Genomic DNA, 260,853 nt, shown 5'->3' with positions numbered 1-260,853 from the left:
ACTTGTCCTCACTTCACTGGGGCTAAAAAACTCAGTTTGGAAGCCTAGGGTAAATGAAATTTCTGCTGGGCTGAGCACTCACAGACCCTGCTGGCTCCAGTACACCTCAGAGCTCCCCTTTGGTCTCCTCCTGCATCCCCATCCTTACAGAACTTTCTGGATGGCTCTTAGCTTTGTGGAGAAGCTCATTGCTTGATTCAGACAGTCCAGCTGGGCTGCACTGGAGGGAGCAGCCACATTCTGCTGCATGTGCTGGGGAAGCAGCTAAGGGAACATCCTGCCAGGGGCTGATGGAAGCCAGGGAGCACAGAGGTACCAGCACCAGAGGAACCTCCAGCTTGCATTGTGCAGCTGATCCAGATGTTGCATCCTGGCTGTCCCAGGGGCTGGGGTGCTGGCTTTGGGCAGGTCATGTCTTATTTTAATCTGCACAAAGGATCACAGTGAAGCCACCCAGGAGCAGCAGCTGATCCAGTCCTTGCAGCAATGTTTTGGAGGGCTCCTTGCTATCCATGCACTCCCCAGTAAACTGATTATCCCATGGGACACAGGCAGGGCTCTTTTCCAAGGGCATCACCCCAGGAATTATGAGAACACTGTTCTGGTGCCTCTGATGGCTCCAAGGGGGAGCCAAGGACCAGCTCTGCAGGACACGTGTCTGACCCTCTGAAGTTCAAAGACTCAGACACATAATCCATTGCTGGTCTAGTCTCTTCCCATTTTCTCTTCTCCTGCCTTTCTCCCCCTTGTTTCAACTGACATTAAGTGGAAATTACCCCATCACTCACCTTTTTCTTCCTCACAGCCTCTCCAAGAAGCTAAACAAACAAATCTACCCCCCTGGATCACCTTCATTTCATCTGCCCTCCCAAAGCCCTGTGTTTTTCTGAGGACTTTCAGCAAGACAGCCCTGCAGGCATTTTCCAAGACAGGAGAAACTTCAGACAGCAACAAAAATGTGTAGAATTTGGCCTATTTCTCTTCCCTTACCTTTTGGTGACCTTCAGGGAGCTTTAGGCAGCGGGTTCCTTGCTCCCTGTCATGCCCCAGGACAGCTCCTGCCAGCCCAGCCCAGGCTGCCTGCTGGGGAACGAGCCACAGAAATGGAAAAAGAGAAAGAATGAGACAGGTGGGGGGAAGATGACCTGACTGCTAATGTAGGAGTTATTTCCATGCACATTCCTCGTGCAACCAAATGGCTGGAGGAAGATCTTCCAATACCAGATGTGCTCCTTATCCCCACTGAGAGAGTCTGGCTGCTCAGGGGGACTCCTGAGTTTTAGATTTGCATTCATCACATTCTCCTAGATGGTTTTGGCCACTGTGCAGCTGGAGAAATCCAAGATAAGGTCAGAAACAGAAATCTTGACCTCTTTATCCCACCCCTTTCCTCCAAGGAGCTGCCCAAGGGCACAGACATCCTTCTCCCCTGCTGGGAGCCAGGCCTGGATATCACAGGACAAAATTACTTGTGTCCTGTCCCCAGGCTGGAGATCAGTGCTGCAGAGGGACTGCTCCTTCTGATGACAGACAAGCCCAGTGCTGCAGCTCATCAGGAAAACCCCAGGCTTGGGGCAGAGGATAGAAAAGGTCCAAGGATATTTGTGTGTGGCATTGCAGAGGGAGGCTGGGGCAACAGAAACTGCCCAGACATGCAGGATGCTCTCCCTCTGTGCCCCTGGCCAGGGAAGCAGCTGGTTCTGCATGTACACCAGGGGTGTTATTGAGAGTCCAAGAGGAGCAACAAGCATCCCTCAGGACAGGCCACTGAGCCATGCTGGGGATTGTAAGAGCCAAAATGAGGGGTGTGGGACTCCAGGGGCTCTCCAAAATGCAGTTTATTCCATCCAAGATGTCACAGCAGTCCAGGGTGGTGGGTGACAGAGCTGTGCCTACAGCTGTCAGCTCCAGCTGCAGGCAGCCCTGGAGAGCCTTTGGTTTTGGTTACAGTGCATTATAGACTTTTCTTTGCTGAGCATCTTCATACAGTAGAACCAATCTATACCTTAACTTTTATCTATAGCCTATCATAACTACTATAATTACCATATTCATGTTACTGTTCTCCAATCACTAAAAGTCAGTACATTACAGTTTAAGCTAGAAGTTGTTTTTCAGTTTTCTTGCAGTGGAAAATTCTGAGATTTTTTTTCTACTTGCAACATTTGCTGATTTGTTTGCCTGTTCTCTCTTTCTGCTTGGTAAAAACATCTTCTTGTTTGGGGTGGGTTTATCCTTTGCTCTAAGCCATAAAAACCCCTTCTAACTAACACACCCTTTGTCTCCTTGGTTAGCCAGTAAGACTGGCTCAACAATTCTTTTCTTCTAGATCAAAACTTGCTTCCATCTCTATTCCTTCATCAGACTCTTCATTTAAAAATCTTTCTGCTAAACACACATGTCTGTGAGACTTTCTTGTCAAACTTTCATCCTTCCCAACAGGGGATGAGATCTCTGAGGGCTGCAAAGCCCAGGGGTGAATTCATCTGAGGCAGGAATTCTTCCAGAGCAAATTTCATTGCATTCCTACCCTGGCCATGACTTTACCCTTGACCCAGAGAGCCAATTCATTCCCTGTGCCTGAGGGACAGGGTACATACAAAAGGGACACCTGTATCACATGTCACAGCAGCTCACACTGCCAAGCATCCCACTAGGCTCCCCAGAGGAGCAGGAAGCACAGCAGGACACACACACTGCCATCTCCTCCGTGAGAGGGTTTTACAAGCATGGCAGATGAAATAAAAGAGCAGGAGAGCTGTAAAGAAGCTCTTTTGAATGTCTCCCCGGGGCCTTGTCAAGGCAGCTTCAGCTCCAGTCAACACCTCCCACATCGGGCAGAGCCCAGCCCAGCCAGAATGCCTGCAGGGACCTGTGTGCTAATGGATTTCAGGTGCTCCAGCAAGGCAAGGAGGAAGAGCACAGGGAATGCTCCCCCTCCTTCCCATCCTTGTCCCTCATGACGTCCCCTCAGCTGGCTCCTGGCTCTCAGACATACATTTCACTGCATGATGCCAATTTCTACCCTACCCAGCATGAAACTCTGAGGAATGGCTCTCAGCACAGTGGAAAAATATTCTTTCACCCCAAAATTAAAGTTAGGTTCAGGGCCAAAGACAAATAGAAGAGCATGAAGAGCGCTTGTCAAAATCAAGTGAGCTTTTTAATAGACTTCCAGAGATAATTTCCTGCCCAGGTCTCATCTCTTCCCTACTCCCCTTCTTTTCCTCCTCTTCTCTGCTCTAGCTGAAGCCTCCCTACAAGCCAACATCCCACCTGTTTCCAACCCAAACATTCCTGTGCCACATTTCCCAGCATACATGATGAGGAATTCAATGGAAAAGGTAAAAAGGTCAGCTTGGAGCCGTGCCAGGGCTGCAGAACACAGCTACAGCTGGGAATGGACTTCCAGAAAATGTCCATCCTTCCCAGTGACAATCCTCAGATGTCCTAGAGATGATACACTGCGTGCAGCTGGGCAGGGAGGAGGAGTCCTCTCTTGGGAGCCCAAGGATGATGGAAGAGGCAATGGAAACCCCAAATGGCAATGGGGAAAAGCAAGAACCTGGTTTGCAAGCTCAAAGGAGCAGGAAATTAGGAGGGCAATTAGGTAGGCAAGCATCTGAGCCGTGCCATACTGGGCCACCAACACATCAGACAGGCAACAAAACAAAGAGCCAGTGATGAACCCAGCAAGCCACCATACAGCCAGCAGCAGATGTGTTCAATTAGCCCAAGAGCCAACATCCAACCAAACACCAACCTAGCCAGCAAAAAACAGACAATAGACTACTTGTTCCATCAAACAGCTGAGTTAATAGCAAAAACGTGCAGGGAGTGAGCGAGCAGCCAAAAACCCACGCCAGCCACTCAATAAGTCAATTAACCAAAGACCCACATAATCAACCACTTAAGTAGAGCCGAGCAAATAACTCACAATGAGTTATTTATCCATTGAATTTTGCCTTTAGTTTTGCTTGGGCCATCTCTGTGAGCACATGTCAAGTCCTTTCAACTGGTTTTCAATTAATCTCATTTTGGCTTGTTTGCTCTGTGCATGGCTGGCCAAAAGTTAACATGTGAACTCCACTCATTAGCTGTGATTGCCCAGGAAGATTCCATGTTGCTCTCTAGTCTCAGATTAGGTAAACACAGTTTTGCCAGGGAGTCTTAGTCCCTAAAATGCTCTAACAGGACTGCTCTTAAGCCACCAGACACAGCAGTCACATATATTCAAAGGAAAAACCACAGCAAATGTAAGTGTAGACTCCATCCAAGAGGTCCAAGTAAATAGTCCTGCAGGAGGAAGGCTCGTGGTGCTGCTCAAATAGGGCTGGGGAATTGGAGGGTTTGGCTTTAGTGCCCTAGGGCTGGGTCCCATTTCTGGGGACGTTTTCCATCTCTGAGGCCACAGCTCCTCGAGCAGGTGAGGATGGCCCAGCTCTTCAACTGCAACTCCTTGTCTGGGGTTCCTCAGACCCTGCCTGGGGTATCTCAGTGCCTTCTGCAGGACCTCCCAGCAGAGGTCCTGCAGCTCCTGATTTATCATAGAATTGTTTAGTTTGGAAAACACCTGTAAGATCATTGATTCCAACTGTCAGTTCACCACTAAACTGCATCCCCAGCTCCACATCCAGATATTTTTCAAACACTTCCAGGGACAGAGATTTCACCATTTTTAATCCCTTACCACCCTTCAATGAAGATTTTTTTCCTAATTTCCAGTCAATTGGAAAATTGCTTCTGTGGTGGCAAGCCCAGTGACATGGCCAAGACAGCACTGCCTAGAAAGGACTGGGACATGCAGGGCTCTCACTGCATCTGGGTGCCCCAGACATCACCAGAGCACTAAAACAACAACACAACCACTCTGAGAAACACAGGCACCCCACTGGCACATCTCAGAGGAGATGTTCCTCATCCCACCAGCCTTCAAGGAGAGGCCACATGGTGCTATGAGTCCAGGGCTGCTGCTGTCCTCCTTCTGGGGCAGAAATGCTTCCTCCCTCCAGCCCACACTGGGCTCCTTCCCTTGCTGCCAAGAGACTACAGGTCTTCTCATGAGGCGGTCAAACACAAGCCCAGCTGTGCCACAGCAGGATTTGGCCCATGCTGTGGGTCACACTGCCCTTCTCAGGCCCTGGTACCACCAAGGCATGGCCATTTCCACGTTAGCTCTAGGAACAAGGTCCATTGCTGGCCTCCTTCACCCCAAAATGGCCATGAGGAGAGGCAAGCTGAGCTGCCTGTGCTCTGAGCGTGGCCCCACACAGCTCAGGGAGGTTTCTCTCCCTCTCCTCCGGGGCTGCTGTGAGCGCTGTGCTTTGGCTCTGGCAGGGGAGGAGGCCAGTGCTGCCAAACCACACTGTCAACTGCTTCCCTGCTGCCTGCAGATCCTAATCCCACAGGCAATATATAACCAGCAGGAGCTGCACCAGCCCTGAAGTGTGAAGTGGAGTATCAGAGGAGCACTGCTATCTCCTGCCTCTCCAAGGGGCTGTCGCAGGGACTGTTGGAGATTAGGACTAATAGTACTTAGCTCACTTCAGCAGCCAGCTGAATCAAATGATCCTTACATGCCCTTATGTCCTAATGAATTGCATTTGATTCCTTGCCCAGCTCGGAGCATGGAGCAGCAGCCCAGCTCTTTCATACTCCAAGGGCTGGGCAGGAGTCACCCCTCTCATTACCCTTGCAAATCCAGCCTGTGTTTTTAATCCTGACAGCATCTCCTACAGCTCCCACTGCAGATTCAGGCTTGAGTTCATCTTTCAAAGAGAATTGACCTCTCAAAAGCCAAGCTCAGCTGCAAGCATCGAGCTTCAGCTTAGAGACCAAACAAAACCCACTGATTTCACATTATTTCCATGCAAAGCCATAAATCAGCTTGGGCTTGGTTTGACTCTGGGCCAAGGCTTGACTGAAAGGTTCACGAACCTTAAGGAATTTCTTGACAAGCTCAGTCTGAGATTCAAATTTGTAATGAAACCCCAATAGTGAAGCTCTGCTAGTTCCATGCAATTTCAGGTTTTGCTGTGAACATTTCATGCAGCTCTGGGGACAAAGTTACACCAGCACAAACCCAGTTACTCCTTAAGAATCAATAGAGCTGACCTGGATTTCTGCCGGTGTGAGAGCAATCAACACAGCCCAGAAAAAGTTATTTTTATTCCTTGCCTTCTCTTTTGCTAGAATCCACTCAATAAATGTTCCCAGCCTGAGTCCAGACTGTAGAAATGCGAATGCCAGTAGAGCATAAACCCCAGCATGTGTCTGGAGAAGTTTGTGTAAATCGACAGGGTCATTCCAGCTGTGAGGACAGTGAAAACCCAACAAGAACTCCAGGACCCCCTTCCCCATCCAAATCTGCTAATACCCTGAGGGGCTTCTGTGAGAAGAGCCATTTTGTGGGCTGTTGCCTGAGATGACTGTTTCTGTAGGGCAGAAAATTCACTGTGCCACATCAGAGCGAACTCAGGACAGGGATTTCTGCAGCTTTAAAAGGGCTGGCTCCTGCTCCCCAGCACAGTGCTAGGTTCCAGTGGGTCAGTCAGGCTTATTCCCACTCATTTTTCACAGATCCCCAACTCTAATAAGGCAAACCAAATTTGTGCTCTGGAAGGAAAATGCTGTGGGGCTCAGGAGATGCTGTCCTCCACCCTTGCTCTAATTTTATAGCATATCTGCAGTGGTGTGTCAACGTCAAACTGCTCCAAATGGGGGAACTGGTGTGAGGTGCTGTGCCAAAGCCCATTTAGCTCCTTCTATCCCTGCACAGGAACCCATCTCCAGGTTCAGCTGGATGGCTGCTGGGGTAAGGGACTTCTGCCCCTCTGCTCCCTGGCCTCCTGCTTGCAGGACAGAGAAATCCTGGGTGCAGAAGCAGAGCAGAGCATGGCAGCCAGGCACTGAGCGCCATTGCCCTGCAGCAGCATTCACCCTCTCTGCAGAGCTGCTTCTCTGGTCTGTGCTGCAGCAGAGCTTGGCCTGCCACCAGCTCCTGCTCCTTCCTATGCCAAGCACTTCCCACAGTAAGACAGCAAACAGCAGGATCTCCCTCTCTTTCCTTGCTTTAAAAACGTTTCTTACTGCAAAGGTTTAAGACCTGGCAGGAAGCTGGAGCTTTATGCACCAGGGGCTCTCAGCAGCCCCAGAGGTGTAAAGCAAGGAAGTGCTCTTGCCTGCTCCCCATCTGCACCCCAGCCCCCTCCAAAGACTGGCAGGCTCCCCTTTCACAGCTCATTTTAGTGCCCAGAAAGCCATTATTCCCAGATATTGTCAGATCCCCCTGCCCTTGTTTCAGTCCCACAGCCACTCCCAAGGTCTGAGGTACTCCAATGCCTTGGGAAGGAAGTCCTGAAGGGCAGCTGTACTGCTGAGATGCTGGCTTGGCCTGCTGCATTCCCTGTAGGCTCTTCAGAGGTGTTGAGAGGGAATTCCTCACTCCCTGGCAGCACCTTGCTGACCTTTCAGTGCAGACACACTGAGATGTAGTGTTTGTCCACGTTATAAAATCATAATTGATTTGCTGCCCCCTGATCTGAATAATAAGTGCAGCCATCTCAGAGGGGTTTCAGGTGAGATCAGTGGGACTTTGGGGCTGGTTGTGCCAGCCTGGCTCCTTCCATATGCCCAGGGCAGGAAGGTTTTGGAAGAGGTCTCCTCAGTGACCTTCTGTGCTGGGTGTGGGGCTCATTCTCACATACTCTGTGTCCCATGGCCATATTTCCTCACTCATGACCTTTATGTTCCTGGGGTGAAGGAGCCAATATTGCCAAGGGTCTGGTGCTCCCATCCATAGTAGGCCCCACACAGGGGGTCAGACACCTCCTGAGAGCACAAGACTAAATCTCCTGTGGCCTTGCAGCATCTGCCCAGCACATCCAGCACCTGCCTAACACATGGGCAAAGCTCCCTCATGTCAGTGGAATCACTCCAACATGCCCCCAGCCAGCATGGTACCTGTCTGCTGTCTGTTTTGGAGCTTCCCTTTGGAAAGCACCAGAAAATCTACTGCTTTAACAGGTCAGATTCCAAGCCTTGGATGCCAGCTTCAGCCTTAAAGGAGCTTGATCCCTCTCCCTATGGATAGCACAGATGAAAATTAGAATTTCCAGCACTCACCCACCTTCTTCCCAGGGCTGTAACTGGTGTTGGGAAGGTGGAGTTGGCAGGCAGTGAGGGCAGCCTCTCTTCCCAAAAGCAATTCTGAGCATCTGCTTCAACAGGGCTCTTCCAGCAGTGATTCTGGCAGGAACCTGGACCAATAATCCCCACATTCCAGGGAGGGATGGTGGTGGGTTGAACCCCTTGCAGCAGACACCAGGTTTGGCTCCTGAGTGCTGCTCACGAGAGGAGAGAGCCCTCTGGGGAATGTGGAGTTATCCAAATTGGATTCAAGCTACACTTTATCTTATTGGAGTGGGTTTGGGGCTGATGTAATCACTCAGTGTGCTTGTACATTTGGGATCTGGAGGAGATGCTGTTTATCATGAGCTGACAAGTCAAGGAAGGATGCAGGAACATGATCTGGGACTTCCCATGCAGGACTGGCTGGAGCTGTGAGCTGGGGCAGACCTGACTGGAAGCTGTAAGGATTAATGGCCCCTCTGCTGCTGTATGAGGTGCAAATGAATGAAATTCTGTTCCCCTTACAAAGGAATGCCATTAATTCAATGGGAGATTGTCCAGATTTTCATCCAGTGTGATGAAAGCAGAATTTGGCCCTTGATCTTGCACAGAAAACGTCCGTCTAGCAAGTTTTAAGTCGCTTCTTTCCATTTCTCTTCTGATTTGATTGCTTTTTCTCGTGTAGAAACCTTTATCCAGTAAATGCAGAAAGAAAGGGATGGAGAAAAATAGAGGCAGGGAGTGAGGAGAGGCACTGGCAGACAGCAGCAAAGGGAAAATGCCTGAGCAGAGGGAAAGAGCACCTGGGGCACCGGGAGCTGCTCCTTTGGGCAGTGGCAGGAGATGCTGGGGTGCGAGGGGTGAAGAGCCTGGCTGCTGAGAGGTCTCCAGCAGCTCTGTCGCCCCTCTGGCTGGAATTCATAAGTAAATAGGGAGCTGACTGAAACTGCTCCTGCTCACCAGCGGCCTCTCTTCGGCGCTCGTTGGAATTTGGGACGGGCCGTGTTTGCTCACATTCCTCCTCATCCGCCGGTTTCGGGATGCAGAACAGGGCATGGCAGCAGGGTGGTGTGTGTGCCCGGGGGGGTGACGGGCTCCTGGGCTCCTGGTGGGTTCATGCTCCCCCAGCTGCCCTGGGAGGGGCAGGCGATGGGGCTTTGCAGGGCAGAGGGTCGGGCAGCAGAGCTGGGAGGAGTGGGGCTGGCACTGGAAACTGGAAGGGGATGGGAGCCCCAGCAGATGAGGCTGTGCCATCTCCCAGCAAGGCACCAGGTCCCTGGGGAGCCCTTGTTGGAATCCTGGGTGTAAAATAACGCAGCAGTGCCTCCTTGCATGCCTGGTTCCAAGCAGAGCAGCCTGCAGGACGATGCCACACGACCACCTGCCCGCCCAGCCCCTCTGCTCTGGGCTGTGGTTCCACCCGGTTTCCAGCCATGGGGTCCTCTGGGACCCTACCAAAATGCACGTCAAGAGCTATTTCTCCTCAAGCTCTCCATCCTGTGGCTTTGCAATCCCTCAGAGCAGGAAGCTTCACCTCATTCTGTGCTTGAATCCAGCAGTACCTTTTCTTAAGGAGCAGGTTTGTTGTGTGTCACCCAGAACAGTGGCAGGCTGAGCTCAGAGCTCTGCTGAACTCCTCTGCCTGCCTTGGAGCATCACGTTTGCCACCCACGTCCTACTTGGAGCTTCTCCTCGCTGGCAGGATGCAGTGGTACAATGAGCTACAAGCAGAAGCAGCAGATGTTTGCTAAAAAAAAAAAAAAACAAAAAGAGGCAATAATCCAGAATTTTGCTGATATAAACACAATACCAGCACTGAATACAACTGAAGGAAGACAAAAACATCCCAAAGACATAAAACATCAGGCTACTTGGAGAACCTCCAGGCTACACGAACTGAACTCTGTCAGCCTCGGAGAAACGAGTGCTTAACCCCTTTTCAATCTCTTCGGCAGCCCAGCCCTTGAAGATTTACAGTGGACTCTGTTTGAATGAGGGATCTTCCCTGACACATCGTGCTCCTTTCATTCTGGGTGAGAAAACAAACAGCTGCCCTGCAGACACCCGTCTGACCGTCAGTTCCCCTCCCCGGGGGATGCTCAGCCCCTTCCTGGCCTCATTCCCCACCACCTCTGCAGCCCCACCAGCACCTCGGGGCTCCGGGGGTGCCCGTGTGCTCCCCGTGGGCCCTGCTGGCAGCCCAGCATCCCTGGGATGTTCCTGTGGGAGGTGGGTGCCCTGCTGCCGGGATGGGGACCAAGCCGTGCTGCAAATTCCTCTGTGCTGGAGCCTCTCCTTGCCAAGCCCCAATTAGAGCCCAGCTGCAGGGACCAGCCTGGCTGGATCTGGGGTCAGGCCAGGCTGTGAGGGCCAGCTGAGCCCCAGAGACAGCGCTGATGGATTCTGACAGGACTTAAGGACACCTGCTACTTTCAGAGATTTTTCTCTTTTGCAAGCAAGCTTTCGAACGAGCGTGTGTGTGTTGACAGGGGCAGATATCACTGGAGGGTGTTGAGGAGGGAGCAGGGGGGAAATCTCTGGAGAAGGTGTCAGGAAGGATTTTTCTTGGCTGCTCACCCTACAGTGAGTGAAGGGCAGTGAGGAACTGGCCTCCCTTGGACCCAGATCTTGTGGGCTCACTTTGGTTGTGGGGCCTGACCATGGTCTTGGTAATGTCCCCTGAAAGCCAATTAGTAGCATTAATATATGGAGACCACACACATGCCCTGGGCTTATATTTATGCTGGATGGCTTCCATCTTGGAAACTTTCTTGGCCTCCTGTCCATCCCCAGGATGTTTCCAGGACTCCACCTTTCCCTTCCCAACCCTGTGGCCATAAGGGAACCAAGGAGATTCATGGCCAAAGCATCAAGAGGGAAACTGAGCCACCAACCTCTCCCATCCATTGGAAGTTCTCAGGCTGAGCAAAGCACGTGCTGCAGGCATGGGAGGGGGCTGTGCTCAGCCCTGAAATAAAGGATGTGTTCTGCTCTGTGAGTCCACTGCACAGAGGGACAAACTGCTTTCATTGCCAGTGCCAGGTCTCAATGTTTGCACCCCAACAGATATGGTGCTCTTGGGGGCTTTCTCCAAACAAACATCAGAAAGGAAAACTGGCTCTGTATGTTTTCCTGGTCAGCTCCAGTAGTGTTGAGGAACTGCTTGGGTCGGAAGAGACATTTAAAGACCACCTAATCCAACCTCCCTGTCATGGGCAGAGACACCTTCAACCAGATCAGGCTGCTCAGAACCCCATCCAACCTGATCTTGGGTGTTCCCAGGGATCAGCATCCACCACCTCTATGGAAAACCTGTACCAATGCCTCACCACCCTCACTGGAAAAAATTTCTTCCTTGAAAATCACCCCTTGTTCTCTCCTCACCTTCTATCCTGGTTCCCCTTGTCTCCCTGTTGAAGTGAGGACAGCAGTGGGCAGGGAAGGCAGGTCTGAGCTTCACCTGCCTGTGCAGGAGCTGGGAATGCAATGTCATCTGCTTGCTTAGGCATGGGTGACCCTTGAGGGGAGTGACTGGGAGCCTGGTGAGGGCCAAAAAGTGGGGTTTTTTTCAGCCTGGGAGCCCAAATCCCATCCCACATAGTTTTACAGTGCAGATCTCTCTGTAAAGTGTCTGGTGGAGTGAAGTGGAGCCATGCTGGCCAGATCTCCCTGTGAGTTTCCAGACACATTATAGCTGCATGCACACACATATTTATATCTGTAGCTGCTGTTCTGCAGCCGGTGGGAAATGAGGGCTGTTCTCAGCCTTGTTCCCTTTCTGCACATTGCCCACACCCCCCCTTGCTGACATCCACTGGACCCAGTCCTCTCCCAGAGGAGAAGCCAGGAATTTATTAGGCAATGAAGGTGCTTGACGTCTTCCCAAACTGCTCCTTCTCCTCTCTAGGAGTTTTTTGCTGGGTTGGAGTGTTGGGATTGTGTGAGGAAGGCTGAAAGGAGCATGGCTGCATATCTCCCCTGGAGCCTCTCTGTCTGACTGCTTTCATGTGCAAAAGGCAAAACAGAAACACAACTGACCTCTGAACCCTGCATGGGCCCTTTCAGCACCTCAAAGCTGTTGCATTATCTCTCTTTTACCTCCTTCCTCTCTTTCCTCCCGAGCCTGGACACTAAGGCCAAGTCTGGTTCTCAGCACATCTGCTCTTTCAAAGAGTTGGGAGGTCCCAAGACCACTCAGTCCCAGAGTCAGGATTCTGACATCTGGCTTGGCCTTGCCTATGAGTCACTTGTGGAGCTTGGGAAAGTCACTTAACTCTTCCCTGCTGGTGCAGTGGCTGCTGGGGCTGTGCAGGGCCCAGCACAGTGGGCCCCAGTCGGCTCCTTCTCTCCAAGGCTTCACCTCCAGGCACACACCAAGCACCTGGAGCTCTTCTGGCAGAAGGAGCCTTGCTAGTGCCCCATGGTCTGCTGTCCCATAGTGGGAATACAGGTGTCCTGTGCCAGAGTTTCTCTGCCAGCCCATCTGGAGAAGTGGAAGGTGCAGAGATGCTCCAGGTAGTCTTCCATCAGCTGTAAAGACTCCAACAGGCACTCTCATGTAATGCCATCCTGTGGGATTTACCTGCTGCTCCCCTCTGCCCTGTGTCCATTCCAACCCACTGCTTTTGAGAGATTTCAACTATTCCATTGCATTTGCTTCTCCTGACCAAAGCCTCCCTGGAGAAACACCTCCAGTCACAGCTTTATGCTGGGTGAACTGAGCAGAGCCTGGCCCCAAGTGTGTTAATTGTTGGCAGACTCGTTATTGCCCTTTCCTGGTCTTTGTTTTTCCCTGGAGGGGCTGGAGCCACGGAGCTCCCTCTGGTGCTGGGTCCTGAGCAGAAGGTGCTGCAGGAATGGGAGCTGCCAGCTCCCAACCAGGGGCTGTTGCAGGAGATTTTGTTCCACCTCCTCTGCTGGGGCTCTGTTTTTCCCTCCCCATCCAATGAAATAAACACTTTCACATGTCACAAAGCCCTGCGGACACAGCTTGGGAGTTTTGCTTTTCCTTGTGCAGCGCCTGCCCCCTCTACTCTCCCTGCCAGCCCAACTTGCTCCGTTGCCATTTCCAATCCCCTCAGCTGAGAGGAACCTCAGTGCTCCCCTCCCAGGGACCCCAGTGACACTTTTCACCAAGGACAGGATTTCTGTGGAGGTACAAAACCTTGTGGTTTTGGGACATGGTGCAGGACTGTCCCCACCATGTGTGGCTGGGAGTGGAGATGAGCTGGATGCCTGGCTGGAGTGTTGGTCAGGGACAAGGAGACAAGTGCAGCAAAGAGGGGAGGATCCTTGCAGAGACACCCCCCAAGACTCCCCACTCCTGTCACTGTGGGATCCCAACTGTCCATCACTGCTCCTTGGCTGAGCTTGAGCCTCTGTGCCCCAGAGATCATCCAGAACATTCCCCAAGACCCCCTCCTCCCTTTTCCTGTGAGCCCAGGGGCCGTACAGGGAAGGATGAGGGGGGGCAAGGGGGAGGGAGCACATTCAGGCCCCGTTGTTTCTGCTCACAGACGTGGCAGTCCCCAGCCCCTGCAGCTCCAGCCCTGGCAAGCACAGCCCAGGCTGTTTTTATGTTTCCTGCCTCGGCTCCCAGGCAGCCCAGAGCAGCCCAGCACCGAGGCACCGTACTGGCTGTGACCCTGCTGAGCTGGCTGGGATGGGGGATCTGATCCCTGGGGAGCTGCAAGCCCCTCTGAGCACCTCTGCATGCAGGGAGTGCAAAGAGAGGGAGTGCAAAGCCAGCCCCAGGAAGAGGAAAAGCTGATGTATTCTCCTGGTGTCCCCTCTCCTGGCTTGGGTCAGGACATGGGCACCAGGCAGGGTGATGCCATGTCCTGCATTAACCCTTTCCATGGGCAGAGCTCAGGAGGAGGGCTGGGGCCTTGTAGATCCAGTCAGCCCTGACCCCTTGGGAAAGGTTCTGGCCCCCCTACCTTCCCCACACACACCTGAGGGAGGTGGGGGCTCCTGGGGAAGGCTGTAGAGCCCAGCAGGGATGAAGGAGCTGTGACCAAGGCTGCATGAGAATCACATCCCTGGGAGCATCCCATGGATCCCTAGTGGAATTAGCTATCTTCTGAGGGGGTTTGGCTCTCCTGGGACATCCAAATTAGTGTCACATCTGCACTGGGTCACAAACCAGGTGGCTCTCTCTGCCTTCCATTGCTGTCACCAGAGAGGTCAAGGTCTGATCCACACCATAGAGAAAGGGTCAAATTCTACTCAAAGCTGGGTCCCGTTCTGGGTCCTTTGCTGCATCCTGGGAAAACCAGCTGCACTTGTGTTTTGGACAGATTGCTGGGTGGCACCTGGTGCAGGGAGAAGGCAGCATCCCAGCAAGAAATATTCAGGGCTGGGAGACATTAGAGCTGGTGGCAAAAGGAACCAGTAGTCTACTGTCCCCAGTCAGAGGCAGACTGGTTCTTTTTTGAGTGCTCAGCCTTGAGCCCGGTTTCGTGGAAAGCCACAGTTTCCACAGCATCCCCAGCAGGCTGGGGCCCAGGTGGAAACCTGCCTGCTCCTCTCCTTCCCTCTGCATCCCTGGGTCTGGCAAGTGCCACCAGCAGGATGGAAGAACAGACATTTCATGGCAGAGACATTCATGTCCCCACAGTGCTGGCAGCCTGGCTGCTTCTGCTCCCCAAGCAGGAGAGTCCAAAGCTTCCCCTCTTCTGCTGCCTTTCAGTTCTGCTGCTTTGATGCCATGAATAAAAGGCAGGACATAATAAACAAAAACAACAATAAAAACCCCATGCACAAACACGTAACAAATCAAAATGACCCCGTCTGTGAATGAACGGGGAAAAAAAAAAGGCAGTTCCATCCCTGGAAGTCTCAAGAGCTTCCAAAAATAGGCTGTGGTCCCAGCCAAGGAGAGCACAGCCAGGGTTTGCTCGGTCAGAGCCAGCACTGGGAGGGAGCTGAGGTTTCCCAGTGGTTCCTGCCCTGCTCCAGTGCCCGTGGGCAGCTGCACCACATCCCCCTGCCAGGGGCCCTGTGGGGCAGGGAGGGGCAGCGTGGCTCAGGTGGGGTGAAATCCCTCTAAAATTCGGGGTTACAATTTATTTTGCTGTTTACAGCTGAGCAACCCATGGGCCACAAACCCTCCCCCTATGCATGCACAGAAGGTGGGCATGGCTGGTGCTGTGGCTGCAAGGGCAGAAGGGTCCCAAATTTCAGCACCCAGCTGCCTTCCAGCTCTCATGATGGCTGTTACACAAGCCTGGAGGATTTTCCCCATTTTCCCAGGTGCTTGGTACATGCAATCGGAAATTTTCCACCTCCAAACACCCTGCCAGCAGCAGCCACCCTCCTCACTGTGCTTTTCCCGGGGATTTGGGCTTCTCCCAAACCTTGCAGGAACGCTCCTCACGCTGGCCACTGCCTCCCACATCTGGGAACCATGAGCGGAGCAATGGGGCCGGAGATGGAAATTTGGGCTTGGCCCCATTGGCTCACCTGCCTCAGCCGGCCCGGGGACTGCACCAAGCCCCCAGCAGACCTTGGCAGCCTTCCCCTTGTGGAAGGCAGCTCCGGGCAGCATCTGCCAGGCAGGAGAAGGAGAGATGGAGCAGGAGCTGCGTCGGAGCCGGCGCTGGCTGCGCACGGGCGGCACAGCCCCGCTGGCTCCGGCCAGAGCCGCGATCCTGCCTGCACCCGGCGTGCTGCAGCTCAGCACGAGAGAACACGTCCTCCAAGAGCCCCAGCCGGTGGCCAAGAGACTCCAGATGCTGGAGGAGCTGTGCACAGCTGCTGGCCAGCAGCAGCAGAGGGGAAAATATAAATAAAGACTCGAAACCCTCTCCTCTCCTCTCCTCTCCTCTCCTCTCCTCTCCTCTCCTCTCCTCTCCTCTCCTCTCCTCTCCTCTCCTCTCCTCTCCTCTCCTCTCCTCTCCTCTCCTCTCCTCTCCTCTCCTCTCCTCTCCTCTCCTCTCCTCTCCTCTCCTCTCCTCTCCTCTCCTCTCCTCTCCTCTCCTCTCCTCTCCTCTCCTCTCCTCTCATCCCAGCATGTCCTAGCACAGCCACAGGACATTCCCGTGTCCCCTGCATCCCCCCGGTCCATCCTGCCAACTCCCAAAGCCTGCGGGGTTCCCTGTGGGGCCCCCCCTGCCTGGCTGGGCAGAGTTCGTGGCGTGTCTGGAAAGAGAAAATCTCCCTGCAGAATCTGACGGGAGCACGGCGAGCTGGCCTGTGCGGGGTCTGCCTGAGGAATGAGAGCATGGAGAAGGAATGTCAGGTATTTCCTTCTGCTCCGCAGTGCTAGAGCAGCCCCAGGTAACTGGCAGGGGCAAAGGAAGGGACCAGCGCTGGTACCCTGCATCCCTTTGCTGCGGGTAACCTCCAGATCACAAAGCTGAACAAGCCCAGCAGCTCTGAGCCCTGCCCTGGGTTTGCTCGGAGCTCTGCCCACAACCTGGGACACGTAAAATGTACTGGGGTGTTTGGTGGGGCTGGAGGCAGGGACTGGCTCATGGAATCCTGGCATGGTTTGGGTGGAAGGGAGACCGTGTTTTGCTGGTGAGATACGGATCTGATTCTGTCTGCTCAAACGGGAAAGGAAATGGAGAAAAAACCGAAAATAACTGCAGGAGGTTTTATTGGAAGATTAAATCGATCGAAGCCTTTCTGCAGGGTGGGAGCTGGGGAGGAACCGCCTCAGAGAGGGCCTTGCTCTGTTTAAAATGAAAACATTTTCTGGGTCACCAGCCTGTGGCAGCAGGATGGGGAGGGGACAGCACCCACAGCCCCTCCTGCACCGTGTCCTGCCGCAGGGCCGAGCTCCGCCGTGGATGGGGAGGCTGGAACGGGGGATGCTGGAGAGACACCAGCCCCCAAAGTTGAACTCAGGTCATGGTCTCACCGGCCGTTGGTTTTTTTCCTTCCTTCGCGTGGCTTGCGGTTGAAACTCGACACCGGCTCATCTGGCCGGGCTGGGAGCGCTGGATCTTGGCTGCGCACAGCCCCGGCCATCCGCGCAGGGATGGGGCGGAAAAGCACAGCAAAGCTTCGCTTCCTCCTCTGCAGAGTGCTGCTGTCAGCCCCAGAGAGGATGGGCAGGGTGCTCAGGGCACGATGGAGAGGGGCTGGCACGGCCTGGGCAGCGGGGAGCCCCAGCACCAGCTCCATCCTTGTGCCTGTGTGGGGCTCTGGCTGCAGGACATCAGAGGAACAGTGGATTTGTCTTTACAAACAAGCTGTGGGTCTGCTGGTAGGTAAAACCAGCACTGGGAGATAATAGAAACAACGGGAAGGATTCCACTGGTTGATGAAGGGAAAAAGATATTTGCTTTTACAAATAAACATTAGGTTTGCTGATAAATGAAATTGGACATTGAAAGATGAAAGAAACAACGGGGGAAAACCTCTAAATTCAATAAGAATTAAAATTTAAAAGGGAGGGTTGTACATCAGAGGGAAATCTTTGGTATCAGGCGTTTTGGGAAGTCTGTACCTCTCAAGTACCTCAGCCAATGGGGAAAGAGAGAAGGGAAACGCGGTCGGGAAATTGGGATAAAAAGAGGCTGTGCCCTCCAAAAATTAGAGAGACCCCAGGGGAAGGCCCCATGGCCTCTCCCTTTATTCTGATAAAGTAAAAGGACTCCGCTGTCTCCTTTCTGGACACAAACCTCTGATGTTTGTGGATGAATTTTCCTGGCAGACATGAGCAGGGTGCGAGCAGCCCCCGCCCGCCCGGCTCTCCTGGCGCTCGGTGCGGGCGCACAGCGCTCCCGCAGCTCCGGCACAGGAGCGGCCCTGGCTGCTCTCCCTGCCCCGCTCCCCCTGCGGGCTCTGCCCCTTACACACACGGGCTCCTCCCGAGTGCAATTCAGCAGCAAAAACCCTGGGCAGCTCGGTCCTTCCCTTTCCTCCTGGCAGTGGCCCTGAGAGCATCAAACCCTGTGGCAAGCACAGCTTTTGGTCTCTCTTTTCTTATGTGGCTGAAGGTATGCAGGAGTTTTATCCTCCTGAGAGCTCTGTCCCCCTCCTGAGCCGTGCTGGGACTGGGTGTCACAATGCTGACACCCTGGCTGCTCCCATTGGATAGACAGAACGAGATAAAATTAATTATTAATGAAAAAAAATTAAGCAATATAAATAATTCAATAATAATTATTAATTATCAATTACACGATCTCTTTAAAGAGGGAAAGGTGGAGGAAAACAAGGCAGAACCAGTGATTCTGGCTGGGAGCCCCCTCTCCACCAGGTCCTGCCATCTCACTCAATAAACAAGCAGCTCATCTTCCCTTCCACACTCCCCAGCTCTCACCCAGCCTTGGGCTCTTGGAGAAGGCATGATGTCTTTAAAAAAAAAAAACCAAATCCAAAAAACCAACAGAAATAAGTACCTGCCAGGAAAAAAAATCCAACATATTTTCCATTGTGTCTTGGCTGTGGAAGGGGGATGTGACAGCCATGGAAAATGGACAGATTCTACGAGCAATAAAAAATGGCTTTGCTTTTTCCCCCTCTTCTCCCCCTGCCTCTTTTCATGTGCTGCATTTCCTACAATCTGATTTTCTTCTCTGCAGCACATACAGGTTTCGGGTTCCCGAGCAGGGGGCTGTGGTTTGAGAGCAGCAATGGAAACTCCCTGCGGTGGGAAGGGGCCAAAGGCACAGGGGGTGCAGCAGGGGAAGGAACATGGGGCTGCTCTCACTGGGGTGTGAGGAATCCCAGGGGCACAGAGCTGAACCCTGCACTCTGCTCTGCACCGGGCACTTCTCACTCAGCGCCTCCTGTCTCGGGCTGAGGTGAGCATGCATCTGGAGCTGGGGTGTGATGGAAGAGGGGACCCAGGAGGGTCCCACCTCCCCAAGGCCATCCAGACCCCAGGGATTATCTGTCTCAGGGCCTCTCACTGCTCACAGTGACCCCCAGATGTGTTAGAAAGTCTCTTTTCCCAGCCTGGCAGTTGAAGAAGGAGTCAGAGCTCTTCAGTTCTCAGTCTCAAGGTTGTTTATTGTATCTTATCTATAAAATATTTTCTCCTGTCCAGCTGAGGTCTGCTCAGCAGGTCCGACAGAGGCACTCTGCCTGCCCCCAGGGCAGTGTTATGTCTTTATATTAAAAATTATGTGTACAATGTTTACAATTATTTTCCAATACCTATCACCTATGTTAGACAGTGAGCTTCTACTCTAAACCAATCTAAAAGTGCCACCATCACAGCAGAAGATGGAGGCCAAGAAGAAGAAGAAGGAGAAAGGCTGGACACACCCAGATTCCTCCACCTTGCCCCCTGAACCCCCCATTCTAGAAAACCCCAAAATCTACTTTTTCACCCCCTGACAAATTCACTATCATTCTACTTAAACAGATCTTCATCTAAGGTTGGTAACTTGCTCCACGGGTCATAATCAAAGCCACAGGGGTCTTGGGCTCTGTGCCAGGTCTCTGAGCCCCCTGGCAGGGGTCCTGGCAATCCAGGGCAGCCAGAGGGATGTCCTGGGTTCCCACAATTACCCACAGGAGGGTCAGAGCTGGGTTTGCTGGTGACCCCATCCTGCCTGTGCAGTCCCCCAGGCACTGCCCTGCCTGGCTGCTGGCCAGCGTGCTGCCTCTCCCAGCCTGCTGGGGGAGAAGTGAAAGTGCTTCTCCCCATTCCCGATGAGATCTTTGTTTACAGGGACTGCAAATATTTATCCAAAGTGCAGCGCTCTGGCAGAGACATCAGGTCTCTCTTCCTCACCTTTGGGCCATCTCCTTCTTTTTATTTATTTCCTTAAGGATCTTCCCTGCAGTAAATCACTGCTGGCAACATCAGCCTGAGGCTGATGGGATTCAGCTGCCCACTGGCATTTTGGCTGTGACCTGCAGGAGCACCTCTCCTTCTCCTTACAGGGGATGGATTCATCCTACAAACAGGGAAAACAATGGGGTTTTCTAGGGGCTATTTCCCTGGATCAGGGGGCTTTGAGGCAATTGGGACAAATGAGAGGCATCATCTCCATCCCCACCACCCATGCAGGCACTGCCAGCGTGGCTCAGCTGGGTGAGGGCTGAGCTCTGAGCTCTGCCTGCCCATCCCTGTCTGTGCTCTCATCAGATAAAACATCCTCTGAGAAAGAAAAGTGACTTTCTGCATTAGACTCTGGCATGAATAAACACTCATGATACAATTTGCCAGTCTTTCAGGAACTGCAAGTATTTTCCCAGTGTCAAATGTTCATGCAGATACTGTATAAATAATGACTCGATTATGTCAGTTATTACAATGAGCAGAGCTCTGGGCTTTGGTTCATAACAGTATCTGCAAATCAGTGTCTTGACTTTTTGCTCTTCTTGGGAGATTGCTCTGAGGCCAAACGTCTGTGCTTTTGGACAGGGCTGTGGCAGCCTGCCAGCACCTTCCTGCACTGGGGCCAAGTGCTGCATCCCCAGGACATGGCAGAGCTGTTTTGGGACAAATGTGGGGTGTGTGACTTCCTGGGGGGGCTGCCCATGCACCATAGGGACCTCTGTCCATGGCCCCTCCTGCAGCAATCCCAAAAGGAAAGCCCAGAGTGGTCTGCAGCAGAGGATGTGGGACACCCCAGAGGGAGCTGGGTGTGAGAGTGGTGCAGGGCTGTTCCCTGATGGGCTGCAAGCAGAGCAGGGAAAGGTGGCAGCTGCACCTTTGAGAACCCCCTGAGGCCGGGGGTTCTGGGTGCTCCTCCTGCCCCTCCCATGCCTTGGTGTGCAGCCACATTTCTCTTCACAGAGAAAAGCAAGGCACACCTTCCCAAGGATATTTCTGGGACTCACATTCTCTGAGCCTCAGAGAAAGAAAAAACCCAATTCTTATCTCAATTGCTGCTCCTCCTGTTGTTCACGAGTGGAATGCATTGTGGAAGAATTGTTTTTCTTTGAGGTTCAGAGAATGTGAATCCCATAAATATCCTTGGGAAGTTGGGCCTTGCCTTTCTCTGTGAAGAGAAATGAGGCTACACTGGTGCCTCTTGGGGGATGGACCTGAGATGGGAGAGGGGAGGTACCTGGAGAAGCTGGAGACACTCCTGGGTGGGATGAGCAATTGATGAACCCTGATTGCCCTTGGACAACATCTGGGATCAGCCTCTGCTCCTTACCCAAGCTTGGCACTTGCAGAAATCTCCCTTTTTCTCTCAGCCTGTCCCAGGGGCTGCTCCCAGAGGCACAAGTGAACCAAGAGCACAGAACAGCACCAGACCAGCAGCTCTGCTGCTTCTCCATTGGGAGAAATGGCATCCCAGGCTATGGGTGAGGAGAGCACCAGTGGGAAATGGCCAGGCAAAGGCAAACTGAAGCTAATCTGAGTCTGTTTTTTCTCCAGATTGCTCTGTTTATTCACAATCTTTCTTTGATAAAATGGTAGAAAATCAGAGGCTACATGCACTGCCTTCCAAATGTAAAGGGAGGGATGGAAAAAGAGCCAGGAAGAGAAGGCAGCTCCAGCACAGAGAGCGATGCAGAGGGGCCATCTGAGAGGCACAGACAGAGTAACTGCACTCAGTCTGTCAGCAGCCTTCATCTGCTGCTCCTTCCATGCAGGAATTTCCCATTAATAGCCCATGTCTGAATCTGCAAATTAAAAAAAACAAAAACCAAAACAAAAAGAAACAAACCCCCACAAAACAAACAAAAAACAAAAAACAAAAAACAAAACCCCAAACTATTATTATTATTATTATTATTATTATTATTATTATTATTATTATTATTATTATTACGGTGTTGTTGTTGTTGTAATAAAAAAATTAAAGACCTTTTGTTTTCCAGGCTTGAAGCAGCTGCACAGCATCTATCAAGATGATGGCTACAAAGATGAAACCAAAATCAGGCACCAGTTTCACATCAGCCTGGAGCAGTGTTCTGGAACCATGTCCTTGCCTCGTCTCCCCCTCTTCCTGCTTCCTCCTGCCCTCAGTTTGTCAGAAGTTGTGCATTGCCCATTTGGGATGCTTACAGGGTACATGTGGGAAATGAGGTTGAGAGTTGGATTGCTTTGATTTTAGCCAGAGGCTGCAGAGTAGGTGAGAGTCTCCAAAAGAGAAGGGAAAAAAAACCCCAAGGAAAAAAAAAAGGAAATAAAAAAGCATTTTTACAAATTTCCAGCAGTTTTTATTGTAGGTGGAACTGGTAATGGATGTAGCCTGACACTTCTAGCTACAAGGCACTGATTTCATTTTCATTTGCCTTTAACTTAGTCAGACTCAAAACACTTGGCCTGAACCTCTCCTGGCTGGCTGCACATCAGCCAAAACAGCCCCTCCATTTGCAAGGACAGGGTTCAGGCAAAAGAAAAGCATTTTCTGCACAAGGGCTCCAGCAACCCTCTGCTCTGGCAGGGAGGTGCACTTCCCCAAAGGTGCATTAGCTGGAGATGAGATGAAAACCTACCCAGGCTATAACCTCTGGAAAACTGAGGTCTGCCTGGCACAAAGGGCAAAAAACCTGAGAGTTTGAGTTTGAATTTGTGTCTTTTATAGGCTGATGTGGAAGGAAATGGTGCAGTCTTGCTCTGAGGCATGAAGGGTGTTAATGTGGAGCTCCAGCCCTGTACAGAAAGCAGAGCTTCCACTGCACTGTGCCAACACAATTCCTAAAATCCAGACTGACATTTACCCTTCCAGTCCAAAGTGGAGATCCACTTTCCTTCTCCTTGCCCTCCTGCTTTGGGAAATGACCCAGGGAGGAATTCAGGAGGCTAGGGAGTATTCAGGTCAGAGTTCTCATTTGTCCTTGTTCCAGGACTTTTCCAGCCGTGCTCTGGAGAGAGGAGCACACAACACCCTCTGCACGTTCACTGGGGGTCCTCAGGACTGGCACATCAATGCAGGAACAAAACAACAAAATATCCTGTCTGTGTCCTGACTCCAGCAACCAGGACCCATCCTGAGCCAGCTCCACCCTTCTCTTACAAAACTGGAGAAAGGATTTCTCCAACACTTTCTTGCAGATAGATCAGCAGCAAGGAAGGGAGTTTCCATTCCTTGTGTGCTGGTCCAACTTTGCCAAAACCCTCCTTGCTTCTGCCTGGGATCTGACAGCACCAGGCAAAGCCTTCCTGGCTGCAGGGCCAGCTCTGGGCAGTTGTTATGACCTGGACCAGCTGAGGAGCTTTGGGGAAGCCAGGAACTGCAGCATTAAAAACCTAAAGAAGGAACAAGTGGTGACTGCTCAGAGTGGATCTTGGCCGTGGCACCTGAATCAGCCCCTCGCCCTGGCTGGCAGCACTGAGGTCTCCTTAGCAACAACACTTCAATATTTAACACCAAATTCATGTGCCCAAATGACCTTCCAGGTCCTTTCCATGGTGCTGCTGCTGAGCTGGCTCCAGGAGCACAGCAGCTGCCAACTGAGCCACTGCCAGCTCAAGGTTTCCTCTGTTTCTCCCAGACGAGCACTCACTGGGCTTGCCATGATCTGGTGCTCAGCACTGGTGAGCTCATGGGCAGGGTGGAGCCTGCACCAGAAACAATGTCTGACCAGGGGGGTTACAGAATGCCAAAGTCCAGAGGGACCATGGATAGAGACCATCCTGTTGTAGCCACCAAATGAAGGAGAAGGAGAAAGAGAAGAAGGAGAAGGAGAAGGAGAAGGAGAAGGAGAAGGAGAAGGAGAAGGAGAAGGAGAAGGAGAAGGAGAAGGAGAAGGAGAAGGAGAAGGAGAAGGAGAAGGAGAAGGAGAAGGAGAAGGAGAAGGAGAAGGAGAAGGAGAAGGAGAAGGAGAAGGAGAAGGAGAAGGAGAAGGAGAAGGAGAAGGAGAGGGAGAAGGAGAGGGAGAAGGAGAAGGAGAAGGAGATGGGCTTGGAGATGCAATCTGCAAAGAGGTGGAAAATTCAGCTGGCAGGAAAGCCCTGATCCCATCATTGTCCTGACTTTGGGCAAGGACAGGGGAGATGGTCACAAGGTGACCAGCTGAGCTGATGGGGCCTGGAGGTGGTCCATGGACAGAGGAGGGCAGTGGGTCTGACTGGCCATGAGGAGCTAAGGGAAGCTGAGGGAGACAAAGCCATGGCTGGAGGCTGTGCAGCCAGGATAATGGGCAGTGTCTGGGCTTGCAAGGGCAGACTCAAGGGAAAGTCAGCAAAATAGAGATGTGGAAGCTGCAGGAGCTCAGCACTTCTCACTCCAGTAAGTTGCTGTTTATTCTGGTTGTTATGAAAAGCAGGACTGACACTGCAAACCACAGCTCTCCTTCCATCCATCCATCCATCCATCCATCCATCCATCCATCCATCCATCCATCCATCCATCCATCCATCCATCCATCCACCTATCCCTGGAGTATCTAAGCACCTCCAGAGCAAACTGTGTTTATTTTCTATAGATTCATCCAGGAAACTCTAGCACTGCACCTGCCTTCACCCTGAAACCTTCCCCTGTGCCTCCAAGCATCAGTGTGCACTCATGGTGTGTGCATGGAGAGGGAACAGCCCTGCCCCAAGCAGGAGCTGGGGGATGCTTTATGAAAAGCAGTTACAGCCATTCTTGGAAGACTTTGGCTCCGAGCCCCTCTGCCACATTCTTAGGAGAGATCATATCAAAAAACCCCATTTTTACTAAAATTGTAGTGGTAACAGGCTCCAGATGTCTGTTGTTATGTAATAGGGTTTGTTTTAATGGATCCAACTTCCAGATGTGCAGCGTGGGCTCAGGGTGTCTGCTTGGTGCTCTGTGGGCCAGGGGGAGCAGCCAGCTCTCCTCTCCTCTCCCTGCTGTGCCAGGGGACAGGGCAGCTGCCTCCATGGCACATGGGATGGGTTGCTCCTGCCTCCTGAGCACTGCTCTTCTTTGTCCCTTCTGGTACAGCTTCAGTCAACCTGGGTGCTCATCTCAGGCTCCACGTCTCATTGTGGGACAAAAGCAAAAAATGTCACTGAGTGCTGGTTTGCTCAGCTCTGCAGGGGAAAGGAAGGAGCTCACTGGCAAGGCTGGGATGAGGAATAGTCCCTGGCAGCCCTGTGCTCCTCCCGTGGGACTCCTTGGGAATATCTGTAGGTATCACCATCACACATGTGAGAAGTATTGTTTGGGGATTCTGATTGAGCAGTGACTGAAGATTGGAAGCTAAAGGGAATTAAGGGATTGACCATGGCCCATTTTGTGCTTTCCCTGCTGTGAGAAAAACTTGGGCAGGATAATTGCTAGGAGGAATGAACCAGACAGAGGTTTCCTCAAGCAGAAACATTTTGGACTTGGAAGTGAAAAGTATCAGAGGAAAGAGACTGTCACCTTCCCACTGAGCTGTGGGAACAGCTCAGTAAGCACCAATGGGACCAGCCCACACATCCTTCTGGACCAGTTTCTATGCTGTCATTGATGGTTTCCAGCTGAGCTCTTGCCTTGGTTCATTTTGGTGAGGTTCATTTCCCTCCTGGAAGCTGAAGGGAAGGTTTTTGAAGGCATTTCCAGGCCCGGTGGTTTCCCTTTCCCTCAGTGCAGGTCTTGGTGCCACAGGATCAGTGTCTCCCTTCTCCAGCTCTGCAATTAGCTGGAAAATTGGCTGCTCCCCCATTTGATAGGAAGAGCTCCAAGGAGGGAGGCAGCTAGGATCTCTCCTGGATTCTAGCTGCTAGGTGGACAGGGGGATGAGTGGTGCATGCTAAGCCAAGGAGGATTTAAATTCAAAGTGTGTGCCTCTGTGCCATTGCTATTAACATCTGCTAATGAAATGCTAAGACTTATTAAGTGTGCAGATCGAGGAGGGAGATTTAAAGGGATGTACTTGGACTGAAAGCAAGAGAGTTAAGTGCTTCCTGGAGAGCAGAGAGAAGGGAACGCCCAGGGTTGGCTCCCCTGAGGAGAAAATGGAACTGCCACCTGATGGAAGGAAAAAAAAGAGCTGGAGAGTCAATACCAACCCTGTAGCACCCCATGGGACACGAGCTGAGCCACAGCTCCGAGGAGAAGGGAGGTCAGGGGGGGAGTGACAGATCTGCACCTGTGGAGGGGCACTGACCCTGCCCCAGCATCACTGACCAGCCAGGCTGGGACCTCTGAGGCAGCTCAGGACAAAGTGTGGTGAGAGAAGCTTCCTGTGGGTTTGCTGTGTCTCAGTTTGAATCTCCCTAGTGCCAAAAAAATCAACACAGACCAGTGGGACAAAATCAGCACTCAGCTGGAGCCCGGGAAGTCCAAGGGGGAAAAGAACTGCTCTGGGTTCTCGAGTTCACATCCACCCTTGTGCTTGATTTGATCTGCAGCAAGGCTTTTGCAGAGCTGGGTTTGCTTTGCAGTGCAGTCACATGCCTCTCTCAGTGATTTGGTTTTCTCTCTCTGCTCTCTGCAGAGCAGCACAAGGCAGGCTCGGGGGCTCTGCTGTGCACATGAAGGAGGCCTCGGCCATGGAGTTAATTGGAAAGCCATCTGCTCCCACCAATGAGGATGTTTCCATGGTTTTATGAAGGAAAGGGACTCTTCTTCTCCTCTCTTTTTCCTTTTTATTTTCCTTTTCTTCCTGTGAGGAAGCCATACGTGTGCACAGACAGCCTTGCCAGAAATGTGGTGTTTATCAGAGGTGCATTCCCCCCATTGCCACGGGACAGAGCCTGATGGAGAGGTGAGAGGGGAGGGGAGAGGGGATACAAAGGCATCCCCAGCCCAGGAGACAGCCTATGGAAGGTGTGGAAACAAAGCAGGGGAAATGAATGAACACTTCATCCCGGGCCCTTCCCCCCAGCACGTCCCTGTGAAATGTGGAGATTAGGTGGAAAATCCATACAGAAGGGAAGTGTATGCCTTTAGCAGAGCAGGGCTCCCCACAGGCCAGCTAATTGTCCTGAATGGATGTCCTGGCTCACAGACAGGCTTTTCTTAGTTTGTTTGCCTGCTTTGACCAGTGTTTCTGCTGTTAACCCTTCTGCCATGGGAGGACAGTGGGCGGGAAAGAGGGAACTGTCCCTGCCCTGTTTAACCAGGGCAGCAACACCTGACCCCTCCAAGGGCTTCCAAAAGTCACAAGGGGGGAAAACATTTCGAGATGAGGTGTGAGAGGTGAGCACACAGCTCTGAGAACAAACAGCCAAGGAAGGAGGGCTGCTGCTGGAAGGACAGTGTTGAAGCACTCTTGCTTGTTTTCTGGGCAGCTCCTGGACTGGCAGGATGGGGCACAGAGGAGACTGAATTAACTTACAGGTTAAACCTTTAGTTATTTTTACAGTGCAAAAGGATTTCTCCAATACCTTCAAATGCCAACACCCTTGGGGGAATGAAGCCTCATGTGGCATTCAGAGCAGGTGAGCAAATGTGGAAAGATGAGCATGGAAGAGGTATCTGAGCACTTTGCCAATGGGAGATCACGTCTGCAGACTGGCTGTGCTGGGCAGGGAGAGGGTACTGCCCTCTGAGGCCCTGCCCTGAGCCACTCCAACCCCAGGTGCGGCCCTCACACCTGGTCCCTTGCATGGTAAAGAGGTGATTCACAAGGAAAAGAGAAGGGAGGTTTGTCAGACATGGGCTTAAACTAAGATGGGGAAAGCTGATGTCCTGGAGGATGTTCTTCTTGGTCACAGCCAGCACCCAGCTCAGCCAAGCTTAGGGCTTGGGTTGCTCAAAGCAGCTTGGGAAGGGAGGAGAAAACAGCCACATGATGGGAGAGGGGAGAGCCAAAGCAAGGGGCACTCAGTGCCTGCTGAGGCAGGCAAGGCTCAGCATCAGAGCCTGCAGGCCAAGGGGGAGGGTGGGACAGCCAGACCCAGCCCAGCGTGAATGGATCTATCAGGTCTGACCATGGGGAGTCCTTCCAGCCAGCCCTGATGAGGGCTGGGGATCAGGGCAGGCAGGAGGGCGCAGGGTGGAGCTCCCAGGCCAGCTCTTGCTCAGCTTCACTCCCTCCCTGCAGCCTTGGGGCAGGATTCCTGCTGCTGGGCTGAGCTCCCAGTGAGGATATCCCATGGCTGGGGAGATCCTGAGGATGGCTGACAACTGCAGGCAGGCAGCAATGCTTCTGAGCTGGATCCTGCAGCTCAGAACCTCCCCCTGTCCCCAGGTCATCTCCTGGCCATCAGACAGGTCATGGCCACACATCCCCACTCTGACCAGCTCCAAAGTGGATGCTAGAGGGATGAAGGAGAAGGCAAGCCCTTATCTCCTGCTTTGCCATGACCATCCCCAACACTTCTGTGGCAGACACATCCTCTCCCCCCTGCTACCCACTCACACCCACGACCTGGGGGTGCCAAGAGGTGCAGTAGCTCAGCAGAGGCGGGCAGAGCATGGCCAAGGCAGCGTGTTGAAAATACAACCACTAATTACACAATGGGTTCCTTATGCTCCCTGGAAATGCAATCTGGGGGAGGACTCCCAGCCAATTCATGTTTTAGGGCAAATCAAGGCGATATATTACTCGACTCAGCTCCTAAATTTGGTCATACTTTAGCTGGTGTTTTCAGACGTTTGTGAGTTAGGTTGGCCAATGCCACAGAGAAAAGCCGTGGGGCAATTATCCTAATGAGGAACAAATGCATTGCTTCTGCAAGTTATTTGGTGCTTGGAACGAGCCCTCCCCATTGCGTGACTACTTTGTGCAGAGTTAACCCCTGCTGAGAGCTCGGGGAGGTCATTTTTTCTGGGAGATGAGAAGGAAATTCAGTGCCCATCAGATTGCTGGGGTTAAACACTTGCAATGCATGAAGCCTTCACAGCATCTGTCAGCAGCCTCAGTGGCTTCACTGGCACTGAGCAGCTTTTGCCCTTCAGGCTGTGTGTCCTGCAGAGGTGCAAAGGACCAGCCCAGGACAGCCCAGCTGCCTTTGGGGCCAGAGCAGCGCTGCAGAGATCAGCCTGGGCAGTGTCTTGGACAAAGCAGCATCTTCATCATGTGGATGAGCAAGGCTTCTCTTGCCTCTAAATCACAGCCTGCAGGTGCTGGTGATGCCATGTGTGTGTCTCCTTGCTTTTAGGACCCTGGAGCAGGGCAGCATGAGTTCAGCAAAGACCTGACCCTTCCCAGCTGGCCACTGGCTCTGCAGACTTGTCCCAGCATCATGTCCCCAGCACCCAAGGGGCTTCTGAAAGAACCAGCAGAAACTCCTGGCCCTCTTGGCCCACCCACTGTGCCTCACTTTCCTCCTTTTTAGCAACATGCCCAGGTGATTTAGAGGCAGTAAGGACCATCCTGCCTCTGACCATCCAGGACTCACAGCCCCTCACAGCAGCTCTTCCCTCAGCCCTGTTGGAGAGCCCATAGGCCAGTGGTGCTCAGGCTCTTGTGTGGCCTCAGTCATTGAGGGAACAGAACCTCATCCATTCCCCAGACCCAATTTCAGAGCTTTTAAATGGGCTTCCAACCCAGACATCCCAGCATTGTTTTGGGGATTCAGCATCTCAGTGGTGCCTGACTGAGTCCCCATGGCTGGGGGGTGTGTGGTGAGGGGGGCTCCAGCACCTTGCTGCACCTTTCTGGCAAGCAGCCTCATCCAAAGCCAGGGCCCCAATTTCTGCACATCCACCCCTCTCTGTATGAGCCTGTGGCTCACACCAAGCTTCCACCAGCTGCCCCAGTCCCATAGGAATGCAGGGTGGGTGACAAGGGACATGGCAGGATTGCACAGCCTGGCAAACCCCATCTGTGCAGGACTCCCTGGCCTCATCCACAGCGGGTGCAGGAGCACAGGCTGCAGGAGCTGCTTCTCTCCAAATCCTTTTTTGCTTTTGTATTTTTCTTTCTTCTTTTCCTGCCTTCTGCAGAAGGGCCCAGATGCCTTTACTTTGGCTGGGCTCCCTTGGCCAGCAGCCCGTGGAGGCACCGGGAGCGCCGTGTGCGAGTGCGTGAGCCTGTGTGTGCAATATTAATACACAGGAATGGAAGAGGACCAGCACATAAACATTCTTTACTGTTTGGGTCACAGCCCGGGGAGCTGTAAGAGCTTTTGTGCTGTTTTGAACACACAGACTAAATAGAGAGGGGGCAAGTAGAGCAGAGAGGATGAGAAGCTGGGAGAGACAGGGTGGGAGGATGAGCAGGAAGGAGAGTGAGGAGGACCCCCTGCACACCATGGGGTCTGACAGGAGTGGGCAGGGGAGGGGTTGGTGCAAGGCTGGGAGCTCCCAAGGACACACACATCTGCTCCACACTAGGGCTAGGCTGGGGTGGGAGACAGACCAGCTTGGGACTGCTCATCACGCATATCTTTCTGCATTAAAGTAAAAGGTAAAATAACAATAATAATAAAAATGCTGGAAGCTGGCTGAAGGCTGAAATAACCAGGATTCCTGTGCAGATCTTGTTAGAGTGGCTCGAGTGTCAGTTTGGGAATGAGGAGGAGGGGGCTGTGCTGGAAGTGTTTCTGCAGCAGGCGAGGGAAGGACGGTCTCTCCGGAGCTAACAAGACCCAGCTGGCTCCCAACTGCAGCCGAGAGTGTTAAATCAGAAACTATTCCGTCAACAGCCAGTTTGGCCAAATATGAAACATTTCCAGGGAATCAATGGCCGCTGCTGGTGACGCAGAAGCCAATAGTCCTGACTTCTTTTCCAGAGCCTCCAGAAATGCACTCGTCATTTTGGACTTAAAGGGACAGGCCGCGCTTTTCCCGCCCGTCTCGGCAGCGTTGGGCTGAGAGATCCACATGGAGCAGCGAGAACAGAGGCTGGGCTGCTTTAATCCACTGGTTAATGCTTGCAAGGGCTCCAGGGGGGTTGGACCTGCCAAGCTGCTCCACATGACAAATCTGAACTGGCCGTGTCCTCCCCAAATGTTTTCCGTGGAGATGAGCTCAGATTGAGCTCCGTGCAGCTGAGCTCTGGCTGCTGCTGCCCTCATCCTCTGTGGTGCCTGAGCCTTTGACCCTCACCTGTGCAGAGCACGATGGAAACCAAATGTTCAGGCTGGGCCCATGGGGCTCCAGGAGAGCAGGGAGTCACCAAACCCTCTGGCACAGACAGGGCTGACCGGTGTCCACCTCTGCACTTGGTGACACCTTTAATGTCCCAGTCTGCACGAGGGCAAGGCTGCAGCCAGCATGTCTCAAGAACATTTAGATCTTCTAGGAATAAAACAGGGGCAAATGGTGTAACTTTTTCTCTAGGTCCTCAGCCACTCAGGACTTCTCCTAGTTTCCAAGGCACTGGGATTTCCCAGTGGTTTGCTCCAGCCTTCCTTCCAGCCTGGGTCACACTGATCCCATCCCAGCAGAGAAACAGCACCCATGGCACCTCACAAGGCACAGCTAAGCAAGGCAGATAAATCCTTAGAGTATAAAATAATGATCCCTGGGGATAACATGTTGAGGAATACATTGAATGCAGGTAGCCTGCTGTGCAAGCTGCAGGAAAGTTTCCTTAACGGACAGAAGGGGTAAAAATGGAAAAAAAAGAGCATCAAATAGTAAATTGCTTGACAATGGAGTAGTAAGGTCTGTGGAGCTGTGCTTGCTGCTTCTTGGCCTGTACTGCTGCTTGGAGCAAGGTAAAACCTGCCCAGGTCTGAGCTTCGCAGTGCCCATGCAGCCAAGTCCTTTGGCATCTTTCCTGTCTCAGAGCTCCTTCCCCATTCCTGTCCCTGATGGGTCATCAGAGATCTTCCCCCCAAATGGAATCTGGTTGAGGACATGCCCACACCTGCAGCTTGGTGCTGTAAAAAAAGCCCTAAAGACCAATCTCCCACCATGGTTAACCAGGATTTTCTCCCACATAGCCAAAAGCTGCTGATCAGGGCTCCCTGGGGCAAAGCTGTCCAGCTGCTGGGACACTGGTCTGGCTTTTCCCAGGGTGTGCTCAAGCACACGTGGCTCTTCCAGCTCTGCACAGCTCCCAGCTCGAGCAGGTGAAGGGCACTCTGCATCCTGTATTGCCAGCTGCACTCTGCATTGCCAGCTGAATGTGTATTCCCAGGGGTGCCTGGACTTTAAAGGCTGGGTTGGTGGTCTCCTCTGGTGATCACAGCTTTTATCAGGGGCCAGGGAGCTGGAAAAAGGAGCCAAGCATCCTGTTTCTCTTTTTCTGCTGTAAGCAGCCTGCACTCCCACCAGCTGCTCCAGCCCCAAAAATAATCCTGGGAGTTCTCCTGTTGAACAAACCTGGGGAAAGAGTGAAGTAGATGGAGAGGTTAACCTGGGGAGGGGGGCAGCCAGAAGTTGGGCAGAATTAGAAGCAGGGGAGGAGGCATTTGGAGCTCCCTGGAGAAAGGGGCTCTGCTGGGGCATGGCAAGTGTGTCCCATTGCTTTAGGGGTGATAATGGAGCAACTCCTGTCCAGAGAGCATTGGGGTGGCAAATGCCCTGACATGGCAAGGGATCAGCAGGGCTCCCAGGCTCCTGGGCAAGAGCTCTGGATTCAATCTTGCCAGTCAAGGGCAGAGCAGGGCAGGGAGACTTGAGCCAATGGGTGGAGAAGGAGATTGTGGTCATTCCACAAGGAAAACAGAGAATGAGCCATGAACCCAAAGCTGTGTCCTGTTCCCCATCCCTTGCACCCTGCTGTGCCTGCACCTATCATCCATCCTGATGCTCCCCTCCACTGTGTTTCCAGAGGTATTTCCAGCATGGAACATTCTATTAAAGGGTATTTTTCCTTTCTCTCTCTTTTTTCCCTCCCGCCCCAGTTTGAATGAGAAGCCAAAGGGCTGTAAAATGCAGATTCCCACCTAGCTGAACCAGAGGAAATGATGCTGGCAAAAAGTTTAATTTACCCCACTGCAGCAGTAACAAGCATCAGTTTTTGGAGATGGTCAGAAAAGCTGGAGAGGTGGACCTTGGCTTGGGAGAAGAGTGGCTTGGCTCTCCCCCTGCTTCCAAAGCAGCATGCAAGGCACAGATGGGAAGATCCAGGAGGGCCAGAGCAAAACTGTCCCCACAGCTCCTCTGCTCTGGCAGCTCCAGAGCCCTGTGAAACACCTCGTGCATCCAGGCACAGAGCAACTGTCGGAATTCAGGACATCCCTCTGGCTGTCCTGGAGTGCCAGGACCCCTGCCAGGGGGCTCAGAGACCCTGGCACAGAGCCCAAGATGTCTGTGGTTTTGATTATGACCCATGGAAAAAATTACCAACCTTAGATGAGGATCTGCAAGCCATGAAAGTCTAAGTAGAATAATAATTAGTTTGTCACAGGTAAAAGAAGAGATTTTTTTGGGGTTTTTAGAATGGGGGCTCAGGGGGCAAGATGGAGGAATCTGGGCATGTCCAGCCTTTCTCCTTCTTCTTGGCCTCCACCTCCTGCTCCATCACATCTTCTGTGATGTTGGAACATTTAGATTGGTTTAGAGTAGAAGCTCACTGTCTAACATAGGTGATAGGTATTGGGAAGTTATGGTAAATAATGTACACGTAGTTTTTAGTATAAAAAGATAACACCAGAGTGCCTCTGTCTGACCTGCTGAACGGACCTCAGCTGGACAGGAGAAAGAATTTTATAGATAAGAAACAATAAACGACCTTGAGAACGAGAAATTAAGAGTTCTGACTCCTTCTTCAACTGCCAGGCTGGGAAAAGAGACTTTTAACAATCTCGGGGTCGCAGCGCCCCAGAAAGGCCCCGAGACAGAGCAGGCGGGGGCAGCTCTGCCCGAGGCGCCAGGAGCGGGGGGAACGGGGAGCGCCCGTCGGGGGCGACACCGGGAACTCACCCGGGTCCCTCGGGCAGCGGCTGCCGGGGACCCGCCAGCCTGTCTGGGATACGGCACAGCCTGTGCCACACGCAGGGGCGATTCCCTCGGGGGATTAGGCTTGATTAATGCTAATTCCTCCAGCCTCGCTTGGCTCTAACACGCGCCGAGGGAGCCGCTGTAATGAGCGGGCAGTGCTCTCCTGGTGGAGCTGATGATTGTCTCTCACTGTTGGGTCAGTTATTTCAGGGAATACTTTGCTCTCAAAGTCGCTGATGGGACACGAGCAGGCACCAGAGATGGACAGTGAGACCCTGTGTCCATCTGCTGCTGCTCCAAGCAGGCAGGGATCTGAGCATCAGGAAGGCAAGGAACACCTCTGTGTCCCTGCAGGCACCAGAAAGTGATGTGCATGGGTGCAAAAGAGGTCAGGGGCAAATCTCTGCTCCCAACAGAAGGGCAGCTGGGCAGTTGAGATATTTGGGGGATTTTGGCTCTCCTGAAAGCCTTTTTCAGGCTCCAGACTGCCAGCATTGGGTTGCAGTGAAAATGAGCTCTGGGACCATCCCAGGTTGCAGGAGGGGTGAGCTAAGGAGTGCCAATGCAAATGCCTGGGGCAAGGGGCCAAATCCAGCTCCAGCTGAAGGTTTGGCTATGCTGGCACTGCCAAAGAGCACAAATCCTGGCCCTGGATGCAGTGGCCAGTGGGGAGATAAGAGGCAGCCCCTCCTCCCTGAGCAGTCACTGCTCCACAGCGTTCACAGGCAACGGGGTCTGACCAATTGCTGGAGGTCAGGACCTCCTGGAGTCACTCATTCCCAATTAACAAGTCAGCTGCACACCAAGATCTGCCAGGTTTTGCAAGAAAGCATCCAGGGACAGACACAGGCTGGCTCTGTGAGCACTGTACACCTCCACCATGGGACCCTGCCTCTGGCCACAGCCACAGAACTCTTTCTGGGCCAGGGCCAAGCTCCCTGGGGGCGCTCCAGAGAGCAGCTGAAGATCCTGGATTTGTTTGCACCCTCCAAGCCAAGCACTCCAGGATCTTCTGCTCTGCTTCCCTTCTCTGGCCTGGGTGGATTTTGGGGTAGCACTGTCTGTCCTCGAGTGCTCAGCTGTTGAATGCCCCTGCTGGACTCATGGCTGGGATGTTACCTGTGGGCCTCAGCCCCTGAGACTGCCCAAACTCCATGACTCTTCAAGGCAGCCTCAGTTTTGGGAAAATTCTGGCACTTGCTGCTTGGGTCACTCTCATGCTGTGCCCTTCTCATGCTGTGCTCAGCAATGGTCCAGTCACACAGGCGGATCCCACTTTTATTCAGAACAAAGCAAGCAATTATTTTCAGGTGTTCTTGTTAATGGTACAACCTTGTTTGCAGTCCTCTTAAGGAATTCTGCCTCAGATATGCACCATCCTCTCTGGATGATGCCTTAGATGAACCTCTAACAGCAGTGGTGGTCAAAGCATGACTCTTCTTGGGGTAGTGTCCTTCCTGAAGGCTGCAAACTGCCTTGGGGTTATCATTTCTACACCAGACTCCAGTGATGGGGACTTTTAAATTCAGACTCTCCATGGTGAAATCTGGACATGCAGCAGCTCTGCCCCAGCAATGCCTCTAAACTGTGCTAAATTTATGCTACTCCAAGCTGTGAAATATTTAGGATCTAATTGTGAGTTTACCTCCCCCTTCCAGATTCAGAAGCCACACTGGTCAGCCCAGTCAGCTTTTCATGCTGCAACACTGGGAGAAAACGGAGATAAAAACATCCTGTAGGGCAGGAGCAGGATGGTGATTAATCCTTGGAAAAGGCTAACTGACATGGCCATCAATAACTACAGTAACTTGTTATGGCTGCCTCATTCCAGGAGGATTACATGCCTGAACACTCCTTAAAACATCTAATGAATGTCATTTTGTTTTTACTCTCGGTGCTCATGCAAGTGAAGCACTCGGCAGCGCTGGCCAGAACCATGGGGAGAGCCAGCAGGGCTGGTCCTCCTGCACCTCCCTGCTGACCTGAAATATCCTTGCTGGGTGCTGCTGCTGTCCTGCTGCCAGCTCTGTGCCACCAGGATCCTGGCTGTGCCCGAGCGCTGGCTCTCCCTGCCGTGGGTGACACCTGGCTGCAGGACACCTTCCCTGTGGCACAGGCACCGTGGCTCTCACCTTGCTCTGCTCTGAAAGCAGAGCTTTAATCAAGCAGAACTTGGCTCAGATTTTCCTGCCTCGCCCCCATGTTGGGGATTTCTATGGCAGTATTCACAGAGGAAGGTGGCAAAGGCACAAGGGGTGACACAAGTTGTGTTTCACAGAATCACAGCATCCCAGAAGGGTTTGGGTTGCGAGAGGCCTTGAAGACCACCTATGACCCCCCCTGCCATGGCTGGGGACACCTTCCACTAGAACAAGCTGCTCAAACCCCATCGGACCTGAACTTGAACACTTCCAGGGATGGGGTTTGTCTGCTCCACCCTCAGATTCCTCCTCCTTGTCCCTGCAGAGAAAACAAACCAAGCCAGCCATGAATCTGCCATTGGGGGCCAAGAGCCACCAGCCCTGCAGGCATCAGCAAGCCAGGGCAAGGTGTGGAGTGTCCAGAGAGGCTTTTCCATCCCCAAGTTTGTCTTGGTATGCACCACCCCAGCCATGAGAGTTACTTGCATCTGTGAGATCCATTTCCTCTTAATTTTGCCAAGGAATGTTCTTTAAAAAGGAAGACATGTGAAAGCAAAGCTGTGAAAGGTGTGTTTTGCACTGCAGGACCGTATAATTTTGCCTCTCCTGAGCAGAGAAGCAATGATGAACTGCATCCCAGCAGGCTGGGGCTAGGAATCACTGTGGAGATGCTCACCTCCCTGCCACATTGCAGGGAGGGGCAGAGGGAGTTTTGGCAAAGGTTCTGTACAGCTCCAGATCCTGAGGGTTAATTCTCTGCCGTGTTCAAGCTGTACAGGGGCATTATCAGTGAAATACAGGGGCCACTGTTTTTCTCCAGAACCCCACCATTAATCCAGTATGGCTCCAAGGAAGGGTTTTATATTTTCTGCTGGCAAGGCTGTCTGGGCTCATTCCAGACTCACCCCTCATCCCCACACCAGGGGCAGCCAGGACTCCTGCCTCACCCTGCTGTGGATTCATTTTTTCGAGGTGCTGACAGTTTCTTGCCTGCTGATGCTGTGGGAGACTTTCTGGACCCCGAACAAAGGTTTTTTGAGAAGGTCTGGAGATGCTCTCTGGAGTCACAGTGTCTGACCCCACCGTTGGGCTGCAGCCATGCAGAGACACCTTGGCACTGACGGGGACATCAAAGCAGACCCAGACTCCAGGATCCTCCCCACACCCTGCCAGCATAAGTAGCACCAGTTAGTTTGTGGAATTCCTCAAACACAGACTGTCTGCAGAGGTGCAGCCCAGCCCAGCCCCGTGCACAGCTCACACCTGACCTTCCCTGATTCCTGCAGCCCCAGACTTGGCTTTTCCTATTAGCAGAGGACCTTTCTGCTGCTTCTTGTACTCTCAGCCTCATATTTCAAATTCCTTCGCAGCTGTGTCTGGTTTTCATTTGGACATATTACATTCAGATAGATCTATCTATATATAATACAATGAGAAAGGATTTTCAAGGTAATAAATGGAACATGCAAGCCTAATTATTCAGGATGACCCAATGCAATTTGGTAAGTCCAGCCAGTTGTTTATCTTGGCAAGATGAGAACAAAATATCATTGGATATGCTCATTACTCTTATAAGATTTCAATATATATACATTGTCAGGACTCCCTGAGTTATGAAGTCCTCCTCACTGGAGGAATAAACATGCTGGGCAGTAATCCTGGAAGCAATCAAAATGCCTTCAGCTCTCTCTGCAGCCAGCCCTGAGCCCGTGGGCCTTGCTCACAGCCCAGACTCACCCACAGATGGTTTATCTCGCTCTGAGGCCGTGGGCAGAGCTTGGAGAGTGAGCAGAGAGGCAGAAATAGGATTCTTGGCATTTCAGGTTGAATTACTGGAGCTGTCTATGACTGGCCCCACTGGTCAAATAGGGAAAAATAACAAGAGGGAGTTGGCTTCTCTTTCAATCTGGCTGGGGGAGCCTGACGGGTGTCTGCTCCTGCCTGCTGGCCTGGGAATGGCCTCAGGTGTTCTGGGATGGGGCAGGCAGGGCTTCCTGCTCTGTGCTTTGTCCAGCACATCCCACCTGGGCACCCTGCCCCTGTTTCCCACCCAGCTGGGCGTGCCTGGGCAGCAGCTCCTCCATTTGTGGATGCAAGAGAGGGCTCTGCTGGGAAGGATGCATGGAGAAGGGCTGGCCTCCACTCCTACCTCCTGTGCACACCTTCCTGCCAGCTGAGAAAACCTCTGGAGCTTCTTTATTGCCATTCCTCACCCATGATCCAGGGGACTGTGGGGATGCAGGTCAGGGCAGCACTGACACAGCAGATGCCAGAAATGCCACATCAGCCCTTCAGCTTCCATGGGAGGCCTCCAGCTGCACAGGAACCTCTCTGTGATGGGGATGCACAAGCTCCTCCAAGAAACAGGGAGAATGGCACCCTCCCAGCTCCTGTGTGCAGCCCTGCGTTTGCCTCTCCTGGGACCCCAGGAACTGTCACAGGGTGCTGACAGGGGCTGAAAATACTCATCAGGTCCCAGCTGTGGTTACTGTCTGTCCAGAGACACACATCTTACCCACCACAGCTCAACCCCTGCTTGCTCCCAACAGGGCACTCAGGAAACTCCTGGCAAGGTTCTCCAGTGGGTAAAGGACTCACTCCCCAGCTGGTCCTGTGTCTGGGAGGTATAAATCAGCCCAAAAGACAGAGTTTCTCTCTCAGGGAGAAGTTAACTTTCCACTGAATACACTGAGCTGACAAGCAGTGAAGCCTTGGCTGTTTACCCCAGAGCCCAGGCGTCATGGTCCACATGGCTGGAAGTCTCAGCAGGGCTCTATTCACTTTGATTTTACACCAGGGTTAACTAGACCCCGGTAATTATCCCCTTTTAACAAGGCAGTGTTTACACCTGTGAGAAAGGGTCAGCTCCTGCCTTGCTCACTTCTGCTGGAAGGGGAGCATTGCTCATGGCAGCTGCAGAGGTGATGTGACCGTAGGGGGGAAAGAAAAGATGGGAAGAAAGAAAGAAGTGGAAATAGGGAAGGTGATCTTAAAGCTCAGATGAAAAATATCCCCCATGATCCCTGACTCCACAGCTTGCTCCCTCCCCATCCCTCCTTCCCTCACCAGGATGTGCAGCCTCAGAGTGCACACAGAGATAGTTGGAAGCTGGGATATGTTGATGGATTTCTTAGCTCCTGGGCTATTAAATGTCTGGACCAGCTAATTTTAAAGCAAACAAGCAAAGGCCAAATGACAAATTGTTTGGGAGGCCCTTCAGGAGGAGGAGGGAGTTTTACGACCACCAAGGGCACAGTTGCTGCCATTAAATCTGTGGACAGAGGGGAAAAATAAGATCTGATTTATTTGGTGATGGTGGAAAATATTATCCACGCTATAATTTATTGATCATTGCATCCTCCCAGTTTTCAAGGCCTCTTTCTCATGCATATGGAACATATACATATTTTTTCTGCACATAGTGGCTCCTGCACCTGAGGAATTTTTGCCTGCTCTGCTGGACGTGGGGCAGGAGCCAGCAGAGCAGGACTGTGGAGCAGCTCTCTGTGGTGAGGGACAGGTCCCCTTGGGGCTGGGGCTGCTCCTCAGTCAGGCAAGGAGCTGTGGGATTGCTGGGAATCCCTTGGCCCTGCAGGTCTCTTCCTTCCTGCTGGGCACTGATCACCAGGTCACTGCTGTAGGATCCTTCCTCTCCCATCCTGCCCCCTCAGCCCTGTGCCTGCCCTGCCTGCTGGGCCCCAGAGCATCCTGGAGACATTAAATCATGTTTGGGAAAACCTGCAAGGTTACCAAGTGTGGCACAGACATGGGACATAGACACTGTTAACCCAGCACTGCCAAGGCCACCACTGACCCATGTCCCCAAGTGCCACATCCTCACATCTCTTAAATCCCTCCAGGGATGGTGACTCCACCTGGAGTCCCTGTGCCAAGGCTAGATAACCCCTTACATGAAGAAATTTTTCCTAATCTCCAATCTAAACCACCCCTGGCACAAGCTGAGGTCATTTTCTCTTGTGCTGTTGCTTCTTGCTTAGGAGAGACCGGCCCTGCCTCCCATCCAAAGAGGAATGCTGTCCCTGGGGAAGGATAAACTGGCCCAAACAGCCCTGCACACCCATGGGGAGGGGAAAGCAGACCTTGAGGAGGTTTGGTCTTTGCAAAGGGGAGCAGGGGCACACAGCAAAGTGCTGTCAGCAGCGTTTCCCAGTGCTCCCAGCCAGCGCAGGGGCCCGTGGAGCCCAGCTGCCTCTTTACCTGGCTCGGGGAGCAGGATTGCTTCCCACAGCCAGCACGGGTGGTGGGAGCAAAATTCAAGATGGCAAATGAAAAGAGGGCAGGTTTGGGCCCCTGGGAGCCTTTCTGGAGCTGGAGGCTCTCTAAGCCAGTCCATCTGGAGAAGAGAGAGCCAGGCTCTGCAGGGATAGCCGGAAATAACAGCAATTTATGCAGTTATGTTTCCAGATTTTTTTCCTCTAACTATCAAATAATACCATAAGGAAAAAATAAAAAGAAAAAAAGGAGAAAGGAAATAGAAAAAGCAATATAGGGACCAGAGCTTTTAATCCTCTCTGCATTCCCAGAGAAATCCAGGGGCTCTTTCCACCCTTTAACTCACTCCTGCTCTCCATTAAAGCCTCCTCCAGTAGGGAGAGGAGCCCAAACCATTCTGCACAAGTTCTGGGACACCTTTTCACTGTGCAAACAATCAGATGCAAAGCTTATTCCTTGTAGCTTTTGGGGGTGACCACGGTGGCCCTTCTGTGGCAGGTGACATTTGCAGAGCCTCACACTCCTCCAGCCTGGCAGCCCAGGGACAGCAGGGGCTGGTGCTGGGGGATCCTTGGCAGACAGGCACTGCTCCTGGAGCAGCACAGAGTCCTCCCAGCCTGCCAGGACGATGCTGCTCCTCTCCCCTCCCAGCCTGCCAGGACGATGCTCCCTCCTGGTCAGACCTGGCATTCCCCAGGTGTGTCCATCCCACAGCCCTGCCATGGCTGCAGCTCTGCCCGTGGGGAATGACAGGAAAGCAGCTTTTACTGCAAAGGCTCCCAGCCCTGCTCCACAGCCTTGTGCTCACCTCTGAGCCTGGGAACACCCCAGGCACTCCAAGAGCTCAGGATGTGCTTTGGCTCAGAGCAGAGCCCTGTTCCCTCTGCTCTCTGCAGTCACCCATGGCCCAGCCCGGCCCGACGGCTGTGCCCAGGTGGGATGGCACAGAGGTGCCTGGATCTGCAGCATCCTGCTTGCAAAGAGAGCACCCAGGAGAGCACCTGGATCTGCAGGATCCTGCTTGCAAGGAGAGCACCTGGATCCTCAGCATCCTGCTTGCAAGGAGAGCACCTGGATCCTCAGCATCCTGCTTGCAAGGACAGCACCTGGATCCTCAGCATCCTGCTTGCAACGAGAGCATGTAGATCTGCAGGATCCTGCTTGGAAGTAGAGCCCAGGAGAAGAGCAGCTGGGAAGTCAGTGAGGCACAGAGCCCTGTGAGCACAGAGCCCCTGTGGTGCCACACATCTGTTTTCCTTGATTTGGGGAGCAAAGGCCAGGGCAAAGGTGGGTTGCACAGACCACCCACAACCCTTGGTGGTGACAGGGAGTGATGAGCCTTAAGGGACCTGCCATCCCCTCCAGAGCAGAGCCACAGCCAGGCAGAGGGGATGAGCACAAGCTGCAGCAGGGATGGATTCCTCTGGTGGTGCCTGGCTGCTCCCAACAGCCTGAGGATGGGTGAGGATTGCCTGGACAGCAGAGTTAAATCCAATAAACAGCACAGTCTGCTTTTAGTCTAGCACAGCATCTGGAAATGAGGTGAAGAAAAACATTTTTGGGTGGATTGAGCATCCCCATTGCACCTATCCGGTTGGGAATCAGGGAGAGGATGGATAATTGTATCCTCCCACCTGTCAGGGAGAAAATAAACAGTGCTCAGAGAGATGCTGGAGCTCTTGCCTGTGACACAGATGGACAGGGTACGGGTCCTGATGCCTCTTTGGAGACCAGTGAGAGTATTTAGGTGAATGGAATACCCCAGTGGACACCTCTTCCTAAGGCTCCTCTCTTGCTGGGGTAAGAGCATGTGGTACCCAACCAGCCTGTCCTGATCAGTGAGGAGAGGGGGCCCTGGGAATGATGATTTCCTGCCTCAGCCCTGAATTAAACAGCAAATATCTTTTTTTTCTTTTCTTGGAACAAACTGGGAAGAGAGTTGTGCTGTTTCCAGGAGAGAGCAGAGCCTTTCAGCGAGCTCGTGCATCAGCTGGACTCGATGCCCAGAGCACAGTGCAGGAATTCTGGCATCACCCAGGCTTGCTGGACGAGCTTCCCCAGGGACAGGCAGAGCTCGGGGTGAGCCAGCCCCTGTCAGCACAGACCCCCCTGCATGGGTGCACACAGAGGACATGCAGCCCTCACACTGTGCAAACAGAAGAGGATCTCTCTTGGCACTGGAGCTGTTTTCCCTTCCCAGAGTGAAATGCCCAAGTACTTGCTATATTTAGACCCCAGGGTTTTTCAGGAAACACAAAGAAGCTTGTGTGAAGCTCCATATTCACCTCTGGACGTGGCTCCTGGCCTCCTGACTAGGGCTGGCTCCAAAGCCCATCGGTGCCAACCCCACGTGTCCTTCCTGCCCCACCAGGCCTCCCACAGGCTTCGGGGGTCCCTGAGATGCCCTTGGCCCAGGGTGAGCTCTGTGGGCTCTGACCAGCCCTTTTCACACGGGGAAAGGCTTAGGAGAGCCGGCAGAGGGCCAGGGCTCAATGGGAAAAGAGCAGCAGTGCCTACTCCAGCTGCCACCCAGCCCTGGCAGCGAGGGATGCTCTGCTGGACGGCAGAGGGCACTGGAGGTGGCAAAGCCATCCCATAAAAAAGCTTCTCCAGCTTTTAATGCTTTTGCCTTGACAGAACAAGAAAAAGGTTGCATTTTTGACTAAGCTAAAGGCTCGCCACCCCTCCTTGGGGTGCCCGGGCTGGGGTCCCCATCCCCGTCACCACCCGCAGCTGCAGGGCAGCCCTCCCTCCCTCCCTCCCTCCCTCCCTCCCTCCCTCCCTCCCTCCCTCCCTTTCCCAGCTGGATGGCTTCCCAGCAAGGAGCAGCAGGAGAAATCTTGGCTTCTGGCGGGGAAAGGCAGCCAGGGAAGGGAAGGGTGGGGAGGGAAAGCGATGCATTTCCAATGTCGAGCGCACCATCCTCGCAAGCATCCCCGTAATTGCAGCCACATGCTGGCTCCCGCAGCCCTCGCCTCCGAGCCCCAGATCCCCTTCTCCGCTCCTGGGGCTGCTGTACAGCCCTCCCCGACCCAGACATGCCTTTCATCTCCTGCTTTAGGCCCACAGAGAGCTGCACCCGTTCTGCATCACGGACCCGTAAACCCAGCGGGGGCAGCGGGGAACTTCCAACAGACCCTTAAGCCCCAGAGAAAAATGACGGACCCTGGATTATAGCGGTCCCCAGGCCCTTCTTTCTCTTTTCTTTCCTCCCTCTCTCCTCCGACATGAATATTTATCCCCTCGTCTGGGCTGTCTCCTCGCCATCGGCATTCCTGCAGGAATTCCTCCTTGTCCCGCACCGGGAGCAGCCCGGGGCCGGGGCCGGGGGCTGCAGCCCTTCCCTTTCACTGCCAGTGCCCCATCCCCGCCGCAGAGTCAACATTGTTCCTCTCACAAAGGCGGGCATTGTGGCAGCACGGGGGGATGCAGTGCGGGCTGCAGGGAGGGAGGGAGGGCACGGGAGAGCCCCCTGAGAAGAGGGCGAACGGGATGTGAATATAAATTCTGTAAATATTTTCTTTAAGGTGCTGCATGTAATCCCAGGAAATAGATCCAGTTTCACGGCAGAGTGGGGGGAGCGGGACTGACTTTGCCGCGGGTTTCTCCACATGGATTGAAAAGCTGATGGAGAGCTGGGGAAAGCACCAGAACCTCCCTCTGCCACCGTCCTGCCCTCCCTGCACGCCCAGCACTGCCTTGCCCCTGTGCTGTCCCCACTTGCACTCTTCGGGCTCTTCTCCCCCAGGATAACACCTGGCCAGGATGGTAAAGCAGAGGAAAATGGGGTTCCAGTGCTGCAGCAAAGGGTTTGGACTCCATCAGGCCAGTTTAGACTCCCAGACCCCATCATCCTGAGCAGGGACAGGATTCTGAGTTGAGGTGGGGGCACGTGGCACCCAAAGGAGGGGTAGGGACAGCTCAGCCTGGCCATCACCCAGTAAATCAAGTGCCAAGCTTGAGATTTGTCTGAAGGGGATAACGCTGGTGATAGTGTCCCATGGGCAGCAGCAGCAGCAGCAGCTGTGGGACAGCCCCACCATCCCTTTTCCTGCTGTGCCCATGTCTCACCCAGCTGGGCCAGGCTGCCCTTTGCCAGGGAGGGCACAGGAGGTGGCCGTGCCATGGGGACACTGCTGCCTGTCCCCCTGCATGGGGCAGGGCTTTCCCAGCCCTCCCACAGAGCTGCTCCTGCAGGATGAGCCTTTAGCCCGTTCCAGTCGGGCGAGCCACGGCGTCTCCTTCAGAAAAGGATTACCCAAACATCCAATTATGCTTTCCTTTCTGCCTGTCTCCCCTCCTTTGATGGTCTTTGTCATTGTATGAAACAACTGTGTCCAGAATTCAGGCTTTCCATGGACACCTCCCTTAAGGGTGATTCTCCTCTTGCCCAGGTCCATCCCAGGAGCCCCATTTACCCTCCTGCAGGCACAGCTGCTCTGCCCACCCCACAACCCCCTTGCTTCAGGGCTCTGAGCAAAGCACCCACTGCTGGGCAGGAGCCAGGGCCATCTCTGCATCCCATCACTCATCCACATCTTCACTTCAGGCCTCTGGGGCAGAGAACCTTGCAATGCTTTTGGCTTTCCCACCTCATCCCCCCCAGAGGACAGAGGCTGGGAGGCAGCCATGCTCCACCTGCTCCCTGAGCCATGTGCAAGCACAGGCACCCCTGATTCTGAGGCATTCCTAGGAATCCAACAGTTACTCTATAATTATTGTCATCCCCTTGCTCACAGGGGATCCCTGCCACCCCCAGCTGGTCCCCCATGGTTCAGGGCAATGAACCATGCTGTGGCCACTGTCCCCTTTCACCGGGGGCACCATGAAATGTGACATTGGTGGTGGGGCAGTGGGGAGGTCAGAAGTAAAACCACATTGCAGAAGAGATTAGAGCAGTTCAGGGGGGGCTGCAGGGGGCTGACCCAGAGGGGTGCCTCACCCTTTCACTGCCAGCAGCATCCCTGCACACTCACTTCATTCCTCCTGTCCCAGTTCCTGCTGCTGGCTCATATTTGAGAGGTGATGTGGGGCTCCCCCGGCCTTTGATCTGCTCCAGCACAGCTGTTCCCAGACCTTGATGTAAGGGACAAGAAATGTGACTGAAATAACCAACAGAGTGAACAGGAGCAAGTGTGAAAGGCTATAAATAAATATGACACAATAGCTGTGGTCACTGCTAAATAGGTTTTAAATTGAATTGATGGTATAAATAGAGTGGAAAGCAAAGATGCCACCAGCAGGTGACATGGATTTGAGGTGGGGAGTCACCAGGGTGATGCAAGTGCAAACACAACGAGGCCCTACATTCTCATTGCCCTGCTCCATCCTTGCTGTCAGCCATGGAAATGGTTGTTTTGCCCTCTCCAGCAGTGAGTCCTCCTGAGGGTCAGAGTGCCCCTGAGAGGGGAGAGGGCCACAGTGGCATGGGGAAAAGCCAGTGGGAGCAGAAGCTGCTCCTTCCTTACCTCCCCTTGGCCATGCTGGACCTGGATGATGCAGGCAGGGTGGGATGTGCCAGCCCAGCCCTCGAGGTACATGGAGAAGGCTGAGCCCCTTTGAGGGATGTAGAAGCTTGGGCCCCTCTCCCAGAGCCCCCTTGGACAGCTGACAGCCTCACATGTGGCCTCCCTGCAGCCATTAACTGGAGTTTACATTTCACTTTCAGTGTTTAAAATCTTTTCTCCCTTCCCTTTCCCTTCTTTCCCCAGCAGATGTGTTATCCCTCCCTCCAGCAGGTCCTGGCCCTTCGTGGTGCTGTAACACTTGGCAGTAAGAGCTGTACCTGCACTGACTCCCTTGCTGGCTGATGCAGAAGCCTTGAGAGCTCCTTAACCCAGCCATTTTGCAGCTATCCCCCAAATTCCAGAGGCACAAATGCTCTGGACACCTCAATTCCAAACCCATGTGAGAGTGAAAGGGCTGCTTCTGGTACAAGCACTGCAGTTCCCACGTAGCCAGGGCACCATCCCATGTGCTTGGCCACACAAACAGACCAAGGAGCAGAGCCAGGGACCTGCCCCCCCCTTGGCTGCCCTTGCTCTCCTGGGCACAGCAATTCAGCAAAACCCCAGAGACTGAGAGAACACTGAGATCAGCCATGGGAGAGCCTGCTGGGGACAGTGATGGGCCACAAAGGGGACAACACTGCCAGCCTCCATCAGTGCCAGCACAGGATGCTGCCAGCTCCACAACGCCCAGCAGCACGTGGGAGGACATCCCATCCATGGCTGGTGGGGCAGACACCTCCTCTGATTTCATCCATGGGTGATTTGCCCAGCTCAGATTCACAGCAATCCTGGCAAGCTGGAAAACTTCCCCACTCTTTTCTCCCTCTTTTCCACCTTCCTTGCTGTGGGTCCAAACCAATCCCTCTCCCAATTAATATTTTGGGCAAACACCCCCCTTGGTAGAGAGCTTTGGGCTGGGTTCAGCTCCATGCAGGGGGGAGCTGTGGGAAGGGGTGAGGGGCTGCAGATCAGGGCTGATACAGCCTGGCATTTTGGCAGAATTTTCTAGGACAGTTTGTACAGTGTCTTCCCCATACAATGGTTGTGTCTAGCCGCTGTGCTGCAGCTCTCATTTCCATGAGCAAGGAATTCAACCGAAAAGTAAACAGGAAAAAACGTTACATCTCACAGTTTATAAATATATACCGAGTTATTTAGGCAGTCAGGCCAATTTGCACAGATGCCACATATATGCTGTGACAGATCTCTGTGTTGTTTTGGAGCCACCCCTAGTGAATGGGAAACAGGGCTGGTTTCTTGCCATGTCTGCATGAAATATCAGTATCCTCCTGCAAGCTGGCTGCCAGCAGCAGTGCTCTGGCTCTTGGGAACAGCTCTGTGAGCTGATGTGAGCTATTTGCACGTAGTGCTCACAGACTCGAGCCCCCCCGTTTGCAGCTTGGGCTGCACAAGGCCTTGGGAAGAGGCAGGGGAGATTTTCCTGGGGATTGCATTGGGGATTTCAGCCTGGGATCCAGTGGGACAGACCATGCTTTGGTGGGATGGGGGCAGGAGTGCCCTGGCACTGACATCTCCATCAGGGTGAGTCAGCATTCTGGAGTCCCAGTTCCCTGTGTCTGACAGGCTGGAGCCACGGGCTCCCAGGGCCTGGGGGCACAGATGGGCACAGGCAGGGCAGAATTGCCTCCAGCTCCACACTGCCCAGGGGACAAAGGGACCTTAGCCCTCATCCCATCAACCTCCTGCACAGGGAGCATCCCACTGTGCCCCGAACCTGGAGCCACCATTCAGATCAGAATGATGGGAGTGGGCTTTTTCACTTCCCCCCCCTCTCACAGCCAGCCTGAGCCCAGAGGTTTATTCAACCTGACAGGCGAGTGACTTGAGCCTTCCAAGCAATGTCTTAATTGCAGGACATCCTCCATGGCATTTTCTGGCTGTGGACAGCAAAAGAAACTTCTCTTTGCCGTCCTCCCTGTGCCCCCCCAGCAGCACTGAGCCGTGCCGAGCCACGAGAGCTGCTCAGACAGTGGGGATATTGTTTTGGCCATTGCCTGAATGGCCCAGCCTCCTCAGCTGTAAAATTACCTAGAGGATAACTAAACAAATCCCAGACAAACACTTCTTTAAAGGCACTGCTTACTTTGCAGCAGCCATTTCCCCCTGCCCGCCACATGTGCTCATGCTGGGTTTTCTTTTCCTCCTCCTCTCAAGGGTGACACAGCTGCAATGCCCTTGCAGGGCATTGGATGGGGAAGAGGGGACGTGAGGGGACATGGGGGATGCTATGGGCTCTTCTGGACCAGGCTCTGCTCAGCCCAAATCCAGGAGATGGTTTGGGGCAAATGCCAAGGCATCCAGAGCAAAAAGGGAGGCAGAGAGCAGCTGGTCAGTGCTGGAGCTGGGAGGAGAATGGTGTTTCTAAGGGTTCAGCTCTGCCTGCAGGGTCTGAGGTTTTTCCCAAAGGAATACTGGTCCAAAGTCCACTGAAACCAGTGGAAAAGCTGTCCCAGGTCCAGCATGACCCAAGGGGGTTGCTGAGCTCCTGGGGACAAACCCAAGAGTTAAGGGATGCTAAAACCCCTCTGGACTGTACTGGTTAAATGGGCAGGTCAGGACAGGTCCCCTCTGGGAGGTTTTGCTGCTTTCCAACTCTCCCTTATAAATAGGAGAAAAGTTCTGGCCAAATCCTCCTTCAGAGTCAATCTAAGCATTTCCTGAGTCGGTGTTGATTTCACAGATTAAAGCTGGTCAAAAACAACCTGGTTGCAATCCAGACAGCATTAATTTTAGGAAAAAGACCTTGAAGAATTTCCTTTGAGTTTGTTCTGATGGTAGGGGCTGCGCTCTTCCCACCCAGAACCTTGTTTGCTTTTGGAATACGTGCAATAAACACATGAACATCGAGCCCCAGCTACAAGCAGGAAGGTTGAGGTTACCTTCTGCTGCAAAGGCTTTTTTTTTTTTTTTTTTTGTTGCAGTAAAAATATGGATTATTAGTTAAACTGAGGTTATGCCTTTAATTTCAGGTCCACCACTAACCCAAAGTATTACACTGCACCCAAGTTTCCATGTTCATGAGGGCTGCAGTAAAAGCATGGGTTTGGCATGGGGAAGCAAGACAGGAATTTAGGATCAAAAATCCCATTGATCCCACAATAAAGGGATGTTAAACAAATCCCTCTGTATTCCTGCAGCCTGTCAGAGTGAGACTTTCCTTTCTCTTGGAGTTGACCCATTCAGACAGAGTGCCACAAAGGGGCAAGTGCAAAGACAGGGTGGAAACCTAAAACACAACACCCCAGCGTGTGCTCTGGAAATGTGCATGGCCCAACCGAGGCAGATCCCAAATTTTGGCAGATCCCTAAGATCAGGAAATTCCTTGAGAGTTCGGGAAATTCTCCAAGACTGAACCCGAGCCATTTCACTTGCAGAAGATATCAAGTTCTCCTCCTCCTCCTCTTTTTTTTGTTTGTTGGTGATGGGTCAGTGGGACCTTGGCGAGCGCACGTTGCTGTACAGTGAGACAGAGGATTAGCAAACCCAAGCACAGCTGCTCGCAAAGGGAAGAGGGTGAAGCCAAGTATCAGCCATGAGCTCCAAGCAGGTCTGGAAGGAGCCCAAGCTAGTATCAGTTTCTCTTTCTTCCCTGTGCATAAATACCCACCTGTTACTCATGGCCATTCTCATGGCACCCGCGTGCCTGCGGTGTCACCTCAGGGGATGGGGCAGAGCTGGCTGCAGCAACAGGACGTGGAGGGCCCCTCTTTGAACCCAAAAATAACTGCCACTCATCCCCTTGCCTCGAGTGATGTGGATGATGGCAGGGTTTCAGCCCAGCTGTTCCCACATTTGGTACATCCAGAGTCACCCGGTGCTTGGGGACATGAGGGAGCTGTTCTGCCCATGGCTTGGAACAAGCAGGTCATGGCCACAGCCAAGAAAAAACAGGGCTGAGATATGGGAAAGCTTCCTGCTGTCCCAGGGCCCCATCTCCAGGCAAAATGGCCATGGCTAGGCGAAAATAGGCACAAAATAGAGAATGAGATGTGCAGGATAACTTATCCCAGGTGGGCTGCTCTCCATCAGTCACCACAGAAACTCATTGGCCACTCTGGGACAATCCTCATCCAAGCAGGCTGTGGGTGCATCCTGGGCAGTTCTGTGTGGCTTGTGCCTCTAAAATGCAGGAGATGGGAGAGAAGGGACAAACCTCAGTCTGCTTCTTCACAGAGCCCTGCAGCAGCCTCTGCACTTGGCATCACCCCTGTGACCCACCATGTACAGGGAAATCTGTATCCACAGCTGTCCCTCATGTCCTTCTCTCTTGCTGAAGTCACCCCAGCAGACCTGGCTTGCTTGTCCTTCCCTTGCCTGCACAAACCAGGCACCTCTGGGCAAATTAGAAAAAAAAAAATCACCAAGGAAGTTTGTTTGTATTATTGCCCTTCAGTATTCCCCACATCCCAAAGAAAAAGTATTTTCTTTCTGCTCCTGTGGTGCTTTTCTTCCACTGTGTGCAGCAGTGAGGTCACTGAGCAGAGGTTTGGTGACTCAGTTGCTGGGTGGCTGCCACCATCCTGTTCCCAGGAAAGGCAGAAGGTGACTCAGCTGGACATACAGCTGAGGAAGGATATGGATCTTCCTACAATCCAAAGACACAGCTCTGCAAAGACCAGGCTGAGCTATGCAGAAACAATCAAACATATCAGCTGGTTTGGGCTGGAAGGCACCTTAAAGATCACCTAAACAGTTGTGGGGTGTTTCTTTAACCCAAAAGCAGTGAAATTGTTGCTTGCACCAGGGACAGTCCCTAGAGGACATTGACACAGGAGCCCTGAAGCCACAAAATCCCCAAAGCCAGGGCTCCCCAGGCCCTGCAGACAGCACAGTCTGTAGGATGTGATGCTGCTGGGGATGAGCTGCACCAAACCCTCCCCCAGATCCATGGGACTGGCATCTCAGACACCTCTTCTCATGGCTGATCCTCTGTGAGGGTACCAGGGACCCCCATGGTCTCAGCCAGGCTGAGCAAGCCCATGAGCTGCTGCCAGAGCCCTCTCCAGCAAAGCCAGGATGGACAGGAGTCGCCAGGACGGACAGGAATTGCCAGGATGGACAGGAATTGCCAGGATGGACAGGAGTCACCAGCATGGACAGGAATTGCCAGGATGGACAGGAATTGCCAGGATGGACAGGAATTGCCAGGATGGACAGGAGTCACCAGCATGGACAGGAATTGCCAGGATGGACAGGAATTGTCTTGCAAGAACCCCTCCTGCCAAAGCTCCCCATCTGCACCAGCACCTTCCCTCCCAGCACGTATCTTCAGCTCTGCTCCTGCCAGCACAGATCTGTGCCTGACACAGTCTCAAGCCTGCACTCCAAAGGCATTTTCCTCTCCCACCCCTTTCCTTTGGCTTCAGGGATATCCTTTCAGGTAGGCAGGAGCTGACCAACTTTTTTCTTGCCCTAGGGATCCCTCCCAGATCTTTACCTGTCCACAGAGCAACCTTTTCTCTCATACCCAGGGAAACAAAACCCCTACTCCTCCCTTACTCCTCCCTAGCCCTGGCACCAGCCTTTGATAGCATTCCCAGGCTCCTGCTCAGCTGAGATCAGAGCTGCTCCTCCCTGGGGCTCCCAGGGCCAGCTACCCCAACCCCAAAGGCTCCCAGAGCCCCACCATCAACATGCTGGGCTTTACTGGGAGGGTGGCATCTCCTCCTTTCCTCGGTCTTCACCCTGGCCTGTGTGCTGCTGAGTCCTGCTCCTGCTCCATCTCCATGGCTGTTGCCTGTCAATGCTCTCATCCCTGGAGTCCTGGCACAGCTGGGAAAAGTTTTTTAAGCACATCAGCTCCTGCCTGCCCCTCATCCTTGCTAAATCTCCCACTGCCAGTCTCCCTGCACATTTTCCTGAAGGAAAAACGCTAATGGATATATAAATAAATCAACCTGTGTATTCTTTTCCCTGCTCAGAGCTTGGATAACCTGTGGTTGACCCCTCCTAGTCCTCCCTAAACCACAAGCCCAGTATGTGCTGCCGCTGCTGCTGCTCTGGCATTTTTATGAATGGCCTTGAGCCCAGGGAAGAGATGTGAGCTGGATTTGGAGCAGCTCCATCCCTTCTACCGCAGCGCTAATCTTGACAAACGATCAGCGTGTGCCTTTCCAGCCAGAGATAAGGCTGCCTGGCCACTTCAAGTCACTCTGCTTTCCCACCAAGAAAGGGATTTTGTTCTCAGCCCCTGGCCAGGGCTTCCTCCAGAGCCTGGGCAAGCCCAGGTGCCCCCACCCCACAGCTTGGGGGGCACACTCTGCAGTCACAGCCCTGGACTGAGGCCAGGGGATAGCTCAGAACAAAGCCTGGGCAAGCTCCGAACAAGGCAAATGTTGTGACCTTGCCTGGGTTTCTGATGCACCAGGGATGCCTCCTGCCTGCACACCTGTGTTGCCCTGTTCTTCTCAGTTCTTCTAAGCCTTCTGACGTTGACATTTTTGTAATGGAGTGTCTCACACACTTTTCGTGTAGATAATGATTGTTTCGCATTCCTTTCTAGAGGAAGAGAGAATTTGATAAACTGTTGGTTTGACCAGTGTGGCTGGAGAGGTGGCAATTTCATCCTCCAATCCATAGTCACTTTTGAAAGTCTATAAATATTAGAGTTTGGAAATAAACTCCCCCTTTTTACCTGAGACATTTCAGCATGTGCACGTCGTTCATTTCATGTCCTACTGTGACACACCTGCATCCCCTTCCCCTTGACACCAATGGGAGAAATGGTCCATGCCCAGCAAGGAGCTGGCAAATCATGTGCTGGGAGCCAAAAAGAGCTTCCAGTCCTGTAGCTGAATCATGAGCATGGTGGACTTTCCCTGAGCTCAGTTTTAGCTGGGAACTGGAGCACCTGCAGAACTATCACTGTTCTGCTTGAACTGGCACCCCACTGCACTGCTGTGGTTTGGGACACGTGTCCTGCCTGACAGCTTGGGCAACACATGTCCCCACCCCTCCCCGGGGCTGGGAAGCAGTGTGGGATAGCTGTGGGATCTTCCCAGGGATTATGACATGGGAGAATGAGCCCTGAGTGGGTCCTGATGGATGTGCACCTGGGAAATGCAGGCTGTGCAGAAGGGTCCCTCTCTCACACAGACACAGAGCTGCTGCCAAGAGAAAAGGCCTCTGTGAGTGCCAATTCAAGGAATGCCTTTGATCCAGTGGGAATCACTAGGGAGAAACTCTGCCTCTAAATAGAGCTGCTCTCTTGCCTTGCCACTTTGGGAAATGAATTTGTACTTGGAAAAAACTCAGGCTGGGAGAGCTCTTGGGAAGCCATCCAATCCATTTCCCTACCCCAAATTGGTCCTGACAGTTTTTTTTTTTATCTAACCTTTCCTTTGAAATCTCCAGATGGCTCAATACAGTCTCCTCCAGGGCTATATTATTTTTACTAGCAGATACTGTTTTATTATTAATATTCAAATTAAATTTCCCTTGCTGCAATCTGCTCCTATCCCATGGCAACAGAGAGAGCAACTGCCCTCTTACTGCCCAGCAGGCTGGGGGGGGGTTTCCACCACTGGTACCTATTTAAAGCTCAGCATTAGGGTGGGCAAGGCTGGTCCTGGTCAAGATCAAGCTGAGTTGCAGAGTTCCTGGGCTGTGCTATCACTTTTGCTGTCTCTGTGGTACAAGAGCACACACCCACCCCTGTGCAGGCACCAAACCTCATACCCAGATGGGAAAGGGAGGTCAGGGGCTGCTGGCTTGTTGACCCATGAAGGGAGGCAATTACTCAGCTGATGAGGCCATGCAAGTGTTAATTAAAAAGCATGGGAAGCAGACCAGGTCACTGTTTGGTGTCATCCGCTCGTGAAATTAGCTCGTGGCGGTTCCCCCAGCCCTCCCCAGCAGCTGGAGCAGGGGAGCAGCTGCCCCTGGTGCCTCTGCTCTGCTCTCATCTCTTCCTGCTCAGCTCCTGTTTCTGGGTGCCTCCTGTGTCCTGCATAATGTTCCTGCTGGATCCTTGGTAGGGAAAAACTTCTGCCTATTCATTTCTGGACTGGCTTGGAGCATAGCTGTGCAGGAGTGAGAAGTGGAACCAAAATAATCAGCTCCTGGCAGTCCAAATGGAGAAGGAAGCTCCCTAGGCACATGGTGAGCCATTGTAGGATGTGCTCATGTGAATCACTGATGGACACAACCCTCCTGTGGTTAGGCACCCCTGTGGGTAGGGTTTTCCCAGCATTGAGCAGCAGCAGCAGCTCTGATCTGATCCCCTTCACTCTCCAGTTGAAGCCAGGGGAGAAAACAGATCTTTCCTCTGGGAAGCACCAAGGGCTGGTGCTCCCTGACCAGAGAGCAGCTCTGCAGAGCCCTTTGGCAGCAGTTCAGTGTGGCCAAGCCCTTCCATTCTGCTGGAGAGCCCAGTGCTCAGCATGTGCTTCTCAGCTCTGGGAGATGGGGCTTGGCATCTTCTCCATCAGCCCTGGGACATGCCCATGTTGGGAGACAGGAGTCTCCTGTTTGTTCTCCACATGAGACCTCTCCAAAGCCAGGTTGCCATGCCAGGCTCCTCATGGGCACCCTCCTGTGCCTGGCCAGGGTTTACAGTGTGCTGGGGACTGCCAGAAGCACAGCTGAGCACCAGACAGTTCAACCTGAGCTGCTCCCTGATAAGAGCAACTTCACAAATCCCAGTTTCCTGCTGCTCTGTGGCTCATGGCTGGATTAGCTCACAGCTGAAAAGGCACATGAGAGTTTTCCCCATGATTTGGGGCACCCATAATGGCTCTTTCCTGCATGGATTCCTTGATGTCTTACAAAAGAGTTGATGATGAATCCATTTCCTCAGTTGGGACCTGAGTTTGGCATTCTCTTGTCTACTCAGATGTCTTTTTTCATAAACAATTAGACAATAGAACAAGAAAATGGGATTCAGTGTCTCTGAGGATCCTGCCTCACTCTGAAATCTGGTGCTTCAAAGGTGAGTTTGGACAGCAGTGCCAGACAGACAGACAGACACACCCAAGAGCAGTGGCTCCCACCTCCCTCCCTTTCCCAGGCAAGCTGGTGAGAATGAAGGAGCACTTTTAGCTCAGCCCTGCTGTACCCATCCAGCACAGCACAGGCTCCAAGGCTGGGGCCAAGGGCTCTTTCTGGAGCCCTGCAACACCAGATGTTTTTTTCCGGAGGCCTCAGACACACACGTGCAGCAGGCTGTTATTAGAACTGGCTCACACTCCCTGCGCACAGGGAAAAAAAATTAAGGCCGTGCTCAAGCTTCATTCTCCACTTTGGCATCCAGCATTAAACCAGGCAGGCTGGGTCGGCTTTTGTTTGTTTTTATAGAATTGCTTGTGGAGCGTCCCTCCTGCAGCATCCCAGCGGAGCAGAACAATTCAGTGCACCAGCTGGATGAGGATTGCTTCATGTGCTGCCAAATGTCCCACGTACAAACCGCTCTGCAGCACCTGTGGGGTGCAGCCTGACAGGCTCAGCAACACCCTGCAGCAGCTTGAACCAAGAGGATGCACTGCTTCAGTGCTCACCTTCCTCCTCTTGGTTTTCTGCCTGGTCTGTCCAGCTTGCCTCTCCCAGCTCGGCCTTCTGATGGATTTTTCTCCTCCTGTTAATGTTTCTGTACTCACCTCAGGCCGAGCCAAAGACTCATTTTAACTGAAAAAGGCCGCTTGTCTCAGTATCTTATCATCTCTGTCTCAGCCCAAGCCTTGATGCCTCCTTCCCCCAGCAGCAGGTTTCACTCCTTCATTTGGAATTTCACACAGCCACCTTTTCTTAGCCACCTCTTGTTTTCCTCCAAGAGTTTTGGAGAAGCATGGCACACCTTGTCATGCTGCTTCCGTCACTTAAAGCTGGCTTCTCTGCCAGCCAAAATAGGAGTCTCATAAAAAAATCTCTGCTGAGGTTTTGGTGGGATGCTCAAGGGTGGAACTACTTGCATATATCATAAAATTTCCTGCTCTCTGGCATGGCTTCACCTCTGCAGGTCTTCTATATGACCTCCACGGGGTAGCACTGGGGATGTTACCCCCTCCCCAAAATTCCCAGTGCCCCAGGTGGGGGTTCTTTCCCCCCCTACCTAACAGCTGTGGCTCACACAAAGGGTCTTGAAGCGCTGTGGTTAATGGTGTGGAGCCTGGGGAGGGCTGGCAGGGCAGGGCAGGGTGCTCAGGGTGCTCCCTGCAGTGGGTCACCTGTGGGTGGGGGCATTGGGGTGCAGGATAGCAGGGATCTCTGCAGGGCAGGATGGCAGGGAGACACAAACATGCCTTCCAGAGCCATGAAAGATGAAATGTGCTTGGCTATGGGAGGTCCAGGGGTCTGCAGGGAAAGGCTCCCTCTCTGCTGGAGCCTGGATCCAAAGCCAAAATCTGGGGAGGGCTCCAAAATAGCACCACTTCCCTCTCCCTGTTCCTGCAGGTGCTGGGTTCCCTGGGGGATGCTCGCTGCACCAGGCTGGTGCCAGCCATATGATTGACAGCTGCCAATCTCCAGCAGCACGGATATCCTCGGGGGCAGCGTTAGGGGCGCTTCAGCCTTTCTCTCGCTCGTGCTGCGGGATGAAGCAGGGCAGAGCTGGGGACTGGGGGGAGCCAGAAGCCACAGGGCTCCGGATGCCGCTGCACCTGCTCGCCCGTGGGGGCAAACTCCCAGCGCGCGGGGAGGGGGCATCGGGACAAGGGGACAAGAGGGGCCCGGGGCAGGGTGCGAGCCCCCGGGGCGGGCAGCGCTCACCGGGGGCTGCGGCACCGCTGGGGGGGCTGCACGGGGGGACAGTGGGGGTCGGGGGGCTCCGCTTTGTGTCCCCGCCCGCGGGGCCGGGGTCGGCGGCCGAGGGAGGGCGGGAGGAAGGAGGAGCGCGGCCCGCCCCCGCCGCCGCCCTACAAAAGGGGCCGGGCGGGCGGCGGAGCGGCGTGTGCCGCCGGGCAGGGCCGGCCAGGGCTGGGGACAAGGACAGGGACAGGCAGGGGCCGGGCAGGGCGCAGCGGGCGGCGCTCGCTCCCCTCCGCAGCGCTGTCCCGGCGGGCCCCCCCGTCCCGTCCCGCCTTGTCCCGTCCCATCCCATTCCGTCCCGTCCCATCCCATCCCATCCCGCTCCACCGCCGCCGGGCCGGGACCATGCGGCGCCGCCGCGGAGCGCTGCTCGCCTGCCTCTCGCTGGGGACGCTGCTGGCCCTCGCCGACGCCAAGGGTGCCTTCTACCCCCCCGGCCGCCCCCCTGCCCTTCGGCGGCAGGTACAGCCTCTACACGGCCGGCTCCAGCCCGCAGCTCGGCAAGCCCGTGGGCAAGCACAAGTAAGCGACCCCCGGCCGCGGAACCCGTCCGGAGAGCACCGGGAGCCGCCGTGCCCGGCACCGAGCCGGGGCTCCCTCGGGCATCCCTTACCGGGAACGCGCCGCGCCTCCGGGCTCCCCGGGCAGCATCCCCTGGGGACCCAACCCCGGTGCCGACCTTCAGGGCTCGCCTGCGGGCATCCCGGGCTGGGAGGGGGTCCCTGGGTACCGCCGCGGCATCCCTTGCTCCGTATCGTCCGCCAGGTACTGAGCGAGGGCTCGCTGAATGTGTCAGTGCCCCCCTCCATCCAGAGGAGGCTCCGGGAGTTGTATTTCCAGGAGGGAGCGAGCGGGCTGCGTGCGGTGCGGTGCGGGGCTGGGGAGGTGGGGATGGGGTGTCCATGTGTGGTTTTGGGGAAGGTGCAGGTACCTGCTCTGCGTGACATCGGTGATGTGCGGGAGGGGAGGATGGCAGTGCACAGACCTACGTGTGAAAACAGCTTGCTTTGGAGGGAATTGCTTGTAAAATACATACATGCTGGAGTTTAAATACGTTTTCAAGAAACCTGGAAAGCTCAGGCAGTGAGGAATGTGGGTTTTACACAAACTGTAGACTTTTTCCATTCAGTTGCATAAGAGCTGTTACACTGGGGGCAGAGAGGGGGGTGTTGCTTCCCTCTGTGCTTGTTTGCTAGGGCAGTTTCTGCCGGGCTCCTTTGAAAGAGGGAGGATGTGGGGTTACAGAACAAGCTGAAATGAATAAAGTAACACTAGGGATGAACAATACTGGCAGTGCCAGTGAGAACTTTCAAAAACCCGTAACATTTTCCAGCTGCTCACTCTAAAAACATCAGGCTGGAGCTATAAAACTGCTTGCCACAGGTGTGTGAGAAGGGAAGGGGTTCTGAGAGGGAGAGTGAGCCAGAGCCATGCTAACCCGAGCAGTCACAGTAGGCAGGGTTTATTACTGGCTAGTAGATCTGCCTGCATTGGCTACTAGCTAACTTAGAGGCAGCTGGTGGTGTTTGCAAGCAGGTCCTGGATTTATGGATAGACTGTGATCCTAAATTTCCACATACACACATGAACTCCCTTGCCTCCAGCTGAGAGAAGTGTCTGGCTTTCCTTCTCCTGTGGTCCAGTGCACGGATGAGTGACTCACTTGTGGAGGATCAGGGAGCAGCGCAGGGCCCTGCTCATGCTCTGAGCCTGGCAGCCCCTTGCCAGGGCACAGCTGCTCAGGTCTGGGCAGGCTGGAGATGCCAGTCACAAATGGGAGTGGTGTGCCCATCCCAGGGGATCAGAGAGGGGCTGGGGTGGATGTGCTGCTGCAGCTCCTGGGGGCAGCAAGTGGGATGTGCTGGGGCTGTGGGATCAGGGGATCCCTGCTGGAAGGGAGTAGAGAGAGGCTTGGAGGGAGCACATCCTGCTCACACCTTGCTGCTTCAGAGAGAGAGCTCCTGCCCTGGGTGGGCTGTTGGAGATCCTGCAGCCCCTGGATGGGGCACTGGGTGGCAGCTGGGGCTGCTGCAGCTTGGGTGCCTGGTCACAGGCTGGGATGCAGTTGGAGTTCCCTGGCATGGCCATCACATGGCCTGTGGAGAGTAGCCTCGGGGCTGAGCACAGAAATGAGCTGCAGGGCCTCAGCCCAGCTCTCATGGGCTTGCTGAGGTGGTCTGGATGATGTTGAGACAATTCTGGCAGGTGGAGGTACAGGAAAGGGACTGTGACTGTCAGGATGGAGCAGAAGGGTTTGGTAAGAAGGTCTCTTCTGGCTCCTGTTTGAGTGTGTGTGTGTATGCACAGGGTGGGTGTGCACAGCCCTCCCCAGCCCCCCCATGTCACACTCAGGGGCCAGAGCAGCAGCACTTTGGCTCGCCCTGAGTGGGGAAAGATCAAGGAAGGAGGGACAAGCACTGATGGCAAACAGGTGAAGACAAAGTGTGCTCCCTACCCACCCACAGCAAGCCCCCAGCTGGCACAGGGGCAGCCACGTCCTCCCGCCTCACTGAACACCTCTCTGCACCTGCAGCCTGTGCTGGCCCATCTGCTCATCCCGCTGACCTCCTGCCTCAGCTCTGCTCTGCACCCTGGGCCTGTGCCCTCCTCTCTCCTGCTCTGCCGTCTGCCACATCCCCCTGCCCTTAATCCCTGCCTCCCCACACATCCCTGCTGGCTCTGCCCCTGCAGACCAAGCCCATCTGCTCCTGCCGGCAGCCCTGCCTTCAGCTGGAGCAGCTGGCCTCCATCTGTCCTACAGCACCCTATGTCCTTCCCACACGCTGCCTTCCTCCCAGCCAGCTTCCCTCAGTGCCTGGCTGTGCTGCTTGGCTCAGGAAAGCTGGCTGGTACCTGTGGCACTCACTCAGGGGCATGGCAGGAGGGAGGAGGCTCTCTGTGCTCACCGTCCCTGAGATCTGAGGGGGTTTCCAGCCCCCATCACAGATCTACTCTGTGTCCCTGGCTCCATACCCGCTGCAGGGGCATGGCAGGAGGGAGAGGCTCTCTGTGCTCACTGTCCCACAGATCTGAGGGGGTTTCTCCATCACAGATCTACTCTGTGTCCCTGCCTCTGATGGAGGGACCCACGATGCTGCAGCCCCACAGAGCAGCATCTCCTCCCTGTGCCTTGTCTGTGGCAGCACCCACAGCAAGGCCTGAAGGCTTTTGGGTTGTCCCCTGCACTGGCAGCACTCCAGGAGCTGCAGCAGGACAGACCACCCCTGCCAGGCACTGCTGGAGCTGTTTCTGGGATCCTATTCCTACAACTGCTGCTGCTGGGATTCTGATTGTCCTCACAGCCTGTCTCAGCACACAGTCCATGCTGTGCTGAGCATAGCCCAGCTCTGGGGACACCACCAGCACTGGTGACAGCGTGGCTGTGACAGTGACAGGAACCACGCTCCTGCAGCATGGTTGTGATCCCCCTCCCCAGCAGCTGCCCAAGCTGGGGGGCTCCTTCCATCTCCTGCCCCCAGAGCTCTCTGGCAGTGCCTGGCAGTGCAGGCACTGCTGTCTGCTGGGCAGGGGTGGCAGTGTCTCTCTGTGTCCCCCCAGGAGTTTCTGTGCCTACGTGGTGCAGCGCAACGTGACGTGCACGCTGCAGGACGGGGCCGAGAGCTACGTCAAGGCTGAGTACCACAAGTGCAGCTGGGGACCCAAGTGCCCAGGGAAAGTGCTGTGAGTATGGGGCACACTGGACCATGGCTCCCTTCCCCTCCCAAAGAGATTTATCTCCTGAGACCCCGTGCCACCTTTCTGAGCATGCACCCCCACTTTCCAGAGGGCAGTGAAAGGGGCTGAAGGGCTTTTCCTGGACATGGCAGGCAGTGGTGTTGGGAGGAGGCAAGGTGGGATCTGTCAGGAGGGAGAGGGAGCTCTCTCCATCCTCAGAAACTGTCAGGGGAGGTTTAGATTGGATATCAGGAAAAGGTTTCCACCCAGATGGCAGCTGAGCACTGGAAAAGGCTCCCCAGGGAAGTTGATCATGGCACCAAGCCTGACAGAGTGGAAGAAGCATTTGGACAATGCTCTCAGGCACATGGTGTGATTTTTGGGGGTGTTCTGTGCAGTGGCTGGGCACAGAGATCCTTAAGGGTCCCTTCAAACTCAGGATATTGAATGATTCAGCAATAGATCAGTAAATCATGGGAAGTGGGGAGGTGCCTGTGCAGGTGTGTAGGAGAGCAGTTTGTCACAGACCTGCAGTGTGGCAGAATGATGGCAGCTCAGTGAGAACCTGGCTGAGAGGATGAGGAAAGGGAGCCTGTGGCTGGGGATGGCTCAGTGCTTCCTGCTCCAGGAAAATACCTGCAAAACTCTGCCACCTGGTCAGTGATGGAGGGAAACACTTTACTGTGCCACGGCTGGAGCTGCTGGTGGTGCAGGGGCTTTGTGCTTCACCACCCTCCAGGGATGCTGCTCCATGTGGAAAAGCTCTCCTGCATCCTTCCCAGGCTGGAGGAGTGGAGCAGAGCCGAGCACGGAGGAAAACTGGAATGAGAGAAGTTTTTGTCAGAGCCTTGTACCCATCCTGAGGCAGCTGGCTGGGGCTCTCCACGGCCCAGTGGTGCCACTGGCTCTGCTCAGAACCTCTCCTGGCAGAGATGGGCAGCTGGACCCACCCACTCACTTGTGCTTCCCATCACAAGGGTTTTAGCAGCATTTGGGGACTTCAGGACATCCTGCAGCTGCTGGTACCCATGGAGGAGATCTCCGAAGCCTCTCCCATCTCCATGATGCCCTCTGTTTTTCTTCTTCAAACAAAACCAGCGTAAAACCAGGGTGTTTTCTGAGGGCAGCTGGACCCACAACTGAATTTCCTGCAGAGCCTCAGATGCTGCATCCATGGACAAAAGGGAAACATGGATTTTCCACGTGCTGGGGCCATCAGTGAATGTTTGTGCAGCTGGCTGCAAATACTTCCCCTTGCTGCTGTTTGGAGCAGGGGTAGAAAATTTGGAGGTGCTCAAGGCTTTGAGCTCTTCTGCAGAGGCTGGGATGACCCAGAGAAGGTGCTGGGATGACACAGAGAAGGTGCTCTGCCTTGTGGATGCCACCCTCCTCCTTTCTTCACCCCCTGACAGTGGCTGGAGCAGCAATCTCCTGTGGTACATCCAGGCAGGTTTCTACACACTACAGCAGAAGGAAAGATCATTGAAACTCAGCAGCATCTGTGAAAAGGAGTAACAAGAAGAGCTTGTTTTGAACCTGTCCCTTTGGGAAATTGATGTTGAGAAATTTTGAAGAGATGCAAAGAGCAGAGGCTTTGGGTTTGTTTGTCCCCCTGCCCTGTGGTGTGTATGGAGGGGGCTGTATCTCACTGGGAATTGTGTGGGAGCAGCACTGCCAGGGGCTGCAGCCTGGGCTGGGGACACTGAATTCAGACAAGGGCACGGATGGCAGGGACTCAGCCCCATGTCTGCCCTGACTGATGGATTAGTGCCTTCTGCAGCCCCTCTGCAGCATGGATGGCTGTGCTGCTCCTCCAAGACCTTCTGCTGAACATGCTGGAGAAGAACAAGAGGCTGATGGTGTGTGTTGTCACAAAACAGCAAACTTCAGGACTTTCAGGCCCTGGTAAATTCAGATTGGATATTTCCAAAAGGCAGGCTTAAAGCATTGGTGTTTGGAGGTGGTGAGAAAAGTGCTGTGCTCAGCCCTGTACAGCTCAGCTCAGCTGGTGGGGAACACAGGGGCCAGCAGGGCCCTGTTCCATCACTGCTGCCCCACAGGGAAGCAGGGAGCAGCTGAATCCTCCCCCATGGCTGGGGGGACCCCATCCAGAGTGAGAGCAGAGGGGGAAGCTGTGAGGTGGGCTTGCACCCTGTGTGCTGGGTGTGGGAGGATCAATCTGTAGTACCCAAATTTGAGATGGAGACACTTCCCAGGGCATCCCAGCTGGGGCAGGAGGCAGGGTGAGGAGCCATCCCTCCGTGCACATCACAGCATCACGCCAGAGACCCTCACCTGGCCAGCCCAAGCCCCTTTAGGCTTCCCAGCAAACTGATGCCCTCCACACAGAGAGAAAACACCTTTCCAAAGGTAGTTTAACCCTCATGGGGGCTTCCAGACAGGATTACAGTTGAGAAGAGGATTTTTTTTTTTATCCCACTAGGAAATTCTGTAGGTCAATTCAAAGTGCAAACCACTTTTACAAGCAGTCCACTTCTCTCTTGGAAGTGATGTGAGCTTGCAGGGCTTTTGAAATCAGTTCCATCATTTCATCTTGTGCTCTGCTGGCCAGGAGTTGCCAAACAGTGTCACAGTGGTCACTTATCAGGCCAGGGACTGCAGCACTACACTTAGAGCTGCAGTTCTAAATCACCAGGTTAAAAAATACTTGACAAAAACCCCACTGTAATGCTGCAGTGAGCTGTGGTGCAGCAAGAGCTCTTGGAGAAGATGTGCCATGGTCTGCAGGGGCAGCACAAGGGTTTCAGCCAGGCTTCCCCAGGTGCCCAGATCTCCCACACCCAACAGGACTGCGACCCTGCTCTATTGCTTGATGCTGAGGTTGCTTCTCTAAACTGTCTTCTCTCTCTCTCCCTCCCCTCTCCTGGCAAGGTACCGCACCTTCTTCAGGCCCAAGTACAAGATTGGATACAAGACAGTGACCGAGCTGTCCTGGAGGTGCTGCCCAGGCTTCATGGGAGAAGGGTGCCATGACAGCCCTACAGACCAGCCTGGACTTCTGCCCCAGCATCCCAGCCCTAAAATGCCCCCTGGGCAAAAGATGTTTCCAATGCCCAGACTTCCTCCCTATCCCAAAAGCCACCCTGACCTGTTTCCAGGACCAAAGAAGAATCAATATGGTGAGATCTTGCTCCTGCTTCATGTCCCCAGGTCACCACACCATTGTCATGCACTCAAACCTCCAGGTTCTCTCTGTTCCAGTGCAGAGCATGAATCTGGCAAAAAATTCAGTGGGTGACACGTTTTCTGTCAGAGACCTGACACTGGATTGCTTTGAGGACCATTTGCTTTTAAAATCCTGTTTCTTTCAAAGCATGCTGCTTCAAAATTGTCTTTCCTCATTGATTTAGAGCATTTTCCCATTAATTATGGGGTTGATAGGGGGCATCTCAAGATGAAGCTCTCCTGGGCTGTTATCATCACCTGCTGTTGAACTTGGGACAGATGATAGCTTAAGGAGAGATGTGGGCTGAGATTTTGCTGAAATGACACTAACAGAGGGCAGGACACAAGGTTATTATGGGAAAGGACTTGAGGGAGGGAAGTTGAAGGAGCACCAGCCCTCACTGTGCCCTCTCTATTTGTGGTAAAGTTCCTCACTCAGGGCTCACCAAATGTGGTGGTTTTTGCAGGGGTCCCAGGACAAGGGAAGAGATGAGAATCTTGACTCCATGTTCAGAAGGCTGATTTATCATTTTATGATATATATTATATTAAAAGAAAATGATATATTAAAACTACACTAAAAGAATAGAAGAAAGGATTTCATCAGAAGGCTAGCAAGGAAAAAGGAATGACAATAAAATCTTGTGACTGCTCACAGCCTCGACACAGGTGGCTGTCATTGGTCATCAAGTAAAAACAATTTCACATACCGGGTAAACAATTCTCCAAATCACATTCCAAAGCAGCAAAACATGGAGAAGCTGAAGCTTCCCAGCTTCTCAGGAGAAAAGATCCTGGCAAAAGGGTATTTCATAAAATATGTCTGTGACATCTATTTATGTCATAAAATATTTCATAAAATATGTCTGTGACATCTATTTCTTTCCCTGTGCAGGCAGGAAGCTGCCCGGCCTCTTTGGGGACCGCCTGGACCGGCTGGAGGAGGAGGTGAGGCGCCTTTCCCAGTCCTACGACAGCCTGCACACCTTGGTGAGCGGGCTGGGGGACCGCCTGCGCTTGGCCATCCAGGAGGACACCACCAAGATGATCGGCTCCCTGATGAACAGTCCGGGCACACCCGACTCCTCCGTGGGATTCGGCATCATTCCCGATGGCCTGGTGGACGTGGCAGACAAAGCTGACATGGCCACGTACCCTCCCGTAGGGGACATCCTGACCAAAGTGACCGAGGTGAGCGACGTGCTGAAAACCAAGGCGGATCTGCTGCACGAGGTGCGGGGCATGGTCCTGGACCACGACGGGCAGATCAAGCACCTGCTGGAATCCGCCCGGCCCTCGCCGCTCACCTCCATCGACCTGCTGGAGGAGTATGTGGACACGAGGCTGAGCAACCTGCGTGGGGAGCTGCTGGATGGCTTCGAGAAGAAGCTGGGCAAGATCCAGACCACGTGTGATTTCCGCATCCAAGAGGTGCGGCAGCAGTGCGAGGAGGAGAAAGCCGCCAACCTGCGGCTGCAGCAGACGCTGGATGGGAAGGAGCTGGAGATCAAGAAAGAGATCTCTCAGCTGGAGACCCAGATCCAAGGGCTGACGGTGGTGGAAGGCTGCTGCAGCAACCTGGACTACCTCACTGATCGCATGAACATCCTTGAGAAAGGCCTTCACAGCATCTCCGAGTCCCAGAAGAACCTGCACTCACGCCTGGATGGAGAAATCTCCGCTGTCACCCTAGGGAACCTCTTTGAAGGGCGCTTCGAGGACCTGGAAGCCAGGCTCAATGCCACAGAGAGGGAAACAGGGAGCTGCTGCTCTGGTATAGAGGACAGCATGAAAGGCACGGTGGTGGCAGAGGTGGATGGCATGAGGACAGCCTTTGAAGACAAAATGCAGACCCTGGAGGACAGGTTCATGACCATCGTGGGGGAGCTGAACAATGTCAGTTCTCCCATGGGCATGGACGGAGCAGTGGTGCCTGTGCTGGAAGGGGAGCTTGCCAGCATGAGGAAACGGACAGATGAGACACTGGAGGCATTGCAGAATCGCCTCATCACCCTGGAGAGCACCTGCTCCCTGGGCTGCACCTCTGCCTCCAAAGATGTGGAGACCTTTCGGACGGAGATCGAGGACTGCCAGAACAAGAACCAGGACCTGCTGCTCCGCATGGACAGCAATTACGACCTCCTGCGCAAGCTGAACGCCACCATCCTGGAGATCCAGCGGCGCATTGAGGAGGAAGCATCGGGGGCTTTGCAAGGGGAGATCACCTTGCTGAAGATCAACCTGAACACTGTGAGCAAGTCTCTGACAGGGCTCAAGGACTCTGTCTCCCAGTACTCAGACACCGTGACGCATGTCAACTCCTCACTAGATGAGCACGAGCGGAAGATTGAGGATGAGGTCCACTCCATCCAGGAGAAGGTCAACGACCAAGGTTCCCAGCTTTTCTTCAGCAACCGCCGTGTCCTGAACCTCAAGGGAGACCTGGAGCGGCTCAAAGCCAGGATTGTCAGCGACCTGAGCTCCTGCAAGAACGTGGCCCACGGCCTGCAGCAGGAGGTGTCTCGCTTTGATGAGCGGGTGGCGCGGGTGGAGAGCGCCTGCGGCAGGCTGGGGGCCATCCCCGGCAGCCTGGACGGCATCAGGGAGGAACTGGAGAAACACACGGGCAGTCTGTGGGACTACATGGACCACATGAACGGGACACTGGCTGCCCACTCTCAGGAAATAACAGGACTGAAGGACAACTTGCTTGACTGCCAAGCCAAGGTTTCTGAGCTGGCAGAGCAGGTCGGGCACTTGGAGGAGAAGGCGGAGAGGAGGCAGCATTAGCCACACTGCCATGCCATGTGTCTTCCTTCTCCTGCTGTGAAGGACAGGATTAAATTATATCACACAGACTCACTCCAATGTGACAACAGTTCTTGGGATAATTTTTTTATGAAAAGCTGCTACATTTTTTTTTCCCCCTAATCTTGTTGGCCCCACTTCTTCTTAACTCCACCATGCTGGTGCTCCCCTCCTGATGCTCAGCAACTGTCCTGACTCTGGCACAGCAGTGTCACTGCCTCCTGGCTGGGGTGTTGCTTTGGCTCCGGGGCTGATGACTCCAGAAGGACAATTCAAGAGTAAGCTGGAGGCAGAAACATTTTTTTTCATTTTATTTTTGTGGATTTATAATTTCTTGAAGAATAAAACCCTGTAGTTATCAGCTGAGGAATAGTTTCTCTGACCTAAAGACCACCTGCATCTTAATCCAGAGACTGAGCAGAGCCAGGGCTCCTTGCAGGGAACAAAACTCACCGCAGGAATTGTAGATGTCAAAGAACACACGTATTCACACGTCCCTCCGGGAACTGGCTTCCCTTCTCCGAGATGGCAGCCCTCCTTGTGTATGGTAAATCCATTTATAATGCTCCCTCCTCCATGCAGATGCACATGCCTTATGGAGCAGATGAGGGTGTGCATTAGGAAAACACATATGCATATGTATATATATATATATGGTATGTGCATGTATATTTTTGAACAATCCTGTGTCACGGTGCTCATCTGATTCCAGTTTCCTAATGCTGCCCCCATGTCCTTTGCCATATTCCAAAGACCCACACTGAGCAGCTAAAAGCTGTGGCAGCAGTGTTTAGAGAGAGCCCCATGGTTCTGGGGGCTGCTGTGCTTTGCAATCCCACTCTGCTGGGCTCTCTGGTTACACCTGGGACTTGTGTAAACACGTGTCTTCCCTGAGGAGAGCTGTGTCCATAGGTCTCTGCAGAGACCAAGCTGGGCACAGAGCAGTCCTGTCCTCCAGCTGTGGCTCTCTCCTGTTTTATTGCTTAAGCTGTGAACTCCATCATCTCATCCCAGGCAGGAGAGTTCCAGCTGCTGCAGGGTGTGATTGCAGCAGGGGAGGAGCAGGAGCCTGCATCCTCCTCATGCTCTTCTGATCCCACTGGGATGCCAGTAGCCCTGGGACCAACACCAATGTGGAACAAGGCAGGCATCTGTGAGAACACCTCTGGAGGCCTGTCCTCAGCTCAGAATGAAAAACCCACATCATTTACCCAGCTTGACTCTGGTTTCCCACAAATAGGCAGGCTGGAAAACGTTTTCCGTGTTCCTGAGCAGCTCCAGCCTTGTCCTGCAGAGCTGTTGCACACAGAATCCACTCTCCCTAGGAGCCCACTATGGGCACCTAGGTTCTGCTGATCAGCCAATGGGGACTTCATTACTAGGATGAGGAGGAAATCAAAGAGCCTCCATCCAAGCGACTCTGGCACTTTATAGCAGAGGAACATACTTTTCTCTCAGCATTGTAGCTCATGAACCCTCCCACACCAGCCAGCCTTTGGCTCTCACACAGTGCCTGTCACCTCACCAGGCTGTCCCTGCTCTTTGCACCATGATTTCCTCCTTGATCCCCCCTGATTGCATGAAGGAACAGCTCTGTGCTCTGCCTAGCACAAACCAGCAGCAGCTCCCAGCAGAGATGCATCTGGACACCTTTTTTCCCCCAGAAAATCTGGGTGAGCTCCCTTAAACATGCTTCCAGGTTAGGGAGGACCACAGGGATCCCTGAGTCCAGTAGCCATGAGCAGTAAAAGCTCATTCCCCTGCCAGAGGAGCTGTGGGAGCATAGAGAGGACATGTGGCCCCCCCACCACTTGCCCACCCCTGCCAGGTGCTCACAGCACCAGAATTCACTCTCACTGCTCTGGCCTTTGCTGATTTGGAGCTACCCTCCAGCTGCTGAGACACTTCTCCAGCTGAGGAACACCCTCCTGCTGCCATTGGGCATCCTGCAAAACCTGCTCTTAGACAACAAAACTTATTTTTTTCTCCAGCCTAAGGAAGGAGTCTCAAGGCAACCCTGAGTACCTTGTGATGGGCCCGGGGAGCCCTCACCCTGCAGGGGGAGCATCCTGCCTAAGCCCCTTTTCCATCCCCTCACACCAGGGAGAAAACCAAAGAGAAAACCAAGCCAAGGGCCAGGCTCCCTGTTCCCCAGCCAGGGCTGGGTTAGAGTGGGTGAACAGGAACAGCTTCCCCAGAAAAGAGGGAGGCAGGACTGGCCATAACAAAACCAGGACAAGGAAGAAGTGTGACCTTCCAGAAAATGGTGCTATGTTTGGACTATTCCTGACTAGTCACTTGAAGCTATGGACAATTTGTTATTTCAGTTCTCAGCTATTCATGTTTAAAAAATGAAAGGAACTTGGTACAAAACTGGGCATTTTTTAAAAATTGCTTGCAAAGTAAGGAAATGCTGCCCATGGGGTTGTGCTTGTATGGGCAGTTTTCTGAGGCAGTTGATAACTGATCCTGTTAATTGACTGTGTTCTGTTGTTTTTAAAACCATGTCTATTTGTTCAGATTTTAAAAGCTGAAAAACTGTTTGTACTGGAAAGGAAAAAAATAAAGTATTTCTTGCTGAGGTTTCCAGGATCAAAATGACTTGTGTGGCTTCCAGAAGTGGCAGAGAAGATGACTTACACACAGGAGTCAGGGAAGGAGAAGGTAGGTGCCAGACTGGAGGAAGGAGCCCAGCAGTGCTTCTGCCTTTGTTTTACTTTATAACCTCCCATGAAGAGAGAGTTGGGATTGCTCATCCTGGAGAAGAGAGGCCATGGAGGGGCCTCACTGCAACTGTACATGACTTGAAGGGTCCCACAGGAAAGATGGGGACAGAATGTTCAAGAGGGTCTGTGGTGGGAGGAGAAGGGGGATGGCTTTCAGCTGCAGGAGGTTGTATCTAAGGAAACTGGTATTTTACTAAGGGTGGTGAGGCACAGGCCCAGGCTGTGCACAGAGGCTGTGGATGCCCCATCCCTGGGAACATCCAAGGCCAGGCTGGATGAGGCTCCTAGCACCCTGGTTTTGATAGAAGTGGATCCCATCACCCCCAGGACCCACTTGGTAGGATGCTTGAATAAGAATAAGCCAAATCACATTTTAAGAAAGGACTTGGAGCCTGGCTCCCACTTCTATGCACAGGGCTAAAGTAGACAAGAGACAACCTTGATTAAGGCACTGTTTATTATTGGTTTTTGTTCAGAACACTCAAAACCCCAGCATCTTCCATCAACCTTTACAAGTTGGTGGGCAGTTTCAGCTATCAAACTGCAGGTAGCTGGACTGTCTGGAACACTGGTCATACCAAAGGTACTAATAGCTATGGCAGAGGCTCATCAATACATACAACAGAGAACAACCACCAGCTTTAAAAAAGAGCCAGGCTTTAGAGGAGCTACAAACACCAGAAGAGACCCAGCTTTCAGGAATTTGTGTTTAGCAATTGGAGTTTTTGTAGAGTCAGAACTCCCTTTTACCCCCTCTGGCTTCCTGCTAAGGGGTGTCATGACCTCTATTACAAGTGCAAAATGCCCAAGCAGCAAACAGGGGGTGTGAGGTGCACCTGGAGCATTTAGTCCTGAAAAAGAACATTCAGGTGAGCCCTGGGTCAGGTCTCCACAGGGATAGGGTTAGGGGGAGCCATCCCAGTCATCATCAGGCAGTGAAGATCTCCAGTGGCTGTACTCTGGGGACACCAGAGCAGTGCTGCTCCTCCGTCCCACAGGAGGGAAGAACACCTCCACCAGCTCTGACAGCTGCTCATACCTGTGGGAGTAAGAAAGAAGTTACACTGGGGTCATTGGGTGTTTGTTTGATGCTTCTCTGCATCAAAGCCGGGTCATCCCAAAGATGCAGAGGAATAAACACTTTGCTTACGTTGACTTCTGGTTTTTTGTGAGCTCCTGGATCAGCTCTCCTTTGGGGTTTACTGTGAATATGCGGCTCTCTGGCAGCCCCACTTGCTTGTAAGTGTAGACATCCTGCCCAAGGAAGGCCAGCACAGAGTGAGAGCTGCAGGAAGGCACCACCACCCAGCCTGAGCCTTCCCTGCACCCCTGGAGACACACTCACATTGGGCCTGTTCCCAAAGCCTGCGTAGAAGGGAAACTTTGTAGCAAACAGTTTTCGGATGTCTGTCAAGCAGGGGACCTTGAACACCTCTGGGTTCTTCTCAATCACTTCCCTGCAGCACAAGAGACATGGTCACAGTGGCATCAGCTGGCCAGGACTGTGGGCACCAAAGCTGTCTGGGGCTCAGGGAAGTGATTTGAAGGGTAAGAGGTTTTGTGCATCAGAAGCTTCACTGTGAAGCTCCAGCAAGGTCAGGCAGCTCCCCAGCATTGTGCACCAAGGAGGGCAGAACAGTTTAAGGCCAGGACATCCCTCAGGGTCAAGCTGGGGAAGGGGGTGCTGTCCCCAGGGAAACGAGAAATGCAGGAAAAGACAGTACCTGTGGAAGGCAGACAAGAGGCTGCTGGGGGAAAGCAGCATGGGGCCCATGGGGAGGCCACAGCCCTGCTCATTGACCCATTTGAGGTAGTCTTTGGTGATGTGGGCCATGCCAATAGCCCTGGCCGAGCAGTAGAGGAACTTGTAGCCATTCCTAGAGAGAACACAGGGAGCCCCTCTGAGCTGCGGCCTGGGCAAAGCATTCTCCTGCTCCAAGGAGGAAGAGGTAGCCAAGTACCTGGCTTAAGAGCAAATCTTACTCCAGTAAGCAAGGTGGCTCCACAAAGAACATGAATCCCTTATCTGGAAACCCCAACTAATCCCAGTCTTCACCTGCCTCACACTGGGAGCCCCTGCACCACCCTCTATGCTCATCCCAGCAGCCACACACCCACCCAGCGCAGCTGCACAGCCCCCATTGGTGCTCAGCACCCTCACATAGCACTTTTATCCCACAGCACTGCCTGACAGCTGTGGAGGGCTGTACCCAGCCCTTGCAGACGCCTGGGCAGAGGCAGTACCTGGTGGCCAGAGGCAGCCAAGATGCTGGTCCCTGCAATCCCCGGAGTGCATCCCTCCCGTGCTCCTCATGGGGCCAGAACGAGCCATCCACAGGCCCACAGTGCCTCTCAGTGGCCACAGGGGCCAGGCACCAAGCTAGAGGCTCAGCAGGGACTCACTGCCAGTGTCACTCCTCACAGGTGAGTCCACTGGGCTGTGGCAAGCCATCGCTGGGTGCCCAGAGAGGTACCAGCACCGCAGTGCTGGGGACCCCCGTGCCACCTCTCTCAGGTGTGACCTTAGGTGGTCTTGTCTCCTCTGCTGCTCAGCTGTATCTCCCCAGCAAAGCCTCCACTGACACATACTCCTTCCAGGGAAGGTAATAAAAGCATCTGATCCCAGGGGACCCTCTGCTTTCACCCCACAACATCATGTAAGCAGCACAGCCAGCATCAGCCACCACTGACAGCAGATAGTGCAGCTATCTGAGCCTGCATCAGTGAGTAAGAAGCCCTGACTCTGATTCAACCAGCTTCCCACTTCCCCTTGAACTCAGCTGATCCAATACCTACAGGTGGATTTTGTTGAAGAGTTTAACAATCCCAGGGTGAGTCCAGTCTTTACCCAGTTGTGGCAAGATGTGTCCAAGAGCATCCGATCTCAAAGGAAAGGAGGCTGGGTTAGTGTCATCCAACATGGTGAGCATCCACCCCCACCCCACAAGGGTTTGTGCTCCCTTCTGCCTGCTTATGCAAGCCTTTAAAGGAGACTTTCCCCCAAGAGAGGAAAACAAGGATTTTGGGGTGGGAGAAAGGCCTTTTACTTGGTGATGGTGCCATCGATGTCTGAGATCACCACTTTTTCATTCCAGTTCCACAGGTAGATGGTGGCCTCACAGCGGCACGTACCCTGGTACTGAGTTGTCACACTGAATGCCACCTCGTTGGGGCCATCCTGCAGATTCAACCTTCCCTGGGGCAGAGGGGCACCAAAAGTGTTACACCAGCACCAATTCACACCACTCCAAGACTTGCCAGAGGCCAGACTGCCACCCACCCAGGGTGGCCCACCCTACAAGGTGGCCAACAAGGGAAAATATTTGGATGTCCCATGAAAACACAAGGTCAGGAGTAGAGAAATCCCTGTTTAAGGGTTGTCTCACCCCTACAGACATGGACAGTGAAGATGGAGGAATAAATACATACAATTTGTTCGGAGGAGAGCCGCAGGGATTTCCTGAAGTTTGGCAGAGGTTTCTGAGTGGGAGCTTTTGCTGCCAACGTGTCCCCAGCACTCTGGGGCTCATTCTTACTGGGTGACTCTTTGTCCTCCTGCCTACACAAAGAAGAGAAAGGGTCAACCAGAGTCTTAAAAAGGCTTTCTACCCTCTTTTATTAAGCAAACTTAAGAATAATTAGTCACATAGGAGAACAGGAGTATCCAGACTCCAGAAGATGGCCTGGAAGGGAGGCACTCACCTCTGCTGAACAAGGTCACGCCACAGTGTTCCCAGGCTGGCTATCCCTGGCCTCGGCTGCTGCTGCTGCTGCAGGCAGAGAGGGATGTGCTGCTTCTGGCTAATTCTCTTCACAGTGACTTAGGTATGGGGATGTGTTCTGCATTTGTGCTCAACACAGTGTTGGATAACAGAGATGCTTCTGTTATAGCTGAGCAGTGCTTGCACAGAGCTAAGAGCAAGAGCATGGGCTGCTTTCTTTCTTTTTTCTTTTTTTTTGGCAATGCCAAAAGAGATATCACTGCAGTCCCTGCCTTCACAGGGACACTGCTGATGGAGGAGGAAGCACAGCCTGATGCTGTGGTGGCGCAGGGAGACCAGCAAGCACACGTGCTGCCCAGGGACCTGGCATGACAGGTACACAGCAGGAGGCCTCACCACTACAAGGTCCACATTTCTGCATTTCCAGGTGCTGCTCTGCTGCTCAGGCATTAGCAGACCAAAGGGGACAGGTAGCAACCTTAAGAAGTCACCTCATCAGGTCCTGGATGCCCTCACAGTCAACCTCAGGCCATCCCCAGGACCCTGCTCCCACCCCAGCCAGTCAGCAGAATGATGCCTGTCCCCTGGGGACATGGTTGTCATATCCACTGCTGCAAACATACCTCCCCTGTTGGGATTTCTCTCCTCCTCCAGGAGAACCAATATCTCCTGTCTTTCTTGGGCAAATTCTCCTTCACTAATTCGTCAATGATGCTCTGTGAACATGGCAGAACATGAGATGAGGTCATTCCTCAGCCCAGGCCCTGCTGAGAATCATAGCCAGTAAATGTGCTGTACCACTGACCTCAGGAATGTTCTTCTGGAAAGCCTGCAGGGCCAGGACTATGGGACCAGCCACTGCCCAGTTGTAATACCTGGAAAAAGCAAGAGGGATAAGTACATCACTATCCTGCAGCATGGCCAGGTCCCACAACTTCTTTGGTACAATCATGCTCTGGGATGGAGTCACATTCCTACAGGGACAAAGGGGCCATGCTGTTCATTGTGGGATGAAGCAGCAGGAAGAGTAGGCCACTCACTTCTTGTTGATCATTATCACCAGGTTTGGGTCACTGATGAGCCTTGGATTCTCAGCAAACTGCTGGTAGGAGACCCTGTGTTCCATGAACTTCTCTGGTGGGACAAAAGGCTGTGTCATGGCATTGGAGGATAGAAAGGATTTCAGGGCTGCAGATTGCCCCTCTCCTCCTACCTACCATGAGAGATCTGCGTGTTGTCCCCGAGGCCCCCGCACAGGGACAGGGCAACTGTGGGCATTGAGTCAGAGTCCATGGGGCTGTTGGCAGTCGAGGTGGATGGCAGCTGGATACTCAGAGGGCTGCTGGGGTCTGTCACAGGACTCAAACTCTGCTCTGTGTCACTGCCAGCAAAGGAGGAAAACGGTGGTGACATCAGAGAATAGCTTTAAAAAATACCTCCATCCTTTGTGCCAGGGGAATTGCTCAAAAATGTCTGAGCTTGGCCAGCTGGGGCAACTCATACCTCTCGGCCAAATAGAGAGCCACTGGCTCCTTGTTCGGATCGGAGAAGTCTTCCAGGTAAATGGCCCTGGGACCCTTGTGACGAGTTCTTTTGATGGATCCTCAATGCATAGACAGAAGAGAGAGAGCTTAGTTGAATCACCTTTCCAATCACCCCAGCATCTATCAAGAAAGCCAACAGCATTTTCCTCACATCCATGTACCATACAAACAGGGCAGACATTTTCCTACTGGAAAACTACCGTAAGTCAACAGCAACAGAAGTGTCTCAAGACACTTGCACTAGCATGATCCTTAAATACAATGTGAAGGAGGGCACACAAATGCTTCTCTATGGTTTTCCCTGACTTGGCAAGCTCAGGATGAAGACACAAGTCAGGCCAGGTGCTGTCTGACACTTGAAATTAAGGTATGGCCTGTACTGCTGAAAAATCTTCTAAGTATGCAAAAGCAGAGACATTGAAGGATGGACTTTAGGGAACATAAGGCAAGAAAGCCTTCCTGGGAGCTGGATGGTCACTGAAAGGTGGACACCTAAGGCATGTGTCTTCAAAGCAAAGGAGCTGGTAGCACACAGAGAAGGCAAAGCAAGCACACCACACCTGGAAGTCATGGAATTACACTGAAGGGACAACCCAGGGGCTCATCTGAGTCAGACATATCTGCAGGCTCAAACACCACTTCAAGCAGCACCAGTCACCCTCTCACCTTGCCTCTGCTGCCTCCCCAGCTGGGATGCAGGGCCTTCTGAGCCCGCCTGCCTTGGAGCAGTGGCTCCCTCAAAGTGCTCCATATCTGGCACAGCATTCACATCTTCCTTCTGCTGCTCTTGTGGGACTGAGTAGGCCCCCAAAAATGTCTTTGCCCTGATAGCACGAAGGACGTCCTTCAGCCTGCAGACGCAGGTTCCCAGCCTGGGGTGTAAGTGTTGGCTCAGTTGCAGACACAGGCAAGGAATGGGGCATGTCTTGAGGTTCTGCTGGGCTTGAAACCCCTCCTGGAGGTTCAGAGGTGGCAGCAAGAGGGGTTGCCTCATCCACTGGGAACAGTGTCGCAGAGACGGTGGTTGCTGCAGCAGCAGTGATCTTTGTGGACTTGGCTGGTTTAACTTGCACCAATTTATTCACCTCAAGGGAAGCAGAAGAACAGGTCTGAGGGTGGAAAGTTGCCCAAAGCATCACACAGAAGAGGACAGCTTCTCTAAGGCTGCCTGGCCAGAGCCTCCTCTGCTTTCTGCAGGTCTTTTGGACACCCATTCCCAGCAAAAGACCGAGAGCACAGGGACTTACCTGAGGGAGCCTTCCCCAGAGCCACTTCATGTGGGATTCAGCCCCTAGAGAAAAGCTTTCCCGTGGTTTGATCTGCAGTTCAGAATCACTTTTGTGAGGAGGCTGATGGCTCAGCTTGAAGCTGCAGGAAGAGAAGGTGATGTGAGGCCTCACTTACTCTGCAGACCCTTGCTCTCCTATCAGTAAAAGGACATTTAGGGCCAAGAACCCTGTAATGCTGGTTTCCCATAAAGTCACTTCTACCCTATAAGATTGTCACTCCTAAAGGACCGAGATCTATGGAAGCTGAGGCCCAAGGAAGCAAAGTGCTACGCCAGCAGCTGCCCAGAGCACCTCATCAGCAGACAGCCCTGTGCACACAGGCTTCTCACACCTGTGACCACGGCCTCCAGTGTCTCTTGTGGTCTCTGAGCTTTCCTCCAGCCACACCATATCAAGCTAGGAGAACTGTCCTCTCCTGACACCTCCAAGTCACTTTTCCATAACTCCTTCCCTGTCATGGGGCATGTCCCCTGCTCTCACCAGAGCTGAGCAGAACACCTTGGCTCTGCCTGTTACCTGTCAGCTTGGGGCAGCTCCCCATCGGAGAACGAGCGTATCTCTGGGGGCTGCAACGACCCAGTTACATCAAGGACATCAGAAAAGGATGAACATGTTGCATCACTGCAAAGGAGGAAAGAGAAGGAACTTGTGCTACTCTCAAGCAGCAGCCTCCTCTCCAGAAAGCTGGCAATACCAGTTTCACCATTCCCCCTGGCCTTCTACTCCACAGGAGACTGGGCTCCAACTTGCAAACACTTTCCCCCTGTTTCAGTACTGGTGGCCATCACCAAATGAACCCGCAGGCTTGACCTACTGCATCACCCTGCCCAGACCAAGCAGCTCACCTTGCAGCTAGCAGCTCTTTTTTGGCCTCATCACTGTCAGAATCTGTGTCCAACACCTCCTTCTTCCTGGGCCTTCTCCTGCGTCGCCTCCTCTTGCGCAGGATCACTCCAGAGCTGGAGGCCTCCAGCCCCTGGGAGGGTTGAGCAACATCTGTCATGCACTGCTCCTTGCAGATGGGGGACGTGCAGAGGAAGAAGGGGATGCTGCCCTGGAACAGGGATGGGGCAGAGCACATCAGCTCCCTCCAGCACATTCCTATTCAGCCTAGCAGCTCCTTGCTCTCTATGGAGTATACTATGGAACAGCACAACCAACACCACCGAGCCCTCGGCCCAGGGGTGGTTTTGTGGTGGGGCCTAAAAGGAAAGGATTTGTACCTACAACATGTGAATAGAAGAATATTAGGGTATTCAGCCACAAGCTAAAGACATCCTTAACATGGGCAAGGAGAGACAGGCAGAAGATGGCACCACAAGACCAGAGTTACCAAGGCTGCAAATGGGATTTGACTCCAGAGCCCTTTACTACTTCCAGACCCAGCCCAAGCCAGCAGTGACCACAAGTATGCCTAAAAACAGAGCTGCCAGGATTTCTGGAAGCCACAACTAGTCTCATCCCACTTCCCATTGGAGCAGACAGCCTGCCACAGCATCTGTCTCATTCTCATCACTGCCACAAGATCCCCTGAGAGGCCAAGATATCCACCTGTCTGGCCAGCAGCCATGCCCATTGATGGAGACCAGTCTGGGATGCAGATATTTGGTCTAATACTCCCTCAGAGTGCTCCACCACGTGGGTTACAAGGTCCTTTGATCAGGAACCTTTCCAGACACAGAAAACATCAGATGGGACAATGGAGTCACTCTGGGGAAGAGCAGCATTCCAAACCTGGTCATTCTAACTCAACTCTGCACTTCCAGGGAGTCACACCAGGACACAGACATGCAGCACCTCCACATAACCAACCTCATGCTCCTCTAACTCTTCGACAAAGAAGGCCTCTCCATTGTCTCCCAGCTTCATGTGCAGGTCGACAGGCTCTCCGTTGATTTCAATGTCAACCTAGCAAGGGACAGAAGCATCCTGTGCATCTGAACCCTCTCATCCACTGGAGCACAGGGGCACTTCCAGATGGAGGGGATGGGTTGAAGTTGCTCACAGGGCTGACAGTCACACAGCCTTTGAGGCAAGGGACCTCTCCCAGTTTTCCTGAAGAGCACATTCCACCCTGGAAATGGATGGGCTCCATTTGGGGGCATCCCCCTCAAAAACCTGGCAACCCTTTCAGCAGGCTCCCATTCCCCTCAAACAAAGTCCTTCCATAACCTGTGGGTTATAGGAACTCCTGGGTCTGGAGACACTGGGAAGGAAGCATAGCCCCAGGGTTATGGGGCACTTACCACCTTCTCCTTGGAGCGCAGCACCCCCAGCTTCCCAAAGCGCACGTGAAACGGGGAGCACTTGAAGGAGTTGTCGGGCTGCCTCACCACGACCACATCGATGCAGCCCGACAGGGTGGCGGGGTTCAGATCACGGTACAGCCCCTTCACCGTGACAAAGACACTCTCAGCCAGGTGCCCCACATAGTTCATGGTTTGAGACTGCAAGTGAGAGACAAAAATAGACCCAGGTAGGAGAAGAGAGCTCTAGCAACTAAAGGCAATGTAAGTTTAGTGGAGGAGAGTCCTGTCATGGCTGCAACATAGCCCCATCATGGGAGCAGGCAAGCCTCTAGAGAAACTGAGGCAAACACCTGAGGGCTTTGATGAAGATCAGCCACGGCCTCTGTGAGCACCAGAAAACAGGACAGAAGCCAGACCATGAGTTATTGCATCCAGCTTGGAGGAGAGATGTCCTTGCCATTGGGATACACTATCACATTTCCTCCTTGAGAGGACAAATACAACCTCATAGCAACACCACACAGTCAAGCTGTCAGCATCCCATTCAAACAAGAATTGGGCTGGCAGGAGACCTCCTGTCCTGCACTATCCTTATAAATTCCCAAACAACTCATGGCAGAGAGGTGGGAAGTCTGAGCTGCTCCATAGACTACACATTCAATTTGAATAAAGTCCAAACCTAACATTTCCCACTCAGAAGGAAAGGCATCCCACTTAGGCATTGCAGAATTGGCCAGACATGGCTCCTGTACAAGCAAGAACTCCTGTGCTGGGCAGCACAGCCAGGTGATGATGTGGTGTCCCCAGGAACTCTCAGCACAGCACCCAGTGCACACTCAACCCAAAGGGCAGCTGGGGGGAGTTGGTTCCTTACCCAAAGGGACGATGACAAGCATGTGCCATGCGACAAGCCCTCTGCCCCAGCAGGTATCCAGCCTCTCCGATCCGTTTTGCATAAGCTCAGCCCTGTCCCATTCCCAGACATCCCTCCTGGAAGGGAATCTGAGCAGGCAGGTCTTGCTCCCGATCCATGCCCCATCCCCCACCTCTCTCTGGCAGCCAGGAGTGAGCCCAAATCCCAGATCCTCTCTGGAGGATGACAGCAGGGAAGTGCTAGCCAGCTCCCGAAGCTTCGGTGGCTCCATCAGCTCTGCTGTGAGCGGGGCTCAGATCACGGGGCCTCTCACCAACCTGCTGAGCCCAGCTTTCCCAGGCATTGCTGCCAGGGCAGGCAGCCCTCCAGCTGCTTTCCCTGTGGTGCCACAGGACCTGGCAGCAAAGGGGAGACAGCTCCTCTCTGCACATGGGAGCAGTTTTGGAGAGGAGGAATGATCAGACTGACCCAGATGCTCCCCGGGCAGCACTTATGAGCTTACAGTTGAGATATACACTGACACAAACCTGAAAAGTGCATAGGGAAAGTGCATGGGCAGAGAAAGCCCATAGGATTTGGGGTGGGGCCTTGGAAATTATCCCCAGATATGATGCACTGAGCACCACCTTTATGGTGAACGAAGGGTGCAAGAGCTCAACACAACACTGCAGGCACACAGTAAAACAAGTGCCAGGGCCATGTCCCCTCTGCAGAGCCACTGTCCCCCCTTGCCTCAATGGGCAGCTGCCCACTCCCCAAGCATCTCATTTCTGAGGACTGCATGGCTATGGTACAGTTTTCAGCTCAGTGAATTTAATTCCCTGTGGGCCTCACCTGGGATGGTTGGAGGAAGGCAAGGAGTGGAGAGAAAGAGGCTTTTCCCTACAGGCCTCGGCCCCACCATGGATGGAGCAGGCCTGTCAGGGAGGTGAAGGGTAGGTTATAGTCTGGAGAGACATTAATAGGCAGACAGGGCAAGAGAAATGGTCTTCAAGTCACATTCAGTACGTAAACCCTCTAGAGGAATGGGGCACCTCTGCCCTCAGCCTCCAAACTTGCCAGGACCACAGCCCTCCGCCATGCAGCTCTTGTGGAGGATGAAGGGGACAGTTCTCCCCTGCCGACAGCCCATATTAACCTCCAGACCCAAACAGTCGCCCAAAATAAACCAGGTGCTTTGATAACACCAGTGTGCTTTGCTCCTGGGCCACCCTGCCAGCAGCACACCCTGCCCACATCGACACCCAGAGCTGCTCTCCCATCCATCGCACGCTGCAAACCAGCAGGGCCTTCCCCATTACCTGGGCAGCTGCTGAGCCTCAGCACCTCCTCGACTTCGGGGCAAAACTGAACCCCGGGCTTGCTCTGTGCCGGCAGCGGCACTCACCCTCAGCTCCTCCTCTCCCTGCTGCTTCCTTCCTCTCACCTGAGCGAGGGGAGGGCCCGTCTCCGAGCAGCCCCGGGCCCGTCTCCGAGCAGCCCCGGGCTGCAGACCCTGCCTCCCGCCGGGCCTCTGAGGGCCGCGGCCGGCCGGGCTGGCTCTGCGCTGGCACCGGCACCCGGGGCTCGGCCAACAGCCCCTTTGCTCCAGCAACCCCGGGCACAGCTGCCGTGTGCCCATGGAGACCCTTCCTTCTCCAACCCACACGGTGAAGCCTTAATGAGACATCAAGGGTGGCCAAACCCCGGGGGCTGCTCTGCCCTGCATCATCTCCACGGGGATGGGAAAAGAGGGCATGGTGAAAGGAGAGCACATAAAGCAGATGCTTTAGGAAAATTTATGCTCTCCAGATCTCAGGGAGCCTGGGAGCAGTGGGGAAGTGATGTGGGAATAGCTGGGTGGACTCAGATGGGAAACTGAGGCCCCCAAAAAGTGCAATGACTCCCACCATACTATAACTCCAGGGCAGGCATGTGGCCGGTGTGGGCTTTGTCCTGTGTTTTCCTGACTTCTGTGCTGGTCATTCCCCAGCAGCCTCTCTGCTGGGTTTTGGAGTGATGGGGATTGAGTGGTGGCACTTTAGGGATGGAGGCTCTCCAACACTTCACTCATGGAGCTGACATTGTGCTGTGAGGGTAGAGAAGCACCAAATATCGAGGGTGGCCGCTTAGGACATCTTTAGACCCTGAGAAGAAGGATCCAAATCTTGTTGGTCCCAGATGATGGGTTGATCTGCAGAAATGCCACAGCTCATTCCCAGGCAAGCCCTCTTAGCACCCAGTGCCTCACTTTCCTCGGTTATGCTGATGGCAACTGGAGGCACAGACATCCCCCCTGTGCCCATCCAGTGCCAAGCATGGCCTGGGCACAAGATCCCAGTGCCAACACGGGAACTTTCCTGAAGGCTATGGCAAATCTGCTGAGGAATGAAGCTTATTTTCCAGCAGCTTAGTCTTCTGAGAGCTCTGCCCCTCAGTGAATTTGGACTGAAAGCAGCTATTGTGGATGGCCCAGCATGGCTGCAGTCCCTGAGGAGGGTGGGCTGGCACTGCAGGGCAGGCAGCTGCCACCAAGCCCCACAGCCCATGGCCAGGTCACTGGGCACTTCTGCCCAGCAGGGGAGGAATCTGTTGGAACCTCCATCAAGACACCTTGGGTGTGACATTTCAGGTGTTGTCCTTAGACTGATGCCACTGGAGCGGGTCTCACCCAGGGCAGGGGGTTACATCCTGCAAGCCCTGAGGGTGTAACACAAACCCCAGGGCTGGAACACAAAAGCAAGGACAGATTTCAATGAGATTTCAATGCAGATTTCAATGCAGATGCCTGGTAACTGGGGGGACTGCAAACGCCTGGTAACTGGTAAAAAATGCTGCAGAGGACATTCAACAAAGGACATCTGAGTACAGGACACCATTTCTTCCTCAGCCAGCTGAGTGTATCTGCAGATGAACACGGAGAAGGAACAAAATGCCAGCAGGAGCAAGCGGGCAGCTCAGCCTTGCTGTGCCTCCAAGCCCCCCCATCCCTCTGGACACAGGGATGAGCTCCTGGCACTTGGGCACCCTGCAGAAGTACAGACCCCATCAGTTAACTCCAAGGCTTCTTGCCCAGCTGGTTTTCCCCACCCATCTGTACTCCTGGTTCCTGACACACCAACCTCTGCTGGTGCCCCCATGCCCCTGCAGCAGATCCCCAGCTGTGCCATGGCTGTTCTGAGTGATGGCTCAGGGGTTTTCCTGAGATGCTGGCAAAATCCAGGCAGCAGCCAGGCAGGCTGAGGCACAGCTGTAAGGATGCCTTTTCCTGAATGCTGTGCACTGAGCAGGATGCTGCAGGGTCTGGTGAGGGATGGCCAGAGCCGTGGGGCTGGGTGACAGCAGTCAATCAACCCATGAAGCCCAAGGTCCTTGTGCCAGGCAGCTCCCAGGAGCAGCTGCCTGCTGCTGGCAGGGTTTTCATCCCTGACTGACATTCCTCCACTGTGACCCTCCAGGGAATCCCTGCCAGACACTGGGATGTGAAAGGGCTTTCTCATTATCATGGCCCCTTCTCCCAGCAGGGAGAATCAGCATTTCAAGAGGAGGGGGAGCTTCAGGAAGGTTGGCAGAGCTTCCTGACCCTCAGCTGACTGGGCTGGGGCTCCCATTTCCTTTCCTGGATCAACAAAGAGCTCCAGAGGCTTGTGAAAGGAGTGATTCAGCAAAACAGGATGAGAGGAGAGGCAGAAACACTAAGTCAGCACAGCTGGATGGGGTCAAATTCCCATCCTGTGAAAGCCATGGGGAGAAAGGCTCAGGTGTCCTACTCCCTCAGGCATAGGGACAACTCCTGACAGTCCAGCTGTTCTGTATACCAGCCCTGGAGTGAGGAACACAACAGGAAAACAGCATTGTTGGTTTTGTTTTTTATTCCCATTCTCAGAAAGATCAAGTCAGACTGGCCTGGCATGCGATGGAGTGGGTGGGAAAGCCATTTTGCCTTAAGAGGAGGAAATGCCATCCTCAGTCCTCAGTCACAAGCATTGAAAAAGCTGAATTACAGCAGCAGGACTGGTTGAAACCATCCATTCTGGTTTAAAAACATGCTCTGCTGATTTGGCTCCTAGTTTCTGACCTGTTAGAAGTTCACATTTCTTCTGTAAACACAAAGGGTTTAAGCTTACTTAATAAAAAAAACCCCAGAAAGCTGCAATTCCACGCAGTTGTGTGGCTCCAACAGCCAGGGCTTGCAGAGAAATCCAGCAATACCCTCAAACTGGGAGAGCTGAGAGCCCTGAGCAAAACGTGGTCCTGAAAAATGAAGTCTCTCAAGTGAGAGCCCTCAGCTTTTGTGTCCCAACTTCTGAGAATCCAGCCAGGACACACAGTCTAAAGCAAATAGCTTTAGATAAGTGATATATTTACATCAATGTAACTGTGAGCAGAGTCTGACCATCAGCTCTGAATCCAGGAAAATTGAGATAATGTGCACATTTAAGCTACTGGAAAATCTTTTATCTTTTGTCCAAAGCTGGTGTCTGATTTCAAGACAAGATCTTTCCAAGACACGCTTTATTTAAAGGAAATAGTTGGTGCTCGTTTCGATTCCTGACCTGCTCACAGCAGGCTGGGAGTGACGCTGCCAAAGCCTTGGGGTGCAGCAGTTTGGGCACCCCAAGCACCTCTCCAGGCCGGGGAGTGCCGGGGGGGGGGGGGCAGACAGCAGCTCTGGGGTCGGGCTCACCCCATGGCCGGACCCCTGAGCCCCCCACAGCAGCCTCTGTACCTCACCGGGTGGCACAGCCCCAGCTGCCCGGGGGACTGGGAAAGGGAAGGGGCTGGGGGCTTCCAGCCACACAACCATCCCTGCCGGGTCCGCTGCCTCGGACACCGTGCAGGGCTGCCCGCCCCGAGCCACCCGCGGCTCTTGACGGGGCTGATGGAGACCGCGGACCGACCGGACTCGTCGCCCTCCTCCGGTTCCACCGGAGCCCAGCGCCGCCGGGCCGGTTCAGCTCCGTGCGGGGAGCGGCAGAGCGGCGGGGACAGCGGGGTCCGGTGTGCACCGTGCCGTGCCCAGCCGTGGCCGTGGCCGCACGCTCCCCATCACCGTCCGCTCCCCGCGTTCGGGGCTGCTCCCCGCTCCGCGCACCCCACGGGCGCTCGGGGGGCTGCTGCGAGCACTCGGGGGCAAAGCCGCGGTGCAGGCGCTCGCCGCACGCCCCGGTGCCGGTCCAGATCCCAGTCTCGGTGCCCTGTCCCGATCCCTGTCCCAGTGACCGATCCCAGTCCAGATCCCAGTCTCGGTGCCCTGTCCCGATCCCAGTCCTGATGCCCTGTCCCGGTCCAGATCCTAGTCCTGGTGCTCTGTCCCGATCCCTGTCCCAGTAACCGATCCCAGTCCAGATCCCAGTCTCGGTGCCCTGTCCCGATCCCAGTCCTGATGCCCTGTCCCGGTCCAGATCCTAGTCCTGGTGCTCTGTCCCGATCCCAGACCCGGTGACCAATCCCGGTCCAGATCTCGGTGCCGGTCCCGGGACTGCCCCGACCCAGCCGGGTGTCCCCGCGCGCAGGCGCGCTCCGGCGGGCTGCGGTGACGTCAGCGCCCCCCGCCCGGCGATGGAGCCCGGCTGATGCCGGTGTGTGTCGCGCCCGCCCGCCCCGCGCTCCCCCCGCCGATGCCTGCGCTCGGCGGCGCCCGCCCGCCCCGCTGCGCCGCCCGCCCCGCGCTCGGGGCCGGGGCCTCCGCCGGACCGCACCGGACCGGACCGCCCCGCACCGAGCTCCGCCGAGCCGCCACGGACCTGCCGCGGGTGAGTGCCCAGCGCCCGGCGCGGCGGGGAGGGTCCCACGCCCCGCGCTTCGCTGCCGCCCGCACCCGCTGCCCCCGGTAGCGCAGAGCCCCGGCAGGTGCGGCGCAGCGGGGCAGAGGCGGTCGCACGCCCCCGTCCCCGTGCGGGGCGCCCGCCCGAGGGTCGGAACACGCGTGGACCCCCCCGCCCCGGTGCGCCGTGCCCTGCCCTGCCCTGCCCTGCCCTGCCGCTGGCCCGGGAGTGCTGGGGCCGCGCTGCCGGGGGCTCGCCAGCAATTAAAATTGAAATAAACCCAGTTAAAAATCGAGTCCCGCCGCTCTGGGAGCTTTGCGTGAGCACCCGCTGCGTGGGGCGGCCCGGGACCCGCTCGGCTGCGTGGGGCGGCTCGGGATCCCTCTCCCCCGGCGTGGTCTGCGTTGTTTTTCTTTTAGTCTGGGCTTTTAGAGGAAGAAAAGTGCTTTTTTTCTAGCCCTCACTGGCTGCTCGCTCTGTGGGCAGCGGGGCAGCAGACCCCACTCGTGTCGCAGCTGGGGCTTGGAGGGTTGGGCACCGTGGGGATTTTTGGAGCTCTTGGTGCTGCGGCAGTGCCGGCTTTAAAGTGCCGGTGCTTGGGACAAGCCGGGATGCGAGCAGCCGGCATCTCCCGGTTCTCACAGGTAGGAAAGCTGAGCGGCCGCTAAGTGAGGAGCCCGAGGCCGCACAGGAAATCTGCGGCGGAGCCGGGACTAAACCCCAGATTTCCCATTCGGTGCTTTTCTTGCCTGGCTGGGGACAGTGGTTTAACCTCACCCTCTCGGGCTGCCGGGGTAAAGTCCTGCCCAGCTCCTAGCCAGGGCTCCTGCGGAGGCAGCCGGGCGTGTGGCCAGCTGCCAGCAGAACGAGGCCTCTGTGCTGCGAGAGCTGGGTTTGGAGAGCAGAGATGTTCCCTTGGATGGGAGCTGGGTCCAAGGTGGAGGCTGGGTTTGTGCCGCTCGGCTGTCCCATTGGCTTGGCACACTGGCCTGTGTGAGAAGTGGCTCCATCCTGCTGCTCAGGGCTCGCTTTGTCTGCACCCCCAAATCTCAGACAATACGGTTTTTCCAAGGAGCTCTCTGCTACTCTGATTACCTGATGGGAAACTTCTGGGGGACTTGTCTTGTAAGGCCGTGTGACGTACCTTGAAAAGCTCATATACAAGCCTTTCTTGATCTGATTTTTCCCATTTCTGCCCACTAAAGGCATGAACTCTGGCCAGCCATGGGCTTTCTCTCTGCACAGTGCTATAGGGTGGCTCCAGTTGAACAGGGGGGGTTTCCCTGCTCTTCTCCCTGACCACCTACTCTGGCTTCAGTCCCCAAGCAAGGATCATAGTGTCCTGAGGAGCACTTCTCCATGGATAGGAAGCCAGAAGTTTACTTCATTATCTGGAACAGCTTATTCTAAACTAATCTCTCTTTAAGAGATGAAGAGGAAGGGAAAACCGCTCAGATGCATTTTATTTACCATAAAAGAAAACAGCAATTTTATGATAACTTGTATTAACTAGGTTGGGTCTGTGACCTTGATGTATTTTACAACGTAGCTGAGAAGAAGGAGCAGACTGTTCCAGTCTGTTTATTGTTTCCTCTTAGTGCGTCCCAGTAACTCGCAGCACACGGATGCCCACACAGTTCTGCAGTCCTGACCCACCTTTGGGGGTGGGAAAGAGGAGGCTGTTGGATCTGATTTGCTTCAGATACAGCCTAATCTGTAACTGGTGTTAATTATATTATAGATGGGTTGGGGTTTAGCATAGGTTTTTCTGACAGGTCTCAGCCTCCGCAATTCTTGCTACTGTAGAAAAGCTGTAGTAACTTGAAGCCCTGAAGTCACTCCTGGGAGTACATCCCTATCAATAAATTCCTTGTTGTAAAGCCAAGGGAAACCAGCCCCATGGGGACTGCTGGCTTTCACTGGGGAGGCACAGGGATGGATGCAGGCGGTGCTGACAGCCTGGAGCAGGTGAGCCAGGCTGGTACTGAGAGCCATCTGCCTTGTCAGTGTGGGGAGATTTCAACAGCAGTGTGGCTCCAGTTCTCCTTTATATAAATGTGTCTCCTTGCTCTGCAGGGTTTTCCTTCTATTTAGACCTCCCTCCTGCTCCTCCTTTCCAAAAAGGCTTTCCCCTGGTGTATGCGAGCTTTTCCCTCTGCTTTGGTTACTATGGTGCTACTATGTAGAAACAGCTCGTCTTGTAGCTCCTGGAATTATCTGCACCTTGGGTTTGCAGTCCAGCTCTGGGACATGGGCCTGTGTCCATCCCTTGTCCAGCCTTTCCCTGTCTGTGTGGTGGGACAGGTCTGGAGGCAGCAATGTCTGCAGGGCACGGCTGTGCCTTGGTCCCACAGCACCTCCTCCAGGTTTCTGGGCACCTGGATCCCACTGCTTTGTGCCAGGCTGTCACACAGGTGCATCTCTTGCTATTTCTGAATGGGGGAGAGGATCTGGGCTGTGATGAGCCCTGCAACACCTGCTCACATTCGTCCCCTCCAGGGATGGGGCTGATGGCAGAGAGGGCATCAGCTCCCCCTGAAAACTGTTGGGAATGGAGACAAAAAACTGGGAGTCTGTAGAAACCTGTGCAAAAAAAAGGCAGAAGATGGGAGCAGACATCTCCCCCCATGCTGCTCAGCCCCCCAGCTTGTGCAAGTTAACCCCCCTAGGGCTGGCTTGTTGCTGCCCACTTTGCTGCAATGGGTCCCTTGCTTCCCTTGCCTGATATTATTATTCCTTTCTGGTTTTCCACCTGATTTGCATGTAAAAAAGCATGAGGGAGGTTCACCCATGGAGAGGTCCTTGGTTTGCTCACAGCTAATGTAAATTATCATCGCCCTCATTCTTGCAGGGGGCTGGGGTCACCCTGGAATAGAGGGATTTTATTGGGATTGCAGGAGCCCAGAGCCAGTCCAGGTTCCCCCACCCTGCTCATCCTAAGGGTGATTTGCCCCATGCAGACACAGAATCGTGCTGGGTTGTCTTAACTACAGAAGAGATTCAGGAGGATTATGTCAGTAACTAAAACACCTGCTCCAGGTGGAATGAGTCTAGTCCTGCTATGGAGGCTGTTTTGGAGAAGATCCTGCTTGCTGGTGCCTGATGGTCTTTGTGCTGAAGGTCAGCAGCCTATCTCCCTCTGGCAGCTGTGATGGCTCTTCTGCTTTGTTAAGTAGGAGTGGGGTGATGCTTCTAATTATAAAGGAAGAAGTCTTGTACTTTTCCCCTCCTTTGTTTGTTTTCTTTTTCTCTTTCTTTTTTTTTTTTTTTCTCTCTTGACAAATGTTCTAAATAACAATGCTTAAAATGCAAATGGAACGAGCTTGCTGAAGTGCCTGGGAAGGCCTGGTTGGGGTGGACTGTGGTGGAGCTCAGGAGCTGGTGATGACACATGGCACAAGAGCAGAGCCCAGGCAGGGGCTGGGTTGTCACCAGAGCAGTCACAGCCATGGCAGCCGTGGCTCATCTCCACGTGGAGGATGCTCTCATGTGCTTCAAAGGCTTTGTGGTTTCTCTTTCCTCTCCCCATTCAGAGGGGCACTGTGAAGGTGCCCTCTCCTTCTTCTACAGGCACAATAAGGGGACATTTAAGTGGACTCCCTTTGTGCTCTTCACTCCTTATTCCTGTTGTTTGTTTTTTTTTAATTAGAAATAGAAAAATTGGATGATGAGCCTTCTAAACTGTCTCTCCATTTGCAGTCATGGCATCTGTGAGGTCCCTCCTACTGCAGGCGAGTGCTGCCCTTGCTCTTCCAGCCAGGTCCCTCATGTGTTTTAGCGTTTGCTTGGGGGAAAAAATGAAATAAAATAACATGGTGTTGAGGTTGTAAAAGTTTCCATTATAGCTCCACCCACACTCCTGCCCAGTAATGCTCAGAAAAATTCAGTCTGGGTGATGGGGCTTTCTTGACTGCTTTGCTGCTCGGCTGCTTGGGGAGAATGGGAACAGCTTTTGGGGTTTTTAAAAAAACTTTAAAAATATTATTATTTTAATACAGAGATGCTTGAGAGCCATGTCTGGAATAGGGTGAGGAGCTCTGGCACCTGGCTCCTCAACGAAGAGCCTGGGAGGCACTCAAAAATTCACTGAGCAACAGGCAGGTGGATCAGTAGAAAGGGGCTTCCAGGTGGCTCTTTGCTATTTGTGTTGGTCTTGTTTAACTCTTCTTTTCCTGAAGAAGTGCCTTGATGTTGTTTTCAGGCTGATTTTGTCCCACTGGTGTAAAGTCATCAGTTTGCTCCTCTGGGAAGGGTAAGAAGGGAGTCAGTTGCTCCTGGAGCATGGCTTGGTGTGCAGGATGCTTGCAAATGCTCTGCTCTCATGCCTCAGTAAATAAAGAGGTTTTCATGGGACTTATAAAAAACTTCTCTTTTGGAAATAGGTCAAGCAAATATTTATTTCCCTAAGGTGTCATGCCAGTGTTGCACAAATACTTGAATGGGTAGTCATTTTATTTTTCACTGCTTTGTTTCTTCCTAAGCACATTCAGTTCTTTTTTTCCCAGTGGTGTAGGGACACACATTAATAATTGTATGTAATCAGTGCTGTCCCTCTCTCCATCTGGAAGTCTGTGCATCTTCTGTGGGCTTGGGCTGTAAATTGGAAGCTGTGACACTTTTTTCTTTACATCCAGATGCTTCTCTGCTGTGAGAATATTTTTGTTTTCCAAAAGAGTTTCAGGTCAGTGGCGGGCCAGCTGCTGCAATGAATTTAAAAACAAAACTCCCAGAATACAGCAAAGCTCACAAAATGGCCATTCTGGTGTCTTGCTTTCCTGTCCTAAAGCCTCAGCCATGGTATTGCTGGTGTCCTTTTGGAAAGTGAGTCCAATGCTTGGGTCATCCCACAGATGGAGAGTGCAGTTACTGCCAAAAGCTTGTGCCCTGCTGTCTGGTGGAGCTCCTGTCTTGCCCCAATAATCAGGGATCAGTTGGTATCTGTCTTTAAAGAGGGATTGAAACTTTTGCCTGCTCTTAAAATGGTGAAGAGTTTTAGTTAAGAGGACCAAAATTAGGCTTGAAGTTTTGGATACTTGATCTTCTCCAGGTGTCCTCAGTGTCGGAGTAGCAAGGGTCTGTGCTGGAGTGCACTGGAGTACCTGGAGTATATTTTGTGTAGGAGGATGTTTGAGATGGGCTTGTCTGGGATGCTTTTAGATGTGTAGCATATTTAATGACCTGAAGTCTTGGGTTTCTGTGTGAAGGATCCAAATGGACTCCCGGCTCCTTGTGCTTGTACTCAGGGCAGGCTGCAGTGGCTGGAGACCCTCCTGGTGCCTCCAGCTCCTGCCTTGGGGCATGGGAAGCACAAGGATCATTCCAGCTTCCGATGATGGAGAGCACTGGGCTTTCTCTTACAGCCTGCAGCCTTGCAGAGGTGGTCACCTCTCAAGCAGCACCTTGAGCAGGTGGTTTTGGAGACCTTGAAGGGGTGAATGTGATGCCATTTTTCACAGCCCTGCTAAGACAGGTGTTTACACTTTGCATTAAAGGTTAATTGGCTCTTACATTGTTTCCTGGCTGTGGGGTGGCCCTTGGAGACAGATCAGCCTGACCTGTGCAGGAGGTTGTGCAAGCCTGCCATGTGCTGTGCTTTGATTTGTTAAACAGGATGTAAAAGCAGGCTCCCCATCTGAAATGTATCCTGCTCTTTCTTTCTTTGCTAGGAATCATTTCCACGTCAGAAAACATTTAAAAGAAGGGGTGTGTCTCTGTTTTATAGAGGCAGAGCTGACTTAAACCCAAAAATCCAAGCACAGACCCCCTCAGCTGTGCTGGCACAGGGGAGGCAGGCTGTGGTCTGGGCTGTGAGCAAGCAAATGATGTGAATATTTCATTTAGATCGTAATCCACCTGTTGGGCTTTGCTCCCCCAGCCCTGCATGCACTGGGAAGTGCAGCAGATGTTTTAAATGGCAGCCAGCACTCCCTGCTCCAGTGTCTGGCATCTGCACGTTGCTTTACAGGAAAGACAGAGACTGAGGACGATGTAGAACTGCTGCAGGTTTGCAGGTCCTTTGTTTTTAGTTGTTTTCCCTCTGTTGTTCTGTCTGCTTTGGTGGTGTGGTGTTGTCCTGCTCTCCCAACCTGTGCTGAGCTGTGGCTGCTCTGCCATGTGCCAGCATAATTTCTGCAGGTTGGAAATTTGGCCCTGGGAACACAGTACTGCTGAGCAGGGCACTAGAAATGAAGGTTCTGTGGAGGAGGTATCATTTGATTTGGTGTACTGGGGGTTAATTATTCAAAACCCCTCTCCTGTGAGCAGTCACTGTGTGTCCACCTGCTCCTAACCCTTTTCCAAGCTCCCTTTGCTCTTCTATGCTCTCCTGATTTTCCTGGCATCTTTCTCTTTCTTTGTCAGTTCTTTAGATGTGTTTTTTCAGTTTTATTTTCTGCTGTGGGGTCACCTGTGTGTTTCCCTTTGGTGTTGCAGGACATTGCTTTTCTTGTAAAACAGGATTTAGGTCTCAGAGCAGCTTGTGGGTGCTGAGCAGTTTGTGGCAAGCAGGAGATTGGGGTGTTTAAAGGAATTTTAAAGCCTTGGTGCTCCTACTTTGATCTTCTCTGGCACGTAGGACAGGTTTTGATTGTTTGTTTGTTTTTGTAGTTTTCAAGGGGATGGTTGGAACGGAGAGGGTTGGGGTGAGAAGCAGCCCTTGCTTTGAGGGGTAACACAAATGAACAGCACTGACAGGCAAACACTGCATCCCTTGTGTGCTCAGAGCCCTGCTGTTGACAATATTGTTGTGCCTGTCCAGGTGAAATGAGATAGTAAATAGTATTTGAGATGCGGTAGTGAAATTAGGGATCTCTCTGCTGAGTATTTCTGAAAAAAGGGTTTCCATAAGGAAGACCTGAGAGCAGGATAATGTGGTCCTTGCTGCTGGGTGTTGTTGGGCTGTTGCTCTGTCCCTTGTGCTCTCCTGGTGTGAGGATGAAGCCACCAAAGTCCCCCAGAGCTGCTCATGGGGCAGGGACATCGTTCCTGCCTCTGTGTGGGCATTTCAGCCTTGGGAATGGGGGCTCGTTTCCCACCTGTGGGGAGATTTCCCTCCCTAATTGCAAATGTCAGCCAAGTGGAAAAGGGTATGGTTGGTGAGAGGCAGTGGAGGATGGGGGAACAGCAGAGGTGTTGATGAACATGGGAGGGTTGCATTGCCTTCCCAAAATATCTGCTCTGTGGATTTCATTTCTGCTCCAGTCCTTAATGCTGGGAAATGCCTTGTGCATCTGCTCTGCTGGGGCTGAGTCTGTCAGGGCATTGTAGGCATGAGGCTGGGAAAAAATGAGAAAAAAACCCCCATGTTGAATGTAAAATGTCATTGATTTCTTTCTCTATTTTTTTTTTGTATTTTTCTTCTAATTTAATCAGTTCCCTACTGGGTTGTAAATTCCAAATGTGAATGGGAAATAATCTCACCAGTACAATAATTAGCATGTAACCAGCAGATGAAGAAAACCCAAACTGCTGAGCTGATTGGTGAATGCTGACTGTTTTTCGAAATAATTTCAATAATCACATCTCCCATTAAAAAGAAGACGGGGTGGGGAGGAAGTCTTAAATTTTCGTCAAGCTCAATGTAGCGAAAAATGGTATGTGCAGTGTAGCTGTTCTGCATGTGATTAGAAAAAAGAGCTGAGGGAGGTTCTTGCAGCTGAATTAGCAACAAAGTATTGCTAATTTTACAACCAAGTAGCTCAATTTCACCTGCTTTTTTTGAGAAGAGAAATAGAATTGTAACTGAAATATCCCTACTTTTATGTAGTTGTCTAAGAGCAAATAGTCTTCTAGTAGAGGAAAACATTCCCTTGCAGTTGTGCTTTGCTGCAAGATGCAAAAACAAGTCCACTGGAGTAGTAGTGAAATATGGTCATTAGTAGTGAAATATGTTTAGTGTGCATCCATCCAGCTCCTAAATATTTTGTTCTTGTGCTTTGAAGGGAGAAATGGAAATTGGTGTTTGGGAAGGGGTGATTTCAGAGCATCCAGGAGCTGCACACCCTCTTGGCAGAGGGATCTGCAGCCCTGCTCTGCTCTGCCTTCCTCTCCTGCTGTTTTTTGGCTGGTTCTGCCCCAGAGGTAGGTGGTGTTTGGAGGATTTAGAAATCCTCTCTCAGCCTTGATACCTCCAGGTGTCACATCCAGACAGCACAAGGAAAGGTCACCTCTGCAGAGCTGTACCTGGCAGCTGGTCTAATTATGCACCTGAGTTCACAGTCAGGATTAGCAGAGATGATTTTATCTCCTAATGATGTTTTTCCCCTGGTGGCCATGGCCACCTCACCCTCAGGGCTTGTTTTCCAACAGCAAAGCACAGGTGATGCTGCTACCAGCTGTTGGACCAGAGCATCACTTTAGAGATGCTTTTTCATTCCAGTTTAAACTCAATTTTAGGAACATTTGTGAAGTTATGATAGAGCTTGGTGCTTGTAGGCTTAAATTTTTCATTTAGAAGTGCAGGGATGGTGTGCTGAAACCATAGGCATACAAGAGGTGGGTCCACACTGTGCTGCAATGGTGAGAAATCCTGGAGTGTGTGATGGAGCCACCTTTTAATTAATGACAAATGCTCATTCTGGCATGAAGCTGGTGATCCCATGTGCTCCCTGTTTCCATTGTGGGGAATGACACCTGCCCAGAGCCAGGGCAGTGACAGCCAGGAGGGAGAGCAGGTCCCATAGAGCATCTCTGGTGTGTGGCACTCGGGTCCTCTCCCTCCCAAACCCTCAGGATATGCTGGTGTATGATATTATTGTCATACATTATTTAAAAAACAATTTGAAAATGCCAGGCCAGCCTATGTGCTTTGAAATGGAATTTGTTATTTTATCAATTCAAGCTTGGTGTGCTGTGGGAAGGTCTGCAACTGGAGCACTATGGGATTTTCTTGGCATGTTTTCCTAATGTTAGAGACTGTCTCAAAGAAGAATCACATTGTTTCATTTCCCCTCAACACTTGATTTAAAAAAAAAAAAAAAAAAGCTACTGCCAACAACCCTACAATAACCAGTGAGTGAATATGCACATTCTGCACCCAGTTTGTTTGGGTTTTTGTGAAAAGCAAGATTTAGCTTGCAATCATGTTAGGAGTTATGGATAAAAGTGTATGTTTTAAACCACCTCACTGATGGCTTTTGCGTTTTTAAAATGCAATCAATTGAGTTAGAGATTTGAAAAAAAAAACAAAGCAGAGACTGAAAAAAGTCATTTGAGGTGAGTAAACAAGTTGGCTTTTTTTGTTTAATGACAGCTCAAAAAATGGTCCACTGCCACTGTGTATGTTAAGGGTACCTTAAATACAAAATGTCCTTCAGTGCTGACAGGCATCCCAAACACCTTTTGTAATAAACCTCTAATTATAGCTTAGTGACTTTGTAAGTTCTCTGGATCAGCTTGGGAATATTGCACTGAAATCAGGGAGGATATTTCTATTTTCTGTGTCTTATGTGTGAACCAGATTCAGAGCTGGACTTGGTGGCTGTGGTATGCAGGGATGTATTTATGGTGTGTTAGAGAGTTGTGCTTACTGCTTTATGATGCACTTTTGGGGTTAAGCTCTGCATTTTGGGAACTGCTTCCTGCCTGCAGTAGTGTGGATTCCCAAATCCAGAGCCCAGCTGAGCTGGTTGGAAAGGGTTGGGCCGGTGGCCAGCGCCTGCAGCCCATTGCTGCCTGCTGATGTCTGCCTCTTGGGGCCCTTGGATTACAGCCCAGCACTCAGAACCAGAGACTTCAGTGAAAACCTCGCCTTCTTAAAGGGAAACAAAACCTCCAGAGCTTTGTGGTTGTGGAGAAAAGCTGGAAAATGGGAATTCTTGGGCAGAGAGTGGTAGGGAGATGCATTAGCCTGGTTGTTTCCCAGTATCCCAGACTGGGAACAGTGCCATGAGGTCCCAGGCTTGAGTTTTGGCTTTAGAAGTTGGCATGGCAGACACTGCTAGGTTGGTTCTTTTCTCCTCTGTTTATTTGTTTCTTCCCTCCTTCATTTTAATACTGTCTCCTGGGAGATTCCAGCTGAAGTCTATTAATTGCTGAGATGTTTCTTTTCCCCCGTGCTGTGGATGCTGGGTCCAGTTTGGCCGCGGGTTGTTTCTGGCACAAAGGGAGGAGCAGCAGGACAGAGGAGCTGTGCTTGTGTTGGGTGTGTGTGTCTGTCTGTCCTGCACAGGTGCCCTGTCGGTGTTGCACACTCGTGTTTGGGCTCAGCCACGCTTCCACAGCAGAGCAGAGCCGCTGCTCTGTGCCACCAAGGCTTGTCCCCCATCAGGAGCTCCGTGTATCCCCCAGGTTTTGATGGACCTTGCTGAGTCAGTGTGGGGCTTTATTTATATTTCTCTTGCAAGCCTAAGTTGGAGGTTTGTGAGATGGCTGATCTGATGCTAAGGGATAACTTTGGACAGCTTTCTGTTGGTCCAGAAACTCTTGGAGAGGTCTGGGAAGTTGCCTCCCAAAAAGTAGTCACCAGTGGGACACTGCAAAATCCTGAGGATGGATCAAATCAAGTGACAATTCATCAAAGGTTCCTTCTGCTTGGCCATCAGTTCTTGAAAATCTGGATCACTTTGCCCTCCTACTTGAGAGATTTTCTCCAGAATTGTGCATTTTTTCCCCATCCTGATCAATCTGAGGTCCTCATGACCTCAGGAGATGGAGCTTCTCTTATGCTGATGCTCCCTGCAAGGGCATCTTTTCTCTCTCCAAGTATTTTGGAGCTCATGATAAAATTGCAAGGCTTTGGCAGTGCCCATTTGGGTGCTATTTGTGTGCCAAACCCTGCTGAATACATCTTTTATCACAGATTTGTAACAGTAGCTGTTGGAGGGGAGCTTCACGGGAGAAGTGCTTTCAGAAGAATGCTTTTGTAAGGGAACACTGTCCTAAAAGAAAAAAAAAAAAAAGAGAAAGAAAGAAAAAAGGACCTTGCAGGCAAAAAAGAAAAAAAACCCAACACTTTTCATGTTCTAAAATTTGCCCATTAATTTGGGTGAATCATGTTTTGCTTCCATTTCTAGACAATTTTGTCTGTCGTCTTTGTGCAAACGAGCACTGTTATGCTCCAGGCATTTTTGGGGGAAAAAAAAAAAGACATTTAGGTTCAGCTAAGAAATGCCAGAATCTTTGTTTTGTGTAACTGTCCCCAGGCTGAGCCCCAGCCAGGTCCCTGCAGGAGCTGGGATTGGGACCCAGCTGGCACTTTGCTCAGGCTGGCCTCGTTTGTGGTGTGGATAAAGATGGATCTGTTCTTCTGGTCCATCTTAATGGCAGGATTTAAGGAGAAGAAGAGGCAGGAGGGTTTCTGAGCAGGAGATGGAGTGGTAATGGAGGAGGTGCAGCCTCTGGGACTGGGCTCTGATGTGCTCAGCTCTTGTCTCTGCTCAGGTCCCACTGATGGTCCCTCTGTGGCCACTGTAGAGTTGAGCTGTGTCTCTGTCAGAGCCTGGTGTTCCTCAACGGCACAAACACAAAGCTTGTCCTCCCACGTTTGCCTCTCAATTATCAGTGCTTTTCCTTTAATAAAAGGATTTTTCATGGGAAAACTGGCCTTCAAATCACACTAGAGTCCAAAAGAGTTCTGGCTGCTGAGCATCCCCTCTCCAAGGAGGGGGGACACGGTGATGTGCTCCATTTCCAGTTTTGGTTTGGACCATCATACATTGTTCTTAAGTAGCCATTTACTCTCCTTCCCATTTCTCTGGCACAAGAGCAAGAGAATAAAACATTAGAAAAGGAATGTGATTATAATCCTGTAAAAACTGTCAGAGGAATTTGGCAGTGGTTGCAGCCTGTGAGTGTAATACATAATATTATATTCATTTTTTAAAATGATTAGATTTCAAGCTGACAGTTTAAATGACAAGTCACCTTAAAAAGATATAATGGACAGTGTAAAGACTGTCAGTGTGGTTTTTTTCTTTGCTAACTGTGGAGTTTTCAAGGTCTGTGCACCCCCCAAAAAATAGGAACCTTTGGTTTTTGGCAAGCTGCGTGTGGAAGCTGAGAGCAATGAGGTCCCTTGTATTAATAATTTGTATTATAATAGCTTTGTCACTGCTGGTTCCCAGGCTTTTTTTATCCCTGAGTTAATGGCAGGGCTGCCTGTCAAAGGGAATTTTTTTTTGGAAAAAACTTATTTTTGCTTTTGTTGTTTCTTTGCTCCCACAAAACTGTGAAGGGCACCAGTAACTGCAGCTGGGAGGGGCTGGAGATAAGGGCAGAGGAACTGTTCAGCCATGTTATTGCATGTATTGACAGTTTAAATGTGCTATTCAGCATGGGAAGCAGATCCCAGGGGACTGACAGAGTTCCCCATCCCAGAATATCCCAGCAGGGGCTGGAGCTAAAAATGCCAAAACCTCCAGGCAGTGCAGGAATGGAGCCACAGCTTCCCACATCCTGCTGTAGGCCTGGGATTTTTGGATGAAAGGGAAACCAGTGCTCTTCTGTTTCCTCAACTGGAAAATCACACAGATGATCAGAGCCCCATCAGGCCTTGAATAAAACATGGAACAAAGTGATGATTACTGCTCTCCAATAATAGATTAAATTATAATTTAATCTAATAATAGTTAAATTTATTAATAGTTAAGTTTATTTAATAATAAATTGTTAATAATAGTTAAATTTATTTAATAATAATTAAATTTATCTCTTTGTGTGGTTCTGGGAGCATCCTTTGGGCAGTGAGATGAAAATGAGAGGAGTGGGAGTCTTGTTTCCTTTTCTTGGATGAGAAGCTGACTATCATTTGCTGACTTTTAATGCACCATGTTGTATACACCTGTTTGGTTGGTTTTAAACCCAACCTGGATAGGATTTGTAATTTTTAAAACTCTGCAATAGGAATTTTTAGCGTCATGGGAATATTCCATAATTCCTTCTCTTTGCAATGGAAAAAATTATTCCAGTAGACATGGACTGGACCATGATCTGCTTGTAAATTCTTGGGGGTTGGGCATAAAACTCAGCTGAGAATAAACATCAGCATCAGGAGTAATATAGTGCAGAAGGATGGGGAAAAGTGTCCTTGTCTGGTGCTGGCAGGAGAGAGGAGGAGAGTGTAGCTGGAGGAAATCCAGAGAGTTGTAAGGAGATGGACTGGAGGTCTGAACAAACCTCAGCTGTCTGGCTCTAGATGGGGGAAGAGCAAGGCAGGAAAAGCATCTTCAGGTGCCTGAAAGGGAAGGGGGTGGTTGCTCTCTGTGCACACAGTGGGAAGAGCAAGAGCTCACAGCCCTAAAATTGTAGAGAAAAAAGTTCAGATTAAATAATGGGCAAAATTAAGACAGTGCTTTGCCTGAAAGTAACAACAGGATCTGATGGTCTGAAGAGCTTGTGGAGCATCAGTTGTCAGAGGTTAAAACAACTTGGAAATATCTTTCTGATATTTCTTGATGGTCACTGATGCATGAGGAAGATGCAGTTTATTCCCCTGCAGTGGGAGTTGTCCTGTGCTCCCTTCCCTCCTGGCCTGGAGTTGTGAGGCTGGAGAAGGTTGTTTTTGGTCTAAAATAAGCAAGAGATGAGAAATTATGTTCTGTGGCTTAAATTTTCAGGCACTTAAAAAAGATTGAAGTGACTAAACATAATGTAAGTTTGCATGCCTCCCTACAAAAGCAGACGTTGCCTAGAAATATTTTATGCTCTTTGGTTCTGAAATTGAATGTTATGGACATTAAATTGTACAACTTGCCTCTCTCAGTGGTGAAGCTTTTCCAGGATGCTGGTTCACTTGAGTTGGAAGAGACAGGGAGGGGAGTGAATGATGTTGCTTTTAGTACAGATATTTCTCTTTAAAGAAATATCAGTGGAATTCCCAGCTCTGTAAATACTGGAGAAATAGAAACTCCAGTATATAGCAACTCTAGAGATCCTGAATGGTAACTTGTCAGTCCTTTAATTGTACCTTGGGAAAGGTAACTTTTTAAAATCAGTGCTCCACAAGCAGCAGAGGCTGCAGGGCCAGACAGTCTCTGCTGGGCAGTGTCAGAAGGTCTCACATGTCTGAGAAGTTTCCTTCAGCTCCATGTGGACACCTCAGGAAGTTGCCCATCTCTGCCAAAGCTGGGATCTTGCAAAGTGCCTTCACAGCTCAGCTATTTCCTAGTTCTGAGAACTGCAAGAAAAGGTGAAGCATCCCTCTAAGCATCTCCTTTGGAGACTGGTGGGCAGGGGAATTGTTTTTGTGTTTTTCTGTATCATTTTGTTCTTCTTCAGCCCAACCTCTGTGTGGACAGAGAGGTGGCTTGGGGCTGCTGTGTCTGCTTGTGTGAGTCTCAGGCTGAACCAGGCTTTGCTCTGCAAGGAGGGTTTATTCTGGGACAGCCTAGTTCCCTTTTCAGTTGCATCAAAAAAAAAGAAAATCCCAAAAGAGAGCAAGAAGATCTGTTAAGATCCCAAAGGAGAGCTAACAGCTGTTAAAAAAAAAATCTGAGGTGGAGTTGTCAGGTGAAAGGAAACAGAATAATCTCTATTTTTGAGCCTTTGCAGTGGATTTGATTTTGAAATGTTCAGTCCCTCAGTGGATCTCACATAGGGTTGGAGCTTCTCTCTCCCCTTTCATGAGCCCACTGGTCCAGCTGGTTCACACATTGCAGTGCTAAACCTCCAGGTACAGTAAGATGGCTCACTGTGTGTGTTTAATTTGCTATTTGGGGAAGATATTCTCCATTCTGAACTGTGTGCAGGGTTTGAGCTGCTCAGTCAAGCCTTGGGAAGCTGTAAGGACAGCAGTGGGATGGTAATGATGGCTGTGGTTCTGGCAGACGCTGCAAATAACTGAGACAGAAGGACCTCAGTGTATCTTGGCTGTTGGATGCTGGGATTTTAATATCTGAAAGAAGTTAGGGAAAAAAAGCATGCCTTGGTTGTCCTTGTTGCTGTTCCAGTTTCAGTGATAAGCAGCTGAGCTGTTTGCATGTTCTGCTCTGAGGAAAGCCCAGTCCCTGCCCTCTCGCCCCAGCCCCCTCTGAGTTATTCTTCTTGAAGCAGCAATTCCAGGGAATTCAAGGAGGAGCTGCCAGGGTAATCATGGCTCATGGTGCCAAATTTGCAGGGGCTTTACTCCATATTTCAGAACGAGGTTTTGGAAGACTCAGATTTATCTCTGCCTCCAGCTTAAGTTTCTATTTAAGCCACCTTTAATTTCTTGAAGCGCGAAGCTGTTCTGACTGCTGTGATCGAGGTCACTCTTTAATTTAGGTACTCCAAGGAATGCAAAATCTTGTTTGCTGAAGTCTTAGGCATATGCTGAATCCCTAGAGGAGTGTGTGAAGGATATTAAATGTACCATGGCACAAGGAGAGGAGCAGCACTCTTGCAGGAGGAGGAATGGCAGATTAGCAGTGGGGCCATGCTGTTATCGCTCAGTTTGGGAGGTGCTGGGGTTGTGCAAGTCAATATAGGACATTTACACAAATTTCTGGAATAAAAACCCACTCCATCAGCAGTCTAGTATTTGTTTCTTATTATATGTTAGATTTTTTCTGGCACAGCAAAGTTTGTCACCTGTTATGTCAAGGTCTCGGCATTCAGCGCTGGGATCTTTCCAAGTGTGCTGAAACCTAATTGGTTAGGGGCAAGCCTCCCCTTCATTTTAGGGGAGGAAAAAAAAGAAAAGCAAGGAAAAAAGAAAAAACTGTGGCATCTAGCAGGCATTTAAAGCATTTTTCTTGTTCTCTCAAGTCTTGTGATTTGCCAGACTTAGGCCTCCTGATTTTTCTTCCCCCTGGTTCTGGGCTTGCTTTGCTTTTCCTGTGAATTAAATTTTAAGAATAATGTACAACAAATAATTTATAACAAATAACGTTGAGCAGCCAGCACCACTGCAGCTCTGGAGAAAGCTTTTTCCAAGCATGTCTCTGCAGCAGGGAATGTTGGGACACCTGAGTGCTTAGTGAGGGAAAACCTTTGTGTCCTATTGCTTTTTTTTTTTTTTTTTTTTTTTTTTTTTTTAATCCTGCTGAGTTTGGTCTGTAAAGTTGCAGCCAGAGTGGAAATTTCTTGTCTGCAGGATGTTGGGTGGGTTTGGGGAGCCCTTTCCTGAGTTGTAATGGATCTGTGCCAGTTATTTGGTGAAATCTCTCTATGCCACTTACTTATTTAATCCAAGAAATGCAACAGTTGTGTGCAAAGCACGTGGTCAGCAGGATCCAACGTGAGCAGCAGATCAGTGGGGCCCTGGCAGGGAACTTTAGGGACTGGAGCTAGCTGAAGCACAGGGACACTTCACAGAATCATAGAATCACAGGATGGTTTGGGTTGCAAAGGACCTTAAAGATCACATAGTTCCAGCCCTCCTGCCATTGGGCATGGGACACTTGGGACATGCTGCTGGGAGAGGAGGACCTGTCACTGCTCGAGCAGGAGCAACAAACAACTTTAAATTTTCCTTTACTTGGGCTATCACAACCTAATTTTCCTGGTTTTCATCCATGTTCCAAGCTCTGGCTCACCTTTTTCCAGGGTGACTCTTTGTTTTTCAATATGCTGTTTTCTCCCCTGGTCTGAACTTAATCCCAGAAATCCACTTGGCTGCTTAGACAATCTCTTTAGACAATAAAGTTTAGAAATTAGGAAATACATGGAGCTGGCTCTGCTGCTTCTCCAGTGGTGAGGGAACAGGGATTGGATGGCAGTGGGGGGAAATGAGGGGAGAAAAGAAGGCCACAGCTATGAGCAGAGCTGCATGTTATATTTAGCTGCTGCTGTGGCAGTGGCAGTCAGGGTGCTGTGGTTGCTGCTTTAAATATGTTCTGGCCAGTGGAGGTTTCCAGCCCTGGAATGGACCAAGTCCACAGGGAGCTGGGCAGCAGTGTCACTGGTTTCCAGCACACTGCAGCTGGGGGATTGCTTTCACTGGGTTCAGAGCTTGGTGATTAATTCAGCACATTTGGGTAACTTCTGATAAATAATGTCTTTACTGATTGGGAGGGAGAAAAAAATCTCCAAAGATGGGTGTTTAGGATGCTTCAGTGGGATATACTGTGTGAGCATGGCAGGGTGGGCACCCCAAACTAATCAGTGTTTTATTTTTGCTTTTAGCCTTTGCTAACCAAGGGCTGCCTTCTCCTTTAGGAGTGCAGCAGTAATTTTTGGTGTCATGTCTTCTCTTGCAGCCCTGAATCCTGGTGCTACTGAGGCAACTGCAGGCACTTTAAAGATGTGGGTGAGCACAGAGGAGGGGCAGGAGAACGACAGGCTCAGGACGTGGTCCCTCGAGCAGGTAGGACACTGCTGTCACCTCGGGTGCTGTGTGGGAACTGAAACCTTCTGTGCTGTGCAGCCTGGACAGGGAAATGTGGTGTATTCCAGTGTGTCCCAGAGATCCCTGCTGGCTGAAGGAATGATCCTGCAGTGGTTGGCTTCACTGCCTTGAGAGCAGGGGCTGCTCTGTGGTCAGATCAAGCTTGGCTTATGCTTCCAGGTGTCCCTGAGAAGGGGGAAATTTTTATTTTCTTTACTTTTGGATATCACTCCTTGAACAAAGCAGAGTTCAGATAGCCTGTGTGTTTGTATTTTTCTCCTGGCTGGCTCCTCTATCTGTGTGCTAGTTGCTGATTTACTTTATTTCCATATCACTTAATAAATATCCATCTGTCCCATGGTGTGGATGAAGGGTCAGGAGAGCAATGCTTTTTCCCTTTGGCTTCTGTGGATGGAAGAAGTGTGCTTGGAAATAACTCTCCAGTTTTCCATTACACCGTTCCAGGCTTTTGAAGAAGAAATTGGGTCTCATAGCAGAGCCAAGCCATTTTATTTTACAAAAAGTAAGCTCCATGCTTGAACATCAGTGAGCAGACTGGCAGGGAATTTGTTCACCCAGTTCATGGCTGTGTGATAAATGACAGTGTCCCTGTGGAAATGGGGATTTTCAAACCCTGGAGTGGTTTCTACCCAGCTTGTGCCACGTCTGGAGACTGCTTGTTTCTAGACTTTATTAAATAATCAGCATTGGGAATACAGTAACTGGACTGATGCTGTTTGCTGCAGCTTTCCTGACACACTTCCAGTTCTGTAGCCTGTTAAACTGGTAGGAATAAACTAAAGCACCCTGCTGAAGCATGTGATGTGCTGGGATCCACGTGCACCCTCAGCGCCCTGAGAGCTGTCCTCCTTGAAGTTCCCTCCACTAATTGCATCTAGGTGGGTCCTCAAAACCTTATGGCAGTAATTGTGCAAATGCAGTGAACATTGTGGCTCTCTGGTTGTCTGGCTATTATAAACAGAGAATTTTGCAGGAGGAAGAGGGTGAAGTTTTGGTAGCTTTGCTCTGCCGTTGTAAACAGAGTTTGGTCTCTTAGGAAGTAAAGTAGGGAGAAGGGCATAAAATTTTATATGCCTTGCTATCTGCCATGGAAAGACAGCAATAATGGATGGGGATGGTTCATGTGGAAGGTGTCTGGGTAAATAAGAAGGATTCCTCTGTGCTCCATCTGCAGAAAAAGACACTGTTCATTACTGGAGGGCAGCACCCAGAGATGGCTTGTGGCCTTGTAGCAGTGTGCCATCCTCCCTGCAAGCTCATAGGCCTGTGCTGGCCCACAAAGGATTTTCAGTATCTTCTCAGGGATCTTTAAGAACCAAGCTGAGGATCTTTGCTGAAGAACTTGGCTCCTTTGTCTCTGCTCCTCCTTTTCCCCCACCCTCCTGTGGTGTCCTCTCCCTCCCAATTCATTTGTTTTTAAAACGATTGTGCCATTGTGTGCATCAATACGTGCATGGCCTGTCTTGTTTTTCTCTTGGCCTGAAAGTGCAAAGCAAATCTGTTTATGGTTTTGGTGAGCTAATTCTTCCCCACCCTAGATTTTTAAATAGACTCTTTCTTTACCAAGCTTGCAGAGCTTGCAGGATGTATTGAAGTAATGGGAAAAATATGTTGTGTGTTAACCTTCCTTTTTTGTAAAACTTTATTTACAAGACCCTATTCCTGGCAGTGCATCTGGGAAGTAAATATCTGGATGCTGGAGAAAGTAGAAGACTTTGAAATAGCAAAATGGGCATTTAATGCATTTGGGGAGTTCGAGTTTTCCACGTTCAGCGCTTGCATTGTGAAGCAAAGTCTAGTGAGCTGTGCTCAGTTGTCCCTTTAATTATTTATCTTTGCCTGCAAATCCCAGTTTCTGGGCTTGGCTGTTCCCTGGGCTGTCTGTTACCTTCAAACAGGCTCCTCCAAGGCAGCTGCTGACCCAGACCTTGCAGCTGAAGGTAAGAGCAGCAAGGAATGCTCTTGGCCTGTAAATAGTGCCTTGGATTAAGGGCTTGGTATGTCACTGGTGTGTTGGAAATGTTATTTTTGCCTCTTGATTTCATCCTTCCTGCAGATCAATCTCAGACCTGTCTGTTTAGGTTAACAGCCTGCTCTGCATCCTTGTGGGGGTTACAGAGCTTTGTGTGCAGCATTTTCACCAGGGTGTTTTGGCTGCTGGAGGCAGAGCTCAGCTCTGCTGTGGGAGCACTGGAGGAGCCCCAGGGACACCCCTGGCCATGGTGCCTGGCTGCTGGCCTCCTTCCCAGCCCTTGTGCTGCCTCTTTCCTGGAGCCTGCCCTGCCACAGCACCTCCTCACCTCCAGCCTGGCTGTGAGTTATTTCTAGTGAAAACTGAGCTGCTTGTGGCTGGCTGTGGGGCAGGAGCTCTCTGTGGACATGTGGGGCTTTGTGCAGCCTGGTGTAGGGTTGGCCATGGCAGCAGGGCTGGACTAAGATGATCTTTAAGGTCCCTTCCAGTTCAAACCATTCTGTGATTCTATGGCCATTACATGTGCAAATGCACTTCTGCAGCCCCAGCTCTGTAGGGCTTGGCTGAGGCCTCTGGGTACTCCTGGAACGTAAATAAGCAGGAGTAGGATTTCAAAGCAAGCAAATTTTTGACATAGTTGATGTCATGCCTCTTCAGCCCTGTGTTCAGGGCCCAAGGATCTGCAGGCCCACGGCTGCTAGTTTGGTCTTGTTGCTAATAACCCTCTGGAGGTGTTTCTGCTGAGCTGGTTCTTGCAGAGGGCTAAGGGGTTCACCCTGATCTGATGGTGTCAGGGAAGACAGGATCCATGGTGGCAACAGCACCATGTTGGTGTTGTTCTGGGTGCTTTCCCAGAACTGGTGCCCTGTGTGAAGCTGCAGCCCTGGGTGTGCTCCTCGCTGGGGTTTGTGGTGTGGAGTGACAGCAAGGACCTCTGGTGAGTGGCCTTAAAGGGCTGGGGCAGGGTTATCCCACTCATGCAGCCCTTGCACCCAGAGCCTCTGCTCTGCCAGTGAAGAACAGATGGGGAAAAGAGATTTCATTTCCTCACCCTGAGAGGTAAATTTTTCACAGGAGTTTCGTTCACCTGCAAATCTACAGCAGAGCTCAAAGCAAAGAATTCCACGCACAAAGGCTTTGCAAAACAGGACTGTCCATGTAATTTGGTAGCATGTGGGGTTTCTTTCTGTAACAGAGTCTTAGAAGAGGTAAAGCTCTCTCTCTTTTCTCCTTTTCTCTCTGTTAAGCTGGCAGTGTTGGTGCTCCCTAGGAAGGTGATGGCTGGGGCTGGCCCTGCCCAGTGCCCCTCAGTCCCCAGGCAGGGCTGTAGCCCTGAGCATGGAGCTCTGAGGCCTCTCTTACCTCCTCTTTTCCTATCCCCCCAATCAGTATGTGTAACTGCAAAGTTCCCCAACTTGCAGATCAGATGGAGTTTTCCAAATGCCCTTGCATTCTTTTCCTTCATTCCTCCCTTCCTACTCTAACTTCTTACTGACCTGTTTGCTCAGGACATGTATACAATATCAGTGTGACAAATTAAATTGCTTGTACTCAGAAAGATGAGGCCACTGGATGCATAAACTTCTTGGCTAGCCCCACACTAACAGTTTTGACTCCTGCCCCTCACATTGTATTTTGTGAAAGGCAAATTCCATCCTGCGTGTCCCTTTCCAAACCTATTGCCCAACACTTCCACTATTTGTCATGAGCTGAAAAGGGATCTGAGCACTGCAGATATCCACAGATGTGGTTTGATGGTCTGTGCTGTTACAAACCACATCTGTGTATCAGGAGGGTTTGGCTTTGCTGGGGTTTGGGATGTGCAGTGGCTCTGCTGTTCTCTGGTGAGGTGAGCAGTGCTCAGGAAGGCTCTGGGCTCCAGGAGCAGCAGTTGGATGCTCCAGAGATGCCTTCAGCCCTGTCTGCCAGGGGTGCCCTGAGGCTGTGCCAGGCTCCAGTCAAGGCTGTGTCCAGGCTCTCTGAAGGGACTGGGGTGTGCTCGAACAGGTTTTCTTTAGGAAGGGAAAGAACTGTGCCTGTGGCCTGTGGAAGTCTGGAGAAAGTCCATTCTGTTGTTCTGTACCAGCACAAGCCAGTGGCACGTCAGGTTCAAGGAGAGGCCTGCTGCAGAGGGAGAGGCTTTGGGATGTCTGGCTCAGAGCTAAGGCTGCAATATTCTGTGTCCTCAGAGGTATTTGGGAAAGAGGACACAAATCCAAGGTGAAATAGTGAGTTCTTACTCACCACCCTTCAAACTGTGGACTGGAGGCCACCCTTCAAAACAGAGTGATTCACTGCAGAGGAAAAACAGCTTCTTATTTCCCAGCTTGATCTGGAGCCTTGTAATCACTTTGGTGGTTCAGCTCTCTGCAGCACTGAGGAGTTGTCTGTTCCAGTGCTCTGAGCATGCTGCAAGTTTGCTTTTATTTCCAAAACAGCCCTTTAAGCATGTTGGGTTGTAAGAGAATCTCGTAATAATTCCCTCTGCCAGTATAATTCAGTGGCAGTGCAAAATAGGAGGGTATCTGACTAAAGGTGACCCATCAAAGGGTGAATTCTGATAAAAAAATTAGACTGGGGATTCACAAGTCCTGAGTTTAATTACTGACTTTGCTATAAGCTTCCTGTGACCTTGGGCGAGTTATTTAAAATTGCTTTGTGCCTCATTTCCCTTTCTGTAACACACTGGTGACAGCATTTCCCTTCCAGCCAGGAGCTGTGGCAGTGGGAAGGTGTCTGTACCCTTTTCCAGAGCTGCTGTGTGAAGAACCTGGATGGACTTGGAAGCACGACCATCTCATGGGCCTCTTTTCTGTTTTCCTGGGGGAAAACAGAACAGGATGATCCATTTAAGGGTTTTATAGGTACTCAGAGAATATGTTCCATTAGGTCCTGGGGCTCCTGGCATAACTGCACTAGCAAGGTGGTTGCTCCTTGAGCTGTCAATCTTCCTTAGCACTGCTCTCAGCTCTTTAAATTGATGGCCAGTTTGGGCAGAGCAGGTTTCTGGTGCCCCTGTGCTGCCTTTCTGCTTTGAACCTGGGTGAATGCTGAGGAGGGGTGATGGCTTTGGGGATGGAGATGATGGCACATGGTGCTGCTCCCCATGGCAGCGTGCACACAGACCTTGGGCAGATCATTTCATCTCTCCCTGCTCCTTCCCAGTGTAGGGTAACAACACTGACCACCACTTTTCCCACTCCCTGATGTCAGGAGAAGTTTTCCAGCATGCCTGAAACGTGCTAAAACCTCGTGGTTGGAGGAGCAGCCATCTGGGGGGAACAAGGGGCTGGCTGTCTCCTGTGTGCTGCTCTGGAGGCTCCCTGCCATTCCCATGGGATGAGCTGTGGGAAACCCTCACATGACAGCTGTCCTGAGGGGATCTGCCTCTGTTTTAGGTACAGCAGAGTTGAGACAGAGTGATGCTGAGCCTCCTTTGTCCCAGACACATGCAGCCCCTCTTCCCTTTGCCGTATCTGGGGTGGATGTGGGACAGCCACCAGCCTGAGACCCCCACCCTGTGGCAGTGAGTGAGCTCCAGCTGGTGTGGGATGCTGTGGGTGGATGGAAATTATCATCTCTGGGATGTGGCAGAAAATCAGATCTCGTGGTGGTTGTGGAGGAAAAATGTTCTTGAGGAGTATCTGGCCATCCAGAAATGTTCAAAATGCTGTTATCTGTATTTCCCTCTGGTCACACAGCTGCTCCAGTGGCTTGTGCAGGCTGTTGAGAACCAGCAGTGTGAATTGTGGCCACTCTTTCATCTTTGGTGTGAATATATCATACACAATTTCTGTCACCTGTGCAAGAGGCATGGCCCAGCAGCTGGAAAAACCCATCCATTTTGGACAGAAGGTTGGCTTTCATCTCCATCCTTCCCTTCCCAAGAGCCAAAACCCCAACCCCCTTCTCCTTCAAGGTATCCTGAGTTACTGACTGTCCTGCTGGGATGCTGCAAGGCTGGGCAGCTGGCAGCACGTGGCCTCCAGCAACAGACTGGGGCTGCTTCTAGACCAGGGATTGTAAATCTCAGGCTACAGCCAGGTCTGGCTGTTCCTCAGACTCTGCCTGGTACCTAGGAGTAAAACTGTCTTGAACAGCACCCCTGACACTAGTGAAAGGGAAGAAATTGAATTCAATGTACATGATGTGGTATCATTAAGTACTTCTGCTGTCTAACCCTCTTGTTTTTCCCTTTTGTGGTTTGTGTGATCTTCCTGCTGGGCCAACAAACATTTAAGGCTGTGGATTTTTCCCCAAGTTGTGAGACTTTTAGTTGTTCAAGCCACTTTGTGGGGGAGGGTGAGCTCCAGACTGATGTGTGTGGGAGATCACATGCATGTGTGACTTCTTAAAGTCTTCAGGGCTGTCTGTTGGAGGATCTTGGAGCCCTGGGGAGAGGCTTTGCACATGTCTCTTGGGAAATTCTAAGATGCTGTGGAAATAACTACTGACCAAGGAAGGGAGGGATGTGGGGAAGATGCCAGGCAACAAGGAGGAGGCTGGCAGCAATTTCCTGATGGAGCTGAACCCTGGTGAGTGATTTCAGAACACTGATGTAGTCTGGGGGATGGCAAGTGAGTGTACCCTGAATATCCCTCAGGCAGGGAGCTGCCATCCTGTGGGACCTTGCCCAGAATGAGTCATTTAAACAGTGAGGGTGTCTCCTGCACTGGCAGCTTCTCTGCACTCACCAGCACTTGCAGGTGATGATGAGACTTGTGCCAAATTTGAGAAGGGTGGAGAGGATGAAGGGTGCAGATAGGAGCAGCTGGCCATGAATTTTTTGTGTTACCCCTGTGGTTGCTGCTTGTTTTTGATGTGCAAACAGATGGTCCAGAAGAACCCCAAAACACGGTGGCAGTGCTTTGGGCAGTGCTGCCAGCCTCTGTCCCAGCTATCCCTGGCACTGTTACAGCAGTGATCCATGGAGAGCTCCCTGGAGGAGCCCTGTTGCTCACTGCTCTGCCTGCTCTGGCCCCTGGGGAGGCAGCTCAATGTGGAATTATCACAGGGGTGTTGCTCTCGAGGGGTTCCTCTGCCCTGTCTGCTCCTGATGGGATCAGGGATGAGTCCTGCTGGCTGTGGGCACTGCCCTGCCATGGGAGGTTTCTATTCCCTTGATCCTGTGTGGTGGGTGATGGTGGGCTGGTGCATGGAGGCAGTTCCTGCTGTCCTGAGCCTCATCCAGTGTGACAGGCTGTCATTTGGTGCAGTATCATCAAGATGCTCCCAACTCTGTTCACTCCTAGCCCAAAGAAGAGGGCAGGTGCCTGGAGGACCATGTTCTCCTAACCTGACTGTGCTTTGGGCTGCTGGCCTAGAAGTGAAATGCCCCATCATGGCATCACCAGTCAGTCATCCCCATTCCTGTGTGTGCAGGCTGCCTGCTGACACAGCATGGATGTTTTTACCTTACTGTCCCCCGTGCTGACTCCTGCAGTTTACTTTATCCTGCTGTTTTCTTAGTACTGTGAAACACAGTTAATAATGTTGCTGTGCCCTTTACCCTAATGAGGATAATGAATGTTTTAGACTGGTGTAATGAGACAACCCTTCATTTTTTTCTGAAAAGCCAGGAGGGGTTCTTGATTTGTGTCTTGCTGAAGTTATAACATAGTCTGTGATGTCTTTGGTGTAAACCAGAAATATTTCTTTTATTCTTGGGACACTTTGCAATGAGAACTTTTCCATGTTCATTTGAAGGGCTGGGAAATTTTAAATTTGCAACAGATGGATTTTCTCCAAAAGCTTCAGGTTAAGTCAGCTCTAAGGAAATGACAGTCTTTGTATGGCAAACTGATTATTTTTTTTTTAATTGACTCTTACTTCATTTCATTCCCATGAAGGATGTTGTCCCCCTCTGCCAGTCCTGCACCCAGTCTAACCTAAGTTCATGCAATGTTTATGAAGGGTGGGATGGTTTCAGGAGGGCAAAATGCAGCAGTCAGCTCTCCTGTGAGCACTGTAATGGTAGGAAACAGGCACAAATCCTTTGTTTTCTCTCATCACTCCCCTTTGTCACCTGTCTGCTGGTCTGAGTTGGCAAATAGAGCAGCTATTAGTGACCTCCCCACTGCAAACTGGGGTGGTGAGGTGGTAACAAAGTCTCTTTGCACTCTTATGAACATATAAAATACTTAGAGAAATAATCTAATACAGCTATTAGAGGTGTATTAGTAGATTCACACCTGGCTGCATGCACAGAAAATGAGGATTTCTTGGGCTGTCATTTGTAGGGATGGATTTTTGAAGGACCTGAAGATAGGTTTGCTATCAGTTGGTGGTAATTGGGCTGTACTTGCATAATGATAGTAATTTCCTTCTTCTTATATCTTAAATTTGATTTATATGACCATGCTGCAGTGTGACTTTAAGTGTTTGTCTCTGCTGGCAGTTGGCAATGTATTAGCTGTGATCCTTTACAGAAATAAGTGTTCAGTGTTGGAGCTAAATTGAATAATATGGTGGTGTTTGTGTCTTAATCTTCCAAATAGCTCTGTTAAGTTTGCTACATTGATGTCTGAAAGGCTTAAAAATAATAAACTCCATTGTATAGAGCTGTGAATACATAGTGGAAGCTTAGTAATTGCTGGCAGTTCATGGGCAGACTCACTAAAACACAGCAAGGAGGCAATTCTCCCAGCACACCTGAATTTTTTAAAATAATCTCCTTGTATCAAGGCCTTGTGATCTACAAGGTACAAAGTCCATTAATATGAATTCAGGCTTGTGGGACTCAGTCCAAACCCCCAAACCCTTTAATTACAGTGTCATATGAATTTAAAATACCTTTTGTCTTCCTCATCAATCTGCTGGGAGCTGTTTGCATCCCCAGCTTTTGGGCAGGGTAGGTGGAGTGGGCTCATCTTGGTTGTCAGCAGAGAGCTGAAGTCCTGAACTTCCATCCCACTTCTCAACCTTTTGCTCTTCATAGGAAGTGGGAAAAAACCTAAATACATGATGGTTTGTTTCTTTTTATGAGGTTCTCAGGGAATCAAGTATCAAAGGAAAAGCTCTGAAATCAGAGATCTGGCTTTGCTGTTTTTTCTCAGAAGATGTCTGTAGTTCCCCTGCATCCTTGTGAATGAGTTTTTAAATGAGGAGTTGCAAAGAGCAACTGAGGAAAAGGCGGATTGGACTAGCAGGAATGACTTAAAAACAAACAACAAACAAAACCCAAAAAAGCTCCAAACTGCCAATCCCCCTCCCCCCTTCAAAAAAACCCAAACAAAAAACCCCCAAAACAAAACAGGAGAGGGAAAGGAGGAGAATGTCATTTGTTTATCACAACTGAACTTGAAACTAATTTTAAATGTCTGTTTTCTGAGAGTAAGGAAATTCCTTTAGCTTCCAGCAGTAAATAACTGGGATGCTTTCAGCTCACAGCTGATCTAGAGGATGGTGAGTTTTCAACTAAAAAAATAATTGACTCTCCAGTAAGGCCACTCCATTCCAAGTGTCACTAAACAGCTGGAGGAAGAGGAGAGCCCTGACTGGCACAGTTCATATCACAAATAACCCTTGAACTTTGTTCTGTGTCTCTGAGTTCTGTCCAGAGTGTCTTGACAAATGGTTTTGAACAAATACACTTTCTAACCAGGGAGCAAATGACCAGGATTGCATCTGGGTGGCAGGTGCGTGATCCAGATGCCCAGATTTTGCCCAGAGAGGTCTCAAATCCATTTTTTCTCTTCCTATCAATCCTAAAAGACATGCTGAGTATTTCAGAGAAAGGGAGAAGGTTGTCCCATGGGAAGTCTTGAGGGTCAGTGAATGAGGGTGTGGTGGTTAGGATGGTTGTTCTCCATGCCAAGCTCTTCTTGGCAGCTGAGTGGTGAAGGATTTAGTGCTGGCTGTGGTGAGCAGGATTTCTGAAACTCAGCTTCTCCCCAGGCTCATCTCAGCAAAGGTTTTGGCTGTCAGAGATACTGAGCTCTCTTAATGGTCAGCCCTTCTCTATGCCAGCAGGGCCTGTCCTGTGCAGTCCACTTGGGACTTCTGGAAGTCTGTCACTTATGTAGGTGCTAAAAAGGAACTGAACTTATTTGGGAACTGGTGTTCCAGCTGAAGGAGCTGAGCACTTGCCAGTCTGGCCATATGCTTCTGAAGTCCTTGTGGTTCAGTGCTTTAATCCAGGGTATTGCCTATTTAAGGCAATGGAAGGAAGCCCTGTGTCACTCCTGCAGAGTAGGTATGTGAACTTTAAGCATCAGGACCAAATGGTAGTTCTAGAATTAGATGGTGTCCCTAATTTCCCTCTTCAGTTTTAAGTGGATGCAGCATTCTTCACTTACAGCCTCAACTGTTGTGTTGCATTGTTGTATGGGGTTGAACATCTGCCCCTTCCAGCCACAAAAGTGGCTGTGTTCCAGTGGTGGGTGGTTTCTTTCTATTCAGGGATCCTCTGAGGCTTGGAAAAGCTTGAGTATTAGGCATGACATACTGTCAACTGCTGCAGATCCCCTTGGCTCCCTCCTCCCAACATCTGCAAGGCCAGAGTTGTCCATCTTGGCTTGTCCATGTACAGTGCACAGAGCAGAAAGACCCAATTCCTACAGCTGCTGCTGCTGAGCAGGGAATGGGCCCTCACCAGGAACCTGCCCATCCCATGCAGGAAACATTTGTGGTCCCAGCCTGTAGCAGAAGAGAGGGAAGAGCTATCACCAGCTCGCTCAGGAGGGCTGTGTTGCTGGGACCACAGTGCTGGGATCATCCCCACTTGCAGCACCCTGGTTTGGGATGCTCATCCTCCATCCAGCAGCTCTGCTGTGGCCCTGCTGTCCTGTGGGGTGGCAGGGGATGGAGCAGGCAGAGCAGGAGCACCGTGCACCACATTAAAGGCTTGGATGCTAAAGCAGAGCCGTGGTGAGGGACAAGGTGCCTGTCTCACACAGGTCTCTCAGCCCAGTGTTTTTTTTCCCTGCAGCATTGTTTCCCTGATTGACTGGCGCTGGCTTGGCAGAAGCCTTTTGAATATTCATTTGGCTGACGGGAGATGAGAGTGCGGTAGCTCCTTGAAATCAGCTTGGGGAGGGGAAGCAAATAAGACTGCCTTTTTCTCACTCCTAGTGCTACTTGAACTCTCTCAAATGCATGCTTCACATGGATAAATGATTGCAGAAGCCTCAGCCTACCTAACAAGCCTGCTGTTGTACAGCAAAAATTACGGTGCCTGCATACTTGCCATCCTCATTTAAAAGCCCATTCCTCATTAATATCACTTTATACATATTATTGCAGCTCGAAGTGCCATTCCTCTTCTCCCCACCCATTTCCTTGTCTGGCTGTGACATACAGGAACTACACCCAGAGCTCGACTCGCCTCTCCTGACCTTTTGTAACTTGGCTCCAAACTCCTTTTTTTGGGTCTTTTGCAAAACACTGTCAGAAGGGAAAAATCCTTTGTTAAAACACAGCCAACTCCTGCCTCAACGTGGAACAGTTTGTTCTGCTGAAAGAATGAGCCAGTTCAGTGAGCAGAAAAACATTGCCATAAACCAGCGGGCTCAATAAGCTGCAAAAGCCATCGGCTGCGCGCAGCGTCTGAAAGGACGACTCTGAAGCAGAATGCACAGGGATGGAAAAAAATAATCCACAATCCCAACCTGCCAAACCCCGTTTCTTTGCTTTCAGACAAAGTATTTTGCAGTTTTCTTTTTGGTTATAGCAACTGTAAGTGGAGGAATGGGAGCTGAGGCTGAGCCAGGATGTAACACAGCTCTGGAAGCTGCATATTGCAAAAGGGCACAGGGGATGAAGTAATCCAAAAATGCTCAGCTGGGAAGGGGCTGCAGCACTCATAGTCATCAGGCTGTGCTGCAGATGATCAGCTCCAGCGCCTCTGGTACTGTTTAGTAGCTTGGTTTAGTCCTTCCCACCCACATCTTGTTTTAAAGCTCTGGGCACTCTTTACTTCCCTGGAATTGCTGCTGGTCTGTCCCTTTTACGGCTGCTCGGTAACTGGTGATCAGCCTGGTGATCAGCCTGGCTTCAGCAAGAGGTTCTTCATTCCACAGGGGCCTTGGATGCTTGGTGAGAAACCTGTGTGACAGGCTTTTGGGTTTGTGTCTGCAGTGGGATCGTTTTGGTGCCGGTATAAAAGCTGACACTGGTTTTCTTTAAACAGTAAATGTTGTGCTGGCATGAGAGCTGTGGTTCCCAAATTTGGGGTGATGGCCCCTCAATTAAGGACACCCATATGGAGGTGATGTGCAAGCCTGGCAGCGGGGCTGTGAGCAGGGGTACATCAGCAAGGTGGGCTCCAAGGCTTCCCCAAGATGATTCCTTGGGAAGGGGCAGGCTGGAGCAGCACTGAGAGCACAGTGGGGCTCTGGCACTGTGTGTGCTCTGTTGCCATTGGGTGCTCACACCTGTGAGCTCCTCAGCAGCTGAGCCAAGTGTTCCCTGCTGATTCGAAAGTCTCGAGTATCCTTGTTGGAAATTTGATGTGGAGAAAGATCTACCTCTGGTGCTTATTCATTGCTCTGAGCTTCCCAGTAGATTTTTGTCTTGGAGCCAGTTCAGCAATTTCAGATAATAAAACCACAAAGAAGTGTATTTTAGGTGTAATCTATTCATCTTCACATACATTCTGAAGGGCTGCATCTGCCAAAGCTGGGTTTGTCCTACAGAAATGGTGATGCTTGACAATGAGCTCTGAGGGTGGGATCACAAAGCATGTGGCACATCTGAAGGTGGTGTGGCAGGATATAATTGATGTGTGAGATGCCTGTGTTTCAGATGAAATCACAAACAAAGCCCTGACAATGCAAGCAAAGAGAAAACATCCTAGAGAAAGCACTAGGGGCTGAAATGGGAACCCCAGTGTGTTTACAAGCATGGTCATACTGTCCTGTTCAGGCACAAACCAGCCTGCTGGCAGTCACCAGCTGAGTGTGAGGTGATGGGACACCCACATACTGATGAGCTGAGGGACTTCCTGAAGCTCCATTAATGCTATCTGGTGTCCTCTGCTGGTGGTGCTAACCCCAGAGCTGGCTCTGTTGAGATGTGATTATTTATCTCTGGGCCTTTTGCTTTGGGGGAATGCTGGGAATGTTTTGCAGCATGGACAAAATCTGAGGATTGAAGCTGTGGAGGTGGGTCCCTGGATTGCTGGAACTGTGAACCCTGCTAAGGTAGTGCAATGCGGAGCAAATCTGTAATGAAGCCTCTGTGCCAAAAGAGATTATTACTTTTTTGGAAGATGTTAATGGTATGATTACATAACATTTATTTTGTGCTCAATCAAATGGATGAAGGCAGAGGAAAAGGAGTGAATTAATGTTAGTGATGTTCAAACAGAAGCACGCAAAGCTCTGAGGGATGATCAGTGGTTTTGTTTTGATGTGTGTTGTGGTGGTTGTTTTTTATTCCTCACATTCTCCTGAAATATAGCACACAGGCTTGTCTCTAAGGGGGGCACATTGCCAATAGTCTAAAGGTTATATTATCCCACTGACCTATTTTTATACTCCAATCGTGTTCTGTTTCAGCCGGCTCTTTCTAACCTTCCATCTTGCTCAGTTTTGTTCTTGTCTGGGGGGGGGGGGGAAGCAGATATAATTGCCCTTAGTCCCTGAGTGCTGAGGCAGCCTCTGCCCAGATACCAGCACACAGGAGAGGTGCTGCTGTTACAGCACAAGAGCAATCCAAACACACAGCTCAGAAATGGGCACCTACTTGAGACAGGGGGATGAGGAGCACTGTGGGGCAGAGGAGAGAGGGCTTCTCTTAAAGGCAGGTTTTAAATGGAGAAGTCCAGCAGTTTGGAGAAGGGTGAAATTTTTAATGAATAGCTCTGTTTAACTGGTCTAAATGGAAAAGACTCTTTTCTGCTCTAGGCCTGCCAAGGAATGGAGAATGAATACGATTGTTCGGTCAACCGGCTCCCACTGCATTTAGACTGTACCCGTGGTTTCAAAGCCAGGCTTAAGCTACAAAGCACCCTGACCAGTTGGCATAAAGAGAAATTGTTCCTTAGTACAAACGTTGACTGTGATGCTGCTTGAAGCCCAAAACTGCTGAAGTTTGTGCGTGTGTTTGTACATTCGTGCAGCGTGAAATAATAAGATGTGAAGAGCCTTTCTTGCCTGCGTGGCCTCTCTGGGGCTGTGGTTATTGTATTGCTGGTGGCTCTGCTTGTTCATGTTAAGGTTTGAGTGCCTGCAGAGTTAGTGTGCTACCAATCTGCTCTGGATGTGAAAATCTCCCTAACTGCTCATTGATGACCTTGCAGTGCTGAATGGGGTTAAACCCCCAAAGAATTAAGTGTGTCACGACCTCGGTGTGGGTTATGAACCAGGCTTTGGGTGGCAGGCACTACCTCCAGGTGCAAGGGCATGGCATGGGGATGTGTGCCAGAAGCCAGGGTGATGCTCAGCAGCATTTTTAGGCTGCTGGAGATGTTCCCATGCTGTGACTTCCTCCCAGCTGCAGCTTTTGCAGAGTTACTCAGGGAGGATGCTGGACTCCAGCTAGCTGGGATGCACAACCACAGAGTGGGAACGGAGGAGCTCAGCCCTGCCAAATCTTGCCCTTTCTTCTCCCTCACAGAGCCATGCTGGCACAGCTGGCAGAGAGGTCCCTCCCACACCTTGGAAGTTTCTCTGGAGAGGTGATCTGTCCCTGCTGGCTGTGTCTGTCCGCATGGAATGACAGGGATGTGGCCTGGAGAGGTCTCTGCTGAGATGTCCATTCACACAGTGTGTCCCTGGGATGGATTAGCAGTAGCCCTCACTGGGCATCCTTCAGCAATAAATAATTCAGACTGGTGAAACTCCTACATGACTTCTTATGAATGGACTGCAAAGGCAGAAGGAATATTAATGGCCAGCCAAAGAGGAAGAGTCCCAGGACTGCCCTGGCTGGCAACAGGGCCTGTACCCCAAATACATGGAGCTGTTTATCCTCCCTTCCCCAGCACCACGGTAAATGCACCCAGTCCCAGGCTGCTGAGCTGGCTCCCAGGGCAAACTGGGTGCCTGTCATGCTGGGGGGACCTGCTGTCCAACACAGGGGGATGTTTGTGGGGGTGGCAAGGGGAAGGGGACTCAGCCCTCAGGTTTGGGTTGATAGTGCTGGCCACAGGGATCATTTAATTAATGGCCTGGCTAATTACAATGGGATTGGGAAGTCATCTGGAACTCCCAGAGACAGTGCTGCATCTTCTGACCCTGGCTGGAAGTAGAGCCTGAAGGGAGAGACAAAAACTCAAAAACATCAACTTTTTTTCCTCCTTTGATTTCCTCCTCTTTCCCCCCTCATAAGATGCTATCAGCTGGGGCCTGCAGAACTTCAACTTAAAAACAAACCACTTTTATTTAAAGTGCCAATATTGTGCTTGGCTCCATATGAGACAGAAACATTAACTTTGTCTCTGACCTGGGGAGCGTGTCTGCCTGCCTAGCAGGCACTGAAAGTGTTGAGAAAACTGTTATTTTACTTCTATTTTGGTGCTGATTTTTAAAAATGGCAATTTTTTATTAATTTCATTTTATTTTAACGGAGCATTCCCTCTTCAGCAGAGCCCACAGAACACGCAGCCATCCTTTGTGTCCCCATGGAGCTTTGTCCCTGCTGTCAGTGTTGGCACCCAGGAGCTGGCAGGGCTGGGGGCAGGGGAGGGCAGCTGTCCCCATATCCCCGTGCCTGGGCAGTGGGGCTGGAGCTGCTGTGTCCTGGTGCTGCTGCCTGGTGGGTTTTCTGGTTGCTGTTTCTAGGCGAGGTTTGCAAAAGGTCACAAAAAATTAATCTGCTAACTGGGGACCTTGGCTCTGCATGCAGTGAATGTTTTGCATTAACAACCTAACTCGTTAATTCAGTGAAACATTTAAAACCAAACCAGTTATATCCAGCCAAGCTGGAAAAAGCTGAAAGTTCATACTCAGCAGTGCAGATTTCGAAACCTCCCTTTGTTAATCTCTGTAGAAGTAAATTTTCTGCTATTGCAGAGCTCACTGTGACTGGTCTGGGCATTGTTTCCTTCAGCAGAGGCAAAGCTGCTCTGCAGAGCATTGGTTTTGTACCTGGAACTGCCACCTTTCCCTCCAGCCTTCATTTCTGTGAGCATCACTGGGAAAAAAAATTGGTTTTACTTGCTTTAAGGCAGTTTTCCCTCAAATTTCCAGCAGCAGGGATGGTTTAGGTGCACTGGACATTTGACTTGCTTACTCTGCTACTTTGTTTTGAAATTAGCAGGTATAAATTCAATTGGAACCATGAATTTAGGTACAATAACTTTGTCTTCCTGGCTTGAGGTAACTCTTCCATTCAGCTTTGTCTCTTTGTTCCAGTTGATAATAAAATAATACATAGGAAATAGAGTTCTTCACTCATGGCTGTGCAGATGGGTCTGAGGCATCTGCAGTGGTGATATATACACTGAGATCGATTGTAAGGATCTTTTTCAATTGATTATTTTTTCTGAGATTAATTTACCCTATCAATTAGAACACCCTCGCTTACTTTAATGAGGGAGAAATCAGAGAATTATCTATTCTGTTATATATTAGTGGTGTATTAAAGTATTAAGTGTATTCCAGAAGGTGAGCAGTGAATAAAACATACTTCCAACATGTGGTTATGCAACTGTTCCATAGAAATGAAATGGACAAACAGTACACTTGATTAATTTTTTTTTCTCCCAGTAAATTGCCACTGTGATTCACTTCCAGCTAAAATTTGCAGTCTGTGTTCTCAGGTGGCATTAATATTGGAGCCCCGCAGGAGAGCTGTGGTGGCTGGGGCTGCTTTGATTGCATTTTTAAGGAAAGTTGTTGGAGAGAGCACAGAGTTTGATGCAAATGTGCTGGTAAATGAAATGCAGAGCTTTTAGGTTCTCTGTAGGTGGGTCAGGCCATTCACACTTATCCAAAATAATAGCGATGGAGTGCTCGGGAGAGGCACTTTGTTAATGTGGCACAATGGGGGTCTTTGTGTGTCGCTGTTGCTTTGTATCAAATTTACTCTGTTGACAGATAAAAATCATCTTTTTGATATCTGGAGACTCCATAAACACTGGGTCAGATCTGTCAGGGACTGGAGCTGTCTCAGTAATGGAGACTGGAGTTTGCTGGAAAGAAAAAAGGTTGCAGAGGGCCCAGCAGCTTCTCTCTGTGCTAAAGCTGCAGGATAAAATGAAATAAATATTCCCTTTTACCATTGCTTCCCTGACATAAAACTCCTCTCAGCCTTTAAAGCTGTATTTTGTAGCCTTCAGGCTGATCTTACTGCTTTTCCCCTAATTGACTCAACTTGGAAAGGTCATTGCAGCCTGCTAGACTGTGTAATATTTAACTTAGCATCAAAAATGAGCATCTCGGGATTGGTGTCAAATGGATGCTGTTCCCCTCTGAATAGCACAGCCCATTCATAGTCATCCAAATATTCCACTTGCTAATGCTAATGAATAACTCTGGCCCTCTGCAGAGGGCAGGACCAACCAGGAGAAGGTGGGATGGATGAGAGTGGCACAAAGCAGGTATTGAGATGTGCAATCCACACGCTCTAAATCCAGCTCACAGCTTTAATACCTGTTTTATTTATAGAATTTTTTTTTCAAGTTATAACTTCTAGCTCTTCACCATGCCTTAGCATAGCAAGCAGTCTTTTCTGATGCCAAGTTCAGTGATGACTAACACTGTTTACAGGACTGTTTTGTAATCTCAGATCAGCCCACATTAACGGGAAGTTACGTTTTCCCGTCAGTCTTTCAAACGGTGCCTGAGAGTTGCTGAGGCCAGAGCCAGCCATCCAGGCTCTCCCGTTTGGAAAAAATGATGTCAGCTTTCAGAACCAGCTTTTTAAAAAAATCTAATAAAGTTAGGGAGGTCATTTGAAATTGAACTTCCTCCATTTGATTTTTTTTTTCTTTCTTTTGCATGAGGATCTTTCATTCCTCTGTTCTAAAAACTACCAACAAAACTAAGCACAGGAGGTATTGCATAAGCACCAACAAGGCATTTGCCTGATCTGCATTTCTCAGTGCATGAGATCAGCTCCAAATATCTGATCTGAGAAAGCTGCTGGTGCACAACTGCTGTAACTGATAGGAATTACCTCTGTGAGTCATCTCATAGGATGGTAAGTCTTTTTTTTTTTTAAGTTCAAGTTTTTATGAGTGTTTTTATAAAGCTCAGTTGCTGTTACTGTAAATCTCGGAAATCTGGCCAGAGTCTTTGTAATATGAATCAGTGTGTCCATATGCTTCCAAGTGACCTTGCAGTCTGGAAAAATACCATTTTATCCCTCTGTTGAAGAGAAAAAAAAAAGCAGAGTTGCTGTAGAAAAGGTTGACAGAGGGGTGTCTGTCACCAGGCAGATGACTCCTGGTGCCAGCCACAGCAGCTTTGCTGCCCTGGGGTCATGATCTCAGGCACAGAGCATTTGCTGTGCAAGTGGGAATGCTCCATCAGGCCAGGAATAAGATTGTGGCTAATGCCTCAGCCAGCCCTGACCTTCCACAGGCTGGAGCACTTCAGGGTCTGCTGTAGCTTCAGAGGAGGAAAAAAAAAATAAAGGAAAAAGTTATTGTTGGTTGGTTGGGTTTTGCTTATTTTTGTTCGGTTTTGGTTTTAAATGTAACAAATCTCTGGTTAGCCCAAGGCCAGCAAAATGGGCTTGCACTGACGAGAAATTACCCTTTGTTAGGGAATACCCCAGTACACTGGGTGGTGTGACTGCCAAAAGCTGCAGAGGTGGTGGGAGGGGAAACCTAGGAGCCAGGAACATTGTGATGCTGCTCTTGAGCTTTGGGGCCTTTACCTTGCCTTGCAGCTCCAAGTGAGGACTCACAGATGGTGTTGGAACAGGAGTGAAGTGTACACAGGATGGGAAGGGCATCTCCCAAATGCTTTGCAGGCTTGCTGAGCAAGAAGGGCTAAAATGCTGCAGCCTCCTCACTCCCAGCAGCAGCTCTGGGTGTCTGCAGAGACTCTTGGCACAAGCACAGTGCTCTGAGCTGGCATGAAACTTCCTGACAGGATGGATGGAAAATGCTGATTTTGAAAAAATTGAAATGTTCTGTGGGGAATATGTGGATTTTTCATCCTTTTTTTTGTGATGGAAAGCAGGCATCTTTCCCAGGCGACCCTGCCTAGTGTCACCTCCTGTGTGAGGCTGAGCTGGGACCTGGGTGCACAGGGAGCCCAGGCACTGCTCTCCCTGCTGAAATACCAAGGACGGGTCTTGACAGGGTAGAATGAGAGGAAAATTCAGTGTTTTTCCTCCTTAAATGAGAATTTGATGTGGGCTGTTAAAGTGACACGTTTGTGTGTTTGGTTTGAAACATAGTTTCACAGGTTTAGGTGTGAAAATACAGTAAATCCAAGGTCAAGTTAGATTTTTCCAATGAAAGAAGAAAAATTATTTATTGAGTGAAGCAGTAAAATACCAGAGCAGTTGTACTTTGTCTAATACCAAGGGAACTAACCCCTCCTCTCTCTCCTTATCCTCAGGTTCAGTGGCAAATATGAACATTTGTCAACAACTCCTTGGGACATCATGAGTTTGCTGGAATCTGGACCACAGAACACTTGCAATAGCGCTTTCTAAATTTGAATTTCATTTAAATGAAAGAAAAATAGTCCTCTGGATCAACTGCAGCTATGGCTAGCAAAAGGAAATCCACAACTCCCTGCATGATACCAGTAAAAACACTGGTGCTTCAGGAGACCGAGCAGGATGCTGGAGAAGATGATCATGAAGGAACACAACCAGAGGCTCCTGCAGAAGGACCAGCAGCGAGTGATGCTGGGGCCAGCAACAGCAACAACGGAGCTTTGTCCAACGGGCACCGCAGCATTGCCGACAGCGACACTTACATCTGCAAGCCTTGTGACTTTGGCTCTCAAGACCTTCACCAGTTCTTTGGGCACTTGGACTCTGAGCACCCAGACTTCAGCAAAGAGCCCGCGTTTGCCTGTGTTGGGTGCAGCTTCCTGGCCAACAGCCACGAAGGGCTCTCACACCACAATGCTGAGTCGCACGCCGGCGAGACCGGCTTTGTCTGGAGGGTGGTGAAGCAGGACAGTCGTACAACCGTGGAGCAAAGTCCCTGTGAGGCCACCATCAGCCATGACCTGCCAGGAGAGCTCCCTGAGGAAGGGGCAGACGGCCAGTCTGAAATTATCATTACCAAAACCCCTATCATGAAGATAATGAAGGGGAAACCCGAGGCCAAAAAAATCCACACACTGAAGGAGAATGTGTCGAGTCAGTTGGGCGGTGAGTCAGAGGTGAAGGATGGAGAGCATTCATTCCCAAATGGGTCGGTGCCAGTCAGCCAGCCCACTGCAAGTTCATCAAAGTCATCCCACATAGTGAATGGCTCTATCATAGGAAACGTGCCTGTTCTGCAGGCGGGTGTTGCACAACTTGTGTCTCTGCAGCAGCAGCCCCCGTTGCATCAGCAGCTCCCTACATCCAAGTCCCTTCCCAAGGTGATGATCCCACTGAGCAGCATTCCCACATACAATGCTGCCATGGACTCCAACAGCTTCCTGAAAAACTCTTTCAACAAGTTCCCCTACCCCACCAAAGCTGAGCTCTGCTACTTGACCGTGGTCACCAAGTACCCAGAAGAGCAGCTGAAGATCTGGTTCACTGCCCAGAGGCTGAAGCAGGGCATTAGCTGGTCACCAGAGGAGATCGAAGATGCCAGGAAGAAGATGTTCAACACTGTTATCCAGTCTGTGCCACAACCCACCATTACAGTGCTGAACACGCCCCTGGTTGCAAATCCTGGGACTGTTCCCCATCTTATCCAGGCAACTTTACCAGGCCATGTGGTGGGGCAGCCAGAGGGGACAGGGGGGCTGCTGGTCACGCAGCCCATCATGGCAAATGGGTTGAAGGGCACCAGCTCCTCTTTCACCTTGGCTGTGACTTCTGTCCCCAAGCCACAGCCGGCAGCGCAGCACAGCACTGTGAGCTCCAGCAACACATCTGGGGTCAAGGTGGTCAACAGCGGCCAGTCCCTGCTCACCGCCTGCCCTACCATCTCCTCGCAGACCTTCCTGGATCCCAATGTCTACAAAAACAAGAAGTCCCACGAGCAGCTTTCAGCCCTCAAAGGCAGCTTCTGCAGAAACCAGTTCCCTGGCCAGGCTGAGGTCGAGCGGCTGACAAAGATCACGGGCTTGTCCACCAAGGAGATCCGAAAATGGTTCAGCGACAGGAGGTACCACTACAGGAACGTGAGAGGCGGCCGGGCCGTCTTCCCTGGAGACAGTGCTCTTGATTCCCTGCCCGAAATCACCTTGGATGTCCCACCCAGAGGAGCCGAGCTGAGCCCTGCGGCGGTGGCAGCTACGCCGGCCCCTCACCACCCACCACGGCGGCAGTCATGGCACCAGGCGCCCGACTTCACCCCGACCAAGTACAAGGAGCGAGCGCCGGAGCAGCTGAAGGCCCTGGAGAGCAGTTTTGCCCAAAATCCCCTTCCTGCTGAGGAAGAGGTGAACCGCCTGAGGGGGGAGACGAAGATGACGCGGAGGGAGATCGACAGCTGGTTCTCGGAGAGGAGGAAGAAGAAGGTGGCGGAGGAGAATAAGAAAGTGGAGGAGGTGGCTCAACAGGAGGACGAGGAGGCAGAGAATGGCGGCGGGGAAGGGGAAGACTCCTCGGATGAGCAGAGGGCCACGAGTGAGAACGGCTCAGTCGACGCCTCCGGCAGCAACCCGAGCTCGGCGGACCGGAAGGTGAGTCCCATCAAAATCAACCTGAAAAACCTGCGAGTGACCGAGTCCAACGGCAAAACCGAGGTACCGGGGACCGGCGCAAATGAAAAGGGGGACGGCAGCTCCAGCCGGCCGCCCACCCCTCCCAAAACCAAACTGAACTTCAAAAAAACGGCCCAGCAGCGGCATCTGCTGAAGCAAATGTTCGTGCAGACCCAGCGCCCCACGAACCAGGAGTATGATGCCATCGTGTCCCAGACGGGCCTGCCGCGGGCCGAGGTCATTCGCTGGTTCGGGGACAGCCGCTATGGCTACAAGAACGGGCAGCTGAAGTGGTATGAGAACTACCGGCGGGGGCTCTTCCCCCCGGGGCTGGTGGAGGTCAGCCCCGCCGGCCGGGAGGTGCTCGAGGACTACTACGAGAAGCACAAGGGGCTGCGGGAGGAGGACGTGCCCGGCCTCTGCGAGCGCGCCCGCCTCGGCGCCCAGCAGCTCAAGGTGTGGTTTGCGCTGAAGGCGGAGGAGGAGGGCAGGGGCTGCGGCCCCGAGGCGGCCGGCAGCCGGAAAGGGCCGGGCGGAGCCGGCGCGGAGGCCTCGGAGAGCAGCGAGGCGTGGGAGCCGGGCGGCCAGGAGGGCAGCGCCGGGAGCCCCGACGCCCCCGGGCCGCCGCCGCCCGCCACAGGGCTGGGTAAGGCCCCTGCCTCGGCAAGGGAGGGCTGCGGGTGGCACGGCGCTCTGGGCCTCGCGTGCTTAGAAACAGGTTCGGTGAAGAGCTGAGCGTTTGAGGTTTAACTGAGGAAGTGGTGAGGAGCTGTCTCTGGAGGAGAGGCGTAAAGGAAGCGCGGTGAGGAGGGTCTGGCAGGATGAGTGCCGCTCCTGCCTGCCCTTTCCTGCCTTGGTCTTTGGGTGCTGGCACCACTCAGAAAACAAATCCTAGCTTTATTTCAACCTGGAGTAAAACTTTAGGAATGTCTGGTCATTTTAGAAGATGACCCATGGATTCATTTCTTTATTTGGGAAGAAAGGGGCATGGCTGCTTGTCCTGTGCCGCTGGTTCATTCCTTGTGCCTGCCTGATCTCCAGCAGCAGACATACCCCTGCCTGCCTTTCTCTCTCCTGCTGCTGCTTTCCAGATGTGAGCATCCTTGCTCAGTGTGGAGAAAGGCTCAGGTGGTGAAGGTGGAGGCTGCAAAGGCAGGAGGCGTCATGGAGTCTCCAGAACTCACTTTTGGAAGGCGTGTGTCTGTGTGTGCATGTGTGTGTGCTGGAGAGGAGAGGTGCTTTCCAAGCCCTCTGTGGGCTTTTCTGCAGTGCAGCTGGGGGCTGCTTCCAGCCTGGTAGGGTTTCCACCAGATGGGGATGGCAGAGTGCTGGTCCTGTCCCATGGTGGTCCACACACAGAGCTCCTTGCTGGCTAGCTGGGATCTTCTCCAGTCCCACTGCCTTGCTTTGGAGCTTCCCACACACCTCTGCCATGACTCCAGATCTTAAAAAAAAAAGAGGTAAAATTCATTGCTTCCTTTCCCATCTAATTTGGAGAAGGTGGAGCATGGGTGTGGATGGCTCCTGCCTTTGCTGTACATTGTGTGTGCTTTGCAGGAGAAGGGTGAGTATGGGGACTGGTGGGAGGCAGATTTTGTGCTGGGGAGGCAGCTGTGCCCCTGCTAGTGCCCTCTAAGCATGGCTTTCTGCCAGCTAGAGTGAGGGTCCTGTCCACCCTCATGGCACAGAGGTGCTTAGCAAAGATGCATCACTCCTTAGGGATGCAAAGCCAACTCCAATCCCTCAAGGATTTTGGGTTTTCTGGCCCCCCTGAATTTTGCTAGCCCTTCTTTGCAGCTGACTCTGTCAAGGCTCCTGATCTTGCCTGTCCTGAGGCACTCCTGCATCCCTTCCTCCCCTCCCCACCCAGCACCCCACCTGGAGCAAGGCTAGAAGCATCTCTGACACCTGTGTTCTTTTTCAGAAACAGACTGAACTGAAGCCACCAGCCCCGGAGGATCCGCTCTTACCCTTGAGAAGAAATTAGTGATCTTTAAGAAACCCATGGGCCGGCCTGACCCAAGCCTGAGGAGCAGGACGTGGTGATGAAGCACTGCCATCCATGAGACCTTTGGGCACAGCACACGAGACAGCATGTGCACAAACTGGGCACTCTGTGCTGAGCTCTTGGTGGCCCAGCCAAGGAGATGGCTGGGAGCTGGCAGGGGCTCAGCTCACACCCAGGAAATAGGATGCTCCTGTTTGCTTTCCAGTGACAGACTTTCAGATTTCATATTCATATACCGATGCCTACAGCTGCCTATACAAGCATAACAAATCTCAGACATTGTGTAAACAAGGTCATTGTTTAGATATGGACTATCATGGCATAGTACTTGTTTCTTTTTTCTTTTTTTGGGTTTTTTTTTTTTTTTTCATCTGTCCATTAAGGTGTTTGTTCTCTAAAGGTTGGCATGGCTGCATATATCCTTTCTGGTCCTTAAGCCCTGGCAGTGAAGGGCTTTGTGGGCACACAGGTGTGAGTGTATTAGGAAAGGGAAGGGATTTGAGAAGAAAACTGCCAATCTTGAATTTGAGTGAGATTCTCATCCCTCCAGATGAGGTTAGAGTGAGCATTGCATACTCTCTGATAAGCAGCAGGTTCCCAGACTGAGGCAGCCCAGGAGATGGAGTTTGGTGTCATTTGTCCCTTGCTGGCTAGAACACTTTCCCCTGTACTCCTGGAGACTGTAACAGGCTGTTAAATCTCCAAGTCTCTCTTTAATATCTGAGAACTAGCACATAATAATTTTTGCATCCTGACCTGGAATCCTTTTCATTGTTTGGAGAGAACAGTCTGTTCTTCAGAGAACAAACGCAGAGAGTCACAGCGTGGCTGTGAGTGGTTCAAGTCATTGTTGTCACCAAGGCAGCGGCTCTGCTGCCACCAGGAAGTTTCCTTCTTGCAGCCCTACATGGCAGATCCTCCTGCAGCACTGCTGGTGATTTCAAGTGTTTGTTCCAGTCCTTTTTGTTTTTCTTTTCTTATTTTTTTCCCCTTTTTTTCCCCCAGGCCATGTGCAATAGTTCTGGAAAAAGAGCAAAATAAATTCCCCAGTTATCCAGTCTGCTGCCTGGTACCTGTACATTTTTAATGTGTGTTGTCTTGTGTGGTTGCTGTGTGATGCAACTGCTTGAACATTTTTGCTTTAAATATTCTTTTCTAATAGAAAACAAAGTCTAGAAGGGAAACTCTTGAGCTGAATAAGTCCAGCCAAATGCTGTGTCAGATCATTCTGTCACAAACTAATCAAATCCCAACTCCAAATTGGTTCCATGTTTTGCCTTCACTTTTGCTCTTGGAAGGCTAGTCCAGAAATTGACTGCCTTTGAGTGGTTAGAAACTGTTTTTAAATTTCTAGTTTGAATTAATTTGTGGCTGGTACATTCCTGGTTTGTTTTGGAGCCAACATTGTCCTTTAACTTAAATAGTTTTTGGTGTTTATCTGCTGATGTATTTATGGAGAGTAGTCATAGCTCCCTATTTTTTGCCAAGCCAACTCAGCCAAGCTTTTTCAGCAGAAGGTTTTTATTTAGTGAGAGCTTTTTAATGTGGGAGACTTTATTGTTGGTGGTAAATGATATTTATTAGGAGGGTGGGTAGCAAACCTCAAAGGATCGGATCCAGAGATTTACAAAAAAACTGATTTAAAAACAAAAAAGCTCTTTCAGAACCCCTTCCAAAGATGGTGTCTGATTTCTACCTTTAATTGCCCTTGCTTTTGCAATTCTTTCTTCACCCCCTCTTCAAGAGGCCGCCTTGCTCAGCTGCAGGAAGGGGCTGTGGCTGCTCAGTGCTTTGGCAGAGGCTTCCCCTCACCTGGTGGGATGTCCTGGGTGCTTGTGCCTGAGCTCACAGGGCTTCCCTGGTCTGAGACTGGGCCAGGTGTGACCATCTGCTCCAGACAGAGGTGACCTCACCCCACAGAGAGTGGGGTGACACCTTGGATGTGGCCACTTGCACTGTGCATCCCACAGCCAGAGCAGCCATCCCACCACGCTGTGAGCAGGGGTGGCACCAGGCTCCCTTAATTTGCCTTTGGGAGCACTGCTGATGGTCATGGCACAGTTGGAGGCATGACCAGCCACCATCCCACCTTGGCTGGTGATGGCTCAGCTGGTGGCATCCCCGTGGGTCTGTCTTTGGGGACCAGGGACAGCTGCCCTGTGGTGACAACCCCTGGGGTTCACCCTCATGGGTGAAATCCTGTGCACCCCAAAGTATCAGAGAGGGTGGCAGAATCTGGGTGGTTCTAGAGCTGAAAGCAGATCTGGGAGTTGTGCAGCCTGAGAATATGGATGTATGTACAGTGTCACCTTCAGAGAACAAATACAGGTAGGTCAATTTACTCTGTAGTGTCTGTGTACATGCAGGTTTATTTAACTACACATATATACAGTTCAAATATGCCATTGATTCTTTATTGCATTATGATGTACATTAAAAATGTACACTTTTACTAACTACTTGCTATATAAATACGTTGGAAGTGTAGTTTGCCCATTCAAGGTGATTTTCTGTGGGATTTTTGGTGTACACTTAAGGGCCTATGGCTGATTGGAAGAGTGATCCCCACTCCATCTACAGGAATGCTTAAGGACTATGGTATGAACTGGTCCCTTCAAACCATGTTTTGATGCACTAGCTGAAATATTTTGCACTTGGATTGTATTCAGCCAGTTTTCCAGAAAAATTGAAAAGAAGTCTTGTGAGCTAGAGGGAGAATTTCCCGGTGTACACAGAAAAACCAGCCTTGAGGGTTGGAAGCTGCTGAGGTTTTTGAGCTTTGTCTCCATGCATTCATACAAGCTCAGCAGGAGTTTTCTTTCTTTTGGGTCGGAGGAATTTTAAAAAGTGGTTCCATGCAGACTCCCCTCGGACATGGCAACGGGGCTGGCAAATGCCTTTGCGTGGGGAGGGTAAGGTTTAGAGACAAAAAAGAAATCAAAACATGGTCGAGTTCCCTTTCTAACTCCTACATTCCTTGTTATCTGCATGTTTTTAGTTGACTTGAAATCTCCATAAAAGTATAAGCTGAAGATTTTTGAGGGTTTAGCTCTGTGGTCTTCTGTTTCTCTGCTGAGGAGGAGAAACAGGTGCCATCTCCAAACAGACTCAGTTTTGGTGCAGGACATTGGAAAAGTGTTTGCATCTGAAACTGAAAAGAAAAATTGAGAGGTGGCTTGACAGTCCCAACAGCAGCTCTTGTGGTGTTAAGAGGAAGTGTCACCACAATTCTTCAGTGTGTGAATATTTATCATCATCTAATCAAAGATGACTATCTTGACTTGAAAGGGGTGTAAGATCGAGGTGATGTAGCCAGCATCAGTAAGGAAGGGAAATGAAATTCTCCACCTCCATCGGCTGTGCCTGAGCTTGGGCTTGGCAGGCACAGCAGAAACCATCAATTTTAATCCATGTGAATCTTGTTACTTATGTCTCTGAGGCTGCTTAGATTAAGGGCACAATCCAATTGCTTAATAACCCGAAACCCTGATTTGTTCTGGCCCTGGCTTGCTCATGGGAAGGGCTGCTGGTTCTCCTGGTGCAAGGAACTGAGTTTCTTTATTCATTGATGTCAGCAGCCCCTGCCATGAGATTTCTAGACATTGTTCCATGTTTCATTTGGGTACCTCATTTTTCAGCTCTGTAATTAGCATCCTTGAATTTTTTTTTCTTTTTTTTTAGCAGAACACTAAACAAACAATGATCTACAGCTTCCTATCTCCACTTGCCTGAGAGCTGAGTGATGCTGCAGTGTGGTGGGAGGATGGGCACAGGTGCTTGCAGGTACTTACTGTGATTTCATGTCCCCTCCCTGAGTTGGTCACCAGGAGAAGCCACCAGCAAGAGCAGTAGCTGCTGGCAGAGAAACACTGTAGTCCTTAATCTGGTTGGAGGATGCTCACCAGAGTTGGAAGATACCTGCTGGGTTAATTTTTGTTGTGTATCCCCTGACAGCTCAAGAGAAGGAAGCTGTAGTAGGCTGGTTTTTCATTTAGGGTTTGGGTATTTAGTTTTTTTTAATTGGAAAGCAACAGATTTTGGTCACCTGCAGAAGTGTTATATTGTTTTCCCTGCAGCCCCTCTCTTACAGATATAATAGAGGCAAACTGATCAGAAGCTTGCTCATTGGGAATCAAAAGAAAAAGATGATTTTCAGCACTTGGGCACAAATTACAAAGTGAATGGGATGCTACACATTCCCATTAGGGTGATGGCATACAAAATGCTTGTAAAAGTCTTCTCCCTGTTGCCCAGATCATTTTGGTTTTGCTCTCTTCAGATCAGTCAAGGTCCTGATGTGATTCAGCTCACCTGTAAAGCTCTGGTGTCACTTCTCAGCTGATCCCAAAATCAGCAGGGTAAGATTAGGCAACACAACACATGGAGGGGAACGAGGCACTTGCAGGCTATCCCTGTTCTTCTTTTAATTGAGAAATTTAGTTTCTGCTGTATGTTTTACTGGCAGTGGTGTGTGCCAGGAATATTGGATTGGCATCAGAAAACTAAAGCAGAGCAAGGGAGCTTTGTTATGTAAGCAGTGAATTTTTTTTTTTTTAATTTTGGGTTTTCTTGTTATGGCCCAAGTGCTCTGCTGGCTGATGTTTGGCATATTCTGATGGCACAATTAAAGCCCCATTTTCCCTGTACTGATGGAAGGTGGTGTTAGGAGGATTCTTGCTTACTGGTGCTAGTGAAGGTTGGGCTAGGAATCCATGGCATAGAAAATTTCTAGCTAAAATTGCACTTTCTCTCTACCCCATCTGGCTCGTGGTGGTGTTATGGGTACGTGGCTGTGATTCCCCTTGCACATACTAACATTGCACTAAAAGAGAGACTTTGGGAACAGCGTGTTGATCACTTTGTTTCTCAGCAGACCACAAAGTCAGCCTAACGGGGTCTCTTTTTGGTTTTTTTTTTTTTTTTTTTTTTTTTTTGTTTTAATTATTGTTATTTAGAAATCATGCTGGTGCTGAATGACCTGGAATTTTTGCTTGGATTTATCCAAAGGAAAATGTAACTGTAGCTGCAACGGGACCTTTCATAAGGGTGGCCGGTGCAGTGAGGGAGCAGGGTGAGAGCTCTGCTGTGTAAAGCTGTCTTTGTACCAGGGAGCTGTGGGGGGTTCCAGGGGGGTTGTTATTTTGTTTTTTTTTTTTTTTTTCCAAGACCACAATTTTCAATGGTCACCTTGGCAATCGTGTGAAACAGGAAATAGTTTTTACTTTTGGTAAAGGTTTTAAAGAGGAAACAAAAAAAGAAGCTGCCTGTGATTGTGGGCTGTAGCTATTACTAGGGCTAGGGTAGCTTGTACGTGCTATGGACTTTACCTGCTCTTATTCTGAGGGCAAGAACTCCCTGTAGCAACAATGCCACTTCTGAGAAGTGAACGGCAAGTTTCCCTTCCTTTTGTATATGTGGATGTGAGGGTGGGCAAGGGGAAGAGCTTGCTTGTACAGTTTGTTGAAATGAAACCAGACATTTTTGGTTGTTCCTAAATAAAGAGCGTAAAAATCAAACGTGAGTTGAGTGGTGCTTGCACTGGGATTTGGGAGGGCCCAGGAATGTGCCTGCCTTTCAGCTGCTGGACTGGGAGTCCTCCATCACAACCTCCTCATTTCCTTTAAAAGAACGACAACTTTTCCATGGGGTAAGGCCATGAGTGAGTGCCCAGACACCTCTGCCCTAGAGGTGCTTCTTTATCCCAGAGTTCTGTCCCCAGCCTGCCTCAGAACAGCATGGACAGCTGGGGCACATAACTTGTTTTACCCTTTTGAGTGAACAGCATAAAACCTGGTCACATTTCTAGTTATTTTTCCTCCCCTAAAACCAGGAGAAAGGAGGGAGCAGTGCAGCCTCTCCTCAGGAACCTTAGCTCTGCAGGGCACAGACCACCAGACACCTGAGCCAGCACACACCTAATACTGACACTTTTATTGTCATTTAAAGCTAGAGTGGCCCTGTACATGTAGAGTTTCACTACTGGACCCTTCGGCAGTGGCTATACAGGGCAGATGTGGTGTCACCAGGACAGACAGCGGTGCTGCTGTGCTCACTGCAGGCCCAGAGCTCTGGGAATGGACACAGCACAGGATGGCTGCAAACAGGCTCCCGCAGCTGCACACGATCTCTGGATTACAGGCAGAGCAGGTACACAGAGGCTGGATGGGGAATTTTTAGGTCTCTTCTTGTGATTATAGACAGTTTGGTCTGTGGCCTCTGGCAGCCTGGCCGCACCGACGCTTCTTAAGGGCTTCGTGGTGAAGGTTGCTGGGTGCTTGGGGCTGGTTCGGGGTGGGGTTTATTTCCAATACTTTTTTTTTTTTTTTTAGTTCTCCACTTGAACACACTTCAGCAGAGAAACTGGAAAAGCTGCCTGAAAGTAGGCCATAGCAGTGCCGTTTCCATAGAAACCAGTTCACAGCGTGCTGTGAGATTCACAAGCACTGGAGGTGCTTTCCCCGCCAGGGTGGGCTACAGCCGGTTGTCCCCGTTGACCCGGGTCCTCCGCAGTACCCTGCAAAGGGGCACACAGAGGGGACACAGCTCAGCCTCACCGTGGCATGGCCAAGGACAACGCGCTGCTGGGCTCCAGTTGCCCACTGGAGTAAAGCAGGAGCTCAGCCACATCTCCCACGACTGGGGGTAATGGCACCAGCTGTGCTGTCCCACCCTTCTCCCATAGCAGTGACTGCCACAAGCACTGGCACAACTTGCAGCTCAAATTTAGGGTTTGCAAGCAGCAAACAAGGCTGCAGCTCCACTTTGGGTTAGGGGGATAATGCCACCAGCTGTGGTGTCCCACCCTTCTCCCACAGCAGAGACTCTCACAACTTGCAGCTCAAATTTAGGGTTTGCAAGCAGCAAACAAAGCAGCAGCTCCACTTTGGGCTAGGGGGAGGCTGCATTCATTGCCTCCAGGCAGACTAAATGCAGGGGGTGTGTTATGCTGCTGCTGAAGAGCTGACTGAGCACCGGCCTCACCTTCGCTCCCGGCTCTCAAAGTGGTCAGCGAGCTGCTCTGGGGCCACACGGAAATCCTCGAAGGGCTGCTGGTACCTCAGCTCAAATGAGCCCTCTCTCCCTCTGCTTGCCAGCAGCTGGCTGGAGCCATCCCCTGCTCGTTCCCGTAGGGATGAAGCATTGAAGAGGTTTATTTCGCCATTTTCCTGCTTGGATGATGGAAAAAAATGCTGTAGTCAAGGGTTTGCGATTTCAAAGCATACACCCTGTAGTAAGGGCAGTCGTGGTGCAGGGCTCTGGCTGCCCTGCAGGGTGTCCAGGGCTCATGGGGGCTTGGGGTTTGCACTGTGCAGCTGCTCTAACAGCCATCGCTGGCTCCCACCAGCACCATTTTAAATGAAGAAATAAAAGAACCATCTGTCTCAGAAGGAGCCCTGCCCTCTGTTTATGCCAACAGGGACAGCCCCAGGCCAGCCAGCTCTGTGATCCTGAGCTGCAATGTCCCTGGAGCACAGACAGGCACTGTGACAAATCCGCCTTCTCCAGCTTTTGCTGAAGGGATTTCCAGGCAAGTCAAACCCAGTGCAGGCAGGACCCTGCCTGAAACACCCTGACTGCTGCAGGAGGCAAACCCTGTGTGCTTGCTGTCCCTGCTGGGCATCCCTAAGGAGCAGCACTGGGAATTCAGCCATGCACAGGCACTCAGGCCAGGCAGCACTGAGCCTCACTGCCCCAGCTGAGCAGGAGAATGGGCAGGGCCAGGCTGGGCTCACTGGCTCTGCTCCTCAGCCCTACAGCATGGTCACCACCTTCTCGTGTGTGCAGCCAGTCTCACCTTGCAAGGGAAAATGTCTATCTTGACAAGCAGAGAAGCCAGCTCCAGGTTCTCACTGTAGTTGTTCTTGAGGGGAACAGCTCGGAAACCTACGGCAGAGACAGTCCTGGTGTCACTCACTGCACAGCAGGGGAGGTGGCAGTGCCCTGGCACAGGACTCAAGGGGGTTTTTCTCTCACAAGACCCTTTTTCTCTTCTGCCAAGAGAAGCTGTGGCTGCCCCATCCCTGGAAATGTCCAAGGTCAGGTTGAATGGGGCTTGGAGCAGCCTGGGGTAGTGGAAGGTGTCCCTGCCCATGGCAGTGGGGCTGAAACTAGATGGCCTTTAGGGTCCCTTCTAATCCAAACCAATTCCAATCCATTCAGTCTACAATTCTGTGATTCTCCAAACCCCCAAATTTCCCTCAAAGTGGCAGGTGGCCCCAAGGGCTGTTAGCAAATGGCTCTGCCTTCTGTAACTGGTTGGGGATGTGACCTGTCATGGGGATAGGCTAAGCCAGCCCAACAACACCCTCCCATGAAAATCAGCATCTCCCTGGCTAACAGTGTGAACTCGTGAGGAGCACCATGACACCCTCCCTGCTGTCCCAAGTGCCTCACCTGTCTTCAAACCTTTCACCAGGAAGGTGGCCTGAGCCAGGAAGTTCTCATCACTGAACATGTCCTCCTCGTAGACCACGAAGCGCAGGAAGGCAAAGTCAGGGTTGCTGACCTGAAAGTGGAACTGCTTCGGGGTCCAGAGAGGGTTCAGGCCATTGTCAGCTGCTCACAAAACACAGCTGTCAGTGGGCAGCCCCACTGAGTCCTTCCACTGCCCCCATGGCTGATGCTGGGCTCAGGGGCAGCACGAGGGCAGCTCCCAGCTCAGTGCCAGGCCTTGCTGCAGAGCCCAGGGCTCATACCAGGATCAGGAGTGCTCTGATCCTGGTGTGAGCCATGGCTCATCCCCTCCCTTCCCCACCCCACTCACCCACGATCTCTGTTTTCTGCTTGGCATTGTCGTACTCAGCACCAGACACCTCCACCTCCACGAAAGGACAAACGATTCCCCTTCCATTTTTGGGAAGGTGCCGGGCCCCCAGGACCTGAGCAGAGAGCAGGAGAGGCTTGGTAAGAGACAGGAACAAAGGGGAAAAAATGTGTTTGCATACCAGGACATTTTCTTCCCAAATAAATCACCCTGGCTCTGCTAATTGGAGAGAGAAGGAGCACTGACAGCCAGCCCAGCCGGCAGCTCAGAGAGAAATAGCTCCCACCCCTGGAACCTGCTATAGTGTTCTTGATCCATAGTTTGACTTGTAAGCCACAAAAAACCCCAGATGAACTGCTCCAGGTTCCTGCCTGCTGCCAGTCCAGCCAGGCCTGGGCCACAGCATCCCTCCCTCAGCTGGCCAAGCTGGAGCTGGGCTCCCACTGAGCCCTGTTCCCTGCTGGGAGCACCAGGCTGGACCCCCTCATCTTTGCTAAAACTTCTCAGCCCTCCTGCCTTGGTGTGAGGAGGAAAAGGAGCTGCTCTCCAGCCCTGCTCTCCTCGTGCCTGCAGCACAGGCTGTGCTCCACTCAGATGCCAAGCTGCCTCCTCGCAGGAGAGAGCCATGGCAGCTCCCCCTTGCCCGTGGCCATATGTCGCTGCAGCACGCTGCTGCTGCAGGGGAAGGACCTGCTGCCAACTCTGGATCATGTGCTTTGAGTCATGCTGGGCTCGAGATGGCTTCTCCATCCATGAAAGCTGGCTTTGGTGGGGACAGCAGGCAGCTCTGCCAGACAATAAGAGGCTGAGCCTGTCTCTTAAAGGCGACAGCGACTGGCTATGGCACAATGACTCTTGACACTTGCTGGGGGCAGCTGCACCCTGAGGTGTAGGAAGAGCTTGGAAAACAGAATGGGGCAGGGATGTTGTCATCTTATTGCAGGGGTTCCACACTGTTGTCTCCTTATCACAAAAGTTCCAAACCTTCCGGGTGTTTTTCATGGGCAGCTCCTCAGAGCACTGCCTCTTTCTCCTTCACAAAGCAGCCACTGACTCCAGTTCCCTTCTCACCCAGCCACCCCACTCTTCTATAGCACTCTTCTTCTCATTGGTCTCAGCTGTGGCCTGTTAAAGTCAGGCCTGTTCCAATCTTTGATAATTGGCCCAGCTGCAACTCCTTAGGGGCAAGATTACTTTCTACGCTATCTCTATTTTCTTCTATTCTATCCCCCTACACATGGAATTTTTAGGGAGACAGTGGGCATGGGGTCAGTGGTGCAGAGGGTACATGATAGAGAGTCCTCATGGAGAAGGGCTGTGGCTTTTTTAGGTGGGATCACTCCAAAACAGAGGTGGCCACAGAGGAAACCTGTGAGCACCTGAAGGCAGGGGATCTCCACTGCATCTCCCCAAGGTCTACACGAGCTGAGGGGAGTGGCAAAGCAGACTGTTGACCCATAGCTTGGTTCTGAGACCACAGGGAATGCCTGCACAGGTTGCTGGACCCTGCTGCTCCAAACATGAGAGCCAGCTGGTTTGGCACAGCCCTCCAAAGCTTTGCCTGGCGAGCTCTCCCATGTCCCTGCAGAGCCTCTGCTGTGCAGCTCTGAGAGCTGACACAGGAACAATCCAGCCTCAGCTGCACCATTAGGGAAGTAAAAAAACTCATCAAGCATCCACACCCCATCCTCTGGCACCCTCCTCTTATCATCACCAGCAGCACAACACAGAAACAGCCTGAGAAGTTTGCCCTGACCTCGAGCATCTTCCCAAGAGGGGCCACGAGAAAGGCGAAATGGAAACATCGAGCCTGGAGCAACTGAGTGACAAGGAGGGGACAAGACACAGCTCTTGTGTTGCTGGCCTGTGGATGCAGTCTGGGGACAGGGATGTCACCTCTGCGGCTCGTGGATGCCACCTGCTGGCACGGGGACCTACACAGGAGGAGTCCTGGGGGAGCATCCCGGGACGCTCCTGCTGCTCCTCTCCAGGCACCCTCAGCAGCACCCATGAGTGCCCCTCTTCAGCGAGGGGCCTTTAGGGTCCCTTCTAATCCAAACCAGTCCACGATTCTGTGATGCTCCAAAGCCCCAGATTTCCCTCCAAGTGGCAGCCCTTCACAGGGGACAGCGAGGGCTCTCCCAGTCTGTGCTGCAGGACAGGGGCTTGGTGAGGAGCAGCTGCAGGCAGAGCCAGGAGCCCAAAAACCCATTCTCTCACCCCAAATCTGGTACCCCACTGGGGTCTGAGCCTGCATTCCCCCCACACCAGGAGGAGGTACTGACCTCAATGGAGATGGAGAGTGGTTCTGTGCCCCGCAGTGTGCTCTTGTCAAAGGGGTCAAAGATGTCGTCCCTCATGTTGGTTGGCTGCAGGACGTACCCACACTGGCCACTGGACATGAACAAGGCCTGGTTCATCTGCATGGGCTTGTCTAGAGCACAGGCAGGAGAGACAGGAGATGAAGGATACCCTGTGCACAAGCTGGATCATCACCCCCATCACTGATGTGTCCCAGGAAGCCCTTGGCAAGAGGACCTGGCTCACCCCTTGGCAATGCTGAGCAATGTGTCCCCACGTGTCAGGGCCATGAGGTGACTGCCAAGCATGATCTGCCCAACTACCCAGTGCTCCATGGGTCACCTCCCTCTTTTCCTTCTATTTTCAGCCTTCCATGTGCTGCCTGTAGCATTTGCCAAACCCCCTGTGAGATGCCTGAATTCACAGAAGGAATGAAAAGGCAGCAGGAAAGAAGAGGCAGGTTGTTTGCTGGTGTGTTGGTGAGCTGAGCAGGCTCACAGCAGGGTTTGGCAAAGGCCAGGGAGAGGAAGGCTGGACTGCACGGCAGGAGCAGGAATGGAAGCTGGGCAAAGGCAAGAAGAGCAGCCAGCTGGACTCAGACCATGCACCCAGCTGGTGTCCCAAGCCTGGAGCAGCACCATCCCCTCTGGCACCTGCCCTGCCTGCCCTGCTTGTCCCCAGACACCTGGGAGAACCCATCCCCTGCCTCCTCTCCATTCCATCTTATTCTCATCATGGCACAATCCCCAACCTCAGTGCAGCTCCTTGGCTCAATCCAGCCCTCTGGAGCTGGGTCTCACAGCCTGCAGAGCCCTTCCAAGACCTTCCCAGTCCCCCATTTGCCAGGAGCAGGGCTCAGCAGGTGGCTTTGAGGTGGCACAGGGCACCCCAGGCGCCAGCCCACCCTGCCTGCTGCCCTCACCAGGGGTCTGGAAGTTGAGTGCCACCAGCTGGCTGCCACAGATCCACATGGGCAGGGGGTCGTAGTTGGAGGAGTCGAGGCGCTGGCCCTTGGGGTAGATGCGGGACAGCTGCAGGCGGTTGTACTGCAGGAACTTCTTGCCCTTGATCTTGTTCACGTACTTCTCTGCCTTGGTCTCGGGAAAGGAGGACATGTCCCGGTAACAGGCCCTCTCTGTGCCGATCTCTGCCAGGGGACAGTGCTGTGTGAGCCAGGGGCACACTCCCTTTGCTGACACTCAACCAGCCCAGCTCCTTCCTGATGCCATCCTCTCACCCCTGGGGCAGCCACCAGCGAGTGTCCCACACCCCAGTGGGTGTGTGCCAGGTGCCCAACACCAATGACAGAGCACCAACACAGCTCCCACTGGCCAGGCACGATGCTCCCCAGCCCCACTCCCTCAGCAGCTGCTATGCACGCTGACAGACCCCAGGAACAGAGGGACAGGGAAGGGAACTTGTACCCTCTGGAGCTACCCAGAGCTCCAGGGTGAACTGGGGATTTGGACACCTAGCCTCTGCTGAGATCTAGCCAAAGCAGCCCCTTGGGGCACAGCACAGGGTCTGTAATGCCACAGTGAATGCCTGTGAGGGCCACCAGCTCAGCAGATGCTCACTCTCTTCATCAAAAGGCACAGGTCGGCAATAGACCACCAGTTCTGAAAGCTCCAGGGCAATCTTCTTTCTCCTCTCCATCATCTTCCCTTCAGAGAGCTGCCAAGAGAGGGTGAGAGAGGTGTCAGGCCAGGTAGGAGCAGTGGTGATGGATGACCCAGCTCACAAACTGACCCTCACTGCTTGGTGTGGCTCCTGCCCACACTGTGGGGACCACCAGCAGATCTGCCAGGTCTGCATGGGGGACATCACACAGGTAGGGCCTGGCTAGGTCCTACATCCTGCCCAGAGCAGGACTGGCACTGGTCCCAGCACACGGCATCTGTGGCCTTGCCACCCTTCACTGATGGAGACCCCCCACTTCCTGAGGCTGTAGCACCCACCCAGTTGTCCAATTGTCCCAAATATCCACGCTGAACCTCTCAGGCCACCACCCCTTGCCACATTGTCCACGATTGCTCTGGCTTTATCACCTCTGCAACTGCTCTGCCAGCCCACCCCTCACCAGCTCCTCAGTCCTGGAAAACCCAGCAGCAGGAGAGCCAGCAGATGCCTCCTGCCCTGCCAGGGGCTCCCCAGCCTCACCCTGGCATCAGCTGTCTGAGCTGCCTCCCGGATCTTCTTCACCCAGTCGAGCAGGTCCTCGTGCGTGTCGGCCGCCACGTCCAGGGACAGCCGTGACAGCGAGGACATGCTGATGGAGAACACGAACAGCCGGTTGTTCTTGCCCTCGGGGCGGATGGCTGTGAGGGACAGGGGACAGCATCACTGCAGGTGCTGAGCCAAGCCCTCCACAGGCAGCAAGGGAGAAGACAGGCACAGGGACTCGTGGCCACCCCAGCACGCGACAGCTACAGGAAACTCCCATTTCTGGAGGCAACAGATGGAGCCCAGGCAGCAATAAGTGAGGGCTGAGAAGCCTCAAGAAGCCTTTGCAATGCTCCCTCCCTGGCACTCACCGATCTGGCAGGAGGGCACGTCCAGGACACCTCCAAGCAGGTCTCCCAGAGGGCTGTTCTCATCCAGCTGCTGCTGGGAAGGAAGCACAGCAGGATGGTGCTGGGCACAGAGGGCAGAGCAGCCCAGCTCAGAGGGGGCACAAACCCTCCTTGCTGCACTCATGGCCATACTCACCTCCCGCTCCGGCTCCAGGCTGGTGGGACTTGTAATTTCCTCCACGTAGTTGGAAGGGAACCACAGCTGCTTTTTGCCACCATAATCTCCTCTCCACCTGGAAGGGAGGGAAAGGGAAATGTCAGCACTGGACATGAGACCCCAGAGTATTCTGAGTGGGGGTGAGGGGAACAGGCAGCTCTTCCATCATCTGCTTTTAGGGTTTGTGAGGCTTTGGAACTCTGCTGCTCATGGGTAATCCCCAGACAGACCCACTCCTAGAGTGGACACACCTTTGTGTGGATGGTGACAGCAGGTTTGACCATATATCCCCATGGGAAAGGGAGGCTCAGGACCAACTCACCAGCCTCCTTCCTGTTTCTCCACATTCTGGATGATGGCATTTTTGGTGAAGGTGAGCTCGTCCTCCCTCTGTGCCTTGTAGTCAAACAGGGCTTTGACTGCACACTGCAATGAGGAGGGGTCCCATGAGGCTGGCAGGGAATGGACACGTGGACAAGGAGCCCACAGCATGAGAGATCACCTCCCACCACAGGTGTGTTTGTTGGGGGGCTGTCAGGCACATCATGTGCAGGCAGGCAGCATCCAGCCCTGCTGCCAGACCTAGTGACACCCTGCAGAGCAAATCAAGGCCCCCATTTATGCCAAAGCAGAGCTTTCAAGTGTGGTATGGCCCACACAGGCACTCTCCTCTGTCCCAAGAGCCACTGAGGGGCTTGGTTTGGAGAGCTCAGAACAAGAGGCAGCCCAGCCTGGGAACTGGAGGTTCAACCTCCACTGTCTCTCTCTTCATGGTTTAGAAATAGGTGTGCAAACTAATATGGCTCTTAGAAAATGAAAAGATCCTTGCTAAACCCTCCAGCCCTGCAGTTTGTTTTGTGCCAAACAGTGAGAGTGTACCTTGAAGGTGGGCATGGGGTTGGCTTCCACATAGAACCCAGGATGGCGTCCCTCATACAGGGCTCCATAGTCTGGCTCCTGTGGAAGCAAAGGGACAGTGGTTACAGCAGTGACTGCAGGGGAAAAGGCTCCCTACCTTGGGGTAGGTGGGACAGTGCCCCAGGAAGGCACAAGACCAAAGATGATGCTGCAGACAGCCCAGGCTCAGAGGGGCAGCACCAAACTCCACTCAAGTGTCAGGAAGCCCCACGAGGTGTGGGCTGCAAAGCACAGAGAGGGCTCACCCACCACCACCTCAAAAAGGACCTGTCCATGATTCTCTGGCTCCTGCACTCACCGCTGTGCCGATCTTCTCCAGGGTCTCCTCATTGATGGGGTAGCGCAGTTTCATCTTGCGGTACAGCGGGTGCTTCTCGTAGTAGCTGATCAGGTCCACCAGGCTCTCGAACTCGGAGTTGCCCAGCAGCACAGTCTGCCCCTCCTGCTGCACCCGGCAGTGCTTGATCTTCCCTTCTGCCCTGCAGGGAGGAAACACAGGGAGAGGCCTCTTGGCACCTGGCAAGAGAAGGTCTCTGCCAAAATAGAGACACCAAGGAAAAGGTGTCCCTGGTAAGGTGGCCGAGCACAGTCATCTCCCATTGGAAGATGGGAGGAAGAGCAGGATCTCAAGGACTTATTCAAGGACCATCCCAGAGCAACAGGAGTTCTGGGAGGGCTCAAGGCTGGCTGATGGCAGCTGTCCTGCTCTCTCACACACTGCAGCATCCCAGCATCCCACCTCCAGCACCCACCACCCTTGTAGCAGGGACACACCTGAAGGAGATGGCGTAGGAGCTGGGCTCGCTCCTCTTGCGCACCAGGAAGGCTCCATCACGGGGCACCCTCATCAGCATGTGCTCAGCTTGGGCTCGTGTGAGGTTGGCATGGTACCACCTGGCAGGAGAGACATTGCTGTGCACAGGTCACACACACACAGCCCATCCCACACCCCAGCCCCTAAAAGGCTCCTTGAATCCTCCAGAGGAAGACAGGGACTGCAGTGGGGCAGGAAGGATCAGAGCCTTTGGTGAGGCATGGCACAGGGCATCCCAACCGAACCCAGCAGCTCTGTGCCCTGCACTGAGCCTCCACGACAGCTCCATGAACAACAAAGCTGGCCAGCATGGCTGCTGTGACAGAGCTCCATGGGGAGAAAGTGGGGACCAGAAAACTCCAGCAAGGGAGGAATGGCTGAGGAGAGATCTGGAGAGCTTCCTACAGCATCCAACTGCCCAATGGACACACAGGTGCACTCACTCTTTGCTCTCGTGGGCATTGGTCTGCGGCACTGGCTCTGTCAGCCTCATCTCAAACTCGTTGCACCTCAGTGGCACCTCCTGGTAGTGGGTGATGAGGTCGTAGAGGCTGTCAAACACCAGGTTGTCCGTCAGGAAGAACTTGGGGCTGCCGGCGTCCTGCCGCGAGTGGATCCGGCAGTGCTGCACCTTCCCGTTGCGCCTGTGGGACAGGGAGGGAGGGACAGGGTAAGCCAGCCTTGATTTTGCGCCTCAGCTCCAGCCTGACATGGCATTCCTGCCACACTGGAGAGTGACTGCATAAGAGACTTGACCCTCCTGCACTGGGACAGGGAGCAGACATGATGCTGGGCACAGGAACAGGGGAGAGACCGCTCACAGGCCAGCCAGCAAGGGGACCCCACCACTGAAGGACATGCCAAGAGAAAACAACCCCAGAGCGACACAGAGCAGTGGGGCCCTCACCAGAAGGAGAGGGTGTAGTCCCCCACAAAGGTCTCGCTCTCCCTGACCAGGAAGGAGCCATCAGGGGCCCCTGTCTCAATGCAGTATTCCGTCAGCAGCCGCTCCGCGATGTGCCGCCCGTCACGGCCCGCTCCCAGCTTCCCGTGGAACCACTTCTCCGTGGAGTGCAGCTCCGTGCTGTTGCTCACCTGGCAGGGGCAAAAAAAGCCATCACCTTGGGCCACTGAGGGCAGGCTGGCAGGCTCATGGTGCTGGATTCTGCTCTGCTCAGGGGTCTTCCAGCTAGGAGCAGGGAGTTCCTGAAGCAGCTCCCATCCTCCCCACCACAGGATCTCCCCCTCAAGTCAGCTGGCAATGGCAATGCTCAGCCCCTTGGGCAGTCAAGTCCTTTCCTTAGGGGACAACTCACAGTCTCACAGGAGAGCCCTCACCTCCTTCTGCTCTTCCTCATCCTCGTTTCCTTGGTCACTGGTTGTCTCCCCAGAGTAATAGATCTTGCTGCTGGTCAGCACAAAGTAATGCGGGTTCCACTCCTGCAAGGAGATGAACTCTGGCAAAGAGAGCCCTGGGGAAGCACCAGACTGCCCACCCACCCGTGGGATCATCTCCTGACCAGTACAGGGAGGGATGATCAGGTTTGTGAAGGACAGCCACCAACACTGATTCCAGTGAGTCACAGGAGCTTCCAAGATATCCCCCAGATCCCCCAGAGGCATGGATTTATCAGCAGCAAAAAACCCAGCATGTGACAAATCACACTGCAAACACTCCAACACTTAATAAAAGGAGAAGACCAAATGAAGAGCAAATCAATGCAAAGAACCCCAGTCTGTATGGACTCAGCACAGGGGCAATCTGAGGTGAAGATATCAGAGATGTTTATGTGGATTTACCATTGCATTTTACTGTTTTTTTTTTAAAAAAACTGTTCCATTTGCATTGTGGCTTTGCCAGACAGACCCTCAGCAGAGTAAAGCTGCTGAAGGTGGGCTGTGAGTAAATGCACACAGTGATGAACACTCAGTGTTTACAAAGATAAACCCTTGCTTAGTGTGTCAGGTGTGCAGGCACTTGGCAGGAGCAGGACTGGAAGCGCAGCCATCTCCAGAAATTCCTGCAGCACAAATCACAGGCTGCAGTGCCTTGGCCCAGAGCTCCCTCTAGCTCAGCCTTCTGCCTCTACCAAGGGCCCACAGGAGATTCCTAGGGAAGAGCTCAGAGAGAGCCAGCATAAAACACCCCCAGCCTTCAGGGACACCTGAGAAACCAGACAGACCGAGAGCCTCTTCAATCATTTGCACCACAGCCCTTCTTCCAGCACACACAGCACCTGACAGAGCCCTCAGAGCAGGGCCTGGGCCACCATGGCACAGACATACGTGATTGATGGGGTCTTCCAGGTAGAGGATCCCATTCTTGATGGAGTTGCTGATGTCATTCTCTGAGTACATCACAGATGTGGGCAGCTCCTCGTAAGCGCTGCCCTCTGCCAGCTTCTTGTGCTGAGAGGAGAGAGGGGGTCAGGCACCCAAAAAGCAGCAGATTTCCTGGTGAACAGCCCTAAAAGCTCAGGTCTGCTGCAGTGGGGTCCTCCAGATTAGAATAAACGAGACCCATATGTCACAGGGATCATCAAACAGCACTGAAGTCCCACCCCTTCTTCCCAAAGGTTGAAGCAGAAATACCAACATCCCCCATGCCCTCAAAGAAAGGCAGCAGCCAGCTGCTAAGCTCATTTCCCAGCAGATTCTCTGAAAGAGAGAATCCTCTGAGAGAGCTTTTTTGTATCCAGCTGTTCTTAGCATCAGGTCTCCACTTCCACCCCTACACTGCCAACCCCCCCTTTGCAAAGGCAGCTGCCTTCTGTCCCAAACCCTCAGCCCACTCCCTCACTTAGGAGCTTTGCTGGGCAAGGGAGTTCACCTTGATGAGAATCTTCCTCTTGAGCTGGTTTGGAGATGGAAGGCCATCAGCAGAAATATCGACTGGTTTGGTCAAGAGCATGTCTCCAAAAACCTTCTTGAAATTCTGAGCCATGTTCCTCTGCTGAGCAATGCTGCAGTGATCCTCAATGGACAGAATGACAGGGAAACTGGGAGAAGGAGCAGAGCCATCAAAACCAGCATGGGGATCTGGATGGAACCAAGGACTTCTGAGCTCTGTCTCAAAGCCTGGCCTCTGTGGCCTCCAGGAGCAGCTCACATCAACAGCCACCTGTGCTGCCTGTAGCCGCCCTTCAGGAGGGCACAGGGTGGGGAAGGACTGCCAAACTACTGGGTTTACCCAAAGCCCTCTCTCCCATAACATTTTTATGGGAAAAATCTCCCTTGGGCTGGCAGACATGACACCCTTTCTTCCCACCACATCCAGGCCTTGTGCTGCAGCTCTGGATAAAGTGAGCTGAGGTTTGCTACAGCCTGGGCTCCACCCTCTCTCTCTGCCCTGCTAGCTGAAGTGCTGCTGTACTCACTCAGAGGTGACGAAGGCGTGCTCCTTGATGGTGACCAAGACATCAGAGAACTTGATCTTGGTGGTTAAGGTGTGTCCATGGTAGATGACTGGCATGCCATCAGGACCATCCCAGCAATCCACTGAAAGAGACCCACAGAGGAAACTTAGCCCAAAGGCTGGAACAGAGGCAAGACATGGACATGAGATGGGCTGAGCCAGGTGCTGCTGGCACATGTACTGGAAGGCAATAAAGGAGTGAGGTGGTCACTGAAAGCCCTGATCTTTCTATAGGACCAAAACCTTGGGCACAAATCACTCGGTCCCACAAAGCAAATTACCTCAGCTCTTTCTGCACATCATGGTGTTAATTGTTGGGGAAGATGAAACAGGAAAGCCTTATCAATATGATTGTCTTGAGAAAAATTGGCAAAGGATTTTGAGAATATAGAAACTATAAGCAAGATTGAAATGAAAGCAAGCTTTGAGATACCTCAGTTACTGAACAACTGGAAAACAATGCTGTGGCTGGCTGAAGGTGATCCCCTTTTGATGGAACAGCACCCTCTGCTTGCAGACAGCTCCAAGGGTCAGAGCAGACCCTACTAGCTTGGCAGAAGGGGCCCAAAGAGGAGTTTTTAGGGTTTAAAATGTAACACAGTATGGTAATGTAATGATTCTTATAGGCTGTGTGTAAATGCTATAGGATTTGTATATTGTACTAGATTGGTTAGTGAGAATTAGAATATTCAACACAGAAGAAGATTTATTGTATTGTAACAGGAACCTTACTCTTACGCTTTTTCTCTCTTACCTTTTTTACTCCCTTACCCTCTCATCCTCTCTACCCCTCTCTTCTCTCAGCCCTGCTCTGAGCTGTGGCTGGCAGCTCCCAGCAGGGCCCTTTGCAATAAACCCCAAGTTCCAGACCTGGCTGCAGAGATCTCTCGTCTCTGTCCGTCCCCACCATCCCCATTGCTCCTACAGTTAATGTTGCCACTGGCCAGGCCAGCCTTCAGCTCTGCCCTCCTTGCAAAGCCTCCCTGAGCAGCAGAAGCTGCAGTGCTGAGGCAGGAGGGCCGTTCCTGGTACTCACGTTCGATGCAGCGGCAGCCCATGCGCAGGCAGCGCGCGTACGCCTCCAGCGAGGACTCGCTCGAGAACTGATCCCCCGTCAGGTACCTTCCAGGTGAGACAACACATCAGCACACTGACAAGCCCACTGAGGGCACAGGTGTCTGCTGGGACACTGTGGCCCTGCCTCTGGCACATGGAGTGGCAGGAGTGGTGCTTCTCCACACCTGACACTTTACCCAGGTGGGGGGTTCAGCTCTGCCCCTGCTGCCAGAACTCCTGTGAGCTCCAGCCCCAGCTCCTGAGACAAAGCTCAGACAGCAATATCAGCCCTGGTGCCACAAAGAGCCCCCTGCAGACTCAGAGCAGGGTTAGATGAGCTCTTGCAGGCAGACAGGATGTCACTGCCTGCCCTCAGGGCTGCTCAGCTGGCTTAGGCTCTCAGTCCTTTAAATTTGGGTTAGCATGAACACAGAGCACAGACAGAGCCTGTCTGCACACAAAGCAGTTCTGCAAAATTATTCTAGCAACAGAGAGTGGAAAATGGCCAATTTCAGCCTGACAGGGTTTATCACATCTGTCCTGAGGGGCTCTGGAGAATGACATTGCTAATGGTGAGAAATTACCAGAGCAACAGCTCAGGATGTGAAGGCACCTGAAGGCCTTTGCAGATCTGTGCTGCTGACAGTGCCTGAGCAGAACATTTATGGCAAAATAACAGAGGGGAGGAGTGGGGAACCAAGAGGAAAGTCTCTGATGTACTGGCCTTGGTTTGGAAAAGCCTACTTGACACATCACTGGAATCAGGCAAAATACTCCCACCCTAACTTGAGAAAAGGATGCTGAGAGCAGCTGGGTGGAGAGAGCCCTCCCCTTGCCCTTACGTGTTGTGTGAGGAGGAGATCCAGTAATGGGAGAGAGGGTTGTTCATGTTCTCCAGACACACCATGTCCAGCTGTGAGTTCCAGATGCTGTTCTCTTTGGAAAACAGGAAGGTGAGAAACTGCTCAGGAAGAAACAGAAACGTGTTAATGATGCAGAGGAGCCAGCTGCTGTGGTTTAGCTTCACACACATCTCCCACTCTGTGCCAGCAGACATCCAGCACAGACTGACCAGGGCTGCCCCCAGCACAGCAGCTCCCTGAGCCAGGCTGCCTGAGTGACCACAGCTTGGGCACTGCCACCTACCCCCTGAGCTCTGCCAGATCCTGTGTGCCAGACCCTGTGACCCAGACAAATTAATGGCTCTGCATTTTATTTTGCAGCTCACATGGCAGGCAATAGCTCACTAAGGCCATGTGGGTCAAGGGACCTTGGCTTAGTCCAGAGTGCCAGTGACATGGTCATCTCTAGTTGTTTTTATTTTTTATTCCGCTCTTTTTGCTTTGAAGAGATCCTTACATACCCCAAGGCAGCTCCTCTCCTCCTCCAGATGAACTGCCTGGTGAGTGCTCCCAGCTCACACACCCAGCACTAAAGGACAGCCCAGAAGCCATTCCCTTTGCCAACCACGTCCATCTCCCAGGAGCTGTGACCCTCCCAGCACCCCCACCCTGCAGCAAAGGCACAGAGAGCAGAGCTGCCACACCTCAGCACACATCACACCAGGGGTGCCATCCCCTGCCTCACCCCACCCCACACACGCCACCTTCAAGGTGTCTTACTTCATCCAGGGAGAAATAAGGCTCATCAATCTCCCTCAAGGGGTCTCTCAGGAAGTTGAACATGAATTCCTGTACCTGAAGGGGATCTGCAGCCCAGAGCTCCTGCAAAGCCCAGGGGAGACATAAAAGAAGCCATTTCAGAATGTATTACTGCAAACCACATGCAGCTCAGCCAGTTGGAAGCTTTAACCATTAAGGAGGTGGTTTTTGATGCAAGACCATCTCTGCCAGGAACTCAACTGTCAGCACAAGTGCTGGAGAGCACACAAGGGGGAAATCTGCCCTGCTTCTGAGTGGGCTTCATTTTCTCAATGCCGTGCATTTTTCTCTCCAATAGCTCCTTTGAACAACATCTGCCATCCCTCCTCTTTCAGCAGCAGAAGCCAACCCAGCTTCCTCTGGCTCTCTCTCCCTGGGTTTCCTGCATTAGCCACCAAAACACTGCATCTCCCCACTGGTTAACTCCCTGCTGGCTGCAGAGCACAGGCAGGGAGGTGGCAGTGGGGGACAGGGCAGAGCAGGAGCTCTGAGCCATGGCAGGGTTCTGCCAGCCAGCCCTGCCCTCCTGGAGGAGACCAGCAATGAGACAGGAACCTGGCAAGAGCCAAGGGGTCTGTGCTGCCCACAAATGCACAGCTGGTGCCTCTGTGTGTGTCTGCACATGCATGCTGTGCTTGCTGAGTGACCCAAGATTGCTTTTAAATTGAAGAATCAGCAGATGAATCCATCAGCTGCTCCTCAGGAACTGCTGACACCTCCTGAGCAACAGGATGGACGTGACCTTGGCTGCAGCAAACCTTTGGTGACCAGCTGAGGGCACAGGGACTGGGTCAACCCCCACTGATCAGTTCCTGCCTCCTGGGACCCCCACTCCTCCCACATCTCCTGGTTCCTTTCCTGGCCAGGGTGCCCAGCTGAGTTCAGGTTTGCCCTCCCCAGCACTTCCCCTACAACACCTCCTGCCCCAGAAGGATGAGCTGTGCCAGGCAGAGCAGCCCAGAGCCCAATCATCCCAGCCCCAGAGCAAGGAGCACTGCACCCCTAATGTCACCAGTGCCCACCCCATTGTCCCTCCCCACTGCCTGTGCTGAGCTCACCCTCTGGTACTCCAGCAAAAACTTCTGCAGCTCCAGCAGTGACACCCTGAAGTGCTCAGACCTTTCTGCACCCCTGGCAAGCAGAGAGGGAGAGAAGCTTCAGTCACTGGTGCAGCACACCCTGTGAGATGCCATCTGCCCCCTCCCTGGCACAGCCAGCTGTGCCCTGGGCATGCAGCACTGAAGGAGCAGAGTGGATGAGCAGAGAGCTGAGGAGAGCAAACACATGTCCAGTGCCAGAACCAGGGACCCCTCCAGGAGCACTCCAGGGATCACACTGACAAGGGCATGGTAACACAAAACTCTGGTGAAGGGCAGCAAAAACCCATTAGAGGGATGGATTAGTGGAAAAAATAAATTAAAAAAATAGAGGGTTTGGTTTGAACCTGAGTGTAAAGAACTAAATAGGGGCAGGGCAGTTAAGGGGTGACTGCAGACAGGACAGACCTACAGGTATGCAGAGAACATGGGCTCATGGAGGCAAGACAGGGAATGAAGAAGGGAACTGTCTGTAGGTGATAATGTCAAAAGAGTGGTCCATGAGTGCTGTAAGTCACAATGGACAGCCAAGGGCCATGCTGGGCACTAACACCACAAAATCCAAAGGGAACTGGGCAGTGCTGGCTGCCTGGGCAGAGGGCTGAGCCAGATGCTCTGCTGAGGGTCCTGACACCTTTTCTATGGTTATAGGAAAAAAAGGAAGGCAGCCATTGGGAATTACAGGACAAGTCAGTAAGTCTTTCACTCTTTAGCTCCTGTGTCTAAATTCAAGCTCTTTCTCTCACAGCCAAGGTGAGCAGAGGGCAGGGAAGGGCACAGCTGGCACTGCCTGGGTGGGAGGGCTCTGCAGCCACCATGAGCATAATCCCTGGGAGATGGCTTGAGATCTGACCACATCAACCAACTGGCCTGAGCTGGACCCCACTGAGATGTCTGGGAGGGAGAGAGCCCTCCCTGCCCTGAGCTCAAGTGTCTACAGCATTGATGCTTGCTCAGAGCACAGAACCACAGGCAGCACAGGAGCAGGAGAAGTGCATAATGCCCCATCCCAACATGCTGCTGCAGGCCCCAGAGCATGTTTTGGAGCAAAAGGAAACAGCCCCTTCCCCAGAAAACACAGAGAATTATCCACCTTTCCAAGAACGGGACATCCATCTGCAAAAGAAGAAGCACAAGCATTAGGTTTGCACTCAGTAACTTCTTTACTCCCAAGAGAAGAGCTCACCCCAAGGGCAGCAGGGTTAAAAAGTCAATTAAGTGGGAATGCCCAGTAACAAATAAGGTTTCTCCCTTCCCTCTTCTCCCCTGGAGAATTCAGCTCTTACTGTTTTCTGGGCACTGAACATGAGGCTGCGGTAGAGCTGTGCAAACTGTCCATATGTGATATCCCCATTCCTCTGCTCCACATCCTGAAAAACAAATCAAATCCAGAGGTTTTACAGAGGCCAGAGGTAACTCTGCATGGCTCTCAGTATCCTTGGGGAAAAAAGAGGAGAAAAAGGCCAAAACCCATCCAGACTTTGCCTCCTGCACAATGGCCTCAAGTTGCACCAGGGGAGGGATTGATTGGATATTTTGAAAAATTCATGGAAACAGTGATCAAGCACGGGAACAGGCTGTCCAGGCAGTGGTGGAGTCACCATCCCTGCACCTGCTCAGAAAACATGTTGATGTGGCACGTGGGGACACGGTTTAGTGGACATGGCAGTGGCTGGGTAATGCTTGGACTCAATGATTTTAGAGGGCTTTTCCAATCTTAACAGATCTGCCACAGTCTCTGCTGGAGCCAGCAGGACCCTGCAGTGCCCAGGGCACAGGCACATCCTAAAATAAGTTTCACAATCCCCCAAGCTGACCCACACAAAGGCAACCCACACACTGATAAAGTGTCACCACTTACTGAATATCTACAAAAGGATAATTTGATTTTTTGTTTGCCCAGAGTGTCTGAAGTGTCTGGAAACTGCAAGACCCTAAGTGTGTGCTCTCCTCTGGATACCCCACTCTTTGGCCTTGAGTTCTGTGCTGGTGGGAGCAGCTGCTCACCATGAGATGACCCTTCATGCCTTCATGCCTGGGTCAGTGGCGATGCTGGCAGAGCATCACTCCCTGGCAGGGGGTGCAAGAGCCAGGATGCAGGACCTGGCAGCTGTTCTGCACTCTACCCCACCAGCACCAGCCCGTGACTGGAGCCAGGAGCAATGAGGGGAGTGTGGGAGGCAGGGTGGGGTAAGGAGAGGGTGCTGGCCACAAATGGGCCAGGGCGCGGCACCCAGTGGGAGCTGGCACCTCTTCAGTCACCACCGTGGGTGGGGGCCCTCCCAGGAAAGGCTGGGAGGCTCTGCAATATGCAAACACTCCCTGGGAGTTGAACCACCAGCAGTTCTTGCTCCAAGGCAGGCACTGGGCTGCTGAGGGGGAGAGCAGAGGGGCCACACGCTCACCGTGAGTCTCTCGCGCAGGAACCTCATGTTGGGCACGCGGTAGTTGACCTGGGACAGCATGTTCTTCAGATCCTTGGCAGAGATCCTGGCTCAGCAGGGAAAGAGGGGAGACCTGGTCAGCAGTCTGGGATGGAGGGGGGGTCTCACCCTGGGGCTGGAACAGGCACAGAGAGGCTGTGCCCAAAGGGACACCAGCTGTGGATGGATGGATGGATGGATGACCCCAGGAGGATGCAGAGAGAGGTATCTGCACATCAGTGGGGACTGCAAACACTGCTCCTGCAACTCCTGACAGAGCAGGGGGAGCCCAGCAGCCTCTGCCCAATGCAGCTGATGCCACAGCTGACAGGCAGCACCCACTGCTTTAAATGAACAACCAGGAAAAAGCATTTCTCAAGTATCTGTGCCCCAGCACGGATGCTGGGTGACCAACTCTCTTCCAAAACCCACTCCCTGGCCTGCTGGAGGAGGACAGGCTCTCTAAGTGGTTAGGACTCAGCTAATTTTATCTTAAGGAGAGGAAAAAAGCCATTTTAGGTCCCCAGGCACAGGCACCCATCGTGCCCAGCTGTGCTCCCCCAGCCCCACAGGCTGCAGGCAGGGAGCAGCCAGCACGGCCGTGCTTCCCAAAGCCCTCCACACCAAAGGTGCTGGTTTCACACCAGGGAAAGCTCCAGTGTTTTCCTCCATCCTGAGCAGGATCCCACAGCCCAGCAGGCAGAGACAGGCAGGAAGGAGCTCTGGGCTGCCCTTGCCTGTTCCAGGCTGTCCCCACATGGGGCACCAGCCCCGCAGCAAGGAAAAATGAGGATGCCTCCCATCTGCAGGGTTTAGAAGCTGAGGGGTCTGTGTCCAATCATTTTCTGGCAGCTCCTTCCTTAAAAGCAAGTCCTGGGAGTCCACCCCTGCAGTCACAGATGGTGCTCCTGTCCCCCACTGAGCACATGGGAACACAGGATCCTACAGGATGCTCCCCCATCCCACAAAGCACAGGGCAAGTCTGGAAATCCTTATGGCTTTGGGGTGCAAATATAAAAATAGCAGGGAAGATGCCCTGCACAGGGGATTGAACCCAGGGGCATGCTGGCATTCACATGTGACATCTTTTTTACACTCTTCCCTGAAAGCAGGGTGATCTCAAACAGCACAGGAAGGAGGAGGGATGGAGAGGGAGAAGCAGGCTGGTGTCAGGCGCTGCAGAGCCCAGGGCTGGGCAGCCAGCAGCACACAGAGAGCCCTTGTTCCTGGCCTCAGAGCCTGGGACCCACACAGCCAGAGCAGGACCTGGCCCAGCTCCTATGCCCTGCCCAAGGCCAGCCAAGACTTTGCAGTGTCCTGCCACTCACCGGCAGCACAGAAAAAGAAAATAAAAAAAGAAGCTGGGAAATGGCCCCAGCTCCCCTTCCCTCATGCTGTACAGTCAGCAACACACACAGCATGAGCATCTCCCCTGCACCTCCACCTCCCTGGGCAGCTGAAGTTACCCTGGGGGCTCACAGTGAGTGTTCTGGGCAGGAGCTGCTGCCCTTTCCCTCCTCCAGCACACCCAGCAGCCACAGGCAGGGGGCCCTGGGAGAGAGGGAAATGTGTGCAGTGAGCAGGAGCACCCCAAGGGAGGCCATCACACACCAGGAACCCCAGCATGTAACAGCTGCCATGGACCCCCAACAGCACACACAGAGCCCCCAGGGCTGCCCAGCAGCAATCCCTCCTTGGTGAGAGCATGAGGCTGCCAAAAAGCTCATGGAAAAAGAGCAGGAGAGGCTGGAGGAGCAGCAGCAGCAGCCATGCCTGGGGGCTCTCTGGAGCTGCCACTCAGCTCTGGGGATGCTGAGCTGTTTCACAGGAGGTGCTGGAGCACAGCCCTGCTCACTGATGTGACAAGAGCAAGCCCTGTCAAAGCTGCGACCAGCATTTCCCTCTCAGCCACAGAAGGAGGACAGGGTACAGAAGGATTTTATTTATTGTGTGTTACTCATCATGTTAAACTGCTGGAGACCTTGGATAAACAGCTTGGTAGTATTTTCAGACTAGAAAGTAAAAACAAAATAAACTCATTTTTTTCTACAGGACAATTTTTAAGGTTTCATGACAAACAGGCCAGAGATCCAGCCCTCTCACAAGGGATGGAAACATTCCCCTGCCAGCCCTCAGTGTGTAAATGCTGCTCCCAGAGCCATGGGCAGCTCTCCTGGCCAGAGGTGAAACAGTCTCCTCCAGAGCAATTAGGAAAAAAAAACCCAGCATCCTGTTATCCTCCTCTTTCCACCTAACCTCCCTTGGAAAAACAAATACCCAAAGGGCCAGCAGCCAGTGGAAACAGCCACCATCTGCTGGGGCTGCAAGGGACAGCCCAGCCCCCAGACAGGGAAGGCAGAGAGAAGAAAGGGCTCCAGCACAGGAGCCACGGGGTACACAAATGCTGGGAATGATTTCTGCAGCTGCCAAAACCCTCTCTGTTCTGGAAAGGATCAAGGATGGTGTGTAAGTGGGGTCTTAAAAAAAAATAAAAATCACAACTCACTGTTCCCTTTGAAAACCCACTTCCAGGCTCTGAGGCAAAAGCAAAGAGCTCAGTGACATTAAATTTAATGCTGGAGTGCCTCAAAGGGGCCAAGATTTAACCCAGGAGATGTGTATGTCACATAACTGTAGCCTCTACCTTGCAGAAAACACATGGATGCTTGTAAAATGTTTGTAAAATGGGAAGACCCCAAATCTTTCCACATCTCTTCTGATGTTTTACTCCTCTCACTGCCTGGGCTGGAGCAGCAGCTCTCCTAATTCTGCACTGAAACCTCTCCCTGTGGGTGACAGGTAAGGAATGTATTGGATTTTGCTGCCTTAATTCCACATGCTAACAGAAAGATGATATCAATAGAAACAACAGGGATGCAACAGGCTGGCTGTCAGCTCTGCTGATCTGCCTTGGGCACACAGATCTACACCTGCAATCTCCTTTTGTGCTGCTGGCATGCCATTCCATCACTTTTACTGCATAAACAGGGGGAAAAAAAGGACCAATTATTTCCACTTTTCCTGTGTTCCTCCTCCAAAATCTCCACACAGCTACCCCTGCACCTGCCTCGGTGCTCTCCTTTGCAGAATTAGGAAATACTGTGCTCAGTCATCACTGTGTATACAGCCCAAGCCTGGATTCAAAAGGTGTGTGGCTTATGCAGGGCAGCTGCAACAGATTAAAGCTCCTCCTCTTCCCTTTCTGTGAGGATTTCCTCCTTTTCTGTGAGGATTTCTCCCCCCTCCACAAAATCTCATGCACCTGTCACAGACATCTTTTATGAAAAATCCTTTCCTTAGGATTTTTCCTCCTGAGAGGCTGAGAGGCCTCAAGAACAAAATGTAACCAATGATTATCTGCTGCTGTGGAATGCAACAGGTGCATCTGGGATTGGCCCACGTTGGTTGTTTCTAATTAATGGCCAATCCCAGCCCAGCTGGCTCAGACATAGAGTCCAAGCCACAAGCCTTTGTTATCATTCTTCCTTCTCTATTCTTAGCCAGCCTTCTGATGAAATCCTTTCTTCTATTCTTTTAATATAGTTTTAATGCAATATATATCATAAAATAATAAATCAGCCTTTTGAAACATGGAGTCAGATCCTTGTCTTTTCCCTCAACCTGAGACCCCTGTGAACACCGTCACATGCACCCAGCAGTGCTCGCTCACAGAACAAATCACTGCAAAGGCAAAAACATCCAGTGCAGCAGGATCTGCCCCATGCAACACACTCCTGGCCAGGATCAATTCATCCCCTGGCTGGCTGCCCTGGGAGGGGCACAACAAGGACAAAGCAGAGGATGCTCCGGACCCCAGTGCTCTGCAGGCAGCCCTCTCTGGAGATCAGAGCATGGAAAAGGGGCAGGTGGGACCCAGGTGCTGCACAGCAGGCAGGGCTGGTGCCCCCAGGGGAGGGATCAATGCTGAAAGGTTAATGGGCTCAGTTAACATCACTGCTGGGGGAGAGGCATGTCTCAGGACGGATGGAAGGAGGCAAACAACAGCAGCTCAGTAAGAGCAGGCTGGCAGCCAGCACTGGTGATGGCAGTGGGACAGAGAGAGAGCACGGTGAAACTCAGCTCCCCAGCAGGAAAGTGTCCCCTCCCTTATCTCATGGTGAATCATGACCTAATTCCCTTCCCTCACCTCCTCATGACATTTTCCTTGCTAGCACAACACCAAGTACTCACCCAAGAGCCCCACAAGCCAAGCAGTGGGATGATCCATGCCCTTATGGGCCTCAGAAAAGGTGAACAGAACAAACAGGGTGGGGAATAATAAACACAACCCAGTTCAGCCCTGATGGGGGGCCCTGAACTCCTCTTGGCTCTTTGATGTCTGCTTCCTTGGGTGGTGCCAGCTGGGGGGAAGGTGTCAAGGTGTTACTGGGTCCAAACAGCTGAGAACTGGGTCAGGAAAACAAGGCAGCTTTTTTATGCTTTTTTTTTAATTCAGTGAAAATCAGCCAGGGAAGTCTGGGACTTGGATTAAAGGTTCCTCAAAAATGAGCATTAAAAGCCTAAAGAACCCAACAAAAACCCCAGAGGGTTTCAAGTGAAAGGTGAAGCCCTCCAGCCCAACCCCTCCCTCCTCACCTGTCCTCCCGGTTGCGATCCAGGGAGTAGAACTGCTTCCGGAGCCACCTGGGGGGAAGGCACAAACAGGCACACACTCAGCCCCTCAACAACCAGCCCCTCTCTGGAGGATGCTCAGAGCCACAGCATCCTCTCCCACACCCCTCCTTCCCACCAGAGAGACCAGCTCTGCCCCTTTCACAGGCAGCCTACCCTATTTTCATACAAGTTTCATACAAGTTTCTCTGCACTGAAGTGCTCCAGATAATACAGGCTATGCACACACAGAAACATCAATTTGTGGTAAAACTCCTTCTCCCTGATGCATGAGATCAGACTCTGGGGTCAGCAGGATGAAGCTTCTGGAGTGCAGAGGCAGAAGTGCTGGGTCAGCACGGCTCAGAGAGGAATGAGATGTCACTGTGCTCACCTTTTTCTGTCAAAACAGACAGAAGAGGGGAAAAAAGAAAACAAGTGCAGGAAAAGGCTTTCCTCACCTTTCAATCTGCAGGGGGGTGGGTGCTCTCAGAGTGTCTGCCACCAGCCAGTTCAGCCCCTTGATCCACATATTGACCTCATCCTCAGAAGTGGCTGTGGAAAATGTATAGAAGAGGGAAGAATGGACACACAGGCTTGATCACCAACCCAAACCTCCTGGGACTATCCCCAGCACCTTACATGCCCTATTCCTTGCTTCACCCCCTTTCTGGTAACATTTCCCCCCCCAGAGATGCTCTGGCTGGCTCCTCTCCCTGCATGTCCCACTCCCTCCTCCTCCAGCTCCCGAGAGCTGTGACTTATCTTTGTCCCCAAGCAGCAAAGCTGTTTGGGCTCTGTGAGGATGAAACTTTGGCTCAACCCTGCCTGGCACAGCCCCAGGAGAGCTCTACCTTGCAAGCTGAGGGTTTTCAGGCGGAATTCTGTGCCGTAGAGGACGACAAAGCAGTGAGAGTGCTCTGGTCGGAAACACGGATCCTCCTGGTAGCGGTCAAAGTCCCGCGAGTTCCTCCCTGGCCGGATCTCCTTGATCTCACGAATGTCCACTGAGAGAGAGGGAAAACATTCAGTGAACAGCTTGGAATTCCCACAGCACTGGAGAAGGAAGGGCACAAATGTTGTCATCTTATTGCAGGGGTTCCATGCTGTTGTCTCCTTATCACAAAAGTTCCAAACCTTCCGGGTGTTTTTCATGGGCAGCTCCTCAGAGCACTGACTCTTTCTTCTCACCCAGCCACCCCACTCTTTTATAGCACTCTTCTTCTCATTAGCCTGTTAAAGTCAGGCCTGTTCCTAATCTTTGATAACTGGCCCAGCTGCAACTCCTTAGGGGCAAGATCACTTTCTACACTATCTTTATTTGCTTATATTCTATCCCCCTACACAGAGATGAAGTGGATGTAGTCATCTGAAGAGCTGCATGATGGCAGCCCCAGGCTGACACCCTGTAAGAACAGCCCCCTCTCACTGCTTCCCAAGGAGGTTTCCCCAGCCAGAACTGCCCCAGTTACCTCTGTGCTCCCCAGAAACACCTGAATGTCTCCCCCCACAGGTATCCCCAGGAAGGGGCAGCTGTGAGCATGCTGGAGCATTAGCACTAAGCAAGGAGGACACTGAAAAGGGAGCATCTCACAGCCTCCCTCCCCAGAGGAAATTCTGGGAAAGGATTCCTATTGCCATAGAACAAAGAGAAAACAGCAGCAGCAGCAAGGGAAAAAAAAAAAAACAAACCAAACAAAAACCCAAAACAATGAAACCCAACCCAAACCCAAGAATTTTTGCTTCCTGGAAAAATAGTTTCTTAAATGCTTGTGGGAATCAAATAACAACATTTCTGAGTCACATTTCCAAAGCAGATGATGCTTCTGAGCAATGCAGGATGGAGATTACTGCAAACCTGGCATGTAATTCATCCCAATTAAACTCCACTTACTGCACTCACTGTGGACCATCTTGCCTTTCATTTCTATTTACTGCAGCTTAAAACTAGACAGAAATGTGACCTGCTCATCACCCACAGCACTAAACTGCAGCATGAGAGATGATGCTCTCTCCAAACCCCACAGCAAGGCAGACACAGGGATTGACTTTGGGAGGACTTGTAAAGCACAAAGAAGATGGGATCCTCTCTTGGATCCTGCTCCTGTGCAGCACTGAGGGTGCACCTGGAGACAGTGGCAGCCTGTTCATTGCCTGGCACAGCACACATCAGACTGACCACTCTGCGAATTCTGGGGGTGTCCTGAGCAGAGCCAGGAGCTGTATTTCATGAGACTTGTGGGTCCCTCCCAACTCAGGATATTCTGTGAATCTAATAACCCTCCAAAGCTCATCAAGCTGTGACAAGAGCATAGAAAGACCCAGTTCCTTGGGGCTGCAAAGGAAGGACAGACAAGCTTCCTAAAATAAGCAAGAATGTGACTTTTTGAGGCATCATCTACCCTTTGGAAAGGAGCTGTCTGGCAGCTCAAATGTTAGCATGCCCTGCCATAACCTTACCCATGTGCTCATGTCCTTAGTGACACAGCAGGTTATTTTAGCCCACAAAAACCCTTAGCACAGCTCAGGTCCTTGCATCCAGGACACGCACAGTGGGGTTGAAGGCTAATCCTGTCCTTGGAGGATGCAGGGTTTGACCAACACAGGGGGGGAAAACACATCAGATGGTTTTTCATGATAATTTACCAGGCAATAACTACCAAAGGAAGGGGCTGGAATACTCCTGCCCTGCCTTTGCAAGCAGATTGCCTGCACTTTGGGATGCTGCAGAGGTGGCTGTGCCCTGTGCTCACCCCTCCCTGCACACAACACCAGGAGGTTACTACCCAGAGAGGCAGAGCTGCTGTTACAGAGTGCATACCTAAAATCCACGCAGTGGAGAGAGCCCTGGAGCAAGTGAGGTGCTTATCAAGGACAAAAGCACGCAGGGAATTCCTAGGGCAAAGGGCAGGATCCGTGAGGATGGGGCAGGAACCTCCTGCCCACGCATACCTGCAGCTGCTTGCTCTTCTTTCTCACCCTCCCAAAGCTGCCTGAGTGTGCTGGGGAAGGCTGTGCTGGGGTTTGCTTTGTGCAGCACAGGGCTGAGCCCAGGCTGCCCTGCCAGCCCTCCCTCTGGCAGCTACAGGGAAAGGAGGGCTGGAGGGATTTTCCTCTGTTGTCTCATATATCAAGAGTTCTATTATCATTACAGTGCAAGGATTCCATATCCCCAGAGTTTCATACCTCCTCGATGCTTCTCACAGGCATCTCCTCTAAGCACTGACTGTTCCTGGTCCTTGCAGTCCTCATCTGACTGCAGATCCCACCAACCCACTCTTTTATACCACTGTTCTTATTGGCTGCAGGTGTGGCCTGTTAACATTAGGCCTGCTCCTCATTTTTAGTAATTGGTTCAGCTGCAACTCTTTGGGGATAAGATTACATTCTACACCACCTTCATAGTGTATCCCCTACATTCCTGGAGCCCAGGTGTCACAGGGACACCCTGCAGGCTCTGCCCTGCTCAGCACAGGAGTTTCCCCATCAGTGCTGGCACGGGCTCTGTGACATGGCCCAGTGTCCCACCATGGGGCTGCACCTCCAGTCCTTGCTGGGAAAGGCCTGCCAGGGATGTGGGCAAAGTTTCGTGTTGGGGCCTCTCACTGCTCACAGTGACCCCAAGGTGTGTTAGAAAGTCTCTTTTCCCAGCCTGGCTGTTGAAGAAGGAGTCAGAGCTCTTCAGTTCTCAGTCTCAAGGTTGTTTATTGTTCCTTATCTATAAAATATTTTCTCCTGTCCAGCTGAGGTCCCTTCTCTGCCTGCCCCCAGGGCAGTGTTATGTCTTTATACTAAAAATTACACATACAATGTTTACAATTATTTTCCAATGCCTATCACCTATGTTAGACAGGGAGCTTCTACTCTAAACCAATCTAAAAGTGCCAACATCCCAGCAGAAGATGGAGGCCAAGAAGAAGAAGGAGAAAGGCTGGACATGCCCAGATTCCTCCATCTTGCCTCCTGAACCCTCCATTCTAGAAAACCCCAAAATCTACTTGTTCACCCCATGATAAATTCACTATCATTCCACTTAAACTGTCATGGCTTGCAGATCTTCATCTAAGGTTGGTAATTTGCTCCACAGGTCATAATCAAACCCACAGGGCTCTTGGGCTCTGTGCCAGGGTCTCTGAGCCCCCTGGCAGGCTCTGGGCTGCTCAGGACAGCCAGAGGGATGTGCTGGGTCCTGACAGACATGGGGTGAAGCCCCAGCTCCACAGGCACACCTGGGCAGGTGACCTGGGGCAAGCCCTCCAAAGACAAGTCCCCTGTCACCTGGGATGTGGCAAGACAGGAAGAACTTGGTCCCAGAGCAATGGCAGAGGAAGCTCTGTGATGGAACAGGACCCCTGCTGCAGCATCCCTCACCCCCGTGAACTAAAAAGGCAACTCAGCCCTTTCAGTTAAGCACTCAAATCCACATAAAACATCCTCTCACTTCCCTTGCTGTCCCAGGGAGGAGCCATCCTGGTGCCCAGGGGATCAGTGGGCAGAGCTGTTTGCCCCAGAGCAGAGCCAGCAGCACGCAGGGGTGGGTGAGCAGAGGCTGGGGCTGCAGCCTGGAGCAGGCTGGCTCCTCTCCTGCCCTCCTGGGTGGGTGGGTGGGTGGGTGTGCAGCCAGCAGAGGCTCTGGGAAGGAGGCAGCAAAGCCCACCCAGCCCAGAGATGCTCTGAGCTCCCCGCATGGCTCCACAGTGCCCTCTGAGCCATCCCATGGCTCTACAAACAGTTGTGCCCTTCACAACCTCCCAAATTCCCCCACAGCCCACTGCCAGAAGAAACAGCCTGGCCCTCCCTTTGTCTCCAGGGCTGAAAAAAAAAAACAAAGAAAAAAAAGAAAAAAAAAGGTCACATTTCTGGGCAAAGAGCCCTCTTTCAGCAGGAGTGGGTTGCATCAGAAAGAAAAAGCTGACCCTAGATCCACCTCCCTCACCATGTAAGAAAAAAACCCACCAAATTACCCTCTGGTTACATGAAAACCAGATCCACCCTTGAAGTCATTTAAAACTGAAACTTAATCCAAGGCTCATTTACCCGCTGATGGATGGGGTGTTGTAACGTGCAAGGATAAGCACAGCCTGGAAAGGCTCTGAGGCTTGCAAAACAGCCACCTCCAGAGGATTTCTGGAAAGATGGAAAACTGCTTAAATTTAACAACAACAACAAAAAAAAAATTAAAAAGCTGACCAAAAAGAGCATTTAGGCCGATGACTTTCCAGGATGGGTTTATCAGGGACAGCCTCCAAGCAAACACCCACCCCCTCAGCAGGCACTGCTGTGCCTCCCTGGGGAGAAATGCAGCGAGAGCCAGGGGTCACTGCCAGCCCAGCTGGCTGACATGGACTGATCCTGCCCGGGGGCAGCGGAAAAGCCTCCAGCCTACTCACTCTGGCAAAGAAATAGAGGTTACAAGAAGAGTCTTCCTGCTATTTAGCATTGTGGATCCCACTGAGCACAGCCATGTGGTCATCCCCAGGCTTTCCATCCCTGGAAGGGGCACCAAAGGGTCAGGTGGCCCCCAGGGAGAAGGAGGAAAAAGACTTGTACGTGCATGTGAGTAAAATACAAGAAAAATCTATTATGCAGCAGTGTGGAGAGTAAAGCAGTGCCACCTCCCCTTTAATATTTCAGTGGAAGCCCCCCTGGAGTGGGCATTTGGGCCAGCAGTGGCCATCAGGAGCTGCAGGAGCATCCTGGCTCACCCCAGCCTGGTGTTCCCCCCAGCTGCAGCCCTGCCCCTGCTCTGCTGCTGCAACCCAACACCGCCTGCAAGAACAGCAAAACCCCAGCACGGCTCCCCTGGGAGCTCAGGAATGGCTGGGCAAGCTCTAAGTGCTCGGCTGGCCGGGGGCCAGAGCCCTCAGCACCTCTGTCTGCCTGGAGCTGTCTCTGCCCTTTGCTGTTCAGGGAGCCCCAAAGCCCTGGCAGGCTGCAGGGGAATGGGGCAGAGCCAGCTGAGCTGGGGCTTGGCACAGGGCAGGAATCAGGGTGGCTCCAGGGACACGTGTGTGACACCCATAGCGAGCACCCCGAGTGTGGTCCTGCCCTCTGCATCCCCGCCTGAGAGCCAAGCACTCAGCACAGCCATCGGGAGTGCATGTCACAGTGGGATTGGTGCTCAGAGGGACAGCTGCTCACCCTCTCGAGGCCACAAGCTCCTCTTCACCCACAGGCTAAAGCAGGCAGAGCAGCTGTGAAACTGAACATCCCTGAATTGAGCATCCTTTAATTGAACATCCCTGAATTGAACATCCCTGAATTGACCATCCCTGAATTGAGCATCCCTGAATTGACCATCCCTGAATTGAGCATCCCTGAAATGACCACCCCTGAACTGACCATCCCTGAACTGAACATCCCTGAACTGAACATCCCTGAATTGAGCATCCCTGAATTGAGCATCCCTGAATTGACCATCCCTGAATTGAGCATCCCTGAACTGAACATCCCTGAACTGAACATCCCTGAATTGAGCATCCCTGAATTGAGCATCCCTGAATTGAGCATCCCTGAAATGACCATCCCTGAACTGAACATCCCTGAAATGACCATCCCTGAATTGAACATCCCTGAAATGACCATCCCTGAATTGAACATCCCTGAAATTACCATCCCTGAACATCCCTGCTCAGACGAGGTTAGCACATCCCCCTCGCTGCTCAGCATCCCCTATCAGGTTTCCAGAGGAAGAGCCAGTGCCATTAGCAGATGGCTTATCCAGACAGGACAACAAGAAACCAGCTGAGGCCTCTCATTTGACCTTAACTGATTTTTCAGAGGGCAGGGAGCACGGCTGAGGCATCCACAGAGGCCAGAAATCACCAAAGCAGCAGCACCCTGTGCCCCAGAGCATCCCTCACCCCCGTGAACTAAAAAGGCAACTCAGCCCTTTCAGTTAAGCACTCAAATCCACACAAAACACGTTCTCACTTCCCTTGCTGTCCCAGGGAGGAGCCAGCCTGGTGCCCAGGGGATCAGTGGGTGCCCCTGCTCCTGTTGCTACCACATGCAGGGGGTACCTCTGCCTCAGGAAAAGGAGCAGGCAAAGCCATTTTCCCCTCCAGACTCAGCTCAGCTGTGGCTCAAGTTGCTCTAACAAGGTGCTTCATCTCACCTGCATCACAAACTGGATTTTTTGCTCCAAGCCACTGGATTTTGCTATGAAGTCTCAATATCACCACCCCAGTGCCAGCAACATCCATGCAGGTGGGATGGGAGATGCTGGGGGGAAAAACAGCTCAGTGGGCTGGAGAGGGGACAACAGGGAGCTCCTGACCAGCCAGGGTGATGGGGCCAGCCTGGATCCCAGCTCAGGTGCTGGCTCAGCTCTCAGCACTCCTGTCACTCAGTGTGGGGTGAGAGGATGTGGCAGGGAGCCTGAGCACCACCTGGGAATGGCAGAGGGCAGCAGTGCCAGCAGCGTGCCCTGGGCAGCCCACGCAGGGCACACAGGGAGGTGCTGGCTGCTCTGTGGGCACCAGGGCTTCCTGCCCCAGCTCTGCTGTGCCCCCCAGTCACATGGGCTGTGGCTTCTGAGCTGCTGTTCCTCCCCCCCAAAATCCTTATCACCTGCAGAGGAAGCTGCAGGAGATGTGCAGGGAGATAGGGGATGCTGCTGAGAGGCTGTGAGGACAAGGCCTCCCCTCCTCCACCCCACAAATATCCCACATTAGGGGCTGGAGCAGGGAGGCAGAGGATCCTGCCCAGACACTGCTTCTACAGGGCATGCTGGCCTCTTCCCAGGCTGCCTTGCCAGCAGCAGCCTCATGCAGGTGGCCTTCAAGAGCTCTTGAACATCCTCTTGAAGTGAGAACCAGAGGCAGCTGTGGGCTGCCTGACCTGTTATCATCAGCACATCTCTCCTGCTCACCCTCAGCTGCAAGAAAATACGAGTAAAAAACCAAAGCTGATCCTCCCAGTGAGCAAAGCAGGATGCTGCTACCACCCAGCCAGTGCTGGGGAGCTCAAGGAGATGGGCAGCAGGTGGCAAATGCCAGGCAAGGGCTCCAGCAATCCTCCTCCTGCAATGCTGGGGCTCCCTCCTGTCCTCCATGGAAATTCTGTCTTTGTGCATCTGTGGGGTTTGGTACCAAATCCCAAGCTGGGCATCCAGGGCTGCTGGCTGTACCCAGTCCCACATGCAAGGCTGGCACCCCTGAGAGCCATGGACTTGTGGCACTGTCACCATCCAGGACACAGGAGCCCATTCCCACCCCAGAGAGAGGCACAGCCCCAGCTCTTGCTGGCACAGATGCTGCTCTGAAGACCTTGGCGTCCCTGTCCCTGATGAAATCGGGCTGGTGGCAGCCTGAGAGACCCTCCAGTCATCTCCCTGTCTGAGAGGCACAAAGTTCCACTGACTCATGTGGAAAGGGGAAGCTCTGGTGCTCTGGCCAGGCTGCCTGGGGAAGCTCCACAACCCACCCCCAGGGTGACCTTCCTTCTGCATGGCATGGCAGGTTCCATCCCCCAGGCCTGCTGGAGAGAAATGCAATGGCCTTTAAGGAGCAGAGTGAACCAGAGGGAGGATGGGATGAAGATCTGTGAGCACAGCTCCTGCCCCTCTTCCTCCCTTCCCTGCAGGGAGGATCTCACACAGCTGCAAGGAGACCCCCAGGTGGGCAGGGACAATGATGAGGCACCAACAGTGCTGGGAAGAGGGTGAGGGGCTGAAGGGAGCTGCTCTGTCTCTCTGTGTCCTTCATGGAAGGGCTGAAGAGGGAACCCTCCTGTGCAATGTCTCTGCATCCCTCTCCTGGACCTTACAGTGTCACTGATGTCCCCAGGCTCTCAGGCAGCCAGAGTGCCCAGTGCCATGAGGGGAAGGGGATGGGACCAGGCAGACTGGCAGACCAGCAGGGCAGAGGTGGCAATCCAGCAGTTCTGAAAGCACAGCTCACAGCCTGGCAGGGCCAGTGAGGGAGCCCTGGCAAAGGTGGATCTGGGGACCCGAGTGTCCAACAGCAGCAAACTCTGCTTGGGGCATTTGAGGGATTTCTGCACTCAACAAAAGTGCCTTCCCTTCCCAACTTTCATGCCCAGGGGTGATGTCCTGTCACAAAGCAATTGGAGACAAGAGTTGGACACATTGTCCCCAGGACAGGGCACAAAGGCAAGGAGTGAGAAGCAAAGGACAGAAAAGATTTGTCACAGGGGCAGCAAATATCAGTGATGCTCAAATGCTGTGACTCAGGTTTCACCCACCCCTCCAGATGACACAAATCAAGTTTCCATGACAGATTTACAGCAGAGGTGACCAGGAGCAGGATTTACAGCTGGCAGGACCCTCAGTGGCAGCAGGGAGTGGCCTGTCCCTGTCCCCACCAGGGCTTGGACTCTGCAGTGTGAGGGCAACGCTGGGAAGAGGAGGCTGGGATGAAGATCCCATCAGCTGCTGAGCTGCTCGAGGTCACCACAACAGCCTGGCCCCTTCCTGCCCCATGCTCAGCTCAAAAGCTGCTCTGGGGCTGGCAGGGCTGAGGATTTGCCAGAGCACAGATGTGACTTCCAGATGTGTGCCCTCCCCTCCATGTCCCTCTGTGCCACTGAATGCAGAGAGGCCCAGGGGCTGCAGCACCTCAAGCACTGAATGCAGGGAGCACCTCCTCCTGTCAGCCACCTCCTCCTCCTCGGGTTCTCCTCCTGAGCCACTTCTCCACCCCAACACAACCCAGACAAAGTCACCAGAGCAGCTGCACTGAACCCAAACCTGTCCCAGGGTGGTTGGAAATGGAAGCAGGGACTCTCCTCTTGCCTTTCCCCCAGATTTGCTCTGTCAGGATGGGACCCCCTGGGCTGGTTTCACCTTCCAATGCCAAGGCAGGATTTTGGGGGATGAGCAGCCAAAGGCATTCCTTACAGCACCATCCAAGTGAAGATGTCCAGGCACTGAGCAGGCACTGCCCAAGCCACACTCCCTGGCACATGACAGCATTTTCAGTTTATGGGGGAGAAGCAGAAGCTCATGGTGATGGTGTGAAACCACTTGGGACTGCTTTTATTCAATGACCTCACCTGGGATTTATTTGGTCCCCAGAACTGGAGACCTCTTCCTGTTTGTACTCCAACCTGCTCCATGGTTCATACCAAACCTGATGCATTAATGCTCCAAGAATTTCATTCCCTCACCTCTAGAGCTCTTCACAAAGTGTCCCAGAGCCTGAGCTGCTGGAGGTTGCAGAGACAATAATCCAAGACCTTGAGAACAGGCTGACACAAGGCACTACAGGACATGTGAGACACAGAAGAGGAAAAAAAAAAACCCAATAAAAATCGATTTCTGCTGCTTTGCTGGGACATAGAAACAAGCAGAGCCAACTCCCCACTGCCCTGGCAGTGCTTGGGGTCTGCTGGAACCAGGGACACAGCTCTTGGCTCTTCTGAAGCTGAGTAGGGCTGAGAGCTGCAGGGATTAACAGGACAAGGACTGCAAGCTCAGGAGAGAAGGAGGGTGTGCAGAGTGCCCTGGAGCCCTGGCAGGAGGAGCCAGAGCGGGTGAGTGATGTCTGAGGGCAGGAATCCAAGCACAGGAGCTTGGAGAGATGAGCCAGGGGCACCAGGAAGGACCTCGGCAGGCAGTGTCCAAATGCTCAGCAAACAAAGCCAGGCAGCCCTGCCCCTCCTCCTGCCAGCTGGGAAGCACAGCTATGGGGTGCAGCTCCCCAGGGCAGGCAGCCAAGGGGGTGAAAGTCCCCTGGGACATTCCCTGCTCCCAGCATGGCCAGGCCCCCACCACAGCCAGCCTGACTGGGCTGGGGCTACACCAGCACAGGTGAGGAGGAGGAGGGGGAGGGATGAAGGATGCACTGGCACGTGCAGGGGGATGTCCTTTAATCACCACACCATCAGCACTTCTGGGACAAGTAAACAGGAAAAAGACTCTCAGGCAGCTCTGTGCCCAAGCCTGCAGTGACACTGTCCCTGATGTGGCCATTCCCAGCCCTGCCTGGTGTGGCCCCACCACGGGGCGCTGCTCCAAGGGAGCAGGATGGGCTCTGCACGGGATCCCAGCAGGGGAGGAGCACAGGACAGCCCAGAGGGAATCGGGGCAGCTCCCAGAGCCAGGAGGCAGCAGAGCAGCCACAGCAGGGCTGTGTGTGTGTCACCCAGAGCATCCCTCCCTCCAGGCACTGGGGACAGCACACAGCCAGCTCCTGGGGATGGAGTCTGGAGCCAGCAGAAAAGGCAGCCCTGTTGTCATTATATTACAAAGGTTCTACTATTGTCACGACATTGCAAGGGTTCCATATTGCTGGAGTTTCACACCTCCTTGATGTTTCTTGTAGGCAGCTCCTCTGGGCACTGACTCTTCCTCATCCTCACAGCAGCCAACTAACTCCAGTTCCACCAATCCACTCTTTTATAACACTCTTCTTATTGGCTACAGCTGTGGCCTGTTAGCATCAGGCCTGCTCCTAATCTTTAATAATTAACCAAGCTGCAACTCCTTAGGGGTAAGATTACTTTCTATACTACCTTTATTTACTTATGTTCTATCCCCCTACACAACCCTTGTCCCTAAGATGCTTCAGCCACTTCCCAAAGGACCAGGACTGGGAAGGCAGGAGTCCTGCACACCCCCCTATGGATAAAGGCTGGGGGTGAGCTGCAAACACAAGGCAGCACAGCTCTGGGATTCCATATGTCAAGGCAGGAAAAAAAAAATAGTCATATTCCAAGAAAAGGAAAATAAATGTGTTTGTAATGGGCAGGGGAGAAAACACAACCTGTAAGTCACAGTCCTACACTTTCTGCTGTGGCTTTTGGCCACTGCATCCTTAAGGCCAAACAGCTCAGCACAACATCTCACATCACAGAGATCATGTGCTGGACATGACCTTCCCTGGCATGATTTTAAACCAGCACCATGGGTTTGCCTGGCTGGGACAGCCAGGGGATGCTCTGGGACACCCTACTGACAGCACAGGAAGGGACTGACCAAAACCTCAGAGCCACAAATGTTTACAAACACAAGGGAGGACCTGCAGAGGAAAACAAGGGAGAGATCCATCCCAGATTCTGGAAGGCTTTCCATGGCTCCCCACCCACCCAGCCAGCCAAGTTCAGGACCCCAGATCAGGCTAGAGTACAGGGACAGCAGAGATGGAGCTAAAAATCAGTTTGAAAATCACAGAGACTTTCAGAGTATGAGCTGGCAGCATCCTAAAGCTCTGCTGACTTGTACAGCCATGGTGTGCCAGCTTCTGCTAGACACCAGCCCATGGCTGTTTGGGTGCTCAGGGTGCTCCCCAATCCTGAATCCTCCAGCCATCCCCTGGATCAAGGTGTTCAATAGATGACAAGGACAGACTGAGAGGCAGCAAAGTGCTCAGAGATGAGGACAGGAGGGATGAGCCTGGCAGATCAGAAGCAGACAGCCCTGGCCTAGAGTTCCAAGCGCTGGGGGATCTCCAGAAAGGCTGAAAATTCTCAGAAATGAGGAAGTCTCTCATTGGAATCAATGTGAAAAAGCTTTTTCCACGTAAAACAGCACTTTGCTCAAAATAAGAACACTCAAAACTTAAAGATTAAAACCATTTAGGAGGACAGCTTTTTCCAGCACTGCAGAGTTCCTTTGGGAATGGCTGCTATCACCATGTCCTTTCCTAAGGGCTCTCCCTGGTCTGCAAGACACCCTCTCAGCAGGGAGGGCCTGATGTAAGACCTGCAGCAGCAAAACCACACTGCTGGAACAGAGGAGCAGGAGCAGCCATGAGATCAGCCAGGACACAGCCAGGGACGGGCTGGATGCTGAACTCATCCCCCATGGGACACCAGCAGCAGCAGCCACCACCACCAAGTGGACTGAGGAGCTCCCAGGTTTCTGTGAGCATCCCCCGGTGCCAGGCACCACACAGCCCTCCCCATACAGCTGCTGCACATCTGGGGAACACCCAGAGCTCCTTTCATCCCTCTCTGGACAGGTATCCCTTGGACAGCAAAAGATTTTAAAATCAGAGAAAATTTGGGGAGTTAGGAAGAAAGTTAGGCTTAGTAGCCCTGGGAAATGTTAAAGATAGGCCCTGGGAAATGTTAGGCCTTGTGTTTGCTAGATCATGTGAAACTGTGCCTGTATAGTTAGTATATGGTAAGTGATATAATTGTTAGATGTGATTTGATAGAATTATTGCTTAAAGAATCATGAGAAAAACTATGTTAGAGGTTTGAGGAGGATCATGAGAAATCCATGCTTGGATGAAATCATTGTATACAACAGAACAATGTAAGTTTAATAATTAATATGTAAGTGATATAATGATAGAATATAAAACATGTTTGGCCTGAAACCATGTCAGAGTCAGATTTGGGTCTGTGCACCCCTGACACCCAGAGCTCTTCAATAAAAGCACCTGCATGGAATCATTCTGTGATGATGTGTTCCTGAATGCTAACACCCCCAGTTGCTCCAGTGCAGCATCATCTTCCACCATCCCCTCACCAAGCCTGCTTGGCCAAGGGCAAAGAGGGAGGATGTGGGGGGGAGCCTTTCAAAAGCATTGTAAAAGCTTCAAAATGTTCTGATTTCTACTGCTCTTAAACCCCAGAGAACACTAGAAAAGTAAAAATTCTTCTGCACTGACTTCACCCATTTCCTTCTACTGCATGGCAAGGTGCAGCCAATGGTTTCTCAGCTCAGAGCTGCTGGGGTTTTCTGTGCTCAAAGGCCCACACCTCCTCACCACAGGCTGCAAGCTCTTCCTGGGCTCCCCACACCCTCCTTCAGTGTGAGCTTCACTCTGGGTCTCACCAAACCTGCAGCAGCCCCGGAGCAGGGACACGGCACGGGGGCTGCTGCAGCCCTGCCAGGTCACACAGCTCCCAGGGCCACTGCCACACACCCAGCCCTGAGCCCTGCAGCACCAGCCTGCCCCTGGCTGAGCCAGCACTGAGCACAGACCGTCCCTGCTGGCCTCCTCACCTGCCAGAGCACAGCCCAGGCTGGGGCTGGGGGGCTCCTACAGCCCTGCAGGACAGCGCTCCCAGCCTGATCCCCGGGGACAGCGCTCCCAGCCTGATCCCCAGGGACAGCAGCTCCCAGCCTGATCCCCAGGGACAGCAGCTCCCAGCCTGATCCCCGGGGGACAGCGCTCACAGCCTGATCCCCAGGGACAGCATCTCACAGCCTGATCCCCGGGGGACAGCGCTCACAGCCTGATCCCGGGGGACAGCAGCTCCCAGCCTGATCCCCAAGAGAGCCCACAGCCTGATCCCCAGGGACAGCGCTCACAGCCTGATCCCCAGGGACAGCATCTCACAGCCTGATCCCCAGGGACAGCGCTCACAGCCTGATCCCCGGGGACAGCAGCTCCCAGCCTGATCCCCAGGGACAGCGCTCACAGCCTGATCCCCAAGAGAGCCCACAGCTCCTGCCAGCTTCTCCCATGGCCTGGAGGGTGTCAGGACCCAGGACATCCCTCTGGCTGTCCTGGATTGCCAGGACCCCTGCCAGGGGGCTCAGAGACCCTGGCACAGAGACCAAGACCCCTGTGGGTTTGATTATGACCCGTGGAGCAAGTTACCAACCTTGTATGAAGATCTGCAAGCCATGACAGTTTAAGTAGAATGATAGTGAATTTATCATGGGGTGAAAAAGTAGATTTTGGGGTGTTCTAGCATGGAGGGTTCAGGAGGCAAGATGGAGGAATCTGGGCATGTCCAGCCTTTCTCCTTCTTCTTCTTGGCCTCCATCTTCTGCTGGGATGGTGGCACTTTTAGATTGGTTTAGAGTAGAAGCTCCCTGTCTAACATAGGTGATAGGTACTGGAAATAATTGTAAATATCGTATGTGTAATTTTTAGTATAAAGACATAACACTGCCCCGGGGGCACTCAGGGTGCCTGGAACTGTCCTGCTGGATGGACCTCGGCAGGGCAGGAGAAAGAATTTTACAGATAAGAAACAATAAACAACCTTGAGACTGAGAACTGAAGAGCTCTGACTCCTTCTTCAAGCACCAGGCTGGGAAAAGAGACTTTCTAACACATCTTGGGGTCACTGTGAGCAGTGAAAGCCCTGACAGGAGGGGATGCTCAGCACAAACTCTGTCAAGCCCAGCCCAGCAGGATCCCACTTTGGCAGAGACAGGGGAGTTGGACACACAGTCAAACATGTTCCACTTCCAGCAGCTCCTGAGGTTGCCATCCACAGGCTGAGCTGCTGCAGCTCATCAATAAGCCTGCAGCTCCAGCAGAAGGGTGTGGGATGTAGCCTAAACCGTAACAGGAGGGTCTGTTCTGAGAGCCCTGCTCCACTCCATGTGTTCCCAAGTTTTACATCCTGGCCAGGCTGCCCATCACAGCCCACTGATGTGGGTCAGCTCCAAAAGACACAACAGCCCCAGTGCCCTCTGGAGGGGAAGGTCCCAGCCAAAGAGCAGTGCCCAGGCTCCCAGAACACACAATTTACACCAAGCCTGCTCTCCTGGGCAACTCAGTGGCCAAGCCTGCCCTGCCACACACAGCACTGGGGGACTGGGAGCTCAGGGCTGCTCAGGGCAGGGGACTTCAGCACTGACTCAGGGCTGCAGAGCCTCTCCTCCTGTGTCTGCAATCTGTAAGATATGCAGGAGGCCACAGGCCTGCTCACAGGGGACAGCCAGCATGTCCTGGGGGTGTTCACAGGGCAGCCACTGCCATCAGATAAGGAGCCAGCAAACGCTTTGAGATAAGGATAAGGATAAAGGATAAGGATGACCATCCCCACCATCCCTGCTGTGCAGGCAGGGCAGCTCAAAGAGAGCAGCAGAGATGTCCCAGGCGGGCTTGGGCAGGTGCTGGCTCAGCCCCTCAGCATGGAGATGGGGCACATGAAGTTCTGTATAAAACCCCACAGCAGAACAGCCCCTGGTGACAGGAGGTGACAGAGCTGAGCATGATGGCACCTCCTGGCACACAATCTGCAAGGCCAGATGTTCAGAGCCAGCTCACTGAGGTGCTCCTGCTGCCACACATGGTGTCCAGCCATGGCAAGGAGAAAGCCAAGCCCTGAAAAACTGTTGGACTGATTATTTCTCAGCCCCTTGATGCTGGTGAGAAATAATCAGTCCAACACTTTGCAAAAAACCTCTCCAGCACATTCTAATTAGTGGGCTTGGACCCCATAAGCCAATTCCTTCCACGTGGCTGATGGCAGGGGAAGGAACCAGATGGATGGGGGACACGGTGCAGGTACTAGGGGAAAACAGCAGCCAGCCAACTTCCAGCTGCTCTCCAGGTTTAGAGAAGCTTTTGAGATGCCAAGGGAGGAGGTAACACATCTTACTGTGTGGGGAGGGGTTTTATAACCCGCCCCTCCTGGAGGATGCTACCAAGAGTAAAACTGGGATGACAAAGGGATGTGAATGAGGGCAGAGGCTCACCTCAGTTTGGAGGTGAAGGCAGAGCAGAGCTCACTTGCTTTGTGTGTAGCACAAATGCCCTCACAGGCAGGAAGGGGGACACAAAAAACCTTCCCTCAAAAGCTCCCACAGCAGAGCATCAGCAGGGGAAGCTTCAACCATCCTGAGAGTCACAAGCCCTGCTCTGCTGCTCTCCCTGGCCACCCCAGCCCTTGTGCAGCCCCTGCTCCAGGGGCAGCTCCCTCCTGCCTTTCCTGCCCTCTGCATCCATGGCTGGAGGAGCAGGAGGGGACCCTCCAGTGCAGGAGCCATCCTGCACCCCAAGAGCAGCTCACTCTGAAGCCATTTTTTTCCTTCAGAACCATTTCTGGCTCACTCACTTCTTAAGAGCTCCAAGGTCCTCAGTTTAAGCAAATGGCCCCAAAAAAACATAATTAAAGAAGCTGTGCCCCAGTGGGCTAATGAAAGAGGCTGGTGCTTGAAACGGCTGAGGCGAGTATGAGCCACACTTCAGAGCCACTTTGCATTAATATTTTACAGCTCATTTCTTTTCTTTTACACAGGCAATGGCTTTTCTCCACCTCCAAGGGACTGAGCTCATTTCACTGAAAGCAAGAATGCAACCAGGGTTTTTGTGAGGTAGTTTTTTTTTCTCCTCTCTCTCCCCTGTAAAACAAACATCTGCTCCAAATTTTCAGCTCACTCTCTGAGCAAACTCTCTGAATTTTCTGACGTGTTTCAAGGCAAACAGTTCAATTTGAAACTGGCCTATAACCCCCCCAGCATGAGAAGGTAAGAATGCAAGACCCTTTTTTATTAAAAATAAAGAACCAGTTAACACAGGAAGTTTAAAAGAAAATAAATGCATAAAAGACAACTGACTCGAGGGATTTAGCTCTACTTTGCTCTGGGTTCTTAACAAAAAGAATAGAAAATTATTAGCACTCTTCCTATTGTAGCAGCCAGGCCCTCTGCAGAGTTATTAGCAAGAAAGCAATGCATTGGTAATTAAACCTGCCTGGAGCCCTCTGAACAAAAACAAGTATTAATTGAAAAAAAAAAAAAAAGCCTTTTTTTTTTTTTGGCACAAACCAGGGTTGCATTTTGCACAGTTTTGAAGAAGTACAGGAGAAGGGAAAGGCTCCCTGCCCAGGGGAGCTCACCCAGCCCGCAGCTCATGGAGATTCTCCTCACTCTGGGGTGGAGAGCTCAAGAAGAGCAGGTCCTGTCCAAGAGAAGAGGCTCTCATGTGGCAGCCCAGCTGGCTGGGGGCCCTGCTGAGCCCGAGCTGCCCACGGAGGGCACAAGGGGACACACACAGGGTCTTTATGCACTGTCACAAAGCGCTACACAAGGGTCACAAAGCAGGGGACGAGGACAGGGCTGTCACACCAGCAAGGGCTCTCTGCTCTCCGTCCCCCAGCACCTCCTGGCTCCTGGGCAGGCAAGGCTGGGCAGTTCATGGTGGCCAACGAGGCCAGCTGGTTATCTGTCCATCTACAGCACAGGTGGTGATGCCACCCAACCCTTCACAGAACCATTAGGGCAGGAAAAGTCCTCTGAGACCATCCAGCCCAACCACCAAGCCAGCTCTGCCAGGTCCACCACGGAGCCATGGCCCCAGGTGCCACATCTACACAGGCTCCTCCTCATCCAGCATCCCCCTGGTCCAACCTCACTGCTCTTAGGAGATGCTGAAGCACAGAGAGAACTTCGTCCTTAAATCCCAAAAGTTCCTTGCAGAGGCCAGTCAGACCCTGCTGGCTTCAGTAACTTGAAATAAAGGTGGCACAGCAGCATGGCAGGGAGAGGGAACTCAGACCCACAGCACCAGGCTGCTGAGGCACCAAAGGTACAGAGCACAGGGGTTCCCTGGACCTCTCTCCAGCAGTGGGGTGACCTGCTCAGGCTCTGCTCCCCTCTAAACACAGAAAGCCAAGCACCACCCAAACATTGTTTTTCAGACAAAGAATTGGCTGCCTGTGGCAGAGTTCAGCAGAGGTCAGAAGGACTGACAGATCCTGGGGCAGCAGCTGCTCCACAACACCTCTGACAGTGATGGCAAAGCTCCAAAATGAGCACCACCAACTGAGGAACCGTGGCAGTGGCTGTGCCCAGAGCCCTCTCCTCCTGGCACACTGCAGCTTTAGCCCACCTGCAGAGGAGCCAGCACACCTCTGTCCCTTCATGCACTGCCCACCACGCACCAGGAGCTTCCCAAGCTGCAGCCACAGGGCTGTGCTCTCCCCAGCACTGTCAGCCATGGAGCCAGGTTCCCCCATCCTCACCCAACCCTCCCTGGGACAAATGCACATCTCCCTTCTGCACAACCCACCAGGAGCAGAGAAAGGAGCACAGATGCTCTATAGCTGGTGTCCATGGAGACAGACCTCTCCAAGACATGGCCATCCACAAAAGCATGCCCCGAGCCCAAAACCTCCATATGTTGTCTTTTATGCATTTATTTTCTTTTAAACTTCCTGTGTTAACTGATTCTTTATTTTTAATAAAAAAGGGTCTTGCATTCTTCCTGTGGATGTTCACCTGTTCTGAAATGGATAAAAACCCAGAATCATTCCTACTTGAGACAATTAACGTATATCCAGGGTGGTCTAGAACTCCCTGGTGGTCTCCATCTCTCAAGAAACACAAGAACATCCATTACAGACCCATGAACACAGCCATCTTTGCCCTCTCAGTCCCCAGACACCGCTTGGTGCAGATGCTGTTGCATGGGAAGGAACATCTCACCTCCTGACAGCTGCCACTCCCTCAGCAAGCTGGGGCCAAACCAGAACCACCACCAAAAGCAAAACCCAGTTTACTGTTCTCTGTGCTGGCATGGCTTGTCTTCCTGGGGAGAACTGGATCCATGGCTGACACTACCCTGCACTGAAAGTGATGAGCTCAGCTCCAGATTACTTCACCCCCTGGTTCCCTCCATGGCCATGTTGACCTCAAGGGGATGAGCCAGGAGGGGAATTCCTTGGTGTATTTGCCACATGAAGTGGAGCTGTCACACACCTGGTTTCTCCCAGGCATCCTCTTTCTGCCCAGAAAGCACATCCAGATAAAAATAGGGAAGCTGGCCAAGAAGCCAGTACTGCTGGCCATCGATCCCATGGTTTGCCTGGCCTGCCTAGAAACCCAGGCACTATTTGTGTACACAGGCTGGCATTTCCAGCTGGAGCCCCACAGCTCTGCCCAGGAGGTGTTAAAGCAAAGCTCTGCTCCCCAGCCCTGCAAGCTCAGGGTGCTGGGTGACACCAGAGCAGGGGACTGAGGACAGGGTGAGTTGCTCTGGTGAGAGAGGATGCCATGGGGAAAGCATCAGAGAGAGGGGGCTGAAGATACAGCAGCTCTTCAGCCTGATGTCCTCTGTGTCCAGCAAGGCCCACCTGGCCCCCTGGGAGGGTCACACATAGTGTGGGGACACCAGGAGCATTGGGAGGCACACGTGGGGAACCCAAAGCCACCAGCCAGACACCTTGCCTGTGGCACAGTAGAGAAGCCCCAAGGAATTTTCCTCTGTGACATTAAAAGAAACACAATCATCTCAGTCCCTGGGACACTCTGCTCTTGGATGTCTGCACAGCACAAGAACTCTCTGCAGCCATGGCTTTATCATTGTCAGGCCCACAGTTACAGAAGCTGAAGTTCTCTAGATTTCCCCCAAAGGTTACGGGGACACACCCAGGTCTGTCCCCAGGAACAATCACCCCTGCAGACACCAGTGGGGACCTCTGTGCCCCGTGGGCACACATGGGCTGTGGGCTCTGTCTCAGACCAGAATCTCCCCAGCAAAACCAACGTTTGCTCAGCCTGAGTTTAAGAACAACTTAAGCCCAGGGTCAACAGAATGCTGCTCTCCTCCCTCTCACACTGCCTCACTGCTCCCAGAGGCCATTCTGGGAAAGAGAGGGGGGAGCTCCACATCCTCATGATGCTAAAGGCTCCCTCCAGATCTGCCTGCACACACCACAGGGCAGAAGGTAGAGGACTCAGAGGTTCTCAGGGCAAACCAAAGCCCCAAACTGGCCTTTTGTGGACCTGCCACAGAGAGGTGGCCACCATCCATGTCCTTTCCTCATCTAAGCCCCTGGTACTAACAGCATCCCACCTTCCATCCTGGACCAGCAGCACTTGCCAGGAGGGATGACAACCCCTCCCTGGCCTTGCTGGGCCTCAGTCACATCCCCAGCATGGGGAAGGCCAGTGCCACGGGCAGCACCACCTCTCCCACCTCCTGGCCTTCGTGCACATCTCCTCTTCCTCATGTCCCACACAGAGCAGAGACCCTGTCCTCGTGCTGGTGCACATGGAGGCAGGAAGGATAATTTAAGAAAGCCTGGGAAACCAACACCAAGTTTAAGAGTGCAGAGCATGCCAGATCTCACCCCCTTCCCACCTTACGCCCATGCATAAGAAACCTCGTTTTGCACTCAGGTTTCTTACGCATCCTTTCCTCTGTGCTCCTCGTCCCCATCCAGCACAGGAAGCGGGCGCTCACCTGACCCTGTGCCATCACCCTCACAGGGCAACGGGGAAGAGAACGGAACCGCAGCACAATATTTTGGGCTGGTTTTCCTACTGCTTAACCTTTTCCGTTTGCTCTCATCTGTTGCTCCGAGGTGCAACCGCAAAAGGGCTCACACTAACCCTGCCTCCTTCTGAGGCTCCCTACAGCCCTTGGGTGCTGCTCGCCAAGGCACCACCCGGGAAAACACCTCGTTTATCCCAGGGGAAGTTTGGTGCCGAGCAGGGATGCGGAAAGTTGGGAGGCGGCGCTGGGCGGGGGCAGCGGCGGTACCGGCCCGCGCATCCCCCGCGCATCCCCCGAGCACAGAGCGGCCCCGCGCTGGGACCCGGACCCCTCTCCGCCCCCGCGGCTGCCCGGGGGGACACGCCGGGCACGGCGAGCCCGGGGGTTCATTATTTTTCATTTTCTTCCTCCTCTGCTCGCCAGCGAGCCCCAGCGCTCCCCGAACGGCGGCTCCCGGAGGGCTCCGGCCCCGCCGCCCCGCCCGGGGCAGCGCAGCCCCTCCGCGCCCCTTCCCGCCGCACTCACCGGCGCCCTCGACCTTCTCGGAGCCGCGGCTCCAGGTGACCTGCCGCGTCTCCAGCTTCACCTGGAAAGTTTTCCGCTCGGGTCGCTGCGACTTTTTGGAGTAGAAGAGGGTCATGACGGTGCCCACCTCCAGGCTGCGGCAGAGCTGCGCCGCCTCCGCCTCGCTGGGCGCCCCGGGGCCGGCGCCCGGCCCGGCCGCCATCGGCGCGGCGAACAAAGGGGAGCGGGAGCGCCCGAGCCCCGCCGCGCCCCGCGCCGCCGCCGCGGGAGGGGAGCCGAGCAGGGGGAGGAGGAGGAGGAGAGGGAGGAGGAGGAGGAGCGAGGAAGGAGGAGGGAGGAAGGAGGGGAAGGGGCGGAGCGCAGCGCTGCCAGCACGGGGGGCGGGCGCGCAGCGCAGCGCGGGGGATCCTCGGGGGGGCCCGCACCCGGTGCTGGGGCTCGGGGGGGACACGGACCCGGTGCCGGGGCTCAGGGGGGACCCGCACCCGGTGCTGGGGGCTCAGGGGGGGACACGGACCCGGTGCCGGGGCTCAGGGGGGACCCGCACCCGGTGCTGGGGGCTCAGGGGGGGACACGGACCCGGTGCCGGGGCTCAGGGGGACACGGACCCGGTGCCGGGGCTCAGGCGGGGACACGGACCCGGTGCTGGGGCTCAGGGGGAGACACGGACCTGGGGCTCGGGGGCTCAGGGGGGGAACACGGACCCGGTGCTGGGGGCTCAGGGGGACACGGACCCGGTGCCGGGGCTCGGGGGGGGGGACACGGACCCGGTGCTGGGGCTCAGGGGGGGACACGGACCTGGGGCTCGGGGGCCGGAGCATCCCCGCCCAGCGGGGTAGCGGGACCCCATGGTGGTGCGGGATGGCCGTGCCACAGACCACCCAGCACGCCTGGGAACCGCGCCACCCTCCGCACCAGTGCACGCCTGGGGGACCGGGGGACTCTGCACCCCATGGCACACCTTGGGGAACGGGGACTCTGCACCCCATGGCACGGTGCGGGACCACCTGTGGGTCCCCCGTGGGTCACACACCCCACAGGATACCTTAGGGCTCCAGCACCCACAGCAGGGTTTGCGTGGGATCCTGGCGTGGCACATGTGGGGTCCCCACATTGCATCCCACGGTGGCTTTTCCTGGGGACAGACCTCTCCGCATGGCTGCCGCCGGCACCATGGTGTGGGCTCTTGATGAAGGCAGGTCTGCATTTGCTGTCGTTTCCTTCACACAGATCCCAGCCGGATCCATGGCATGGAAAGCAGGACAAAGCTTGCAGGGTGGCCTGTGGCATCCCGCCCCTGGGCGACCTGCAGGGAGCCGGGGGTCACTGGGCACTCTCCAGCTGCTCTCTGGCCCCACAAAAAAACAGGGTTAGAGACCACACAGGGTTAGCAAGCGGATAAGGCTGAATTGGGAGCGTTTCAATGCAGCTTGCTCCATTCATGTGGTTAAAGCCTGTGATTTCCCTTTCTGTGTGCCACTGACCTTCTTCCCCACGCCCTCCTTTCCATCAGGGCACCCCATGGCGCACTGGGTGCTCAGGCTGTCCCATTTATATGTATAAATGTATAAATATTTAATTTATACATTTAAAATTATTTTTTTCTTTTTTTCCAAATTCATGATTCTGTGAATACACACATGTGTCCGCAGGCAGCCTGTGCTCAGCAGCCCTTATCTCACCCCCTCCAGCTCACAGCTGGGACTGGGAGGGGCATCATCTTCTAAGTGAGGGGCCCATCTCCGAGTGGATCCCACATGTGAGCAGCTCTCTCTGTCCTACTGCTCCACCTGCCTCCACTGGGACATTCCCCAGCACACACCTGCACACACAGCAGGAACCCTATAAAGTCGTTTAGGATCCTACCTGGTGTAAAAAACAGGCAAGATGAGAGCCTAAAGCTGCCCTGATAGAAATAGTAAGGATGCTGGGGATGTGCTCAGCCGAGCCAGAGCTACTGGAGGCTGTGCTTGGTGCTGGCACAGCCCTCTGGGCCTCATTCTCTCCGGGGTGAGCTGCCGTGGCCGCCGGGGACGTGGCTCCTGCCTCGTGTAATGGCCTCGCTTGGGACTGGCAGGAAGCAGCCGGCTCCCAGTGGTCTTAAAATAGCTGAGCATTATGGGCACACCCTTGTTTTTGAGGGCAAAACCTGAGAAGGGAGTGTGGCCATGGAAGAAGCAGAAAAGGTAACTCCCTTGTTCCCAAACACTGCCTGTTCCTGCTGATGGAGAGCACCTGGCAAGGTGTGTCCTCAGCTCGGAGCGCGGGGCGGCTGAGGCCAGCATGTGGAGGATGTGGTTTGCAATGAGCTGTTTGCAATGTATATTGTTTTATTTTCTGAGTTTGAGTGATCATTTTTTAGCTTTGCATTAGCTTTCTGTGTCTAAGATGCTGTGTGCCAAGGAATTCTGCTGTTTAATTGGACAGCATAGGAAATTTGACAGCCTTTGTGTGCCTGCTGCCTGACAGCCCCATTTGGTGGTCCCAGCTTCTGTACCAGCCAGGCTCTGAACAATCACCCCCACCCCTCAGGGCAGCAAAAACGTCCATTATATTCCTGTTTTGCTTTTGAAGAAATTCCCTGGACTGTGTTCATCACATGGCTGTGGAAGCCTGCGGGTTCTGCAATCTCCCCTTGCAAACACCTCAGGGAAAAGGGGGATTTTCCCCTCGGAGTGGCCCCAGCACTTCCCCCTTCAGAGTTCCGAAGCACGGGATGCCATCCCCCATATCCTGCAGGATTCGTGGAGCAGCTGCATCCTCCTACCGGGAGCAGGCCAATAGCCAGGTGACCTCTGGCTTTAGGCGTGCTCAGGGCCTGGGGAGCAAAATGCAGGGACACAGCGCTCTGAGCCCACTGCATTGCCAAGTGCGGGGGGTCCCTGCAGCCCAGCATCCCTCTGACCAGTGTCTGGGAAGGGATGCATCCCCCTCCTGCCCCGGGACTACGCGCTGAGAGGAGGTGCTGCCTCTCAACCAAAGCGCTGCAGTCCCTGGGAGAGATGCCTCTCTCAGGGTTATTTATTCATTTCTGCCTGCTCTGCGCTGGGTAAAGACAACACCAGCTGAGCAAATCACCACGGGGGAAGAGCTTCCGTGGTGCTGCGGGGAGCAGGATGTGGAGAGCCCTGGGGGCAGGCGGTGCGGAGCTGCCCGGGCCGGTGCTGGCAGACGCAGCGCAGCGTTGTGCCGGGATGGGGAGCGGAGCCGCCCGCGGCTGTGCAGCCGCTGCGGATGCGGGCGCGGGGCCGGGCACAGCCGTGCCCGCAGGCTGCCTCCCGCACAGCCCCTGCCCCTTGCAGGCACTGCTTTGTTCCCTCTGGGTAACCACCAGCAGCCCGTGAGAAACCCGCTGCAGCTCCGGGCTCCCTGTCCCCGCTCCCCCGTGCTGCACAAGGGAGCACACGCTTTTTTAATATCGCATTCACCTGGTTTCAATTTTCAACCCTGGAATCCTTAAGACTTCAAGGGGGATGGGGCTGCATCCTGCAGGGTTTTGCACCTCCCCTCGGCTGCCAGGCCCTATCCATGGATTTGTGCTGCACGAGATGCAGTTCAAAGCTACGTTTGTGCCCTCTCCACCTACCTCCCTGCTGCCTCAGTTTCCCTGGCTGCCACACACAGGCCCTGCTGCGGGGGTGGCGGCACTGGGGCAGGCGAGCACAGGCGCTGCAGCGGCGGAGGGATGCAAGACAGGATGTGGCACGTTTGTGGCCATTTCTCTGTTTGCACAGTGACTCAGTGGGGTCTGGGAATTCTCCATGGAAAGCGTGGGGTGTGTGGTCCTCACCCTGCTGTGCCACAGGCAAAACCACCGATTAAACCCTCCTCAGCCCCCTGCCCAGAACAGAGCCTGTGCTCCCCAGAGCTGGGTACATTTTCAAAGGTGAGTTTTGCACCAACATCCTTCTCCTCCTTGCTGACAGAGAGGCACAACACGCTCCAGCCTTGGACATCAGCCTGGCCTTACACTTCCAGGCAGACACAGATCTCCCAGCCTGGCCAGAGCACCCCACCATGCCCAGGGAAAGGTGGATCTGCCAGCAGCAATGCTGGGGTGGGGGATCCCCTGTGTGAGAGAACATCCCTTCCCACTGCATTCCACAATTCCCTGTTCAGTGGTGTAAGATACTGGAATTTGTAAGATAGGGGATAATTGGGCCAGGTCTGCAGGCGGGAAGGAGGGCTGTATAAATAGAAATGATATTTTTACAGGCTGCATTGTTCAGGCACGGGCAGGCTGGGAGCACAATGAGCCCCTTTCCCTCTCTGCTGGCATTTTCACCACTGCACCTTGGAAAGGCCCCAGAGAGCAAACAGCAGCTCCTGCCAAACTCCAAGTTTGCGCAGCCACAACAAAGTGCCTGGAAGATCGCAGTGAGCAGCAGGGAGCCCTGCTCAGGGCTGGCTGAGCCTGACCCCACAGCCACCCTTGGGGGTCTGGGAGCCCTCCCCAGCTCTGGGGTCACGGGGAGGTGCTTGCAGAGGAGCCAGGGCTGTGTCTGCTCCACAATGCCCAAGGACACCAGGCCAGAGCTGCTCCCACTGCCAGGGTGGAGAATGCATCCATCAGCCTCATCACCTGTCCTTGCCTTCACCTTTGGCATCATCACCCCTGCCCTTGTCATCACCTGTCCTTGCCCAGCCTCCTGCCCTTCCCAGCCATGAAGGGGAAGGAGCTGCTCTCCCTCCGTCCTGCTCTGTGCAGAGGGCTGGGGTTGAGTAAAAGGCAGCAGAGAAACCAGGACGAGCAGCTCTGGGGTCACTGCATCCCCTGCTCCTGCTCTCTGCTCTCCTGGGCAGGGCTTCTCCCAGGACAAAGCAAACTGTGAGCTGTGCCTGCATGGAAAAGCACAGTGGGCAACACAGAGGGTGCAGCACAACCACAGCAAGGCAGGGATGGGCACATCCTTCAGGGAATTCCTGCTGGGGCTGGGAACAGGAATTGCACCCCCAGCCCAATAACCACAGGGGCCTCACATCCAGGACCAGAGGTGAAAGAACACAGAGACACCAACACTCAGTTAAGTTGTAGGAATTTATTTTAAATAACCTACAGTTGATTAAAAGGGAATTCATGATAAAAATAGAAGATACTTGTTGAGGAAAGGCTGCAGGAAATGGTCTTGCACACACACTACGCTAACAATGCCTCTAAGACTAATGATTATAGCAAAAAAAGGTTTCACATTAAAATTCTGCTTTTTAATTTTTAAAATTTTTTTACACAATTACAAAAGAAAAAAATAAAAGCCCTAAAATCTTGATTATTTTCCTTTTTTGGACCAATGCTCATTTCCCTCGAAATTTATTGACCTGTGAAACTTCTTTTTACACAATAAAATCTTTCAAGTAAAAGAGGGGAGTGGGGCTTAGAAAAAAAGGAGGGGGGGAAAGGTAAAACAGTCTGACAAACCTAAAAAGTAGATAATTCTTGGAAGTGTACAGAGCGTGTTCAGAACAAAGGGTGATGGGAATGTCATTTGTTTCCAATTTCACTTGTCCTCAAATTCCACACACATCTTTCCATCACACGGCCCCCTCCCCCCACCCGCTCCCCAAACCTACACGATCTTTAAGATCATAAAGAAAGAAAACTGTTTAAATATTTTAAAATAATTAAAAAGAAATAAAAATTCACATTTAAAATAGGAACACTCAAGTCAGGAGGCCGATTTCCCATCATGATTTGCTCTGAACAAATGTGGTGGATATTTTTGTAAATTCATGTTCCAATGCCACGACTGTTTCAAGTGACAAATTGAAAAAGATTTGGGTATTTCCATGACTATAGTGACAGCTGTAACAGGTGCGTTGGGTTCCTTAAATTTTGTTTATTTGTTAAATTCTGAAATGGGGCGGGAGGGGGAGGGGAAGGGCAGGGGTTAAGGAGTCCATTTTCTATTAAAATATAGAAGTTATTGCAAAACCCTAACTGTAAAAACGCACCAATATAATTGGATTTTGTATACAGTAGCTAAAGATTCCCACGCTCTCAGTGTGATGGTGAATTTGCCTGGCGGAAGGTTGACAAATCCCCCATCCACTTGCCCTGCCTCAAGAGAAAAACCACACAAACCAGACAGCTAGAATTTGGATCTCTGAAACATTTTTAAATAAGTTGTCCATAGGACAACTGGCTCAGCTCCTTTAAGATATTTCCAGGTTATGCTTTCTGCAAGATGTTGGCTGTTTTATCTGATGCTCACTTGCCCCTTTCCTCCCCCTTCCCCAGCATCCAAGGACAAGTAAGGCTCACAGTTTATCAATCTCCCTAAAAACCAGGCTACTCCCTTTTCCCATAAAATTCATCTCAATAAAAACAGGTTAAAACTCATAGTCTTCCTCTGCCATGTCGATAGCCCAGGCAAATTTCTCTCGTTGGGTTTTGTTATAAATCTTCTCTATAGGAATTCCCCACTTCTTACACCTGCAGGAGAGGAGATGCTGTTAGAATTAGGGATAAAAGGAAGGCCAGAGACCCTGCCCTTGTTGCTATGTGGGGGGACAGGACAGAGGTGAAGGAGTAGGGGTGGGTCACCCCAGCATATCCCAGACAGGGGCTTACCAAGCAACAGAGATCCTGGGATCCAGATAGTTGAGTTTGGAGGTGCCCAAAGCAATCTGCTTGTTCTCCTCCCTATCTGTAGCCTGGACCTCCAGCTTCATCAGTTGCTCCTCGATCCTCTGCACTGCTTTCTTCTTGCTCTCCACAGTCCTGGGGTGGCAAAGAACAAAGCATTGAATTCCTAATGCCCTGTCAGCACTGTGGGAACCTAGAGGGACTCTGCTCAAGGTAAGCAATGCCACCAGCCACACAGGGCAGCTGTGTCAGCACAGATGGTGACAACAACACACTCAGTGCATGCAATTAAGAACTGACATTTTCCAAGAGGCAGAGCAGGAATCTTAAGCAGCAGTTTTGTTTTAAAGGGTTGGAAGCAACAGCCTGAACTGTTCTGATGCTACACCCACTCCCACACCAGCCCATGTATCCCTCAGCAAGTCATGCTGTGATCCTGCTTCCAGAGCTCCTGTAACTCAGCTCCCCTGTGGCTGCTCTGCAGAGCCCACATGGTCTGTGCCATGGGCTTCCAGTGGGGAGTGGGGAACTCAGGGAGGTGCCTGTGCAATTAATTAATTAATTAATTAATTAACTGTGCAAGCCCAGGCTCCCCAGGAAGGCAGCAATGCTGCACATTGGTCCTGGGCAGCAGCAGGGTGGGAGAGCACTGGCAGGGGCTCAGCTCTGAGGGTTGGCCATGAGTGACCACGACAGGAACCACAGGTCAGAGCACCCCACAGGTGGCCATTTCTTCATGCACAGAATGAAAAGGGCAAAAGAAAGCCTTCCCAAATCACAGGCCAGGAAAGTGGAATACAGGTGAAGGACCCCTTCTGGGAGCATTGCACAGCCCAGTTAACACCAGCCTTACTTTTTAGACTTCTCATCCCTCCGGATCTTGGCATCAGCTTTGGCGCTTTTCAGTTCCCTCCTGGCATCAGCTAATTGCTCCTTCTTGGCATCAATCTAGGAGAGGCAAAACCAGATGGCAGCACTGAGAACGAGCTGCTGACAGCTGTGTCAGTCACCCCTGGGCAGCATGACCCAGAGAGCCAGTTTGTGACCATGTGCAGAATCTACCAGCGGTCAGATCCACTGCTGCAGAGCAGTCAGGCCACTGGGCACTGCACGGCCAAGTGTGGTGAGATATTGCCCTCAGAAAACAGGGCTTCACTCATTTCCAAAGACAAGCTGGTGCTGGGAGCTTTCTCACACAGCTACAACCACGCAGGCTGAGGAATGGGCTTGGTCTGGCCAACAAACCCCTCCTGGCAGCTTGTTTGCCTTCACTGCATCCCATCACCACTACCAGCTCTCTGATGGCTACATGGAAGGATGATCCCTGATCCCTCAAGTAGGAATCAGCCCCAAATCCTACACACTGCAAGGTGTTAATGCCTCAGGCAGTTCTACTTCAGTAAGTTTGGGATTCAGGGAGATTCAGCATTTTGCAGCCCCTGTTCAACCACTCCCCTTAAACATCCCAAGCTCTAGGATCTAGGGTGAAGGCAGCCATGTTAGGTGTTATGGAAGCAGGGGACACTGCAGTGCCAAACCAGAACTCCTTCTTATTGTGAAGGTTATTCTAAAACCAGACCAGGAACAGACCTAACCCCTTTGGACCTCATGGCCTTCACGAGAAACAATCTGCAAAGGAAGAGGTCAAGTCAGAGGGGCATAATGTACTATGTACCACTGACAGTGGCCTGGGATTCACACAACAGGGGTGGCTGCCCACTCCAGGTTCTTTAGGGGACACAGATCAGAGCCAGAGACTGCTGCTCTCAATTTTCAAAGGCAGCAGAACACACAGCTATAGGATGAAGGGCAGAAAAGGGGCCTGGTCTTGTTCTTTACAGGTAAAAGACAACTCAGAGAAGCCCCTTCCAGCTCACTGCTCATCTCTGAGCGCGCCCATATCTGATGCACACCACCAACTCCTGACAGGGAAAAGCAGGCCCTGCTTTTACCCCAAGGGAAAGGAATGCTGACTCCTGAGATGCAGCCCTTGGAGCCCTCAGAGCTGGGCAGAGGGAGGTACCTTGCTCTGCAGGTTCATCATGGACTTCTCGAAGGTTTTGGGCGGAGCTCTCTGGTGGTTACACAGAATGGCCACCGCTCTGTTGGCACGGTTGTAGGAGAGGATCTTTGCTGGGATGTTGTCATCCGCTGTGAAGGACAGGAAAGTGGTGAACAGGTGAGTTCTCCAGGGTGTGGTGCCACAGCCAGTGTCCCACAGCCACTGCAGAACCAACCTTCCCCTCCTCCTCTGTCCAGTCTCAACACTGCACTCCAACCACAGTCCCAGGGCTGGCCACTTCCATCCCAGCCCCCAAGTCCTTCTGGATGCTCCTCATCACCACTGACACCACCTCAACTCAACAGAGGGGAAGCACAGCCAGAGCAGGGGACAGCAGGACCACCCTGCCCAGGACACCACTGGGCTTCACAGGTGCAATGTGCCCACTTGGTAAAGCTGCAAAGTGCAAGGCAGCACTGCTCACAGGGGTTGTGCATGAGCAGCCAAGAAACATGGGGCTGATACACATGCACCTGCCTTGCCTGTCATCTACAGCACCTGACAATTAACAGAAAGCAAACAGATTGGGTTAAGGATAGGCATAACCTGGAAAGCACACCCTGGTGTGCTCACAAGTCAGTTTTGTTCTGCCCCAGTGCTGAGCTGCTCAACTACCTTAAAAGACTGTCTGACAGCAGATTTTTGGTCAGACCTCAGCTACCTGACATTTGCACTGGGAGAACTGTTACAAGGAAGTGGTGAACAGATACACAGCTTGTGGCTCAGCTAAGGAAGCCAGATCTGTTTTGCAGGGTAAGATCTGTTCCCCTCACAGCTTCAGGGGCAAGACTTACGATTCGTGAGCTCCTTGAGCTGCTGCTGTAGCGTGATGGAGGCATTGTAAGTACGGAATACCTTGGCTGTCAGCCCCTCCATAAGGTCTTGAAGGTGTTTATTTAAGATACTGGTCTAAAGAAGCAGAAAGGAGATGACAGTGAGCACTAGGAATGACCACAGTGTTTGTGAAACCTCTGGATCCGTGGCTGACACAGACGTGCAGCTCATGGCTGAGACCTGGTGTACTCAGACCTGACCACAACAGAATAGCCACAGCATGACTGAAACCACAGCAAAAGTGAACAAAGAACCAACGAGTATTAGATTGGTAACAAGTACCACAAGTGGCCAAAAAGGATTTTTTTGGTGTGGAGGTTTTGGTTTCCAGCAACAATAAACATGCCTGGACCACCACAGTGCTCCCACAGAGCTGAGTGTGCAGACAGGGATGTGAAAATCTGTCACCTCACACATTCATCATCTCTGAATTCAGAAAAAACCTCCCCAGGTCAGAGCCAGGCAGGCTCACCAGGACCAAGGCCCATTGCTTTGGGAACCTGTGGGCACAGTGGACAATTCAGACACCAGACTGAGACAGACTCTCAATGCTTTGAGGTGCTCTGGAAGAAAATTTCCACTGAAAGCATTTCTGGAACAGAGCAGCTGTTACTGCCTGGTGCAGAGCAAGCCTGTTCAGGATGCTCCACCACCACCCTCACCATGAACTCTGTGCTTACATTGAGGCGGTCAAAGAGGTCATCCTCAGGCTGCTTGTTCTCCATGAACAGCTGAAGATTCTTAAACACCTGCAGGAAAAGGAAACCAGGAATGTCAGGCACACAGACCAGACAGCATTGGGCAGTACTAAGTTGTAGGAAAGCAGGACTGCCAGGGAGCCATTAAGCTGCTTTCAGGGAACAGTGATGATGCTGGGTGTTACTTCCCAGCAGGCAAAGACCATCTCTCAATGCAATGCTTGTGCTGCAGGTTCCTCCCCAATAAGATGCCCTCATCATCCTTAGGATCAAAATGCCCTCTCATCCTTTGGATAAAAATTAGTCAGGAGACTTAACTGCTCTGGTGTAGCTGCCTAACAGAGAAAGAGACCCCAAAGCTACTGCCTTTTCCTTACTCTCCCATCATTACTTGTGCCCAAGAGACCCCTGAGCCGTTTCCCATGGATTGAAGCTCCAAGAAACCAAGCCTGCTGCATTGTTTCATACAATTTCATGCCAAACATGTCTCACTGGGGTAGAGAGAATAATCAAAGCATCTTTGATTATAACAGAGACCACAAATCTCAGCTCTGCATGCTCCAATTCTCCAGCTTCTCAACAACACACATTCTTCTATAGACACCCAATATAAAAAGATTTCTAGTTCCACAATACTCAACTGCCCATTTTAAGAACTGAAAAAATACCAAGAGATACCAATAAATTTAAATAGAAAAATATGTTTTCTTCTTTACAAGGGAACCAAGAATTCCAGCACACATTAATTTCCAGAGCAGCAGTAGTTTAATTTTTTTCAGTTGTTTTGCTCCTCAAGGCACCAACATTTACTGCTGGCTGCTATGAAATTACCACAGTATTATACACAGGGTATCTCACACCACAGAGTTGTGGGCCAGATGCAAAGCCCACTTTGGATAGTGCCCTCCAGGTTCAGGCTGTTGGATAGGGATTGATTCTGAAATGAGGCCAAAATCACAGCAGATTTGCAACTGGTGGATAGCAGAAGTAAAAGAATTGACATGGCATAAGAAGTCTTGGCTGGCAGACACCCAAGTTCATAGGCCAGAGGTACCAGAGCACCTTCTCCACAGGCTCTGGAGCAGCCAAGATTAAGATCTACTCTGTGAGGGCTCAGCTCCAACGTGACCCAAACCACTGTGACAGAGGTGTTTATTATCAAAGCCCCAATCAAACTGCTGCTCTGCCAGTGCCAGCAGTATTTCACAACCGTCACATGGGCCTGCAACTCCAGCATCTATAGGTGACAAAACCAACTCTGATGAGGAGAATGAGAGCCAGGAGCTTGTCTAACACAGCTGTTACAGTCCTGTACATCAACATTTGCTGGGCTGTGCCGCACCACAAGGATGTCACACTAATTGACTTATTTTCTGGCCTGGTATCTTGAGCAGTGATAAAGCAACCTCTTAATGCCTTGCAGACTGTGCTGACCACACCTCTGTGCAATGCAGTGTGTGTATGTGCTTGTGGGGTGCCTTACCCTCTTCTCCACAGGGACCTTGTTGTAGTATCGGATGGAATCCTTCCCGAGGAAGTCGAACTCAACCACGTATTCCTGCCCATCCAGCTCAGGATGCAGCTTGATGTGCTCTACTCTCAGAGAGCAGCAGCCCACGGTGTCAGCTGTCTCCCCTTCTTCTTTTTCATTACCAGCTCTCAGGGCAAGCTACAAGAGAGGGAAGGAATTAAAACTGTCCCCAGAATAAAGAGATGCTGCAAACCTTCAGATACTGGCCTAGAAACAGCAGGGTCCAGAGGAGAGTATCTCCTTTTTTTTTTAAGAGTTTAAGCCAGCATGCTTTACTAACTTTTGCTCATTAAGTAACTCAAACTGTGAGACAGGTCTGACTGAAGGAAATTAATTTCAAAAAGTGTGGCAGTTTTTAAAAATTGACTTCCATGTGAACTCTACTTGAAACAATTCATATGGTTCAGTTGTTCATCCTCTGTGATCCTACCTATTCACTGCACACTAAATACATTTCAAATAGCATACAGGTTATATAAATATTGGCTTGTATAAATTATCTAAATGCTACACTTGGCTGCATAAAACCACATATTTTAACAGTGCTGGCTAAAACAATTTCTAACTTTTAAAATCTTCAGTGGTCATATGAAACCAGAATTATTCACATCAAAGTTCCCTGGTTTACATCAAGCCATTTTGAACAAAACCTGTTAATTTAGTTAGTCAAGACACCATATGCTACTAGGGAGCAGCTCTCTGGGAACTGGTTTTATGTTGCTTTAAATGCATCAACACAACTGCAGTTTTCTTTATGCTGTGGTGAAAAAATTAGCATAATTACAAAACCTCACAACTGTGACCTCATGCTGAAGAGGTGACAAACCAGCAGAAATTCCCAGCAGGAAAACTGAAGCAGCTGGAGACAAAAGGCCCACACAAACTTCCCACTAATCCAACTGGGTGATTCTGGAACCAGGCTGTGAGTTTTGCCTGAACTAAAACAATGCTGCCTGAAATAGCTGTGTTTGGTACAATAGTTCATTGCTCTGGATTCCAGGTAATGGGAAGGAAAAGGAGCCTGCCCACCAGGAAGTCTCAGGATACCTTAGTAACTGGGCTCAATTCTGCCTTCAAGACAAACACAAGCATTCCCAAGTATTCCCAGCAGGACAGGGAAGGTGAGAGGAGCCAAGGAAGGAGCCTCACCTTGTCAATGAAGTACAGTGCCACAGCCCTCTGCCGAACCTTCATCTCTTTGGATTTCCAGTCTTCTCGGTATTGATTCCGGATTTTATCTACACACTTCTTCAACCTCCGAGCTGTCTCGTACTTCTGCCAGTCCTTCTCACCCTGCAGGGAAGTTGGAACAGAGTCAGCACTACAGAGCAGGCAGAGGACTAGCTGCAATCTGCATCTCAAGGCTTTGCAAGCCCATGTGTGGCAAACAGTCTGGCTGTACAAAAGCACTGAGATGCTGCTGCTGCACAGCTCAGCTTCACACTGTGCTGCCACACAGCTGCAGGTCATTCAGATTTCCATGATATTAAATACTTCCATGGAAGCAACTAGAGAGAGACACAAAAGAACACATCTTCCCTGCTTCTCAAAATACAAATGGTTTCCTTTGCTTCATTCAGATGGCACTTATGTTCTTTCAGCTGTGTAATTAAATACCCATAAAAGGCAAAAGCAACACCAACAGTTCATCATCATTATTATATATTCAAGACACAGCAAAAAGAGGGCAGGAATTCACAGGGAATAGAGATATTTTTCCTCCTGTATTTGTAGGACAAACTCCTTGTTTCCAATCCAGGAAAAAATCTCTCAGAAAAAGACTTCATGAAAGGAGCTTAAATTCTTGCTTTTATGGACTTGATCCACAGACTGGGTATTTGCTCCCACAGCAGGAGTTTATTTTCCTTCAGTCATGAGCTCCTCACCAGCCTTCTCAGCCAGGAGCCTGGCTGGGTTTTTAATTTTACAAACAACTAATTAACAACCCATGATTAGAACTTCAATGTAACACCAGGCAGGGGAAGTTAAGGCCAAATGTATGTGAAATATCCACCAGAGCAAGACTGCTCTTGGATAAATTGCTTCCTTTTAGGTTTACACAGGTTAAAGGATTCCTACTAGAAATAACACGATGCTTTTCAGGAGACTTTTTCCAGATTTCTCTGCTCTCCTGGGCAGTAACTGTATCCTCTCTTTTCAAGGGGGAACAGAAGCACAGAAGCTTCCCTATGTTTTTCAACCACTGTAGGATGAAACAGCCAGGTACAGCCATACCTCCTATATCTCTCCTAACCACAAGCTACGTTTGCTTCCTGGAAATATGACCAGCAAAATTGCTTTGTTTTTGCTTTTTTAACTGGATCTTTACCTTAATTCTTGAGCTAGGGTTCAACATGATGTATTTGATAGAGCCTTGGATGTTCTCAGTCCATGACACCAGCCAGGTCACCTTGTTATCATGCCTAACCTCCTTCCATTTGTGTCCTGGTGGAGGGGCAGGGATTTTGGAATCCCTACAGAGAATCAGAAAACAGATGATAAAAGCTAGTTAAAGGAAATCCCACCAGCATCAAAACAGAGAAGGTAATAAATAGCATCACACAAAGAAAGTGCAGGGAAAGGAACTGAGGCAACAGAAGTGCATTATCTCCATAAGCAGGAAACCAAGTAAATAAAATTAAACAAAGAACAGGAATGTAACTGCTGCTAACATGTACCTGCTGAAGAATTACACTGTAATTGCTAGGACCAGTTTTGATTTGTGAACACTGTATGTAATAGTGTGGACACTTATGAGGGCTAGATAGAGTGAAGAAAAGCCCACCAAACCTTAGCCTTCATCATCATGGAAGACAAGGTAGGGCAACCTATGTATAAGAAAATTATTTTCTGGAAATACTAGCAGGAAAGGCAGTTTAGGCAGATGTAGGCTGTAGGCGTGAGGAAGAAAATACGTTGAAAAAGTTCTACATGAAACCCATGATTGCCTTGCTCAGTCTTTGCTTGTATGACTCAGTTTCTTATCCATATGAGAACAAGAAAAGCTGCATCCCTAATTCTACATGTTTGAGTATCAACTTCTAGAGGGTTTTAAAAAATGAGCTGCAGAAAGCAAAGGGAAGGCGTGAAGCGTGCAGTGCTCACTTGCTGCAGTTTATGATGATGTCTTCGGGCATGATGCGCCTCTTCAACATCCCCATTTTGGGATGGTTCCCACGACCTCGGAACAGACCTGGGGGCTCAATCTTAAAGTTGGCAATCCTCTCCTTGTGGTTGTCCATCACACAGTAACCATACTCCTTCAATAGCCGCTCGTTCTCCTCTTTGATTTTCTGGGAAAAGCCAAAGGCAGAGATGATATGGCACAAGCAGCACCACACACAGCGTTATATGCCAAGACTTGAAGCATTTTTGTATTTGTGCCACAAACTAATGCTGAAGACCCAACCAAAAACCAGATCCCCATCATTTCAAGTGTATTAGACTGGCCAGAAAAGCATTCATAAAATGCACACAGCACAAACAGGAAAAGGGGAAAGAATGCATGAAAACTCTCTGAAAAGTTGTATTTGAGGGAAACAGATCAGTGCTGCTGAAGGCAGCTACTATTTTGCCACAATAGAGGGGTGTATCTCTATCCATATATCTCAGCTTCAAGGGTGCCCCCAGCACAGCACTGCTATTTTATATTTTATACTGAGCATTTGACATCCACTGGACTTCCTGTCTTGTGTTTATGTATAAAAATTCTGTGTATAAAAGACTTCAGTGTTTGAACTCAGCATCAGAAAGCAGGCAAAGGAATGTCTCCAGGCTGCTGCATGTCAAGCCTGTGTCAGCAAATGGTTTCACAAGCAGAACACAGTCTTCTAAGAAAGAATGTGCTGAGATTTCACTGCATACTTATGTGCCTGAACTCTAATTATATACCAGGAAAAATAAAAACACTGCAGCTCAAAATAAAACATCTGACCCACAGACAGCACTGCTGCACCAGCTAAGAAACAGAAAAAGCCACTTCTGCTCCATTTTAAGAGCTACCATGGACAGGAACTGAAGGGCTCACCTACATTTATCAAACAGAAACAGCAGGAAGACAAGGGCTCTCCATTTTGATGGAATCCCTCTGATCCCAAAGGCTGTAATTCCAAGCTGCCAGGCCCTTCATTCAAAGGACAATTACTAGAACATTGCAGAAGATCAAGCAGAGAACTTGGGGAAAGTTTCCACCTTCCAACATTCATTGCAGTTAATTTAACTCTTAACCTACAAGACACGTAGCCACGCTGCTGGATAATAAAGTTCATTTTTAATTCAAAAAACAGCATTACTTGATGTTTAAGATTTCTTCTCTCGATTTATTCATTAATGGCATTGCTGTATCCTTTCCACCATCCTGATCTAAGCCATCCTTAACTGACTATCCACTGCTCATTATTTCCCAGGAACCAATGAGCCCAGAGGCAGCACCTCTGATTCTCTTTATTGACTTAAGCAGTTACTTTACTTAAGCAGTTACTTACTTAACATTCTTTCCCTAAGCAGGATCAGCCCTATCAATATCATTTCAAGTCAGGATGAAGATTCAGCTGTAAACACAGTGCTCTGCCCTACCTAAGCTGCACAGTGCACAAGAAAGCAATAATCTGAAAGCTGGTGAAAAACACTGACAATATGCACAGCAAGGGGAATGATTGCACAAAGATGTTTACAACCATGAAGCCTCCTAGAATTCCCACTGGTACCTGTTTTTCCTCCTTGGACATCTGTTTCCTAGCTTCTGATTGAGCTTTGAAATACTGGCTCATGTGGGTGAAGTCACACTTGCTGAGGTTGGTGATAGTGCTCTTCTCTTCAGAGGTCATTTCCTTGCAGAAGGAAAGCAGTGCTTTAAGTTTACACACACATAATGTTTTCATGCATAGCAGAGCTTACCCTACTCCAGGCAGCCTAAACAGGAACAACAGGCAGGTTCTCACAATAACCCCCCCAGGAATCCCCAAATTCTTGCAGAGGCTTGCTCCAGCTGAGGTCAAAGAGGAAAGGACAAGCAGCAGATCCCATGGAGCATAGGCCTTGCAGGGCTCTGATCTCCCCAGGCACTGGGCATACTGCACCACTTTCCAAAGAGCTCCCACACCCTGACTGGGACTGCTGAGGGATGGGGAGAAAAACCCAGAAATATATCCAGGAAAACTGCACCAAAGTTATCTAAAGGCTTGCTGTTATGGATGATGACCAAAGTGAACATCTCTGGAAGGGGTTTCCTAGTAGCAAATCTGGTTCTTACACAAGGCATTAACAGACAAGTCAGCTACACCCCATGGTGCTGCAACAGAGGAACCTGACTTTGCTGGTTTAGAAAGGCATTATGGTGGGGTCCTTCCTGGTGAAACTACAGGATAAATGGGAAACTTCACAGCTACAGTCTGAGGCAGCTTTTAGTTGCCTCAAGCCAACTTTTGGGTGCATGGAACAGCAGCCCCTTTTCACTGGTGAGTGCTGAGGAGACACTGGCCATGTCCACAGTCACTGCAGCCCAGGACTATGTGCATACCTTTCTCCAGTCCTTGAAGAAGTTTTTCCTGAAGATCTCCTTTGTAGTGTACTCATGATCAAGCATTTTTGCAAAGAATGTGGCAACTTCTTCTGCTTTGGTACTCAGCTTCATGACTTTACCTACAAAGAAAGGTTTTGTTCTTAAAGAAAATGGTAAACAGGAATCAAAGTCATAAAGAGAACACAGTAACTACCCTAAAGGATTATATTTTTACTAGGGAGAAGTTTGTCTTAAAATGTTACATAATACAGCAACTTGAATGGACAAAGGAAACAGAGGAGCACAATTGCCTGACTTCCACCACAAACATTTTGAAAAAAATTTCCTCTGGAATCTAAACATTAAAAAAAGCACCAGCAATTTGATGTGAGGCAGGTCTGGGCTGCAGGGCAGGAAGGGGAAAAGGCCTGCTGCAGGAAACCCTCTGCTGAGCCACCCCCGTGCTGGGCGTGCTCCTGGGGAGACACTGCTGTTTGATGTCAAAAAGGCAGGGATTTTATTAAATTTCATATTCCAGCACTCAGACATGTGGGAAAAACAGTCTCTGTATTCCTTTTCAATGCACAGACAGACTCCACCTTGGAACACCCCTTCCAGCCTTTAGCTACTTGCAGGCAGGAAGAGCCCTTCCTCTGGATGCTCTACAAATAGGCTGGAAATAGATGCCAAATATTGAACTCTCCCTTCATTGCAAGGAAACGTGTCAGGGTTCTGCTAATTGTTCCCTCTGCTGTGGGAATGCACTCCTGCCTCTCCAAAGCAGGCTCAAAAGGCAGTCATTTTTAAGAAAGACTGAGCTGTCAGTGAATGGAGGGGTCACATTCCAGCTTCTCTGCATGACTGCAGCACAAAGTGGAATTGCTGCAAGGGGAGACTGAAGCACAAGGGAAAGAGGCTGCTGCTGCATTGAGGCTGTGCATTCAACATCTAACATTCCTATCGAGCATTTTTTGGTCCTGACTGCATTCCTGATGAAATGTGGGGTGCCAGTGATCCCTCTGAAGGATTCTGCATGCAGCTCACATCTCCAGCTAGTTTAGTTGCAAGAAATATTTAAAGTTCCAATGCTTGGCCGTCAGTACCTGGGGATTTTTAACAACCATTTTACTGCACATAAGTGAACACAGGAAACTGCTCAATCTGTGCTCTTGGAAAAAAAATACCATGCTTTGGGTTTACTACATATTTTCAAAAGTTGCATCATCTCTAAAATTAAAGCATGGGAGTCAGCTAAAAAGCCTTAAGATCTATAAAGCCTCGTAAAACAGGACTTAGCAAAACGTCCTCCCAATGATCTGAGAATATTCCACAATTAAATTAAACCAACAGTAACTCTGCCAATTTTTAAGCTGTAACCTAAAATACAGCATTTGTTTGCTTATAACAGGAAATGGGGGAAGGGAGAGACAGCAAGGGAAACTGTTTTTCCAGGCTGCAATTTCAGCTTGACAGAGGCTATCGAGTTAGTAACATGTTATGGGGCTAAAATGTCTGATATTTTTCCCAGCTAGCTGAAGGCTCAGTCACCTTTATCTAATCACTTGAGAATATATTTCATTGGAAACAATTTCTTCTTTTTTTTTTTTTTTCCCCACAAAGGTTTGAAAAGACTCTTAGTGACAAAGCTGGTAAAGAAAGAATTTATTGCAGAGCATGAATATTAGTTACCTGATTTAAAACTGAAATCTAGAGAGCAACCAGGGGACATAACAAGCAGAAGAAACCCCATGGCCATGACTGCAACTGCCACCACCACTCTTACCCTGCCCCATCTACAGAAAAATGTGCAAGTCAGAGCCACCTCTGGCCTGTGAGCAGTGACTGGTTAACCCACAGGCACTGAAAAAGGATGGCTTTGGCATTTCAAGCTCCTTCCCCGAGTCAGTATTGCAGGCACTTCCAAGAGCCCCAGCAGTTTTTATGTGAGATGAAAGCAGGCAGTGAATCCCTAGGCCAGGGACAGATTCCTCCGGTGTGAGCCGGCTGCTGGCCAGCCACAGCCTCATTACTGGGCTCTACAAATCACCCTGGGATAATCTTGAAATGAGACAATGCCTTGTGAGCACAGACAGAGGCTCTCAGCAGCTGCTGTGTAAATCAGACATCTGATTTTTTGCCTAGTTTCTCAAGGAAGACTTATGGGATGTCTTTATTTGCCAGACCCCCTCCCTGCCCAGCCCATGACTGTTGAGCTTATTGATGAATTTCTGTGATGACAGAGGCAGAGGTTGCAGAAATCCCTGCAGAGGCTCTGTGAAATAGATGGCTGGAGAGATGAGGAGCTTATTGCTGTCTGCACCAAGGGATAGCACACTGCAATCTGCCCCTCCCCTTCTCTAGACAACAGGAGAGATCATGCATTTTTCAGTACAGGAAAACAATTGCCAACTTTGCATCAGTTCTTATCAAACCCTAAGAAAGAAGGCTGCAGACACCCTTGATCACTGTGCTACTTGCTTGGAGATGGCCTTTAATAGGCTACAGCATATTTATTTCACTACTTTGCTGCTGAAAATGTAATGCCACCTATTCCTCAGTATTTCAAAACACTGTGTCATGTCACATGAAAACAGCACGTTGCTCCTGGAAGAGTTCCATGTGCAGATGTCCCCATCACCAAAAATTACATTTTCATCCATTCAAATACCTCCCACTTAATTCAATCCTGGGTTAATTTGATCCTTCATTTAACATGATCACAGAAAGGAAACACACAGGTCATCAAGTCCAGGCTCCAACAGGCATCACATCATATAATCCCTTCCACATGAGCCTCTACCAGCCAGGCAGCCCAGGATACTGAAATCCCACACCAATTAGTTCTGCCACAGGCAGTGGTCAGGGAATGGGACCATGACTTACATGAGAGGGCTGTGTCCTTGAGACCAGGGTCATCCCATTCATTCCTACAAGATCCTAATCATCTGTACCCAAATTCAATTGTCTTTTATTTCGCTCATGCCACCAAATGATGATGAATTTCACCATGGGTGATGGCAGTTGCAGTTCTTGAGGTTAAAGAAAACAAGAGCAAGCCTAAAGGTGACCAGTGATGAGACAGCTACAATTACATATTCCACTGGTCACTGCTACTCTGAGGCATCAGACACCCTCATTCTGCTAAGGAGCCTGAGAGATTCACCCCCATAAGGGACTGAGAGCAGGTTCAATCCCTGTGTCACTCCAGTGAGCAGAATTCAGCAGGCTCAGGTAAATTCCTTTCCTTCCACAGACCTCACTTTGCTGCTGAGGAGCTGATTTAAGTGAATCACTACAACACAACCACCTCCTCAGCTCTTCAGTCCCCAGAAGAACACTGCAATACCCTGAGATGTTTATTTCTCTTCCTAGCTAGTAGAAACACAGATTAACTCACCATCATAATAAAACTTGACATTTTCAGGCAGAGGTTCATATGGTGGAGCAAATACAGGACCTTTGTGCTCTAGGAACTTCCATTTGATGCCTTCAGGATAACGCTCTTCTTCCCACCTTCAAGAGAGAAATATGAACCAATACAATTTTAAGCTCCCAATCTTCATTTTATTACTGTGTGGGTATGAGAGTATGCTAAACCAGCAAGAAATCACTGCTTTGTCAGGTACACATCAACAACAAATACTCAATGTACTATCCCTATTTAATTTCCTTTTGTTCCTTCTTTTTCTTTTTCCAAAAGCACAGTCATAACCATGAGCAGAACAACTTGGGCTGCAGATTATCTGATGCCATCCTATTCCTCACCTCTCATGTGCTCCTCTTTTCACAAAAACACACAGCTGAAATTGCTTAGATCTTAAGAAAATAAGACTTGGACCCTGTAAAGCAGCTAGGATCATGCCAAATTAGTTTCAGCTGTGATCCAACATCAGGTCCAGGATGCCTGCTCAGCAAAGTCAAACAATTGTGGTATATTATGCAGCTGCTTTCAGATGTGGACAATATGCCATTAAGGGCAGAGATAAAGAAACAGATGTTCATTTATGACCTAAATGAGAACAAACCTGCTTGGACAAGAACAACTAAAACTGCTCTGTCGTTTTAAATTCATTCCAATTCTCTGGGTAAGAAAAGCATAGTTGAAGAAAAACAGAGCATCCCAGAAAACTGCATGTTTGCCTTAAAGACGCTCTATAAAAACTGCTCTATAAAAATGCTTTGCAAGTGATGCATTTGGTATCACAACACAGCAAGGCAGGCGCCACCAATCCCACATTCCAAGGGAACAGGGTCAGCAATTCATCTGCAGAGAAAAGGGTCCTGCCAGGCCAGGATCCTCCCCCCAGTTCCCAGTGCCCAGGCCACTGATTCCACACTCCTCCCCTCCAAGCTCCTTTCATGATTACCACGACATTACTGCTACATGCTGCTGGCACAGGATTCCCTGCTGGGAAAGGCTATTTCACCTTAGTGATCAATCAACTGGAAGACCATTAACCTGCCACAGCACTCAGTCTCTGAATTGCCTAGACAACTTTGTTGAGCAGCCATGACAATAAAAAAAAGGAGTTTAAGCTTCTGTCTGGTGTCAGCCCTAAAGAGCAGCATTCCCACTCCAGGTGCCACAGCAGCTGAGGAAGGATGTGCACGGACTGCCTGCATCTCAGGAGTTGTGATGCACTGACTGATTGCTTCATCTCTACCAAGACAGAAGTCACAGCATGGAAGACAAACACTGTACAGAGACAAGAGTTTCTGCTAGAAGACACTCAAAATGCTTCACTCATGTCTGTACTTCAACAATTTAGGAACAGCAGCAACACAGCAGCTGGCTGGAGTTTGAAAGGCACCATCTTCAACCACACCACTGGACCTGACTTCTTCTGATGAGATTCAACAGCTTTAACAGCAAAGCACCCAAACCCAGCTATTAATACAGACCTGCATGTCAGACTTCAGTCCCTGGCTGAAAAGAGGCTTGAGTAAACCATGTTGATATGAGAAACCAATATTGACACAGATTCCAAATATTTACATTCCTAATGATTGTTGAGCTTTGTTTTGTTTTTCTTTTATTAATTAGAAGCTAGAAATATAAATATTTTGTCAAACATAGGCCTAGGTTCTTCCACCCAGAAGCTCCTTTCAGCAAAATAAATCTAAACCACTCTCAGCCAGAATAAGCTTCTTCTCTCTCACAATGATCAATTTTATTCCAGTAGGAATAAAATAAGGGCATCATTCACAGTAGTTACTGCTTTTCAGGACAGGTTTGTCATTCTTGTTTTTTTAAATTTATTCCTCTGGTATTTACTTGGTGAGAAATTCAGTGCCTCTATCCCTTCCTGCTCTTTTACAAAGGATGCATGTAAAAGCAGTATTAGAAAGGCAGCAGTTTAAACAGATAGTAGAAGGACATTGTGCCTTCTGGGAAGGCTACAAGGAAACATGGGATTCATGGGGTAGTTTCTAAGCTCAAAACTACCAGAAAGTGTGCCCCCAATAGACCACAAACCATCCCCAATCCCACCTCCACCTTCCTACACATCACACATAAGCATTAAGACAAAAGATAAAAGTGAGTCTCCTGAGTGTAGCTCATTTTTCATCCTCATTTAGTTTCAAGCAGGAAAAGCATTACAGCACCACTGCCCTTGGCAGTTTCTGGTTCTAAAGCAATGTTGTACACATGATTTTGTGGGAGAATGCTGCTTACTGATTCCAGCAACAACTCATCAGTCATATAGGCTTCTTAATTAAATCCCACATCAACCCTGTCTAAATATGCCAGGGTGGCTCAGGAAGGAAAAGCTAGAGAATATCTTTCAAGTGGAATAAAAAGAGAGCACATTCTTGGGGGAAAAAACCCAGAACATACCTCAGGGATATGTTCTTTCAAGGAAATGAACTTGCTGTGACACAAGGTGGGAGAAGTGCTCCTAAGGTGCACTTCTGGATCACATTGTTCACATGTTGGTGGGGCAGGAAAATGACATCTGCAAGAGCTGCACATGGTGATGAATGAGGCCAGTGCCTTGGGGATGTCTGCATCAAGCACTCACACAAGTGAGGATTAAAATGCTCAAGGCAGCAAGCACTTCAGGAAACAGCCAAAAAAAGGTATCAGACTCTCAGAAAATTGACTCAGATGGAACACAAAATGCCCTTAAGAGAAACAAGAGAAGTGCAGATGAAACCTTGTCCAGCAGAGACAGGCTATACAAAGCTGCAGATGGATGACAGCAACATCAGCAGAAGGAATCAGCTACCTTGTGCCAAATTCTGTGAAACATGCTTTCCAAGGCACTTTCCCTCAGCAGTAAGCACAAACTGCAGGGCTTAACACCACTACAGGGGCCTGTGCTGCCCAGGTAAGTGAGGGAAGAACAGCACAGCTTTCCAGTAAAGGTCTGCTCTTCAAGGATACAGCCCACAATAGAAGGGAGCTGGGATAACAGAATATTGTTAGACAGAACCAGTAAAGGGAGCTGAGACAAAGCCAAAAAGACAACAGATTGTTAAGGTTTAAAAAGACCTTCTCTAGCTTCCTATTGCTTTGTATCCCTGTAGTCTGGTAATGTTACAGCACATTAAATATGCTGTCAAAGGATTCGAGAAAAAAGTGGATTGCTCAGGAAAAAAGGGAAGTTTTGGGGAGAGGCTGGAAACCCAAGTTTCTAAGGGAGTATTCAAGTATGAAAAAGATTTGCAAGTACTGATGTTCTGAGGAAGTTGTGACAGTCAAAGAGAAATATATAATAACTATAAACACTACAAAAGATTTTTTCTTTTTAAGGATGAATCAGTAATAGTGTCAATAAAGGAGTAAAGGATTGAACCTGACAGGATTGAAGAAGATTGCAAAGACTTTCCCCAGCTCTACAGATCTATTATAAACAGCCAAATGATCTGAGAATAGATCAAGGAAACATCCCTGAAAGGTCATAAAAATACATTACAGATGGGCAGAAAACACACATACTTTCAAGAAGTACATATGCACTAAAATGAGGGAAGTACTAAGGCCAAAACTTCAAACCACACAAAATGGTAGCTCCCTCAAATCTAGAAATAACAGCTTAAATTACTATGGAGGGTTAAAAAAAATCCAGTAGGTTTCTTACACAGAGCACTACTGATGCATCACAGGTCTGTCTTCCAAATGAACCACAAAGGTCAGACTTATTTAAAAAAGGTTCTAAAAAAATTTAAGAGTGGGTGAAAGTACAACTTCAGTGATGTTACTTAAGGATCCTGGGTAAGACAGAAAGTGTTTTTCATTTAAAACTTATTTTCAGAAATCATTTGTCAAACATTCTGAGCTAACTGGTCACTTGATCAAGTCTCATTTTTGTGCCAGAGGCAGGAGCAGTTTTGAGAGGCACAGCTGACACCCACCCATGCTGTACCTCTATGGAACACAGATAAGTTCTACTAGAATACTGCTTAACCCATCTGCACACATTAATATATTCCTTAATCCACCTGCACCTATTAATATATTCCTGCTGACACCCCCAAGCCTCCAAGCTTTCCTACTGCTCTGAAGGGTTTCAGCACAGAGCAGCTTCTGGGCACAAGAATATTGGGATCTGATCATTATAGGCCAGCCTCTACATGACACAGATAGGAAAAAAAAAAAAAACAACCAACCACCCAGACAACCTCACAAAACACTTATTTCCTGTTTTAGGGATATCACTTCTACTTCAGAGGATGAACACAGTGAATGAGATATTTATTTAGAGCTTACCAGAAAGTAAGCCAATTATTCAGAACAAATCCTCATGAATCAACAGAAGAGAAAGCCAGATGTGCTTATTCAGCCAGCATGGGAGGTACAGGCAAGTCCAGGTGCAGATGGGAGCCTACAGCACTGACTATATATAGTTACCATTTCCATTTTTGCTCCTCTTCTTTTTTCGGCTTCTTTCTTTTGTCTGCTTCAGGGACTTTCTTATCTTTGCTCTTGACTTTCTTTGCTTTGCTGTCCTGCAAAATGAGTAAGATGCTGTTAGAACAAGCTACTATACTTCCCCCCTCCTCTGAAAAGATGTGTTAAAACTAAAAGACTCTCTCTTGGGGTATATAAGAGCTGAATTCCTGTGGCTGCACCACATAAATGTGCTCTTAGATCATCCCATTAAGTCAAAGTCTGCTGATGGTCCCACTCAAGTTTTCAGGCAAATTCTTTTACTTTACACTGGGGACATGCTAAATGCTCACAGCCAGTTATCACCTGATAAGGGGCAAGTCTGGGCCATGGGAAGGGAATTGCTGTGTCACAGAACCTCCTCCCTGGCCTGCACTGGTGTGTCTGGTCTGGCAAATGCTGCAGAGCACAAGCACCATGGTCAGGTGGCTTCTGGGATTATCCTGGTGCATGGTCAGTGTAGGGACACTTCCTTTGAAGGGACAAATTAACCCATGGCCCAGAGGTGCTGCAACATGTGTCTCACAAGGGTGTCTTTGCTAGATGTGTAGTTTGTCAGTCTCAAATTATGGTTAACCTTTTCCAAGTCCCTCTCCAAAGAAATTTCCACCTAGGCTCCATCTAAATGCTTTAAGCTTCCTTTTAGCATCTAATCTCTTTTCCTGTCCCCTGCCTCTGAACCCTGCCACATCATCTGTGCAATTACCACATGTTGTGAGCAAGGCTCCCCTGCCCCCTGCCAGCTCCTTAACAGAAGGACTGTGAATTGCCTGGAACAGCCTGGAAGTTCATGTCCTGGAGGCATCTTCTCCACCCATTGTTTTAAGGGTTGGAAAGAAAGTTTCCCTGACTTTTTATAAATTACTGTTCAGATAAGTTAATATCTGCACCCTAAGTGGGGATCTGCCACACACAGCTCTGTTCCAGACAAAATCAGATTCCCCCTGTTCTGCATAATCCCACACTAAATAGCCTGGCTTTTCTTTATGATAAAAACAAACTCGTCTGTCACATTACCTCTTCTTCCTCTTGTTTCCTTTTCTTTGCTTTCTTGATGTCTTCTGTTTTGATTTTCTTGGGTTTGTAGTCAGCACTAGGAGCAAAAAGACTTGCTGATGAAATTGATCCATTTTCCAGTACAAATAAGAAGTCATAGACATACAAAGTTTATGTGCACAAGCTTGCAGCATAGCTGGCATTTTTAATTTCTAAAGAATATAATTTATACCCTGCTCTTTCAGAAGACTCAATAATCCCAATCCAGCACAACAGCCTTGAAAACCTACAAGATGTTATTATCAATACCTCTCCACAAGCTTCACTGCTGAACCAAACATCTTCCTCAATGAAGAATCGATTCAAAAGCATTAGCAGCCACTCAGTGATTCCATGGGATGGGATAAATGGGTATAACCTTATTGGCATGTTCTATCCCAACTCTCTTTCCAGTCATCAGTCTGGGACCTTGCCCACAAGACTCACTCTTTGCACCCCCCACTAGTTCAAACAATAGCGAAATTGTGTACTGGCAAATTACATAAACACAACCTCATTTCCAGTGAGGTTGGAAAAGACCTCTGAGATCATCCAGTCCAACCTATGACTCAGCACCACCTTGTCAACCAGACCAGGACACTGAGTGCCACGTCCAATCTTTCCTTAAACACCTCCAGGGACAGTGACTCCACCACCTCCCTGGGCAGCCCATTCCATGTCTAATCACCCTTCCTGTGAAGAAATTCCTCCTAATGTTCAAGCTAAACCTCCCCTGGTGCAGCTTAAGACCATGTCCTCTTGTCCTATCCCTTGTTCCAGGGGAGCAGAGCCTGACCCCCACCTGGCTGCACCCTCCTGTGAAGGAGTTCTGGAGAGTGATAAGGTCACCCCTGAGCTTTCTCTTCTCCAGGCTGAGCCCCCCCAGCTGCTCCTCATTGGACTGGTGCTCCAGACCCTTCCTGAGCTCCACTTCTTTCTTCTGCACTTCCCCCACACCTCGATGTCCTCCCTGAATTGAGGGGCCCAGAACTTGAGGTGCCCTCACCAGTGCCCAGTAAAGGGGCAGAATCACCTCCCTGGTCCTGCTGGCCACACTATTCCTGACACAAGCCATGTGCCATTGGCCTTCTTCACCACCTGGGCTCATGTCCAGCTGCTGCTGACCACCAAACCCAGGGCCTTTTCTGCTGGGCACTTTCCAGCAACTCTGCCCCCAGCCTGGAGCACTGCAGAGGGTTGTGGTCAAAGTGTCAGAAGTGGCACTTGGTCTTGTAGAACATTGATGCTGGTGGTCTCAGCCCATTGATGCCCATGACAGTCTCCAACCACCACATCTCCCACCTGCCCTTCTGTTTGTAAACAGCAGGTCCAGCAGGGTGCTACTCCTGAAAGGCCACAGCTGTCCTTACCAGCTGAGACAGGAAGTTCTTTTCCACACACTCCAGGGACCTCCCAGCCTGCCTCCTCCTCTCTGCTGTGTTGAGTTTCCAGTAGGTATCCAGCAGGTTAAAGTCTCCCACAAGAACAAGAGCTGGCAGTGGTGAAATGTCAGCCAGCCATTCATAGCATAGTTCATCCACCTCTTCATCCTGGTTGGGTGGTGTGGAACAAGGCTCCCAGCAGGATTATCTGCCTTACCAGCCTTCCCCTTGATGCTCATCCATAGGCACTCTACCTTACTGTCACTATTCTTGAGCTCTATGCAGACAAAACACTCCCTAACGTACAGGAACACCCCAATTCTTAATCTCTCCATTGCAGATGTGAGAGGGGAAGCCATACAAACCTAGCAGAAGGCAGCAAGTGATTACACAAAAGAAAAGATGTCCCACCCATGTCTCTTGGAAATGACAGCTGTAGGGATGGAGTGCTGCCATGGTAAAACCCTTCCAGCCCTTTGACTCCTGCCTGCTAATAAAGACAAACTACCCTGAAGAGCTGGATGGGCACAGCACAGATCCCAGTGAGATGGAGCTGAACTTGTATTTCAGGGGTTCCTGTGTCAGGAAAACATCATGGGTGTTTCTCTTGGAGACAACAACCCTCAGCATAACTTGTGACACATTGAGACTCCAGGCAAACCACGCCAGGCAGTGCAGGCAAACCTCCCCCTGCCTCCAAACAGGCTGACAGTGCATTTTCTATCTCTTGTGCAGTCATTTCCTTGCCCAACAGAAACCACTGCAGCCTCTTAGCTACGTTAATACCTCACGTGCTCACATTTCTGTTTTACAGTCTTCATCAGTCTTTACCTGCCTTCTGGGGTTTTCCTTTTTTATTTACTAGTTCTGCAACATTTCACAGCACCATCTGCAGAAGCAGGTAAGTGGCATTTTGCCTTGCACAGAACAAATACTATCCCTGCCCTGCTCAGAGAACTTGTAACAGCATAGGGAGTCTGGTCTCAGACCTCCAGTACCCATCTCAAGAAGTCTGTGCTGATCACTTGAAACTCCACCTGCTCCCTCAATATTCTTCTTTTAAAACTAAAGGCAAACATCCAAGTCACCAGCACCCACGCTACTTACTCATCATCCTCTCGAGGTCTCTTCAGGAGTTTGGAGTCCTCTTTAGGAGATGCATAAAACCCATCATCATCTGGTTCATCTTTAATACGTGGTGGACTACAAAAAGAAGCAGAGAAACACAGTTCTACTTTCAAAGATGAAGTTTCTTGGAAACCAGCAACAGCTAAGTTTTAAGAAATAATCATCTGCAAAATGGGCACGTCTTCCATGGGATGTGCTGCCATCACAAGACAGCAAAGGCTTGAGATGTGTCATTTTCTGAATACTCACAGACAGTGCAAGGAGAGTAATTCAATGTCTACACATTTGCCATTTCTCAAGAAACATCAAGTTCAATTTCAACGGCTCAAAGTTCATTTTGTTTCTCTGAGGTTTTGAGTAAAAACAACTGTAGCTTCCAGCACTTTCCATTAGACTTAAAAACTGAAATGCCTGTGTGGACTCAAATGCAGGATGTTATTTAGTCTCAACTCAATATCCTTATTGAGCCTTCTAAGACAGAAAAAGATTATCAACTAAACAAAGATTTGAAAGCTATTCCCTGGAACATTTTGCCAACTAAATATTGAGGCATGTGAAAACCAGAAAAGGAAACAAAGATTTGGCAAAGTTAAACAGATCAGTCTCTTTTCACTGTCCAAACTGGAGGAAGAAAACAATCCTGTCCCTTTTAACAGACCACAAAGTTAGGCTCAATGTTTTCAGCCATAATGTCCCAAGACATTAGCAGTAAGAAAAAAAAGAGTATGAGTGCAAGAGACACTATTCTGTTAGACAAACTCATTATTTCTAGATTTCAGAGAAGCATTTCACTGATCTTCATAAAGAAAAAGATGTCTCAAAGAGTCCAAAATTACATTTTGAAGCACTTAGTGCCATCTTGGGCTTCCTTATTCATGTCCCACCAACAATTTCTATATCAAATTGACTCAGTTTCTGAGCCAAGATGGGGATTTTGCAATCAGATGAAACAGGAATTAAAATAAGCAGCATTCAGCTTTGTAGACCATAGTCAGCAGGAGACATTAGGGAGTCTCATGTTAGCTGGCAGTGTGTCCATGAAGCAGAACAAGCAGTTTGCTCCTTCACAGCTATAAAGCCACTGCAGTGCTGGAAGATGCAGCTCAGGGGAGATACAAACAAGCTGCTCTACCAAGCCTTTTCTGTTGCATCGCCTGGAATTGACTAAAACACGAGTCTGCAGCACAGAGACAGTTGCAAAACATCGATGGAAAAAAAGGTAATTGTCCCACTTAATATAGTCTCCCTTTCAGGCAGAAATGCAGAACTACAGTGTGTAAAGTCACTAGGAATTTTAACTATTTTAACACTGAAACATTGCACAAGGTTTTGTAATGGAAGAAATAAAGTGTGAGTCTGTGAAAAGAAAGGAGCTGTATGACCAAGCTGAACCTTGACTTGCATTGTTTGCAAGACTGTAACGCTGCTCATGGTACCAAGTCTTAAAGAAGAAAATCAAAACCATCTGAGTGAGAACATTTTTCTCTGCAGAACTCGTAAAAGAATATTTCAGCAGGAAAAAAAAAAAAGAAAATAATTACTTTACTCTTAGCCAGCATTTGGCCCCAAAGAAGGCACAAATGCAATGGCTCCTCTAGTCTTTTCTCAAACACATGAAAAAATGCTCTTGGACCTAAAGAGGATTCAGTCATATTGATATGAGAGCATCCATCAGCCTTGGTGAGATTAGCACATCATGCCATTCTGCTGAACAGCAGAGGCCACAGAGAGTTATGGACTGTCTGCTCCACCATGAAACACCTGAATGTCACTGCCTTCCACTTCCAGAGTATTCCCCAAAGGGCCTGGAGATGGCGCCTCTGCCCTGCGCCAAGCCTGCCTCCTTCCTCTGCATTTCTAAATAAGAGCAGGGAAATCAAACAGATGGAAGAACTCATGTCAAAAGGGCAAGCTCAAAACAAAGAAAGAATACCTAAAAGGCATGGGACAGGTAGGTGTCTTCTCCCAACCTCTCTGTATCCAAAGAAGGTGGTAAGACTGGAAAGATTTTTTTTTTTATTTTTAAGTGGGCTCACAAACTGAAAGAGTTCATGAACTAAGTGCTGTTCTTGACTAACAGATATGGATGCATGCATCCACCATACCACACACCTTCAGTAAGTCAGTGGACTTGATTTAGCACCTTAAAAATAACCAATGGCTGGATTGTAAACAAGTCACAAGAGATCTTGATTGACTATTAAGAAAAAGTACTCTTCTATCAATTGCTCACTTCAGGTTTTTAATAAGACTACTTAGCAATGACTGATACAACACTCAAGTCCAGGAGGTTCTATTATAAGCAGGAATTTAGTACTAGAGTAGGACATCTATGCATTTCTAAGGTACTTCTAATTATACATGTCACTCTTGTGACTCCTTTGCAAGAGCTTCAGGCTGCAGTCACAACACAGGAGAGACACACAGAGATAATCTGGACTGGCTTTGCTGGGTCCTGTCTCCAGCAGACTGCAGGGTTCAAGTTCCAGTTTTACAACAGAGGCTCTTTCAAATCCAGCTACCAGTGTTCCCATAGTTCAGTCTGTCCTCAGCAGAATCCAGCTCCTGAATACTTAGACAAACCCAGCATGTGCAGGCAGACACCAGGTATTCCACAGCTCCCATCTCCAGTTACTGGGTAAGCAGATCTACCCATTCTCATAATTGAGAAGAACATATCGTCTGAAGGGCTTAAGAGTGCCCCAAGAGTGCCCCCTCTCAAGACCAAGTGAGAGGATTCAAACACTGAGCACCTATAAAAAGTCAAACTGCAGCTTTTTCCAAATCATAGACCTAATTTCTTACCTGGAGAAACCATTTTCCTTTTCCTTCTTTATTTTTATGTCACCAGAAGATGACTTCATCTGAAAAACATAAAAAGTAGGAGTTGATTAGCATTTTCCAACGTACAACCCCTTAACTTGCAGAAGGAACCGTGACTATCTCCGTCCCCTGCAGTCCTTAGTGACCTACATGACAGAGAGGCAACATTTTCTGCAAGTCTTAGTTAATTCAGTACTTTTTGGCCCTCCAATTTCCTCAGCAAATTGGAATTAAGTATATAGTTTGTTCTTGCATGGACTGAATGTGAGATGACTGATTTTTCTCCCTTGTCTCTGAACCCAAGCTTGGCAAAGTGAAATGTAATGGGAGAAAATGTGGAGCCAGTGGACATACCTCCACAGTGGAACTGTTTCTGTGCACATACCTGCAGATAAAGCCCTTATGATTTCGTAACTACCACTCCACAAAAAAAGTGTCTGGGTTAGCATTGGGATAATTCTCTCCAAGTTGATAAAAACTTGGATGCACAAGCTACATCTAACCCACTGAGTTTGTTCTATTCAGTATTATAAGCCAGAACCATCCTCTTGTCTCTCCCACAGGAGACACCCACCTTCTCTTCCTTTCTCTTCTCCTTGTCTTTATCTTTGTGTTTGTCTTTGTGTTTCTCTGAGCTGCCATCTTTGTGTTTGGTTTTCTCCTTGTCTTTGTGTTTCTTTTCCGAGGAATCTTTGTGCTCACTGCAAGACAAGAGAGTGTGTTTGCAGAGGAGAACACAAGGAGATTTGACTAATACAATTTCCAGTGGTAAAGAGTCACAGGTTTTGATGATTACAAACCCTAAAAAATAAGGGATCCCCTTAACAGGAAGATCCACCACAGTCTCCTGTCCGGCATGACCCATTCTCCTTGGGAGGAAGAAGAACGGGAGGGATACCACAAAATCCCAGTTGCCAAGCCTCCACTTCAAGAAACCCATCAGCCTGGATTGCTGAGGAAATCCACAGCTGCTACACTTAAAGCTCAACACTTTAGGATGAATTCCCACTGTCTCTGCTTTTCCTCTTTTTCCTAGTCCACATAAAAGGTCACTGGAACAGAGCCGCCAGCGCCGTCAATGCCCGTGTCAGCTTTTGCTCAGACAACAGTTTGTCATTGTAGCAGCTCTCATCTCTGGAACTTAAAGAGAAAAGCGCTGATCTCTATTATTCCCAAACAGATGGGAAAACCAGAGCAAACAGGATATGTGATGTCCTTGTGTTTATGCAAAGTCAAACAGAAAAGGCAGGAATAATGCTGCAGTCCTCAGCTGGAGCTGTTGATGCCGCCACAGTCAGCCCAGCTCTGCTGGAACAGCCCCATCGTGTGGGGCAAGAACCAACAAAGGTGTTTCCAAGTGAGAGTCTGGTCTGTAACTACTCTGGTGTTATGAATAGCAGTATTGAGAGCTTAAATACCTAGAATCTTTAGTCAGAACACTGGAGAAAATGCATACAAGGAGAAGAAAAATCAACCTTTATTATTCTGTTTCTACCCACTTCTGATTTCTGAGACATCAGGATAAATTTGTATCACATTTTCAAGTTTTTCTTATCAGCTAGAAAGACACATGGCTGTTTTCAAATGAAAATGAGGTTTCTCATGGAATGACAAACCTTGAAGCCAAAAGTGAGGCAATACTCTCAGGAGACTCAGAATAGAAACATCAAGAACTGGCCACAAGGATTAGCAGCAGTGGTGTGGAAGCCAAGCAACAAGCCTGGCAATTCTACAGGCCTTCAATACACACTTATAAGGTTGTGTGGACTCCCTGAGGTCACCCAGGGCTTTAGCAAGTCAAAGGCATGGTGTAAATCAGCATGGATAGGCACTAACCAAGCTGCCTCTCTCATGCTGGCTGCTCACACCCTCCCTTCTCAGCACTTGACTCCCGTCACTGCTGTTCTCTGGGACACACTGTGCTTCTCCTCAGGATTACAAAATGCACTACAAAGCTTTACTAGAAAAAGGCACTTCCCTTATTTCAGTTATTTCAACACTCAGGTGCAAGCCCAAACCAATCTGGGTGAACACAGCCCTGAAAAACAAGCTGGGAATGCTGGGCAAGAGCATGATTTTTAAAAATTGCAGATTCTTTGAGATTTCATTCTATCACAGAAACAGACTGCAAAAAGGTTGATGGTTACAGAGAGCAAGCAGCACATTAACCAGCTCCCACAATCAGTGTGTGATTAGGAGCAAGGCAATCACAGTCACAAATACACCAACCCACACCCAGCTTACAACTGCAGACACCAGCGTGGACAAACGCATGGGAACCTGCCAAAGGTCTAAATAATTCAAGCCCAGAGTAGCTTGAATAATAACACTCCAATAAATATACATTGAATAAATTGAATAAACACACACCAGCCATCCAAGCTCAAGCAGCTAAAGCATGAAAATCCATCACTGAAGGAAATCAGTACATTCACATGCTGTGTGACACCAAGAGACCAGCAGCAAGAGACACCAGTTTCATTTTAACTCTCTAGCAACCTCTTCATACAAAGCAGTGAAGGCCTATGTGAACATCAAAAGGCAACAGGCACTCTAGAAATGCTGGTAGTTAGACACACAGCACCACATGTTGCCTGTGAGCAGACTCAACAACTGCAGACTATTCTTACCCCAGATCATGTTATGTACAGTGTGCTCAGGCCGTGCGAGTACAGACACGGAACATCCTGACACTGGATCCTGAAATCCACAACATGCCTGCTGCTCCTGCTCTGATCTCTCATCCCAGCTTCTGTACCCTGCTCATTCATCAGCATTCCAAGCTCAAGACACCTATTTAATTTTCCTTTGCTCCAATCAGATTCACTGACTGTCTGAAAGCAAAAACCCCACACATTACTAATAATTTTTAAACTCAGGAAGATCTGGAAATTCTGACTTGGTATCTTGCACTGCTCTCTGTATGCCAAGCACCCCATTTGCTGAAGATTTAAGGTTAACAATTCAAGAGGTATCTCAACCTGCATATATTTAAACCAATACTCATAATAATAACAACATTCAATATCAGTAATCAATATTCAGCCTTCTTATATCAATCCAAGCTGTGGATGCCCCATCCCTGTATTCAAGGCCAGGTTGGACAGGGCTTAGACCACCTCATCTGGTGGAAGGTGTCCCTGCCCATGGCAGGGCATGGAATGAGATGAGCCTTAAGGTCCCTTTCGACCCAAACCATTCTGTGATTCTACAATTCCAAAGTACAAAAAAAAATCATAACAAACACACACAAGGGTCAGAGCCATCTGGTTCTTTGCAAGTCTACTTGTGTTTATTTTCTGACTCTTTCTTGCTCTTATTTGATATTTAAATCCTACCTGAAATAGCATGTTTTACTCAGACATTAATTTGGATCTTTATGGTAGACACTGCAGCCACTAGAGTCAGTGCACTGAGGTAAAGTTCATGGCAGTGGCTGTTGCTTGGGAGTTTGGAATAGCAAAAAAAAAAAAAAAAAAAACCAAAAAACCCACAAAAGACCAAAAAAGAGAAACAATTTGGTTTTCCAAAGCACTCAATCTCACTACCAGCAAAAGCACTAGCTTTCAGTACATGACTGGAAGAGCCCTGGGATGTACACAAAGCATGACTAAAAGCAAACCAATGGATGGCAAACTAGATCAGTAAAGCTAAGACTGAAACACAAACAAAATCACATTGGTCTAGAGAGGCAGAGACAATATTTGTGTGTGCTGAATGCTTACAGACTACAGCTGGAATAAAAAAAAAACTGCTAAAACTTCTAAAAACTTAGGTTTGCTCAAGCGGAAGCTCAAATGACATCCCTCTTGAAAGACACTAAGTGGCCAGCATTGAAAAGCTGTCAAGCAATCTAATCTCAATTTTTCAGTGTAGTTTCTCAGATTTTTTCAGCATTAGAGCCAGAATCAAGAAGTCTGGCTTCCTGACTCAGTTGCTGGTCTTAATTTAATTTTTTTTATCATAAGACTATCCTTCCCCTTTGCTCTGCAATGAGCAGTAAATTTCTCAGCCAAGCAATGTGGGCTCAGATAACCTAAGGAAACTCTGTCTCCAGTTTCACTCTGCAGCTTCATTTTCCAAAGATCAGCACTGGTGGCTTGGCCCCGAGGTCCTGCTTGCTGCTGCTCCTGGTGACTGGGAGGAATTCCCTAGATAAAAATCTGATATTGTGTACTTTTCACTCCAATGTTAAAAGAGAGCATAAATTTCTTTCCCTTATTTGTAGCAGCCTGCTTGCCAGCCCTATTTCCAGACACTGGACCACAGCTCAGCACAGAACTTCTGACATGTGCATCAAGGAAGGCTTGTGCCTCTCTTCTCTTGGAGGGATGGAATCTCAATCTCCCAGAAAACCTCTCTTGGAAAGGAGCTGGTAACAAAGGCCTCAAGCAACAATCCTTAGAAAAGGAACTTCTTTTTTCTCCCAAAGCAAAGCAAGTTGCTCGCATATTAACTGCAGTCAAGCTGAGCTGCTTTGGTCTCTCACTTGGCTCAGATACACATGTGAGCCTACAGGGAACACAATTTAACCACCACACTAATCTCAAAAGAAAAGAGAAGGCAACAGGATGCCATCCTTACCCTGAAGATGGAGTTTCAGCCTTCTATCAGAAAGCTATTTCAGACAATCCCAAAGCTATTATTAGGACGGACTGGGAACAATTTAAAGATCAGAAGCCTATCTTCCTGGTCAATTCAAAACTGGAAGAAAAAAAAAATCACTTTTCTTTAAAGAAACCAAGCAAAATGGTCTCAAGATCATATGCACACTGCTAATTTTATCTTGAATTCATTGTTCAGAGCTCTGCGAATCCTTTGTTACCTTTCCTGCACATACATCTCTGCCAACAAGCCAGCTTGGAGTCATGGAAGTAGGACAGCAAAACCCCCATAAGATAGAGGGAAGCTCCAGGGGAAGCTAGCCTGAAAACAGGACAAGTAGATCACAACAATTGCTCATACCCAGTCCCTGCTGACAAAGTAAGGTCTTCCTTCTCACCAAAACCACTGCAGTTGCATCACTGCAACAGAACTCAAGAGTTATGCCTCTTGAAGGTGTTTAATGCTGACAAACCTGCAGTGTTAGTGTTTTTTTAAGGTAGCCAAGTGCAGCGGGAGATTACATTAACACAGGCAGAACAAGGGATTACATCATCTCCAGGTGTATCATGATACTACTGGCTTAGCTCAGACAAAGGCCAGGTGAGTACACACAACTCCTGAAGCACTCCATCCTTTGTGCCAGCTTGCTTCCATTTACAGTTTTAGTGTAAACAAGGACAGCCAAAGGCTGTGGAGAGCTCAGCATGAAGCACATGAAGCAGAAAATGCAGCAGAAGAAGCCATTTCCCTTGTAAGCATGGATATATTTCCCAATGAGCATGCCGGCAGGAGAGAGGAGAGGGAGAGGAAGGGAGCCCAGGCACCTGGCAGCAGCTGCTCAGGCTGAGATCACATGGGAAAGTCACAAGTGGAAAGTGTTTCCAAAGAACAGCAGATGTGCAGATCACAGCTTCCTCCTTCAAACTGCAACAGCTTCGCAGTAATTTAACACTGCGTTCTTCAGGTGCCATTTATGTACGTTAATAATCCCTTCCCAGGCCCTTTCCATTCCAGCTTCAAAACCACAAGCTGGGAAGGATGCTTTATCTAAAGTGTCTCTTACTTCCTCTCTCTGCTGTAATTAGCTCGTGACAGGGAATCTGCTAGCAGCGAGTGCCAGCGCCGCTTGCCATCCATCGGAGCTGTGCCTGCTCGGGAGCTGCCGCAGCACAACTGAAGCGTAAAGTAACAGGGAATTGTGATTTCAGAGCAGCCTAAAACCACCATGGGGACAGGGCACAGGTGACACAGCCCTGCCTCGTTTGACGCAGTACAGTATTAATGGAAACCTGTGATCACATCCAGGCTCATGCACACCAAGGGAGAGCTGCCTGTGCAGGGAGCACTTCCAAAGCAACAGCACCCCAGGGAAGGACAGGATTTCAGCTGGCTTGCAGGTTATTATGCTGTTAGAGGGTTATCATATGGAATTACAGGGAATAAACACGTGAGCCCCAAAGGTTTTGCTGGGTTTCTGGCAATGAAATAAAATAACCTGAAACCGCTCTTCCCAGTGGTGAAAGGAGTCTTTTCACAGATAACAGATCAAGCCTTCAGCAAGAGGAACAAGATAAAAAGCTGGACTGATCAACAGCTGATAAAAATTTTAGGAATGAGAACAATATTCACAACATTGAAATGAGGATCATGCTTAGCACATGCTTTCCATGGACATGTGAGAATTAAGTAGACTACTAAATAAAAAGCAAAAAAAATTTCACTACTGGAAGGCAGTATCACATTAGAAAACTGCTCAAGGTGAACTGTGCACTAAAATGGAGCACAAAACAAACCCACCCGTGCTAGCAAACAGCAGGTGTGAAGTCTTTTTTATAAAATTGCTTTTACCCCTACATCAGGTATCCCCCTGCCTCTTCCTGCCCCCAACACACACCATTCAAAGCATATCAGGATCCCCTAATAAACCAGAGGAGGTGTGCAAGAAATCAGAACTGAAATTTATCTTCCTCTGTGGCAAATGCCCTGAATCTGTGTTTTTCCTAGCAAAAGCATAAAATTAGAAGATGCCAGTGAAGATCAGGTCTGTGAATCCCTTCTGTGTTCCAAGCTTCGGCTCATCCCAAGCTGTGATCACAAGAGATTCAGTAAATGGAGGAAATATGCAATCTGACAGAAGATTTTCTTCCTGCGGCTCCGGTGCTTGTCAGGCTGACAGCAGGGCTCAGCACTGCAGAGCAGCCTCTCTGCTCCCATCCTCTGTCACAGCCAGCCCTGCCCTCCTCAGGCTCCTGGCAGCCCACTCTCCCTGCAGAGAGCCCAGGACAGCTGGCACAGGCACACCTGTTACTGCCAACACTTCCAACCCGCTCTCTAACAAGGCTTGGCTTCAAAGGACCTGTTATTCCATTATTTTATGTGGTCTACTTGTCTGAAACACTCAACTCCCACAGATCAGAAACCTATTGCCACATGGGATTCGTTTCATTTTATTTTTATAACCACTGACATTTATATTTAATGGATGTGTATTAGATTTTTGTTTGGAGACCAGGAAGTACAAGGCTGAGAAAATGAGCAAAAAAACCACACTTTGTTGGATAGTGATGTGGATTTATTTCTTGATACAGACTGTTTTTCAGTGGGCTTTGCATTTTCTTTCTTTGAGGGGTGATGGGGAGGTCTGAGGCACACAAATGTTCTCTCTCAGTTTACTACAGCTGTAAATGAGTGGTTAAGACACAGAAGTGTCATCTTGTGAGTGGGAGAGGAAAAAAGCAAGAACCAAAATTAAGAAGTTCTACATATCATTCCACACACTTCTGTCATATGAAATCAAAATTGTCTATTTTAGGTATTTCAGAGACTTATCTTGGCAGTTTAGATCCTTCAAAGTCTGGATACAGGAAACATTTATTCTCCTGCATTGGAGTTGTTCTGTCTTCTTGATGCAGGTTTTATTTTAAAAGCCTTTTTTAAGTACAGGACAGGAAATGAAACTGTCAAACTATTACAGACAGACACAAAAATGATCTGCTTCAAACACAACCACACACTGCTCTTAAGTGTGCCCAGTGTGCACTGTGCTTCTCAGAATGCAATCAGGGGCTCTTCACACACCACAGATAAAATGTCACTGAGGTACCAATCCAAGTCTCCCAGAAAACAATGGCTTCCATTTCTGCTAAAGCACCATTCAACCTCTTTTGAGAACTACCAAAGATACAGCACAGCTTTTGCAGTAACACAGCAGCTTTTCTGAAATACAGAATGGATTTTGTGAAGATTTATATGTAATTTGATAAATCTAAGATAAACTTTTCCAAAGGATTAATTTACATCCTTTAATCAAGTGCTTTAAAAATTCTTCATACAGGTAAAACACCATTGAAACCCACCTACGTCATTCTTGTGTCCTGGAGATTTTTTCTTTAATTTCTACCAGATTCATGCCTCTTTTTCACTTGTTTCTCATTGTCAAAGGAGAAACTTCAGTACAGACAGGCAGGCTTTTTACCCTTCAAACAATGGTCACCTAAAATCTCATTCTCACAGCAACTTAACATTTACAGAATTGCATGGGTGACAGCTGAATCAAAGTATTTAGGGAAGAAATACTTAAATTTCAATTATTTCTATGAAGTTCTGTTACAAGTCTGCTGTTTCTACACAGCAAGCAGCCAGGTACCCTGTACATGACTGAGCATGAATGGGATAGTGAAGACTCTGGAGCACTCATGAAGGAGTGATCCCAACAGGATCACAGGCATGTCCATGTATGTTAACTTCCCAGAGAACCACCTCCAACACCAAATCTCAAGATTCAGCACTATAATACATTCATTTTTAAGGTGGCAGCTTTGAAAGGCAGTGTGCACTCACTCTGGGAGACTGAAGCCTTCCCTTATGAAGGAACCTGAGGGGCAAAGCATTGTTCGTGTAATCTCTCCCCAAAAATGCCTTGAACAAACCCCCTGTACATGCATGCACTCAGTCATGCCACCCACAGGAGGGACCTTGTTTTGGGACCCCAGGATGCAGCAGATACTGTGCTCACAGGACACACAGGCACTTAACAGAGACATGAAAACAACTGGGAGCATTAGGCACAGTGCCTAGAAAACAGGATACCTTTCCCAGAGGGATTTCAAGACAACATAGTAGGGAGGAAGGAAGTACTTCAAGATAAGGCATGATTACGTGTCACCTCCTGAGCTACACCTCAAAACATCACAGCCATTCTACCTTCTTTCCACTGTTTTGGTATTTATTATTTGCAAAGTCAGCTACAAGTTATGAGCCATAATTAGTTTTTCCAGTTAAAAACATGCTGACCCTTTCCAACTCCTACACAAATGAAGTCAAAGCATTAATGAATTTGGGAATTTAAAGACAGTGCTTACATTACTCCTTACAAAAGAATGTGCTCTGCTAAGATTTCAGGAGAATGGTTTTTCAAGCAAAGCAATGAACATTTGGACATGTGAGGCAGTCAGTTTTAGGGTGCATGATAATCACGAAAATGAAAACTAGAAATCGAGGCAATATAGATGTGTGAACAAAGGCAAAGAACATGTCTAAAGCATTTCATCCTTGTTGTGAGAGCCAGCAAATGCAAGTTATTTGGCCTAGGGGTTTTTCCCCATCATAGACACATTATGGAACAGTAGGCTAGTGTAGCTTCTCATAAGATCACAGAAAATTCAAATCAAGTGTGTGCCCAATAAAACAAATCCACTTCTCTGCACAGACTCCCTCTTTTTCATGCTTCTTTTTAATAGAAATAATTGTTAACACAAACTTTTTTTGTTCCTTTTTGGACAGTGTTATCACAGTTGCATAGCAATTACTTAGTACACTCACTTGCCCACAGCATAAACACTATCTGTCATTAATCAAGTGTCACACCAGAATCTTTCCTTCCAGGGACTCATTTTTCCAAGTTTTGGTGGCAATTTAGGCTCCATGACACTTGTGTGTCAGGACTTACAACAAGGAAAATTTCCCCGAGTAACATCCTAGCTGTGACCTACTTGCCTTCTGCTCTACCACACCAAATCATCACACAGACCTCCACATCCTGGTTCCTGCAGCTCACAGCCCAGGCCAGGGAGCAACTGGACCAAGGAATTCAGCAGCTCAAGAGCTACAGGCCATCACATCAGTGTGGGCAACCTGGCAAGTGACTGGCATCAAACACCTTCCCCATGCAGTGGCAGTGTAGTGCATAAATCACATTGGACAAAACAGCACACAGTCCTTTGGGATCCATCTAACCCAGCAGTTTCCCAGTGCTGTCCCATCCAGCTGGGATATTCAGCCACTGTGGTGGCAGGCAAAGGCACCACCATGGTTCTGGGGGACCACCTTTCCAGGCACTTCTAATTAGGAGAAGGATGAGTAGCAACATGGGGGCCTCACTATGCTGAAGCAATGGGGGTTTATACCAGCATGAAGAGAACTCCACATTTCTGACAAACAACTGGAACCACAAACAAAAGATTATGAACAAAACCCACCAATCTGCACGAAGGGGAGGCTGAGGTAGTGCTCTACACCTTTAACAACTCTAACCTACAATAATCTCTTCTACATTAGTATCAGCTCACATTTGCAAGATACACAGCTTCAGCCACCCACATGGAAATGCAGGCAACGACAAAAATCAGGCTTAAAGCACCTACACTTGTAAAACCACACTCAAAATGTAGCAATTCCATATTCATTTATTATCAGAGTAGTTCTTGTAAGACTGCACATTCATTGGGTGTTTTAGCCTATGAAGACTTCATCCACTTTTTCCTCACCTATTACTGTGCTTGGACTTTTCCCGGTCTTTTTCCTTGTCCTTCTTGTGCTCTTTGTGCCGGTGTTCTCGGTCTTTGTGTTTATCTTTGTGTTTGTGAGAATCTGTAAGCAGAGAGACAAAACAAAAGAAATTAAATTGGGAGAAAACTCTACACCTCCCTCGTGAACCTCAGCATTTTTCCCCACCGCATTCTAGTATTTCTGTGATTCAAAATTTGTAACAAAAATCTTGTTTTCAGAGGTCCTCAACGGATTCATTGTTCCTGTAGCACAAGTTAATTCATCTTGGCAACAGCTGCATTTACATGGTCTTTAGTTCAACGACCTTTAAATGCTTTATAGACCCTGAAGAAATGCAACCCTTCCATTAACTAGGTACCTCTTGATATAGGAAGTTCAACTTTATTTGGCAGATGGGCAGCCTGGCTTCCTATGCCTCCAAGTATTCATGCTGAATACACAGAAAGGATATAGGAACAAAGCACAAAGCTGAGGTGTCAGGCCTGTTGAATCTCAAAATTTAATACTTCTACTTCCACAAGTATTTAATCTTGACAAAGCATCCTTCCCTTCTCCCTGCTGTGAATGAAAACAATTTTATTCTTATCCCCAACAGTATATAACATGACAGGCAGAAAGCAAGGAAAATGGGAAGTAATGGCACAAAATGAAAAGAAAGGGTGAAAAGGAGCAAGAATACTCTCCTCCTGCTTCTCTACTGCAGGACACATTTACCTCCCTCTGGTAACAGCCCCACCAAGAAAATGCAACCTGACAGCTGTAATGAGCTGTGTTGGTGGTCACCCACCTACACAGGTCAGGGCGGGTCCCAATTATGTGACAGGTCAGAAAGGGGAGTTGGCACTCAAGTGAATCTACAGGAACACAGTAATTTTATTGCTATCAGCTTCTACTCTGACACTTCCCATCCTCAGTGACAACTGTGATGTACAATGAAGTCCTTTAAAGCACCAAGGAAATGAATTCAGCAGAGAAAAAAGAGCAACACAGTTGAATTGCAAATAAACGCATTTACGAGCATTTTTTATAAGTATATTAAAAAGGAGATGAGGCTGAACTAGCACCTCAAAATCACCTCAAAAGGCCATTTACAGTGAAGATCAGTATAATGGGAGGAATATATGCAATTCCCAAAAGCTCCCCCAGGTTTTGTTTTGAACATGCCACTCACTCAAAGTAATCAAAATTAAACAGGCTCTTCAAGAAACCTAAAATCTGTGCTGACTTTGGCAATTGTTTTTCAGATACCAGTGCTAGAATTTCCAGAGATCTTGGATGTAAGGTATTAATGCTTTTTAAATTGTAAAGATGCTACCATGCCTCTAAAAAGACTCCTATCCCTGCACTAAGAATAGGAAACTGCAACAAAAGGATTTTGTGACTTTCAGAGTCACATGGGAAATGAACTGCAGAGCCAGGAACAAGCCTCATCCTCCTGACTCCAAGTCTTCTGCCACAAATTCATTTTTCTCCTTAACTGACACTAGCTCTTAAAACCTCAAAACATTCAAATGGATTTAGAAGAAACATACCCATAGAACATGATTTTAACCTATTGCTTTCTGTAACTTCAGTGTTTGCTTTCAGACACCTGCAGAAAGTCAACATAAACCAACACAGGAATACTGACATTCAAGAGCCTCCAGCTTGCCCTCAGCACCTTTCTTCCATCCCCCTGAACTCAGCAATGTTTCCCAGTGCTCTGGTGTACACAGTGCACACGTTTAAATTGCAGGGATTAAGTTTTCCATATTTTGATATACACGTGGCAGGTTATGTGGAACATTTGGTGTTACAGTATAAAGCACCCAAGAGTTTTTGAGTACCTAAAGAGCAAAATCTCTTTCTCAGCAGGCAGAGTCTGCAGGCATCTCTAGCAAACTGTGTGGGGACCAGACACCCACACGCTCTGAACTGCAGAGAAGCAATTTCTCTGAGCCCTTCTTCCCACCAGGACAACACACATTTCACTGGCAAAAATGTTTTCACAGTGCATTTCACACTTGTGATTCCTCAGTTCAGCCAGGAGCTGGAAGCTCTGGCTGTTTGCAAACTGCCTGGGGTTTATTCCACAGAGGGTTTACTCACTGATTCCCACAGGCCTGGCTGCAGCAAACAGCAGCTATTTACACTTGATGAATAGGTAAATTGCGAGAGAAACCAGCGTGATGCTGTACACAGAGTTATGTACAGTCACACTATAGCACACACACAATCAATTTCTCCTTTCAACCAATCAATGGAAAACGTGCACGACTGTGCTCAGTGCTATTCTCTTTAGAACTCACAGCCACATGATGACTTGTCACCAAGAAAAGCAGATAACAGAACAGTTTACCTTGATCACCAGATTTTCTTGCAGCTGACTTGTGCTTTACAGCTGAAATTATTATTTACTTTTGGAAAGCAGTTCCAGAGATATACCCTAGAACTGCTGGAGTTGGGTATCTGTTTCCTCAACCCTTGGATCTGCTTACAATGATTTGGTATTTTCAGACAATTAAAGACTGGTACTGCAGGGAAAAATAATAATAAAAAAAAAGCTTGACCAGTTAAACTAGCTCTGCTTGCTAGGATTTGTTGCCAGACAGCTTTCCTTTGCTGTCTACCAAAGGACTGCCAACGTGAAGGTCTTCCATGGAGCTATTCTGGCCCAAAGCCCCAGGGGCTGGGGAACAATGGGTCCTGTGCATGGTCTCAAACCAAAAGCACAAAGATGTCAAGGCAGAACTGCCTGGTGTCTCTCACTATGAACAACACTTTAAATGTAGTACTTCCATGGAGGCTTACCTCCCAGGCATATCACCTAAGGATTAAATTATTCTGGAATATTTGCCTAGTATTCAAACTCCATGGTGTTGCTTTCTGACACGATGCCATGAGGTAGGTTAAGAATGAAGACTTCAAAAGAGTTTATTCAATTGTCTTGAACTGACGTATGAGTGTCCTCAGAAGGCATTAAAGCTCTTGGTCTGTCTTTTTTTGTTGAGGGTGGAGCTGGATGAAGTTCAGGAGACTGGGTCATTAAAAAAGCACAGGATTCCTTTTTTTTGGCATTCTACACAAAAATACTTTGTTCCAGACTGGCTTTATCTAGGGGTCCATGCCAATGGTTATTTGATGGCTGACATGAAACAAGTTTAAGCCATTTCACTCTCATTTGTGTACCCACTTGCCAGGAACCAGGGCAGCATCACCTCTGACTGAACTACACAGGCAACAGATGACAGAGCTGGGAACGGGGCCACCTCACTCCAAGCCTCATCAGCACACAGGCAATCAACGGGAAGTGTTCCTGTCTGTAATGTATCTTCCTTGATATATTTAGCATATTGATTCCTAGAAGAATCTGCCAGCCTCCAGTAACTCTCTCCCAGCTTGCAGCTGATTAGTAGTTGACTAAGTCCAGCCTCACATCAGCTACAGAAAGAGCTCTGACATTATCACACATTCAGATTTGTTTCCTGCCTTATATGTCTTACAGTAAGTATGTCTGATCCCTCTAACAGTAACAAGGAGATAAAAGCTATTCCTTCTCCAAGACCATTAGCAAAATCCACCATCTACTATGAGCAAAGTTTAAACCCCCAAAAGCTTATGTGACATTTAAATATTTCTGAAAATGCAAAGTCTCTCTTCAGCACAAGGTTACAGCGGGGACGGGGGTTATGCTCACTGGGCAAGCATCCATTACCCCTGAGGCTTTCCCTTCAGTATCCTCTAACCCAAACAGAGCTTTTGGCATCTCTTCTGTTCTAGAAAGCTTGATGTCTCTGGCACTGGATCTCTGTCTGTTAATGCTGAGCCTGGTATGTCTCCAAAAGATTACTGCAGTGCCTGTACTATTCCTGCCATTCCCCGTACCTCCAACAAATCACGAGCAGCTCTGCATTTTTGCAGGGTTGATTCATCTTTTAACTCTGTTAGATTACAAGGCCGTTGGTTTAAGGATGGGAAAGTCTAAGCACTTTTGGTCTGTGGCTCTGTGTTGTTCCCTGCTCCGCCTTCGCTCCAGCGCTGAGTCCCTGGGGAAAGGCTGAGTCATAACCCTATTTGCAATACTTGTATATATATCTGACTGCAACAGGGAAGTTTTACTCTTTATCCAGGAACAGAGCTGTAAAAGGTCAGGCATCTCCAACTGCAGCATGGCAAGAGCAGGGATGAAGGCAAAGAAAGCCTCTTCCAGCAGGCAGTTGTCACCTGCAGAGGAAGAGTCCCAACAGATGGCAGAGGTGAGTGGTCCCTTTCACAACAAGCACAACCCTTGGCTTCATTAGTCTGGTGACAAAACAATTATGTGGGACTGTGATGTTTTAATTCACGAGCCAAATTCATTTGCCACAAAACTACTTCTGAACACCTGTCTCTGCACACCTTCCAAAATACTTACATGTCACAATCAAGGGAAGTAGGGCTACTTCCTACATTAATACTGAAGTTTTGACAGCAACTTTACTAATAAAATACTGAAACCAGAGAAGGGTGTAAGCTCTTGTATGCCCAATCAGTACAGCTGTCAAGAGAATAGTGTTGGCACATGATACAGGATGCTACAGATGCTATTTTATCCCACTCCCACCCCCCACCTTAATTTCCCTTCCATCATTTTGCACTAGATTTTTTTTTTTAAGAACTGAAAAACAGGTCTGAGCACAATCTGGTTCCTTCTAATTTTTCCCCAATTAAGTGAGGTAGCCAGCAAATTAACACCTGGTAACCTCAATTTCTGGTCAACAGTAGCTTTTCCAGATAAATATTAGCCTTTCAGATTTGCCATCTTTCTGTTCACCTTCTTCTAAGTTTTTGTGAGCACAATTTGAATAGCTCATTAATCTGCTTACAGAGAGGTTTCTTTGTTCTTTAAAATGTCTTACTAGATTCTGTGGACAAGGACTTTTTGTATTTTCCTTCTGGTTCCAGAAACATCCCAGTTTCTTTTCCTCTTGCTAGAAATACTTCTAATGCTGAGTATGCTTGAGTTTATGCATCATCTCAATACTTCTCTACACTGATGTCCACAAAGGTGATTTAAGCTGTCTGGATTCTTGGAATCACAATCTGTGCCCAAAATCTGAGGACACAGCATGAAAAATCCATCTTGTTACTAACATTTTTAACATCTTGTCATTCCAGTAACACTTCTGCTTCAGATGAGCGGCTGAAATTTCTGCACTGAGTTAAATCCAATTCCTCAGTGTTAGTTGTGTGTTACAGGAGAAGCAAATGAGCTCTCAAAGCTTTCAGGATCACTGCTGTGTATGAGAACAGGGCTCTCTCTTGTACTCGAAGCATGAGCAAGAAACCCTCTGGTTTGGCAGAGATGAAATCAGCAGGGTCTTTTCAGCCTCTCTGGAAAGGAGAAGAGAGTCTTAAAAAAAGACTTCTCCAGTTGCACTGCTAAATTATGCAGCTGAAAGTGAGGTAACTCTAACACTGGATTAGGTTCAAAAGCTGGTCAAGTTCAAAAACTTCCTGTCACTGGAGAAATGGTCAGTCCCTTCTCAGCTGAAACATCACCTTCATGTTAGGCCATGTACTCCACAGGAGCCTCTTTACTAGTTAGCCTGAATTCTTCTCAATGGTTGTGATGCAATAGTAAGCAAAGCTTAAAGTCTCTTTATTATTGCCTAAATGAAAGAATTTTACTGCTTTTTTTCCCTCCCCCACAGGCTCTCCTTTTAAGCATTCATACTAAAATGCAAATTATCAGAAAAAGACTTCTTACTTTAGGGAGATTTTTTCCCCATTTATTTTGTTAAATCATATTACTTTTAATGTCTCGCATTTTGTATATAAGGACTACTATTAAAATTACCACAGTTTAGTTGATGAAATGATGCCAGGAGGGTTATGAGTGTTCAAACGTGTGAATGTAGTCCAAGGTGTCTAAAATATTATTCATGTTCCTGGCAAAGAACACATACTCTTGCCCTTGGCATCTGACCAGAATGGTCTAGTGTTGCACTAACTTTTACAATACACAGATACCAGCCAGTAGAGAGTGTAACATTCAGTCATTGTCCAAGATCTTTAACACAGACAGTGACGGGGTTATAGTACATTACCTAAACAGGCAATGCAATCCCACGTGTAAAGGTCACTCTGTGAGGTGCTGGTCAATTTATAAATCTTGCCTGAGAAAGCAAACATGGTGCAGAATTAAAAAATCCTATTTACAAGCCTTGTGTGTCTCAGAAAAACCACCATATGGCAAACATGGCATGGTCTGAGGCATAGGGACCCTCACTCTTGAACAGGTTTTAGCTCTGGACAAGCAATGTCTGACTTTACGTGTCTTGATTTAACCATTTAAAACCCATGTACAATAATCCAACCTGAGTCATCTGGAAGAGGTCTATACTTTTCTAAAATATTTGTATTCCAGTTAGAGGAAGTCACATTATGGTCATGGTGCTCTAGTAATCAATTAAACAGCACTTCTGGAATTTATTTAAATGGATTGACACTGCTGTAGCCCAGAAAAGAGAGAAACTCCTGGGCAGAAAACAGAACTGCAGCTAGGTATGGGAGACAACACCTTTGCCAATAAAGCAAGGCAGACAAAGAAAACCAAAGTGTACATATGAAAGATACAGAAACTGGAAAACCTCTCTACACAGCTACACGTGTCAAGAGCAGAAAACCATACCCAGAAGATATTGTTCAGAGAGGTGATGGTATTACGGATGATACGCTGGAGTAGAAAATCATAATCTAAAATAAACTTCCCGAGTGAAGCTGGATATGTCACTTACTGGCCCTATTTACACAACTGCAGAATCCACATAAAACATTTACCCTGAGAAAGTATTGCAGGTCTGTTTGCTGGGCTGGTTTATTTCTGCAATAACTCACTGCAAAACACTTGGAATACTGAAATGAGAATGACTGTGAAACAGTGAAACCACCACTTGAGTCTCCCATAACCTAAGCCTGAAATTCAATAGCAGAAGTAGGATCTGGGTTTTCAGTCAAAAAAGGAAAGAAACTACAATGATAATGAAGCAAGACTGTCTGGCTTCTGCTTCCTCATTTCATAATGCCATACTTAATGGCAAAGATACCCATTCCAAAAGCAACTTGACACAAAACCTTTTACCAGTGTTTGTTATAAAGATACCTCCACAATCTACACTAAAGAAATAGAAACCCTTTAAAACCCTCCTCAAAATCAAATTTAAATGAAATAAGTTACTGTGCTATCACAAGCTTATTTCACTTCAGGTGCCTCACTGGGTCAGGCGCAGCAGTTGAGGCATGCTGACAATTCAACACTGCACTGTTTCCCTCCATAAACCAGATAAAATCTAAGTTTTATAGTATAGTATATTTACTGCAAAATAACTAAACTAACTGTGACTAAGCACAAGTGGAATACACAATGCAGCTCTTTACTGCAGTCACTCATTTTCCAATCTTACAAAAAATACAAGAAAGAAGCTGTGAAAACTCAAAAAGGGAGCCTGAGAAGTACAGCAGAACAACCCAACAGTTTTGCCTTTCTAGGGCAGGAACTTTATTACGAAAAGTAAAACTCCTCCAGAGAGTATTCTTCCTTTTTCTAAGGCCTCAAATGAAGGAATATAGCACAACTGAATAGATTTTGAGTCTATTCATTTCCCAGACTATATTTACTCTGAGACAAAACCTGTTTTGAGCTGAGCCAGAATTGACCACACCACATTGTACCCAATTCTGCCAAAGCTTGAAAACTGAGTACTTTTGATAGAAACCGAGTAAAACCAATGACTTCACAACCCCTCTCCACACTTCAGCAGTTACTTGAGGCAAAAGATACTCCAGGGCCAGACAGATATTGTGTCTTTTTCCTTAAAAGGACTGGTCTGGGAAACTTGGCTTCAGAACAAGACAGACCCCTTAGATACTGCATTCTTCATTAATCTTGTCATTTGAAGGCAGTACTCCTTGCTTTTAAATAGAGGGAAAAGAAGAAACCAACTGGATGACTTGGTGATGAATCTTCACAGGAGAATACAGACAGGTGGATAGAGAATTGTGTCCAGCCATTCTCAGTCCTTTAGAACAGCTCCACCAACTTCTCAAGAAGCTCCCCTAAGCTCCAGTTTTAGTATGCAAACAAGGATATTAGACAGCTTGTTTAAAACATGAAGTTTGCAAAATGAAATCAATGCACCTTTTGCTCCACTGAAACCTCAGGACAACTTCAATCCAAGGAAGAGAGGTAAAAGGTGCCAGCACTGCTGACAGGGACAGCACATGGTGGCCACAGACAGGGCAGGCTGGTGCGTTCACTTATCCATACCCCGAACATTAAAAGCTTATCAGGGAGACGTTAAGCATGCCAGAAAAAAAACCTGACTGATCACTCCTACCTTGTGACTGGAGCCTCTGGGAGATGAAGTTAACCTGAAGCAAATGTCACTGCTGGCATTTCATCAATCTCACCCAGACTGCAGAGGCTCGGGAGGCAAAGCAAGACGTGCTTTAAAAGCCTCTTCAGAAAGAGGACAGACACACTTAGTACACATGTTTTGAGCCCTTCTTGAAATTATTTTTCAGCCACACTGGATTAATTGCTTATTTTCTGTGCACCTCACTTTTTCACCTGCTGGGGAAGAAGCTAATACTCTGTGGGTAATAAATGCTTAAGTAATTGAGATAGCTGTGTGGCATACAGGGATGCTGACCTTAAGAAACTGCTACACTACAGGCATCCTGCAACAAAACAACTACTGGTGTAGACAGAAGCAGCAAGTTTAATGACTTGTCAGCACCTTTTACATGGCCTCTTCCCAAAGAGGTGGCACATTCACATATGCCCATTCCACAGCAGATCTTAGTTGTTGTAACAAATGCATAAAATCACTGCAGTAAAATTGCAGTAGACAATATTACACAAAGAACAAGTCCAAGGAAGCCTTATAAAGCATGAAAATACATGTTTGATCAGTACAGAAAGGCTAAATTAATAGCTGCTTCTTACACATGCCAAAGGGCTCCCGACTGAGAGGCAACAATGAAGTTTCAATTCATTATTTGCATTCAAAACCAAAAAAGTTCCATGTGAACAAAAACATGTGTTTCCAGGGATTCCCAAGATGTAAAACATTCTCCTGTAATTGTATATATAAGAGTCAGAGACTGAAACCCATTAGTATGTTTCCACTAACAAAGCAGAATAAAACAGAACAGCAAATTAAAACTTCAGGAATGACCAGCGTCAGTGAACAGCTTAAAATGCTGCTGTGCTGGCATGAAGAGAGTAGAGTCCAGAGTAGTCTCCTAAGGAACCAAGAGCAAACCCATTCTTGTCCCTAGTGACATTTATTCTTATAAGGCTACACTCTCATAAGTGGAAGTACTTATTTTCCATTGCCTCCTCCATTCAGAACTGGAGTTCCTTGCCTTCCCTTACTGGGGTAGAAAAGGTTTCAGCAATTTTTTCCTAGTGCTTTATGAGTCTACAACCACATGAATAAACAAAGTTCTGCACTGCATGTCCATCTTTAAAAAGAAGCAAAACTAAGACACACTTAACAGCCATAGCCCACACTCCTGCACATCAGGAAGCTGGGATGAGGCAGAGAGTGGGATCTAAAGAGCACAAGCAGATCTAGGGGAAACAAGTTTAATCATAGTTACCTCTGAGGTTTCAAAGGCCTTACACATATTGTAGCTCCATCTGCATCCCCATTTGCTAATACACAAATATACAAGACTGGAATCCTGAAGGACTTACAGGTACATAAAGTGACTGTGGCTGAGCACAAGCAGCTGTTACAAATTGACAGGAGGGGGAAAAGCAGTTGATAAAAGCAGGTTCCTTGTGGATTTCAGGTCTAATACTGAAAACTTTTACTACGCCATCTAATCTCAGGCTTTTCCAAATTCTCTGCCGCTTCTTCCCTATTGCGCAAAACACAGCTAACATAACCGGCACGGCAGGACAGACGGACTCACCAGGAAAGCCTGGACAACTGTTCACAAACCAGTCTGGCATCCAGGGCTGTAAAACTAGCTTAAAATTATGAAAGAAGGTAAAATTTCAGGGCATTCAAATAGATAATGCAAGGGGGACTAATCCTATTTTCACAGTCAGAAAGAAACCAACCTTTAGCACAGATCCACAGCTTAGCGCGCAAACTGTCACGCGGTGCTGTCACACAAAATCTTTTCTCGGGAAGAGACAAAGGGAGGGATGTACCCACCACACCGAGGGATGTGTGTGCAGGAGACAGAGACAAAGAGAACTGCCAGGGTCACCCAGAGTGGCTGAGGAGAAAGAAGCAGGAGCACACGCCTCTGGAGAGCCAGGGCAGAAGGTGAGCAAACAGGGCAATCCCAACATTAACAGCCCTGTTTAGACTTTGGAGCTATCAGGGACTGCAGGAGATAACCTATCCCTTCAATATTATCTAAAGCAAACCTCTTTTTTCATTAACCCTTATTTTTCTGGTTTGCAGGAATCTTTTCCCTTAAGAGCTCTTGGCAAGCCATTTTGGCTGCAGAATTTTGGGGACAACATCAGTCCCTTCTCAGGAGGATGAGCAAGCCAGGTGGACTGAAACACCAAGTGCACATACACCACAGTTACTTTTCATCAGTCCCTTCTCAGGAGGGATGAGCAAGCCAGGTGGACTGAAACACCAAGTGCACATACACCAGAGGCACTTTAATTCTTTGGTTGCTTCCAAGCTCCAAGAACCGGAGCCAGCGCTCAGCTGCAGCACAAGAACCAAGCCCAGACCAACAGCACAGCATGCAGGGACATTGCTGCTGCCTCACTGCAAACACAGGTAGGTGAGAGCTGGATCACCTTTGGGAGAATTTTGGCAAAGAATTGCCCCAGGAACAGCTCTGAGAGTTACTTCAACAGACTGGGTCAAGAGCAAAGAGAATCTTTCGGTGCAATCTGTCACAACTTCGCACTGCAGACAAGAGAACTTCATGTTCTGAACACCATCCGCACACTGAGTCAGTGCCCCCAGCACAAGCTCCTTCCGCCTCCAAATGCTCTTTACACCATCATTAGCGTGGAAAGGTGCAAACAGCACAATTTGTGATGCAAAGCCAACAGCTGATTACTGCATGCAAACTTACAAGGTGAACCAGGAGAAAACAGGGGCAAACAATGACAAATTCTAGTCCTTACAAACGGTAACAGAGACTTCAGCCTATATATCAACCTGTATTTTAAAAATAGGTTGATATTATTTTGGGGTGAAGTTTAAAAACTGTAGTAGATTACAAAAACCTGCTGTGTTGTCAGGAGTAATCACCTTGCAATGATGTCAACTAGAAAAACGCTTTCTCTTGCTGGCTGTGTAAATCACTGCTGTACTTGGATTCACGGAAAAGAAGTTTTTTGTAAAGACTACCTGGAATCCTGACACCTCCTTAGCACAAGAGTGATATCCCAAGAGCAGCTCACACAGAGTCTGTGTTCACACCAATACCACACCAGGACAGGGCTGGTGTGTTTGACTGACCTGGGTTTAATCCAGAACAAGGGCTCCTCCAAGGAAAAGTGTAACAAATCAGGGGGGAATAAAAAAGCAGTTGCATTGACGTGCCTCTCCTGCAGCAGTGGATGGCCAGCCTGTGTGAGCAGCCAGGATCACACAGTTCATACACATGGGAGTGGTACATGCTCAGCGTCCTCAGGGAGAGGCTCTAATGGCAGTTGCTCAAAGCCTTTTATTAACCACGCCTTGACAGCTCCGTGTGGCTTTGGCCAGTGCTGGGCTCCTGCTTGCTGTAGGGAGGAAAGACTAAAGAGGCAGCACCCTTGGGAACAAGCCTCTGCAATGCTTGGTTTGAGACTGTAAACTGAATGCACAAGACAAAGAAAGTGGCTGATAGAAGCTTTAAATCTACCATGCAATACCACTGCTTGATGCACCAGAGTCAGACTATTCTCCTACTTGTTTAATATCATTCCCATTAAGCTGAACTGATGGGGTAGCATGGCCAAAGTCTTAGAATAAATTTGTTTGAGAAGACTGAGAACTTACTTTTATTACACTTGAACTGGGTCCTCACTGTAGGAGCAACTCCCACGATGATCCCAGACAGGATTTTTTTGGTTGGGTCATTTTTTTTTCCTTGTATCTACAGTGATTCCTTTAAAGTGTAGGGCTGCACTGGATGGATACAGCCCGATTTCACCTCTGTCCCCATTGTGGGTGAGTTAATTGATCACTCACCCACAAGAGGCCAATTCCAGCAGTGTCTAGAAGCATTTTATCAGAATCTGCCTTGCCACAAGTCCCATTCTCAAGTCAAGGGAGGGAATGCAATTCCCCTGCCTTAAGGGGATTTTACCACAATTAGCATACAAGAAGAAATCTGATTCCAGCTAAAACACACAAGAAAGTAAACACAACGTAAATGTTTAATGACGGTTGAGATTTCTACACTACTGTACTCCAGAGTCTTCTGAAGGAAGGGAAAGAGGGTGCAGAAAGAAGGATCAGCAGAGCAGTGTAGGACACGGTCGATTTAAAGGCAATATTTTAATAAGTAGCTGCACTAAATTCCACTGGAAGTCTTCAATTTACAAAATGTTACTTTAAGTCACTGATTTTAATCTCTTCATGCAGCTGTAATCTGTTTATTATGTTAAATCCAGGCCAAATCTCACTAGTTGACAACTGTTACATCACACCATTACAAATACCTGAATATAAAGCATAACCTATTGACACAGGATAAAAGGCTGTGGCTACATTATTATGCATGGTACACTCCTAGCTTCTTCAATTAAAAAACTCCATGCAATGTATTATCAGTTTGGTGAGGGTTTTTTTGTTGTGCTTTGTTTGCTAGTTTGTTTTCTTTTTTTTTCTTTCCATTTTTTAAAAACTTATAGCTAGCATCTCTTCATGGAACACACGGTTAACATTTTCAGATTCCACCCCATGAAGAACTCAAATCTGCCTTGAATAAGACATGAAGGGGAGGAAACGTTTATGTAATTTGTTTCCCATGTAAAAGAAAGCAAGCATAATCCTCAAAAACTGAACTGAATCAATTCTGGTTACCCTGTGCTTCAATTTTAAGAGCAGTCCTTTCTTTACCTACGCAGAAATAACAAGTTGTGGAAACAGCTTTTTCTTCTTAGCTTTCAAATGCCCTCCACTACCACAGTCACTAAATGAGCTGTTTAAACCAAAGGAAATAGGTTGCAGGTGCAGAGTGTCATCAAAAGTTCATTTATCACTACACTTCAGACTCCAAGTGCTTAGCTAAAGGCTCCCATCATATCAGAGCTTCTGCTCTACAGCTACTGCAACATAATCACATTCTCTACTTTCCAGTTTTCTGAACATGAAACCTGATATTTTTAAAATGTTCTCTGGTGAGAGGAGTAGAAACATGCTTGAAAAACTATGAGCAGTACAGAAGCAACCATAAAGATTCAAGGCTCTATTATTTCTCTTTAATATAACCTAAAGTGAGAAACCCAAGTTATAAATCTTATTTTCAGGGGTATTCCAATGCATTACGAAATATTTATTTCCACTTGATTATTTTACAGCAAAAATAGGCAAAGGAAACAAGATGAACATCTAAGACTATTTACAATCTCATAATTTATTCCTGAATGATTCAGCTCTAATGCTATGAAATATTTTGAAATTTCTTGGCTGCCAGTTTTATATATGTTGAGACATTTTTTTTTAAAGTTATGATAATTCTTACTAGAGTCAAAATTGAATCAATACCTCTATTAAAATTTATTATCAATTTTACATTAATGACTAATACCAGCATGGAAGCTGCAGCCACTCCAGCTGATTTCACACTTTGCTCTCACACTAAGAGCCCAGAGCAGCAGCTGCACCATTCCCTCCTGTCCTGGTCTCCCAAATATTTCAAGCCTGTGCTAGACAAAATCACATGTGGGAGTGAGAGCATTATCCAGGTATCCAGCAGAGAGCCAGGCTTACTCTCCTCTGAGCAAGTTCAGCTTTACCCAGGAGTGCACAGCAGCCCCAGCAGTTTCTGAAACTGCAATATCCAAATACATTTAATCTGTTTGAGTTTCCAAGCATTTCACTGACATTATTCTGCAAGTTTTAAAGTGTACCACATTATTTTTTGAACTAGCAATTATCTTATTTCCTGTACTCCAGTCTCCAGCAGACCAGGGAAAATTTGCTCATTTTCCTGTAGTCACAACTGCGACCTGCGATCACCTTTTACTTGATCCTGTCAGATGTAAAAAGGCTCCAACAGTGAAAGCCTGGAGCCTTCTGCTTTCATTAATGGGCTGTGTAATACTAAACAGGGCCCATAAGTGGAGAAAGCTGCATGACAAGTAGCCCTAATACCAGAAGAAAGAATAATTGTGACTAACTATTCTGAATATTAGCAAACAACATGAGATACTTAACTTCACAGGCCATCCTCAAAACTAAGCAGCTGCTCCAACAGCTCAAGATACTCCTGAAGAAAAGTGTTTAATAAAATTGAGAATTAAGTAACAACTTGTAACAGGAATACTTTTCTTCTCCTGATGTTGTACTGAATATCCCAAATTTGTTGGATACAATTTAAGTTCAACCTGGTTTCCTAAGTTCGAGGTAAAGCAGTGCAGTAGTCTCTGCTCAAGAAAGGATCTACAACCAGAGAAACAGTTCAGCATTAGGTTTTCACAACAAGAGACTTTAGAGTATGAGTTACTTGAGATCAAAACATAAATCAAGACACTTTCTGTCACTGCATTCACTGTGACAAGTAGTAGAATCCTGTTGCACTTCCCAGTAAGACAGCTACCCTGATAGAGAAGCTGCAATTTTCCTTTTTAAGTGAAAGCCATAAGCAGGGACAAATAAAACAAGGAGGTAATTTGCTAATACCAAGCACGATATGCTAAAAAACAAACAAAAAACCCATCTAACTTTGCTACTATGAAAAATACAGTTAAGGTCATGCCCAGCATTTGTTCCATAACAAAGTGTTCTATGAACTACGTGCACATCTGATGTACAAGGGTAATTCTGGGTGGATTAAGTGCAAGGGAAAACTGCAGTGACCTACAGGGAAGAAACATCTTCTGATTCTTGGTGTACAAAGATGCCTGACAACATTAGTCTGTGCCTTTTTGAAGTACCAATCTCCCCAAGTAATTTGATCTGAATGTAACTAAACCCATTCAGATGACAGGATCTGGGGAATCACATACCTGTAGTTAGCAAAGTGCTGAATACACCACCTAGTAGTATATACACACTGTAAGAATACCTGGCTGTGGTGAGGAAGAGGCAGGAAAGATTTAAAAAAGAGCCTGAGCTCACAGGATGAGGAACTGAACAAGTGTCCCTGACACTTGCTGACCAAATGACACCACCATCAGACCTGGATATAAGAGACCTGTCACAAACCTCGAAATTACACAAATCTGCATTAACTCTTGAACCTTCAAACACTTCATGGATGCTTAGAAGAAAGCCCTTCTGAACACTTTATCTTTCCAGAACTGAAAGCAACTTGAAAACTTACTTGTCCGGCCTCTGGAGCTACTATGATAAAGATTACCATTATATTTGTTTGTAGTCCCTGTACTACAATAATTTTTAAATACTTTTCTTAGTACTGGGGAATAACAATTAAAGTCAGGCCATGTTTGACTCTGGTTACCTATGGAGCTAATTGCCAAACACTAATTCCAAAGCTCTGCTGAAATTAAAATGTTAACACACACAAAAAGACATTATAAAAATTTATCTAAAAAAAAAACCCACACACTAACAAATTCCCTTTGGAATTCAAGTTTTCTTACTCTGGATTAGAATCTGACCATGAGGCTCCTGTGCTGGGGTGAATGGATGGGGTATTTACAAAAAGGGAGAAAAAACACAAAAACTTAAATTAAAACCAAACTAATTCTGCCCTTAATAAATGAAGCTCACATCTGTTTTGAACACTGTTTCATGCTATTGTGAAATACAGCTACAGGGGACTTATTTCACAAAACAATGCTCCACAGCTCATTCCCTACAAAGGAAGTAATTTAAAAATACACCCTAACTTCAGTACACAAAGGCTTAGCAAAGCTCTGATCCCTCAGAAATGTGGCCGTGGTGTCAGCATCGTTTCACATTCTCACCAAGCACACTGAGCAGCATGGGCACAGCCCAAGCACAGATTGGCTCCTGGGAGATCCAGTGCCCCTGCTGAACTCACTATTCCTGCTGTCAGCAGCCGTGTACCCAGCTTGCTGAAGTGCACATAGACCAGATTCAGCTAGTGTGCAAAGACAACACTGGCAGCTTTGAAGAAAAATCTATCAGATTCTTGAAAGAGGCAAATATTGCCCAGGATGAGTGTTGCAGGAGAGGCCCACTCATGAACACAGGGAAGGAGAATTTTAACTCAGGCTATGGTTCAAATGTAAATTCATGTTTTGCTGTGCACAGACAAGCTCATGTTTTGACAGTGATGTGGAACAAAACCATAAACTGACAATTATGCATCAGTGGACAGAAGTCACAACAACAGGGCAGGACAGGAAGGAAGGGGAAAATGTGTTAGACAGAAAGCAGCGCTTCCAGAACAACAGCTTTACACCTTCACTTCTGAAACAAGAAAATGATGCACTTGCCAGTTCAACTGCTTCTGCCTTTTGCCCAGGATTCAATTTAAGAATTAAATTACTGGGATAGCCATCTATTGCCAGCTGCAGCCTCCATCTACTGCAAGACAAACTATAGACTGGGGCAAATAAAGCTACTCTGTGCTGGGCTCTCCCAAGACTTCATGCTGACAACTAAAGCTGCCAAGCTGTACTTTTTATATCTATATGATTACAACAGCCTAAAACCCAGGAAGCAGCTTCCTTTAGACACAGGTGATGCTGAATAAGCCCACTTGATGATAAAAGAAAGACACTGTTTATGACAGCTACCAAAATCCAGAGAGCAGCATATTTTAAATTAGAGGGCTCTATCTACTCATAAAAACAGGTATTTCAAGGACAGCCTGCTTATGCTCCCTAATGAAGTGCAGGTGACATACACAGCTATGATAACATGACTCAGACAAGATGATGGCTCCTCTGACAGTCCTCCAGGTTTTGGAGTAGGAAGAAGGCAGGAGGAGAGGAGATGCAAAAGTGTAAAAGGCTCTTGAAAAATGCAAATGTTTTCCACGTTCATGTCCAAAGGTATCCTGGACAGCTGGAGAGATGTCCCATCTGATGGAGCAAGACGAAGTAACCCAAACACCTACACACTTCTAGGATGACAACTTGTGAGCATCAGAGTTAACAGCCCTGACATTCAGACTCTGATTTGTGCCAGTGCTTGCTTACTGCAAAGACGGATGGAGATGACACCTACAGAGGGATTGGGCAACACTGCAGAAGTTAACCAGGGTCACTGTTTATGAGTTCATCTCACACTGCAGTTCTGTCCACATGAACCAACTGCCCCTGGGTGTCTGGCTGCTTACACTGTGCACAGGAACACAACCTGCACCTCACTTTTTCTACTGCAGAAAGCACACAAAGACTTTTGCTCTGTATCCTTGAGGTGCTCTGTAAACCACACTGCAAGAATCTCACCTTCAGCCAAAAGCCAAGTGTTGAGGGGAAACCCCAGCAAGGAAAGTTAACTCTGATCCACACATCAAAGGCTTTGCTGTGCACAAGCAGCATTACCACAGATATAGCACATTTTAACAGCCTCAATGACATTCCCAGGTCCTCAAAAGAAAAGCAGGCTGCCTTTTATTCCCCATCTGGTGGTCATTAACTCTAGAGAACAAACCTCAGAGTACGTCACTAGCTCTCCTTCATCCCTCCATTTTGTACATGCTGCTTGTGTTGCAATGAATCATCCCCTTCACATGGATCTCCAAAGAGCTCCAGCTTCCCGTTTCCCAAAAGGCTGGATTAAACTGGAGAGTGCTCGTCTGACTTGTAAGGTGCCTTCCTAAGGCAAGTTTAAACCAGTACCTGCCCATCCCAGCTATTTTATCTTTCCAAAAACTGATCTTACTCACACATTCACAAGCATTCACAAAGTGGGAGAAGACATAATTTGCTCTTCCTATTGCTCCAGGCCCAGTTAGGAGACACTCACGGCAAGGTGGCTGTATGGTGCAAGAGACTGATGTACTTGATACCAGAACCCTACACACAAACCAGGAAGACACCATCTCTCTATTGCAAATCCAGTGATTTCATTAATTGCAGAACCTTCCACACAACATTTCTAATTTGTACTGTATCATAAGTATTTGTAAAATAATATAGCACCACAGAAAAAAATGCCCACCTTAGCCCCTGAGATGAGATTTGCATATAACAATATGCTAAAACTGCAGAAGCTCCTTTTTTTTTTTTTTACTATGTGCTGCCCTTTGATAAGCACCTCAGTCTTAAGCTGGAGAATGAATTAAAAGTCAGAAGCAAGTGTCCAAGATGGAACTGAATCTCCATCCCAGCCAGACAGCTTTACATCTATTTCTGTGCTGGAAAAAATCACTCCACTATGTTCTGGTTTCTCCAGCTCTGAGAAGAGCATAGTACTCCCTCTTTCCCCATTGTGCTGCCTATTTAAACAATATGGCCTGAGGACAAGATAACAATGTACAGCACAAATGACCTTAAACCCAGACACAGCATCCATGAGTAACAAAATGTCCCTCCCTGGTGCTTCCTGCCTTCAGCTTCAAAAGAGTCTCTCTTCACATTGAACCCTCCACCCTCATGTCCTGAGCAGAGCACCGAGCACTCCAGACAAGGTGACAGCTGGCAAGGCAGCACTGCACCAAACCAGAAGCTGGAATAAGAATTGCCAACTTATCAGCTACTAATCTCCCTAAGGACAGCACAAACTCCATCCTCTTGCATCTGCTGCAGAGCAGATGAAGGAAGACAGCCTACCACCCGGTTATCAGGTCTCCAAAGAGACTGTATGTAACAGGGGGTCTGTCTCCTGCTACTACCTGCAATTTTCTCCTCCTAAAACTCTGCTTACAAGTTGTGCTTAAACACTAACTCCAGAAATCTCTGCCTTTTACTTAGAAGATCACCATGTTTCTCAACTCCACCTCCAGCTACTGAAAAATCTGCAACAGACTCTATAGTTTAAAGGGAGAAAAAACGCTGAAGTGTCTTCTCTCCTAAAAGGTCTTTATAAGCCACCTCTGCAAAACAAGAAAGTGCAACCTCAGAGGAAGAGGAGCAGCTGTTTTGACAAGTCTGGCCCTCGTTCAAATACCAGGATAAGCCTTGAGTAGTAAAATATTGCCATCAATAAAAAGTTCAACTAAAGTACATTGCCCTGGCCCTAAAGTACAGGTCATCTATTCCATGTTACATGCACAGGAAAAGCTGTTGCAATGTTGTTCAATTGAAAATGTGTACAGAAGTGACAAATGAAAGAAAAAATGTTCTGGATAACACTCTACAAGTTCATGCTCTTGTGTGTCAGAAGCTGTGTTAGGCAACAGAGCAGAGTATGTGACAAATGCCAGGAAAAAATTAAAAAGCTATCTGCACTTGGGGATTGCTCCATCCCTAGGAATTATTTTCTTGACTTTTTAACTATGAAGCCACATCTCTGGCCAATGTCTAAAAAAACTGTTCTTAAAAATTCTTAAAATTATTCCCTTTAGACACTGCCACACATCTAGCTGCACCAAACTGACAAGACATTTGGATGGAAACAAGACAACTTCCAATTTCCTGCTGCATACACTGAGTAATAGAGTGAGCCCAACACTTCAGAAATTCCAAAGCATTTGGTAAAACTTATTTCAGGGCAGCCAAACAGTGGATTTTAGGCAGAAAAGCTGTATGCAGTTTATGCATGTTCAACACCAGATCTCATATTTAATTTCTTCTTATAATTTTTTCTTAAACACAGCAAAATATTCAACTACTGAGGTCCTAGATGCTTGCTGCAAAAATTAGTAACACTATGCAAATCAATGACTGGGATTACAAAAATGAGCAATAAGGAATAAAAGCCACCAGGGTCTTATTTTTAGAAAACCACTGAAAAATAGCATTATGGAAGAAAATGGACATCATGAAGAACCAGAACTATGCCTTCATTGAGAATGTAAGAGTATTTCTCCCCCAAATAAAGCTGCACTATGTGCTGAATGCTGTGTGTGTGAAAGAGACTGTCAGCTGTACACTGCAGCTGATGAGACCTAGCAGGCACTTAGCTAGTTGTCCAAACAACTAAAACATCAGTGTGTTATCAACACTATTCTCATACCAAATCCAAAAGCACAGCACTGTACCAGCTACTATGAAGAAACTTAACTGCAGCCTGCCCAAAACCAGGACACAAGTACATCCCCACCATGGAACATGAGTTTAATGGACATGGCCAAAGATGAGTTACACAGACTGATAAAAATATTTTAGTGAAGCTGCAAGTACACTCCAAGCTTTCCTGAGGCAGAAATCAATCTCTCTCCAGTGATGGAAAGATACAGGCAGCTGCAGAATTACTCTGCTGCAAAGCTGAATTCCATGAATGTCCATCTGTCTGTAACATGTCTATGCTGGGCAGAATTATGAAGGAAAATCTCCATCTTTTGATGGGTACCATGAGGCTCAGCATTCTGCAATACTAATAGAGAAGAAAGCCATTGTCTTGCTAACACTCCTTAAAAAGCTCCTTCTCTGACGAAGGTATAAGATAAAAATACATAGAGGGACACCCACACAGCTCACAACTGCACAAAGCATATGGCAAGCTTGTGAACATGAACAAATACACTCACGTCAAAAATATCAATAAGGAATCCAAAAACCTCGGCTGATCGGAAGCTCTGTGGGAAGCAACTTTTGTCTCTTTGAGACTGACAGGAGCTTCCAATTAAAACCAATTCCCAACAGTCTGATGCTGTCCCTCTTTACCCTGCCATCATCCCAATTTCAGAAGTCAACACCTTCAGACTTAGGCAGGGGTTTAAGTAGTCCAGGTGGAGATGCAGGGTGTTTTTCTTGAGGAGACACTGTCTGCCGAGGCTGAGTGACAAGCACCTACGCTAACTTTTCCTGCTGTGCCTCCAGTGAGCCTGCACTGCCCCCATCCCATCAAGATAAGCACTTCAGACATTTTCCAGCCCCCACCTCCAAAGCCTCCCAAGACAGAAGTAAGGCATGCTCACTGCTGCCCGTCCTTGGGACTCCTTCATATTGGGAACAGGCAGATCCCAAGCCCAGAGCAGCTGTCAGTGCAAGTCATTCTTCCAAACTGAACTACTGCTGCAACCACCTTCGAGAGAAACTGTTCAGACTCAAGTAACAGCCATGAAACAAGGTGAACTTCCCTAGGGTGAAGCAGCAGTAGAGTATTTTATTCTAGCAGAGAAACAGGCCTTGAGATGATGGAAAACATCACCAGAACTCTGTGACAACACTAGAAAATTTGTGAGTCAATTCTTACTTGAACCGCTGTCCTCCTCCTACATCTTCCCTCACTACAGAACTCCATCTCCATCATTAGTATTAATAGAGAACTAATTGCCAAGGTCTCCCACATCTCCAAAAGCATCAAGTCTGATCTCCACCAGTTGGAGGATCTCCCAGATTATTGTTTGTTGCAAGGACTGGCACAAAAATGTATTTCCTGCCACTGCTCCTGCTGATACAGAGAGGGATTTTTTAAAAAGTCCTAATTTTTTCTCAAAGAAGTCAGGGAATCATTGATGCTAAGTACACGTTACAAAAGAACAAATTTCAGGAAGACTGACTACTGCTTCACATTCTCCATTTTCATTCTGAATTCTGGAGCTCTCACTTGTTCATCAGCTGAGCAGCTACAGAAGTCAAATTTAGAAACCAAATCTCCACTTGAAAACATGCAGGTATGCTCATATTTTTGAAGCCAAAACCAATTTTTTAATCCTCCTTACACCATACAGGTCACAAGAATCTAAAATTAACCTTCTCCCTTTCTTTTCACATCACCTTCCTAAAGTCCTAACTCTCGCTGTGACACCACAAGATATTACAGCATTGACTAAGATCAGTAGTTTAAAAAGCAAGCATTCAAGACGAAAATATTTCCAACTATAAACCTCATTAAATCCACTGGAACTATTTAGCATTTATGTCAGCCAGGACATTTTGAACAAACGCTGTGCTAAAAATACTGTAGTCTCATACACACCGGGAAAGCACTACTACAGCGTGTTCAGCTGAGCTAGGGAATAGCAGGAGCCTGCAGCAGAAAAGGCTCTCTCTGCTCTGCCTGGAACAGCACTTCCACACTGTAGTAATTCCAGTGTTCAACCACTGATGGACAGTGGAAGCCACCAGAGCACACACAGGGGAACTCACTGGAGCAGGGAGCTACTGGCAGAGTAAGGACAACAGTAACTGGGAGCACTTTAAAAGGAGCTATCCTTTTAAATCCTACTGCACCTATGAACCGGGTTTTACATTTATTTTCTACTGTTTTTTTCAGAAGAGCAGAACAGCAGCAAACTTGCTGCTGAAACCACAGCAAGCTCATATCCTTTTCTCATTCCCTGACCAGGAGGATTCTGAAATCTAAAGATGATCCACATTTGAATGCTGACATGCTGAACAGCTCAGAACAGAGAGTCCTGCAGGGAGAAGGTACAGGCAGATGTGTCATATGCTCTGTCAAAAGGGACAGTCCCAGGACAGCAATGTAACAAACACTGATTTCAACATCAACTATCTTCTCTCAGATTTGGAAAGCTAAGACACAGACCTTCAAAAACCCAGGCAGAAGCAGCATATATAACACTAAATAGACTTTGCTCCCATGTTTTGGAGTATGAGGTTTTCTATTAAATGGGGAGCAGTATCTATAAAACTGGAAGCCACAAAATCAATTAAATTTAATAAGCCAATAAATATTTGTGAATGCTCTACATGTTCTACAAGGATATGAGAAACTGAATCAGCACAACCAGCTCAAGCAGACTTGAAAGAGAAACTGTCCCATCTTGAAAAGCCACAGGAAAAAAAAATATTTCCTAGGTTAAACTGTATTTCTCTTAAATAGTCACTGTGACATTAAAGCCCATCCCTGCAGTCCAGTAACAAAAAAGCAGATACACTGTCAGTGCTCCATTGGTTTTAGCAGAACTACAGCAATTTACAACACCAGGAAGAATCTGACCTGGAGCCTCCCTCTAACAGGGCAGTGGCTTGTGCTATTTCAGCAGGTATTACTTTAACAGGAATCCAGTGAAATCATTAACAGAGGAATTTGAGTCAATGAGATGTTAAGTACTTGCTATAATTACATATTATTGCAGTTTCTGCTGACAGTGCAACTCAGGAGGTTGGAATTCAATGAACTATCTAACAATATCTGAAGTCACAGTTGTAAATGAAATTAAATCTGATTTGTGCTTGATCACATTTATGAGCTGTGTGTCTAATTTACATGAAGCCATGTAAAAAAAGCACACTTTTACACAGGTCCCCTGGTTCAAAATTTTTCATGTTTTACAAAGTAAACAAAGAAGCCCTGATAACACATTAGTAACAGAGAGTGCTTAACACTGGAGTGAAAGAAGAAACATCTTAAGAAAACCCGCTAGGAGGAAGAAACACACGGGCCATTAACCCCTGAAACACATCTTCCAGCACATTTAAGTAATTCTGCTGAGTTTTAACAAAAACACAAGTCAGCTGCAGCTCCCAGAAACACACTCAACTCCCCAATCCCACCAGACACCCATTAAGTTTTAAACTAAATGCAGAATGTGTCAGAACAATTAACACAACAGACCTCAAGGTCTTTAGCAAAGCCCTTCTGAGGCTTCTGCTGGGGAAAATAAATACAACCAACTTATGTAGCACATGATAGTGAAGAACAGCTTACCAACAATATGTTTATTTACATTTCTGAGAAGTGTCATGAATGATAAATTTACTTCAGAGTACTCTCACCTATCACAATCTGAAAATTCCCATCGTGAAGCTACACTGTCATACCCTAACAAGGCCTGAAAGAGATTGCTGTGAACATATTGAAAATCAATGCAAAAACAAAATTAAGACATTTTGCAAAGATTGGCGTCTTATGTAAAATACTTCTGAAATTAAAAAAAAAAAAATCTAAGTGGTTGCAGACTTAAAACTACCCAAGTATTGTTCTGAGGCTGTGGGCAGCACTTCCCACAATGCAGGCTCACCACCAGCACTGCAGTCTGGAGCAAAGGCAGGGAGCCATGCAAGGAAGGAACAAGCTACATTCTTCTGGATTCTCATCTCACGTATCACAGAAAAGGCAAAGGAAATTTTCAGCAGAGATATCAATCTGCACCTAAATACTATTAATTACCTTTTGTACTTTGGATCCCTTGCCAAACATTTGACATTTAAAGCATTCCTGAGACGTGTTCCCAGGGAACTTAAAAGACAGTTTCTCCCTGCCATGTCACACACACACAGAGCACAGGCAGTGCCTTCACACTTCCTAAATCCGTGCAGTTTGTTTAGCACAGTGGCTCTAACAGCAGTGCTAAGGTACACACAGCCCTGTGCCAGAAGTGGCCCTGCTCTCCTTCAAAAAACTCTCACCCATCCAGAAGGCGCCAGCAAAGGCAGCAGCAAGGAAGCACAAATCTGGTCTCCAACAGACTGTTTCACAACCACTGAGAAATCCTAAAGATCTCTGCTATGTTGCTCTACAGTTTGTTAGCATTTAAATCACCCACACCTCTTATTGCACAGCTCTGTCATCCATGAAACATGAATTTAATGCAAAACACAAAACGTGCTGAAATTCCTTAACTTGTAAGGCATTTGGTTCAGCACTCCTGTTATTTAATTTGAATTTCCCTCTTGCTCATTCCTTCATGTTGCCAGCCTGATAAATACACAGATGCCCCATGAGCGCTTGGGCCAACAAAAAAAACCTGCCAGCTCCTGATAAGATGCTGCACCAGTAAGGGCTTCAGGTTTTTTCTCCAAAAAAATACTCACTGTTAAAGCAAGCCCCTCCTTCAAACATGTTTGAATTCCAGAAGCCACCTCTGTGAGGCTGGACAAATTCACACTTGACTTCTGTTAATGCACTGTAATGGTTACTCCAGTGATACTTGACCTCAAATTGCATCTTAACATTACTGGCCAAATCAACTGGAAGCAAAAAGCACTGCTTGGGGTGATGTCCTCAGTCTCCACACTGAGCACTTCTGGATTTTACACAAGTTCTGATCACAGGCTGCTGAGCAGCCAAGGCACTAATAGCAGTTAGTAGAATTTAGTAGTTTTGGAATGCAATTTGATTATTTTGCAAACAACAGTAATTTTTATCTACTGCACTCTGCAAACACAATGGGAGAGCTCAAAGTCAAGATAAATTGCTTTTAGTCTCACTGCCCTCAGTAGTAAGAGGTTGTTACATCCAACCTGAGTAACAAAGCTCTTAAAGGCAAAACTCAATAGAATCCAAATCTGTGGAGGTGGGGACATTTTCAGCATCCAAGCTGTAGTTGGAAACAACAATTGTGGACTCCATTTCCCTTCTGAATGCTGAGGACTGCAAGGATGTTACTTGCAGCAAAGGCTGGCTGTTTCAGCACAATACTGCTCTCAGCATGGTCTGCAAACAGGCACTGCTAGGACTGAACATGGGAAATTCTTTGCAATGCGTACGGATCCTAAAAATACAGCTAAGGTGAAAAAAATACCCACCACAGCCAAACAGGGGGAGAACCTGGATATTGACATGGAATGCAATTACTCAAGTTGGAATTTGCCCAGGACACTCTTGCTTAGAGTGATCTGGCAATTTAATGACAAGAAATAGCCAGGAACACGTACTTACAGCTGGCACCCCCTCTCATACCCAGCACTACCCTGCTATCAATGAAATGGGTGTGTAACCAGACCCAGCTACAACCAGGCTGCACCGTGGTGACCTACAATGGGCAGATCCACCCAACCCACTGCAGCTGCAACAACTTGTGTGACCACAACTCGAGGTAGTGTGTCCACTGACCCAGATAGGAACATTAATAACAACAGGAAGCTTCAAAGTGCTTAAGCTGCCCTATTACTGATACACTAGCCAAAAGTCACCCAAAACACTCTTAACTAACAAAAATGTTTACTGCTGCTACACTCAACACTTAGAATGAGTCAGTACCAGCCCCCAGAAAAACTTCCCTTCCCCCAAATGTGAAATACAGGAGGCCTAAAAGGAGAGTTTGGCTTTACTGTTTAGCGCTGCCTGACAACAATCAGAGTACAAACCAATTCTAAACATCTGGGGGAAAAAAAACTGGCACTTGGGATTCCTACCACCCATTCTTAACCTTTGCCACTAAATAGGATCAAAAACCAAGAAAATAAGAGTAAGAGCCTCAGTGCTCTGCCTGAAGGAGAGCCGCTGTTCTCACATCCGCGTGTGACAATTCCCGATGCACCAGTGCAAAGAGCTCCTGTGCAGGGGAAACCAGGCTCAGAGCAAGAGAGGTGACAGATTTTCAGGGAGATCAGGGGTGGTCACAAGTTCAGAGAGTCCAGTGTCTATTCAGCATTATTCCCTTAGCAAGACTAACAGGGTTACACGTACCTTCCAGTGCTGAAAAGGGTTTTGGGGTTTAGGGGCCTCTGATCAATGACAGTGATGTTACATGACTGCCACAAATAATTACAGTAGGAGGGAAAGGGTGCTGATGCCTGCACTGGTATGGATTTGTTGGGTGTGCTTGATTTACCAGGAATTCGGTTTTTCCATCAAGGTGTCTGACTTTGAATTTCTGTATTGAATTCCTTCAACACATGGTAGAAATAAAAACCACAGGAGTTTTAAGAGCTGTATGACTAAAGCTCTTAGAAGAATAAAACAGCACATGGTCACAATAGAGGAGAAAAATCCCTCTGAAAGGTTCACTGGAAGATGGAGTCAAAAGGTCAAATATACATCACTTCCTCTATGTACAACAGTACTAAGTAACTAAAGCTTACCAGGGAGCATTTTTCCCTAAATAAAGATGATCCTTAGATGAAGCAAGTATATTAAAAATGCTTCAAGAGTTACATCCGTACTTCTTGGGAAATCCACTGCACCCTTTTTTCCTGATAACAATTATTCATAGAGCCCCACTATAAATTCAGAATGGAAATGAAGAGTTCAAAACGTGCATATTTAATACTGTCTGCTCCTGCTGCACACACACAATCACATTCCAATGAACTGACAGAACGAAAGGTGCTCGCAAGCGTAGATCTGTAAATATTTACACGCAATAGCCTACAAAGCAACCAGGCACGTGGACATCATCCAGAGAAGCATTCTAAAAATTAGTGTAACTATAAGTCAAGCAGATATTTTCAACCCCCTTTTGGTCCTCTAACAACTCAGCAGTCAGGGGACAGCTCAGAGCTCCTCACACATCCCAAACAGTGACAGTAATACACACACACAAAGGTTGGTTGTATACCCTCAACTCCTTTTCACCCTATTTAAGCCCTTCAATTTGACACCTATCAAATGAGACAAGGCTTGCAATCAGCTTGCTTCCTATAAAAATTAATAAATTACCAGAAAAAGTTAGCAGTCAACAGGCTGATTAGAAAATATTGTACGTCTGTATATATATATATGAATATAAATATACATATAGACAGCTAAGCATATATATTAATATATAAATATACCAAAAATTATATATAAGTGTATATATATATTAAATTACAGGACTCCTGTAAATGTTTCTGAACAAAATAAAGTTAGCTTGTAAAGTCCCTAAAGTGATGCTGTCTACCTTTCTGGAATTGTCTACACTATGGTCTGTTGGGTTTTTTAAAGTAGGTTTTCATTTTAATTTAAAAAACCCATCTAACAAGTTAAAGTCACATCATTTAAATAGCCAGGAAGAAAATAAGACTGATCTTAAAATGGATGCAGCAGCTTCTTTTAAAGAGCAACATGTTGCAATCACCTTTCATTTTAGGGGAAGGGAGGGATTCCCTCAAAAGAACAGAGACGGGGAGCAGTGGGGGAGGGAGCCTGCGATTTAAAAAAAAAAAAAAAAAAAAAAAAAAAAGGCGACTTGGGATTTTTAATTTTTTTTTTTTTTTTTAGCTAAAAACTTTGCTTTCCCCTCGGTTACAAGGGGCTGGTGCCGGGGATGGCGGCCCGGTGCCTCTGCAGAGGCGGCTCGGCGGCAGCTCGGGGAGGAGAAGGAGAGAAAAGCCACAGAGAGAGAGAGAGAAAAAGAAAATGGCGCAGAGACTAAGTCCCGACCGTCGACAAGGCGACTTTCCAGGGAGGAATCGGGGCCCAAAGGCGACCCCGGCAGAGCCGCTGCGCTCGGATCGGGGGCCTGCGGTGCCCCCACTCGGGGCGGCGGGGGTCGGGGGGGGCTGATCCCGGCGGGAAAGGGGCGCTTTTGGCAGCTCGATGGGAACAATGGGGCCGGTGAGCGCGGAGCCGGGACTTAGTCTCTGGGACGCCATGTCTGTGCGAGGGGCGCGCCGGGGCCGCACTCACCGTTCGCTCGGAAATCCGCCTCGATCTGCGGGGAGAGCACACAGGGACACACCGTCAGCACGCCCAGCTCCGCGGCGCTCCGGGGGACCCCCACCCCCACCCTCACCCTCATTTTTAGGGGAATTAAATACTAAACGAGAAAAGCCCGGCGCGATGCGGAAGGTGATGGGGGAACCGGTGAAGCGCCCCCCCGGCCCCCGCACAGCTCATGAGGGGAACCCTCCCGAGCCCCCCAAAGGGGAGCGAGCCGGGGGAGCGCGGCAGGCGCCCCCTCCCCTTCTCCGCCCAGCCCGGAGGTCGCACGCGGGTCCCCCGCTCCAACCGCCCCCCATCCCACCGCGGGGGGACAGCGGGGCTGACAGGGCTCTGCCCAGACTTATGGGGGCGGCCGCGGGGCACGGTCCCCGCGCTGGGGTTACGGGGGGTGGCGAGGCGGCCAGCCCAGGGCCGGCACGGGGAGATGCGAGCAGCGCGGCGGGGGTCCCCCGGGAGCGCGCCCCGCGGGCGGGCACGGGGCGCTCACCTGGGAATCGTTGTGCAGCTGGTCCCCGCTCATGCCGGAGGCGCGGGCGGCCGGGCGGAGCGGGAGGAGCGGCGGGCAGAGGAGCGCCGGGCGGAGCGGGACGCGGGGAGCGCAGCGCGGTTGTGTAACAGACTAAGTCCCGGTTTCGGCACTCTGCGCAGGCGCGGCGCCTTTTAAAGCGGCGGGGAGAGGACTGACGGGCAGGGGGCGGGAAGCGGCCGCGCGCGTATTTGCATCCGAGCCACGCCTCCAGAGCCGGCATTATTTGCATGCGGGCCACGCCCCGCCGGCGTGACCGCTCCGACCCGCTACCTCCCCACCGTACGCTACGCCGGCTCGCTGCTTTACATATCCGGTCCCGCTCCTTCCTTTCCCTCATCCAATGGCGCGGCAAAATTCGGCATCATTTACATGCGAGGCCCCGCCCCCTTCCCGCGGCTGCCCGGCCCGGTGCATTGTGTAAGAACCCGTGCGGCTCCGTGCGCGCAGCGCGCATGCGCTACCTGCCCGCCCCGCCGGCTGTATTTGCATACGAGCCCCGCCCCTGCCCGCAGGCCCCACCCCCAGGGCCGCATGGCGGGCGGGCCGCTCTGAGGGGAGGCGTTTGCGCTGCTCTCCGCGATAACCCCACAGCGATGGCCCCGCAGCCCCCGGTTCCGCTGGCTATGGGGCCCTCGGGGCTTCCCCTGAAGTCCCGCCGCGCCAGACCCCCCCACAGGCACCGGCGCAGGGCAATTAGAGCATTTCCTAGTGAGAGGAGGCGAGTGGGTGCGCCCCTTGTCCCGCAGACCCCTCGTTATCAGTCTCTGTTATCGGTATTGCTGACCCCTCGCTGTCCGCCTCTGCACGCCACCGCACCAGGCTGGAGTGCGGGGGCCGCAGGAACCACGAGGAGATGCTGGGGGAGGATGCAGATCAGGCAGGTTTGGGCTCACTTGACTCGTTTAAGTCAAGGACAGCACTGGTGCATTGCATACAAGAGCATTAAAAAGGGATCAGCCCGCAAGGTTTTTCTCCTGGCATCAGCAGGCTCTTAAAATTTCTTTCTCCTGCGAGGAAATGGAGGGTAAATGGGGCCAAAGCTTTATTTTCTTTTAGGTAATGTGATAATGAAGCACGTGCCTGCCTAGAAAAACACCCCTCCTTCCTCAAGCCAAACCTGAAGACATTTATTTCTGTTCCGCAGCAGCTCTTATAAACGGGTTTTCTTGTCGGTGTACTAAATGGCAGGTTTAGTATGCATGGCTGGTACGTGTCTCACAGGACTGACTCCAGTCTTCTTGGAGCTTCCATCCTCTGCTGCAACACAGACTGTACCTTTCCTCAGCTTCTTTACACAACCAGAGCTTTGATTTGACACTAAAATAACCTGGCGCTGCCAGGCTATCTGAAGAGATACATCAAAATGTAAGCAGTGACAGCAGCCACCTATTTGCACTGCATATTTATATCCTGCAAAGAGAAAACTCTGTCACTTTCTTACCGTCTTCAGAAGAGGATCTGAGGACTTCCTTTTTTTACCGAGAGCAGGCAAATATTTCTGGCTCTGGAGCTGTTTATTATGCAAACTGCTTTAGTCACTGATAGATTTTTTTAAATATAAACGTAATGAAAGGGCTGTTTCAGACACCGGGAAGAGGTGTGTGCCCCTGGCTCACAAGAATGAGGTGAAGGCAGGCTTTGCCCTGGGTTTGAGCCCCTCCTTTGCTGCCATCCCGGGCTGCAGGGCTGTGTCTTTTGAGACAGCCTGGGAGCGGGCTGGCACCTCCTGCTTCCAACATTAGAAATTCCTCAAAGCTCTCCCTTTGAAGCAGCAATTTCACTTTAAACCTCGCATCTTTGTCTCCCCAAGCAGCCCTGCTCAGGTGGCTGGCTGTGCCTGCCACAAGAAAGGGACCCGGCACGCTGCAGCTGCAGCCAGCCCTGTGCAGGGGAAGGCAGCACGGCCCCTTCCAGCAGCTGCCACCTTCACTGCACCTCTGCTTGCAAAGCAGAGCCCCCGAAACCTGCGCACGAGAGGTTCAGCGCTGTGCTGCCGGCAGGAGCCTGCTGAGAGCCGGGTGGCAGAGCTCCGAAGGAACAGGGAGCTCCCCAGTTTGGTATCTCGGGTACTGACAAGGATCACTGCCGCGGCAGCACTGCCAGAGCCTTTAGGGACGAGCACAACCTTGTGCTCGAATGTCAAACACCTCTCACACCACGGGGGAACCTGCGGCTGAGACAGCCGTGCTCCAGATGCCTCCCAGGAATCGCTTCCCATCTGCTGCACGGAGCCTCCTCCTCTGGAGCTATTGGAATCCCACCGGTGCACAAACCTGTGTAACCTGCTGTAGGAGAGCCTGCAGAGGCACCTCCCAAACCCAGCCATGCCGTGGGATCCGTTTTGTCCCCAGTTTTCCACAGGGTAATGCTGGAGCCTGCAGGGAGCCCCTGCTCTGCTGTTAGAACCCAAGAAGCAGGGTTATATATATATATATATATATATATATATATATATATATATACAGCTTCTTCAAAACACATTAAACCGTAACACCCGTGTGGCCCCATCTGTTGCAAGGATCTATATGATAAAAAACCTTCTGATCACCAAACCTATAACCTGCAGCACCACCGTCCAGGAGGCTGAACCTCCCTCACCCCCTTCCACGCTGGCGTCCCTTGGGACACGGGAGGCTCTGCCAAAGGAGAGGAAGGCTCTCTTGGAAGGACAGGACACACCACTGTGAAGTGGTCATGGCCACAAGCCTGCCAGAGTCAGAGAAGCATTTGGACAACGCTCTCAAGCACAGGGAATTCTTGGGGTTGTCCTAGGTGGGAGTTGGACTCGGTGATCCTTGTGCATCCCTTCCAGCTCGGGAGATTCTGATTTTAAGCAGCCCTTTCCACGGTGGAGGCTGGCAGTGGAGGGGTTAACGTGCTTGGACCCGCTTCCCTGGCGAGGCTGTGCACACCCCATCAAGATAAATGGGGGAAGTTCACACCTCGGAGTGCTGTGGTCTCTCTCCGGGGCTCCCTGGGACCAGTACATCACCATCGGGTTAATGTAGCCTAGGTGATTGCCTGCAAAAAAAACCAGCTGGAAACTATGTGTTTAAATTAAATCATAAATCAGCCAGGATACAAAACCAGTAGAAAAGCCTCCAGTTCTTGATCTTGGTGAATTGTGAGATTGGATTTATCTGGTGCACTAGGGGCCTCACGCTGTGCTCAGGGTGCATGTTTTGGGAGAGGGAGATGGGTGCTGTTTTCCTGGGCAGCTTTGCAGTCCTGTATCAGGATCCTACACCTGAGTCCCCACTCTCGTGCACAGACAAGACAAGAAACCTCGACATCCAAACCCCCTAAACCATCGGCAGCCCTCTTTCCAAGCCTTGCTCTTAGCCTCAGGTGAAGCCATCTACGTCGTGTTCCTTCAGTTAATTCTCCTTTATATTTAACTTGATTATATGATGCATTTCAAGTTTGAAAGTGAAACAACACTGGTCATTAAATATCCACATATCTTGGTGTTTTTTATTACAATACCAAAAGTTCAGGCCTTAGAGCTTATTTTGGAGTGCAGAAGGAAGAGCACAACGCTGCCAACTTATTCAATTTTATTAGCAGTTCCACAGATCCAAGTTCACTTGTTTAGTTTTTCTTTATATAATTTTGTAAAAATCTCTACCTTTGTCAGAGGCAGCAGTCAGTTTCTAGTATTTATGTTTTAGGAGGAAAAAAAAAGCAACAAAGCCCCTCCATCTGAATATGAAACAAATGCATTTGGCTTGTGAAGAGGTAACAAAGAACCCGTTACAAAACACATTTAAACCCAACAATCTCATTTTTAAAAGCCTGTAATGATTTTTTTAGCCTCAGCTCATTTGTAAGAGCTATGGTTTGGATATTTCTATCACTACTGTACATTTTTTTCACAGCTAGAGACCTGCCTGATGTGCAGGATTCCCAGCTGGCGTCATCCTCTAAACCTGCTGTCTCTAGAACCAAGTGACACTGGTACAAAATAGGAACAGTCAGATACACGACTCCCCACTCATTTTTCATTAGCATGACCTGCTCAAAACACTCATACTTATTATGTACTGTCGGATGCATTGAAACTAAATGATCTCAGTGCTCTGAAAGAAATGCACTTTAATAAACTGCAGCAATTATTCACAGTTTTATATGTAAGGCAAGGGAGCAAATTAAGCAGAACCAGCAGATATGATTGTAAGTGGGAGATTTCAAAGGTCAGTCTTAATTACTGAGTTTCACCTGGGATGGGAGAAGCTTGCAGAAGTCCTGGGAAATTACCAGTTAGAAAACAATAGCTGATATCACTTGAACTTCATTATGTCCCCATTTGCCTTGGTTAAGAGAGACAGCAGTGCTAGAGAGGTTGATGTAATGGAAAGGAGAACGTTCGGATCATAATCCAAGGAGCGCGTACCTGGATTTCCAGCTAACATTCCCAAGCACATCCACACACATCTGCCGTGATGGTTTGTGGCTGCTGCATGGCCAGTGTGTAACACCAAATGCTGTCAGGCACATCTATCCCTCTGTGCCTCATTGCCTTCCTGCTCCTAGCAAATAAAAGTGACTCTCCTGCTTGAGAAAACAATGAGAAAAAACCAATGAGAAGCCCATAAACAACACCTTGCTTCAGCCTGGCCTCCTCACTTTGCCGTGCAGAGCAGTCAGTGCCCGGTGTTTGGCGATTACCCCACCCCGGGGCTCCCTGCAGCAAAGCGTGGGTGCTTTGGGAGCTCCAGAGCACGTGAGAAAAGCCACCCTTGCATAACGTGGCAGGCGTGGGAGGCAATAGGATGGCTCTTTTAGAGCGTTCACATGTTGCAAATATAGCTGAGATAAGGAGCCATTTCGTATAATCTGTGCCCCCCCTGGAATGAATTTCTCATGAATTTAGGCTAGCTGGTTTCACTTTTATCTCCTGTAGTTGATTTCAGTGTCTGTTTCTCACAATATGACATAATTCTGTGATGCAGATTCCTGACATTGCAAGGAAAAGCATCCAAGCAGTTCTATTCACATCACAACTGCTATTAAAAAATACCCAGAGTTAAATTTGGTACCCACAGTTAATAAATGGCTCTCCTTCACAGTACAATGAGATAATATTTCTCCTGTGTCTACTGTTTTCCATCCAAAGGAGAGAAGAATCCCCATTTTGGGAAAGAAACTGCTCACTTGGAGTGTTTCCATTTCTGGAGTTGCGCCATGTGGAGAATGCTGGGCCCAAGTCCAGGATATCCAAGCAGCCTAAACGCATCCAAAATCCACAGGAGCTCTGATACTCATCACTCCAAGTGCCAGTCCAGACGTATCCCAGAGACTGGCCCTGCTGAACTCGGAACACTTTAGAAAAGGAGCCTTTAAAGACTTTGCTGGAGTCAGTGACAAGCACTGAAAATTCAGCAGAGACTCTTGGCACAGCTTCCCTGTGACGTGCCAGTTGCCATCGCCCTCCTGTCCCATGCCAAAAATCTGCTTTTAGCTGGAGGGCTCTGAGACAGCCTAAGCTCAGCCTAGCCTGGAAAATTCAGTGAAGAGAACCCCTCAAAATGTGGGGAACTATCCTTAAGCTGGCCTGCCCTCCAGGCTGGAGAGGAGTCCTGCCAAACGTGGGTGCATCCTGACTTGAAAGCTCGAATGAGGTGTGAATTGCTCACGCCTTAGTCGGGAGGTGACATGTGGCCCCATTAATGGCTTTATTAGCTTCGGTGGCCCCATGCAATTGGACAGCACTTCCCAGTGAGATGGAGAGCAGGGCTGCAAGGGCTGCTCGGTTCCTGCTCTGGCACAGCTTTCTCTTGGTGTCTGTGCTCACTGAACCGCTGCTTCTCACGGCAGGGATGGCCCCAGGAGCGCTGTGTCCTGCTTGGTCACCCAGCTGTCTGGGGGATCTCACCCTGCATCCCTTCCAGCACATTCCTTGGACAGTCAGAAAGGCACTGGCAGCTCTTCCCGTGTGCCTCAGCTCTCTTCTGTAGCTCTTCCCGAGCCCTGGATAGACCTGGTACCCTTTATTTAGAAAATAAACCAGAGGGTCTTTTGTGAGGTGACCTTTGGTAAAGGTGAAATAGACACCAGCCCTGCTTTTGGGGCTACAAATACCCTACTTTAAGGAGGGTCTGTTGTAGGTTACCCTCCTTTTGGGCTCTCTCTGCTTCAACTCATCATCTGGCAGATGAGGCTGTGGTTCCTCCTTGCCAGTGGAGGTGATGGGGTGAGAAATGCAGGTGTAGGATGCTCTGCTGATCAGATGAGAGTGACCCAAGGTAGTGGGGGCATTTTCAGATCTGAGTTAATCAGCCTGATCAATGCTGCCATTACTGAGGAGCTGTAGGTCAAAGTGGGGTTTGTTAAGGTCTCTCCTCTCCCTGGAGGTGGGTTAGCTCTTAGCATCCCCTCCCAGCCCATCACACTGTGCCTGGGTCCAGCCTGGGTGCAAATCCTTGCATTAATATCAGGATGTGGTGAACCATCAGCGGGACAGGTGCAGAACATGTCAGGGCAGGGCTGCCAGGGCTCACCCCACAGAGCAAAGCCAGCAGCACCTCACCCTGGGTGCTAACCATGAATTCCATGTCACAGCTGGATGCAATGTCCACAGGCAGCATCACAAACAGGCTGGGGAGGTTTTGGAAGGATGTGTCTAAGCCTAGGGCTGTCCTGCTGTCAGGCTAAGGCTGCTGGCTCTGAAAATCCAATCTGTACATTAGATAGCCTTGCTTAAAAACGTCCATATCACTGGCTTTAAATATATTTATAATGTTTTTTGCTGGAACATAAATCTTTCCTAAAATAACTTGCAATGTTAGTATTGTAACAGAGCTACAAAAGCCAAAGCATGAACCCTTGATCAGGAAATCCACCAAAACCTCAAGTGGAAATAACTACTTTAATGTAATTTTGTCAAGGAGGAAGTAATGAAGATACTTCATGAGGAAACAATAATCAATCTCAAATAATGAATGAAAATAAGGATGAAACATTTTTAAAATAATGATGGTTTTGGCATGCTTTTTTATTTTAAAAGATGGTTGTCATCTTCATTGGAATTTAGATTTTTAAACTCTCTAAACCCTTCTGAACATTAAGAAATATTTCCATGTCCTGTAGAGCTCTTGATAATATGTGAGATGAATATTGTCAAGGCCAAGGATTTCATACCTCCTTTCAAAAATCCCTAGCCTGGAAATAATGAGACTAGATCTAAAATAATAAATGTAACTTTCTGTTTAAATTCTTTGCACTGATGTCTTGAAGGTGCTTTTTGTTATAATTTATTAAGATGAGGTGGAATAGAAACATAGACCTGATCTGCTCAATATAGCTGCACTGATTTAACACAGCAGCAAATCAGTTTAATTAGATCAGTGATTAGACCTTATGTGAGTACTCCTCCATGCTAAGGGAATCTTACACTGCAGGTGAATTACATCTTTGGGTCAGAGAAACAAACTGCTGGCTTAATAATAATAACAATAACAACAACAATGATGACAATAACAATGACAACAATGGTTTTCCTTTTACATAGATTTTTTTTTTCTGGATGAAGCCAGAAAATGGGCAGGTAAGTGGTGAGGAGTGAAGTTGCCATCATCCCCTGTGTCAAGGTGGTGGGATAAACTTCTTATGGTGGTAACCTCTAAACCCTGTTCAACAACATGTCCTTGTCTGGTTGGGCAAGATGGAGCAAGGCAAAACACACAGACCATAACCAGAAAAAGGATTGTCCAGCAGATCGAGTCCTTGGTCTGTACCATCCATGTCTGACTCAACATTTGTGTCAAAGCAGAGAGAGATAGCCAGGCAAAAATCATCACCGCTTTAGAGGGCCCAGATGCTGTGGAGACAGCTCAGAGATGTGGATAACCAGCTGAATACCAACTAAAATGATATTTAACCTAATCTAAGGCCTCTGTCTGATGCTGATGAGGATGCTTATCCTGTTCCTAGAACAACAGGAGCTCTGTGCAAGCAGCCCCTGCTTGGAGAAGGGGCTAGAGCTGGCCTGGGCACACACACTGGCAGCTGGCAGCAGGATCAGCCCTTCCCAAGACAGGGAGCTTTTCTTAGTGTGTCTGAGGGTTTCTTGCATGCAGCCCCAAGACCTCCTGGCAGCAGGCTGTGACACAGACAGCAGATGACTTCCTAAGGCTTTTATCAGGGTAGTGCACCTCTGAATTCATCATGGAGATATGTGAGTATTAACTCTAGGTAATAAAGCAAGGGTGTGCACATGCAATTATAAGGAGAGGCTTAGCCAGCTCTGTGTGGTTTGAAATATAGGCATAAATATCTTTCTGTAGGGTTGGTATAAGCAGTGTGTTTGTAGGAAAGCAGCCTGGTGGCAAAGCAAAGCATAGCTTGTATCACAGCCCAGCCACGTGGATGTGAAAAAGCCTTAAAAAAAATAAAAGTAACAAGGAGCCCATGGGAAAGTGTCACTTCAGAGCCTGGAGCTGGAGTGGGAAGACAGAAATAGTGGTTTTGTCTAGCTCTTGGTCTCCCTGAGTTGCTGCTGCTGTGGACTGGGGCACACATTTCCCTCCAGGCACACAGCAGAGGCGCCAGGAGCCCGTTGCAGCTGCTGCAGCCAGGCTCTGTGGCTCCGAGGGGAGCAGGGACATTGTGGAGGAGACAGGAGGACGGAGAAAGGTTCTGAAGAGGATGGAGATGCAACTGTTGTCTGCTTCCAGGCACCAAGTGAGAACCCACCTGGGTGGGACCAGCTCCTTTCTCACCTCCAAGCTGGGCCTCAGCTCTGGTTGCTGCTGCTTCCCTTTCCTTTTCCAAGACCCTCCAGATGCAGCAGAAGGAAGAGAGTTGGAGATGGGGCTGTACAGCCATGAAATGCCACAGAGCAGCAATTTCCATTCATTCTGCCTGTGAAGACCACAGCCCCTGCAGTGCTGGGAACTGTTTTTTGATGGTTGTACTTAGAGCAATCAAGATGCAGAAGAAATAAATGCAAATGCACTGGGCCAGCTGCTGGCACAATGCTGAGCCAAAGCCACTCTGAAAGCAAGAAAGGTTTGTTATGGTTCACAGAGCTCCAGGAAGGGTCCCAAGACATGCAGAGGGGAGGGGACACATGACACCAGAGCAGCTACTCAATTCCAGTGTGGTCTGGAAGCACAGGGTGAAATCCTGGCTCCTGGGAAGCTGTGGGTGCTGAGCATCAATACGAGCAGAAAACATTTGAGGTGTAAGAGAGCTCAGTGTCTGAGTGACAGCATCCTGATGAGCCCTGACCTGGCTCAGAGAGGTGCTGGAAGGGTTTTTCCAGGAGTATGGGCAGAGCTCTTGGGCACACAAGGTGTTGGGCAAGTGAACAACAAGCTGTCACTGTCAGGTTTACACGATGTGCCTCCAGCGTGTGGTGCTGCCGAGCGCTTTGCCAGCTCCGTGCCTTTGTTTGCACGGAGCGTGTTGAAATCAGCCATCCTTCATCTGTGTTGTGTTAGCTGCTGGTAAAAACACAACGTGTGAGTGTGGCAGTGCACAAGGGCTGCAGGCCAGCTGCTTGAATTGCCTGCCTGCCCGAGGTCCCAGTGTGATCCCAGTGGGGATGCCTCTCTCCCAGGAAAGCCTCTCATGGCTGGAGTTTGCAGCCCAGAGTAGCAGAGGGAAGCAGCACCAACACAGCCTGTGCTGCTGTGCCAGGGGGTGAGGACTCAGGAGCTGTTTCCCATGCAGTGGTGCCAGCTGGCAACCTGGCACAGGCAGCTCACGAGTTGTAATCCAAAATAGTTCCCAACAAGTGGGCATGGGGCCAGGCTGGGGCTGGGAGGGGAGCGTGGCACTGTGCCCTCTGTGGGGTGCAGGCTGTGCACCCCAAAGCTCTGCCATCCCCATCCTGTGCTGCTCCTGATGGCAGAAATCCCACTGTGCCTCCTCCCTGCAGTGAGACACCCCAGGCTGGCAGGGCCCACTGTCACCAGAGCAGGGCACTCATTCATAAATCCAGCCCTGCCTGGGATGGGGCTTAGGGGAGGAGCTGGGATGGAGCAGGGAACAGGGAGTGCTTTGTTGGGATGGAGCTGGCATGGAGAGTGTGTGTGCATGCATGGAGCTGGGGATACAGGATGGGTGGCTCTGTGGTGGAAAGCTCATGGTCACTGCTGCTTGCACTGCTCGTGGCATGGCTCAGCCCACCCAGCAGCACCCTGAGCCCCTGCTGGGGTCAGCACATCCCAGCCCTGCTCTGTTCATCCCACAGCAGGCCTGGGAAGGGCTCACAGCAGGGAATGGTGTTATGCCAGCACACAGGACAAGCCTCAGAGACTGCAGGCTCTTGTGGCTGCTTGCTTGCTTGAGGGTGCTCCTCAGGGCCTCAGTTTCCCCAGCTGTAAAATGGAAAGGGTGATGCCATCTCCTTGACAGGCTTCAGAGGGAAAATTCTGCAGGAAAAGCTGGCAAGGACAGGAGCTGCCATCAGCATTGCTGGCCCTGAGGGAGGATGGGGATGGGTGCTGAGTAAGGTGAGGGTGTCCCAGCTGGCAGAGAGTGGCAGCAGCTCATGGGTGCTGGGCAGACAGTGGGGCAAGTGCTGCCAGTGCCCACAGCCATCAGCAGTGCCCATAATGTCTGCAGGGATCCAAACCACATCACACACAGTGCTGTGACACCTGCAAGGTGTGAATGGAGTCACTGTGGCCTGTACAGCTCCTGGGTGCAGCACTTAACCCAGGCATCATCACCCCTTCCTCACTGAGATAGACCAGGCAATTTCATCAAGGATGGACTCTGGGATCTTCCCAAGCCCCACATCACCATTGTACTCTGCCTCTCTGCCTCACCCTGCTCTGCTCACACCTCTCCAGCAGCCCTGGAGTTACTCCTGATTTACACCTCATCTGGCCTCATTTTTTTTCTCCTTCATACCAAATTGCTGGTGTGTGGCTGCGATCCAATTATTTTCATGATCATTATAAAAACTAATAAACTTCAGCAAAGCCTCTGGAAGCCCCATTGCTGTGTTTGTGCATCTGTATGGTCACCAGGGCAGGAGGCATTAGAGCTGTCAGCACATCCAGGCCCATACAGGCACCCCTGGGGCAGTCAGATGTGGTCATGGTGCTTAGGACTGTGTACTGCAACTGCCTGATAGGTAACTTCAACATAATGAACTTGATCAGCACCAACCCAAATTGCTGTGAGCAAGGGAACAGAGGGAAAGGGCTCTGGGAAGGGTTTTCTGCTTCAGCCAGAGAAGAATTACAGCTGGCCCCTGAGCATAAACCCACATCTGTGGGTGAGAAAGTGTTTTTGCTCTTTCTGTTCAGTCTACCCTGTCTCATGTACCAGTGTCAGTGTGACTGTGTCCCATCACACCCCTGTCCTGAGGCAGGGATGGGGACGTGGTCCTGCGAGCAGCTGATGGTCACAGTCACTGACAAAGGCAGGAGATGCCCCAAATACAAGTGCAGTGGGTTGGAAATCTCCTCAGCCCTCAGTTCCATGACCTTTGGGGGCTCCATTCTCTGATTAGCATGAGCTTTGTGCTGCAAGGGGCTTTGCTGGGTCCTAGTGCTGCTGCCCAGAGGAGGCCCCAAGCCTGGCTGTGTCCCCCTGCCATGGGCTAAGAGCTGCCCAAAGGAGGCCCCAAGCCTGGCTGTGTCCCCCTGCCATGGGCTAAGAGCTGCCCAAAGGAGGCCCCAAGCCTGGCTGTGTCCCCCTGCCATGGGCTAAGAGCTGCCCAGAGGAGGCCCCAAGCCTGGCAGTGTCCCCCTGCCATGGGCTAAGAGCTGCCCAGAGGAGGCCCCAAGCCTGGCTGTGTCCCCCTGCCATGGGGTAAAGGCTGCCCAGAGGAGGCCCAAGCCTGGCTGTGTCCCCTTGCCACGGGGTAAGTGCTGCCCTTCCATCCCTGCTGGAGCAGCTCCTTCTTGCCATGGTGGCACCACGAGCTGGCTCAGCCACCAGTGCATCAGGTCCTGCCCTCTATCCTCCACCCACCCATGCATATCCCATGGTGGCACTGCACACTAGAAAGGGAATTTTCAGAGCCACATCATGAAGTGGGCAGCTCAGATTTGTTTCTGAATTACTGTGCACAGCTTCTTCTGCTCAACTGGGGTGGGGGGCTGTGGGAGGGGGTGGTGGCTCTGGAGAGTAGAAACCTCGAGGTTTGAGGCTGTCTGTCCTCACAGCCCCCATTGCCCTGATCATCTCTCCCTGCCTGATGCCGAGGAAAATGAGAGGAAAAGTCCCAGGACAAGGCTGGAAGACTTCGTGGATGGGCTGTGGGTGGGGGCACAAGGGTGAGCTGCATGCCTTCTCTCCCTTGATGCATTAACTCCTTTTGTGCTGCTCTCTGCTGCACCCTTCTGTGGCAGGGTTGCAGGTCAGATCTGCCCTGTTGGCAGCTCCATCAGCAGCCTCCAGCCTTGGGAACCAAGAATGAGGAGCAACAGCAAAGCATTAGCATGTCTCTGGTCTCCCCTGATAATTAAAGAGCCCTGCAGATGAGCAGGTTTGAGTTGTCCCGTGTGTGCCTGCTGAAATCTTCCACCACTTGCCAGCAGAGGAGCCTGTCTTGTCAGTGCTTGCAGCTGACAGCACCTGCTTGGACTTTCATGTTTTCAGACTGGTCATTTTTAGAATTCAAAAGTTGCAGCCCATTTAATTTTTTTACGTTTCATTCATCTTGGCAACTGAAAATAGCCCAAGCAGTTTCAGATCCTTTTTTTGTTCTTCTTTGTTTTTGAAAATCATCAGTTTCATTCTCAGACAATCTCTTTGCTGCAAAAAAAAAAAAAAAAAAAAAGAAGTGTCTTCAGATAAAGAGATTTATTGTGGGTGTTGGTTTAAAAGCTGCTAGTAGAATGGTCCAAATAAGTGCCACCTCCATGTGCTCTGTGACCATAAATCCTTGCCTGATTCTCCCACTGGTAGCCAAACTGATCCTGTCTGATCAATGTCAAAGGGTTTATTTTTACAATTCAGAAATGGATTTGATGTTGTGCTTCTGAATTTCCAAAGTACAGGACCAGGGTTTGGGGCTGTGCATGTTTGGGGTTACCTTATGCATGGGATGAAGGCAGCCCTGTGGCTCTGGGCTCACACAAGCCCAAACCTCTGCACCCCAGTCCCCCTCCTCTGCCCAGGACACACACAGATTGCACGAAGTATCTAACTAAAAATGAAAACTGGGTGATACTGATTTCAGAATAAAATGTGTTATCCGTGTGCATTTGTGCAAAGGCCACAAAACACAGCAGCAAATGCTCAGCACTGTGATGGGAAGGGAAGGGAAGGGAAGGGAAGGGAAGGGAAGGGAAGGGAAGGGAAGGGAAGGGAAGGGAAGGGAAGGGAAGGGAAGACAGCTGTGTCAGTGCAGGAAGAGTGAAGGGATGCCATTGGATATTGGAGGTGAACATCCAAATCCAAACTGCAAGAAATCTTTCTTGCTGGGCCCAGTTCACAAAGCATTTCCCATCCCAGGGCTGGAGTGCATTAAGCCTGGAAAGCCAAAGTCCCCAGTGCCCAGCCAGGGTTCAGGGGCTCACTGCAAGGCTCTGCTGAGCTCTCAGGGTGCTGGGTTAGTTATCAGTCACACCATACAGAGCTGCTGTCACCCTTCACTTTGTATGCCTGAGATGGGACTAACATCTGGCAAGTGCCACAACGAGACTGGTCTGGTCAGCCCCAATTCCTCACCCCATTCCTCAGCTCCTGGCTGAGT

The 260,853-nt window shown here is 50.1% G+C and overlaps 5 protein-coding genes across 11 annotated transcripts; 2 read left to right on the top strand and 3 right to left on the bottom strand.

The window, feature by feature from the left end:
• Positions 1-56,593: 56,593 nt before the first annotated feature.
• EMILIN3 (elastin microfibril interfacer 3) lies at positions 56,594-66,858 on the top strand. Its single transcript, XM_036395638.2, is given in 5 exon segments — positions 56,594-56,754; positions 56,756-56,847; positions 59,884-60,006; positions 62,893-63,140; positions 64,082-66,858. Coding segments are annotated over 5 exon segments (2,442 nt in total). The 5' UTR covers positions 56,594-56,670; the 3' UTR covers positions 65,977-66,858.
• A 2,301-nt stretch (positions 66,859-69,159) lies between these two features.
• Positions 69,160-78,475, bottom strand: LOC118694501 (phosphatidate phosphatase LPIN3-like). Its single transcript, XM_036395609.1, is given in 21 exon segments — positions 69,160-69,759; positions 69,871-69,974; positions 70,066-70,177; positions 70,445-70,597; positions 71,517-71,603; positions 71,768-71,916; positions 72,150-72,279; positions 72,423-72,490; positions 73,066-73,158; positions 73,248-73,317; positions 73,483-73,576; positions 73,660-73,823; positions 73,946-74,045; positions 74,653-74,848; positions 74,850-75,071; positions 75,234-75,354; positions 75,792-75,896; positions 76,121-76,329; positions 77,088-77,183; positions 77,522-77,722; positions 78,399-78,475. Coding segments are annotated over 20 exon segments (2,601 nt in total). The 5' UTR covers positions 77,714-77,722; positions 78,399-78,475; the 3' UTR covers positions 69,160-69,623.
• A 5,573-nt stretch (positions 78,476-84,048) lies between these two features.
• ZHX3 (zinc fingers and homeoboxes 3) lies at positions 84,049-130,628 on the top strand. 4 transcript variants are annotated; one of them, XM_036395461.2, is made up of 4 exons: positions 84,049-84,133; positions 101,260-101,366; positions 120,840-123,560; positions 125,029-130,628. In XM_036395461.2, the coding sequence occupies exons 3-4, from the start codon at positions 120,990-120,992 to the stop codon at positions 125,089-125,091; spliced, it is 2,634 nt and encodes an 877-aa protein (XP_036251354.1). In that variant the 5' UTR covers positions 84,049-84,133; positions 101,260-101,366; positions 120,840-120,989; the 3' UTR covers positions 125,092-130,628. The 4 variants fall into 4 exon arrangements, with proteins under 4 accessions (XP_036251354.1, XP_036251352.1, XP_054372611.1 ...); XM_036395459.2 differs by having other exon boundaries at positions 120,840-123,750; XM_054516636.1 differs by lacking the exons at positions 84,049-84,133; positions 101,260-101,366 and adding an exon at positions 113,394-113,415 and having other exon boundaries at positions 120,840-123,750.
• A 396-nt stretch (positions 130,629-131,024) lies between these two features.
• PLCG1 (phospholipase C gamma 1) lies at positions 131,025-176,515 on the bottom strand. 4 transcript variants are annotated; one of them, XM_036395454.2, is made up of 32 exons: positions 176,310-176,515; positions 155,757-155,909; positions 155,364-155,457; positions 154,888-154,935; positions 150,274-150,358; positions 149,155-149,238; positions 148,962-148,984; positions 147,830-147,902; positions 146,733-146,834; positions 145,953-146,071; positions 145,091-145,176; positions 144,017-144,137; positions 143,470-143,638; positions 142,926-143,048; positions 141,978-142,079; positions 141,547-141,734; positions 141,083-141,283; positions 140,600-140,719; positions 140,124-140,304; positions 139,787-139,864; positions 139,230-139,333; positions 138,887-138,983; positions 138,712-138,784; positions 138,338-138,495; positions 137,755-137,851; positions 137,100-137,324; positions 136,162-136,310; positions 133,877-133,991; positions 133,507-133,668; positions 132,908-132,996; positions 132,094-132,281; positions 131,025-131,626 (listed from the first exon to the last, which is right to left on the bottom strand). In XM_036395454.2, exons 1-32 carry the CDS (start codon positions 176,509-176,511, stop codon positions 131,584-131,586), a joined length of 3,852 nt encoding a protein of 1,283 aa, XP_036251347.1. In that variant the 5' UTR covers positions 176,512-176,515; the 3' UTR covers positions 131,025-131,583. The 4 variants fall into 4 exon arrangements, with proteins under 4 accessions (XP_036251347.1, XP_036251350.1, XP_036251349.1 ...); XM_036395457.2 differs by having other exon boundaries at positions 132,094-132,278; XM_036395456.2 differs by having other exon boundaries at positions 138,712-138,781.
• Positions 176,516-181,328: 4,813 nt separating this feature from the next.
• On the bottom strand, positions 181,329-247,281 carry TOP1 (DNA topoisomerase I). The gene is made up of 21 exons (XM_054516657.1): positions 247,149-247,281; positions 246,626-246,650; positions 218,150-218,252; positions 208,354-208,480; positions 207,762-207,820; positions 204,936-205,031; positions 202,429-202,504; positions 201,373-201,470; positions 196,915-197,030; positions 193,536-193,657; positions 192,724-192,846; positions 191,123-191,310; positions 190,347-190,491; positions 189,167-189,310; positions 187,970-188,155; positions 186,469-186,537; positions 185,749-185,863; positions 184,916-185,043; positions 183,746-183,840; positions 182,878-183,027; positions 181,329-182,739 (listed from the first exon to the last, which is right to left on the bottom strand). The coding sequence occupies exons 1-21, from the start codon at positions 247,179-247,181 to the stop codon at positions 182,637-182,639; spliced, it is 2,301 nt and encodes a 766-aa protein (XP_054372632.1). The 5' UTR covers positions 247,182-247,281; the 3' UTR covers positions 181,329-182,636.
• Between the last annotated feature and the right edge of the window lie 13,572 nt (positions 247,282-260,853).

The sequence above is a fragment of the Molothrus ater genome, chromosome 17 (genome assembly GCF_012460135.2).
Source record: "Molothrus ater isolate BHLD 08-10-18 breed brown headed cowbird chromosome 17, BPBGC_Mater_1.1, whole genome shotgun sequence".
NCBI classification, from domain to species: Eukaryota; Metazoa; Chordata; class Aves; order Passeriformes; family Icteridae; genus Molothrus; species Molothrus ater.
The sequence above is the reverse complement of the archived record's forward strand: the minus strand, read 5'-3'. Positions and strand labels throughout refer to the sequence as shown.

Excerpts from the sequence above, each read along its gene's own strand:
- ZHX3 (XM_036395459.2), top strand. The coding sequence starts at position 120,990 with ATGGCTAGCAAAAGGAAATCCACAACTCCCTGCATGATACCAGTAAAA.
- PLCG1 (XM_036395454.2), bottom strand. The coding sequence starts at position 176,511 with ATGGCGGCCGGGCCGGGCGCCGGCCCCGGGGCGCCCAGCGAGGCGGAG. Across the intron at positions 155,458-155,756 it reads GAAAACCCTCAGCTTGCAAG|CCACTTCTGAGGATGAGGTC; the intron begins GTAGAGCTCTCC and ends CATTTTCCACAG. Across the intron at positions 139,865-140,123 it reads TGGAGAAGATCGGCACAGCG|GAGCCAGACTATGGAGCCCT; the intron begins GTGAGTGCAGGA and ends TTGCTTCCACAG.
- TOP1 (XM_054516657.1), bottom strand. The coding sequence starts at position 247,181 with ATGAGCGGGGACCAGCTGCACAACGATTCCCAG. Across the intron at positions 207,821-208,353 it reads AGAAGAGAAAGGAAGAGAAG|ATGAAGTCATCTTCTGGTGA; the intron begins GTGGGTGTCTCC and ends TATGTTTTTCAG. Across the intron at positions 191,311-192,723 it reads TGTCCAAGGAGGAAAAACAG|AAAATCAAAGAGGAGAACGA; the intron begins GTACCAGTGGGA and ends GGCTTTTCCCAG.